The sequence below is a fragment of the Delphinus delphis genome, chromosome 8, assembly GCF_949987515.2.
Source record: "Delphinus delphis chromosome 8, mDelDel1.2, whole genome shotgun sequence".
NCBI lineage: Eukaryota > Metazoa > Chordata > Mammalia > Artiodactyla > Delphinidae > Delphinus > Delphinus delphis.
Window position 1 is genome coordinate 39103543 of NC_082690.1, and position 288358 is coordinate 39391900.

Below are 288358 nucleotides of genomic sequence, written 5' to 3' on the forward strand. Positions count from 1 at the left end.
CTGTTGATATACATTAGTCCATTCCATCCTAACAACCCCTACGGAGACAGTAGTAATACTACTTACATTTGAGTATTTTCTATGTATCAAGCATTATTTTAAGCATTTAACATGTATTAACTCATTTAATCTCTGAAGCTATTATTATTCCTATTTTAAAGATAGGGAAGCTGATGTTCCATGCCTTGAATTACACTGCAAATAACTGGCAGAGGCAGGATTTGAATGCATGACTAACTCTAAAGCAGTCTTTATGATTTAATGAACAACTATTTAATCATTATTTTCAGCCCCCAATCCGGTGAACATTTTGCCATCTCATCTCTCACATCCTTATCCTTTACGCGTCCCTATGTTCTCTTCCTCCCTTCCTCATTCCCCAAGTCCCTCTGCCCCCTCATCCTACTGTTTGCCCACGTTCCTTTATTACTCTGTCCTCCCACTTTCCCTGACCTCCACATTCCTGTCACAATCTTCCCCGTCCTTAAGGTCCTTGTCTCTTTCTTCTCTTGAGACGCTCGTTCGTAACATTCCCTGTTTCCTCTCTCTTATTTTTAAAATGTCCCCTCCTTCCGCAGCCCTGGTCCCTCCTGCCTCACGGAATCCCCTCCCCTCCGGTGCTGCCCCCTCACTTTCCCATCGACTAGCGGAGGCACGGCGGACACAGCTGGCGCGGCGCGTGGGGCGCTGGGGGTCACAGCGTGCGTGGCGCGTGGGGGGCGGGCGTCTGAGGGCGCCGCGGAGTCCTCCGGCTCCCCGGCAGCCCCCGCGCGCGGTGCAAGCTGGGGGAACATGGCCGCTTCCGGTCTCCCTCCTGGGCCGGCGCGGGCCTGACTGCGGCCCCTGCCAGTCGCACTCCGCCCTCCGTTTCTCCAGCCCGGCAGTCGCGGAGGTCGCTGCAGGCTTTCTCTCCCGCTGCCTCCGCCGCGCCATGGAGAAGAGCTCGAGTTGCGAGAGTCTTGGCTCCCAGCCGGCAGTAGCACGGCCGCCCAGCGTGGATTCCCTGTCCAGGTAACCGGGACGCCCAGGGCCTTGCCCAGCGTCCGAGGGGGATGAAGAGGGGCCGGGGCCTCGCTGGATGGTGCCCCAGCTCGCCGCCTCTGGTTCCAGAAGACTGCGCCGGAATTCCTTCCCTAGGACTGGGAACGTCTTCTTTCTCCCTCTCTGGGGGTTAGAGGCTGGGAAAGAGGAGGTTAAAACTCACTGCTTCTCTTTCGGCTCCTCTACCTTTTGTATTCCGAGGTCGTTTTATCCGCGGTTGGGGAAGCCCCGGTTCATTACATTCTCTAATCTTTCATTACTTCTTAATTCATTTTTTGTATAGCCCTTCCCCCATTTCCTCCCTGCCTTTCTCTCTTGACCACTCTTTCCAGAATCATCCTCCAGTGTTTTCTCCATTCGTCTTTAAGTCTTTGCTTTTTGGTTTCTTGCCGACTCTTTCGTCTCTTTCCCTTCGCTTCACTTATTTCTTTTACTATTTTCCTTACATTCTGATCTCCACCCCCGCCCCCCCCCCCCCCCCCTTTGCTTTAAAATGTAAGTAAAAATACCCACCACTGTGCTTCTCTGGTCTGAATCTTGCAGCTGAAAGTCATTATTCCCGAGTAACTAATGAGTGGTAGTTTTCTTCCTTCTTGGGCTACCGGTTCTCCAGGTTATTTCTCTTGTACCAGATGGGATTTTGAGGAGGACTTTACTATGCAGCTTTGCAGAGAGCTGTTGTGAATGTTAACTACACGTGTTTCAGACGCAGTTTTTTCCTTTGGTTTTAAAATAATGATTTAAAATTTTATTAAGAAATAATTGGAAGACCTGTATTTGTTATATGGCCACAATGAAATCAGGTTCTTTTCCATTGAAAAATAGTCTAGTTGTTATTAGAGAGTTATTAGATACTAAACCGCTGTGAAAACACTATTTTCATTTTTTCCTGTGAATAAATTGAAGTTGCTCTGTGTCTTCTAATTCACTTTGGATTCTGCTAGATATGGGTGATACTGCCATTGTTTTTCCTGTGGCTGTTCGGGACCTCATTGGGAAATCATTAGCTGATCCCACCGTTCTAAATTAGATTCTCCTAAATGCGTTCATAGCAACCTGCCCACACTGTTTTCAGAGTCCTTAACAAGCACAGTGTAATTGTTGGTTTAATTGTCTTCTCTACTAGGCTGTAAGCTACTTGAGGACAAGGATCGTATTCATCTTCATATCACCAGCATTAAACAGAGACCCTGCCTGTCAGAGGTGCTTAATAAATGTTTTTTTTTTAATTTGTATATTGAGTTATCCAGGAGAGAAGAATTTTTCTTTGTGTTTGATTATGTACAGTGTACATTTGTTTTAAGTATTTTTTAAGTTTATGTTTATTACTTGGAAATTTAGAAAGCTGGGGATTTACACTCAGCTGTAAAATCATTCAGAAAACAGGCTGGAAAATTACAATTTTATGGGAGAATTACGAATGACAACTATGGCTCAGGATAGAATGTAAAGAACAAAAATGAGGCAACTAGTAATCTCATCCAAGGGAGAGGATTTGGAACCACAGGAGGTAGCATAGTGTTGTTAGAAAGAAAATACTGGAAGTCAGGAGGCTCAGGCTCTTTTAAAGTCCTAGGCTCAGCTAGTGATTTGGCCTGTATCATTTAACCTTTCCAGTCTGCAGTTTTTTCATCTTTTGAAATAAGGGGGTTGATCTAGAAAACCTGTAAGGTCCTTTGGAGCTCTAAAATTCTTTATCTTAATGATAATACTTGATGATAATAACCTTTGTTATGAATTTTTGCAATTACACTAAATAAATGTCTGTTAGTATTACAAACTAATGTACCTACCTGTGCCACTTAAGCACAATTATTTTCTAAAAAAAAAAAAGTCCAGCAACTTTAAAGTTTATATATATACATTTTTAACTTCTTAATGAAACATTATGTTACATATGAATTTGAGAAAATTAAGAACTCCTTGAATTTTGACTAGAGTATGTTAGCTTCATCCCCTCCAGACAAAAATATAAGTATGACTCTACTTCCACAGGAAAATGCCAGCTTTTATTCCTCTTCTCTAGAAGGTGGAAAAATAACATTTGATTGTCTACTGTATACAGTCCACCCTGCTAAATTCTTTCATATCTTTTATTTCATGAATCATTACACCTGTTTGTGGTATTCTCTTTAATCAACATTATAGAAAAGCTGCATTGTAGACACTTGTTAGAAAGCCTAATTTTAAACTTAATTTAGGGTAACAGTCACAGATGATTCTAGTACATGGGGGATGGGGGTGGACAACTGTGGTTATAAAAGCAATGTTAAGTGGCTACCCAGATTAAGTTTATTACTTTTGTTAGCCTATAATAAAGCAAAATATTGGTGTTTGAACTGTATTATCTCAGCCTTTTGCAGAAATCTCACCCTTAAATTGTAGTTATGCTTTTGTTTTATACAATTAGGAAATTTTCATTTTCAAATTTTCAATTAGGAAATTGCCTTGTGAAATTGTTTTGATATCTCCTGTAGAATAGTAGTTAATAATACTGTTCAGTGTGTTACAGATTGTCTTTTACACATTTGATTAACAAATTTCTGCTGAGTTTAGTTCCAAGGAAAATTGTTTATGCAAAAAATTATATTTCCTATTTGTTTGAAAATGGAAACTATTAATGCATCTTCAATTTGGCAAAAGACTTAAGTCAGATTTATAACTGAAGTTGGTAATATACTCATCTTTAATTTCTTCAAGTACTTCTGTTAGATGAATTCATTTTAAATATTATGTTTAAATGTGTTAATTTGTAAAATGTTTTACACTGTTCTGGGAAGTAGGAAGAATATAAATCTGAGAAATAGTACTGTAACCTATGTGGTTGCCCATTGTTTTTTGGAAAATGACACACTCCATTTAAGTTGGGTGACTAGCTCTTGTGGGATCTGTAGTTCACACTAAGCATATATTGAATCTTGATATTTATATATCTACTGCCTATGTATGTATCTATAAATCTGTAGTCAGCTCAGAATTGCCGTTGCTCTAGCTTTGCCTTCTAGGTCATCATAGGCCTGATATCTTTGGTCACAGAAGAACAGTTTCATTCTTAATATGATATTCACATAGCAGTTTCCTAATCAGCTGTATATGATTAGGAATTACATCATCTTGCATCCTTACAAAAAGTAATTTTCTTTGGTGAGTCCTGCTTGGTATTGTCTACTTCAGTGAGCTGTTCAGCAGCTCTTGTATATCCTGCTATTGTCCATTCATCACACATGTTCTGCCCCACAGAGAGAGAGAGTTGTGAAAAAATTCACTTCAGCACACTGTTTATCTGGCTGTATTCCATAATTTTCTTCTTGTTGGTTTTGCTCTGATTGTTGTGTAGGATATTGATAAAACAACACTGTAGGCTGGATATGGTAGCTAGGGTAGGCCTGAGCCTTAGAATTGTAGAAGTTATACAGCAGAATTTGATACTATATTGGTACTATTCTGCCTTCTTAGTCTGGTTTTCCATTTTGTACACTGTTATAAAATGTACTGCTTAAGTGAGTTTCTTTGATTACTTTTTACAGTGCATAATCACATGCTAATATATCTGGTGCTGAATATGTGCCCAGTGAATGATTGAATAAAGAAATGTTGACTGAATGTTCACCCCACTTGTCTTATTTGCTGTTTCTATTCAAAGAATTAAAAAGGGTTTTCTTATGTGGATTTGGCCTGTAAAGTCACAACTTCAGGTTCAAGCTGGGAAGTTACCCTTGCATGAAGCCTCTTGACACCCTGAGCTATTTTATTGGCTGCATTATCTTTTCTGTGCCCACTCCTGCATGTCTTCACAACATTGTTTCCTTAGCCTACCGGATTTTCCATCTGTCTTGATTACTTTGGTCTCTTTCTCTCTAATTTATTTTTTCAGTCATTTTATTTAATGTATATTTCTTTCATCCTATATATATATATATCCTCATTTTCTAATTACTCTGGGTACCACTTGTTTGTCTCAGATGATTTTGGGTTATCAGTTGATTTCTAGTCTGTATAGTCGTTAGTATTTATGAGCATTCTGTATTTACGTTTAACTTAGATTAAAAAAAATCAGAGGGGAGGTGCACATAATGTAATCAAAAAAGTAGCTCCAACTAATTAGATTTTTGAATTGCATGTCTTCCTTAAAATTATCATCATTTGAAAACAGTAGATCCTGGATTTCTGTTTCTATGAGTTTTGATGGTACTTACAGCCTGAAGAGGTAGGAGAGTTTTTAAGATTTCTAAAATACATTTTGTCATAAGGTCTCATTTCTAGTTTCAGCCCCAAGGTTACTTAGAGGTGATGTAAGTAGGAAATATCCTTTTAGGTTGTTTTTTCAGTAGTGGTGATGGATTTGTATCCAATCACACATTCTTACCAATACTCCTTTTGACTCTTGGCATGTCTTCTGAGGCAGCTGGCCTGATTGGTGGTAGAAACTATAGCTACAGAACAAAGTGAAGCTAATAGGTTGAATCTCCAACCTTGGCCTTGTTATTAACACCTTGCATCAGACATTGAACATTTTGGTAGCCTAAAAATTACTTATTTTGGGTTTCATTATAACAGGACCCTAAAAGAACCTTAAAGTTCTGTTAGATAAGATCCAATATTCTTGTGAACTAATCAGTAATTGTATATATCTTTCTGGAAGAACATTTAAATTACTTACCAATCAAAAGTATACAAGTTAATACTAAGGCTGAGACTGGGTCCTGTGTATGTTTTATTCTTTCTTCCTTATGCTATCATCAATAGTCTTCTATTAATATAGGTCAGTAGTTCCAGGACAGTAGCATCAGCATCCCTTGGGAATTTGTTAAAATACAGATTTCCTGGGCCTACCTCAAGTCTAACTGAATCAAAAGCTTTGGGGGTGGAGACCGCAGTTTGTATTTTAGTAAGACCTCCAGGTGATCCTGATGCATGCTGAACTTTGAGAACCATTGTCTTGGGTCTTTTCCTGATTGTTGCCTAGTAACTCCATCAATATTAGTTGAAATGGACTAGATTAAGGTCTGTGTTAGAACTACTATAAGCCTGTTACTTAGCACTTTTGTAAAAATACTGACTGAAGTAGTGAGAGGTAAAAGTCATCTCTTGTGGATTTATTGTATCTCGCTTTTTGGAAATTTCCTGAGCTTTTTTCTTTCGTAGCTACAAGAAAGAACACCAAATCAAGAATATATGTTTTAGGGTTTTCTTAAAAATAGATCCTTGGTGAGATGCATTAGTGGTAACATACATATTAAAAAAGTATTATAAAGAATTCCAGGAGGCCATCACCTGAACCAATAAAGGATTATGTCCAAGGGAAGGAAATAACCCAGATACAGATGTTCAGTAAGCAGTGAGTTTATTTTGGAAAGCTGCCAGTTAATGCTATTGTATTCAAATTCATCAGGGACAAAGGTTGCATGTGATTCAGGACTTGACCATTCTCTAGATTAGTATAGAATATTTTCTCTTTTTAAAGGAAGTTAGTTTTGAATAGGTAAAGCACTTGCCATCTCTGGGCCTACTCTATAATTTAGTTAAATCAGTGGGTAGGATTAAAACTATTGAGAGGTGATATGGATAGGGAGTGATCTTATAAGCCTGCATTCCACAGGAAGTCAGGTTAAAAGCGGAACTATGTAAAATGAAAAGATTGATACAAGGTTCTTAAAATTAAAGGGACTAGAGAAGATGCCCTCTTAATGAAAATAATAACCTCAATTCCCTTTCTTGTAGCTTTATTACACAGAACTGATTGTGCTTATCCCTCTTAATGTGTTTCTCTATACGTACCAATGTTGTCATCACTATAGACCACTAATGAGCAAGCTTCACAATTCTTCTCCTGGCCAAGTACATAGTACCCATGCAGTAATTGCTGATGAACTTTCCTTCTTTCAAAGACTCTTTACTGGATGTGATTAACTCTTGACCTCTTTAAGTACTTCTTAGTCTAGATTAAATAAGGGCAAATGCTATGTTTTCAATATAATAAAAATTAACTTTTAAAATGTTTCAACCTATACACTTCAAAAAACCTAAATACACTTACTTGGAAAACTCTTTATTATTTTTTTAAAGTTAGGATTTAGGTTTAGAGTATAACAGAAAATCAAACTAACAGTGGCTTAAAACAGATAATTTTGTGTTTTTTTTTCCCCCCACGGTAAAAGCCCGGAGATAGTTAATACAGATCTGATATAGTGGATATAAAGTATCAAGGACACAGACTCTTTCTGACTTAGTGTATGTTACATTCCAGTGTTAGCTCAAAAACTGAAATTGCTATTGCAATGCTTTACCCATTGGATCTTCATTAGTTGAAAGGAAGGAGGAAGGGAAGAAGAGAGGCATGTTCCTCTATGTAAAGAATACTTTTTTTGAAGTCACATACCGCCTTTAAGCTTACATCCAGTTGGCCAGATCATGGTCCCATGGCCATACCTAGCCACAACGGAGGCTAGGATATGTAGTCTCTTCTGGGAGGCTTTATTCTGAGCTGGACATTGGAGGTCTATCTCTAAGGAATAGGAGAGAATGGGTATTGGAGATAGTCAGCAGCTTCTTCCACGTATACAAATAAATCATCTTAAAGCAAGGAAAATATTTTTCAGTTTGAGTGTACAACACTTAATTTATGCCAAAGGCGTTCTTAGATTTGCCTGCAATGACCATAGTAGAAAATGCTTGGAAAGAGATGATATATCATAGCAGACCGAAATAGAGAACTGTATCTTGGAATGCTCTAAACTCTTGAGTTTATAAGCTTTTTACTTTTTTTTGTTTGTATTATCTTGGGCCAGATTTTTATAATCTTAATCTAGGACCATAAAGGGGATAGACTTATTAATTGCCAGGTGATTAAGAGAAAGGCAACTAGAAATCAGATGAGAAATGATCAGCTGTTATTTCATTTGAAGAGCTCAAGGAGTTGCCTGGTAAAGTAGTGGTGGTATGAGGATGCTGGCCTACACTGATTACTCCTCTGCAGTTTGGCGTTCATTTCCAAGCCATGTATCCATGTGTTGTATCTCCCCCTAGAATATTGCATCAGGTCATACTTAGGTATTTTCTCTCATTTCAGTTCAAAATCTTTGGTCTTCATAAGAGAAATAAAGCAGGCCATTTTGGGTTATGTTAATTTATGAATGCTTTTGCCAGTATCTTATGTTTATTTTTACATCTTCAACCTAAAGGTTTGATTGAAAATTCAGGGAACTCAGTGTTTTATGCATTTTTGTGTCATCTAACTTAAATATTAATATTTTAAGCATGTAATGTCAAACAGAGGAGTTTAATCATTTGGGGATAAGTAGAGGAGGGTAGAAGAGTCTCTTCTGGGTTGATACAGCATTATTCATTGTGCTCATAGGGTTTAATAGGCATGGGTTACAAATGTATCCATCTTCTTAACAGAATTGCCATTACTGAAAACAGCAAGTGAATAGTTGTTCACCTAGGCCTTTGTTAGGAGGTTGTATATTAGCAAAAGGTGTAATAACTTTGGCTGATGATGGGCTAGTGATTATGAGCCTTAATTTTCTTGAGTTGAGCCGGGAAATGCAGCACATGTCAAAAATAAAATTTTAATATGATATGAATGTCCTCTGTTACTAGTATTGGATAATACTCTTCCATTTTAACCAAAGGCAGTACCTAAAAATATGAACATCTGAGATAAGCCTTGCTTTTCAAGTGGTAGAAAGTTGTTGTAGTAAACAATTAATAGTATTAATATCAACAGTCCCAATAATAATAATATAAATAATAGCACTTAACATTTATTGAGTGCTTACTATATGCTAGGCATAGTGGTAAATCCCTTATATGCATTTTCTCATATAATCCTCATAACTGTATAAAATAAACAGTATTACTGTTTCCATTTTACAGATGAGAAAACTGAAGATTAGGGAGAGCAGTTTGACATTTGAACCCAAGTCATTTTTAACGTCAGAGTCTCTGTGCCGTAATGAGCTCATCATACCTGACGATCTGGTGCCCCAGCTCCAGGGCAAAACTTGGTAGTTAAGGGCAGTCCCAGGGCAGGTCAGTTGGGTTGTTTTGATGAGGAAATGAGTTTCCTTGACCAGCTGTACGGCTGAGCAGGAGAAGGATAAGGTACACAATACATTAGTGAATTCAGAATGTCCATCTTTGGAGAGAATTTTCTCTAGCTTTGAATGTTTTTTCTTCTGACAGAAAACAGGATTTTTTTTTTCTTTGCCTGATGATTAAGAGGATAGTATCATTTTCATTCAGAAGAATAGTTTTACATTTTGAACATCAGATAAATAAAAAAGCAAGTAAACATGATGCCTCTTCCCAACCCTCCCTCCCCTGTAGGCTTCACAGAATACTTTAGAATACTTTACAGTAGGGTTCCTTAAATATCTGAATTCCCCTAAGTTCCTTTGTGTTTGTTTACAGTTAATGTGTTAAGAGCCATTGACATTTGAAGATCATCAGAAGTGAAGATAAAACATCTCAAAAATTATAATGTAAGTGAATGGGAAAATGGAAATAAAAAATGGACAGAAGGGAATATTGCCAACAATATTTCTGCAATTCATATATTACCCCAAATGCAATTTATGCATATGACTAACCAGTAACTTCAAACTTTAGTCCCAATTCCAAGTCCTAGTTCTTAAAATTCTGTTCTCTTCTACCTAGGGAAAACAGCCACTAAGTTTTAGTCATCAGTAATTTTCCATTAGGATTCTTTTGGCTTCCATGTACTGTTTTTTGCTTTTTTCTCCTTAGTACTTTGCACTTTCACAGGGGGTTATGTTGTATTTAAAATTGTACGTGTGTAGAGACTGAGGTCTTCGCTTTCTAGCTGCTGATGTATGTTTTGCACAGTTTTAATTTTACTATCATTCTTTATGTTTCTTGGCAGAACTATGACCAGTAAGCTAGCTAGCCTCCTCCCTGCCTTCCCTTCTGTCTTTACCAGCTCCCTTCCTTCCTTTCTTACTCTCTGTAAGTATTTGTTTAACATAGATTATGTCCTGAACATTGAGCTAGATCCAGAATTCCTAAGACCTTGTTTCTGAAATAAGTTATGTCATCTTGTTATGTCATCTTTTTATACAGTTGGTACATTAGAGATCATGTAGTTAATTTCTCAAGTGTGGCTGAGGCCCGCCTGCACATCTCAGTCACTTGTGGTGCTTGGTGAACACTTAGCTTCCTGGGTTCCAGGCCAGACATTCTGAATCACTGGGAGTGGGCCTAGGAGTCTTTACTTAAAGTGAGAACCCCACCGATCCAGTTACTTTTTGGATTCTAGTACAGCTCTATAAGTTTGCAGTTGAGGGAACGACCTAGAGAAGTTTAATAACTTTACCCAAAGGCACCATAAGTGTTAGAAGGCCAGGAATGGTTGGTGGTGTTTTCTCCAAAGTCATGAAGATATTTAGTGCCAGAAGTGATCTGCTGACTCCTAGATTTCAAGTCACGTTGTGGGTTTTATTAGGCCAGACAGCGTATATATATAAAATCATAGGCAGTTCATCACTGTTCCTGAAAAAAGTAACTAAAAAAATAACTGAAGAACATCAACTGTTTGTTTCTTCATCTTTAGTCAGATATATGACTGGTTCTGATTTTGAAATCACTGGGGTTGGGGGAAACCCCTGGTAGTCCAGGAAGAGGAAAAAAACCTTTTATTCCCCCCATGGCACTATCCCTACTTGGTCTTTAAATTTTATGCTTCTGAAAAGGAAGGATCTGATTTCCTTTTTGAATGATGGGTAGCTAGCATAGTGCTTTGCAAATAGTAGGTGCTTGATAAATAGTATGAACAGGTTACTGTTAAAACTTTGTTTTTTTTCCTTTGTATTCTATAAGCTATTATTAGGAGTGGTTTTATTTGCATTGTACAGAAGCTGATACTTTGTATACCATGCCAGAGACCTTAAATAATTGAAGTCATTTATATTTATGATACTCCATTGTTGTAGTTGATATTCACAATATCTCTGAGGGACTAAATTATTCTAAAGTATTTTCTGAACTATATGTATTTGAATTAATTTTAGTGTTGTATGTGTTTTATATTGTATTGTGTATGGTATATTGATAGTTACTGAATTGTAACCTTACATTAGTAAATGTCGTTATCCAATTTTCTTTGAAATATTCTGTAATTCTCAAATTAACGACTGAGTTTAACTATAAAATGCTATTACTCAATTTTCCGGAAATTTTGGGACATGTTTTAACTGTAAGATTTTTAAAGACATTTTAAGATCACATATTCATTTCTAATAAGCTGTATTTTTGTAATTTAAAATTTTCTTCCCATGAAATATTTTTGTTTGCTCTTTTTGTAACCACAGACTTAAAATTGTAAATATGGTGGTTCTAAAAAGGAGCCTTATCACGCAGTATAATTCCTTCATTGTATTCCTTGATACTTTCTTAGGCCTGTGGTTTTTAGTTTGGATTCTACTTCTTAACTATGACCTTGGATGAGTCCCTTGATTTCTCTGAGCCTGATTCCCTTATCTGGAAAAAGGGTAAAATGATACTTGCTGTCCTATTTTTACAGAATCGCTGTGAGACCTAAATATGGTGACTTATGCTGATGACAATAATTTAAAAGAATAGTTAATGCCTGTGTAGTGTGTACCATGTAGTAGGCACTGTTTTAACTATTTTACATATATTCATTTAATTTTCATAACAGTCCCGTGAGGTATAAGAATTATCATTATCCCCACTTTACAGATGAGGAATCTGAGGCACAGAGAGGTTAAGTAACTTCCTTGAGGTCACAACAGGGTGGTAGAACCAGAATTTAGTACCAGGCAATCTAGCCCCAGAGTTGGTAATATGTATGGAAGATAAATGTGTATGAGAGCTCTTTGACATTTGTAAAAGGCTATACTAACGTTAAGTATTATTATTCTAAAAGTACTTTAAAAGAGAGATGTTTTCCTCATCCTTTTTATACAGATAGAGGAAAAAAAGGCAAAAACAAGCAAGAAAAAACAACCAGCTTAATCTGGTAAAAAGAGAATAGTATTCAAAATTAAGAAGGGATAAATCACAGAATGATGCCAATACATTAGATTTTTAATTTAACCATTCCAGGCTAGGAAGAGGAAGAGACGTTGAATGCTCTTATTTTCCTACAAAATGTTTTAGTGAGTGCAGGACAAAACAAAATAAAACACCTATTCACTTATATGACTGAAGTTTGTGCAGAAAAGTAATATCTCATTATGCTGATGGGGTCGTTACCAATTAATAGTAATAATTTGTTTTTCTCTGTCTTGGGAAAACAAAATGTCTGTCTAGATAGCCTAAAGAATGGATATGTGACTTCATGGTTTTAATAATGAATTCAGATTTGCATGATGGAATGAGAAAATTACATGCAAGGTCATTTATCAAAGCATGAATTCCCCGTGTGTTTTCTATTGTTTGTCCAGTTAAAAGTGTTTGTTGAGCAAGCATTTACAGAATAGGTCAACTCTCCTCTTTTTAGTGTTTCTGCCCTTATACTTCAATTTGGATGGAAGTGTTCATTTCTGAAAGGAAATGCAATTTCAATGTAGTGTGCTTTGAGCTCTATTCTTTCAACTTTCAGTTTAGTGCCACATTTTTCCCAGCTAAATTGCTAACTTTTCCTCTCTAGGCTACTTATGAATCCATGTGAGTTTTAATTTCAGCTCACATCAGAGTTTGGATCAGGATTTTTGAAGGGGTTCTGAGAAACTCTTTTAAGGAGTTGCTGAGGGTGTTGGGATTGGTGCTGAGACTGAAAGTCCCTCCTCCTGTCCAATTCTCACCCCATTCCCCGTGGACACACTCATTTTGGCTAGAATACTTTGGCTTTTACCTATTTATTTATATTTCCAGATAGGATCTTTGAAGAAATAATACTCTGCAGAAGAAAAACATGTATGTAAACCATTTCTATACAACCTGGTTTTTCACACTTTCTGTTGCATTACCAAGTAATATGCCCTAACTTTTAGTTAGGGAAATGTAGTTGATAGACCTGAAAATAAAATAATACAAATTAAACTGTATCCAAGGTCATGTGTACCTCAGAACCTAGGGATTTTCCAGACTAAGTGCCAACATGCACTGCACCAGCTGTCTCAGAGCTCAGATCTCCTTTGTTTCTCAGAAGAATACAAAATGTAGGCTCTCATCTGTCAATCAGATGCCATGATGGTAAGATCACTTATGTCATTTCTTTTATACTATAGATTGGTTAAGTTAAGAAATTCAGATTTCTGGTGTAGCATTTAAAAAAATAATTACTATAAGCTGTAATTAATTTGTTGGGGGAGTTGTTTTTCTATTTTGGAGATCCTGCAAATATTCTGACAATACGTCTTTTGTATCCTAAGTGCATTATACACACTGCAGGCCCTTTTTTTTTTTTAATAAAATTTCCCAAAGAATGACTAATAGAGCATGAACAGTGCTTATGCACTGTAGTCCATTGTGTAAGTATTGACAGCAAAATTTGCATTTCTAGAAAAGCTCGTTCACAGTCAGAACGTAGAATACATTCTTTAATGTTCTTGGGCAAACATGCTATGTATGTGTTCAGGACATTACTTACAGGAGAATACTTTTTTGAAAAGAACCTTTTCTTTCCATGGAATACTGAAGAAAAATTGAATTAGCAGTAGGAGTGAAGCAGTTTAAATAAGGCAAGTGATTTAAATCTTATTGTAATGATTATAGTCAGTAATGACTGGAAATAAAAGAAATTAAATCCTCGGGAGGCATTGTTTACTAGGATATATGGAAAGATAGGTGACTTGTTTCTAGGTTGTTTTGAATTAAGAGTGTAAAATGTTGGTATGTTTATCTGCATCCCTAATTTTCAGACACACTTTTTCACTTTTGCTAGAAATGTTTTTATGGGATTTTGAAATGTTACATCAGGAGAACTAAGAGGAGTATAACTATATTTTTGGCATCATTTAGTGCTTGAATTTTATTGTGAAATACCACCAGTGTTGGTGCGATTGACAATAAAGTAATGTTAATTCCATTAACAGTCCAGCAAACCAGCAGAGTCAACGAGGGTCAGTGCTTTGCTAACAGTTACATTGAAAAATACTGGTGATGGAATTGGTTTTGTGATTGAAGCTTTGGGCCAGTCTTCTGCTTGAATCTATCAGAAGTTACACAGGATGCATGTATGCATGTGTGTGAGGGTGTGTGTGTGTGTGTGTGTGTGTGTGTTGTGTATAATATGTACATTTTTATATGTATTAAAAAATTTTCCCCTTGATATTTGTGCTTAGTATTCAGTGATTCGTCCGTTAACTAAAACTTTTTTTTTACGTTTGAAAGTTTATACGTTTAGTTATCTTAGTCAAATGAAGACATTTTACAGTGTACATCTGAGTGAAAAGTACTTTTAGGGCCAAGGGCTCTGCTTCATTTTAATTTAATTAGTGGGTTCCTTTTTAAAAGGAGACCCTTATTTCTGATTTCATACTGTTTTCCTTTCTGACAAGGGTACTCTTGTATTTCCATGATGCTATTCATTGAACGCTTTCTACCAGTTAAGTATTTAGTACGAATTGCTTTCTACAGGTCATGTTTTTTATCCTTACTATGGTCTTAATAAGATATCATTACCTTATTTTATAAAGAAAGAAATTAGGTTAAGTAACTTGCTTGAATTATTTGCTAAGCGGGAAACCAAGTCCTTGTGACCCTGCAGCTCATATTTTCAGCTACTGAGCACTTCTGCATCTGTGCTCTATGCTTTGTGTTCTCTTCTGTGTTTCCATTGCGTCCTTTATATCCTTTCAGTCCCACATTTTACTATTATGAGATACTTAGATATCCAGCATCTTCCTTAGACCATAAGTCCCTTGAAGAAAATGAATCTGTTTTCAACACTGTCCCCAGTACATGATACATTGGTGATGTCAGTAAATGTCTATGAGAGGGGAGGGTATGAAATAGGAGACTTAGGAAGTTCCTGCCCCGCAAATGGAGGGGAAGAGTGTGAAGAGCCAGAGGGAAGAGGGCTAAGAGGCCTTTAGTGGAGGTAGAGATTCTTAGTCTCCATCCTTGAAGGAAGCTGAGGGATACTTTGAGGCATGGGAATATTTGGAATTGATAAGTGACCCCTGCTATCTGGAGACAGATTTTTCTGCCTTTGCAGCATTACCAGGGATGCTTGTAAGTTCACTAGTATTGAGGCAAGAAATACTTTTGTGGTAGGTACAAAAATTCATTTGTTTAGACATAATTGTCATAATTAGCAAGTTTTTAGCCTGATTAATTCTCAGGAATAAGTATAACTTTAAAAAAATCTAACTGAAACAAACAAAAAAATTGAAAAGTGGAGAGTACCTTATTTAATACTATATATTTTGAAAAGCATATAAAGAGTAATTTCTATCTTCCTACCAATGATTAGTTTGTATCACTCTGTTCGCCTAAATGCTACACTTTGACATAGTAGAACTTTTGAGACCGAAAGGGTGGAACCTTGCTCTTAGGAATAGTGTAGCAAGGGAAAAAGATATTCTGTTGCAATAACAACATACCAGTAAATGTGCGGGAAAGACTAAGAGTCAGATGATGGGATTTCTGTTTTGATCTTGTGGTGGAAAGAAAACTGCATCACTCTGGCTGAGATAGTGGCAGGACTATTGAAAAATAGTATGATAGTGCTGTCCTGTATTATGCCTCTCTTAGTCACTATAAAGCTAAGTTCAGTTCTTTCATAGGTATGTGTGTATGTTCATTTGGTTATTTTGCGGAGCCAGAAGTTAACATTTAAATAATATTGACTTGATTCCTTTAAATTAGGAATAAAGAGAATAATATAGTTTAGGGTAGAATAAGAAGTGGGTTAAAGAGGGGAGTTCTACTGGGAATGGTTTCCCATTTACAATGGCCATGGCTCTGCAAATTTGGATAAGCACATCTGAGAATGTAAATTGTTTGCATGTTCATATAATCTTTAACTGGTCTTCCAAAGGATTATACAACGGATCAGAATTTAGAATATCACGCAGTTTTATTCTGAGATATTTTGAGCCTCCTGAGAAAAGCAGTCTACATATGAATAAGTATAAAGAATAATTAGTATTAGTAACAAGAGTATTCCACAGTGCTGGTTATATTTTTATCAGTTTTGTAGCTTTTGAGAAAATATTCTCTCTATAACAACTTTATTAACTTCTAAAATGTGTGTTTTATTTATACTTTTTTTTTGACATAGCACACTTCTCTAAGTACAGACATTACTGCTCTTGAGGGCAGAAATTGTTTGGCCTACCCTTGAGGTATTATGATTGTTTTTGTTCCGAAGTACACTCACCTTTCCATTATTCTGAACCTTATTAATAACCTGCAGGTTATCCAGGGCCAGGGAATGTTGTATTTATTTATGGCTTAGGTATTTGAACCTTGTCAGTGTTTTTTTATACCTCCATTAAAGGATTTATAGGAACAGAATGATTATAATTTGATACTATTTCTTAATAACAATTCTGATAAAAGGTTTGGGCAGAAAAGTGCCCACACTAATTGAAAATGAATAAAATTTCACGATGTTCCTGCTGTGTGACGGCCTTTTCATAGGGAAAGTTTATGCAGTATACGTAAGAAATAATGTTGACGGAGAAGTCTTTGAATCACATTTTCATATGGGACAATAGTTTATTTCTATGTATGTATGCATGAGTGTGTATAAGAGGGAAGAGTTGGGGGCATTATGACTATCAAGAGCTGAAAGGGATATTAAAAATGTTAAAATCCAGTTTAGCAAATATTTCCAATGGTTAGAACCATAACTCTTCATTTATAATCCTAGAATTTTATCTCTAGGATTTTTATGCTCTGAATCATAGAACCTTAGATTTGAACTTTGAGACCATCTTGTATAGCAGCTCCACCCCTCAGGTCTTCCTTATGACTTGAATGTCATCATTCACAAAGCCCCTCACTTCCTCAACACTTCTGCTCCATTTTGGAGATCACTCTCATCAAGGAAAAGAGGCATTGGGTACAGGAAATGACCCTTTTGGTAGACTGTCAATTAAATGGAATATGGATAGTGGAGAATGATTGCTTAGTTTGGAACCATAGTTGTATTTCTCATTTAAGCATACATTTGGAAGAATCCTTTTTGTCATTGAGGGCAGGTGACATTTCATGATTAAAGCAGATACTATGGAACGGTTATAGTTTAATTTGAATAGTAACACCACAATTCTTTTCATCTTGACTCTTTGAATCACTCTGTGAAACTGTTATGAAACTAATGGTCATTAAAAAAAAAGTATTTGGACCATGAACCTGTGACTATGTCATCTTTTCATTTGTGTGCCTAAATTCTATCCAATTTGGCTTTTGTCAAAAATAAAATGATGTGATTTTTTTTTTTTCTGGACATCTGGTGACTTTTCCACGAGTCTTTTACTGTTTGTCATGATAGATTTGATCATCTCAAATATAAATAGACATTTATTTAATGTCTTTTCCTATAAATCAGTTATTCCTTTAAATTATTTTAGTGTAAATAGGTCTGGCTTACCATTTTAAATATAATGGATATGTCCTAAATGCTAACTTCTGAGGAGCTCTGATTTTTATTTGGGAAGTTTTCTTGGTACATAAGCATTTATTTTGCACATTTTACCTAACTAGAAAACGTAAGCTTGCTTGAAAACATTAGCAAAGAACCGTAAGAAATAGCTGTGACTCAAAGATGAATGTGATGAGGAGGGTATATATCCAAGGAGTCATCCAGGAGGAATGGTGTTAATGTGGAAAGTCTTCCTGAGAAGATGCCTTGTTTCTTAGATAGCCCCATGTATATCTTAAACATTTTAACAGTAACTTCATTTTCCATATTTTAGTACATTATCAGTTGTTGGATGCTGGTCCCTCCCCGCCCCCCTTAGTAGTGGTGTTTATATATAAAAGAATCTTAATGCTTAGATAGCATTTTCACATCATTTTAGAACTACCCAGTGAGATAAGAACAAGTATCAGTATTTTTATCCCTACTTTGCAGTATGAAATTGAGGCTCTGAGAGGCTAAATGACTTTCCATGGTTTACGAGATCTAATTTTCCTTTCTCTTCTTGTAGCTTAAGCTTACATGTCCTAGTTGGGGTGAGAGAATAGTTTGTGTGTTAGCATCCTCCAACGTGTCCCATGCTTCATACTGTGAAGGTGCTTTGCAGTATGGTTACTTATAATAATCCATTATTAAACGCTTAATGGTAGACTTCCCTTTTTGGTCATGAAATGACATAGTACACGGCATTTGTGTTGAAAGCAGAAAGGATCTTATGTTTCCAACAATGATTTAATAATTGGAACTGGTTGCTAGAGGGGAAATATGAAATTTCCTTTTCCAGAAGTTATTTTTGCTTTCTTGTCATGTTTTAAATAAATTGTATTACATTTTCTCTGGCAGAGACTATCTGATTATGGATAATTTAGCTCCTTGCTTCTTTAAGGATAAAATTGTTAGAGTTTCATTTGTTTTAATTCTTCAACCCTGTGTTTAACCTCATTCTGTTAAACTGGTGTTCTCTGATGACAGTAGGCAGCATCCCATTCCAGCATCCATTAGATAAAAATAGTATTTTACATTGTTAAGGTGTTTCTGTCAGGTAATGTGCTAAGCTCTTTGCATGCATTATTTTATTTAATCTTTATCAGTATGTGAACTGTTTCTGGCATGTGGTAAGTAAGTACTCAGCAAGTATTAACTAAATGGAGGAAACAGAAAATAAATAAGTAAAACAAAAAGTATGTCAGATAGCAATGAGTGTTTTGGGAAAAATAAAGCAGGGAGGATAAATAGAGAATGAGTGGGTGGGTTTGGAGTTGTTTGCAATTTTAAATAGAATGGCCAGGGAAGGTCTCACTAAGTAGGCAACATCTGAGCAAAAAAGCTGAAGAAAGTAAAGGAAGAAATGGAATATCTAGGAGAAGAGAGTTACAGATAGAGGTAATGGAAGATACGAAGGACTTGAAGTGGGAGCTTGCCTGGTGTGTTTGAGGAACAGCAAGGGCTTCTGTGTTGTTATAGTGCAAAGGAGCAGAGGGGGGAATAGTAGAAGATGAGGTCAGGGAGGTAAGGGTGGGGGCAGATGTGAAAGCCTTTTGGGCCGTATTAAGGACTTTGGCTTTTGTTTTGAGTGAGATGGGAAGGTAGTGGAAGGTTTTTGGCCGAGGAGTGACTATGTCAGATGTTTCAGAAGGATCACTGTGGCTGCTGTGTTAAGAACAGACTAGGATGCAGAAGCAGGGAGACTGGTTTGTAGTCAGTTGGAATCATCCAGGAGGGAGATGATGGTAGTAGCCGAAGAGGAGAGAGAAATGATTGGATACTAGACATGTTTTGAGGGTTCAGCCAATAGGATTTCCTGATGGATTGAACATGTAGTGTAGGAGAAGAGTCAAAGTTGACTCCAGACTTTTTGGCTCAAGAAAGTATAGAAGGATAGAATTAACATTTACTAAGATGTTAGAGCTGGTTTCAGGAAGAAGAGCAGGAATTTGGTTTGGGGCATGTTGTTCACCTGGAGGTGTTACATAAATAAGTTATTGGAATCTGGAATTCAAGAGAAAAGTGTGGGATAATGCTATACATTTGGGTTCATCAATTTAGAGATGTTAAAGTTGTGAGACTGGATGAAATTATTAAGGAGGGGAGGTGTACATAGAGAAGATAAGTTTCAAGGACTGAGAGTTTAGGGGTACTCCAGTGTAAGGAGATTCAGAAGTGAGAAGGAATCACTACAGGAGACCTGAGAGGAAGAAAGGCTCGTGATGTAGCCGTAAGAGTACAGTGTTTTGGAAGCCAAGGATAGAAAGTATTTCAAGAAGGAAGGATCAGCTATGTCAAATGCTGCTTATAGATGAGGACTAAGTATTGACAATTGAGTTTAGCAAAGTGCAGGTTCTTGATGGCCTGACAAAAGCATTTTTGTTGGCGCATTGGAAGTGGGTTCAGAGAGAATGAGAAGTGAGGAATTGGAAGCAGTGAGTAGACATCTGTTTCAAGGAGTTTTGCTGTAAGGAAGCACAGAGAAGCGAAGTGGTATCTGGAGGGTAATTTAAGAGAAATAATAGCATGTTTCTACGCTGACTGGAATGATTGAGAAGAGAGGAAAATTTTTATGATACAGGAACCAGAGGGAAGAATTGCTGGAGAGATTTTCTTGTGAAGATGAGGGGAGATAGTTCAGTGGAGGAGCTGGCTTTAGATGGAAGTATGGATGCTTTCCCTACAGTAAGAGAAAGGAAGGCAGAGTACGTATGCACTGATGCAAAGAGGTTGTAATTGAGGGAGCCTGTGAAAGATATATTTTGATTACTTCTGTATTTTTCAGTGAAATGGGAATCTAGATCACCTACTAAATTCAAGACGGAGAGGATGGTAGAGAATGAGGAAAGAAAAGACCATATGAAATAGTTGTCTGGAAGAATGGGAGAACATATGGATTAGGGAAATGTAGTGTGTTTGCTGGGCATTATTAAGGGCTTGGTTGAGGTGAGTGATCATGTATTCAAAGTGAGTCCAGGCGATATGGTTGTGTGTATTTCTCTACACTAATCCAACTGTACGGGTACAGATCTGGAGTAGGCATAGGGTTGGCTTAACTAGCATTTGGGTGTTGCCAGGTAAGTACCATGAAGCAGGCGAGGACCAGAGATGATTGTAATTACGGGCTATAGAATTTAATAAGTTGGGGAAAGAGAAATAAGGTCATGAAATAGAGACAGTGAAAGACAGTAGGAATAGTGGAGGCCCTTGGTGGAATTGAACAATTAAAAGATGTTGGCTAGGGTCCTAGAGAGATGAGCTGGTAGTTAGTAGAATGTTTGAAATTTAAATTATGGAGGTCAGTTAATTGGGAATGCCAGTGTTTTATGACATTTGAAATAGAATCATTAGGTTCTGAGGTAGAGTGGAGGACAAGATCATTGGTGGAGAGGAGGTAAGGCACTGAGAGGCCAGAGTGTTGGAATATTCATTTATATGGATATTGAAATCAATAAGAATTATGGCAGTTGTGTTGTTATTAGAAAGAGGGTGAGCCTGAAGCTAATTCTTCAAGGAGTGGGGGAGAGTGAGTTAGAGACTGGTCGTTGACCTCAGCAAGGAAGGGTAGAAGGTAGTATAGCCTGATGACATAAGATTGAATGATTGGGGTTTTTAGACATGGAGAGGAAGAATAGTCTGAAAGTGGCAATGGAGAACAAGGCCTAATTTCCAGGCCCAGTTGTGGGAGAGAGATATTGGTGAGAAAATAAGAGGGCTTATTTTTCCATATGAAAGGGCTGTAGGGAGAGCAGTGTTCTCAGGGGGAAAAACGAGGCTTTAGTTAGAGTAAAAGGTAAAGAGACTATTTAAGGGAGAGCAAGGTAGAGGATATTTTGCTGATGATTGACCTTGAAATTCAGAAGCACAGGAGTTGGGGGGGAGTGAATGGAAGATGAGATGAGAGGAGGGAATTAGTCTGGTGGTTCTGACTTCTTGTGGGAACTGTTGTAAACAGAGATAAAGGGTATAATGAAGTTAGTCCTTACAGTTTTTAAGATGGGATAATGGAATGTAGGGAGACTGAGTATTGAGGGGGAGGGAAGGGTGAGGTCCTGTAGAGATCACTCACAGTTCTGGGATCTACTCTTCACTTGCCAGTGATGTTGGGGAGGCTATGGAGAGATGGAGGCACACAGTCTTACTCTTCCAGAGCACTTGGATTTCTGATGCCCTTTCGTAACTCCTGCTGATGAGGGCTGGGGGCTGGGGGCTGGGGGGAATGAGTGGTCTTATTTGGAACACAAGGAGCTGAATAAATGATCAATTATATGAGGTAGAGTTTATCATTTCCATTTTACACATAAAGAAACTGAGACTTAGTGAGGTAGAGCATCCTGCCCACAGCCACATGGCTGCTGAGTAGTGGAGTAAAAGGAGATGAAGCAGTCTTAAACGGTAAAGTAGATGAGGAGTCAAGGAACAGTAACATTCTGAGATAATAGTAGATTGTCATTGGAGCTTTCATTTACTTTCAAGATTCTACAATATCACTTGGATTTATACTGAATTCTTTTTTTTTACCTCATTATATATGTATATTTTATTTTTGTTCTTATTACCACATCCTTTTCATACTGAATTCTAAATAGAGATTTAATGAACAATCCAGTCTTCTCATATTGAATATGTTCCTTGTGTTTATTGTCCAAAAACTTAAAAAAAAATTATGGGAAAGAAACCCAAAGAAACTGCTTTCTGGTTGTTTTATTCTTAACCCACTTCTAAATCCAGTTCAGCTTTATCTTCTCCAGGGAGCATTCCTTGATTGGTCTCAGCTCAACTTCATCTGCATACAGTGAGCTTATGTGATAGAAATATTGGGGTGTGTGTGTGTGTGTGTGTGTGTGTGCGCGCGTGCGCGCTCGCGTGTGTGTATTTGTTTCATGTCCCTAGTTAGATAGTAAACACCCTGAGGGTATTTGTCCTTTTGGTTCTGTACTCCATATCAGAAGCAGTGTGATTTAGTCAAAATGGGACCTGATGTATCTGGCTCTGCTACTTATTTGATATCGTATTTCAAATCATTCACGTCACTTCTCTGGGCTGTATTTTATCTGTAAATGAGGGGAGTTTCACTAAAATCTCGGCGGTCCTTGAAAGTTATAATATTCTTTAATTAACTGGCTAACTATCAGAGTAGTTGGCTAACTGGTGCCTATACTTGCATTTGAAAGGAACAATTAAAAACTATTATTTGGTATAACTGTGGTTACTTACTGTGCAGCTTAGTGTCATTGTAAGGTGTGGGCAGTAGCCAGACAGGATCAGAGTGAGAAATAGGACTCGAGAGAGAGAGGGTGGGGCCAGATAATACAAGTAGTATTTGTAAATGTGGGACTGAGAAGACTAAAGATGTTTGAAAATCGTTGGCACGGAGGTGATAACTGAAGCTGTGGGAATCCATGATGTTTCCGAGAGAGACTGAGGACAGAGAACAGAGCCAAGGTCAGAACTTTCAAGAGAATCTATATTTAGGGGGCAACTGGAAGAAAAGAACCTGGAGGAAGCCAGTAAATTTTAATGACAGCGGAAATTTAGAGAGGAAAAGAATCCCAAGAGGGAGGCAGTGCCAGTAGTGTCAGATATTGCAGAGAAGTTAAGGAGGGCAAGAACTAGAGAAACTTCCTGAAGTCACATGACATCCAGAAAGCAGTATCATTAGAGCAGTAGAGGGTAGAGTTATTAATGAACCTGACATAGATTAAGCAAATCAGTGTTGAGTTTCTACTGAATATCCAGTGTTGTATAAAGTCTGTGCATGTGTACGCATGCACACACACACGCACACACACTCACTCTCCTCTCCTGAAGATGACTGGATGGGGCAGGATGAAGAACACAGGAGGAGGGACTTGCCTTGAACCTGAGAAGGGATGTGTTATCATCTAAGATAGGGGGAAAGAATGGGTTTGGACACAGTTAAGTTTACTGAGAGAGAGACAATATGCCTTATTACCTCAGTTTTTCATTCCTATTAGATTATTGTTTCTAAAACATATAGATCTTGTTGACGTAGTAATTGATTTTACATATCTTATTAATAATTCCATTGGATTTTTCTCTTATTTTCCTTGACCTCTTTGTAGTATTATTATGTACTATGAACCACCAATTTAAAACACTCTTTTTGGCTTTCACTAAACTTTTACTCTTGATTCTTTCATCTCTCTGACCATTTTTTTCTAGACTTCTACCTCCAGTCTGTATTCTGTGGAAATGACTGTAGTTCTGTTCACTAAATCTCAAATCTCTTATTGCTTTATACATCCTGTCCCTGGGCTACATGATTCAGTTTCATGGATTTAGCTGTCACCTAACTGTAACCTCTCCAAAGAATTTCAAAACTGGAAAAGTTTTGTGCTTCCACTTAATGAGCACTTGGGTACTTTGTAAGAGCTTCAAGTTCAACAACATCAAAATCTACTGCGTATTTTCACATACCCCATTCAAATTTGCTCTTTTTTTCTGTATTTCGTGTCTTTGTCTTTGTGCGGCCTGTTCCAAATGTCTATTAATGATTTAGTTCAATAGCCTGTTAACTAATCTGGCTTCCTCTAGGGGTTTTCCCCCAATTGGTGCTCCATCATGCCAGCAGAATCTCTCTCTGCACATAGAACTGATTATGGAACACTTATGCTCAGAAATGTTTGATGGCTTTCCATTGCCTACAGAATAGAATCTGAACTCTTATTGTGGTATCCTTCATAGAACCACAATTTCTATGGTTTCTTCATAGAACATAGCTCAGCCTTTCTTGCCTCCACCCCTGCCATGATCCACAAAGCCCAGTCACATAGGTTTCCCCAAGTAATCTAGTTACTTCTGCTGTTCTCTGTGTGGAATGTTTTAACTTTTCCACTCTACCATCAAATCCTGTTAACGGGCCGTTGTCCATAACAAAATGACGCATTTTTCAGGTCTACCTCAACCTTTCCCAGTCACACTCAGTCCTTTGCTCTTCTACTCTAGAGTATTTTTTAAACCACTCTTACAGCATTTATCACAGTCAGTTTCATAGATAGTTGAATAGGAGTCAGCCTCTCCCATGAAGATTTAATTTGGGAGCACATCTAATGTTGCCGTATTGCACCTATCTTCACAGTGCACTCATCCAACACAGTGTAAGCAGCAAATCAAAATTGCCTGAATGAATGGATGAACAAATGCATCACCAGGTAAAATATAAAATCCTTTGGCCTACTGCTGCATGGGGTGCGTATGTTTCCCTGTGGATGCCTTGATGCCACCTCAGTCTTAAAAATTCCAAGATGAAACTCATTAGCTCCCCAAACTACCTGCTTCTCTTGCTCTGTAATTTGGCACACTGGTTTCTCAGTCAGCAGTACTTGGGTTCATATTTTGACCCTTTTCTCTCCCGTTCTCATCATATCAAGTCAGTTGCCAAGTTCTATTGATTCTGTCTCCAGTGTGCCTTGCATCCGCTCGTATTTCATTTTTCTGCTAGTTTAGGTCCTTAGTACCTCTGGCTTGAGAAGGTCTAATAGTTTTCGAACAGATTTTCCTGCTGTTGTCATCCATTCTTTGACCTATTGTTAAAATGATCTTCCAAAAGCACAGAAACTTTCAGTGGCTTCTCACTGCTTTCAGAACTAAATATCTAGATACCAACTTATTTTTTAGAACTTCTACAGGCTAATCAAAACTTACCTTTTCTGGCATATCTCTGATTGAGCCTTATAAGTATCCCACACTTCAACCAAAGTGGTCTGCCTCTTACAATAGCTTTAATATGCCCTGAATTTCCTAATACTTTCTTTTTCTTTTCTTTTTTTCATATTGTTCTTTTGCTTAGTGAAATTGTTGAGAAAGTGTTGAACCTCTTCTATAGTCTAACTTCAAATGCTACCTCTTTCTTAAAACCTTTTTCAAGCCCCTAAGTTAAAGCTGTATACGAGCATTCCAATTTCCAAGCCCCTAAGTTCTTTATTTCATTCATTTTTCATATTCTGTATTGTGTTGTGATTTTTCTGTACTTGTATTAAGTACATTGGAGTGAAAGCTCACTAGGGGCAGCAACCCTACGTTATTTATCTCTATCTCTAGTAGTTCCTAGAACAGTAGTGTCTTGCATATAGTAGAATCTCAAGAGTATTGATGAAATTAAACTGAGATATGGGATAACCAAAAGAATATGCTAGTGAAGAGAGCTGAATTTATAGTATCAGAACTGAGAAAAGACCTTTTTTAAAAAAATAATCAGGTCATTAGTAACTATAGGAAGGAGCCACTTTAGGGGCTTGATAGAGGCAGAAGCCAGATGGGAAGGAATTAGGGAACGAGTGGGTACTAAGAAAGTGGAACCATTGAGGATAGACAATTTGCTGTAATGTAGAAGGTAGCTAAACTCTTAAGAAATGGAATATGGCCTGCAGATTTGGAAAGAGACTTGTGAAGGAAAACCACATGCGGTGTTTGAAAGAAAAATGAGTGTGCTGTCAGAAACGCAAGTGCCAAGATTACTCCAAGTCATGCGTTTTCGTTTTTCACCTTGGCAGAGGAGAAGCAGTCCAGTGAGTCAGGCCACTGAAGCTAATAACGAGTTCCAGTGTACTGAGACCACACGGTTAGATTAAGTGTGCGAATCACAGAATAAGAAGCCTTGTAACATAACCATGTTGGGCATTGGCAAGGGTGATGTTCCTGTCACTGAGTTTATATTCTTGTGTTCCAGTTCATTCTGATGAAATTATCTATTTAGAAGAGTTACTGAGCCAACCATATGTATATTTTTAAGGAGGTATCTCCCCCTAATTATTACAGGTATGTTTTGAAATGTATGACATTTGAAATAGAATCATTTAGCTCAGAAACCCTAATGGTGGAAGCTGTTGATAATGTATGGTAGGGCCAGGGAGGCAGATAGTGAAGGTCTTTCCATTGCACTTGAAATGACATTATGGGGGAGACTTCTGTGGCCCATCTGTAGTTAGTTAAAAAAAAAAAAGGAAAAAAGAATCATTACTTAGCTAAATTAGAATATTTTTCAAGCATATTTTAAAAGATAGATATAGCTTCTGATAAAATCACTTAATATAAAAACAATGAAAATATTTAAAGAAATTGTGGCTTATATTTCTTGATAGGGTATCATTTCTATTTATCTATAATCAGGGGCATTGAGTTTACACAGTGATAGCCCAGAGTTCCTGAAATAAGTATAGCTATTGGATTTAGTTTCCTTTTGACTCTGTTGTATGAAATACAATATTGGAATATTTCTATTTAGTTTATGAGTCTTAACTTTATATTCAAGACTGTGATTACCTAATTAGAAAAAACATATGTATATATATACTTACATAGACATACACCTTTTGGAGAATCAGTTTAATTTTTCAGTATTTATCTAGATATTGTGTGAATATTTCAAAAGGCAGAATACTCATTTCTGAAGCTCTGGACTATGTTAGAACTAAAAGGAATTATCTAGGCCACGGTTCTTAACCTTAAAGTCCCTGACATTGTAAACAATTCAGGGAATAGCTTTCATGAGATTTTTCAAAGAGGTATCTGACCATCAAAAAGCTAACCATTGAAATAGTCTAATCGGTGCTTTTCACAGATAATGAAACTGTAATGGGGAGTGGGGATTAAGTCACTTGGCCATGGATACTGCTGTTAAGTATCCTTGTTTCTTAATTCCCAACTTTTTCTTTAATCATTCCAGTAGAAATAACAGTCAAAAACCAATTCCCACCAGTTGTTTAAGGATTATTTGTCATTCACTTAAGACATAGCCTCCTTAACAAAATATTTGCTCCAATGTCCTAAGAAATTTTTCAATGGAAATGGAATACTATATATGGTATATAAAGTAACATATGCACAGGAACTCCAGAAGGAAAATGAAACTTTCTGTTTATCTTCCCCTGCCTTGTTCTGCCCCCTCCAGCCCCACTTTGCCACATTTCTTTTTCATCTTGTCTTATGTTCTAGTCATGGCCTCTGATGAATTTGATTAGAATAATTCAATCTTTTGATCATTCTCATTTTTTCACTCATTAATTAGTTTGAGCAGTATTTCTTGAGTGCCTGTTCTATACCAGGTACCATACTAGGTCTTAGGAATAGAATGGTGAGCAAAATTGACAGTTCTTCCTTCTTCAAGTTTGTAGTCTTAGAGGAACTAGTCAGGGAGTTTTGCAGAACTAGGCTCCCTGCACAGGTGCCAGCTTATTTAAGGATCTCAAAGAAGGCCACTGTGGTTGGACAGAAGAGCAAGGAGAGAGAGAGAGATGTACAAGAGGAGGCTGGAGAAGGAGGCAGGGGCAGGTCATGTAGCTACTTGAGGCTAAGGTAAGTAAGAGCAGTGGGGAGCCATGGAAGGATTTCAAGCAGGGGGATGTCATGGTGCATTTTAACTTTTTGGCTATTATGAATAATGCTGCTGTGAACATCTGTGTACATTTGTATAGTTTTTTAAGTAGGCATGTTTTCATTTGTCCTGGATATATGTTTAGGAGTGGAATTGCTATGTCATTTGGTAACTCCATTTTACCTTTTAAGGAACTGCAAGACTGATTTCCAAAGTGGTTATACCATCTAATATTCTCATCAGCAATGTATGAGGGTTCCAATTTCTCCACAGTTTTGCTAACGCTCGTTATTGTCTTTTTGATTTTAGCCACCCTAGAGGGTGTGGAGTGGTTTCTCATTGTGAACCCCTTGCCTTTTCCTAGCAAGGTTTTTAATTAACCCTGGCATTTAGGATTCTCACTGTTCTGGTACCAGGCCTTTTATGTATTTTGTTTGAGTCAGTGACTTATTATTCACAAAATGCGCCCTATACTTTCCAAAACTCTTTTTAAAAATTTCTGTGTGTGTGTGTGTGTGTTGGGGGGGTGGGGTGGGAGGGGGTGTTTGTGGTTTGCAAAGCCTTGATCTGTGCCTTGCAGTCCTTCCTTAAAGGCCCAGCTGAATTTCTTTCTCCTTCATTTGAACACATTGAGCCATGTGGAATAGTTGATATTTGACCATTTTACCTACAAAACAGCAATTTCAAATGGTTCAACTTAATGTATTTCTTCTTTTCTCTAATCCTCAAATTATTACCATTTCCTTTGAGTTTTTTTCTCCTGGCCCTTGTTTGTACCTCTCATGGTATTATTGATATGCTTATGTGGTATAATGTCTCTTATCGGGCTGAAATCTCAAGGTCAGAGGCTGTTCTGTAATGTAGTATTTTGTATATAGTCAGGGTTTGGTAATTGTTAAAATTTTTTTAAAGGTATATGTGCATTATACAGTGAATCAATATAGACAAAAATGAATCAGTGTAAACATAGTACATTAATGTAAACATAACTGAATACAAATGCAAAGGTGTTGGAATGACTAGACTTTATTGAAAGGAATCAGTAAGAATAACTTAGGACTGGTTTATTGTGGAAAATACACCTTCAAGATAAGTTTGAGGTGGTTAAAACCCAGAGTTGGTCAGAAGAGAAGACAGTTTGGAGACTAAATTAAAAGCTATTCGGAGCGGAAACAGAGAAGAGTCTGATTCTCATGACCAGGGACAAGGAACAGGTTTGTCTGGCTGGAGTGAAATGTAAACTGGAGCTAGAAGTAGGTATGGTGGAGAGCCTTGGCACTCTGAAAGCTATTACGAGATTTAGTTTGATTTGCAGGCAATTGGGTACCAGTATACGTACTTTCATCATAATGAATACAGGTGCTACAGGATTGTTGGAGTGGTGCTTGAAGAACATTATTCTTGTAGATTTGAATATTATAGATTAGAAAGTGATGAGACTAACATCCCTGAATGAATCCAGTTATGAGCTGATTCCAGCTTTTTTCAGCGAAAGTGTATTGAGCTACATTGAGACATGAAAATGGGAAATAAAAACCGTATTCAATGTGAAAGAAGAGAAGGGAAGAAGAAAAGAAAATATAAACTGTTTCTTGATGGAAATGACTTCATGCAGTTGGAGTGTCTATCAAGTTGGGGTGAACAGTTTTGGGAAAGGTAGTTCTGTGGAAAACATAATAGGCAACATGAACATTAATTTTTACTCATATTTTTCCCAGAGGTTATTTCTGATGACATAATTAGGTCTCTTCTGGTAGGACTGCCATGTCCTTTTTAGTACTTCTCAGAACTTTTGAGCTTTTTTTGTAAAGAAAAAAATTAATTTTATATTATCAATTTCAAATTGGAAATCTTTCACTTCTATCAGTATATCCAAGAAAAATTCCTTTGATGACTTTTATTCTCTGTGACTGTATTAGTCAGCTCAGGCTTGCATACAAAGCAATACTATAGACTTGTGGCTTAAACAACAGAAATTTATTTCTCACAGTTTTAGAGGCTGGGAAGTCTGGGATTAAGGTGCTGGCCGATTCAGTTCCCAGTGAGGACTCTCTTTGACTGGCTTGCAGGTGGCTGTCTTCTTGCTGTTTTCTTACATGGCCTTTCCTGGTGTGTGCTTGCAGAGTCAGGTAGGGATGGGGGCAACGATAGGCTTTCTCTCTTCCTCTTCTTATAAGGCCACTAATCCTATCGATCTTAACTTATACCCCACCCTTATGACTTCATTTAATTTTAATTATCTCCTAAAAGCCCTGTCACCAATTATAATCACTTGGGGCCTCATAGTGAGCTTCATTGTAAGAATTTAGTCGGGGGGGCACCATCAGTTCATGGCAACGTCAGACTTCATTTTTAAATTGCGTTCACAGTGCCAACACACATGCCCTTATAGTGGGAAAAATATTCATTTTTCTAATACTTCTAACATAATGTTGTCCAAAAGACATAATTCCTTATTTTGTGAATACCAGGTCTTTAATTGTAGTTCTTGCTGTCCCCTCCGCCCCCCTCCCCCAGTAAATCTGTGGGTACAGTCACTAGGGGACATTTGTATTCTGACTTGTAATATGTCACAGCTGAAAGTAGTATTAATGAGAGGTGAAACAGCAACCTTGCCATTATAATTTTTAAATTTATGCAGCTAATCTTACTTGGGGTGGGGTAATTTCTGTGTAATAACACTCATTTGTCATAAATAATTACAGCTAATATCGATACTTAAACGTGGTACTACATTTTTTTTAGATGCTTTACATATTTTATTGCGAGCAAGATAGGGAAACGATCTGTGGTAAAGGATCTTGGAATAGTAAACAATAACAAAGTGTCTGAGAAGAGGAGCTCTTAGATGAGTAAACACAATACAGTGTTACAGGTATTATAGAAATATGTACAGTGTACAGTGAAGGAAGAAGTAGTCACGTTTACAAGATGGATGGGGCAAAGAGGGCGTGGAAGTGTACGAAGGACATTAGAGGCAAAGACAGCAGGATTAGCAAAGGTGCAGATGCATGAAATAGCTAAAGAGCTTAGAGAATCTGCAAGCCATTCCCAGTGGGTTCAGATGAATAAGAGCTCCAGCTAGATATGTAGAACAAAGGCCAGATCATGGAAGACTTCAAGTGTTGTGCTAAGGAGTTTGGGCTCGATTCTGTAGGCAGTGAGTAATCACTGAAGATTTAAGCAGGGAATGCAAGTTAAAACCACAATGAGCTATCACCTCACACCTGTTAGAATGGCTCTTATCAAAAAGACAAAACATCACAGGGCTTCCCTGGTGGCGCAGTGGTTGAGTGTCCACCTGCCGATGCAGGGGACACGGGTTCGTGCCCCGGTCTGGGAAGATCCCACATGCCGCGGAGCGGCTAGGCCCGTGAGCCATGGCCACTGAGCCTGCGCGTCTGGAACCTGTGCTCCGCAACGGGACAGGCCACAACAGTGAAAGGCCCGCGTACCGCAAAAAAAAAAAAAAAAAAAAGACAAAACATCACAAGTGTTGGTGAGGATGTGAAGAAAAGGGGGCCCTGGTAGACTGTTGGTCGGCATATAAAGTGGTACAGTCGCTATGGGAAACAGGATGGAGGTTCCTCAAAAAATTAAAAATAGAACTACTGTATGATCCAGCAATTCGACTTCTGGATATTTATCTGAGAAAAATGAAAACACTAACTCAAAAAGATATGTGCACCCTCATGTTCATTGCAGCATTATTTACAACCACCAAAAGATGGAAGCAACCTAAGGGTCCACTGATGGATGAATTGATAAAGAAAATGTGCTACACACACACACACACACACACACACACACACACAAAATGGGATATTATTTACCATAAAAAGAAGGAAATCTTGTCATTTACAACAACATGGGTGGATCTTGAGGGCATTATGCTAAGTGAAATAAGTCAGAGAAAGACAAATACTGTATGATCTCACTTATATGTGGAATCTGAAAAACAAAAACCGAACTCACGTAGAACAGATTGGTGGTTGCCAGAGGCTGGGGATTAGGGTAGGAGGGAATGGGTGAAATGTGAAGGTGGTCAAAGTACTTCTGGTTATGAAATAAAGTCATGGGGATGTGATGTACAGCATGGTGACTATAGTTAATAATACTGTATTTTATAGTTGAGAGTTGCTAAGAGAGTTGATCTTAAAAGTTCTCATCAGAGACTTCCCTGGTGGCGCAGTGATTAAGAATCCGCCTGCCAGTGCAGGGGACATGGGTTCGAGCCCTGGTCTGGAAAGATCCCACATGCCGCGGAGCAACTAAGTCCGTGCGCCACAACTACTGAGCCTGAGCTCTAGAGCCCGCGAGCCACAACTACCGAAGCCCCCACGCCTAGAGCCTGTGCTCCACAACAAGAGAAGACACTACAATGAGAGGCCGCACACCGCAACAAAGAGTAGCCCCCACTCACTGCAACTAGAGAAAGCCCGCGCACAGCAACGGAGACCCAATGCAGCCAATAAATAAATAAATGAATTTATGGAAAAAAAAGTTCTCATTAGAAGAAAAATTGTAAATATGCATGGTGATGGATGTTAACAAGACTTAACTGTGATTATTTCATAATATATACAAACATGGAATCATTATGCTGTACACCTGAAACTAATATAATGTTACATGTCTATTATATCTCAATTTAGAAAAAAGTTTTAAGCAGAGGAATGATAGGATCAGATCTGTTTTTGAAAGATCACTTTGGTATTAGTTTAGGATGATATATTGGATGAGTAGTTGAGGGAAGAGGTGTCGAGCTAAGACAGTAAAAATTAGGATAGAAAAAAGGATGCATTCAGGAGATGATAGGGAGGTAGACTCTACAGGACTTCGGATTGATTGGATGTGATTGGCTTGGGGAAAAGATAGTGATGGTTTAGAAAAATCACTTGACATGTGGGAGTGTTGCTGAGCACTGCCCAGGACCTAGATAATATTTTCTAACCATGTGTTTTAAATGGCTCCAATGTGAAGATGTATTCCATTAGCACAGGAGAAGGTAGATAGTTATTCAGTATATTGATCTGAATTTAGGGATTAGTTAGGGAAGTGGTGGTCAGTGGATAAGGATATAAGAATACTGAGTGTTTGGCGAGAGAGAGTATAAAATGTTACTGTGTATTCCAGGTTGGATGGGGAAGGAAATGAAGGGGGATAGAGCAATAAAGCATGAAGGATAATAATGACAAATGGAGGAGTTGAGGGATGAGTTGTCACCACTAGGTTGAAGATTAGATGAAGGGAAAGTTAAGAAAGTGAGATATTTGGAAAGAATAGCATCTGTGGTCAGATATTGGTTTCCTTAAGTTTAAGATTACAAAGGCTGGGTAGTGTCCAGAAATGATAAAGTACAGTGTGTGACTACAGAAGCACATTGCTAAGGTGGGGTTATAGGTGAGTGATGTAGGAAGTGAGGAATTTTGAGCTAGGTTGTTGCTAGTTTGCCCTTATGGGCATTAAAATTCCCATGACGAAGGCACTTTTGGAGTAGAAAGAAGCTTTGGAGTAGAAAGAAGCTTTGGAGTAGAAAGAAGCTTTAGAGAAGAAAGTTGAGCCAGATTAGAAAGTTCTTACTGAGTGAGGAGGAGTAATTAAAAGGTGAGTGGATGATAGTTACAGAGAGGTTTTATACCCAAATCCCATGAACCTCAGAGGAAGAAGGCTTTTATGTATGAAGATGGAAAAGTAATACCAGTGTAGAAGCATGAGAAAGGAGCTGGGGAAATGCTGGCTTTACCTTTGGGCTTTTAAGATGTGGGACAAGAAAGTTTTCTCTAGAAAAGGCTGCAGTGAAGTGGATTCTTGGACGGAGATCTCAGTTGAAGCAAAGAGGTGGAGGGGAGAATTTGGTTGAAGATGTAAGAGAATTTATTCAGTATGGAGTAAAAAGTCTAGTATAAAGGTTAGGAAAAGTTAGGAGCTGAAGGAAGACTTGGGCAGGGAAAACGGATGGAGAAAACACATAGTCGGACTAGAAGGTCTGGCATTTTTGAAGAAGTTCAGGATGACAAGGATAACAGGAATGTTTGGATTGAAATTTATGTAGTGAAGTTTATGGGCCTAGGAAAACCAAAGTGTCATTGGTTACTTAATGAGATTAGCAGACTGCAATCTTTGCTCTGAGTTCAAATGCCTTGCCAATTACTAGATTCTTTTTTTTTTTTTTTTTTTAACATCTTTATTGGGGTATAATTACTTTACAATGGTGTGTTAGTTTCTGCTTTATAACAAAGTGAATCAGTTATACATATACATATGTTCCCATATCTCTTCCCTCTTGCGTCTCCCTCCCTTCCACCCTCCCTATCCCACCCCTCCAGGCTGTCACAGAGCACCGCGCCAATATCCCCGTGCCATGCGGCTGCTTCCCTCTAGCTATCTACCTTACTACGTTTGTTAGTGTGTATATGTCCATGACTCTCTCTCGCCCCGTCACAGCTCACCCTTCCCCCTCCCCATAACCTCAAGTCCGTTCTCTAGGAGGTCTGCGTCTTTATTCCTGCCTTACCCCTAGGTTCTTCATGACATTTTTTTTTTCTTAAATTCCATATATATGTGTTAGCATACTGTATTTGTCTTTTTCGTTCTGACTTACTTCACTGTGTATGACAGACTCTAGGTCTATCCACCTCATTACAAATAGCTCAATTTCGTTTCTTTTTATGGCTGAGTAATATTCCATTGTATATATGTGCCACATCTTCTTTATCCATTCATCCGATGATGGGCACTTAGGTTGTTTCCATCTCCGGGCTATTGTAAATAGAGCTGCGATGAACATTTTGGTACATGACTCTTTTTGAATTTCGGTTTTCTCAGGGTATATGCCCAGTAGTGGGATTGCTGGGTCATATGGTAGTTCTATTTGTAGTTTTTTAAGGAACCTCCATACTGTTCTCCATAGTGGCTGAACCAATTCACATTCCCACCAGCAGTGCAAGAGGGTTCCCTTTTCTCCACACCCTCTCCAGCATTTATTGTTTCTAGATTTATTGATGATGGCCATTCTGACTGGTGTGAGATGATATCTCATTGTAGTTTTGATTTGCATTTCTCTAATGATTAATGATGTTGAGCATTCTTTCATGTGTTTGTTGGCAGTCTGTATATCTTCTTTGGAGAAATGTCTATTTAGGTCTTCTGCCCATTTTTGGATTGGGTTGTTTGTTTTTTTGTTGTTGAGCTGCATGAGCTGCTTGTAAATTTTGGAGATTAATCCTTTGTCAGTTGCTTCATTTGCAAATATTTTCTCCCATTCTGAGGGTTGTCTTTTGGTCTTGTTTATGGTTTCCTTTGCTGTGCAAAAGCTTTGAAGTTTCATTAGGTCCCATTTGTTTATTTTTGTTTTTATTTCCATTACTCTAGGGGGTGGGTCAGAAAGAATCTTGCTGTGATTTATGTCATAGAGTGTTCTGCCTATGTTTTCCTCTAATAGTTTGATAGTTTCTGGCCTTATATTTAGGTCTTTAATCCATTTTGAGCTTATTTTTGTGTATGGTGTTAGGGAGTGTTCTAATTTCATTCTTTTACATGTACCTGTCCAGTTTTCCCAGCACCATTTATTGAAGAGGCTGTCCTTTTTCCACTGTACATTCCTGCCACCTTTATCAAAGATAAGGTGTCCATATGTGCATGGGTTTATCTCTGGGCTTTCTATCCTGTTCCATTGATCTATCTTTCTGTTTTTGTGCCAGTACCATACTGTCTTGATAACTGTAGCTTTGTAGTATAGTCTGAAGTCAGGGAGCCTGATTCCTCCAGTTCCTTTTTTTGTTCTCAAGATTGCTTTGGCTATTCGGGGTCTTTTGTGTTTCCATACAAATTGTGAAATTTTTTGTTCTAGTTCTGTGAAAAATGCCAGTGGTAGTTTGATAGGGATTGCATTGAATCTATAGATTGCTTTGGGTAGTAGAGTCATTTTCACAATGTTGATTCTTCCAATCCAAGAACATGGTATATGTCTCCATCTATTTGTATCATCTTTAATTTCTTTCATCAGTGTCTTATAGTTTTCTGCATACAGGTCTTTTGTCTCCTTAGGTAGGTTTATTCCTAGATATTTTATTCTTTTTGTTGCAATGGTAAATGGGAGTGTTTTCTTGATTTCACTTTCAGATTTTTCATCATTAGTATATAGGAATGCCAGAGATTTCTGTGCATTAATTTTGTATCCTGCTACTTTACCAAATTCATTGATTAGCTCTAGTAGTTTTCTGGTAGCATCTTTAGGATTCTCTATGTATAGGATCATGTCATCTGCAAACAGTGACAGCTTTACTTCTTCTTTTCCGATTTGTATTCCTTTTATTTCCTTCTCTTCTCTGATTGCTGTGGCTAAAACTTCCAAAACTATGTTGAATAAGAGTGGTGAGAGTGGGCACCCTTGTCTTGTTCCTGATCTTAGTGGAAATGCTTTCAGTTTTTCACCATTGAGGATGATGTTTGCTGTGGGCTTGTCGTATATGGCCTTTATTATGTTGAGGAAAGTTCCCTCTATGCCTACTTTCTGCAGGGTTTTTATCATAAATGGGTGTTGAATTTTGTCAAAAGCTTTCTCTGCATCTATTGAGATGATCATATGGTTTTTCTCCTTCATTTTGTTAATATGGTTTATCACATTGATAGATTTGCGTATATTGAAGAATCCTTGCATTCCTGGAACAAACCCCACCTGATCATGGTGTATGATCCTTTTAATGTGCTGTTGGATTCTGTTTGCTAGTATTTTGTTGAGGATTTTTGCATCTATGTTCATCAGTGATATTGGTCTGTAGTTTTCTTTCTTTGTGACATCCTTGCCTGGTTTTGGTATCAAGGTGATGGTGGCCTCGTAGAATGAGTTTGGGAGTGTTCCTCCCTCTGCTATATTTTGGAAGAGTTTGAGAAGGATAGGTGTTAGCTCTTCTCTAAATGTTTGATAGAATTCGCCTGTGAAGCCATCTGGTCCTGGGCTTTTCTTTGTTGGAAGATTTTTAATCACAGTTTCAATTTCAGTGCTTGTGATTGGTCTGTTCATATTTGCTATTTCTTCCTGATTCAGTCTTGGCAGGTTGTGCATTTCTAAGAATTTGTCCATTTCTTCCAGATTGTCCATTTTATTGGCATAGAGTTGCTTGTAGTAATCTCTCATGATCTCTTTTATTTCTGCAGTGTCAGTTGTTACCTCTCCTTTTTCATTTCTAATTCTATTGATTTGAGTCTTCTCCCTTTTTTTCTTGATAAGTCTGGCTAGTGGTTTATCTATTTTGTTTATCTTCTCAAAGAACCAGCTTTTAGTTTCATTGATCTTTGCTATTGTTTCCTTCATTTCTTTTTCATTTATTTCTGATCTGATTTTTATGATTTCTTTCCTTCTGCTAGCTTTGGGGTTTTTTTGTTCTTCTTTCTCTAATTGCTTGAGGTGCAAGGTTAGGTTGTTTATTCTAGATGTTTCCTGCTTCTTAAGGTGGGCTTGTATTGCTATAAACTTCCCCCTTAGAACTGCTTTTGCTGCATCCCACAGGTTTTGGGTCGTTGTGTCTCCATTGTCATTTGTTTCTAGGTATTTTTTGATTTCCTCTTTGATTTCTTCAGTGATCACTTCATTATTAAGTAGTGTATTGTTTAGCCTCCATGTGTTTGTATTTTTTACAGATCTTTTCCTGTAATTGATATCTAGTCTCATGGCGTTGTGGTCAGAAAAGATACTTGATACAATTTCAATTTTCTTAAATTTGCCAAGGCTTGATTTGTGACCCAAGATATGATCTATCCTGGAGAATGTTCCGTGAGCACTTGAGAAAAATGTGTATTCTGTTGTTTTTGGATGGAGTGTCCTATAAATATCAATTAAGTCCATCTTGTTTAATGTATCATTTAAAGCTTGTGTTTCCTTATTTATTTTCATTTTGGATGATCTGTCCATGGGTGAAAGTGGGGTGTTTAAGTCCCCTACTATGAATGTGTTACTGTCAATTTCCCCTTTTATGGCTGTTAGTATTTGCCTTATGTATTGAGGTGCTCCTATGTTGGGTGCATAAATATTTACAATTGTTATATCTTCTTCTTGGATCGATCCCTTGATCATTATGTAGTGTCCTTCTTTGTCTCTTTTAATAGTCCTTATTTTAAAGTCTATTTTGTCTGATATGAGAATTGCTACTCCAGCTTTCTTTTGGTTTCCATTTGCATGGAATATCTTTTTCCATCCCCTTACTTTTAGTCTGTATGTGTCTCTAGGTCTGAAGTGGGTCTCTTGTAGACAGCATATGTAAGGGTCTTGTTTTTGTATCCATTCAGCTAATCTGTGTCTTTTGGTGGGAGCATTTAGTCCATTTACATTTAAGGTAATTATCGATATGTATGTTCCTATTCCCATTTTCTATATTGTTTTGGGTTCGTTATTATAGGTCTTTTCCTTCTCTTGTGTTTCTTGCCTAGAGAAGATCCTTTAGCATTTGTTGTAAAGCTGGTTTGGTGGTGCTGAACTCTCTCAGCTTTTGCTTGTCTGTAAAGGTTTTTATTTCTCCATCAAATCTGAATGAGATCCTTGCTGGGTAGAGTAGTCTTGGTTGCAGGTTTTTCTCCTTCATCACTTTCAGTATGTCCTGCCACTCCCTTCTGGCTTGTAGGGTTTCTGCTGAAAGATCAGCTGTTAACCTTATGGGGATTCCCTTATGTGTTATTTGTTGTTTTTCCCTTGCTGCTTTTAATATGCTTTCTTTGTATTTAATTTTTGACAGTTTGATTAATATGTGTCTTGGCGTATTTCTCCTTGTATTTATCCTGTATGGGACTCTCTGTGCTTCCTGGACTTGATTAACTATTTCCTTTCCCATATTAGGGAAGTTTTCAACTATAATCTCTTCAAATATTTTCTCAGTCCCTTTCTTTTTCTCTTCTTCTTCTGGAACCCCTATAATTCGAATGTTGGTGCGTTTAATGTTGTCCCAGAGGTCTCTGAGACTGTCCTCAGTTCTTTTCATTCTTTTTTCTTTATTCTGCTCTGCAGTAGTTATTTCCACTATTTTATCTTCCAGGTCACTTATCCGTTCTTCTGCCTCAGTTATTCTGCTATTGATCCCATCTAGAGTATTTTTAATTTCATTTATTGTGTTGTTCATCATTGCTTGTTTCATCTTTAGTTATTCTAGGTCCTTGTTAACTGATTCTTGCATTTTGTCCATTCTATTGTCCATTCTATCTCCAAGATTTCGGATCAACCTTACTATCATTATTCTGAATTCTTTTTCAGGTAGACTGCCTATTTCCTCTTCATTTGTTAGGTCTGGTGCATTTTTATCTTGCTCCTTTATCTGCTGTGTGTTTTTCTGTTTTCTCATTTTGCTTATCTTACTGTGTTTGGGGTCTCCTTTTTGCAGGCTGCAGGTTCGTAGTTCCTCCTGTTTTTGATGTCTGTCTCCAGTGGCTAAGGTTGGTTCAGTGGGTTGTGTAGGCTTCCTGGTGGAGGGGACTAGTGCCTGTGTTGTGGTGGAAGAGGCTGGATCTTGTCTCTCTAGTGGGCAGGTTCACGTCTGGTGGTGTGTTTTGGGGTGTCTGTGGCCTTATTATGATTTTAGGCAGCCTCTCTGCTAATGGGTGGGGTTGTGTTCCTGTTTTGCTAGTTGTTTGGCACAGGTTGTCCAGCACTGTGGCTTGCTGGTCGTTGAGTGAAGCTGGGTGCTGGTGTTAAGATGGAGGTCTCTGGGAGATTTTCGCCGTTTGATATTATCTGGAGCTGGGAGGTCTCTTGTGAACCAGTGTCTTGAAGTTGGCTCTCCTACCTCAGAGGGAGAGCCCTGCCTCCTGGCTGGAGCACCAAGAGCCTTTCATCCACACGGCTCAGAATAAAAGGGAGAAAAAGTAGAGGGAATTAGTAGACGTATGAGGAAAGAAAGAAGGAAAGGAGGGAAGGAAGGAGGGAAGGAAGGAAGGAAGGAAGGAAGAAAGAAAGAAAGAAGCAAAGAAGGAAAGAAGGCAAGAAGGAACGAAAGGAGGGAGGGAGGGAGGGAGGAAGGAAGGAGGGAAAGAAGGAAAAACAAAAAGAAAGAAGATACAGTAAAAATAAAATAAAGTATAATAAAGTTATTGAATTAAAAAATTCTTAATTAGAAAAAAAAAAAAAAAAAGGACGGATAGAACCTTAGGACAAATGTTGGAAGCAAAGCTGTACAAAGTCTTACACAGAAGCGTACACATACACCCTCACAAAAAGAGGTAAAGGGGGAAAAATCATAAATCTTGCTGTCAGAGACCACCTCCTCAATTTGGGATGATTCGTTGTCTAAAGGAGGGAAGGAAGGAGGGAAGGAAGGAAGGAAGGAAGAAAGAAAGAAGCAAGGAAGGAAAGAAGGCAAGAAGGAACGAAAGGAGGGAGGGAGGAAGGAAGGAAGGAGGGAAAGAAGGGAAAACAGAAAGAAGATACAGTAAAAATAAAATAGAGTATAATAAAGTTATTGAATTAAAAAATTCTTAATTAGGAAAAAAAAAAAGGGACGGATAGAACCTTAGGACAAATGTTGGAAGCAAAGCTGTACAGACAAAGTCTTACACAGAAGCGTACACATACACCCTCACAAAAAGAGGTAAAGGGGGAAAAATCATAAATCTTGCTGTCAGAGACCACCTCCTCAATTTGGGATGATTCGTTGTCTAAAGGAGGGAAGGAAGGAAGGAAAGAAAGAAAGAAAGAAAGGACGAAGGTAAAGTATAATAACGTTCTTAAAATTAAAATTGATTATTAAGAAAAAAAATTTTAAGAAAAAACCATGGACGGATAGAACCTAGGACAAATGGTGGAAGCAAGACTATACAGACAAGATCTCACACAGAAGCATACACATACACATTCACAAAAAGAGGAATAGGGAGAAAAATCATAGATCTTGCTCCCAAAGTCCACCTCCTTAATTTGGGATGATTGGCTGTCTATTCATGTATTCCACAGATGCAGGGTACATCAAGTTGATTGTGGAGCTTTAATCCGCTGCTTCTGAGGCTGCTGGGAGAGATTTCCCTTTCTCTTCTTTGTTCTCACAGCTCCCAGGGGCTCAGCTTTGGATTTGGCCCTGCCTCTGCGTGTAGGTCGCTGGAGGGCGTCTGTTTTTTGCTCAGACAGGACGGGGTTAAAGGAGCCGCTGATTCGGGGGCTCTGGCGTACGGAGGCCGGCGGCGGGGAGGGAGGGGCACGGAATGCGGGGCGGGCCTGCGGCGGCAAAGTCCGGCGTGACTCTGCACCAGCCCGAGGCCCGCCGTGCGCTCTCCCGGGGAAGTCGTCTCCGGATCCCGGGAACCCGGCAGTGGCGGGCTGCACAGGCTCCGCGGAAGAGGGGAGTGGAGAGCGACCTGCGCTCGCGCACAGGCCCCTTGGTGGCGGCAGCAGCAGCCCCAACGTCTCCCGCCCGCCTTGGGGTCCGCGCCTCCAGCCGCGGCTTGCGCCCGTCTCTGGGGTCCGCGCCCTCAGCCGCGGCTCGCGCCCGTCTCTGGGTTCCGCGCCCTCAGCCGCGGCTCGCGCCCGTCTCTGGGGTCCGCGCTTTCAGCCGCGGCTCGCGCCCGTCTCTGGGGTCCGCGCTTTCAGCCGCGGCTCGCGCCCGTCTCTGGGGTCCGCGCTTTCAGCCGCGGCTCGCGCCCGTCACTGGGGTTCGCGCTTTTAGCCGCGGCTCGCGCCCGTCTCTGGAGTTCCTTTAAGCAGCGTTCTTAAACCCCTCTCCTCACGCACCAGGAAACAAAGAGGGAAGAAAAAGTCTCTTGCCTCTTCGGCAGGTGCCGGCTTTTCCCCGGACTCCCTCCCGGCTAGCTGTGGTGCACTAACCCCTTCAGGCTATGTTCAAGCCGCCAACCCCAGTCCTCTCCCTGCGCTCCGTCCGAAACCGAAACCCTAGCCTCAGAGCCTCAGCTCGCAGCCCCGCCCGTCCCGGCGGGTGAGCAGACAAGCCTCTCGGGCTGGTGAGTGCCGGTCGGCACCGATCCTCTGTGCGGGAATCTCCCCGCTTTGCCCTCCGCACCCGTTGCTGTGCACTCCTCCGCGACTTCGAAGCTCCCCCCTTCCGCCCCCCGCAGTCTCCGCCCGCGAAGGGGCTTCCTAGTGTGTGGAAACTTTTCCTCCTTCACAGCTCCCTCCCACTGGTGCAGGTGCCGTCCCTATTCTTTTGTCTCTGTTTATTCTTTTTTCCTTTTGCCCTACCCAGGTACGTGGGGAGTTTCTTGCCTTTTGGGAGGTCTGAGGTCTTCTGCCAGCCTTCAGTAGGTGTTCTGCAGGAGTTGTTCCACGTGTAGATGTATTTCTGGTGTATCTGTGGAGAGGAAGGTGATCTCCGCGTCTTACTCTTCCGCCATCTTCCCTTCGAGCCCAATTACTAGATTCTTATTCTCTAGCAGTTTATAATTTAAAAAGGAGGAGGCTGTGTAACCAAAGAGCTCTAGTCTAACGTGGAAAGTGTTAAGTGCCATTTTAGAGTATAGGCAGAAGTGTAGTCGACTGAGAATTTTGTTCCAGCTGGAAGACCTGGGGAAGATTTCTTGGAAAAGCTAGCCTTTTAACTGGGTCTTAAAGTGTAAGTAGGATGTTAATAAATAGATTGGGATAAATGGGCATTCTTTTTGGAATGGCATGAGCAAAGGTATGAATTCAGGGAAATACAGAGCTTGTTTGTGGAACAGTTCATAAAAGGTCAACATAGAGAGCTTGACCTCAAGACGAGCAGTGGGGAAATGGAAGAGAGCAGTGGAAATTAGGTTGTATTATTGTAGTAGCCATGGTGATCAGAAGCATGCATAGAGCCCATATGACAGGAGAAAAATAACTGCTGAAAAATAACTGCATTCTGTGGCCACCTTCAGTCTGAGTAGCCACTTCATGTTTATACCAGAACTTTCAGGAGTTCTGGTGGTGGTGGTGGTGGTGGTGGTGTGTGTATTTGTGTTTGCTGTAATCACAAGTATTCCCACCCTTGTCCCCTCCAGCCCCTCATTGTCTGCCTGGAGTTTAAAACCTTTTAGTGCTTATTCAAATGCAACAGTGTAGATCACAATATCTCCCCATGTTTATGTGTATCTGAAAAGAGAAGTTAATAATTAAAGGCTGTTTTCTACACTTTTGCTTGAAAGACTGATTCTTTGAGACTGCAAAGTATTAGTTGCAAGACCTGGTTTTGTTTGTTACCTTATTTCTCTTAAATTTATTTCATACTTTGGCTCTAAAGAACTATTTGGTGTCTTAATGGTACATGCTATAATATTCCTATTGATACTATTATTTTTAGGTACACACTACCCATAATTCCAAATTGTATTTTATTGCCTTTACATGTTTTTTCTGTTTTCCCAGAAGATCATATACATAAAAAATAGTACCATGCATTTCAGCTTGTTCAAAATAGACTTTGTGAGGTGTTGATTGCTGTAACACTTAGAATTGTGTTTGGCTATACAGAATAGAAAACTCCATTAGTGATTTTAAAAATTGAACTTCATTTATTTTACATAACCAAAATTCCCAAAGTGTAGGGAGTTGTTGGTGTAGATTCAGCTGCTCACCAGGAAAGGACTTTATGCTCTTTTGTGTCCTTCGCAAGCCAGCATTTGCTCATGTTTACAGGATGGCCACAGTATATCCAAGCTTTACGTTCTTGGTCCAGGTAAGAGAAAGTAGGAAAGGTTAAGGACCACCTTGCTATTTCTGCTCCTCTTTGTTAAGAAAATAAGAGGCTTCCATAACAATTAGTAAACTGCCCCTTAAATCTCACTGGCCATAATTGTGTCACATTGTTTCCTGGACACAAGGGAGCCAAAAACAAGCACGTCATCTTGGGCTGGCCACAAACTGTCCTCACTAAAGTCAGGAAAGAAAGGGGTGTGTATATATATGGAGCAGGCAGCAAACAATATCTGTTAGAGTACTGTGCCTAAAGTTTGTCTATTTTACTTGTTATTTTAATGCACATGAAATATAATTACTCAGAAATTGGTACAGGAAAAAAGGAAGAAATCATTCTCAGCCTATCAGTTTCTCTTTCCTTGCATTATAAAACTAGATGATAGAATTGTTATGACTGCTCCTTTGTATAATATAGATTCGTGGATACAAAAAAAATTACACAATTATACTTTGAAATAGTTAATAAAATAAAGAGATGTTTGTATTTGAATAAACAATTTTGAAGTGTTCACACTGGAATGCCATTTTCTTTCATTTAAGTGAAGTGACAGTTTATTTTAGGGGAAATGTTTTTCACACTGTATAAATATATAAAAACATTGTAGATAGCCTGATCTTATACATGGAACACTGAAAACTCTACCAAAAGAACTGTTAAAACTAATAAGCACATTCAGGTTAAGTTGCAGGATACAAAATCAACATGCAGAAATCAGTTGTTTCTATATGCTAGCAATGAACTTTCCAAAAAAGACATTAAGAAAACAAATTCATTGCAGTAACATCAACAAGAATAAAATACTAAGGAGTAAAATTAACCAAGGCGGTAAAAGACCTGTATGAAGAAAACTATAAAACGATGGAAGAAATTGAAGAAGACACAAATCAATAGAAAGTTATCCTATGTTAATGGATTGGAAGAATTAATCTTGTTAAAATGTCACTGCTGCCCAAAGTGATCTACAGATTCAATGCATTCTACATAAAAATTCTGATGGCATTTTTCACAGATAGGAAAACAATTCTAAAGTCAGTATGGAACCACACAAAACCTGAAATAGCTAAAGCAATCTTGAGCACAAAGAACAAAGCTGGAGGCATCATACTTCCTAACTTCAAACTGTATTACAAAACTATAGTTATCAAAACAATATGGTACCAGCATAAGAAAATAGACGCATAGACATTAGAACAGAATAGAGAGCCCAGAAATAGAACCACACATGTATACAGTCAACTTGCCTTTGAAAGAGCACCAGGAATGCACAGTGGGGAAATGATAGACTCTTCAATTAATGGTGTTGGTGAAAATGGATATCCACATACAAAAGGATGAAATTGGACTCTTGTATTACATCACACACAAAAATCAACACAAAATGGATTAAACATTTAAAAGTAAGACCTGAATCTCTAACATTCCTAGAGGAAAACATAGGGCAAAAGCTCTTTGGTGTTGGTCTTGAGAATGGTTTCTGGGATTTGACACCAATAGTGCAGGCAACAAAAGCAAAATTAAACTATTGGGACTACATCAAAAACAAAAAGTTTCCCTATAACAAAAAATAAAATGAAAAAGTGACCTACCGAGTGAGAGAAAATGTTTTCAAATCCTATCTGAAGAGGGAAAAAGTGGACATACTGATCAAAAGGGATAAATTTTCAGTTATAAATTAAGTTCTGGGTACCTAATATATAGCACGGTGACTATAGTTAGTAATACAGTATTGTATACTTGAAACTGCCAAGACAGTAGATCTCAAATTCTCTCACCAGAAAAAGAAAGGTAACTGTGTGAGGTGATGGATGTTTCAGTTAGCTTAATTGTGGTGATCATTTCACAATGTATACATATGTCAAAACATGTTGTACACCTAAAATACATACAATTTTTAGTAATCAAACCTCAATAAAGCTGAAAAAAACAATAAAAAAATGAACTGACAGTTTTTTGAGGAGAGAGGATTTTCACATTGTAAAAATAGTTAGTAATCATTATACACAGGTTTATGATGGACAAATTTTAAAACAAAAATATGATTCTTAAATATCACAACCTCAAGGTGGATTATTCCATCAGAATCTAATGAAGAAGTTTTGACTTTTCATGTGAGGGAGACTTTTAATATGTTGGGAATGAAACTTCAGGAAAATATATTTATCAGAACTTTAAGTTTCAATTCAAAGTATCTGAGATTTTTCTTCCTTAAATAATTAAAATTTTTTTTTAGTTTGTGGCATAGGTATATTGTCACTGTATTTTTGGCCGCAGGGCATGTGGGATCTCAGTTCCCTGACCAGGGATTGAACCCATGGCCCCTGCGGTGGAAATGCGGAGTCTTAACCACTGGACCGCCAGGGAAGTCCTGTATTTTTGAATTTAAGAAACATAATACATGTTAACTGTATACACAGGCACTGAAGTCGATTTTAAGGAAAATAAAGACACGGTCCTCCCTCTTGGGGTATTTAAATTTTAGTTGGTGAAACTAAATTTACATACCTGAGCTCAGTAAACAGTAAAAGGCAGTATGTGATCAGGTATCAAAAGTTCTATAAGAATTTAAGAATAAAAGTAACCCTAGAGTGTGATTACTTATTGTAAAGGAAGAAGTGGATATTTAAGACAGGCTTCTTAAAAATATAGAATTTGGTTTGGTGGAAAGGTACAAGGTACAAAGACAGGCTCATCTTTCCATCTTCTGCTCTTCTGCTCATCCAGCACTGTCGAACTATTTGTAGTTTCTCAAGTGTTCTGTGCTCTTTGATAATTCTACACTTCTGTAGTGTTTTTTGTTTGTTTTTGGAATTCCCTTACTTGTTTGTCAGCCTGACAATTTCCTATCGTTCAAGACTCAGTTCAGATGTCACCTCCTCTGTGATGTCTTCCCTGAACTTTCCTGGGTAGAGTTAGGTGCTTTCTTTTCTCCAAGTTCGTAATCATAGTCCTTCTTTCTCTTTCTCTTCCTCTCTCTCTCTGCCCTCACCCCACCCCATGTGTGTGTGTATGTAGTTATAGAGTTATCACATTGCACCATTATCTACTTGTCTGTCTCTTTCACAAGCTTGTGAGCTTTATGAACATGAGGGTTTTGCCATATTTATCTCCAAATCGTAGTGCCTGGTGTAATGGTTTTGCACATTAGCCTGATCATTGGATGAATAAATGGATGGTTGGATAAAAAGAAAGAATTAACCTGGAGTGTATTCATGAGTACTGGGGAAGCTTGTCCAGAGGGAATGTGGATGGTAATAATACTTAGCCCTCTTCTTACCAGTAGAGCTTGCAATTTATCAGTATTTGGAGATAAGATTGAATAGGCAAAGTAGGACTGGTTGGCAGTGGAAGTTTTAAGAAATAATAGAGTTACAGTTAATAAAATTTCTGAAATTGGTTTTTAACACGCCCGTTTTTCAATCACACTGTGCTTTTGTATCTTGTAGTGCTTCCACTTCTCATTCAGAGAATTCAGTGCATACAAAATCAGCTTCTGTTGTATCGTCGGATTCCATATCAACTTCTGCAGAGAACTTTTCTCCTGATTTGAGGGTACGTATATTGTTTCTAAGTTCTAGTGAAGTATTTTCTGTTAGCTGTTTGTGGCCACACTATCAATATAACCTTTAGCTAATTAAGAAGGAGACACCGATGGAAGTCTCAAAGACCTGAGTCTTTATGTAATATCCCAGAACAGGCCATTCTTCTTTATTTGTAAAAGAAAAATGTATAATTCATCTCTGGGTTTGATATCTTTAAGATAATTAATGAATTTTTTTGTGATATAAAAGATTTTCATGAATACTCCCATAATGCTTTACTCCCAATAATAGCTAATATTTTTTGAGTACTTACCATGTGCCAAGTATTGTTTTAAGTGCTCTAATGAAATATCTCTTGTAATACTTTTAGCAATTCTGTGAGGTAGAAATTATTATCACTACCATTCTACAGATGACAGTAACTCAGAGAGAGATTAAATAACATGTCCAGGGTCTCATAGCCAATAAATTTAATTGTCAGTATTACAGCTCATGTAGTCCAGTTCTGGAGCTAAGTCACTTAAATATTTGCTATAGTTGCTACATACCTCATTATAGTATGTAGGTATTCCTCTATTTATTAAAGGTCTTGTTGCTATGAAATTAACCATATCAGTGATATCCTGTAGCACTTTGTACATTTTTGGATTCATCTGCTTTTCTACTGCTGCTTGTCTATGAATGTTGGGGAAAATGAATTTCATATGTAGTGATAACCTTTAAACCTTACCTTAAAATCTTTTTACTCTGATCAAGTGACTGCCTTCTCAGTGGTTATACTTTCACAGTTTTAACTAAAACGTTGTTTTCATTAATGAAGTCATTTGCTGTTGAGAATATATTGAGAATGTATCTTTGTCATGTATTTCATTTTCAAAACCAGAATCTAACAAATGTAAGAAGACAGGTTAGAAGCTTGTGTAAAGGTTTCTGCATATTTGCCATTATTTCTTGTGAAATGTCATAAAATACTAAATTGGGTATAGCAGGACTTTAAACATTGCTACAAATGATAAACATTTATCTTTATAATCTGAATATATGTTGTGCTGGTTAAAAAGGCCTCATAATATCATTAGCTGTTATCTTGAAGCACAGCATACATTTAGGGCAGGGTTTATCATTAATAATAGTGGATATAAGTCCACTGTTGCTTTTCATTAATTTATTACTATTTAAAAATACATATTTGGTATATGTATCTAACCTTGGTTTAGTCATTATATTAATAAAACTACATTAACGGCCTGTAGGCCTCTTGATAATTTTGAAATTTTTTGGCCTACTTCTGGTCAGATTTTATTAGTTAAAAAATCATCGTTTTTAACTTCTTGTGACTGATAAAGAACTCATATTAGGAATGGGAGAAATGTCGCTTTTATTTTTAGCCTGTGCTTCTATTATTAATATTATATTTTACCTGCTGTTTCTTGCCTAAAATATGTTAAACCATGTGTGTATTCTTGTGAGTGTTAGCTTAGTTTTAAACTACTTAACTAGGCACGGGTGTGAATTGTCAGCTTCTCTGTGTGCAGACCCCCTTTATTTCCTCAGGATGTCATGTATACCATAATAAGAGTGACTGGCTTACATTGGGACAAAATAAGGGTCATAATGTTAATCTGCAGGTTAAATATTATAATTTATTTCTTATTTTTATTAGATAATTTTTTTTTTTTTTTTTTTTTTTGCATTACACGGGCCTCTCACTGTTGTGGCCTCTCCCGTTGCGGAGCACAGGCTCTGGACGTGCAGGCTCAGCAGCCATGGCTCACGGGCCCAGCCGCTCCGCGGCATGTGGGATCTTCCCGGACCGGGGCACGAACCCGTGTCCCCTGCATTGGCAGGTGGACTCTCAACCATTGCGCCACCAGGGAAGCCCTAGATAAATTTTTAATTTTAGAACAGGTTTAGATTTACAGAAAAATTGCAAAGATACTACAGAGTTCCCAGATACTTGATATCCAGTTTCGCCTATTATTAATATCTTACATTAGTATGGTACGTTTCTCAAAATTAATGAACCAATGTTGATGCATTATTATTAACTAAAATCAATGCTTTATTCACATATCCTTAGTTTTTACCTAATGTCCTTCTTTTTGTTCCATGGTCCATCCGGGATACAACACTGCATTTAGTAGTCATGTCTCCTTAGGCACGGCACCTCTTGGCTGTGACAGGTTTTGCTTTCTTTCTTTGTTTTTCATGACCCTGTTAGTTTTGAAGAGCACTGGTCAGATACTTTGTAGAATGGCGTTTTACCCATTATTAGACTGGGATTATGTCTTTTGGGGAAGAAGACCACAGAGGTGAAGAGCCATTTTCATCATATCATATCAAAGGTACATACTATCAACATGATTTGCCACTGTTAATGTTAACATTAATCACTTGGTTGAGGTAGTGTTAGGTTCTTTCACTATAAAATACTCTTTTTTCCCCTTCTTATCCTTATACTATACTCTTTGAAAGGAAGTAACTATGCACAGTCCATGCTTAAGGAGCCCAGACTCTACCTTGTTAGAGTGGAACACCTTGTATTTCTTTTGCATGAGAGATTTGTCTCTTCTCTCTCATTTATTGATTTATGCAATCATTTATTTATATCAGTATAAACTCATGGATATTTATTTTGTATATTACAGTCCAGTACTACTTTGTTGCTCAAATTGTTCCAGCTCCAGATTGGGATTTCTTTCAGTCAGATCTTGTGTCCCTTTGACATACTCCCATCATTATGGTGTTTTGCTGTTGTTGTTGATTGTTTTGTTCGTTGTTTGTTTATCAGCTCTTCCTTACTTTCTGTCACTGCAAGATACTCCAAGCTCATCTTGATACTTCCTGCCCCAGTCCTAGAATCATCATCCATTTCTCAGGGAGCCAGATTTCTTTTATTGGAGAATGGTCTTAGAAACCAAGATCTGGGCACTACGTGCTCCCTCCCTTCCTTCCTTCCTCTCTCCCTCCCTCCTTTCCCCAAAAAAGGTAACAAAGTACTTTTATTCTCCTTCTGAAGCAAAAGATCATTTGCATACATCCTATTTGGAGATAATGAGTCTGGTGATCATATATGTAAGTTTGTCTGGAGTAGTCTTATTTTATGCTGTTGTCCCTTCAGGTTTTACATTAGACACAAAAATGTCCTGAATTATTGACTCTCTTAGCACTAGGATACTAAGGGAATCTGTTAAATTTATACATCAGGTCCATGACTTCAGGAATTGTCCCCATTAGTGCCTTGTCAATTCAGCATCTTTCACAACTGCGTGGGGCCCTCAGATAATTTTTTTTTTTTTTTGCGGTACGCGGGCCTCTCACTGTTGTGGCCTCTCCCGTTGTGGAGCACAGGCCCCGGATGTGCAGGCTCAGCGGCCGTGGCTCACGGGCGCAGCCGCTCCGCTGCACGTGGCATCCTCCCGGACCGGGGCACGAACCCGTGTCCTCTGCATCGGCAGGTGGACTCTCAACTACTGCGCCACCAGGGAAGCCCAACTCAGATAATTTTTAATAGACAAATGAAGAGACAATTGTTAAATGTTAAATTAAGGAGAAGATGGTTTTGGGCAACCAAAGGTTAACCGTACTTTCCACAGTAGAGTGCCTGAAAGGACAGAGAAAAAAGAAAAAACTAATATGCTTAGGCTGACTGTTTTCCTGTTTCCTCATTTTAAAAGATATCCTTGATTATTAGATATAATCTTTACCTTAATCACAGTCTTTTTTTCAGTTGTGGAAGGGAAATGAAGGAGTAACATTTAATATCATTTTTAAAATGCAGCCTGATTTCAAATGTTTGTGTAGGGTGGAGGAAAAACATACTTCTAATGATTGAAAAAAGTGTAGTGTGCTACCTGGATAAATATTTATACACCCCTTATCTCATTTAACTTTCACAACAATCCTGTGAGACAGATATCACTACCCTGTTTGACAAAGAGCAACCTGATATTCAGAAGAGCTGAATTAAATCATGTGCTTAAAGGCACACAGCTGGGTGTTGCCCTTGTATTGATATTTGGTCTCAGATTGGTCATATTCCTGTACAGCACATTATCCAGAGAGACTATTCTCCCATGATTTTGTTGCTAAGTTTTTTCAAATGTGAAGTGCAATTTTCTTAATTAAAAGGAATAACTTTAACATATTTTTGAGGTAGAAATAGCAGTTTTCAATATCCCTTAATAAGTGAGAATTGCTTTTCTAATTAATCATAAAAGATGGTTTTTCTAATAATATCTGATCTCTCCCCCTTCTCAATTTTGTTAGTTGATGATATTTTGCTTTTATTATGTATACCTTTAGTGGCTATAAAATGGTAGTGTTCTAGTAAATTATATGTGCAACTAACTGCAGACAGCTATGTTGTTCTTTGACCATGGTTTGGCTCTATTTATGAGATGAGGGGCTTGGTATGGTAGTTTGAACATCATCATTCACAGACGATTTGAAGTTGGTTAACCTGTAGGCTTTGAGTTCTCCACATAGCCTCATGTTTATCTCTGCCCTGAGCCTCAACATTTTAGAAGCTCTGTTAGTAACACCTTTTTTTTTTTTTTTTGCGGTACTTGGGCCTCTCACTGTTGTGGCCTCTCCCGTTGTGGAGCACAGGCTCCAGACACGCAGGCTCAGCGGCCATGGCTCACGGGTCCAGCCACTCCGCGGCATTGTGGGATTTTCCCGGACCGGGGCACGAACCCGTGTCCCCTGCATCGGCAGTGCGGACTCTCAACCACTGCGCCACCAGGGAAGCCCCAGTAAAAACTTTTAAATAGAAGTGTAAAGAACATAATGCATTGAAAAGCCAATCCTGCTTCATTAAAAATATTAAATTGAATTGTATAGGTTTTCTGCTGCAGGCACCATGAAGTGACACTTTCCTGAAAGGTTAGTGTTGTAGTGGAGTAACAGCTGTGAAAGCTTCTGTTATGAATTTCTTAGTCAAGCAAGATTCTTTGCTCCTACATCAGTAAAGCAGAATGGAAAATCAGTGGGGGTAGTGGACTATTCTAGATATCTTGAACTTATATTTACTCAGGTGGAATTCTATTTGTGGTACTTTTTCACCCTGTGAGCCTTGTTTGTTGTGGAAAAAGTCATATACAGATTTAATCCAGTAGATGTATTTCTAAAAAGTTGAGCACAAACTTAGGCTTGATAAATTGAATCCTCAGTAACATTAGGGTTTTCTCTTTGCTTTCATTTGTTCTTCACTTGGTAGTGCAGCCTATTTAATTTCATTTAAAAAACTTAAAATCCTTTCATATAGAATTTTTAATAAATTATTTTAAAATAAATTTGCAATTTTTAAAATCAGACTTTCTTTAATAAGAACATATTTTTAAAGTTTGACAGTAGAATTAAGAACCTAGGGAATTTGTGTTTGGTTGATTTATTTGCTCACTGAAGACTAAAATCCCATGAAATACAGGATTTTAAAATTCAAATGCACAACTCTATTTATTTATAAATAGTATAAATTTTAATTAGTATTTATACTATTTAATAGTATAAATAGTAATTAGTATAGCATTGGGCTTTAAGCGAAGTATGTTCCTTAAATGGTGGTGATTAAAAGATAAGGTAAAAGTCAGGCTACGCAGTACCCCCTTTCCTTTGTTGATGCCTGTGATATGGCACTTACACGGATGTTTGTCTACAATTCAAAATCAAATATTAAAATGAAATTGTTTTTTTTTTTTTTTTTTTTTTGTGGTATGTGGGCTTCTCACTGTTGTGGCCTCTCCTGTTGCGGAGCACAGGCTCCGGACGCGCAGGCTCAACGGCCATGGCTCATGGGCCCAGCCGCTCTGCGGCATGTGGGATCTTCCCGGACCGGGGCATGAACCCATGTCCCCTGCATCGGCAGGCAGACTCTCAACCACTGCGCCACTAGGGAAGCCCCTATTCTTTGTTTTTTATCTCTATTTTAGAATAAACCACTGCGCCACCAGGGAAGCCCCTATTCTTTGTTTTTTATCTCTATTTTAGAATAAAATATATATATATTATATATATATATTTTATATATATTTTTATATATAAAAATATATTTTATATATTTTATATATATATTATATATATATTTATATAGTTTATGTATACATAAATATATATGAGATAAAAGTTAATAATATTTTGGGTTTTGTTCTTAACCATCTGCCCTTGAAATATTTAATGGGCTTAAATCAAGCAAGTGTGATTGTCCTTTCAAAATTTGTGTTATATTGTTCATATTTCTTTATGAACGAAAGGTCAGAGATAATTGGATTATTTCTTATCTAGAGTGTGTACATGAATGTAATATTGACATATTCTGTCAGTATGCAAATCTAGTTGGAATAAGTTTAAGGCTCATAGAGCAGATGTTAGGTAAACAGAGAACAGTGTCTATTATACATAGTTATTTAAATAGCCAGAGCAAAACTGATTGAAGTTAGCACTTATTATGATTAATACCACCACCCCTCATACCAACATCAACTCTTGAGAGCCTAGGAATTGAAAAGAACATCTTAGCAAAATAAAGGATATCCACCAAAACTCCACAGTAAGCCTCATACTTAATGGGAAGATGTTAGAAGCATTTCCTTTAAACTTAGAAACCTGATGATGATTTCTATCACCACTTTTATTCAACATTATGCTAGGAGTCCTAGCCAGTAAAATAGGAAAAGAATAAATAATGTAAGAAATGAAAGGAAGAAACAAAACTTTTATTATTTATGAATGATTGTATATACAGAAGACTTAAGAAAAATCTATATGTACAGTGGAAAAGGAGGTAGCAAATCCATGATTATTATATGTTAGGTACTATGACAAAGGTATACCTTGGGAACAGAAAGGGCAGAACATTCCAAAGCAGTTTACATTATAAGTAAATAAAGTACTACTACATTTAAACATACTTAAAGAAAAAACTTGGAGGGCATTTACAAAAACAAGAATTTAAAGAAAAATAAACGTTCTGGAAAGAAAAAGAGAATATACTATAAGATATATACAGATAAGATACATCTGTTGTCCTGTCTTGTATCCTTAGAACTCCATATTTGGAATGTGGAAGGTACCCAGGAAAAGTGTTTTGACTAATCAGTTGAAGAGAATGAGAAATAGAAAGTTACTTTCTCTTTTAACAGAATGTCATATCTTTTGAAAAATGCTCATTTCCCCTTTACTTTCCATTGTTAACAGTCCCCTAGTTCTTATATCTGATAGGCTTGTCTTTGTCTGATGCAGCTAATGCACTACCATAAGGCTAATCTTCCTCTGACATCACTTCCATATGTGATACCCTGTTTAAAAATTCTTCAAGGGGATCCCCGTTTCTTACAGTAGTGAGTTCAGACTTCTAAGCCTTGTGTTCAGGGTTCTGTGTGTTTGATCCCATCACAACTATCACACTGTATCTCTAACTGTCCCCAAGTGTAATCCCACCCCGATAGATAGGGATTCTTCTTTTAGTCCCTTACACAATATGTGCTCATTCACACTTCCATTCATGATCACTCACTCACACATCTGGAATGTACTTCTCTTCTTCAGTGAAACAAATCATGGTCAGCCCGTTTATCATAGACTCAGTCCCATCTCTGACCCTTCTAGCTCATTATGATCTTTTTTTTCTGATGGGAGATATTTAGATAAAAATCAGAGAGGGAACAATGTTGAAAAAGCTTTGAAGAAATTATATGAGGAAAATTTGGAAGAGAGACAGTCAGTAATTCAATTCCTTCATCACACTTGGAAATGTTCACAGTTGTCTCATTTCCATGCTTAATAGAGAAATGACTTCAGACCACACCCTCATGATTTCCATTTTACTGAAACTTTTCTCTCAAAAATTACCTGACTCGTATTTGTAAAATTTTGTATCTTTTATAATAACCTTGAGAGTTTTTTTTATTATAAAAGTAATACAGTGTACTAATTTGTGGGAAATAGAAATAGGATTAAGGAAAAAATAAAAATCACCAGTGCTCTACTACTGTCACCATTACTCTTAGTATTTGGTACACAAAAGAATCTTCCTTAAAAGTTTTATGTAGAACTTTTACAGTTACAAGATTGGGTATCAGAGTAAAAGCTCTTCAACTCTACTCACCACAAGTTCATGGTGTCAGCAGTTGGCTAAGCTACAGTAAGTAGGGTCTTAGATGCTATACTGTTGAGTAGTCTATAGCATGTTTATTGGGTTTGTAATTATTTTGATGTGATTTGCAGATTATATTGCAGGTATTATTAACCCCTTTAAGGCTTAAAAGAATAAAAGCTCTGAATTAACTCTGTTAAGAGTTTTAGTAAAAAGAGCCAAATAATTATAATAGAAACATATATAGAGATTATTAAAAAATTAGAATGTATGGAAAAATTGATAAACATAAAAGTATATTTAATATAGTCATGATGCAACAGGAATAATAGTGACTATATTCAGTTGATAGTAAGGAGATAAAGAAAGTGTTTGTGCCTAAAGTATATTTAATTAGGTAGAACACTTATTAACATGATCCTGATACTGGAGTAGAGAATGTTTCACACTTCAAAGCTAAGCATAGTAAAAGTGCTGCTGATATAACTTCCTTTACAAGACAGAGAGGGTTCCACATAATTATCTTTATATATGCAGAAAAGGCATTTAATAAAGAGTATTTGACCAAATTTAACCTGTTTCAGGTGTTTAGAACTTCTAATTAGAAGGGAATAGGTAAATACTTCTTAAGCATTGTGCCTAATATTAAAACATTAGAAGTAGTCCCATTAAAGAACAAGACAGGGTACCTACTATCATGCCTGTGTTATTTAGCAGTCTTTATAAGTAATGTCTGATGCAGTTAGATTAGAGAAATATAGTCTGCCCCCTGAATCCACAGGTTCCTTATCAGCAGATTCAACTAACTGCGGATTGAAAATATTTGGGGAAATAAATTCCAGAATTTTCAAACAACAGAACTTGAATTTGCCATTCACCGGCAACTATTTACATAGCACTTACATTTTATTAGAATTTTTTTCAGTAATGTAGAATTGATTTAAAGTATGTGGGAGAATTTGCGTAAGTTATATGCAAATATTATGCCATTTTATAAAAGGGCCTTGAGGATCCTCAGATTTTGGTATCCAGTGGGGGTCCTGGAACCAATCCCTTGTGGATACCAAGGGACAACTGTACATTGGAGGCATATTACTGAAAAGCAGCATTCATTTTACCTGGAAGTTAAGAAAATCAAATGAAAATTATTAGAAACAAAAGACTAATCAGGTGACTGCTTACAAAAAGAAGCTTGGAAGTCATCTGTCCTAACAAACAAGTAAAAAGCCAATAAGTTGAAATTTAGCTCTTCTTAGATCCATCAGAGAATTGAGATCACAGGACAAATGGCTGTCTCCCAAATTAGAGAGACAGGCAGAACAGAAACCCGTCAGCAGAAACTGTCTCTGGAACCAGTAAGGGGCAGGACAACTTAAACTGTAATTGACAAATTGCTGGCGGATCAGCGTGGACAAGACTGAGAGTTAAATACTCAAGGGGGTCCCAGTCTTAGGGGGACCTTCATAGTTTTGTGAGTTTTACCTATAGGAGCCCTACCAGGTTCTCACAGTGAAGACTGAGAAAAATCTCTTTTGCTTCTGGCAGAGGGAGGGGAAAAGCAGCTATTTTGAAAATGTCCAGAATATTCTGTTCTTCTTAACAAGGCCTGCCCTCAAAAGAAACTATTTTACTAGCCCAGCCTATGGGCTTTGTGAGAGCCTAACTGACCTGGGGGAAGGGAAATACCCAATTCCAGCCTCCTCTAACCTTCCCCATGGGAGAAGAGAAATACAGACTTCAGCACCCTCTAGCCAACCTGTCCTATCTGGGGGTGGGAGGGGTGGAGGGACAAAGAAACACTTGTAAACATCACACTGCAGGGGCAGAAGCTCACTAAAAGACAGAGGACTATGGGATTCAGTCATAGGACTATAGAACATTTCCCCTCCCACCTCCTCACCTCACTATGACATCATTAGGGGCCTGTTTATATCAGTTCTTTTTACGTGGCGCATCATGTCCAACTTTCAGCAAAACATTACAAGGCATACTAAAAGCCAAAATTGATATGTAAGGATCAACAGCTTTCTATTATAAAAATACTTATAAATATCAGGAAGGGAAAGATCCTATTTATAATAACAATTAAAAATATAAAATATCCAGGAATAAACTTAAGATATAGGAAGAAACTATATGAAGAAACTTTAAAACTCTGCTGAGTAATATAAAAGAATACTTAAATAAATGGAAAGTCATACCTTGTTTTTTTGATAGAAAGGCTCAATATTGTTCAGATTTTAATTCTTGCTTATTTTGTAAATAATATGGTTAAGACTTGACAAGCTGATTCTCAAATTTGTAATGAAGAAAGTCTGGAAACAATAGAAATGTTTTTTGCTTAGGGGGATGGTTAAATAAATTATGTGTTTACAATTGTATACTATGTAGTATTTGGAAAGAAAAAATGGATTTTCATATGTGGATATGAAAATATGTTCAAGATAGATTAAAAAATTCAGGACAGAAGAGTGTGTTTAAGTTTCCATTTGCTGGGAATTGTTGGGGGAGGTCTAGAAGAAGCCGCGGATACATAAAGAGGGGTATTAATTAGAGGCAGGTAGAACGAAAACAGGGAGATATGTTTGGAGGCTGTTTGTACAATTCCAAGTAAAAATTGATAAAGGGCATGCACTAGGGTAATGACAATGCAGAGTAAAGGACAGGTTTGAAAAAATATTTATGTGGACGTAATGTGTTTAAGCTGCCTGAGTATTGCAGATTGGGGGAGAGAGGAGTCAAAGATGATGACTCTAGGTTTCAAACCTGGTGACAATTTATGGGTTCACTTCTTTTCTATCGGACTGCCCCTCCTTTGTGTACTTGCTGTTCCTCTCTCCTCAGCTAAACAAGGTGACCGTAATATGTCCTTCATCACTTGCTCACCCCCAAACTCCCTACTCCTGTCTTCCTTATGCTCTTTCTTTCTCATAACTTCAGCTATCGTCACTTTATGGGTGACTCCCATATCTTTACCTCCGGTTGTGATCTCTTTCTCAGCCTCTGATCCATCATATCACTTGCTTGCTATACAGTTACAGTAGGATGCTATTATGTCATGGTCATAGTCTTAGTTCAGTCATACATCTGTTCAAGTTCATCTGCTGTTGTGAGATATATGTCACCTTGGAAAAGTTGCTTAACTTCTCTAAGGGTCAATTACCCCATTTAGAAATGGGAATAAAACCACTACTTCTCTTTCAAGGTATTATAAGCAGTAAATGAGTAATGATCTTCTAAAAGCAGTGCATTAACCAGGTCAGGTCATGATGATGTCTTCTGTGTATGAGGTAAAATGAAAGTAATGAGATAATATTTTATCTATCTACCTATCTACTTCCGTTTGCTTTTGGCAGAAATTGATATAAGCCATCCTTTACTGGGAAGAAGTGTTCTTTATCACAGGATTATATCATTCTAACTTTTTGGTTTTAAAAGACTCCTTTCTTTTATGAAATGATATTGGTCATAGATGGTAGTTTTTTTTTTAAATTTTTTAAAATTTATTTATTTTTGGCTGCGTTGGGTCTTCGTTGCTGTGCGCGGGCTTTCTCTAGTTGCGGCGCGTGGGCTTCTTATTGTGGTGGCTTCTCTTGTTGCGGAGCATGGGCTCTAGGTGCACTGGCTTCAGTAGTTGTGGCACGTGGGCTCAGTAGTTGTGGCTTGTGGGCTCTAGAGCAGAGCGCAGGCTCAGTAGTTGTGGCACGTGGGCTTAGTTGCTCTGCGGTATGTGGGATCTTCCCGGCCCAGGGCTTGAACCTGTGTCCCCTGAATTGGCAGGCGGATTCTTAACCACTGCGCCATCAGGGAAGTCCCAGTGGTAGTTGTTTTTGTGGTTATTTTAATGTCCTAAGTTATTTTTTTTAAAATAGTTGCAGCCCTATGTTTTTTTTTTTGTTTTGTTTTTTGTTTTTGCGGTATACGGGCCTCTCACTGTTGTGGCCTCTCCCGTTGCAGAGCACACGCTCCAGATGTGCAGGCTCAACGGCCATGGCTCATGGGCCCAGCCGCTCCGCGGCATGTGGGATCTTCCTGGACCGGGGCACGAACCCGTTTCCCCTGCATCAGCAGGAGTCTCAACCACTGTGCCACCAGGGAAGCCCTGCAGCCCTATGTTATTCCCCTCCTCAACCTCCACAGTTTCTCCTATTTACATCCTATTTACATATTAGTATGGTGCATTTGTTATAATTGATGAACCAATATTGACACATAATAATATTAATTAAAATCTGTAGTTTACATTAGGGTTCAGTCTTTGTGTGGTACATTCTACGGGTTTTGACAAATGTATAATGACATGTTTCCACCATTACTGTATCATACAAAGTAGTTTAACTACCCTAAAAGCACTCTTTAATCCACCTATTTGTCTCCCCCCCTTCTCCCTGAACCCCTGACTACCGCTGATCTTTTTACTGTCTCCATAGTTTTGCTTTTCCAGAATGTCATATAGTTGGAATCATCTAATACATAGCCAGATTGGCTTCTTTTACTTAGCAGTATGCCTTTGAGATTCCTCCATATCTTTTTGTGGCTTGATAGCTCATTTCTTCTTATCACTAAATATTATTCCTTTGTATTGATGTACCACAGTTTGTTTATCCATTCACTCACTGAAGGACTTTTCTATTGCTTCCAAGTTTTGGCAGTTATGAACACCTTGCATTTTAAGATTTAAACTTGAAAATTTTTCTTGATATTAGGTGTGTTATTCCTAGGGCTGCTGTAACAGAATATACAAACTGAGTGGCTTAAAACAACAAAAATTTATTCTCTCACAGTTCTGGAGTATGTAATAAGAAATATATATATATATATATATATATATATATATATCTATCTTCATCCTTAAGTCTTGGTCAGAGCTCCTAAAACTTTTGTCATTTTCTAAGTGATAAGAACCATAGGAGCATCTTTTGTTATAATATTTAGTTTTTGTCTCTGTTTCCAGAGTGATAAAAGTAAAAGCATCTTTTGTTATTCATAACACACCCCTTTGGATCACACCTGAGTTTATATTAATGAATGACTTTTGGAAAGCTCCTAAGGATGGGGCCTGGTTGTCAGGAGAATCCACCTTTGATTAGGTTTGGAACTTTCAGCCCCCTCCCATCTCTGGGGAGGGGAGAGGGGCTGGAGGTTTAGTTAATCACTAATGGCCAGTAATTCAATCAATCATGTCTAAGTAATGAAGCCTCCATAAAAATACCCTTATCCATAAAAATACCCTTACTGAAGGGGTTTAAAGAGCTTCCAGACTGGTGAACACTTTGAGGTTCTGGGAGAATAATAGGCCCAGACAGGGCATGGAAATTCCACACAGCCTCATACCCCATTCCTTGCCATATGTAGGTCTTCCATCTGGTTGTTTCTGAGTTCTGTCCTTCATAATAAACTGGCGAATGTAGGTAAGGTGTTTCCCTGAGTTTTGTGAACCATTTTAGCAAATTATTGAACCCAAGGAGGGGTTGTGGGAACCCTTGATTTATGAACGATTGGTCAGAAGTACAGTTGGCAACCTGAGACTTGAGATTAGTGCTTGAAGTAGGAGGCAGTCTTGTGGGACTAAGCCCTTACAATGTGAAGTCTGCACTAACCATGGGTGATAGTGTAGTAACTGAATTATAGGGCACCCAGTTGGTATCCGCTGAGAATTGGAGAATTACTTGGTGTGGGAAAAAACACACATCTGGTGTCAGAAGTGTTGAGAGTAGAGGATTGAAAAACAGTGATTTTTGTTTCTTTCTCACAATCTAAAATCAAGGTGTTGAGAGGGTTGGTTACTTCTGAGGGTTCAGAGGAAGAATCTGTTTGATACCTCTTTTCTTGCTGCCGGGGAGGACCAATGATCCTTGGTGTTCCATCCATTGGAACATCCATCACTCCAATCTCTGCCTCCATCTTCATATGGCATTATCCTGGTATCTCTGTGTCTTCTAGGGATGTCTTCTTATATGGACAACAGTCATATTGGATTAGGGGTCCACCCTATCCAGTATATCCTCATTTAACTAATTACATGTGCATTGACTCTGTTTCCAAATAAGGTCATGTTCCAAGGTGCTGTCAGTTAGTACCTCAACCTGTGTTTATTGAGGGGCACAGTTCAACCCATAGCATGAAGTGATGCTTTCCAGACTGTTCCTCTGTAGATACTTGCCCTTTTTTTTGTTGTTGTTCAATCATTGATGGTGATGTAATATTATCCATATCTTACTAATTGTGGTTTCAGCTGAAAACCAGTGTCCTTGGCAGTGTTATAAAAAGAACGAGCTTCCTTGTGCTTGAATTTGGATGTACTTTCAAATATGTAACCAGTAAGATCCATCCCAGACGCCAGTCTGTGCCTCTTCAGAGTTTGGTTTGTATGATTCATTTGCATACTTTGTGGTTTGTCAGTGAAGTATAAAAATAGAATAAAGTGAAATTGATGTAAAATAATTTTCTTTAATAGAATTATCCAATGAAGAGTAAGTTCATTTTTTTCTTCACAGTTCTAGTACATAAAGAAGCTGTGAGAGATAGTGTATAACTTCTACAGACTCATTTTTCCCTTTCAGGTGATTATAATTTAGTGTTTTGCAGATTTCAGAAAAATTCTTTCCTATCTTTCTGTCATCTGACATTCCATGTGAAAACTGACCCATAAACTTGCCAACTTCCAGATCATCATTATAGACAAGGTTTCTGAATTTCCTTTATAGTAATTTCCTGATCAGAGAGAAGGAGAGAAAGGGAGGTAGGTTAGAGTTGCATGGAAAGTTACTGAGCATTTCGAAAATAGTTTGATAAAGAGGGCATGGAAGAAAATGGGGGAAAAAAAAACATGGTTGGGAGAGAGCAAAACTGAATTATGTTTTAGGAATAATAAATTATACATTTCAATCTGTGTGTTTTTTTCCACCAGTAAGATTTTAATGTGATCAATACACTTTTCTTGATAGTTAAGAAAAGGATTAAATATTGTATTAGGTGCTAGTAAAGAGCAGATTTTATATAATCTTATCTATTGATATAGCCAGAGCTCTTGAGGCAGGCCAGCATCTAATGCATCTGATAGTAACAGAATGGATAGCCACTTAGTAACGTGACTTTGGTCCAGTATGAGAAAGTGTTTTATGTATTCCAGGGGGTTTCTTCTGGGGGGAATTTCTCTCTTCCTCTCATATCTGAGGGTTATATAACTTTTTCTCTGCTGAAGACAGTTCCATGTGAATGCTGACAAACTTAATGAGTCTGTCTGGCTTTGCTGTCTTAGTTTCTCTACTCTCATTTTAGGAAGGTAGGACCCTGGTGTTTCTGAGTTGACCTCTTGTTTTGACCTTAACTCCTTTCTTTGTTTAATCTGCATTTCTTTTTTCGTTACTGACATACCTGAAATGCAATTCTCTTCAAGTAAAAGGCAGCCTGTGTTACTCAATAATTGCTTGTATTTTTTTTTTTTTTTATAAACCTAGGGTCAAATTTGATCACTTCTTCCAACAACTATTTCATATGCATCTTTATTTCTCCTACCACAGACTAATCCAGGATTTTGATATTTCTGTCCTAGATTATTATCCTTTCATCTTTATCATATACAGTTTTGTGCACCTTTATGACCATGCCGTTTACCTCTATCAGAAACCTGCAGTGGTTTTCCTTAACATGACTGATCAAGTTTAAAATCCTTACTCTCCCCACTCCCCCCATATTTTATTATAAACATTTCCAAACACACTATTGAGTTGTATCAATTCTCTGTATATTCAATATTAACCCCTTATCAGATATATGATTTGCAAATATTTTCTCCCATTTGGTAGGTTGTCTTTTTTTGTTGTTGATGGTTTCCTTTGTTGTGCAGAAGCTTTTTAGTTTGATATAGTCTCACTTGTTTATTTTTGCTTTTTTTGCCTTTGCTTTTGGTGTCAAATCCAAAAAATCATTGCCAAGACTGATGTCAAGGAGCTTATCCTTTATATTTTCTTCTAGGAATTTTATGCTTTCAGGTCTTACATTCAAGTCTTTAATTCCTTTTGAGTTGATTCTTGTGTATGGTGTAAGATAGGAGTCTATTTTCACTCTTTTGCATTTGGCTGTCCAGTTTTCCCAGCACTATTTGTTAAAGAGACTGTCCTTTCCCCATTACATATCCTTGGCAATTTTGTTGTAAATTAATTGACCATAGATGAGTGGGTTTATTTCTGTGCTCTCTATTCTGTTCCATTGATCTATGTGTATTTTTAATGCCAGTACCACACTGTTTGACTACTATAGCTTTGTAATATAGTTTGAAATCAGGAAGTATGCCTCCAGCTGTGTTCTTTCTCAAGATTTCTTTGGCTATTCAAGATCTTTTGTGGTTTCATACAAATTTTAGGGTTTTTTTTTGTATTTCTGTTGAAAAATGCCAGTGGAATTTTGATAGGGATTGCTTTGAACTTTCTATGTTTTTAGTGTTAAAATTTACCTCTTTTTATATTGTGTATTCATGCAGAAATTATACTGGCTCTAGTTATTTTTAATAGTCTTTTCCTTTAAACTATATAATGTTGAAAGTTATGTGGTTAACACACCATCCTGTTACAGAATTAGAATTTTCTGAACCTCACTGTATATTTACCTTTATCAGTGAATTGTATATTTTCATGTTACTATTAGTGTCTTTTCATTTCAGCTTGAAGAATTCCTTTCAGCATTTTTTGTAAGGTAGATCTAGTGGTGATAATTTTATATGGCTGATCTAGCTTTTATTCATCTGGAAATGTCTTCATTTCTGAAGGATACCTTTGTTGGATAGAGTATTCTTAGCTGGCAATTTTTTCCTTTCAGCACTTTGAATATATCATTCATTCCACTCTCTCCTGGCCTGAAAGGTTTCTGCTCAGAAATCTGCTGATAGCCTAATGGGGGTTCCTTTGTAGTTTACAATCTTTATCTTACGGCTCTTAGGATTTTCTCTTTGTCTTTGATTTTTTTTTTTTTTTTTTTTGGCGGTATGCGGCCCTCTCACTGTTGTGACCCCTCCCATTGCGGAGCACAGGCTCCAGACACGCAGGCTCAGCAGCCATGGCTCACGGGCCCAGCCGCTCTGCGGCATGTGGGATCTTCCCGGACCGGGGCACGAACCCGTGTCCCCTGCATTGACAGGCGGACTCTCAACCACTGTGCCACCAGGGAAGCCCTGTCTTTGATTTTTGACAGTTTGAGTATAATGTGTCTTGGAGAAAATAATTTTGAATTGAAACAATGGGGGATCTATTAGCTTTATGAACTTCAGTGTCCAACGTTCTCCCCAGGTTTGGGAAGTTTTCAGCCATTATTTTTTTTTAATAAGCTTTATTCCCCCTTTCTTTTCTCTTCTCCTTCTGGAACTCCAATGATTCTGCTATTGATTCTTTTGATAGTGTTCCATAGATCATGTAGGCCCTCTTTATTCTTTTTCATTCTTTCTTTTTTGTTCTCCTCTGACTGGGTTATTTCAAAGTTCCTATCCTCTAACTCATGGATTCTTATCTTCTGAGTGTTCTGTTCTGTTGTTGATGCTTTCTTTTGCATTCTTCATTTCATTCATTGAATTCTTCAGCTCCAGAATTCATGTTTGGTTCTTTTAATGATTTCTGTCTCTGTTTATTTCTCATTTTGATCATGTATTGTTTTCCAGATTTTGTTAAATTGTCTCTTTATTTTCTTGTAGGTCATTGAGTTTCCTCAAATGTCTATTTTGAATTCTTTACTGGATAAATCACAGATCTCTGTGTCTTTGCCTTCAGTTACTGGGGGATAATTATGATCTTTTGGTAATGTCACAGTTCCTTTATTCTTCATGTTCCTTGTAGTTTTACATTGCTGTTTTGGCATTTGAACTAAGTTGCTTCCTCTAATCTTTACTAGCTGAGAGATACTTTTTGTTGATCCTACTTGTGTTCTGGGGCTTTCTGTGACCTTGTATGGGTACATCAGCTCCACACTTCTTGCTCCCTCTGGTGGCAGAATTGTTAAGCTTGTATGTCTTCTCTAAATCTTACTGTGACCCAGGCTGGCTGTTGGTTAATCTCTCTTTCATTTTCCAGAGGGTGGTGCTACAGCTCAAGATTGTGGTTTCTCTCTTTCCCATAGACCCTGGCTTGTTTTCTATGTACACTCCCTGTCTACCTGAGCTTACTCTCACTGTTGTTGCCCTTGGAAATGTGAACAAGGAGCTGGCTGCAGAGTGGGGACGGTCTGGATGTGGCCTTTGGGGAATTGGGAGTTCTGGTGGGTCAGATTAGGGGATCTTTGGATAAAGTTTTTCCAGTGACTCATGGTGGCCTTCCTCCTGGAGTCTAGAATGCAGAGAACCACATCCATTTAATGCCCTCTGGTATTCCTACCTGCCTCTTCCCTGAGCTCCTCCCTTCCCCCAGTCACGGAGCTCTTGCTTTAATAATACTCTGAGGCTGTGGGAGAGAGGTGGGTTTCTTTAGCAGTGTCCCCACAGCTGGGAAAGCTGTGTGCTCACTCACTGTTTTCCCTTTTCCCCAGAGGGATTCCAAACCTTTTTCTCCAGGCTGTGCCACCTTGGGGGGAGGGGTGATACTGGCAAAGGTCCTCTTACCCTAATGGGTCCAAACTTGTTATTTTTTTGTTGTTGTTCCCACTGGAGTGCTGGAACTTCTTTAGAAACCTGAACTTCCATAAAGCCTTTCTCATCTGTGGGTATTTGCTCATGTCATTGTTTTCCAGGTACCGCAGTTAAGAGGAGTTGGAGTCAGTTCACAGGCTCCTGCTGGTTCTACAGCCTGTATCAGGTTCTGTCTGCTTTTTACACGATGCAGTGGTGGGGCAGACTCCTTCTAGGTCCCTCGACATATGGTGCTGGATTCCATAGCTCCCATGGGGACACTTTTGTTCATGGATAGATACCAAATTTTAGATGTTAAAGGACAATGAAAATGAGGGATGCCTTATGCTACCATGGAGCTAGCATCACTTCTCTTGCTGCTTTCTTTAGAATAGTAAGATGCTTGCTATTCTGTAGCTAAGTCTAGAAGTTAGTAGGTCAAGAGTTAGAGAGATATATGGTTACCTTTATGACATGCTGTCTCAAATATTAATCCCGGTGTATTTTAGAGCAGAGGAATAAAGCACCATGTGAATAAGCCATTGTGAGAAGAGACAGTGCAAATTTATGTTGATGCTTCTCTTAAGTGAATAATAAGTATTTCTTATATTTTAACAGCATCTTGCAAATCCCTTTATGATGCAGCTATCTCATTTCATATTCACAAGCCTGTAAGGTGGATATTAATATTACCGTAATAATATAAATGATGAAACTAAGACTCAGAGAGGTTAGTATGGTGGCTACTGCCACCAAATGGGTTTTTTTTTCTGTTTTTTGGCTGGAAGGCAGTTAGGATATAAAAAACTTGTCTTCACTGGGTACCACAAATTTCTTACATATAAGTTTTAATTTTCATTCCCCTTTTTCACCTTAATTACTGCCTTGGGTAATTTTTTTCTTTTTTCAAAAGCAGGACATGTGGGTTACATTTTTGTTGACTTGGTGTATCTGAGAATGACTTCCACATTAGAGAGGTCACAACATTTTCCTTCAAGAATCTGATAACATTTTCTTATTGTCTTCTAGAATATGGTTTTACAGAGAAACTTGAAGGTAGCCTGATTTTGCTTTTGTATTGAAATTCTTTCTCTTTCTAAACATTTTTGTCTATATTTTCACAGTTTGTCTTTTAATTACAGTTCAAAAATTTTTGCTGAGATACACCCGTATATGTCTGTTCACTGATTTTTATGTGGAACATGATAAACTATTTCGATCAGCAAACTTAGAAAATCTTTACTCATTTCAAAAGCATGTTCTTCAATTACATATTGGATTGTTGCTTCTATCCTGTTTTAATTTTTTCCTTTAGGGAATAGAATTCTTTTATTGGTTATCATCTTCTCTCATGATTTTTATGTCTGTTCTTTTCTACAAATTATTAGAGGGTTTTTCACGTTTGCCCTGTACATAAATGCTGTCTTCTGAATAATCCATTCAGTTCTTTATTAACTCCAGCACAGATTTTACTTCTGCTGTTACATTTAAATTTTTTTGTAGTAATTCCTTATTTTACCCATTTCTCTTAGTTTCAGTCTCTCCTTTCTATTCCTGTTTCCTAGGGGATAGGCTGGTTTCCTTTTGGGTATGCCATATAGTTTATACATTGTTTCTACTAATGCTTATAGGAATATTTTCAGAGAACTGCTCTTTTTTTGAGCTTCAGGCTGATACTACCTTTTTCTTGTCAAACAATCTTTTTTTAGGCCCGATTTTTTTTTTTTTCTCTTCTGTTTCATTAAGGATAGATTGGTTCAGAATCAGTATTTGCCAGTAAGCAAAGGGTCTGGATTGCCCTTGGCCCTGCTTTGTGTACTTGTTTGAGTTCCTTTCTATATCTTGAGCTCTAAAGTGAGTTGTTCATGTATAACCTCCAGTGTATGCTTATTATTAAAAGTCTGTCATCTGGTGCAGATTTTCCAAACAAAGCTGTCCATCTTGCTTCTCTTCATTGTCTTGCTCTCTGACATTCTAGTCCAAGAGTATATGAGAGCCTATGATTCTCAGCATGCACTACTTGCATGCGTTTCCCTGTGTCTTTTCTCACTTTGCAAAGCTTTACTTATGAAGATTGTACCTCGTCATACACCTGTGCCTCTGCCAGAACTGCCTTTCTCTCCACACCTGTTTACAACACACATATTTTCTGGGGTTTGCAGCTTCCTTCCGAGTACAGAAATATAGAAAGAGAGGAAATCATGGGGAACAACACTGTAGCAACTATAAGAAGGTATACCTGTGCAATAGAGAACTAGTGCCCAGCTTTGGAAGTGACATAATCATTGTATTGCCAAATCAAGTGATAAGACAGTGGGCAAAGGATAAAGCAGATTCCCTTTATGTGACCTTTCACATGTGTAACCTTGTTTGGTTTTTTCAGTATACTGTGTGTTAGTTATTATTCATATCTTTTGATCTAATTGTTTTCATAATTAGAAATTCTTACCAGATTCTGGCAATCTTGTTAGTCTAAATTTTCACTATTATTATTAATTTTACTATTATTATTTCTATAAATAGGAAATACTTATTAAGTATATATTTTGTGTCAACAATGATGTAAATGCTTTAAGTGTATTAACTCATTTAAGTTGTAACAGCCCTTTTGTGGCATACTGTAGTTATCACCATTTTATAGGTGGAAAAAATGAGGCATAAAGAAGTTGAACACTTGTCTAAGAGTACTTAGCTAACGTATAGCACAGTCAGGATTTGAAGCCAGGAAGTCTATATATTTGCATAGTGCAGGTTTTTATCCTGTTTTTCTGCATCTTCATGGGCCCGCCCTTTCTCCTTCATTCCCTACTTCTCTCTCTTCCTTTTTTCTTAAGTTTCTTTTATGACTGCATAAAAGACTATATCAGGAACTGGCAATGAGATACCATTCAAAAATATGACGTTTTTTGAGTTTTAGAATGTGGAATATTAACAAAGTATGTATGTGTGTATATATTTTAGTTCTTTAGGTATTGCACTAAGGTGACTTTCTGAAATAAATTTTAAAATTTTCAAAAGTATGAATTTGTTTAGATTGCAAATTTATTGAACAGAAGTAATTTGTTCTTTGTAGTTCTTCCTTTATTTGCCTTAGGTGAGCATTGGACTGTGGCAGTAATGTCTAACCCTTTTGTGTAATCCTCCCTCAGCACCTAACTTAAACTAGGGAATGACTTGACTATCAGTAAGAATTAGATTCATTGCATTAGTGCTGCCAATATGGGCACCACTAGATAGATGGCTATTGAACACTGGAAATGCGGCTGGTCTGGTTGAGATGTGCTAGAAGTATAAAACATACTCTGGATTTTGAAGGCTCAGTATGAATAAAAGAATATAAAATATCTCATTAATACTTAAAAATATTTATTATGTGTTGAAATGACAATAGTTTTGACTTACTAGATTTAATAAAATATGTTATTAAAATCAATTTTTGACCTTTTTTCTTTTTCTAATGTGACTATAAGACAATTAAAAATTACATATGTGCCTCGTGTTATATTTTTATTGGGAGTTCAAAATTGTATAAGTTATGGTACCTCTTCTCTAGGGGTCTAGTACGGAAGAAGACAGGCAATTAGAGTGGTGTGGTAAGTGCCAGATAGGAGCTCACGCATGGCAGACATCTAACTCAGTTTTGACGGCCTGCAGAAGGTGACCTTTAAGGCAGTGGGAATGCCTTGTTTTTTCTCCCTTTTACCTTCTTTTGAGGACTCTTAAGTCTACTTTTTGGATGGAAGGAAATAAAAGTCAAAAGCTATTTAAAAAAAAATTGAGAATCTTTTTTCTAGTAGTATTGGTTCTCAGTCTAATGAAACAAATTGAGGTTGAAGTAGAAGGCCTGAGTCTGCTCACAGAGACCACTACTCCGCCCTCCCCCCAGACAGGCTGGGACAACCAAATGGATGGTAGTGCCTCTTGCTAAGTATGGAACACAGATCAATTTTAAATCTGTTGAGTTCAGAGTGTCTGTGAGACATCTAGATGGAGAGGAACATTAAGCAATTGGATGTATGGAACTAGAGTCCAAGAAAAATCTCAGCTGACAATGTAGATTGAAGTTAGGTAATGTCATAGATAAGGTATGAAATCAACAGGAAGTGAGTAAAGTGAGAAATGGACAAACCTTGAAGAAATAGGGAGGGTTGAGAAAAGGGCGTATAAAGGTCATTGAAAAAGAATGGCCAGAGAAGGAAGAGTTTAGCCAGGAGAGTGTACTTTCAAGAAGCAGGCAAGTGCAGATAGTATCACATGTAGCTAGGAGAGGAGATAGAAATAAAGACTGAGAAATACCCATTGTCTTTAATACTGAGGAGGTTATTGGGGAGAAAGCAGGTTCCCTGGAAGGGGTTGGGTTAGGTCGCAAAGCCAGATTGCAGAAGGTTGAGGAATTAATGGGAGGTAAAGTCCTGGCGACAGTGAAGGTTATTGTGTAGCAGTGAAAGAGGTGAAAGGGGAGGCTTTTGGCAGTTAGCGGGATGTATCTAGCATAGGACGGCAATTGCGATATTAGCATACGACAGTTGCGATATTTAGCATATTACAATTGCGATATTTAGCATATGACAGTTGCGCGCCCACGCACTTTTTAGCTATAGGATCTTGAACAAGTTAATTCTGGCCTCTTTCCTCATCTAGGAAATGAGGATGTTAATACCTACTCTTACAGGGCTGTTGTAGGAGTCAGTGAGAAAACGTAGTGTTTTGTGTAGTACCTTATACAGAGTAGGCACTCAGTACATGTTTTGTAGAAAAACAGCAACTTCACATGTTACACATGCCAGCATTATAGTCTTTATAATTTGATTTAAAGCAGTATATGTGATATAGTTTATAACTTTAAATAAGACCAAGCATACACAGTTGAAATTTGAGTAAAAAATTAGCCTTTGAATAAAAAAATGTTTCTTTTCTTGCTCTCTCCTCCCCTTTCCAATCCAGGTCCTGAGGGAGTCTAACAAATTAGCAGAAATGGAAGAACCACCCTTACTTCCAGGAGAAAATATTAAAGACATGGGTCTGTAATGGTATTTTTTGTCGAATTTCCTCCTCCTTTGTGACTGTACAGACTATTTAGTACTCTGAATGTACAGAGAACAGGCTCACTGCCTAGACACCTCCTGTTTTGTGGACTCATTACTGCCAGCCTTCCCAGCATCCAGTGTGTTCTGTAAGCTTAAGTCTAGACCTGTTGGTTGTGTTTGGATTTGGACTACTGGGAAACATGAAAGTTGAATGATATTCTGCTGCTTTTCTGGTTTGCTTTACTTTCACTGAAAGTAGGTGACTTATTTTAAAAACTGTTGCTGAATTTCATGAAAGTAAATTTCATTATTTTGAATTACTGCAGTAAGATAGTGGGTTGCATAGATAAAAAAATTGAATTGTCACTTTGTACAAGTAATTTTTCTTAAAGCACATTCTCTCTTTTTGCTTCTTTATTTTTTCCTACTCTGAATAAATTTGTCAGTTTTGGATAAATATATTTCATCGCCATTGCAAAGCAAGCCGTTTGCATGTAGGTGCCTTTCTTTGTCCAGCCTAAATAACTAAGCATTAACTTATTGTATGGACTGGAAACTGGAAACATACTTTTAAGCTATTTTTTGGTCCTCATGCTTTTATTTTGTTGCACTTGCATGGTGATCTACAAAGTACCCATAGCTTTTTTAATTTTTAAGATGTTTATTTATTTATTGAAGTATAGTTGATTTACATTATTAGTTTCAGGTATACAACATAGTAATTTGATATTTTTATAGATTGCACAACATGCAAAGTTGTTATAAAATATTGACTATATTCCCTGTGCTGTACATTACATCCTTGTAAATTATTTATTTTACAATTGGTAGTTTATACTTCTTAATCCCCTTTACCTGTTTTGCCCCTTTCCCCACCCCTCTACCCTGTAGTAACCACTAGTTTGTTCTCTGTATCTGTGTCTGTTTTGTTATATTTGTTCCTTTGTTTTTTTAATTCCATGTATACGTAAATGGTATGGTGTTTGTCTTTCTCTGTCTGACTTACTTCATTAAATATAATACCCTCCAGGTCTATTCATGTTCTTGCAGATGGCAAGATTTCATTCTTTTCTAGGTGTCCATTAACAGAGGAATAGATAAAGAAGATGAGGTATATATAGAACTACCGTGTGACCCAGCAGTTCCACTCCTGGGTGGAAAAAAAAAACCCAAAACACTGATTCAGAAAGATACATGCACCCCAGTGTTCATAGCAGCATTATTTACAGTTTCCAAGATATGGAAGCAACCTAAGTGTTTGTCAATAGATGAATGGATAAAGAAGCTGTGGGGTGTGTGTGTGTGTGTGTGTGTGTGTGTGTGTGTGTGTGTGTGTGTGTATAAAATGGAATATTACTCAGCCATAAAAGGGTGAAATTTTGCCATTTGCAGCAACATGGATGGACTTGGAGGTCATTATGCTGGATGAAATAAGTCAAAGAGAGACAAATACTGTATGATATCTCTTATATGTAGAATCTAAAAAGTACAACAGACTAGTGAATATAACAAAAAGGAAGCAGACTCACAGATATAGAGAACAAACTAGTGGTCACAGGTGGGGTGAGGGAAGCGGGGAGGGGCATTATAGGCGTAGGAGATTAAGAGGTACAAACTATTAGGTATAAAATAAGCTACAAGGCTATATTGTACAACACAGGGAATATAGCCAGTAATTTAGAACAACTATAATGGAATAAAACCTTTAAAAATTGTGAATCGCCATATGTGCACCTATAGCTTACATAATATGGTACAGAAACTATACTTCAGTTAAAAAAAAAGAAAAGAAAAAATTGTATGCTTGTGTTCGTAAAAGAACTCTAAAGAAATAACGTAAGATGATTGAAAAAAAGATGTGGTATGTTTATATATTTATATATATACAATGGAATATTATTCAGTCATTAAAAGAAAATACTCATAGCTTTTGAGAAATAAAGTAATATATAGGAGAATACAGTAGATGGTTTTTCAAAGTAAACACCACCTTTCATTTGATTATCAATCATAATTTTAAAAAGCACTTAAATGCCTGATTTCCCCTGGTCGCATGTCATTTCCTTGTGTAAAAATGAGCAAGGCAAAGGGGACCTATCCCTTAAATGTGTTGTTATTGCCTGACGTACATTTAGTTCCTTCACACTTAGCATTTCTCTCTTCTTTCTTTTAATTCTTAATTGAATACCTCCACATTCCTTTTTCCCCCCCTACTCACCTCAGGTATCCTAAGCTTGTTCTGCTGAGCTACCTACTAAGTTAGGTGTTATGTGTTATTACCACTGGATATTATATAATAACAGTAGTTATCACTATTAAGTGCTTACTGTCTCATTAAATCATCCTCACAGTGATCTTCTGAGGAAGATATTAATCCCATTTTGTAGATGAAGAAACTAAGGCATAGGGAGACTACCTAGCTAGTAAAGTTATAGCTAGCATTGAGACAATTTTTTTTCCCTCTTCTGAGCCTAAAGCATATGCTATTTCCACTATGATAAATGACCTTATGAAAGATTTTCAAGTTACCACTCAATCTCTTTTGTTGTCTTCCTTTCCTTTAGATAGCAACACTCCAGTTAGGACTTCATCCTTGGCTCATTTCCCTTTGCTCTCCTATTTGCTCTTTTTAGTTGATCATATCTAAATTAGTCGCTTTACCTACCATGTATTTACTGATGACTCCAAAATTTGTTACTTCTAGTGTGAACCTCTGTCTTAATACGTATAAAACAAATGCCTGTGTCTTAGACACATGCCCTTGGATATTCTGTAGATATCCCTTATGCTCAGCATCTCCAAAACTGTCATCACCTTTATCTCTAAATTTACTCCTTTTCAGCGGCCATGGCTCACGGGCCCAGCCGCTCTGCGGCATGTGGGATCTTCCCAGACCTGGGTGCGAACCCATGTCCCCTGCATCGGCAGGCGGACTCTCAACCACTGGGCCACCAGGGAAGCCCCATCGGCTGCTCTTTTTTTCTGAACTCTGACATTCAATCAGTTACCAGATCCAGAGGAGGAATCTCTAGAAATTTCTTGAATGATATCTTTTTCTTTCATTTTCATGAGCCCTTGGTATAATATTTATGTACATTGAATTTCAGGTACCTATGAGAAACTTGTAGGAGTTTGGGAGAGAGAGCAGGGCTGGAAGTACATATTTTGAAATCATCAGAATATGGATATTAGTTGAAAATGAAAGGAGGAAGATAACCCAGAGAGTTATGGAGTAAAAAGAGGACCAAGAACATAGCTTTGGTAAATGGTAGAAGAGGAACTAGGGAGGGAAATTGAGAAGGAATGAACAGAATGTGATATATAAATTAGAGAGATCCAGACTATATACTTACCTTGTCCAAATAGTTACCTTCTTCTGTATTTTAGTTTAGGTTCTTCTCTGCATTGAGTGCTGTATCAACATCTCTACCCATTAAAAGGATACCAACCACTGGGGCACAACTCACATGGCTGTGTTCCTTGAGCCTTCTCTGATCCCATAACTTAATGGACTTTCCTTCTTTGTATTACTTAGAGTATGTTTTTGTGCCTCTCTTTCTGCACAGATTGCATGCTCTCATATATTACATTTATTTGTATATATTTTGCATCCTTATAGATATGTATTCTCAAAGTCATTTTGGTCTGCCTCATGGAAACTATTATCGATTCTTTGTGAGCTCAGGGAAAATTTGAGAGGACTGGTAAACCTAAGCTCTTTTGGTACCACTAGGCAGTATCAGTATTGTGAAATTTAGAGGAATAACTAATATATTAAATAAAATATTCTGATTCAAAGTCATCTGTATAGACTTGATTATTCTTCAAAAAATTAAATGTAATACAAAGGATAAGGCTGGTAACCTTGAGTGTATTACTTCATATAGAAAAGACATTCTTAGTTGGTCTAATGTAAATCTGCAGTTTAGACATTTTTTAAAAGAGTAGTGTTAGGAACATCAACAGAATGCTTTAACAGTAGCAGCAACAGTCTCAGGATATTGTGGCCTGCGCACATCAGCAGTAGAGGTGGCCCCAGACGGCAGTATTTCACCCTTTAACACAGGAGACAGACTGTGCTACTTGAGTGGCTTAGCTTTGCGTGATGTGGTGGAAGGAAATTTGAATTTGCAGTCATAGGAATTGCATTCAAGTCCTAATCTTAGCAGTTACTGGTTCTGAAACATTAGATAATTTGTTTTACTTCTCTGAGCCCTGGTATTCTCATCTAAAAATTGTAGGTAATTAGAGGTTTTATATTTAAAGGTTGTTTTGAAGGTTAAGGGAGGTACTCAGGTAAAAAGTACTTTATAAATTCTGAAGTGCTAGGCTGTCAGTGCTGGTTGTTACTGTTGTCATTCACTCTGGTTAAGATTCCTAATCACAGTCTCTCTTCTACTTGGTACAAACTCTGCTAGGCATAAATTCTCTCTTCAGAGTGACTTAGCTGCCACCAGCCTGAGGAAAAAGGATAAAAGGGACAGAGCAAAGCCAAGCCTAATGATGATAATAGTAACATAGCTATAAACCCTTGGGTTGGCCAAAAAGTTCATTGGGTTGTAAGTAATTTTCATCAAGAACTTTATTGAATAACGTATTCATTAACCAAACGAACTTTTTGGCCAACCCGATATCTAGTAGAGTACTTTTAATTTTGGAAGCACTTTCATGTATATTATTTCATGATTTTAGAATAAAGGAAGTTGTAACAAAAACTTTGGGCTGGGACTAAGAGGGACATATCCTGTAGTAGAATATAGAATAAGAAGACTGATTTTCTTGTGTGAGTGAAGAAAATTGGCTCTGGAAAAAATCAAGAAACGTCTTTAGTAACATTGAATAAAGCTTTCCCAGTTGAGACAAAAATTCATAAGGGAAAGAAAATGTCTGCAAGGCAAGCTTATGTATCTTTCTATAATGATTGGTTTATTTAATTTTAATAGCTTCCCTCTAAACGAAGCATTGGAAATGCATTGGAAACAATGAGTCAAATAATTTAGCTCATACTTGAACATTCCCAAGGGAGCTATTTTGAAGGTTAGAAATGTTTGTTGGAAGATCAGTCTCATTTCAAATTCCATACAAAGCGGTCAGTCCTTCAAAGTGAGGAATAGAAAGCAAAGTCAAGGAAGTTGCAATACCTTATTAAACATATTTCATGTTCCTAAGTTTTCCCAGAAGTCCCTTGAAAGGTTCTTAGAAATTTTTTGCTCCTAATTGTGACTTAGTTTCTTGGAACAATGAAGATGTTCCTTTATCTGCTGCTTTGCTACAGTGATGACATAGCAGGGATTTATGAATGTTTCAAGATACAAAAAACCTTTGTATTGGGCATATGAACTCTACCATATTAAATATTATTTTGAGCTGGTGGTAGCTGAGTTACCCTGCTTAATTAACACGTTTTAAAAAGCGATAATACTGTATAGATTCATCATTTATCATTTAATTAAACAATGCTTGTGATTATTTCTCTACAAAGTTTGACATCTGTTGCTCGTTCAGGAATATAATACCCTCTTATTGTACTGTTATTTTTTCTAAGAATCTATTTCATATGTTTCATTTTCTGTACAGTATTTTCCGTATAAATATAATCAGGTCAGGAGTTTCTGTTATTATGTTTTAGGTATTGTATAGTTAGAGGAATGGTGACACACTAGACTGTGGCTAGAAGAAGACCAGCAGATTGGAGAGATGATCTAGGAACTATGATTAGATGTTTGGTGACTGTGACTTGAGACATTTACTGTTGTTCCCACCTTTACCACTACTCCTCCACTCACTACTCCAACTGCCACACCTCATCTGTCCATCAGGGAGAGTGGCCATCTTTGTTTCCTTGTGTCTGTCTCAGGGTGTTCCTCTGCTTCTTCAGTCCTTCCCATTTATTCTACATTCCTTCCCCGGATTAGTGTGTGGTTAGAAGCTTGGATTTGGCATTTGAGGTCTCTTTGAATCACTGATTCTGTGATTTTTTTGATCATAATTTATACTAGCAATCAGAATTCTTTTAAATTTTGTTTGTGAAAAGATGATAGTGCAGTTTTTAATAGTGCACAATGTATAGTAAATTGTGGGCTCTTTTCCTTTTCAGCCAAAGATGTAACTTATATATGTCCATTCACTGGTGCTGTACGAGGAACTCTGACTGTTACGAATTACAGGTTATATTTCAAAAGCATGGAACGGGTAAGGCTTGTTGGATCAGATTTTTATATGTACATCTGTATGTTGTTTGTTCATTCTTTGGTCATTGTTAATTAAAGCATTTCTAGTTAATATTTTTCTCAGCTATAATTGTACAGTATCAGTTGCTCAGTTTTAATTTTTTTTTCCTTCCTTTAGGATCCCCCATTTGTTTTAGATGCTTCTCTTGGTGTTATAAGTAGAGTAGAAAAAATTGGTGGTGCTTCTAGTCGAGGTGAAAACTCTTACGGACTTGAAACTGTGTGCAAGGTAAATGTTGTAATACGTATGCAATTTTTTTTTTGTTTGAAAAGCTTTCTATTAAATAGATATTTTAGAAACTTCCAAAATATCAAATGGATTTCATGCTAGAAGTGTCATTCTGGTAGAAGAAAATAACATTTAGGAGTAATAAAAAGGTGATTGGTCGTGAATTAGACTTGAATTTTTTGGACTGAACACAAAGTACTCTCACATTCATTATTTCATTTTTGAGCCTCATAAAAATCTTGAAGTAAGCATGATGGACATTATTACCTTTAATTTACAAATTAGAAACATAAGGCTCTGAGCAGTTAAGGCTCATAGTACTTTGTAGTGGAGGAACTGATTGTGATACAATCAACTCTTTCCTATTTCTAGTTCTCATAATTTTTCTGCTTCTAAAACAATGGTGAGGAAAACTTCATGTTATAGACCTTCTGTATTTTCTTATCTAACTAGTATTCCTTAAGTGCATTGATACTTGAATGAGAGTTAGATTGTTATAATCTTAACATTCAGTCATAAATATTTAATACCATTGCCACTTCTAAGGTCACTGTTCTCCTTACTATATAGCCTAATTAACAGCTGTGTACATCTCACTTCTAGATCATCTTTTTCCTTTCTTTTGCTGTTCTGCGAGTGCCAAAATAGTAAAAGCAACAGCATATGCGTAACTTTCAAGATCCTTTCTCATGACAATCTTAGAAGCTTTATGAATCTAGTATTAAAGCTAATGACTTAGTAATTATTTGTGTGGTTTTCCATTATAGTTGGAAGGGCTCTAAGAGTATAATAGCTGTCAGTTGTGTGACAGGCACATTGTCTCCTGATGGCTCTTCTGTGGTCTAAGGAGTAAATAGAGCATAGAATATAAGAGGACATGAAAGAGGGTGACTGAAATTTTGATCATTTTAAATATAACTTTTTCCATAGAACAAGACCATTATCAATAAACCCAAACATTTGTAGGGCCCCTGCTATGGTACTTTTGGAGAGCTCTGTTTAACAGACTGATTATGAATATCTCTATTAGTTGTAAAGGTATTTACTGATGAAAAACAAAGTATCAGCTTAGGTTCTCACACATTTGTTTTAAAAGGTGGTAGAGCTGGCATTCTAATTTTGGATCAGATTTATAATAAAATGTTCTCTTGTTCATGTTCTGTAGGTGCATTGTAGTGGAGTGTCTGTGTGCTCAGTTTTACAGAATGCAGTGGAATAAAGCTATTTTGAATTCTGTCTAGATGAAACCACTTAAATAAAATGAATAGTCTTGAAATTATTCACAATCCCGTTTATTTTCTTAGTGCTATTAAGATCTCAGTAAATTGGAACATGAATATCTACATTCAGCCTGAGCATAGAAAACTGCTTGAGAACAAATAAGGGAAGGGAATTTTGCTCTTTAGATCTGACTTTAGAGCCTGGATGATATCAGTCAAACTATTCAAAGTTTTTGCTAGTAGATAGTTGAAGAACTTGGGACGTGGACTGGAGGAAGACCTTTAGGCAGAGTTTGGTTCTATCAGTCTAGTAGCAGGAGCCTAATGAATTGAAGATCCAATGGAAATGAGTCCTGGCAAGGGATTGTAAATAGGCAAGTGATCACCAAGCATAATGGGAATGAAGACATTTATGAAATATAACAACAGCTAATCAGGTTTTTAATAGGGAAATTCATAACAGACATTGAGCTTTCACAGGGAAAGGACATAATTTTTTTTTTAAGATTTATTTATTTATTTATTTTTGGCTGTGTTGGGTCTTAGTTGCGGCATGTGGGATATTCGTTGAGGCACGCGGGATCTCTTGTTCCGGTGCGTGGGCTTCGCTCTAGTTGTGGTGTGCAGGTTTTCTCTTCTCTAGTTGTGGCATGTGGGCTCTGTAGTTGTGGCGTGGGGGTTCCAGAGCGCGTGGGCTCTATGGTTTGTGGCAAGCGGGCTCTCTAGTTGAGGCACGCGAGCTCAGTAATTGTGGTGAGGGGGCTTAGTTGCCCCATGGCATGTGGAGTCTTAGTTCCCTGACCAGGGATCAACCCGCGTCTCCTGCATTGGAAGGTGGATTCTTTACCACTGGACCACCAGGGAAGTCCCAGGGCATAGTGTTGATAGTGTGTATCAGCCATGTAATATCATGACTTCAGATATAGTATCTCTAATCTCCAGTGCCTACATGAGATGCTGGCTCCTTCAGTGGCCTTTTGTTCATAAGCAGAGGGAAATTTTCCGTCCTCTGAATTCTGCCTTGTATCAGAGTGTCTTGTGTTTATTTTTGTTTCTCTCAATAAGGCATTGTAATTTCCCTGCCTCCAAGAGCTGTTGTCTATTTTTGTATCTCACATTCACTCACTTTTTATTTAATGAACAAATAGTTGCCTTATTTGTTCATTAAATAAAAAGTGAACAAACAATGATAGGTGACTTGGATCATAACTCTTTTCTAGGATATCCGGAACTTACGGTTTGCTCACAAACCTGAGGGGCGAACAAGAAGATCTATATTTGAGAATCTAATGAAATATGCATTTCCTGTCTCTAATAACCTGGTAAGAGGTTTCTCATCTTTGAAAAAGCTATATTATAATTATTGGTGTAGTGTCAAGAAACTAGGCTATTTAGAATCTCTCTGTTTACAGTCCCACTTTGCCAGATGTCTAGTTTAGATTTAATCTATAGGACAAGCTTTTTAAGGTATAAAATGAGGAAGCTGGACTAGCTGATTTCTGAGGTCCATCCCTGCAGACTGACATTCTATCATTATATGATCTTTCTATCTAGGGTATTTCCATGATGAAAAGCTGTATGTGGTTTTCATTAGGATGTGAAATCTTCTTAATTGAGAGCTGAGAGTTAAGTCTAGCAATTTCAGGAGGGAAGGGTGGATAAATACTTAGAACTGAGTTCCTACTGTGTGCTATTAACAGTACTAGGTTTCCTCATTTATTTTATATAATCTAACTTCTACAGTAGCCCTGTGGTGCTAAATATTATTTATCCGTATTTTAAAGTTGAAACCAGGAGCAGGTAAATAATTGACTCAGTGGCGTAGTTAGTAAGAAGTAAAATTTAGAATCAATCCTGGTCTTCTGACTCAAGTTTGAGTGTTTATCATCATAGTTGTTCCTGCTATTCTGTCTACATTAATGATAAATTAAAGTTTCTTTTTTGGTACAGCTTGCAAGCCCCAAATTAAAAAGTTTATTCAGTATGTTTTAAAAAATGTAGCATAATCCTTAAAGCTGCTTAACTGCTGATATCTGTGATGTCAAACTAATTAATTATATCAGGAGATGTCTTTTTTATGTAATATCTTTCATTATTTAGAAGTAAACCTAAAACAGCTACCAAAGATATCTGAAGGAAACATGGTGATATGTTAGCATTTGATAAATCTTGGTGACAGACCTTTGTTCTTTTCTGTGCTTGAAAATATAAAAAAAAGTTTTCAAAATTATAAAACAAAAGCTAAAACAACAATATAAAGAAGAATACCAATACAAAATATCCTTACAGATAAGTAAATGAAAACTTGGGGTATGATAAGGTTACATTTCTGATTCATTACCTTCTTAAATGTCTTTTTTAGCTATTAACTCTTTACTTTTTGTAGCCTCTTTTTGCTTTTGAGTACAAAGAAGTATTCCCTGAAAATGGGTGGAAGCTATATGACTCTCTTTTAGAGTATAGAAGGCAGGTAAGTACTTTTTTTTTGAATTTCAGTCTTCTGTATTCTTTTCATTACAACAAAATGTTCATGGATAGAAGTGAACAGCTTTATATAGTTTTATGGTTTTTGTTGTTTCTTTAACAAAGGCTAATCTTGATTTTTCTGATTGCCTTTCAGTTTCTTTAAACAGCTTTTCAGACTATGCCAATGATCTTTCATGAATCTTTACTTATCTAAGAGTTTACAAGTAAATCAGTTTATTGAAAAAATGTTTAATAATTATAAAAATAAAATTGTAAATATATTTACATTTTAATGTTTTTATATGTCATTTGCATTATTCACTCAGATTTTTCTTTTTGGGTATCCTATAATTTAATTCTGAAAACATTTCCTAATAATTCTACTACTTATAATTTAGCTGCACATAAAATTTTGAAAGTTCTACATTTTCAGAGGACACACTTCTACATAAAATGTTAATAAATCAAATCTGATAGTATACAAAAGAGATAATACATCATGACTAAGGTGAGTTTGCTTAATATTAGAAAACCTAATAATGTGATTCACCACAGTAGGAGATTAAAGCAGAATTCTGTCTTGAAATCTGTGTATCATTCTCCCTATTCTTCCTCAATATACCACTTCCCAGAGTTCCTATACTGCAATACTTAAACTCTACCAAAAATAGTTTTTATTTTTAACTTTCCACATGTTCACTATGCATTCTTGAGAATTTTTCAGACACATTGATTGTTTCTTGGTAATTATTAGATTTGATATTCAAATTATTCTAGAATTCAAATATGACAAACATTAGGCTCTGATTTTTATATTTAGATTTTAAACATTGCATTTTAATTACTATAAAGCTTCTAATTTTTTAGGTTTGTTTCAGAAAGCCAGGAAGAATAAAAAACCATCACTAGAGAACTAAAGATATCCAGATGGTTTGAAACTGATTTTGTTGCTCAATTGCATGCGGCAAGTAAAATTTAAAATTAGTTATAAAACCATCAGTTATAAAACCATTCAGTTATAAAACCATCAGCTGGAAAAATATGAAGCAGAATACAAAATAAATGGATCAGCTTTTAAAAACCAAGAGTCTACACGTAACATTGCAAAATTTTTGCTAAACCAAAAATCCAGTGTCCGAATTAGGTGGCAAAGCAATCAGAAAATCTAACAAATGTCTGTAGAACTGTAAAAATAAAGAATATTCTTTGGGAATCTGGGCAAAAATTGCTGTCTGTTGTAGTAGCATTCAACATAGAACTTTGGAAAGGAGATGAGATAACTGTGTCCATGAAAAGAAAGAAATTAATATGAAAAAGAATAAGTTGAAGAGTGAGTGCGAAAAAACAACCTGATCAAAAAATGGGCAGAAGACCTAAATAGACATTTCTCCAAAGACATGCAGATGGCCAACAATCACATGAAAAGAGGCTCAACATTGCCAATTATTAGAGAAATGCAATTCAAAACTATAATGAGGGCTTCCCTGGTGGTGCAGTGGTTGAGAGTCCACCTGCCCATGCAGGGGACACGGGTTCGTGCCCCGGTTCGGGAAGATCCCACATGCCGCGGAGCGGCTGGGCCCGTGAGCCATGGCCACTAAGCCTGCGCATCCGGAGCCTGTGCTCCGCAATGGGAGAGGCCGCAACAGTGAGAGGCCCGCGTATTGCAAAAACAAAAAAAACCAAACTATTATGAAGTATCACCTCACCCTGGTTAGAATGGCTGTCATCAAAAAGTCTACAAATAAATGCTGCAGAGGGTGTGGAGAAAAGAGAACCTTCCTGCACTTTTGGTGGGAATGTAAATTGGTATAGTCACTATGGAAAATAGTCTGGAGATTCCTTAAAAAACTAAAAATAGAGTTACCATGTGATCTGGAAAAGATGAAAACTCTAATTCAAAGAGATATATGCACCCTTATGTTTCATAGCATCACTTTTTACAGTAGCAAAGGCATGGAAGCAACCTAACTGTTCATCAACTGATGAATGGATCAAGAAGATGTGGTGTACACACACACACACACACGCGCGCACACACACACACAGGAATATTACTCAGCCATAAAAAGGAATGAAATATTGCCATTTGCAGCAATGTGAATGGACCTAGAGATTATCATACTGAGTGAAGTAAGCCAGGCAGAGAAAGACAAATATATAATGTCACTTATATGTGGAACTAAAAAAGTAATACAGATGAACTTGTTTACAAAACAGAAACGACTCACTGACATAGAAAACAGACTCATGTTTACCAAAGGAGAAAGAGGTGGGGGGAGAGATAAGTTAGGAGTATGGGATTAACAGATACACACCACTGTATGTAAAATAAACAACATTGATTTACTGTATAGTACAAGAACCTATATTCAATATCTTGTAATAACCTATAATGGAAAAAAATCAGAGAAAATATCAAAACTGAATCACTTTGCTGTACATTTGAAACTAATACAATATTGTAAATTAGCTATACTCCAATTGAAAAAAAGTAAATGAACAGCTATACACATTCAGAAAGAGAATTATGAGATTAGGAAATGCAGTAATCAGAATACAGCATTGAACTCTATACTGAATGGTACAGATGCTCTGTGGTCTTTGATTTACCAGATTAATTTGTTGGCTTTTTACTGCAGAGTTAGACACTTTGTCTCTGAGTCAACTAAGTTAAAGTCTAGTGGAGAGGACACTGTATTTGGTGTAGTTAGAAGACTTTTTTTTTTAAATTTAAGTTTATTACTGAACAAAATGAAGATAATTTCTTCTGTTTGTTTCTTTCCTTGTTTTCATTGAGGTATAATTGACATACGACATTATATTAGTTTCAGGTGTACACCATAGTGATTTGATATTTATAAATATTGCGAAATGATCACCACAGTAAGTCTAGTTAACATCTAGACAGTGTCACCAAAAACAGTTACAGGATTCTTTTTCTTGTGATGAGAGCTTTCAAGATTTATTCTCTTCGCAACTTTCAAATATACAATACAGTATTAACTATAGTTACCATGCTGTACAGTGTATCCCTGTGACTTACATTTACTTTATAATTGGAAGCTTGTACCTTTTGGCTCCCTTCACCATTTCGCCCACTCCTGACCTCCTGCTTCCAAGCTTCCAACAACCAACCATCAGTTTGTTCCCTTTATCTATGAGCTTGTTTTCTTGTTTTGTTTTTTTTTTAAGATTCCACATATACGTGAGATCGTCATACAATATTCGCTTTTTTCTCTCTTATTTCACTTAACATTGTGCACTCAGGTTCCATCCATATTGTCACAAGTGGCAAGATTTCATTCTTTCTATGGTTGAATAAAATTCCATTATATATAGAGATCTCTCACTCTTTATATATATATATATATATATATATATATATATATATACACATCACATTTTCTTTATTCATCAGTGAGCACTTATATTGTGTCCATATCTTGGCTATTGTAAATAATGCTACAATGAATGGAAGCATATATCTTTTTGAGTTAGTGTTTTCATTTTCTTTGAATAAATACTCAGAAGTGGAATTGCTGGATCATATAGTAGTTCTATTTTTAATTTTTTGAGGAACCTCCTTACTGTTTCCCACACTGCACAAGGGCTCCCTTTTCTGCACATCCCCGCCAACACTTGTGATTTCTTGTTTTTTTGGTGATTAGCCATTTTATTTTATTGTTTATTTATTTATTTTAAAAATTATTCATTTATGTTTTAGTACATCTTTATTGGAGTATAATTGCTTTACAATGCTGTGTAATTAGCCATTTTAACAGATGTGAGGTGATATCTCATTGTAGTTTTGATTTGCATTTCCCTGATGATGAGTGATGTTGAGCATCTTTTCATGTGTTCGCTAGCCATTTGTATGTCTTTGGGAAAATGTTTATTCAGATCCTTTGCTCATTTTTAATCGGATTTCTTGTTGTTGTTTTTAAGTTCTTTATATATTTTGGATATTAACGCCATATCAAGTATATGGTTTGCAAATATTTTCTCCAATTTCATAGGGTGCCTTTTCATTTTGTTGATGGTTTTTCCTTTGCTATTCAGGGTAATCTCTTAATATAAATGTTGAGACTAAAAATAAAGCATCAGAGTATTCCTTTTTTCTTCTTTTAAATTAAAAAAAAAATTGGATGCGGTAATACTCACACTCTGTATAAAATTCAAAAGGTATAAAAGAGTATACTGAAAGGAAGGTCTCCCTTCCGGCCAACATTGTTCCCCAGCCATCCCAGTTCCTCTCCCTTTAGGAAATAATGTTACTCATTACCCTTATATCCTTTCAGAGATTTTATGCTACACAGCTTGTATAATGTGTATACAGTATTTTTTTAAAGCAGATAATAGCATTCTGTACACACTGTACCCTTCTTTTTCATTTAACATATTTTGGAGATTATACCATCTCAAAACACACGGCCTCTCTATTCTTTTTTTCTTTAAAATTGATATATAATTCACATACCATAAAATTTTCTACTTTAAAGTGTACACCACTGGTTGTTTTTTTGTTTGTTTGTTTGTTTTTGCGGTACGCGGGCCTCTCACTGTTGTGGCCTCTCCCGCTGCAGAGCACAGGCTCCGGACGCGCAGGTCAGCGGCCATGGCTCACGGGCCCAGCCGCTCCGCGGCATGTGGGATCTTCCTGGACCGGGGCACGAACCCGTGTCCCCTGCATCGGCAGGCGGACTCTAAACCACTGCGCCACCAGGGAAGCCCTACATCACTGTTTTTTAACATATTCATAAGGTTGTGCAGCTGTCACCACAATCTAATTCCAGATCATTTAGAAGACTCAGTTTTGAATCCTATCTCTGGCACTTGCTTAGCTCTCACACTTAGATATGTGCTGTTGAATGAGTCACTCATGTCACAGTGCATTTATTTTTTACTTGGTGATAGGAACTGCCTTATAGGATTGTTTGAAGGATTAGTGATACACAGAAAGGCACATTATAAACCATAGAAATCGATCCAAATTATTATTATTATATTTGTTACATTGTAAAGCTCTAAATACAGAAGTCATGATTGGTTGGCTTTTTGTGTGCTGCCGCTGAAACACAAAATGAAAGCCACATTAAATTTGTAGACCTATACCTTATAGTGCCTAAAAAAATTAGATTATATATTTTTTAAATGGGCAGAGCTGTTAGTAACCATTTGTTTGTTGTATAAGAGAGTATTTCTTTAATTTTCTCTTGACACATGTAGTGATTATACAGAGGACCCTGAAATTTGTGGATAAGGTCAAGAGAAATCATCAAGTTGCTAAAATAGTAAAAATCAGTATATAGAAAATGAGCATGGTCTTCTGCAGAAATAATCATATGGTAGATACCTTGCTTAACAAATTTGGAGAGCACTCAAGTACAGTAAAGGAGAACAGAATTTATCCTCAGAAATGGAATGTAAGTAACTAGGGAAAGCTATAATCCAGTTAATTTGGTTGTAAATTGACTGACAAATGGTTACATTAACTGAAGGGCAGTGATTTGCATGGAGAGAAGAAAGATGTATGCCAGAGATCAACAGTTGTCCTTATATCTTTAGCACTGTCTACAAAGAATGTATATGCTGACTAGCCAACTCCAGTTTTCTGCTTGGAAGGCACTTCTTTAGTGCAGTTAGGTGTGTCAGCTTCTCTAAGAATGAGGAAGACAATAGCCATTAAGGTAATTTAAGTCAATGATTCTACTCCCACCCATCCATTTTTCTGAAGAATATGACACAACCTCAGTGGTAACAGTTCTCCCTGGTAGTGATTTTTCAAGGATATGGGAAGGCAGTGAGAGAGAGATGGGAGTCTCAGGAGATCTGACCCTCTCAGCTTTGACTCCATATTTTCTAAGAAAACTTCAGAAACTAATTTTGCTTCTTGTAGAAGCTTCCTTGTGGTTCATTGATTTTATTCATTCACACATTCATTCATTCATCAAATTCATGTAGCACCTACTGTGTACTAGTGGCTAAAACAGAAAGACACACTCCTGACTCCCAAAGAACATATGTTTAATGGAGGATTCAAAGAAGTAAACTAACAATCAAAATACACAGTGATGAATATTGTGAATAATAGAGCAAGTACTCTGGTGATAGAATATGAAGCCATCTGGAAACTGAAGGTGTTTGGTATAGGCTAGACTAGAGTGGCCAGAGATCAGTGGGGAAAGCAGGAGTGTGAAGGTCTTTGCCAAGTCCCATAAAGGATTCTATACTTTATGTGAAAAGGAATAGGTAGCCATTGATAGTTTTTAGGCAGAAGAATGATGTGATAGCTTTTGCATCTTAAAAGAATTTTGAGGCAGTGTGGAGAATGGATTGCAGAGGGACAAAAGAGAAGTGACAATGGCCCGAATTAGGGAAGTGACAATGGCCTGAATTAGGGAAGTGACAGTGAAGATTGAGAGACGTGAGCAAACTTTTTTCAGGCACTTTTGGAAGAAAAAAATCATAAAAATTAGTCATTCATTGGAAGTAGAGGGTGAGGGAGAGTTAGAAGTGGTATCCAAGTTTCTTGGTTGAGTACCACCTCTATAAACTTACGAATTCATTTTTTTCATTGTACATTTTTTATTACAGCATGAACATTTATTTTAAACATCTCTTACTTAAACCTTTTTTTTATTTCTGGAAATAAGTAAGGATCTTACCTGAACAGTTATCTAGAAAGTTGAGGAAAGCAGGAGGGAAAGAGAGATGTAGATCATAGGAAGCAAGTTGGGACCAGGCTAATTAAATGGGGTAAATAGTATTTAAGGCACTAATGAAGAGACAGACCTTGGCTAGGGATGGGTGGAAACTCTCTTGATAATATTTATCGCATGATTACTGGAAGGGAATTTTCCTTTCTTAATTTTAATATCCTCTTGGGTGTTCGGCAACAACTTTAGAAATACCCCTTTAAAGGAGAGTACCTCCTGCCCTTTGATTTCAGATTTTTATAACAATTTTGTGAACCAGGATAGTAGAATTTTTCTTGAGGCACAATGTTCCTTTTTTATTAAAAGGATAGTTTTAGAATGTACATGGAATTCTTTACAACTTCCTTTGGTCAAGTTACAGTTTGTGCCACAATTTCTTCATCTATAAAGTGACAGTAATGAAACCTGAATACAGTAATATGTGTGGGGGGGGGCGGGGGGGAGGGAGGGAGGGATAGAGAAAGGCTGCTGGAATAGTGCCTGCACATAGTAGGTGCTCAATAAATGGGTTTTTTTTTTTCTGTAATTTGGTTTCTTTCAGTTTTGTCTTTTTCGGTTTATTGAGTTGTCAGAAGTAATAAAATTAAAAATATATGTATTTTCTTAATTCCAGCCATTTAATGTAATGGCTCTATTTTCTATGGAATGGGAATGGAAATTTTAAAGTGTTTTATTAAGTAATCCTATATGTGAAGTGGTATACTAGTTATAAATATGGCAAATATTTAAGGACCAAATGAGTTTAATAATTGATGTGTTTTTAAAAAATTGTTTTAAGTGTTTCTCTTGCCTCTTTTTTTTTTTGGTTTTGCCTTCTATTACTTCCTTGTTTTTTTAAATATGTTTTATATCAGCAACATTTTATTAATACTGTAAAATTCACTTTGGGTATATAAGTGATAAACATGTATGTAGCATTCTGGTGGACTCTTGGTGCCTGCCCTCAGAAATTTCTTTGTATAGATGAATGGCAGCAGAATTACTCACCAGTCAAACTGTATGAGACTGTGTTCTTTTTAAAGACAAGAACACTTTCAGTCTTACTGTTTCCTTGCTTTTCATTTGATGTGCTTAGGACAGACCCAACACTCAATCAGTATTTAATGATTTAATAAATCTATTAACGTAAAATTGAATGCCAAAATGAACACAGATCCCTGTGTTAGAATATCTCATCCTAAAAGCCTGGTCACCACAGGCAGACAATAACTATTCCAACAACTTAAGTGATACATAGTGGAGAAAAGAGAAGTTGAATAGGAGGCTTCTGTTCTGATGTTTTAAAATATTTTTGTTGGGCAGTAATTTGTCTTATGTTTTATTTCACATGTAGGGAATTCCAAATGAAAGCTGGAGAATAACAAAGATAAATGAACGGTATGAGCTTTGTGATACATACCCTGCCCTCTTGGTTGTGCCGGCAAATATTCCTGATGAAGAATTAAAGAGAGTGGCATCCTTCAGATCACGGGGCCGTATCCCAGTAAGTGCGAAGCTGTGCTGAAACTTTCCCATTGCTTTTGTACTTCACATAATGATGAGGATGACAAATGGGAGAATGGTTGCAGGATTAAAAATAGCTACAGCAGCAGGTCTTCTCTGGGGATATTAGAGAATGTGTTATTTAGTAAAATTTAAACCAGAGGAAAGACTTGGACTAAAGACGTTTCTGGAGAATTTGAGATGGATATTAGAGAGCTGCATGGTTCTTAACTTGAAAACAAAGTTGGCTCTGTATTCACTATTTCTTTATCTTATTATACATCTTTGGTCATGGTGATAAATGCTTTTTTTCCTTTAAATCCTAGAAAGAAGAAAACTTTACAAATTTGTGATGAATTACTGTGTTCTAGAAAGATAGCTCAAATAATTTTAGGTACAAAAATTCAGATTCTGAAGACTGTATAGTTGGACAGTTTTGCTGATACAGTACTCAGACTTTAAAAGTGGGGTTTACTTAGCCCCGTTTTAATCTATTTTTTTTCTAGAGACCACACTTCCAATAATCAGTGACTTTCATAAATCAATATCTGATTAATGAATTAGACCAAGTTTTCCACATGCTAGTATTGGCTTGAAAGAAAGGTGATGATTTTCATAGCAGCCTCGTATATCCTTTTATGGCTAGCCTTTGAATCCAATTAGAAAGCAGAGTTTTATAGAGTAATGATTTTCAGAAGGCTTATAAACAGAGGAGCATGTAAAGGGTGTGTTGCCACTTTTTTCCCCCCATTAAGGTTTTATCATGGATTCATCCTGAAAGTCAAGCCACAATCACTCGATGTAGCCAGCCCATGGTAGGGGTAAGTGGGAAGCGAAGCAAAGAAGATGAAAAATACCTTCAAGCCATCATGGACTCCAATGCCCAATCTCATAAAATGTTTATATTTGACGCCCGGCCAAGTGTTAATGCTGTTGCCAATAAGGTGAGATCGTCTTCCAGTAATTAGGATTATAGTTACAGTTTCATGAGTTTGGTGGGAGCCACAGTGCACTAGAAAGACTTTGGGCTTTTCAATGATAAAAGTGTAGATTCTAATCCTGACTCTTCTACTTGATAGTGTAACTTAAATTTTTTTTTTTTATTTTATATTGGGGTATACTTGATTAACAATGTTGTATTAGTTTCAGGTATACAGCAAAGTGACTCATTTATACATATAAATGTATCTATTCTTTTTCAAATTCTTTTCCTATTTAGGTTATTACAGAATATTGATCAGAGTTCCCTGTGCTATACAGTAGATCCTTATTGGTTATCTGTTTTAAATATAGCAGTGTGTACATGTCAATCCCAGTATAATGTGGAGTCAGTTATTTAATCCTTTTAGTAACTTTAATTTGCTTATTTGTGAAATGAGAATCATAATAACTAACAGGGTTGTTTTAGGGGCAAAACTCACCTGATAAAAAATAGTGCATAATCCTGCTTACTTACGTAAGAAATAGGTATTCATCAATTACTAGTTTCTCTTTCCCTTCTCCAAACTGGACAATAAACTGAGCTTGTGACTGACAAAAGAAGTCTGCACAGCACTGTTGTAGAAATCATGCAGTGTTCTCAGTGACCAGTGCTGCCCTCTTCTGGCAGCCCTCCACCTGTACAAGCTATTCAGACTGAAAACTTGCAGTTAGCTGGAGCAGTGGTCCTGATTTCTGCTATAGAATAAATATTAGCATTGTGGAACTAGAAATTCTAGTCCAGTTGCCAAAATCTACCTTAGGAGAAGGAAAGAGAAGAGATGCAATTTAGCTTTAAAAAATTGCCTCACATACAAGCAGAAAAAACCCCAAAAGTCCCCCCAAAACTAAAACACCCCAAATCCTATAACTAAATAAGAGAGAAACACCATTAAATCTTGGTTATACATCCAGGCCTATGTGCAGATGCGTGCACACATATATTTGAGACAGAATGGGATAATTGCAACTTCCTTTTTTTAATTGGTGCTGTTTTTTTTCTATGCCAATAAATATCTGTAACATGATAATTACTAACACCAATTGTTTTTGGGTATTTAGGTTCTTTTTTTTTTTTTTTTTGCTATTATAAACAGAGCTGGGGTGACCATCCTTAAATTAAATTATGGATCATGTACCTAATTACTTCTGTCCTATTTAGTGTTTTGAGGACATTGTGAATTTCAGACATTCTCTGTTAAACTGTAAGTATTTCCCCTTAAAGGAGAAATGAGGCAATGTGTATATGAAGCTGGTACCCCAGAGACTGGCATGTATTTTTCCAGTAATTACTTGTTCCCTTCCGTAAACCTTATACCATGAATTAGCAGGAATGAGACTTAAGATGTTATCTAGGATGAGAGATGGAGAGAGGCATATAAGGCAGAAAAGGGGGTAGAGCAAAATATTACATTCCTCGTCTTTTTTTAACATCTTTATTGGAGTATAATTGCTTTATAATGGTGTGTTCGTTTCTGCTTTATAACATAGTGAATCAGCTATACATATATCCCCATATCTCCTCCCTCTTGTGTCTCCCTCCCTCCCACCCTCCCTATCCCACCCCTCTAGGTGGTCACAAAGCACGGAGCTGATCTCCCTGTGCTATGCAGCTGCTTCCCACTAGCTAGCTATTTTACGTTTGGTAGTGTATATCTGTCCATGCCACTCTATCACTTCATCCCAGCTTACCCTTTCCCCTCCCCATGTCCTCAAGTCCATTCTCTACATCTGCATCTTTATGCCTGTCCTGCCCCTAGGTTCTTCAGAATCTTTTTTTTTTTCTTTTAGATTCCATATATATGTGTTAGCATATGGTTTTGTTTTTCTCTTTCTGACTTACTTCACTCTGTATGACAGACTCTAGGTCCATCCACCTCACTACAAATAGTTCAATTTCGTTTCTTTTTATGGCTGAGGAATATTCCATTGTATATATGTGCCACATCTTCTTTATCCATTCATCTGTTGATGGACAGCTAGGTTGCTTCCATGTCCTGGCTATTGTAAATAGAACTGCAGTGAACATTGTGGTACATGACTCATTTTGAATTACGGTTTTCTCAGCATATATGCCCAGTAATGGGATTGCTGGGTGGTATGGTAGTTCTATTTTTAGCTTTATAAGGAACCTCCATACTATTCTCCGTATATACTGGCTGTATCAATTTACATTCCCACCAACAGTGCAAGAGGGTTCCCTTTTCTCCACACCCTCGCCAGCATTTATTGTTTGTAGATTTTTTGATGATGGCCATTCTGACTGGTGTGAGGTGATACCTCATCGTAGTTTTGATTTGTATTTCTCTAAAATGATTAGTGATGTTGAGCATCCTTTCATGTGTTTGGTGGCAATCTGTATATCTTCTTTGGAGAAATGTCTATTTAGGTCTTCTGCCCATTTTTGGATTGGGTTGTTTGTGTTTTTGATATTGAGCTGCATGAGCTTCTTGTAAATTTTGGAGATTAATCCTTTGTCAGTTGCTTCATTTGCAAGTATTTTCTCCCATTCTAAGGGTTGACTTTTCATCTTATTTATGGTTTCCTTTGCTGTGCAAAAAGCTTTTAAGTTTCATTAGGTCCCATTTGTTTATTTTTGTTTTTATTTCCATTTCTCTAGGAGGTGGGTCAAAAAGGATCTTGCTGTGATTTATGTGAAAGAGTGTTCTGCGTATGTTTTCCTCTAAGAGTTTGATAGTGTCTGGCCTTACATTTAGGTCTTTAATCCATTTTGAGTTATTTTTGTGTATGGTGTAAGGGAGTGTTCTAATTTCATTCTTTTACATGTAGATTTCCAGTTTTCCCATCACCACTTATTGAAGAGTCTGTCTTTTCTCCATTGTATATTCTTGCTTCCTTTATCAAAAGTACGGTCACCAGGGCTTCCCTGGTGGCGCAAAGGTTGAGAGTTCACCTGCTGATGCAAGGGGCACGGGTTCATGCCCCTGGTCCGGGAAAATCCCACATTCCGTGGAGCGGCTGGGCCCGTGAACCATGGCCGCTGAGCCAAAAAAGTACGGTCACCATATGTGTGTGAGTTTATCTCTGGACTTTCTCTTCTATTCCATTGATCTGTATTTCTGTTTTTGTGCCAGTACCATACTATCTTGATTACTGTAGCTTTGTAGTATAGTCTGAAGTCTGGGAGCCTGATTCCTCCAGCTCCATTTTTCTTTCTGAAGATTGCTTTGGCTGTTCCAGGTCTTTTGTATTTCCATACAAACTGTGAAATTTTTTGTTCTAGTTCTGTGAAAAATGCCATTGGTAGTTTCACAGGGATTGCATTGAATCTTTAGATTCCTCTGGGTAGTATAGTCATTTTCACAATGTTGATTCTTCCAATCCAAGGACATGGTATATCTCTCCATCTGTTTGTATCATCTTTAATTTCTTTCATCAGTGTCTTATAGTTTTCTGCATACAGGTCTTTTGTCTCCTTAAGTAGGTTTATTCCTAGGTATTTTATTCTTTTTGTTGCAGTGGTAAATAGGAGTGTTTCCGTAATTTCTCTTACAGATTTTTTTATCATTAGTGTATAGGAATGCAAGAGATTTCTGTGCATTAATTTTGTATCCTGCTACTTGACCAAATTCATTGATTAGCTCTAGTAGTTCTCTGGTAGCATCTTTAGGATTCTCTGTGTATTCTCATGTCATCTGAAAACAGTGACAGCTTTACTTCTTCTTTTCCAATTTGGGTTCCTTTTATTTCTTTTTCTTCTCTGATTGCTGTGGCTAAAACTTCCAAAACTATGTTGAATAATGATGGTGAGAGCAGACAACCTTGTTTTGTTCCTGATCTTAGAGGAAATGGTTTCAGTTTTTCACCATTGAGAATGATGTTGGCTGTGGGTTTGTCATATATGGCCTTTATTATGTTGAGGTAAGTTCCTGCTATGCCTACTTTCTGGAGGGTTTTTATTGTAAATGGGTGTTGAGGTTTGTCGAAAGCTTTTTCTGCATCTACTGAGATGATCATATGGTTTCTCTCCTTCAGTTTGTTAATATGGTTTATCACATTGATTGATTTGCGTATATTGAAGAATCCTTGCATTCCTGGGATAAACCTCACTTGATCATGTTGTATGATCCTTTTAATGTGCTGTTGGATTCTGTTTGCTAGTAGTTTGTTGAGGATTTTTGCATCTGTGTTTATCAGTGATGGTGGCCTGTAGTTTTCTTTCTTTGTGACATCTTCGTCTGGTTTTGGTATCAGGGTGCTGGTGGCCTTGTAGAATGAGTTTGGGAATGTTCCTCCCTCTCCTATATTTTGAAAGAGTTTGAGAATGATAGGTGTTAGCTCTTCTTTAAATGTTTGATAGAATTCGCCTGTGAAGCCATCTGGTCCTGGGCTGTTGTTTGTTGGAAGATTTTTAATCACAGTCTCAATTTCAGTGCTTGTGATTTGGTCTGTTCATATTTTCTATTTCTTCCTGGTTCAGTCTTTTAAGGTTGTGCTTTTCTAAGAATGTGTCTGTTTCTTCCAGGTTGTCCATTTTATTGGCATACAGTTGCTTGTAGTAATCTCTCATGATCCTTTGTATTTCAGCAGTGTTAGTTGTTACTTCTCCTTTTTCATTTCTAATGCTGTTGACTTGAGTCTTCTCCCTTTTTTTCTTGATGTCTAGCTAATGGTTTATCAGTTTTGTTTATCTTCTCAAAGAAACAGCTTTTAGTTTTAGTGATCTTTGCTATCATTTCCTTCATTTCTTTTTCATTTATTTCTGATCTGATCTTTATGATTTCTTTCCTTCTGCTATCTTTGGGGGTTTTTTGTTCTTCTTTCTCTAATTGCTTTAGGTGTAAGGTTAGGTTGTTTATTTGAGATTTTTCTTGTTACTTGAGGTAGGATTGTATTGTGATAAACTTCCCTCTTGGAACTGCTTTTGCTGCATCCCAAAGGTTTTGGGTCATCGTGTTTTCATTGTCATTCGTTTCTAGGTATTTTTTGATTTCCTCTTTGATTTCTTCAGTGATCACTTCATTATTAAGTAGTGTATTATTTAGCATCCATGTGTTTGTATTTTTTTACAGATCTTTTCCTGTAATTGATATCTTGTCTCATAGTATTGTGGTCGGAAAAGATACCTGATACAATTTCAGTTTTCTTAAATTTACCAAGGTTTGACTTGTGACCCAAGATGTGATCTATCCTGGAGAATGTTCTATGATCACTTGAGAAGAAAGTGTATTCTGTTGTTTTTGGATGGAATGTCCTATAAATATCAATTAAGTCCATCTTGTTTAATGTATCATTTAAAGCTTGTGTTTCCTTATTTATTTTCATTTTGGATGATATGTCCACTGGTGAAAGTGGGGTGTTAAAGTCCCCTACTATGATTGTGTTACTGTCGATTTCCCCTTTTATGGCTGTTAGCATTTGCCTTACATATTGAGGTGCTCCTGTGTTGGATGCATAAATATTTACAAATGTTATATCTTCTTCTTGGACTGATCCCTTGATCATTATGTAGTGTCCTTCTTCGTCTCTTGTAATAGTCTTTATTTTAAAGTCTATTTTGTCCAGTATGAGAATTGCTACTCCAGCTTTCTTTTGATTTCCATTTGCATGGAATATCTTTTTCCATCCCCTCACTTTCAGTCTGTATTTAATCCATTTACTTTTAAGGTAATTATCGATATGTATGTTCCTATTACCATTTTCTTAATTGTTTTGGGTTTGTTATTGTAGGTCTTTTCCTTCTCTTGTGTTTCCTGTGTAGAGAAGTTCCTTTAGCATTTGTTGTAAAGCTGGTTTGGTGGTGCTCAGTTCTTTTAGCTTTTGCTTGTCTGGAAAAGTTTTAATTTCTCCATCGAATCTGAATGAGATCCTTGCTGGGTAGAGAATCTTAGTTGTAGGTTTTTCCCTTTCATCACTTTAAATATGTCCTGCCACTCCCTTTTGGCTTGCAAAGTTTCTGCAAAGGATCAGCCGTTAACCTTATGGGGATTCCCTTGTATGTTATTTGTTGTTTTTCCCTTGCTGCTTTTAATATTTTTTCTTGTATTTAGTTTTTGATAGTTTGATTAATATTTGTCTTGGTGTCATCTTATTTTTTAAGTCATTCCCATGCATATTTCACTACAGAAATCTCTTTTTTTAAAAGACTCTGATATATTTTATCTGTTGGGACATTCTTCTGATATGTGATAGACAACAAAAATCTAGGAAGGCATAGACAAAGCAAAGAAATAAAAATCACTTATAATCACTAATCTTTGATATATTTTCTCCCACTGTTCTGTGCATTTATGTATTGTTATATTTCATTGTTTTTCCTCTCTATATGAATTATTTCTTTTCATGAAATATCCCTGAAATAACTTCAGTAGTACTCATCATACAGCTATATCATTGTGCAGTTAATCATTCTTCTAATATTAGGTCTTTAAGTATTTAGTATTTTAAATATAGCTAAAATAAGTATCTTTCGTTGGCATCTTTATTTCCATAAAATAGTTTTGTAGATATACCATTACTATATCATAGTTTAAAGTATGCATATTTTTAAAAGTTTTGTTACATATTGCCAGCATTCTTCGGGAAGGTTAGTTTACCAGTTTGATATATTTTTTTCCTGCCATTTTATTGAGATATAATTGACATAGAAAAGTGTGTATGTTTAAGGTGTACAACATAATGATTTGATATATGCATATATTGTGAAATGATCACCCCCCCCCAAGTTTAGTTAACATCCATCACCTCACGCAGTTACATTTTTTTTTCCTTGTGAATTTTCAAAGTCTACTCTCTTAGCAACTTTCAAATATACAATATAGTATCGTTGACTATAGTCATCATGTTGTGCATTACATCACCACTACTTACTTATCTTTTAACTGGAAGTTTGCCCTTTTTTACTGCCTTCACCCAATATCCCCACCATCTCCCTTTTAAAATTTGCAAAAGTATATATCCTTATTGCAACAAGTATTTTTTTACCTTTGTAGTAAGAACATTTTTTATAGCTTTGTCAGTGTGAATATGACAAGTGCTTTTGCACCATGAGCCGTATCAAGAATTAAAACTGTACTAGCCACTAAGTCTTCCATGTGTGCCCTACAGCAATTAAATTTACCTTCTACCCCTGCTAAAAGTAACCACTATCCTAACTTTTATAGTAGTCTTCTTACATTACTTTATACTTTTATTACTGAAGTGTATACATCTCTAGACTCTTAGCCTTGCCTTTTCAAGTATTGTATTTGATATGTCTTTTAAGTCTCTCTTCATCTATAGTCTTCCCCTTGCCCTTCCTTTCTCCTTCCCTCCCTCCTTCACTCCAATATATTTTATTGTAGAGTTTTCCACAGTCCAGGTTTTGCCGATTGTATTATGGTATGGTTCAACTTTCTTCTGTTCTCTGAATTTCCTTCACATGAATTCAGAGGTTTATTCAGATTCAGGTTCAACTCCTTTGGCAAGGCTATAGGGGATATATCAGGAGGCACATAATTTGTGGCTGATTCTTCTTTTTGGGATATCAGCAGCTGTTCATGCTCTGTACCGAGATGTGTTAATTCACTGGGGTTGCCAAATGGTGATATTCTGATTTCATGATTTCCTTTTCAGCTTAGTTGAACTCTTTCTGTGAAGAAACACTTTCTCTTATCTAAATTTTGGTTAACCAGCAGTTCAGTTCATATAAGAAAGCCAGGATAAATGCTTGATTCTTTTTCCTTATTTATCAGTTTTCCCGAAAATGAATTTACTCCTTACCATCCCATGAGGGTGACTAATTTTTTTAAGTGTCATTATGAATGCATGTATTTATATGTAGTCAACAATTTCTAATTCATTGCAGATGGTATTTTTGAAAAAAAAAATTCCCACCTTTGGTCTGAGGGGCACTTTTCAAGTTACCTCCTGAGTTCTTTTGACATAGCCATAGTAATCTTTGCTATCTGGTATGACAAGGTATACCAGACTCATCAGGAAATCTTGTATGTTTCCTGCCACAGGCTTAGAATAACCATTTCTCTAAGAAGTTCTGGTTTCTGTTAGTAGGAAGTGGTATTTCAAACCATAATCTGGGTGCTAAGGATAATTATTTGCTGGGTTGGTCTAATTTCTAAGTCTTTTCAGTGGATAGAGCTAGGAGACATATGTTTTTAAAGATAAAGTATTATACCTCATGAGTTCATACTGGTGCTTTCAATTTAAATTCAGTACTAGAGTTTTTACATAACTTCTTCTAAGTTACATGTGTATCTTCTTCCTTCCACACCAGAAATCCCGATTCTCAAAGACAGAGGGGATAATAACATTAGTATGCTACATAATTACTCATTTGCTTTATCCCACCATGGTCTTAGAATAACAGTATTAATAGTATCATCACCAGTACATTTACTGAAAAGTTAAATTTTTTTCCATTTGCTCCCATTTTAAAATGAATTGTATTATATTTATGTCATCAGAGCATGTGTAGACTTTACATAGTCTCCCTTTTGTACACATACTTTTTGCCTTTTACCCCTGACTTCTACAAGTAGCTAAATATTTTGTGCCAATAACCAATTCTTATATGGATGTCTTTCTGGTCTTTTTCTTTTGTCTGGAGTTGTTCTCTTGTAAATGTTTCAGCAAGGCTCATAAGAACTATATTCTGAGTATTTGTATGCTGATAGCAGCTTTATGTCCTTTATATTCGAGTTAGTTTTGTTGGGCATAAAATTCTTGGCTTACATTTGATTTTATTGAATGCCTTAAATATGTTGCGTTTTTTTTGGCATAAAGTTTCAAAGTCTGATGATAAACTAAATTTCCTTTCCTTCTAAGTCACTTTTTTTACTTGGATTTGTGAAAGATTTTGTTTTTTCTTTTTCTTTGAAGTCCAGTTATTTTGCCAGAATATGTCTTCATGTTTTGTGTTCTGGGTCTATATTATCAAGTATACGTGTATGCTATTTTAATTGGTAATTTCCAATTTAAAAATTTCATGAATTTTTTCTTTAATCATAGTTCTTAGTATTTGTTTCATTTCCATGTATGGCTTGCTTCTTCTGGACTCCTGTTATTCCTGTGCTGGCTCTTCTTTGCCTATCTTCATCATTTGCCACTTTCTCTTGAATCCTTTTTATGCTTTCTATTCCTGTTTTGGTTTTATATTTTGCTTTTCACTGTCTGTTTCTTTTAATTTAATATCCATTGTGTTTATTTGCTCTTGAGTTTCTTCTAATGTAGTCTTTATTTCTGATTTTTTTTTCTTTTATTTCTAATTTGTTCCCAAGTCTCATTTCATTTCTGAGTTTCTCTAATAACTCGGCTGTTAGACTGGGCAGAACCCTTCCTGGTTTCCGTGGTACTTCTTAGATTGATCTGTTGTTCTTCCCTGTAGTTCTGGAGGAAGAAAGCTAAAACAAGGAAACAGAACAAACACTACAAATTATAAGACTCTCTTGTGAGTCTCTCGTTCTCCACTCCATCTTATATCCATTTGTTCCTTCACACATTTGCCGATAGCATCTAGATCTTGTGACTGTTGGTGGTTTTGGGGTTTGATGGAATGCTTTGTCCTCCAGTTCTGTCTTGAATGATTTTTGTGTGTTTTTGATTTTACTATCTACTTGCTCTATTTTTTAAAATATCAGTTATATTGAAATATAATTCACACGCCATAAAATGCACTCTTGTAAAGTATGTATTTCAGTGTTTTTATTATATTCATAAAGTTGTATAACTATCTGATTCCAGAGCATTTTCATTCTGTGTGTTTTTGTGACAGGTTCTGTGTAGTTGCTACTACTGCCATGTTTCTAGGATTTGTTGCAACAAATTTGAACGTCCCTTTACCCCTTGCCTGTCCTATCCCACTTTCCAGAAGTAATCCATGTTAACAGGTACCTAATGAAACACTGTTAATTTTGTACCTGTACCATTCTTAACTCCGAACTATTTCCCAGACTATCAGTGTCAGAAAGGAAACTTGAACTTCCTTTGGTAATTTGTTTTTGGTTAAGAGGTGAGTTTTGTTGTTTTCAAAGGTGTAATCTCTTAATTTTGTATAACTACAGTGGCTGTTCCTGTATCTTCCTAATTTTTTTTCCATTAGTGCTCTAAGAAGCATGATTTTATCCATAAGACAGGATGCATATTTTATACATAAGGTAGGAGAATATTTTTTTCTTAAAATAGAGAAAGATTCAATCCAGAAAAATTTAGTTCTCCAGCCATAGCTTATTGTGAACACCAAATATTTCTCATTCTGTTCTGTACTTGTAGATTTACATCTTTGAAAATAGTGATAGTATTATACGGTAATACTCTGTGCTTTTATACTTGTTCAGTCTTTTTGTTTAATAGTAGTTGTGTGGTTATAATAGAAGCCAGTCACTATGATTCCAAAGCACTTTGCAAATATTAAGATTAAAAGGTGAAGAGGAAGGGAGGTGAAGAAGCATGGGCCAGGGGTAAACTAGTCCCTGCACATGGAGCTTGCTGGTCTGGTGACTTCAGTCTTCTTTATGAAATTATGTTTGAGTAGGACTTGAATTATGGATAGGGAAATTTTACCTTCATTTATGTTACCACGTATAATTTTAACAAAAGGAAGTCAGGGTGAGAGTATATTCTTGTTTTATGAAGAACATGTGATAGAGCGTGGTTGTGTTAAGTTGCCTTGAGCCAGCCACATTTTCCTGTGGAGTTTTCCTACCATCAGTAATGTGTATCATCTTTGATTCTATTGGATATTTTGTGGCATTCTTGGGGATGTCAACATACAATGGATGTTCATTCATTTATGATTTCCTGTGATGTTGCTTTTTTTTTTCCAGGCAAAAGGTGGAGGTTATGAAAGTGAAGATGCCTATCAAAATGCAGAACTAGTTTTTCTAGATATCCACAATATCCATGTTATGAGAGAATCTTTACGAAAACTTAAGGAGATTGTGTACCCCAACATTGAGGAGACCCACTGGTTGTCTAACTTGGAATCTACTCACTGGCTAGAGCATATTAAGGTGGGTATGTTATTGTTTCTTTAAACTATCATAGGATATCAAACAAGGACTTTCTCTGCCCTTTTGTCTATATTGGCTCTTTTCTTACAATTGAAATCAAGATGAAAGTATCTTTTTAAACAGCGAAAAATTGATAACTGCTTTGATAATTAGAACTACTTTTAAGTTTTGGTGCCTGAATGAATTAATTTTCTATATTATGCATTTGGTTCAGTTGTACTTCTTTTGTTCCCTCTCTTTCCCATCCTATCTGAATTCTGCCCATCCTTCAGATCCCAGCTAATATTTCATTTCTTCCATGAAGTCTTCCCAGATTGCATTCATTTTCATTTTCTCTGAACTTTTCACTTTACTTTTGCTTTCCAGCTAATCAGGTGTTACCATGCACTTGATTTAATTACTTTTATGTGTCACCCAACTTATATTGCTAATTCATGGAGAGTAGGACAGGCTAAATCATATTTCTTCTTTGTCTCCTCAGGAGCCAGGGCAGCACTATATGATATGAATAAAGCACTCAATAAATAATTGTTGCATGGCTTGTGAAAACCATTCTGGTCAGGCACATGAGGTGAAATAGTTAAATGAAGGATACCATTTGAATGCTAAATGATTTGGAGACTACCGTGTGAACCGTAGCTTGCCTAATATGTTAATATATATAATGTTTTTTGTTTTTTGTTTTCGTTTTTTTGCGGTACGTGGGCCTCTCACTGTTGTGGTCTCTCCCGTTGTGGAGCACAGGCTCCGGACGTGCAGGCTCAGCGGCCATGGCTCACGGGCCTAGCCACTCCACAGCATGTGGGATCCTCCCGGACCAGGGCATGAACCCGTGTCCCCTGCATCGGCAGGCGGACTCTCAACCACTACACCACCAGGGAAGCCCAATATATATAATGTTTGAAGCACCAAATGTTATTTCAGTTAATATAGTTACAAATATTTTCAGATAGTGTCTGAATTTCAGTAAGATACCTTACCAAAATATAGGTTTCTATAATATATATGACCACATATATTCATATTATGAAATAAATGGAAATGAGATTTTTCATGTAAAGAAGGAGCAGATTGTACTCACATTAAAACCTCTAAAACTAAGACAGAATTGAAAGCTAAATTGACCTAATGACAATTATAGACTATTTTGATTACTGTTTCTCTTCTAGAAACATAGAAGCTTGAATGTAGCAAAGTGTATACACACTCTTTTGTTAAAGAGAATGGTCACAGGACCATCTATTACATTGTATGATGTATAAGTAGAAAACCATAAGACTTGATTCAGAACTAACGTAAATTGCAGCATTCTGTAAGTTCCAGGTCAATTTTTAGCAGGTACAATATTCTCTCCAAAAATCTGGCTATAGGGCTTCCCTGGTGGCGCAGTGGTTGGGAGTCCGCCTGGCGATGCAGGGGACACAGGTTCGTGCCCTGGTCCGGGAAGATCGCACACGCCGCGGAGTGGCTAGGCCCGTGAGCCATGGCCGCTGAGCCTGCGCGTCTGGAGCCTGTGCTCTGCAACGGGAGAGGCCACAACAGTGAGAGGCCCGCGTACCACAAAAAAAAAAAAAAAAAATCTGGCTATAACCGAAATAAGTTTCCTTAGAAGTTTAAGAGGTACAGTTGTGTCTGGACCACTTTCTCCTCCCCTAGTCCTCACATCTGCAAGGCTTACCCACTTACTTTCTTTAAATCTCTGCTCAAATATCACTTTCTCAAAGATGCCTTTCCCAACCACTTCATATAAAATAGCAGTTCTGCCCGCACTCCCTAGACCTAGATGGTGCTTTTTCACTTACTGCCCTCTGACACACTGTGTATTTCTTTCCTTATTTGCACCTGGCTGGCCTAACCTAAGTAGAATGTAAACTTTGTTAAGCCAGCACTTTGTTCTGTTTGCTGCTCTATTTCCAACACCTGGAGCTGTGCCTGCCACATGGTAGGGGACTCCGTAAATGTTTATCTTTTGAATGAATGAATGAATGAATGAATCAATGAAGATGACCACTTTGGATAACTCTTTCTTGTCAGTCTTAACTCTCCAGCTGTTTTAATCCTTTGGGTCAGTGATGTGTAAGTTTGGATATACATTTGAATTTTAGGTAGAAGTTATTTAAAATAGTAAGTTAGGATTAGTGGAGAATGGGGACCAGGTGTTTGTTTTTGTTTTTTTTAATGTTCACAAATGACTCTGATGCATAGTTAAGATTGAGATTGCTTCAGAGTACCCCACTTCCAGAATATGCCTACAGTTATAATCAAAAGGAGGTCATCATGAGATTCTCTAAGCCTAGTATATCTTTTCTTTCATTCTTATCTATGTTTGTGTAATTATGCTGTTCTTTAAGTATGATTTGGCCATTGCAGAGAAAAATGTGGCTATATTGTTCATTTTAAAGGATACCATACTTTGTGTTTCTTTTTTGGTTACATCTAATTCTGTCTAGTTTTAACTCAAGATCAGCTTCAGGAAAGGTAAATTATTTTGCAGAGTCTCTGCATATTTAAAAAAAAACCTGAAATTATTTTAGATACCAGTTAAATTGACATGGTAATATATTGGTCTGATCAGAATTTTCCATTCATACTGATAGAAAAAAAAGCAGCTTACTCTGAAGTTTTACACTGTGCTTGCTGTATGCTATATGATGTATATAAAAACAGTAGAATAAGTGCTATAGAAGCTGTAGAATATTTTAAAATATCCAACTTTATGGCTTTCATATTCTAATTTGGTTAAGTATCAACAGGTAAGACTAAAGTTGGTGTATTATTTTTATTTAAATGGATGATGTTGGAATATTTGAAGATTCTCAGAAATAGATCTCTTTAGAACTTAATCCTTCTTTCCTCTTACTCATATTTTTGATTTGTTTAGAACTCAAAGGCACCTTTTGTTTGGATATTTCATTGTGCAGATTAATAGGAGTCTGCATTTATGAGATTTTTTTTAGTTTTAAAAGCAAAATTTGTGTATCTTCTACCATTCACAAAAATTCTTTTTGGGAAGGGACTGATGTTTTTTTCTCCACATGGTATTGAGACAGTCATCTCTAAACAAAATTCTGTTAGTAAATTATGAAGAAGGAAGCATTTAATTTTTTAAAAAATTAATTAAAAAAATCTGTTTGCAGCTTATTCTCGCAGGGGCTCTTAGGATTGCTGACAAAGTAGAGTCAGGAAAGACGTCTGTGGTAGTCCACTGCAGTGATGGCTGGGATCGCACAGCTCAGCTGACCTCCCTGGCCATGCTCATGTTGGATGGATACTACCGAACCATCCGAGGATTTGAAGTCCTTGTAGAAAAAGAGTGGCTAAGCTTTGGACATCGGTTTCAGCTTGTGAGTAAAGAACCGTGACTCATTGTATCACATATGCATTTCATGTAAGGCGTGTGAAAATCATGCCTTTACTCACTAGATATTCATCTAAATCTGATCCTTTGTTCTAATGGGTAAACTTCCCAAGAGAACTTTGGGCTTGTTTTGGAAGCACTGGGTTATCCTGCTGTGGCTCTGCAGTCTGGAGCCAGGGTTAGCTGTTTGTCAGGCTCCTGGCCCAGTCTCTTCCATATTCTCTGTCGGGAATAGGAGATACCCTTCTGTGACTTCCACCTTCAAACGATAGTTCAGAGCAGCATGGACTGTTACGGAGCTACAGGGCGCTTCTAGCTTTTCCTGTAGACTTAAAGAAACGTGAGACTGGCCTATTATTCTTAATTTAAAGTAGCCCTACAAAGTAGCACTACTCACACAGGATCAGGGTCTAAAACAATTTAGACTGGGACTAAAAGAAATAACAGAGAAAAAATAATTTAATTTAGAGTTGGGAATAAAATAGCTTTTCTGTTACCCTTAATGACCATATGTATGGAAAGTGTTGCAGTTAGTTTTATGGAAATGACAAATTTTTGCGCCCTCTATATGACTTAAAATTTATTTTGTTGTTATCATTCGTATCAAATCTAAAAGTTGGAAGGGCCTCAGAGTCCAGGGAATGTCTTCTCTGGTGTCCCCGTGAAATGGTTGTTTGGTTTCTTCATTAACACCTCCAGAAATAAGCAGCAAGTCCCTTCCTGAGGCTGTCCAGTCTCACTGAAGAAAGTCTACCTACTACAAACTTTTTCTTCATATGAATTAAAATTTACTTCTCATTTTCTTACATTCCCCTTTGGAGATAAGAAGAACAAATATGACTACTAATCCAAATAAGATAGCCCTGCAAATATTTGAAAGTAGCTGTCTTCCTGTGTCAGTCATAATCTTCAGTTCTGGCAAAATGTCCGTTTTCTTCAGTCTTTTCTCATCCTAATCCCCTCACCCTCCCCTTTGTCCTCTGGACTTTGCTCATGGCTTTCTACAAGTGTGGTACCCAAAACTGTAGTAGTTCCTAAAATAGAGGAATGGGGTTATTATGTCCTTTTTAAAGGATACTGTGCTTTTGTATTTGCTTTTTGTTACAACATACTTTAGATTCATGTAGCTTTTAATTAAATAAACATTCAAGTGGTTTTTAGCTGTGTTTCTGCTAAACTCTAAATTCGGAATCAGCAAACTTGGGAACAGTTACCTTGTAGGCCTTGGTTCTCATGTATGCCCATCCGTGGTATGTGTTAGTTGTAATCATAGAATTTAGAGAGTGCGGAGCAGGAATATTTTCCCAGGAAAGAGGAGCAGTGTGAGCAAATGGTGAGTGTGAGTGTCTCACACTGGGTGGGACTGAGTGGCTGGAGTAGAGTCGAGGGAGGGGCAGGTTTAGAAAATCTGGAGATGAGAGTTAAGATTGTTCAGAGGCCTTGAAGCCCCTGAGAGTGTGATTTTTGGCAGCATTTTCCTAGATTAGCTGAAAGACTTTCTGAAATATGTTTGCTCAGATGCTGTCTCTAATGTTAACCGTTAGTATCCAGTAGCTACCAGCAGTGTTTATGAAAAAACTTGCAAGAAATGGACATTTAAAGGTAGTCTGCTCTTTTGAACTTGAACTGTTAAATAAAATTGGTCATCTGGAGTATCTATTCAAATAGCTCATGTTTTTCAATTCTCTATAAAACGTACTTACCATGAAAAAACCATTAAAAAAAAAAAAAATGGGGCTTCCCTGGTGGCGCAGTGGTTGAGAGTCCGCCTGCCGATGCAGGGGACACGGGTTCGTGCCCCGGTCCGGGAGGATCCCACGTGCCGCGGAGCGGCTGGGCCCGTGAGCCATGGCCGCTGAGCCTGCGCGTCCGGAGCCTGTGCTCTGCAACGGGAGAGGCCACAGCGGTGGGAGGCCCGCGTACTGCAAAAAAAAAAAAAAAAAAAAAAGAAATGAAGAAGAATGAAGTTTTAGTCAGCCAAAGCCGTACGTGTTCATATAAATATAACCAAAATCATAAATATTTCAGACTGTTTGAAGTTGCAGTGGATTCCTAAATTATTGAATCTGGTTACCTACTCCATTTTTTCCCCCTTAGTTGTTATCTGAAAGCAGAATTTGACAGTTAAAGGACATCTGATCAAGAGGGTATGCTCACATGGTTAATACAGGGTAATGATTCTCAAACTTTTTGATTTCTGGACCTCTTTCCTTTTTTAACAATTATTGATGACCCGAAAGAACTTTGTTTATATCTATCAGTATTTACCATATTAGAAATTAAATTTTAAAAATTTATTATTTAAAGAAATAAATCTGTTTTCTTAGTCCATTTGGGCAGCTATATTTCTCACAGTTTTGATGGCTGGAAGTCCAAGTTCAGAGTGCCAGCATGGCCTTCTGGTGAAGGCCTTTTTCTGGGGTGCAGACTGCCAACATTTCGCTGTGTTCTTGAATGGTGGAAGAGGGCTGGGGCCTCTGTGGGGTCTCTTTTTTTTTTTTTGTGGGGTTTCTTTTGATAAGAGCATTAATCCCATTCATGAGGATTCCACCCTCATGACCTAGTTAGCTCCTAATACCATCACACTGGGCATTAGGATTTCAACATGTGAATTTTGGGGGAACACAAACATTCAAACCATAGTACTATTATATATTAACATAAATAACATTTTAAAGAAAAATAACTATATTTTCCAAAACAAATAAAGAAGTTTAATGAGAAGAGTGGCATTATTCTACATCTTCTGCAAATTTCTTTAATGTCTGGCTTAATAGAAGATAGCTGAATTTCATGTCTCCTTCTGCATTCAATCTGTTGCAATATGTTCTGTTGGTTGAAGAAATGAGGAAAATCTGACCACACACAGATATGTAGGTTGAAAAATAGAGAGTATTTTAATTTTTTTCAGGGAATTGTGGATATTTTTCTTTGATACTGTGCCAAAACTCGACAAATGGTAGTTTCTTAGCAGTTAATTGTAATGTGGAATCCAAAACTAACTCAATGAATTTTTTTGTTGTTTGTTCTATTAAATTCCTTTGGTCTGTCTTGCACTTTGAATAAATAGATCTCTTACCCATGCATGATTTTGTAACATCAAGTGTTGGTAATTTGGAAAATACTGGCTTACTGATTTACACAGCCCTTCCAATATTAGTGCATTTCATTATATAATATAGTCACATTTGTTAATACCGCTACTGATTTTATCAGAAAAGTATTATCAAACTCATTGTAGCAGATAAAAATTTCCCCCAAGTCTAATTTTCACTCAGAAACTTGAATTGTATCATTGGTAACAAACACTGTCCATTGTTTTCCTTGAAGTGACGCATTCACTTTTGTACATTTTCAAAAAAATGTCTGCAAGATATTCAGGTCTTAATAATCATAGTTCATATATTGTTCTTTCAAGTCAAAATGATGTTCCATGAAAAAGCCGTGTTTCCTACCATCCTACTTAAGTCTGCAGCAGAAGCATATTATATTTCCCATTTTGTTAATAGGATACTTAAAAATTTTGTACTCAGATGGGGAGATTTAATAAAGTTAATAACTTTTACTGCTTCATCAAGGAAACTGGCTTAAGAGAGATTGGCTTTCTTTTTTTTCCTTCTTTTACTGCACGTGTTTGTCAAGGAAGAATATAATAACTGCTAGTATAGATTGATTTCAATGCCTTGCTTCTTGATTCCTACTAAGGTACCAAAAGTTTTTATTCTTCATCACTTTAACACCATTAGTGCAAATGTCAACACATTGAAAAAGGCAAAACGTGTCTTAGTAATATTATAAAAATAGCTTTGAACTCACAGACCTGCCCTGCTGCCGGAAGTCTGTGGACCATACTTTTAGAATCACTGTTTTTGGGTACAGAGTAGAGGTTTATCTCAGTCACTGGGGGCAGAAGTCTTCAGAGGAGAAAAAAAAATTGAGAAAGTAGGTGAGTGTATGCTTGAGGGGAGATGTCAAGCATTTTTTAAAAGTTTTCAAAGATTTGTGCTAATGTGATACTTTTTGAAAGACAGTCTGGAGCTCAGATGCAACAGGTCCCCTTCATGCACTGGCCAAGGTGTTAAAGGAGAAGGGTGCTTCCTGAAGCTAGTGTACAAGGAACTGTTAATATTCAGGGCAAAATCTACAGAAGAAAAATCTGGGCTCTGAGTTCTGGCTGCTCCTGTGTTCCATTATCAGCCTTTTAGGATCTGAGTTTTGTTTATTAAACTGAGTTGTAATTCCTGTTACAAGTGTCTCATGTTAGGAAATAACCTGGCAGTTTGCACATTGAAATGTTAATAGAGATTTCTGCTTGGTGGGATTATGGTAATTTCTGTTTTCCTTGCAGTGCTCTTTTAAAAAGATATTCTGAATTTTTAAAAATATTGAGCAAATATTACTTTTCTTGGAAAATAAAATTACTTTCAGTAAAAGCTGAAAAATCCCACAAAGCTTATATAATATTTCATTCTTTGCTTCAGAGACTTGGCCATGGAGATAAGAACCATGCAGATGCAGACAGATCACCTGTTTTTCTTCAGTTTATTGACTGTGTCTGGCAAATGACAAGACAGGTAATTTATCTGGGATATCCATTCTTACATCTCTCTTTTAAGCTGTCCAGTCAGAGTTGGATTTGATCACTGATTATCTTACATTTCATGTAAAATGGAAATTCTTGTAAGTTTTCTAGGTACTAGAACTATTACCTATTATTACATTATGAATTAAGTTAAACGATATTATTTGGAGGTAGTATTAAACAGTTGACAATTTGATTCCATTAGCATTTCAATGCATGGCATTGATAATAACCCCTGAGAGGTTTCCTCTTTTGTTTTGGACAATTAGTGTTAAATAATGGCTTTATATTCACCCAGAAACTCATCTGTACATTGCTAAAGGAGGTAAAGAAATGAAATAGGCTAGGTAACTCAAGCGAAATGAAATCATGTTTTAAGCACTTTTGATGGAAAAATGTATTTAGATGGGAATTATGGCAAGGTATGTATGTAATAGATTCAGTTCTTTTTAGGTATGGAGAGAGAGATTATGTTCTTTTAGACTTAATCAACATTCTAGCAAATGATTTGAAACATTACTGTAAATAGATTTAGTCTTTTGGAAAGATACCAGAGGAGATTGAAAAACACCTGATTTATTATGGGATCACTTCACTAATGAGGCAAGGAATTGGTGTCTTAAAAATGTTTAACTCAGGAAAAATAATCTCAGAACCCAAAAGTTAGATACAGTTCATTGGTGTATCAGTTAATTATTTTTTTTTCAGTTAATTATTTATCCAAGAGTTTTATTAGACCTCAAACAACTGGGAGCCTGGTTAGTTTTTCATTAGACTGCCACAGGAATATAAAGTAGGGCAGTTGCTGGCTCTGCTTGGCTTTAGGATTGTGTTCTGGTTTCAATAAAATACTCTTTATTTCATTAAGAGAAAAATGGTGATCCTCAAGTGAAATACATTAATTACATATCGAATAGTTTATTTTTCTCCCATAAGCATTTCAGTTTGGGTGGATTGTTTTGAAACCTGCTGGCTTAAATGAAGTGTCGTAATAGATATGACTACCGTTTGTTAAGGCTGGTATTTTAACACGTGATGCAAATGTGTATACAATTCAGTTTTGTTCTACAAATTAGGCCCTTGGCATACTAGGGGGAAGGGAGATACAACATGCTTATTAGTTTAATAATGTTTACTGCTTCTTGGAGTAGGTTTGAATTTTTCCTTTGGAACTGCCTTTGAGATAGTTTTTGATATATTAGCTATTACAAATCCTTATCAATCCTTTTTTTTGGGGGAGGGGGGTGTTTGACCATAAACAATAGGACCTACTTTTGACCATTATCAATCTTTAAGTAATATTTGACAGTGTTGGTAAAAATCAAATATGCCATATCAAAGGACTACAAAAGTCATCATTGATGGTTAAGTGTACTGCTTTCTGGGGAACATACCTTGAAGGGAGCAATGTGTGTGAACTATTAGTTCTGGTATATTTGTTAGAAAAACAAAATCAGTCACATTTACCAATTGTTCACATAGAAGAGTACATGACAAATGCATTTCTTTCTTAGTAGTTGTGTTAACTTTTTATATGCTGTATATCTAAAAGCAATTTAACTCTAATTTTGAGCTTAAGTTAATAAATAATGTAATACCAGTTTAATCTTGTTTCGTTGATAGAACTTAAAATACCACTATAGTTGTGAGTCTTTATTGTAAATGTCTGCTTATATTTTTCTGTATGATATTTTCTTCCTGAGCATTGAATGTGTTAGATAGTAATAATGTTTATTGGCAATCGTCAGTTTTATGACTAATTGAATGTGCAGAGATTTAAATAGCAAATTTGTTAAAATGGAACCAATAATGTAATTAGCCAGACTCTACACCTCCTTCTGCCCTCATCCTCATCCTCTCAGTCCTGGGATCAGGAAGCAGTTGATAAAGGGCCCTTTAGAGTTTAAACATGTAAGGAGACAAAATATTCCTTCTCTGTTCAGAATTTTAAAAACAAGAGCAGCAGTTACTACTCTATTTAAATAATGCTCTAAAATAATGCTATTTTAGTTTTGTTGTCAGGAAATGCTCACTGATTAAGCCATCTTCTCATAACTGAGATAATAGTTTTGCCACAAAGATGAAAGACTAATCATAGGCTTAGCTCCTTTGGCTTGCTATGTAATGAGTCAGGGTGCATTCATGGTTGACTAATAAATAAGGCTGTTAAGAGTGTGTATCAGTACAGGAGATGGGGCGACTTCCCTGGTGGTGCAGTGGTTGAGTCCGCCTGCCAGTGCAGGGGACACGGGTTCAATCCCTGGTCCGGGAAGATGCCACATGCCGTGGGCTAAGCCTGTGTGCCACAACTACTGAGCCTGTGAGCTACAACTGCTAAGCCCGCGTGCCACTACTGAAGCCTGTGCGCCTAGAGCCCATGCTCTGCGATAAGAGAAGCCACTGCAATGAGAAGCCCATGCACTGCAATGAAGAGTAGCCCCAGCTCGCTGCAACTAGAGAAAGCCCGCACGCAGCAACGAAGACCCAATGCAGCCAAAAATAAGTAAAAAATTTTAAAAAAAAACAACAGTACAGGAGATGGGATTTGTTCTGTAAATGAATGAATGTGATTTGACAAAGTTTCTTACAATTGATTGGCTTTATGTTGGCATGTGCTTTATTACCTGCTTCATTTGCTTCACAGCCACAAAAATTATTATTCAAGAATTGTTCAAGAAGATAAATTGTTTGAGAAGATAAATTTGCCACGTTACCGTGCTTATAAATTTAGGAAACTTCAAGGCAAAGTTGTTTTCATCCCTGTCCCTTTTGCATGCAGTTCATACTGTTTTCCTCCACTATGGGGTAGGGATCATTCTAAGAAAAATTTGGCACCAATATTTATTTCCCAAATCCACAATCCAAATATTCATGGAATTCCTTTTCACAGTCCTGTAAATGGTACAGTGCTACATAGAAGCTTTCAGATAATTCTTGAAACATTAGATGGATAGGATGGATTATACTAAATCCCTTACCCTCCTTCCTGGGATCTGTAATTGGTCCTTGATACATTCCCCCAAAATTGTGTTGTTTGTGTAATAGCAAGACATCCAGTCAAGCACTTGTCCTAGGTTAAAGAGACAGTGAATTTTCTTTTTTTAGAGAGAGGCTGCCAGAGTACTGGATTACAAGATATCCTGGTTTGAGTGCATGTTCCTTGAAAAGATAAGTAGGTTGGCTTTTAAATGATCTGCATGTCTGCCTTGGAATTTATTTTTGTGCATTGCTGACATTTTCTGGAGACGTCGATATTTTTTTGTGTAATTCCTAGAAACAAAACTATGTTGAAAATTTAAAGAAACATCTTACTATGTTGCTTATGGTCATTTTTGGCAGAGAAAGACAAGTCAGAATTTATTAGGCTCAAGTTGAGGGTTAACTGATATAAACAGATGCAGAAACATCAAGATCAGACCATTCAAACTCTTACTGTACAAGAAAAGGAGATATTAGGAAAAATTATCTCAGAAAATAATTTTGAACAGAAGACCAAGCAGATAATGCCATAATGGCTTAGAAATATATAGTCTTGAATATTGTTCAGCCTAATTTTAAGAAGTATTACAAAGGATCTGCCAGTATACAGGGATGAATATGCTTGAGAAAATGTCTTAATAATTTTGTGTGTTTGTGGTGTTTGATTTTGCAGTTTCCTACAGCATTTGAATTCAATGAATATTTTCTCATTACCATTTTGGACCACCTATATAGCTGTTTGTTTGGAACATTCCTCTGTAACAGTGAACAGCAGAGAGGAAAAGAGGTAAAACATGAGCCCTGACCCTCCCCCCTGTATCCCTAATATGTGCTTTCTCTACTAGAGTGCATCCTCTGATGGATTTCAACTGAACAGTTGTTCTTTTGGATGATTCCTTTAGCTATATTTTATTTTATATGCTGTAATATGCTTCTTTCCATACATCTGAACCTGATCTATTTTAAAGCACCTCTGTCACAAGGCTGAATATGCTAGCCAGCTGTCAGTTGAGTTTATGGGTAGGAAGCAGTGTCTCCTAAAGAGAACTGAAGTATGTGTAGTCTTAGGAGTGCCCATGTACCTGTCACTCCCTGCAGGATGGAAATCCATCAAAACAGGTGCAGAAAAATATAATTAGCAAAAAAAAATGTATTTGAATGAATGGACAGCTCACTTCCCCAAATATATTCTGCATATGTATGAGCCATTTTAAAGGTTTTTTTTAAAATTGTAAAATAATACCATAAAACATTCGAACACTGAAAAGATATTAAGCAGAAAGTTAAAATTTGTTACCCCACTAGCCCAGAGTTACCACTTTTAAGTGGTTGATATTATTTAGAAGAAACCTTGTAAGGATTACATTTCAGGTTGTCTTCCTCAAAACACATCTATCCTATGTATGAAATTCTAAATTATCTTGATTAGTGTCTCCCTCTGCTTCAGTTTTCATTCTAAAAAATGTGGCTATAAAATAGTTTCTTCATGTTTTTCTATAAAGCCTAGTAGCAAAGAATGCTTGCTCTGGAGCCAGGCTGCCTGGGTTCAAATCTTGGATCTTTGACTTACTGTGTGAAGTTGGGCAAGTTAATTTAGGCTTCTGTAAAGTAGGGATAATAGTACTTATTTACTAAAGTACTTAATACTGCTTACTGTTGTGAGGATTACATAAAATAAGCCATACAAAACACTACAATAACTGCCATGTAGTAAGTGCTTCCTAGACTAGAAATTCCTTGACGACCGGTATTAAATTTTTTAATTCACCATTACATCTTCAGTATGTAGCATGCAGTAAATATTTCCATGCATAGTAGGCAGTCAAGAATCTATTGAATGTCTCATAAACAGTTGACATTTGTATATAAAGCTATGCATTTACTTACCATATGACCTGGTAATCACACTACTGGGTATTTATCCTAGAGAAATAGAAACTTTTTGTTTCCACAAAATTCTGATTTTCTTCCCACAAATGTTCATACCAGCTTTACTTACAGTGGCTGAAAACTGAAAACAACCTAAATGCCCTTCACCTGTGGTATTTCTATATGATGTAGTACTACTCAGCAATAAAAGAAACAATTATTGGTACAAAAAAAGAATTTCTTGCATGTTAGGTAATTAATAGATAACTTCCAAAGATACTTTCATTTTTTGAGAGCCTCAGATAGGATTCACTATTATCTTTAAAAAAAGAAATGTTTTTAAAACTGAGCTATAATTTGCATTCCATAAAATTCACTCTTTTAAAGTGTATAATTTCGTGGGTTTTAGCATCTCTAGAGTTGTATAGGCATCACCACCATTAATTTCAGAACACTGAAAAGAAACCCCATACCTATTAGTAGTTGCTTCCCATTCTTCTCTCCTCTCAGACCCTGGCAAACACTAATCTGTCTCTTAATTTGCCTCTTCTGGACATTTCATATAAATGAAATCAGTCAGGGTGTGGCCTTTGTGTTTGGCTTCTTTCACTTAGCATAATGTTTTCAAGGTTCAATTTGTAGCGTGTATCAGTACTTCATTCCTTTTTATGACTGAATCATCCATTGTATTGATATACTGCATTTTATCCATTTATCAGTTGATGGTCTTTTGGGTTGTTTCTACTTTTTGGCTATTATGACTGATGCTACTTTGAACATTTGTGTACTGGGTTGTGTGTGCATGTGTTTTCACTTCTCTTGGGTATATACCTAAGAGTGGAATTGCTGGTATGGTAACTCTTTAACTTTTTGCAGAACTGCACAGTTTTCCAATACCCTCTAATTTTAATCTAAGTGGGGCTGTCACCACAGTGTCTTGAGTTCTCTCTCCCTCTGAAACAATTTAAATGAACACAATATACCTCTTTACAAATTCCATCTAAAGTATAATTAGCTTATGTAATGGAGAATCTTTTTCCTTCTTATAGAATCTTCCCAAAAGGACTGTGTCATTGTGGTCTTACATAAATAGTCAGCTGGAGGACTTCACTAATCCTCTCTATGGGAGCTATTCCAATCATGTCCTTTATCCAGTAGCCAGCATGCGCCACCTAGAGCTCTGGGTGGGATACTACGTAAGGTGGAATCCACGGATGAAGCCACAGGTATGCCCTGCAATATACAATGAGAGTTTTTATCCATGCAGTTGTATGAATTACATTCGTCCCCTTTAAAGCAGCTAGAAAAATTATCTGTGCATATTTAAAGCTTTCACTTTTTCCTGTTAACAGTTTTAATTGCATAGTAGAAAAAGCACTACATAGGGATAATCAGTACACTTGGTTCTTATCATGACTCGCTTGTTTGGCCTTGGACAAGTCACTTCTGTTTTGTCTTTTTTCCCCTCTTCTATAAAATGAGGGCGCTGGACTAGAGGTCTTGTTTTAATAGGCTGGAGAAAATAGCTTTAGGAAAGTTAAAAGCCTAACAAAATTCTGGTTGATTTTTAAAAAATGTTATGGAATATTTACTGCTTAGAACTGTTTAAAAGACTAAAAAGTCTGCAACTAAATGACAGGAAATCTTTTGAGTATTGGCTTTTAGATTACATTGTTACTTAATTATTTGTTGTATTTGTCTAAGTACCAGTTTCAGGGTATTCTGTGGAAACACTTGGGGGGCACTAGGGAAGCCAGTGAAAAGAGCAGTGGTGTCAGAGGAGTCCCTGAAGTTAGTTTTCACTGATGTTCTGGAAAGGTGGGTGTGGTTCCCATAGCTGAAAACACACACATTGCAGCATTGAGGGAAGGAGCTCTATACTGGAATGACTTGACTTTGGGTTTGTTTAGGATTGCCTAGTTAAATAATTTTAGGGTGTGCTGCTCTTGTAGGAGCCCATTCACAACAGATATAAAGAACTTCTTGCTAAACGAGCAGAGCTTCAGAAGAAAGTAGAGGAACTACAGAGAGAAATTTCCAACCGATCAACCTCATCCTCGGAGAGAGCCGGTTCTCCTGCACAGTGTGTCACTCCTGTACAGACTGTTGTGTGAGAGGGCTACTGGATGGGGCCATCGGTCATCGCCATGAACTCTGATTACAGTGGCAGCTTCATGAGGAGAAAGTTTCTGAATATAGAACCCATCTGTGAGAGAACTTAAGTCACTTTATTTATTTTAAATCTCTCTAGGATGAGTTTAGAACTGTAGCAGTGCAGGTGGTTTAAGTGAAATAACCCCACATGTAATTACATGATTATGACACTAATCTTATAAGTCACCCAAAGAACATTAAAATGCTTCAGTCCTGGATCCACAGTGGGAACAAGTTTCTGATTTTAAAAGGAAAATGCTGTCTCAGAAATTTTGGTGTGTGGTAAAATCAAAACACAAACTACTTCAGAAATATACTTCTTGATGGAAGAGCACTCATTGCACAGAAGGAGGAGCATCAGTTTTCAAACCAAACCAATACTGACATTTCATGGCATTATACATACTGGGCTTCAGTGTCATAATCAAGATCATTTGATGCTCCTTTGCCCATCATGGGTTTTTCCTTTTTGTAGTAAGTGATTTACTTTCACCATTCAAAACTCGTGTTCTTCATATAATAAGGCAAAGTCTTGAGGATATTATGGTGTAGTAATAGTTGAAAATTATTGCTGTCATTATTTATGTACTTAATTTAAGATGTATTAGATAGCTGTTCCAAAATGATGCCTTACAGATGTGCTTGGGAGGAGGATGGAGAGGAGAAAGTGGTAGCCATCCAGGATTTCAAAGAATTCCACATCCTTCAGATTAGTTTCCATTTGCACAATTACTAGAAACATCATGAAACATATTTAAAAAACTCATTATCTGCCCTACTTTATTATAGTTACATTTTTTTTTTTTGAACACAGAGAAGTTAACTAGCAAATTTTGAGGCAGTAGGTAAAGGTTTAGTAGGATTGACATTTTTTCTGAAGTCTGTATAAATAGCATATGGTGAGAAGTACTGTGCTCAAATTTTACATGAAATATTTGACTATTACTTTCCTTTGCAAATTCTATAATTCCACTGAATGATTAAGTCTACCAAAGAATTTATTGCATGTAAAAATGTATTACAGTCTCAATGCCAGTAAAGGAAATCCTGTTTCACTTTTTGGCTGCTACAGTAAGAATTCAGCGCTGGTATAAACACTTGACTCCCTGGTGTCTATTTTACTCTGTATAAGAGCCATATGTTATGTACTGTAACACAAAGGAGCTTCTTGTCCCTTGGGTCTTTAATTAAAAGAAAATTTCAACTGACTTTTAAACTTTGTCCTTGTTCTAAGTTGTTTGCCTTAAGTTTCTTTTGCAGAAATGTTATTTGGAATTTTTTGAGGAAAGGGCTGTTTCATAGCAGCTGCTCTAAAGGAAATGTTCAGTTTGATCAGATAAATCAAATACTCAAAATCAGTGTTTTTTCACTTGTTAACTCACTAGTCTGAACCTTTTGCCCTGCTCTTGGTTTTGCAATGAGTAAGTATAATTTCCGTTATTAGTACATCCAGTATTAGCAAAATTGGTACCAAAATGATTTTATCATTGAAATTTGTTATAAGAAAATTTATAACAGTATTTAAGTGACCAGTCTGTCAGTATTAAAGCTAAATTTTCTATTCCAAATATTTTATAAATCCATTCTCTCTGTGCATTGTTCCATTTCCCTCCCTTAAGCCTTTATCATCTTGGTCTGATGCCACATAAAAGAATGTAGATGACTGAAGAGGTTCAAGAATTTAAAACTTCTAGTCTTAATACCCTCATATTCACTTGAAATTCCATTCAAAGCAATCTAATTCCATTCAGAATCTAAATTCCATTCAGAGCAATCTAAGTGCAAATCTATCACTTCTCCTTTTAAAACTTTCCAGGGGTTTCCTTTTACCTTTTGCAGGAGTCTCCAAAGTGGAGTGCCTTTAAGATGATCCTTTAGTGAAGACATCAGCATCACAGTGGCACCAGTGCTTCCTTTTCTCTCCCTTCGACTTCTAACGAATCAGACATCCATAACTGGACACAAGTGCCTCTGCACAGCATACCAGGACACCTGAGAGAGATTCATCTCTGTATCTGAAATTGGGTGAATGAAACCTCAAAGGAGGCTAGGGAGCCAAGGGAGATGTGGTGACACTGGCTGTGGCGGCAGCAGCAACCTCTCCAGCAGAGGAGGTGGAAAGTGCAAAGGGTAAGTATAAGTCTACTCAGCTTGTGGGCTGCAGTTGGAGGGTCCCATTGCTTTTCAGCGACACCCCAGATTTCTGAGGAGAGATCTCCATGACAGACCAGTAATGAGTAAAGGAACTGAAACAGTAATCAAAAAAATCCCAACACAGAAACCTACAGTACCAGATGGCTTCAGTGGTGAATTCTACCAAACATATAAAGAAGAACGAACACAATCTTCCTCCAAACACTTCCAAAGTATTAAGGAGGAGGGAACTCTTCCAAAGTCATCTACAAGGCCAGCATTACATTGATACCAGAACCAAATGAGGATACAAGAAAACTACAGACCAATATCCCTGCTGAATATAGACGCAAAAACTCTCAACCAAATATTAGCAAACCAAATTCAAGGACACGCAAATAGGATTATATACCATGACCAAAGTGGGATTGATCCCTTGTATGCAAGGATGATTTAACATATGCAAATCAATAAATGTAATAATACATCACTTCAATAAAATGAAAGAAAAATTATATGATCATTTCAATAAATGCAGAAAAAGGATCTGACAAAATACAACATCCTTTCATAATAAAAACCTTTAACAGATTGGGTAAAAAAAGAATATACCTCAATATAACAAAGGCTGTGTACCATAAACCCACAGCTGTTAATGGAGAACAGTTGAAAGTTTTTCCTCTAAGATCAGGAACAAGACAATGATGCCCTCATCATTGTCTCACCACTCATATTCATTATAGTATTGGAATTCCTAGCTACACCAACTAGGCAAGAGAATTTAAAAAGGCATCCAAATCAGAAAGGAAGAAGTAAAATGTCTCTATTTGTGATGATTTGGTTTTATATATAGATAATCCCAGAGTCAACCAAAACACTGTTGGGACTAATCAACAATTTCAGTAAAGTTCCAGGATACAAAATCGTCATACATAAGTCAGTTGCATTCCTTTGCACTAATGATGAAGCATCTGAAAACAAAATATTGATAAAACTATCCCACTCAAAATAGCACAAAAACAATATACTACTGAGGAAAAGTTTAACCAAGGAAGTGAAAGATCTGTACAATGAAAACTACAAGGCTGCTGAAAGAAATCAAAGACGACACAAATGGAAAGACATCCTATGTTCGTGGATTGGAAGAACCCAATGGAGGACTTTACTAGATGTCCTTACTACCCAAAGCTATCTACAGATTCAGTGCAGTTCCCATCAAAGTGCCAAAGGCATTCTTTTACAGACACAGAAGAAAGAATCCAAAAATTTTTGTGGAACCACAAAAAAGCCCCGAACAGCCAAAATAATCCTGAGAAAAAAGAACTAAGCTGTGGATATCATGTGTTCAGATTTCAAACTATATTACAAAGCCGGAGTAATAAAAACATTATGGTACTGGCACAAAAATAGACACATTGACCAATGGAATAGAATAGAAAGCCCAGAATTAAATCCCAGTCATCACCTAATATTTGACGAGGGAGCCAAGAACACCCAATGGGGAAAGGATAGTCTCTTCAAAAAGTGGTGCTGGGAAACCAGAGAAGAACACATGCACAACAATGAAATTGGATGCCTAGCTAACACCATTCACAAAAATTAACTTGAATAGTGATAAGTGCTGTGAATAAAACAGGCTAATTGGATAGTAAATGAGGAGATGAGGGGGCAATTTTTGATAATGTAATCAAGTCCTGCTTTGAATATATTAACAGAAATCATAATTTAAAAAAAAATAACTTGAAATGGATCAAAGACTTAAACATAAGACCTGACACCATAAAACTTCTAGAAGGGGAGAAGCTCCTTAATATTGGTCTTAGCAATGATTTTTTGGACATAATGCCAAAAGCACAAACAAAAGCAAAAAACAAATGGGACTACATCAAACTCAGAATTCTGCACAGCGAAAGAGACAAAAAATGAAAGGATAACCTACTGAATGGGAGAAAAATTTTTGCACACCATATATTAAATAAGGGCTTAATGTCCAAAATATATGTAAACAATACATACAACTTAATAACAACAAGAAAACCCAATCCAGCTAAAAAATGGGCATAACTAAATGGACATTTTTCCAAAGAGGATATCAGAATGGCAAACAGGTACATGAAAAAATGCTCAACATGCCTAATCTTCAGGGAAATGCAAATAAAAACGATAATAAGACACCTCATACCTGTTAGAATGGCTGTCACCAAGAAGTGACATAACGGGTGCTGGTGAGTATGTGGTGAAAAGGGAACCCTTATACAGTTGACACTTAACACAAGTTAGAACTGTGCAGGTCCACTTAGATTTTTTTTCAGTGAACTCTGAGTTTGGTTGAATCTCTGAATGCAGAAATGCTTTTGTTCAAGTGTTCAACTGTACATCTACAAGGTTCAACTGTACACTGTTGTGGGAATGTAAACTGGTCCAACTACTATGGAAAACAATATGGAGGCTCACCAAAAATTTCAAAATTGGTCTTCCCTGGTGGCACAGTGGTTGGGAGTCCGCCTGCCGATGCAGGGGACGCAGGTTCGTGCCCCGGTCCGGGAGGATCCCGCATGCGGCGGAGCGGCTGGGCCCGTGGGCCATGGCCACTGGGCCTGTGCGTCCGGAGCCTGTGCTCCGCAACGGGAGAGGCCGCAGCAGTGAGAGGCCCGCGTACCACAAAAAAAAAAAAAAAAAAATTTCAAAATTGAGCTAACATACTTCCAGGTAAATACCCAAAGGAAATGAAAATAGAATTTCAAAGAGAATACATGCATTCCCAGGTTTACTGCAGCATTATTCACAATAGCCAAGATATGGAAACAACCTAAATGCCCATCAATAGATGAATGGATACAAATGATGTGTTATATATACACAATAGAATATTATTCAGCCACGAGAAAGGAAGATATCCTGCCATTTGCAACAACATGAAGGGACCTTGAGCACATTATACTGATATAAGTAAGTCAGAGAAAAAGACTGCATGATCTCATATGTGGAATCTAAAATAGTCAAACTCAAAAACCAGTAAAATGGTGGTGACCAGGAGATGGAGCTTAGAGGGATAAGATCGATGTTAAGGGTACAAACTTGCAACAAGCAGTAAATAAGCCATAGAGATAATGTATAATATAATGAATATAGACAATATTATACTATAATTATGTGATAAATATCACTACAGTGGCAATCATTGTACACTGAAATTTATACAATGTTACATGTCAAATTTGTTCAATTAAAAAGAAACCCTTATAATAAAGATGTTTCTAACACAGCTACTTGCAAGCTGTGTTCAGCACAGTGTCATTTTAGGGACTGGAAGTGATACCCACCCATTTTGTAACGCATGTTAAGAGGACATAATAAAGATACTTCCTGCAAAGCTAGCTGAAGCTGTGTTCAGCAGTGTTATTTCAGTGCATGCAAATGATACCCATTCTGTAATGCATGTAATGAAGAAAAACACTTGTAATGAAAGTGTTTCTAACAAATGTAAATCTAAAAAAAAAAAGATAATCCATTGAGGTGTGTGGAAGCCTGGGAGGGTGGTCTTAGCACTTTTTATATATTTACACAAAACTTTTGAGTGGAGAGTTCTATGTTTTATAACTTTATATTTATCTGTGAGTATTGGTTGCATAGGTGTACCTTTTTCCTTTATGATCAGGGATATAAAATTTAGATGCCTGTGTGGTTAAGTCAAAGCTCCTGAGCCTCCTGTCACCTGTCTGCTTACCCTTCTATTCTCATCAGCATACCTCAACTTTTATGTACTAGTACTGCTCAGCTAGTCCCAATTCTCCCATATAAAGGGCAGACTCCTGCCTCCTTGCTTTTGTTCATTTTACCTTGTTGACCTGGAACTGTTCTCCCTTGGAGTTACTCCTGTTTTGTAGAGTTTAGGCATCATTTCCTCCTCCAGGATATGATCCCTGTTCATCACTCCCTTCTCTGCCATGCCTCACCTCCCTCTGTGCCACCGCCTCTGTGGTACACATGCCACCACCACACTGTACCGAAACGTGTAATTCAGGTGTCTACAGCCCGCTTGTAAGCATACCTTGCTTGCTAAGGAAGAAAACTGTACATGTAAGCAGAGGTGTACACACAAGTTTAGGAGATTCACAAATACCCCCAAATCTAAGGACACTTAATTAAACACTTTGTAGACAATGAATTCAGTAAAAGGCCTAACAAGCTTGGTGCCCAGACAGCCACTACAATTCATGCTGTTGTCTAGATAAAATCCTAGAACTCCATTTCAATCCCAGGGGAGGCAAAAAAAGGAATTGCTTTAGTATCTAGTTAACATGTTCATTAGTACTCTGAAGAGTATCTTAACATTATACCATGAGATAATCCAGTTTTGTTGGGCCTAGTATCTATGTAAGCATGAAAAAGGCAAGTAAATTATGTAGTAAATACCATATATTCTTACTGTTCCTCATAATACGTTAATGTCCTATTTAAAAGTGTATTTTTTTGATTGATAGAATGCAACAAATAAAGCCTTTATTAACAGGCTGTTAAGGAAAATTTCAGTGTCCTTAAGAAAGCTGCTTTATTGATTTCAGTGGCAAATTTATAAAAAGTTAACATGTCTTGATCTATTCAAAATTGCGATTTACATTATTAACACAATGACAGTTGCATGTGTACAGTTAATATTGCACTCACACTGTACACCAATAAAAGTAAATAGCCAAGGGGTTCTTCTAAGTTTTAAGATTAAAAACCATAATGCCTTGAAATAAATAGCATGATTACAAACAGGTATTATCTAAAAATACAAACATATATGCTTTACAACACCTCCCATTCTCTCTTCATTCTAAAACCTCATTTACAATTTGTTTATAGTTTTAAACATGCTTTTGTAATCTTCACAGTTAACTGATTTAAAATGAATGCTTCGGTCTTCAAAAATTTTTAATGGTGGATTAACATCGATAAAGGTGTATTTAACACTGATCAATGTTTGAAGTGTCAAAAGAAAACAATCCTCTTAAATATGTATAAATATTTAAATATAGAAAACCTCCATCAATAGTTGAAACAAAGTACATTTAATGGTTGCATTGAAAAGGAGAAGTGGGCAATTCACGCCAGGGGAAGATTTAAAAATGAGACTTTTCAAACACTGCCTATGGGACAGCCTCATACTTTGATAATTTAAACCTCATTTTACTTAGATATATAGAGCTATTAAAAAAATCACACCCACAAGTAAAACAAACATTGGTAATTTGTTTACAAAGTGCAATATCTCAGTACAGCAAATTCATCTCAAACAAGGAAACAGAGTACGTGTGGCTTCTTGGCCTTTAAAACTCCCCTGGTTTCCACTTAGATGGGTTAACATTTAGTTGTGATATGTAACACAAGAAGCCTATGTAATGAAGCTTGGGCCCCTTAATACCTGCTATTAATTAATTCCAATGTAAGAGTATGAGACCTGGAAAGTAAACTGTCAACATCTGATTGATGAGGTACGGATTATGTGAATAACATTTATGACCTGGTACCAGTCAGTAATCCCAACACAAACTATTGCTCTGTAATGAATTCTGTATGGTTTGCATGTCCTTCAATAACTGAAGATTTTTCCTGCTTTTTTCTCCAGGTCTCGGTTTGGCAAAGTCCTTCTTATTTGTGGTCCCTGTGGTTGCAGAAGAACGGCCGCTGCTGTTTCCTTCTTCAAGAGTCTTTTTGGTGGTTCTTAATCCCCTCTTCTGCTTCTCCAACTTCTGTTTCTCCAGCTATACCAAAAAACCAAGGCAGGGAAAAAAGGAGAAATTAATGAAAACATATTTTTCTGAAAACTGTTATTTCTAACTCTCATACTAAAACACATATAATATATTCTGGGTTTATATTTTTAAAGGCTTCAAAAATCTATTGTACTAGTCATTTAACAGTGTTTAAAATATATAGTGACATAAACACCTGTAAGCAAGAGTCAACACATCAATTCTGGTGCTGTATCAGAAGTTAAGACTTGCCAAAGTGCAGCACAGGGTGAGTGAGAAGCAAGGGAGTTCGGGGGAAGGTCTCAGGGAGGCGGCAAAAAAATCTGACATGGGAAATGGAAGACAAGATTTTAATACACGAAGGAGAAAGGCATCCTAGAAACTAGTCTGCACAGACAAAGAAGCACGTTGCAGATGGATGAAGGGATGTAATGGTAATGTATTAATACTATGAAAAGGATTTTTAATTTTATTATTTCACCTTTTAGAATAATTTAATTTCAAATAGGGAGCTTTATTTTTACTCTAGCTCCTGGCACACTGCTGTTCCATTAGAATAAAGTTAAATCTAATGTACAGGAAACAAATTAGATCATTACTCCTATAGGAATCATTTGCTTGTATTTATTGTTTTATTTTTAGTATGTGAACTTTGGAAAAAAATGCTTATAAAGCTAGGTTTTGGACCCCAGTCTGCATCATACCTCTGCCATTTACCAGTGAGCCAGTATGTCCTTGGGCCAGTTACATAGTTTCATTTTAGGGTATGCCCACTTCCCAGGACCTTGGCTCCAGTTTCCTCATTTGTAAAATGAAATATATACTCACCTCATAAGCCTTCCATGAAAATTAAATAAGATGACATAGAGCACTCAGCATTGTGCCTATTACACAGCAACCAATTAATAAATGTCTGCCGACCTGTTCTGCTACCAGTCTTCTCCGTTTCAGTCAGCTGTACCACCGTCCTCTCCCTCCACATGATATCCAGCGGCAAGCAGCCCTGATAATTCTATTTCCAAGACTCACCTCAAATCTGTCTACTTCTCCCCAACTGCAGTCACCGGTGACCTCTGATCAAAATAAGCTTAAATGGCGTAGTTGGTCTCGCAGCCTCTCTCCTGTCTCTACCCCCTCCCGGCAGTCACAGTCTTCTCTTAAATACACCAGTCATTACACTTCTCTCTGGATGGAAACCCTGGAGTGTGACTTCCCATTGCACTTAGTAGATACTAAATACATGGTTGTTTTATTAATATAATTAGTAACATAAATGTAACTAAAGATCTTTTTCACATATTTACATCCGATTTATTCCTTTAGAAATTAAGAATTTCTAGGTGTTTTTAAAAAGACTTGGGTAAACTCGGAACCGTTTAAACTCATCACAGAGGTAAAGCTTGTTCATATAAGAATATGAAATATATTCAGTACTTGGAAGATGTATTTTAGATTATAAAATCTACTCTGAGACTTCAAGACAGTGTCCTCTTTCTTAGCCTGCTTAACACCATTTCTTAATAACTAATGCAATGAATTAATAAGTGTCTACAGTGAAAAATACTTCCTGTAGCTTTCTTTCTATGATACACTTACAAGGGCATCAATTAACATGTTTGAAGAAAAGGGGGTATTTTGTTGTGTTTTACTCTTGTTTTTTTAATTATTAGAAACGAGTTAAGGAAAACAGTTACCTGGGCTTGATATTTTCGAACTTTAGTTATTTGATTGGCCTTTGCCTCCATCCTGCCCACCAATGCCTCCAGTTCGCACTCTAGGTTGTCTTTCAGTTCAGTGGTTGGTGATTCTTGGATAAGTTTCGCAAGCTGCTGGTGGTCACTGTATAAAAAACAGGAGAGCCTGGTTAAGTTTCCTGTGTCAGCTGGTTAAGTCCACTACATCTCACTCCCCATGGGACCACTGCTCTGCGCATTAAAAAACGACTCAATTTTGGGACTTCCCTGGTGGTCCAGTGGTTAAGACTTCGCCTTCCAGTGCAGGGGGTGCAGGTTCGATCCCTGGTCAGGGAGCTAAGATCCCAAATGCCTTGCGGCCAAAAAACCAAAACATAAAAAAACAGAAGCAATTCTGTACCAAATCCAATAAAGACAATGGTCCACATAAAAACAAACCTAAAAAAAAAAAAAGACTCAACTTTTAAAAATAGAGCAAAATTTTCCATATTATTAGTGATAGTGTAAAAGTTTAAAAAAGGTACTGGATGCAAATGCAAGAAGAGTTCTTAATTTCAAAGCACTTATTATTTACATCTCTACCTCCCCCACAAGAGCATTACATATGTAGAAAAGGAAAGTCTAGAGAAGGATCTTGTTCTTCAAACACTCAATTCCTAACTTATCAGTTACGTATAGCCAAAGTCAATGTAGATCAAGCTCCCAAACAAGGAAATAAAACTTAAATGTAAACCTTGGTCTCCAAAACATTTAACAGTTATAGAAAAAGGAGAGATTTCACCCAGAACAGTTGTATTGGTTAAAGTCCTAGTAACTTGTTCAGTGGTTGGTGCAAGGACTGTGTTCAACAAATATTTCTTAAAATATTGAAATATGACAGAATTAATAAAGTCACCAAGAAGTTAAATGAGGTTTTAGAACTAAATATAACTAAAAAAACAAAAAAACTGAAACTCACAAGCTCATTTGCCCAAATTCATCTTGTAAAGTCTCTAAGACTTCTGCCAGCTCTTCATTAATGCTGCTAGAGGGGGAAGGCGTTGCTGACTTCTTGCTTTTCCCACTTCGTGAAGACACTTGCTTTGCCAAAGGAACACTGCTGACTACTCGGTCGTTGCACAAGACTTTACTGTGTTGCTTCATTAGATGTAAGACATGCTGAACATTGGCTACCACAGCATGGCTAGGGCTGGTGGACTGAAGGAAAATGAAGAGAAGTAATTGAAGCCACATCCTCTGGAAAAATGTTTTCTCTTTCCCCCCTAAGCCTGGGTAAAAACACCCTCTCCGCCTCTGCAGAAAAGCCTGTGATACAAACCTCCTGGTGTACAGTGCATCTCCAGTCTCCCCTTACTCTCCACCCTAGTGTTATCTACTACACACCCATCTCTATTAGCTATGGACGAACATCCCAGCTGTCCCCTGCTCCCAGTCTCTTCAGTCTCTAACTCCATAGTTCTATCAGTTATCCTCCAAAAATATTATTCTGATCACGTTCTTCCATTTGACACCCTTTAATGTTAAGCTCGTTGACTCTAATGTCCAAACTCCTCAGCACAGAAATCAAGGCCCTATAACACTAAGCTGCAACTTCTACACCTTGGCCTCATGTCCCACTATCTCCTACCTGCTCTCCACTATTTGAATGAACTGTATTTGCACATGCCATTTCTTTTGTGTGCCAATTTTTATACCTTTTTTTTTTTTTTTTTTTTTTTTTGCAGTACGCAGGCCTCTCACTGTTGTGGCCTCTCCCATTGAGGAGCACAGGCTCCAGACGCGCAGGCTCAGCGGCCATGGCTCACGGGCCCAGCCGCCCTGTGGCATGTGGGATCTTCCTGGACTGGGGTACAAACCCATGTCCCCTGCGTCGGCAGGCGGACTCTCAACCACTGCGCCACCAGGAAGCCCCTATACCATTTTTAAAAACCCAGTTCAAATACATGATTTGTAAAGACTTTCTTAAAACATCCAGGTAATTAATTGGTCCATTCTCAGATCACCTATAGCATTTATCTCGATCACAGGATTTATCACAATATATTGTAATTGTGTTTGCATGTCTTTTTCACCTATTAAGTAGTGTAAGCACTTCCAGGTGGTACAGACTATTACCGTATTCATTTCTCTGTCCTCTAGTAGGAAGCATTAAGTTCATGTTTGTCACATAAGCAACGGGAAAAACCTGGTAGCCCTCTCAAAATTTTTGTTTTTGTTTTGAACACTGAACAAGTCTCAATGTGTAACTTCAATTTATAAACAGACGGTTGGGCCAACTTGGCTCCATAAGCTAGTTTAAAATGCAGATTCCTAGGTAGCATGCCAAACTCAATCAGTGTGTGGTCAAGGCTTAGAAATGTACATTTAAAAGTCTGCCAGTTGATTCTAATCAGCCAGGTTTACAAACCACTCAGCTAAACTAAACAGATGCTCTTTTTATCCTAGTTTTTGTTGTTAGGTAGCAAACTGAATTTAGTAATATATATACAAAGATGTATATACCACATCCAAGTGGGGTTTATTCCAGGAACGCAAGGCTAGTTCAATGTTTGAAAATGAATCTATGTAATCCAGCATATCAACAAGGTAAACAAGAAAAATCACATAACCATATCATTTGATGAAGAAAAGCATTTGAAAAAATCCAACACCCATTAAGGGTATAAACTTGCAGCAAAGCAGGAACAGAGAAATTTCCTCAAGTTGACAAAGAGCACAAAGAACCTACAGCTAATATCATACTTATCGGTGAAAGACTGAATGCTTTCCCCTGAAGATCAGCAAAACGGCAAGGATATCCACTCTCATCACTCTTACTTACAACATGATACAGGAAATCCTAGCCAGTGCAGTAAGGCAAGAAAGGAAATAAAAGGCACACAAATTAAAAAGGAAGAAATAAACTACCCTTATTTACAAATGACATGATTCTTCACATAGAAAAGCTTACGTAAATCCAAAAAATAATTCCTAGGACTAATAAGTGAATTCAGCAAGGTCACAGAATATAAGATTAACATAAAAACTCAAATATAATAAAATGATCATGTAGAAGCTGAAATTAAAACAACACAATTTACAATTGCTCAAAAAAATTTGTATATAAATCTGATAAAACAGGAATGGGACTAGTATGATGAAAATCCTGATGAAAGAAATCAAAGATCTAAATAAGTATGAGATGTACCATTCTCATGGGCTGAAAGACTCAACAAGGATGTCAATCCTCCCAAATTAATACAGTTCCTATCAAAATTCCAGCAAGACCTTTTCTTTGGTAGAGAAGTTTTTTCTAAAATTCACATGGAAAGGCAAAGGAACTAGAAGAGCTAAAAGAATCTTGAAGTTATTTTTCCTGTTATTTTTCCGACTCTATTTATTAAGGAAATTTTATGTCTTGAATCTAGTAATTAAAAAAATTGGAACGTGTATTTTGTCTTTTAAATTTCATTTTTTCTAGTAATTCACCTTTATTTCACTTTACAAATGTACTGGTTTATGACTCTATAAATAAAAATAAAAACTGGTCCTCCACAACAGATAAGTTTGGGAAACGCTCAGATGACAGCACATTCTTAGCTGTTTGAATATTTCACAAAAAGTACAAATTACAACTTCAAAAGAAGACCTCAGGTTGAAAAGCCCTATGTTTGAACCTGTCCTGTTCAAGTATTAATGACTTCAGTGAGAATTACCAAAGATAGGCAAATTAAGTTTGGGGATAACACATACATAACGGAAAACTGAACTAGATTCTAATCTAATGTGGGATAGGGTGAATCAATTCCTGTAGTGCTCCATTTGATTAAAAATTCTGTATAAAAAAATCAACTCCACAAGTATAGGACCTAGAGAGGCTGATGCTAAGACTAAGTAGAAGACCTGTTACTTCAGATGACTCTAGAATTAATGAGTGAAAGGGATGCTGTGGCTTCCCCACAACATTAATGTGATACTAGGCTGAGTTAACAGACTATCCAGAACATGACCAAGACTCTCTATCCTGTGCTAGACACACCACATTTAGAGGACTATATTCGATTCAGGAAGGGAGTGAGGAGATGGTTAAGAAACTCATAAAGGGCTTCCCTGGTGGCGCAGTGGTTGAGAGTCCGCCTGCCGATGTGGGGGACACGGGTTCGTGCCCCGGTCCGGGAAGATCCCACATGCTGCGGAGCAGCTGAGCCCATGAGCCATGGCTGCTGAGCCTGCGCGTCCAGAGCCTGTGCTCTGCAACGGGAGAGGCCACAACAGTGAGAGGCCCGCGTACCGCAAAAAAAAAAAAAAAAAACTCATAAAGCATATCTTATGATGAATAGCTGAAGAAAAAGAATTATTTATAACCTAGAATAAGGAGATGAGAATAAAGATACAGTTATCTGGGACTTCCCTGGTGGTCCAGTGGTAAAGAATCCGCCTTCCAATGCAGGGGACGCAGGTTCGATCCCTGGTCTGGGAACAAAGATTCCACATGCTGTGGGGCAACTAAGCCTGTGTGCCACAACTACTGAGCCCGGGCGCCTCAACTAGAGAGCCCACGGGCCGCAAACTACAGAGCCCACATGCTCTGGAGCCTGCGTGTTGCAACTAGAGAAGAGAAAGTCGGCACACCACAATTAGAGTGAAGCCCGCACACTGCAATGAAGAGCCTTTGCACCGCAACAAGATCCTGCATGCCTCAACAAAGATCCCACATGCTGCAACTAAGATACAACACAGCCAAAAACTAGTTAATTAAAACAAAAACAAAAAAACCCCCTTAATCTATTATCAATATAAGGTTTAAAAAAAGATACAGCTATTTTCTAAAGTTTTAAAATTTTCCTATTGTTAAGGGTTCATTTGGTCTATGTGGATCCCTGAGAACAGACAAAAATACCAATGAGTAGAATTTATAGTGACAGATTTCATCTCACTTAAGAACTTTCAAATAAAGCTGTCTAGAACTGTGAAGGGCTGTTTGAGGGTATAATGAGGTCTCATCAGTAGATGTATTTGGACAGAGTACATGACCATTATTCTGGATGCTTACATAACGAAAACATTGGACAGGGAACTGTACTAAGTGGGTCCCAAATCTAAATGAACATTAGATTGAGACTCGGGAACAACTGACTATACTTTCTAGGTCCCACACCCAGAAAATTCTGATTTATCAGAACTGTGGTGGGGCCTCGTAATCTGCTTTTTCAGATGCATAGTCAATGATTCTGATGCAGCTAGTCATCCTTTGAGAAACTTTCCAGCCCAGATCAAAGATTCTGTGGCAAAGTAGAAGAACCTTGGTTAGGAACAAAGGTTCAAAGATGAACCTTTTGACTTTGGTAGGTCAAAAGATGGTCTGCAATCTAAGAAGAGGTTAAATTTAGGGTAAAGGAAAGCCAACGACAAAACTTTTTAAAAGTGATTTGGCCGCACGCATCTACAAAGGGCAAGTGGAAAAGCTAGGAAATAGTTCATTCCCTAAGCTTTCACTGAGGATTTACTGTGGGGTTAAAATAAACAAATAGGGCTTCCCTGGTGGCGCAGTGGTTGAGAGTCCGCTTGCCGATGCAGGGGACATGGGTTCGTGCCCCGGTCCGGGAAGATCCCACATGCCGCGGAGCGGCTGGGCCCGTGAGCCATGGCTGCTGAGCCTGCGCGTCCGGAGCCTGTGCTCCGCAACGGGAGAGGCCACAACAGTGAGAGGCCCGCGTACCGCAAAAAACAAAAACAAAAACAAATAAATACCTAAAATTAAAATTTACTCCTCAAGCTTCTCAAATTCACAATCTAGTTGGATACTCAAGGCATCTATAACCAGCAACACAAACATTAATGAAAAAGTGGTATAAACTAACACAATGTTAAGCACTTCTTAGAAATCACCCAGTACTTGCTGATATTTGATAAAATTATCATCTCCACATTTTTAAGCACTAAAGGAACTTAAGATTCAAGTCTATGTATGACTGCTTCTTGGAGAATGAATCCTATACGTAATAAGCATGTGAGGACAAAGAGGATGTGACTTCTTTTCATTTAAATATCTATCTATATCTAAATATAAATCAACAGGGCTGATCCTAAAAATCCAGTGCTACAAATATACTATTTCCTATCTGCAACCACACCTTCTGCAAACCAGAGTCTCTGCTTTTGCTCCTAAGTTCCCTTCTGCATAGACTCTACCTGCTTTAACGTGTCCCCCCAGTCTCCTCCCTGCTCCCCCAGTCCCATAAAACTTTCCTTCATCTCATTCTCACATCACTATGATCCAACTGGTAAAAAAGCAGAAAAATATTTCCGCCGTTTATAGGTATACAGGCAGATGAGTGGATTTAATTCAAAGATCTAAGTTGTACAAAAAAAGCCAGAGTTCGACCAACTCACCTTTCCAGCTACAAATGGCATATCACCCAAGCATAATCTATAATGTGGTTGTGCGGCAAAATAGTTCCTAGAACCTTTCTGCATGGAAAAGAAAAAAGAAGAGCAATTTTACTCACATGATGATAAAAGCTGGCCATATAGGACTAACCTGAAACTTCAGCTTACTGCTGGGCTACTGCTTGTTTTATCTCTATAGGCATTATGGTCTGGAGTTCCTAATAATGCTTGTCACCACATATCCTAGCCTAGGAAAGGCTAGGAAAGAAAAAACAGTTCCTGACAAAACATCAGTTACAGTCTCAGTAGAGAAACTGTGTGTGTGTGCACGCGCACGCGTGCATGTGTATATACACAAACTTTTAAGTGCAAAAGATAATGCGATACTGAACAATAACTAACATTTGTGCGGTGCTGTGTAGTTCTAACACTTTCAGATATATTATCTCACTGTCAGGGTGAAAATTTAGAAGTAGGTATTACTTATCCCCATTTTCCCCATGAAGAAACTGAGAATGAAAGAGATTTACTCATCCAAGGTTGAAGTACCACATGGTTTGTAAGTGTTTTCACATAAACTACGCCAAGTAATAACCAGCACTTTGACTTAATGGTTATTTTTTCATACCTTTTCTGGTGGTTTTGACTTCTTTTTTTTAATTCTTTTTGCATTGGGAACACATGAAGTTGCCTTATCTTCAAAGATAAGTCTATTTCTTTCTAGACCAATCTGCAACTAGGAAAAATATGAGAGCCTAAAGTTAATACTGTAGAAATAAAAGCTATGATTCAAATTTGAGATCTGCCATGTAAAGGCCTGTTAAAAAAACCTACAGTAGTATCGTATAGTATAGAATGAAAAACCCATCATAGCTGTGTAGCTATATCTGGAATCAATCCGTCAACATTTATCCAATATTTTAAATCAATACCACTCTCTCAATTTACTTAAAGTGCTGTCCTATAATTTGTCCTTTCACTTAGCCTGGAAATGTTTAGCTCCTTATTTGAGGTTGGTCCTTAAATTATATCTAATGAGTTAAAGGCAGTATTTCTAACTCCAAACCAATGTTTCAACATTTTCTTCTTGTCACACACAGCATATACAACAGCGTTAGACACAAAGCAGCTGGAGAACAAAGTACAATTTCTTCCTCTTTTAAAAACTCATACACTTAACAATGTAAGAAAAAGGAACTGGAAATCTATGTCCAAAACAACTGGGAGGTATATCAGAGAATGTTATCAAGCCCTTTTCTCTAGAAGCTTAGTAACTACATTAATTTAATATGGTAGAAATTCCATAAACAATTACTAAGGATTTCAAACAAGGACTGCTGTTTTCAACTTTCCTTAAAAAATATAATTACATACATATACACAGGTATGTGTGTGTTCGTGTGTGTCTGTGTTCATGTGTATTTGTCTAGAATAGTGGTTTTCAAACCTGCCTATGTATCAAAATTGTCTGGAGTTTATGAGAAAATTCAGATTGTTAGGTGCCTCTCCAGACGTCATGATTTTAAACATTCCAGGCTGAGGAAATTTTTATTTTAAAAGTATTTTAAAGTTCTTCAGGAAATTATGATGGAGCTCAAACACTCAGAACCAATGGATTAGTTAAAAGAAATCCTGAGATCATTACTAATGCTTCCCACAATGACTGCATTCTTTAGGGATAGAATTTATTCAGTGACAAAGGAACACAAAGATTCCTACTCTCAGGAGTGTCTACATTCCCACACATCTAACGATGCTTTATACGTAGTAAACTGAATGGACATAATTCCATGAACATGAAATCACTACTCTGGAAGACCTATGAAGCCAATGAGTTTGAAGAGTATACAAAACAAAAAAAATGTGAACTATTTTAACTTCCTAAGTTCTTCCCAGTAGCTGTCATATATTTGTGTGGCAGAGTTTTAACATTTGTAAGTGCTTTCATTATATTTCCTCTTGTTGGAACTCTCCAACATTAAGAAGATGTAAAATAAAGACCAGTATCAGTGGTAAAATCCCAAGCTCCGAATGGTTACATATCTCGCCCAGGACTACACAAATTATGGTTAGACTTGGAACCATGTATCAACCCCGGCCCCTGTTCTACCACAACAGTGTTCACTATCAGAACTCAGAACTCAAAACCTTTACTGATATATTATCAGTAATAACTGATTTGTCCCAACATTTTGCCTGCTAAATACAAAATAAAACTACCACAAAATAATTTTTTAAATTCATAAAATAATGAACTTGTTAATTCTGTATTCCATGTATAGTAGAACTCACCACCACAGTGTATATAAAGCATAACTTTAAAGTTTGCATGTTATGAGTGAGAAAACAAAGGCACAGTAAAGTGGCCTACCTACCCTAAAAAGTGGAATGGGGAGAGAAATCAAGTAATTTCAAAATTTGTTGGTGGTCAAAAATAAAGCCACATGACTATATAACTCAGAAAGCACAGAGAGGTAAAAAGTACATACGAATTGATCAGAAGGTAAATATTTGAGAAAGAAAATATATCGCGTTTAATAGAAAGAGAATATGTTAAGTCAATGAATTCTGGGAAGCACTGGAAAAAATAGACAAGATAACAAAGATGAGATAATAGATGTTTACAGTCCTGCGAGCACATTTATGAAGTGAGCCCAGGACACCGTTGGCATCTGGCCACAACCTGAACTGCAGAGCCTCCTCTCCTAATTGTTTTGGAATCAGGACCTGCTTTTTGTGTTAATATTATGAGAAAAGATACATGTAAATGTTATAAAACTTAAAGACTTTGGAAGGGGAGGGGCAATAAACAAGAGGTATTTGAATTAATAAGCTCACATGGGGAGAGTCTTCAGTTATAAACAGAAGTATTTTATTTAGCCTGTAAGATTTGTTGGATATAGAAATGTTGCTGTATCTTCTAGAAATGCAGTTCTAGTTGGTATATATAAACTCAATGATTCTGTGAATTCACACTGCCTCACCTATTCTACCTGGTGGCCACTGCATGGGATAAAAATTCAAGGCTAGAAATGAGGAGAGCTCATTTTCCTTATATGGTGGCTTTTGTAAATTAGTATGGGTCACCACCTGTTGTGTAGCCCACTACCTCAGCTACTGTCCTGGTGCCTCGAGGCCACCAAAAAAGGGAAGCACTTACAAGCAGGATACTGAATGAGGCTTTCAAACATTTCCAATAGTGACTAATGTGAAAAGTTTTAGATGATTACATATTATATTATGTACACAGTCGCTGATATTTTTTAGTCTATTGATTTAAAAAAAAATAAAGCTGATAGAAAGCCCACAATTTAAAAAAACCCTAAAGAATTGCTCAGCTTTTACTTTCTGTCTGTAAAAATATGTTTATAGTTTTCCATATTAAGCTAAGCCTGCAAATTTATATATTGGATCATTCCAAATTATAAATAATCAAAGCAGCGCACATCTACATCTATTTATATATAAAGAGTAGCATGAAATGTGAGGAGCCTACCTGCTCACATTTCAACTTACCTGGGCTGCCTTAGCTTGCATACGTTTCCTTTCCTGTTCTTCTTGATGGAGTTTTGCTTCTAACTCTTGCATTTTTTTCTAGTGATAAAAATATTAAAAGTGATAATAGTGAAAAGAGTTTCAGTGTCTATTTGTAAAATTTTTATCCATGACTCTCCTTTGCAATTCCACAGAATTAGGGGTAAAATTCACGGGCAAAGAACACAGCCTCTGTATGAAGCCATATAGGCTACAACAGCGGTCCCCAACCTTTTTGGCACTGGGGACCGGTTTCTCATGGAAGAAAATTTTTCTACAGATGAGGTTGGGGGGGGGATGGTTCAGGCAGTAATGTGAGCCATGGGGAGCAGCAGATGACGCTTTGCTCGCTCACCCACCACTCATCTGCTGTGTGGCCCGGTTCCTCATCAGTTGGGGACCCCTGGGCTACACGGAAGCTGAATCTGAAACTTTATAGTCTCAGTGGTATTAAATACTTCCCAAATGAATCAATTAAGACTAAAATTAGGACTTCCCTGGTGGCGCAGTGGTTGGGAATACACCTGCCAAGGCAGGGGACACGGGTTTGATCCCTGGTCTGGGAAGATCCCACATGCTGCGGAGGAACTAGGCCCATGCGTCACAACTGCTGAGCCTGAGCTCTAGAGCCTGCGAGCCACAACTACTGAGCCCACATGCCACAACTACTGAAGCCCGTGTGCTCTAGGGCCCACGTGCTGCAACTACTGAGTCTGCGTGCTGTAGCTACTGAAGCCCGCGTGCCTAGCGCACATGCTCTGCAACAAGAAAAGACACTGCAATGAGAAGCCCGTGCACCACAAGGAAGAGTAGCCCCCGCTCACCACAACTAGAGAAAGCCCGCGCACAGCAACAAAGACCCAATGCAGCCAAAAATAAATAAAAATTAAAAAAACAAAAAACAAAAAACTAAAATTAGTTCAGAGAACAAAAACGAAGTGATACAAGCCTTAAGGATACTTAAAAACACTTCATCTTTCAACATTTTCAAAACAAACTCCTTCCTTATGTACACTAAGATGATAAAATGTGAACTTTCTCTCCAAATTTACATTTCTTCCTTTAAAAAAAATTCCCATATGTTTCTTTGCTACAAGGTCATTTTTTTTCCTATAAAATATCCAATTTTACATAAGAACCAATATTATGCATTGATGAGTATAAAAGATTCTCACTGACTTCTGCAAGGGCCTGCATTGTGGTAAGCTTGTTATACTCCTGTTCAAGAAGATCCAATTTTTCAAGTTGGTTTTGAACATGCGTTTGATCATGTTGTCGTTCTCTTTCTAGGGAAACCTGGGAAACAATATTAAATACAGCATAATAATTTGACAAAAAACTGAAAAACTAACACTGAGAGTACTATGCTACTTGTCTGGCTTTTATTTATTTTTGATTATTCAAAGTTCTTATATTTTTAGTGTACTATTTTATACTTACATATATGTTATTATACTACAAGACTATAAAACACAATCACAGTAGTCTCTGATTTTTGTGGTCTCCACTTGCCTAGTGGAGTGGCTATAAATACTTGTTGGACAAGTGAAAATAATACTTTTAGAAAGGTGTTCCTATGAATAGTTTTTCATTCATGACGTTTCTATCCTAAGTATCTGATCTACAGGTCTTAATCAAAAGTAATCTAAATTCCCTGAAAAAATTAAAAGGAATCTGAGATTCCTTCACCATATAAAACCTTGAAACATAACCAGGCAAAAAACCCAATAACCTAAAATGAGACTAACCAGCTTTACTTGAGAAAAGGTAGGCTATGACCATGACAATTATAAAACTGACTTTTACAAGTCAGTCCTTTGAAAAATCAAAAAAATACTAAGTTTCTTCAGACTCACAGACTTAGAAAACAAACTTATGGTCACCAAAGGGGAAAGGTGAGGGGGACAGATTAATTGGGAGTTTGGGATTGACATGTACACACTTCTATATTTAAAATTGATCACCAACAAGGACCTACTGTATAGCATATGAAACTCTGCTAAATATTCTATAATAACCTAAATGGGAAAATAATTTGAAAAAGAATGGATACATGTATATGTATAACTGAATCACTCTGCTGTACACCTGAAACTAACACAACATTGTCAATCAACCCCATTCCAATATAAAATAAAAATTAAAAAGTACAAACTTCCAGTTACAAGTAAAATAAGTACTAGGGATGTTGTCTGGCTTTTCATACAACTACTTAGGTACTACAGAGGAATTCCAGGAAAACAATATTAAGATGAAACCAGAGGAAAATTAACAAATACAAGTGAAATCTTGTTCTTATTATATACTATTATAACATTTGGTTCTCTATACTAAGACTTGTTAATACGCTCTGAATGAAGGTATTTACTAGACATATAGGCTACACACAAATAGTTGTAATTAGTCTGGTTCTCTAACATAGTTAATCTCTTAATTAAGGCAATAATCACAGTTTTGGTACGTAACATTTACACTTCCTCTGAATTCTACGCAAAACATCCATCATTTTTTTTTTTTTTCAGGCTTAGGGTCAAGGATTTGAAAAGACTGCCACCTATCAGATTTAAGGACTGACAGCCACAGGATAAACCATTAAACTAGGATAAGAAGTGGAAGTATGCTAAACTGAGGTCTACTGGTAAAAAGCAAAACATTAAGCACGTGAACTTGTAAACAGTGTATCTTCATATACAAGTCTATAGCAATAGGTATCATACTAACAGAAATTTGAATATGACAAAGTAATACAAACCAATAAATTTCTCAGGAATTTGTGTGAACTACTAATTTCCTCCTACCTACCTTAGCGGATAGTTACTGCCCTTGAAATAATACATTGAGTTAAATGTTGGCACAAATCACACTTCACTTCCAATATTGGAACCACTCATAAAATGGGCTAATCAAACTTTACTGATGAAAACAGGGCTTAATTCAAAGACATACATATATATATATATATATATATATATATATATATATATATATATATATTTGTCTAACAACTATATCAATATTAGTCAAGACATCTCACGGTTGTCTTACAGATGCTTTCTAACCCGAGAACAGAAATATGCCAATGAAGAGAACTGCGTATTACTGTACGTAACGTTTTGCCATTTCCAATCAGATTTAACTCACCATCCCTTTCCCAAACCCCATCCATCACATAAAAGTGTCAGAGAAAACACAGAAATAATAATAATTGCATAGCAAGTTTGAAGAAAGGGAACTCTTCAGATGCAAAAAAGATAAATCAAAAGCAAGTAATACTGAAGCCAAATATTACACGAGGCAAGACTATAGCCTTGGTGTATAAGATACACAAGGAACGTGACATAAATTTCAGGCAACGTACCATCTGCACGATGCAGGAGCCCAAAGCCAACAAATTATCATAAATGCAGACCAGAACCAGGGAAACCCATCAAGCCCCAGCAAAGGCAAATCCACAACCATTTCATAAGGCTGCCTACACAACTTAGAAGTATGGAATTCCCAAGATAAACAACTCCAAAGAATAAGAGTTCATCATAAAAATATATATATACGTATACAGTTCTCATAAGAAAAAAAATGATTTTAAGACTGGGAATTTTTATAGTGTTCAAAGAGATAAAATGAAGGAATAAAAAGCAAAGTAATGGTAAATTAAAATAACAACAAAAATAGGTGGACTGAAGAGGACCCAACTGGAAACAAAAAAATATGGTCACAAATAAACTCAATGGCATAGTAAAGAGACCTATAATACAAATGAAAATTGCTGAAACATCCTCTTAAATATTGTTGTGCAATCAAATATTTCTTTGATATCTCCAACTATGACTGAAAGCTGACTGAGGTGGAAAGCATTTAATTTCTTTCACACTGCAGAGTACCTAGCAAAATATTAAGCATATAAACATTCAACTTTTGCATAATAAAGTTAAGATGCCCAGAAACTATGGTATTCATGATGAAATCAAATTCTATATTCGTAATAGGAAAAGGAGGTATGTTTTAAAAAAATATATTCGAGACTGATATTGCAGATGTCCTCTTGTAAATGCATAGGTTACTTAAATTAAAATACCTCTGGTTTGACAGAGCAAAATATTTTTGTTAAAATAACAACGGTAAAAAATCTTTCAAAGTATAAAGAACCTTGAAATGTGCTACCTGAGTTGAGTCTTTAAACAAAATTCAAGAGGCAGAGAGGTACATAATATGCTTATTTATACTTCTGATAACGTACAAAGAAGTTAACATGACCTGAAAAGAAAACACAATTAAATGTGTAGTATTTTTCCAATTTAAGTAAAACTCTACCAAATACAGCAATAACAATGAACACCAATCAAATCTTCAGACACCATAACTGATCCCAAGTAATTTCAGTCCTGTGCTGTTGTACTGTTCCAAAGCAGAAGCTGTTAAAGCTGTGTGTAGAGGATATGGCAGTGTGTGTGAGGGTCATCCAAAAAGGAAACTCCTCTATTTAGCTTCGCTGAAAAAACAAACCAAATTTTTCTCAAAGCTTCCACTAGCAGTTTTTCAAAATGAACTACTGGTACTATTATCTTTTAAGATGGACGGAGAATTGATTACTTGTAACAGCACCATTAGTCCTCACTGAGAAAAAAGGTCTTTATATCAACTTAATTTTCTCTATAACTAACTTTTCTTGAGAGTGACTCTATGAAGTAACATACCTGTTTCTCTAATACAGATGTCCTCTCCATTTCTGCATGCTTTATCATGTTACGCATGTATTCCAATTGTTTTTCTAAAAGATTACATTTATTTTCTGCAGCTAACAGCTGAGATGTCAGCTCTAAAAAGAATTCATAAGAAAAGCAGAAATCAGCTCACTCGCAGAAGTTTTAGTTTTAAGAACCTGCTTAACATGAATCTACAGTATATATAATAAACATTTTCCAGTAGCTCTAGAAGCCTTTTCAGATGACCTAAGTCATTCTCTTTCTGTATGTTAGTCTAATCTGCCTTGAATTCTGACAGTAAATATAATACAGGACGTCAGCACTTGTTCCACAAAATGCTCCCAAATATAAATGTAATTTTGTAGTGCTCGAAGACACTAAGCACTAGAAAACACTAATGTGGAATTTCTTTTAGAGTGATTTTACCATACTTATTTTGATAGTGTTTCATTTCTTTCATAATTAAACAAACCTTGATTGTGCTTTGATTCCTCATTCTTTGAATTCTCCCTTTCTTGTATCTGTTCATCCAGTACTTTCTTATATTCAATTGTTTCTTTAGACAAGGTTTTCACACTTTCTTCTGCCTGAATCCTTTCAAGTTCTAAACGTCGAATTTTATCTTGAAGATTCTTCAGAGCAGAAAATATAGCTGCCAAATACAAACATGGATACTATAATACATACGGAAAAAGTTCACTGAAAAAGAATAAACTCATCTAAATAAAAAATAAAATTGATGGAGGATCACTCTTTGGGAATTATCATCACATGGTAATTGTTTAAAAAACTCCATTTAAAGACATCTTTTGAGTCTCTGAAATGTGCTAGGTACTCAAGTAAAAAATGCCATGGTAAAAACATTTCAAAGATTTTATAAAATGGTAAAAATATTAAGCTAATCATACAAAATTCATAAACTGTCCCAAGGCACATTATTAACTATAAATATTTTGTTTTACTAATAGGATCACATGCAGAATCCAATTATAGAGCTAAAAATAGTCAAGCACATAAAGGACTATTTCTTTTTGATCTCAAAAAAAACCCTAAGCACTCTGCCCATCAAAAAGCTTTTGATTATAAAATAACACATATTCACTGTAGAAAGCACAGGAAAATACAACAAAGAAAAGAACAGATAATCCTGAGATACTGACTATCAATTTTGGTCATTTCTTTCAGTCTTTTCCTATGTGTATAACATAAATTGAGCTCAAAATTGATCTAAGTGTTTTCACTTAGCATTATGGAACTGCGAGCATTCCCTCATGCAATCAGATAGACTTAAAAGATTATTTCCTTGTGACCAATTAGTAATTGAAAAACTAAGTTACTGGATCAAAGAATATTCATATTTTATTTACTTATTTTTATTTTAAACATTTATTTATTTGGCCACAGACGGTCTTAGCTGTGGCACACGGGATCCTCGTTGTGGCATGCAGGATCTTTACTTGTGGCATGCGGGCTCTTAGTTGCGGCATGCGGGATCTAGTTCCCTGGCCAGGGATTGAACCCGGGCCCCCTGCATTGACAGAGCAGAGTCTTAACCATTGGACCACCAGGGAAGTCCCAGAATATTCATATTTTAAAGACCCTTGAGCAAAGTACCTTCAAAAAGTGTTTTATCAATTTGTACTTTCATCAGAAGTACATGTCTTTGCCAATATAGACCATCACTAATTACAATATCTCTACCATTCTGATTAAGAAACCCATACTACTCTGGTTAGTTTATTTTGCATTTCTATTAAAAGTTTAAATATTTTGTTATATATTGTTGGCCGTCTTTTATGAATTTCTGTGCCCATTTTTCATTAGTCTCCCCATTCCATTTTATTGTCTTTAATTCTAGTTTTGATACAAAGATGTTTTGATTTTTCATAGCTATATCTAACAATCTTTCCCATCAAGTTCTTTGTTAAGAAGTTCTTCTGTAACCTCGATTAGATAAACTTTGTATTTTCCTTTATTATAGTTTCATACACTTTTACATTTAATTCTTTAAGTCAAATAAAAGTCAATACAAACATTTTTGTATTGAAGGAAGAACTTTAAATGGCAACTTTATCATATACCAAGTTCACACATATATCTATACATACAGATATAATTATTACTTACACATACCCAAGACAGTTTCAGGACTTTCTTTTACTCTGGTTTCATTAATATTATGCCAGTATTTTCATTACTAAAACTTTATAATATAAACATCAATTCTGCCAGTCTCCCACAGTATATAAATCTTTAAAACATTTCAAAATTATTCTTACCAATTAAATATTCAGAATCATTTCACCTAAACAATGATTTAAATAAAACTTCATGTAAATTATACAATAAGTAGGAAGAACTACCATCTTTTAAAAATCGAGCTTTCTCACTAAAAACAAGGCACCCATTCCCATGTATTAACCTAATTCATTAATTCAACAAGTTTTTCAGTGCCTAGGATGTGGCAGGCCCCAAATAGGGGAATGATACATTTTATAATATAGCCAGCTTATTCTTGCTGGTATGCAATGAGACTACAATCTAATTAGAAAGAACACAGATATGAAACACGAATACACACACTCAGAAATCTGAAAAACCAACTGAGAAGACTAAGAGAATAGGAAAACAGCCCAGACATAAGACTAGTATTTAAAGGAACAATAATTCTTTGATATACCTGGAATAATCAGATAAAAAATGTAATAGATTTTTTTTGTGTGTGGTACGCGGGCCTCTCACTGCTGTGGCCTCTCCTGCTGCGGAGCACAGGCTCCGGACGCGTAGGCTCAGTGGCCATGGCTCACGTGCCCAGCCACTCCGCGGCATGTGAGATCTTCCCGGACCAGGGCACGAACCTGTGTCCCCTGCATCGGCAGGCGGACTCTCAACCACTGCGCCACCAGGGAAGCCCCACCCAACATAGGAGCACCTCAATACATAAGGCAAATACTAACAGCCATAAAAGGGGAAATCGACAGTTAACACATTCATAGTAGGGGACTTTAACACCCTACTTTCACCAATGGACAGATCCTCCAAAATGAAAATAAATAAGGAAACACAAGCTTTAAATGATACATTAAACAAGATGGACTTAATTGATATTTATAGGACATTCCATCCAAAAACAACAGAATACACATTTTTCTCAAGTGCTCATGGAACATTCTCCAGGATAGATCACATCTTGGGTCAATAATCAAGCCTTGGTAAATTTAAGAAAACTGAAATCGTATCAAGTATCTTTTCCGACCACAACACTATGAGACTAGATATCAATTACAGAAAAAGATCTGTAAAAAATACAAACACATGGAGGCTAAACAATACACTACTTAATAATGAAGTGATCACTGAAGAAATCAAAGAGGAAATTAAAAAAATACCTAGAAACAAATGACAATGGAGACACGACGACCCAAAATCTATGGGATGCAGCAAAAGCAGTTCTAAGAGGGAAGTTTATAGCAATACAATCCTACCTTAAGAAACAGGAAACATCTCGAATAAACAACCTAATGTTGCACCTAAAGCAATTAGAGAAAGAAGAATAAAAAAACCCCAAAGTTAGCAGAAGGAAATAAATCATAAAAATCAGATTAAAAATAAATGAAAAAGAAATGAAGGAAACGATAGCAGAGATCAATAAAACTAAAAGCTGGTTCTTTGAGAAGATAAACAAAATTGATAAACCATTAGCCAGACTCACCAAGAAAAAAAGGGAGAAGACTCAAATCAATAGAATTAGAAATGAAAAAGGAGAAGTAACAACTAACACTGCAGAAATACAAAAGATCATGAGAGATTACTACAAGCAACTGTATGCCAATAAAATGGACAACCTGGAAGAAATGGACAAATTCTTGGAAAGGTACAACCTGCCAAGACTGAATCAGGAAGAAATAGAAAATATAAACAGACCAATCACAAGCACTGAAATTGAAACTGTGATTAAAAATCTTCCAACAAACAAAAGCCCAGGATCAGATGGCTTCACAGGCAAATTCTACCAAACATTTAGAGAAGAGCTAACACCTATCCTTCTCAAACTCTTCCAAAATATAGCAGAGGGGGGAACACTCCCAAACTCATTCTACGAGGCCACCATCACCTTGATACCAAAACCAGACAAGGATGTCACAAAGAAAGAAAACTACAGGCCAATATCACTGATGAACATAGATGCAAAAATCCTCAACAAAATACTAGCAAACAGAATCCAACAGCACATTAAAAGGATCATACACCATGATCAAGTGGGGTTTATTCCAGGAATGCAAGGATTCTTCAATATATGCAAATCAATCAATGTGATAAACCATATTAACATATTGAAGGAGAAAAACCACATGATCATTTCAATAGATGCAGAGAAAGCTTTCGACAAAATTCAACACCTATTTATGATAAAAACCCTGCAGAGGGGCTTCCCTGGTGGTGCAGTGGTTGAGAGTCCGCCTGCCGATGCAGGGGACACAGGTTCGTGCCCCGGTCCGGGAGGATCCCACATGCCGCGGAGCGGCTGGGCCCGTGAGCCATGGCCGCTGAGCCTGTGCGTCCGGAGCCTGTGCTCCGCAACAGGAGAGGCCACAACAGTGAGAGGTCCGCGTATGACAAAAAAAAAAAAAAAAAAAAAAAAAAAACCCTGCAGAAAGTAGGCATAGAGGGAACTTTCCTCAACATAATAAAGGCCATATATGACAAACCAACAGCAATCATCATCCTCAATGGTGAAAAATTGAATCATTTCCACTAAGATCAGGAAAAAGACAAGGTTGCCCACTCTCACCACTCTTATTCAGCATAGTTTTGGAAGTTTTAGCCATAGAAATCAGAGAAGAAAAGGGAATAAAAGGAATCCAAATCTGAAAGAAGACGTAAAGCTGTCACTGTTTGCAGATGACATGATACTATACATAGAGAATCCTAAAGATGCTACCAGAAAACTATTAGAGCTAATCAATGAATCCGGTAAAGTAGCAGGATACAAAATTAATGCACAGAAATCTCTGGCATTCCTATACACTACTGATGAAAAATCTGAAAGTGAAATCAAGAAAACACTCCCATTTACCACTGGAACAAAAAGAATAAAATATCTAGGAATAAACCTACCTAAGGAGACAAAGACCTGTATGCAGAAAATTATAAGACACTGATGAAAGAAATTAAAGATGATACAAATAGATGGAGAGATATACCATGTTCCTGGATGGGAAGAATCAACATTGTGAAAATGACTCTACTACCCAAAGCAATCTACAGATTCAATGCAATCCCTATCAAACTACCACTGGTATTTTTCACAGAACTAGAACAAAAAATTTCACAATTTGTATGGAAACACAAAAGACCCCAAATAGCCAAAGCAATCTTGAGAACGAAAAACGGAGCTGGAGGAATCAGGCTCCCTGACTTCAGACTATACTACAAAGCTACAGTAATCAAGACAGTATGGTACTGGCACAAAAACAGAAATATAGATCAATGGAATAGGATAGAAAGCCCAGAGATAAACCCAGGCACATATGGTCACCTTACCTTTGATAAAGGAGGCAGGAATGTACAGTGGAGAAAGGTGCTGGGAAAACTGGACAGGTACATGTAAAAGTATGAGATTAGATCACTCCCTAACACCATACACAAAAATAACTCAAAATGGATTAAAGACCTAAATGTAAGGCCAGAAACTACCAAACTCTTAGAGGAAAACATAGGCAGAACACTCTATGACATAAATCACAGCAAGATCCTTTTTGACCCACCTCCTAGAGAAATGGAAATAAAAAGAAAAATAAACAAATGGGACCTAATGAAACTTCAAAGTTTTTGCACAGCAAAGGAAACCATAAGACCAAAAGACAACCCTCAGAATGGGAGAAAATACTTGCAAATGAAGCAACTGACAAAGGATTAATCTCCAAAATTTACAAGCAGCTCATGCAGCTCAATAACAAAAAAACAAACAACCCAATCCAAAAATGGGCAGAAAACCTAAACAGACATTTATCCAAAGAAGATATACAGAGTGCCAACAAACACATGAAAGAATGCTCAACATCATTAATCATTAGAGAAATGCAAATCAAAACCAATGAGATATCATCTCACACCAGTCAGAATGGCCATCATCAAAAAATCTAGAAACAATAAATGCTGGAGAGGGTGTGGAGAAAAGGGAACCCTCTTGCACTGTTGGTGGGAATGTAAATTGATACAGTCACTATGGAGAACAGTATGGAGGTTCCTTAAAAAACTACAAATAGAACTACCATATGACCCAGCAAATCCACTACTGGGCATATACCCTGAGAAAACCATAATTCAGAAAGAGTCATGTACCAAAATGTTCATTGCAACTCTATTTACAATAGCCCGGAGATGGAAACAACGTAAGTGTCCATCATCGGATGAATGGATAAAGAAGATGTGGCACATATATACAATGGAATATTACTCAGCCATAAAAAGAAACGAAATTGAGCTATTTGTAATGAGGTGGATAGACCTACAGTCTGTCATAGAGAGTGAAGTAAGTCAGAAAGAGAAAGACAAATACCGTATGCTAACACATATATATGGAATTTAAGAAAAAAAAATGTCATGAAGAGCCTAGGGGTAAGACAGGAATAAAGACACAGACCTACTAGAGAATGGACTTGAGGATATGGGGAGGGGGAAGGGTAAGCTGTGACAAAGTGAGAGAGAGGCATGGACATATATACACTACCAAACGTAAGGTAGATAGCTAGTGGGAAGCAGCCGCACAGCACAGGGAGATCAGCTTGGTGCTTTGTGTCCGCCTGGAGGGGTGGGATAGGGAGGGTGGGAGGGTGGGAGACGCATATTTATACATATGTATATGTATACATGATTCACTTTGTTATAAAGCAGAATCCAGCACACCATTGTAAAGCACTTATACTCCAATAAAGATGTAAAAAAAAAAATGTAATAGAAAAAGAGAAAATTAATACATGCCATTTGAGTTGTTTTGCCTGTTTTGAACCACTGAGTATTTACTAAACTTTGTAATAGCAAACATTTCTTGCATTCCTTCATTAAACTGTACCTAACAGTAAATGATTTTGCTAGTATTTTATTTTTGCATTTACAGTTATTATTGCAATTGGCTGGAACACTCTATTGTTTTTGATACATCACCCACTATGATATTGCAGGGATATGCTAGATTAACGAAAAGACCCAAAAAGTATATGCTTTCCTTCACTGCATTCTGAAATGGCTAATATATCATGGAGATTGTTTATTTAAACATTTCTCAAAACTTATTCCCTAAAACTACTCGGGGCTAGAACCTTACCGAGACTTTGACAGTTTTAAGCATTTTTTTCTAGTCAACCCCCTCCCCCTCATTTCTGTTTAAAAATATTTTATTAAGACACCCAAATTTATTAACAGAGAACTGAACTTAATAGTCCTACAGTCATCTATCATATTCTCCTTATTTCTAACTATGTGAATAATTGATTTATGTTCTTTCCTTAAAATCTTAGCATTTCTTTAGAATCTTTCTCAGAAGTTCCTTGGAATCTTCAGCATTTTTATTTCAAAACAAAACAAAAGCCAAACATTACTTCTTTCTCCCACTTGTCTTAGCTCTATTGGTTCTTTAACAAACTTAAATTAATGCTTCGGTTTTCTTTTTCCAGTTTCACTGACAAATACTTGACATACATCAATGTATAAGTTTAAGGTGTCCAGCATGATGGGTTGATTTATATGTATTGTGAAATTAACACAGTAGGTTTAGTTAACTTCTATATCTCATATTCATACAGTAAAAATAAAAAGAAATTTCTCCTTGTGATGAGAACTCTTAGGATCTACTGTCTTGACAACTTTCCTGTATATCATACAGCAGTGTTAACTACAATTATTTTCATTCTTTTCTTGATCGATAATGAAAGTATTTAAGATTATATGAATTTCCTTCCAAGTACTGCAATCCATAAGTTTAAGTATGTAATGCTTAACTGTTTTCTTTTGCAAAAAATCTGAATGCACATTAAGCAGGATTTAGGGAAAAACAGAAATGAAAAGGAAAACCAAGAGACCCACAATCCTATCATCTCAGTATAATAATTATAAACATTTTGTTGAAATCCTTCTGGATTTTTCTATGCTTTTATAAGTTAGTGAAATTATCCCTTTGCTAGCTGATATCACACTTATTGAAATATGAGTATTTCTCCATGTCAATCTATAGATACATTTCTAGAATTCCATCCTTATACATACTTGTCTAGGAACTTTCTGTTCCACTAATTTCTAGTTCTGAACTGGCTCAAACCACACTTCCTATTTTTATAGCTCTATAATCTGTTATTAGTTGACATGGTGAGGCCATCCTTTGTATGAGTGAAGCCTTCTATTAAAAGAAAAAATGCAGCTCTCACACAGTGATATTCACAATATTAAGAGTTTCCACTGAGGAATATTGCACAGCTCCATTTATTCAAGTCTTCAAGTATTCTCCTCACAGAGCACACAGAACAGGCCTAGGCTGATTCACCTCAGGTGACTTTTCTACCATGGCCTCCTTCCCAGGCCAGGTGGCTGAGCGATTCCAGTTCCTTTTCTCCAATTAGATTTGCAAAGGAAGCATTATTCCAGAAGCCACTTCACCTGGGCCTAAAGCTCTGTCTCCAGTTGCTACCTAGATTTAAAATCCCAACTTCTCCCCTTCTGTACCCCAATACCTAAATGAGGCTTATATCTAATACCAAGACTCCTCGGAGTGTCCCTGAGGCTTTTGGCCTTAAATTCATTTTATTTCTGGCACCTAGCTATTTCCCTTTCTTAATTTAAAGCTGGGTTTTATTTGTTATTTATTATCATATGAAACTGCTGATATTTGTCTATGACAATTATTCTGACAGTAATACTGCCATCATCCTTTTTATTTGTTATGTTCCTAACATGTCTTCGCCAGCTTTTTACTTTTAATCTGTGTCATTCTGTTTGGCTTAAAAAGCATATACTGACTCGAGTTTTTCTTTTTCTTTTTAACATAATCAATGTCATCACATCTGATAAATGTCACCCTATTTTTTTCACTGTATTTTATTATTTCTAATTTTATTTCCTTGATTTTTCTTTATATTATATTTTACTGTATGAAGTATATAGCATACATCTTGGGAACTGTTTGTCTGGCTTATACATGTCTTTTCCTGGTAATTTCCTCTTACCTCAACATGCCTATAAATACAACTGATGTATTCCTTTAGTACCCTCTCACAAATATGGCCACAGCTGACTGACCCACAGGGATACCCAACTGAAGCCCAGACAATGGCTTTCTTCTTGGGACTTTTGGACTCTGGCCCCAAAAGCTGAAGCCAGAATTAGTTCAACTTAAAACTCAAGCTTTTAGTAGCCAAGTTTCCTGATATGTGGAAAAGCTGTTCTGTGGCTAGAGAAAATGAAGCTAGCTAGAAGAAGAATTTAAAAAATAGATGGGGAGAAAGTGTTGGTCATGTTTGAGTCCCTGGTTTCTAATGTTCTTTAAGTCCACCCGTATATCTGCCTTTCTGTTCTTGGTTGTTCAATCCTCCCTTGCATGTTTGTAAACCAAAAAGATTCTTTGCCAAAGCTAGTTCAGACTGGGAATGTCTATCACTTATAGCTAAGTTTTTATTAACTGCTCTTTGTTTTCTAAGTTTTTATTAAATAAATCCAGTACCATAAAGATGCAAAATGACTTTATTCTACCAAATAGCTAATATATATTTTAAAATATATAAACACATAAGTACATATGCACACACATCCCTGAATACATTTTCTATGTCAAAAATGAGATTCTGTATGAAAGGAAGTTCATGTACATTATATCTTCACTTTAAGGGTTACATTTGGCATAGTTTTTCAGCTTTATATTTAGTTTTCATACAAACATGCCTGCTTTATTGAGTTAAAAACATTCTAGGTGATGAAATGATGGATCTTACGTTTTTTGTTTTTCCTTAGAAAAGTATGTGAGTGAGCTCTTGCTTTTTTCTCCCTTCTACTGCCCTCACATCTATGAGGTCATGCACTGCTGCATTTATGTTCAAATAACCACATCACCTAGAAATTCCCTTGAGTGAAAAATATTCTATGTAGAAATGAAAAATGAGAGATTTTTAACTTCATATATTGGGAAGGTATACAGTGGGAAATACATTTCTAGAACAAGAAGCAAATTCAAACACTGAAAGATGGAAAAAAGTGACATACTAAAATACTGTACATATTTATTTTCACAAATAGACCTTCCACAGCAAACACTAGATTTAAAATTTTTATCCTCCTTACCCACAGTATCCCTGAACATACATTTCAAAATTAAATACATTTTGGTTAGTTGAGTAGGAGAGTGCAAATTGCCTCTGGAAAACTTAGCGTCAAAGATAGATACCGAGTTTTCCTTAAACTTTAATCATCTCTGAAATGTGAACTCCGTAGAGGGAAGAGACAACCTATTATTCATAATTCAAACGCCAATGCTACATATCATGTGTGGCACATAGTTGGTATGTAGATGTTTCAATAAACGTATCTAGGAAAGTCTCCATGATTATTCATCTAAAATATAAATTAGAAGACACGGCAGCAATCTCTTTCTAACTCTTAACCTAATAAAATTAAACCTCATCTTAGTAATTTATAATTCCTTCTTTCCCTAAGACAATCAGTGATTCCCCACCTTCACTGCATTTTCTGTACTACTTGGTGAGCTTTAAAAAATCCTAATGCCCAGAATATATCCCATACAAACAAAAACAAAAAACCCCAAAACCCCCAAACAAGCAAAAACCACCACAGAATATTTGGAATGAAAGGCAGGAGTCCAAGATCCTCAGGTGATTCTAATGTGCAAAGTTTGAAAACTTTCTAGTAACATCTAGAGCACGAAAAGAATGAAAGACTTTCTCCTCTTCTCAATCTAGCTTGTCATTCATTCAGAATTTGGGGTACATTAAGCCTAGCAGACCTCAGTATCATCTCATTAACAACAAAGTGGGGTCTATCTGTTATCTGGAATACTTCTATCACTAATTTATCAGCACAAGTTTGCTGCAGATTAAGGGGGGGGGACATTGGGGGACCCAAATCACTAGTACACATCTTTAATTTCCCTAGTATTTTTCTGTCTTTGTAGTTCTCTACCCTTCTGACTATTCCCACTAATTTTAGCTCACTATTTAAACAGTGCTATTTTCCAAAACCCTTTCCCCCTCTACTTTCTTTCCAGAGAACCCCCTCCACACACATATAGCTTCATTTACTACCGTATCCCTGTTCATGCCTGAGTTCATTAGTGCAGAGTTCTTTTACACTTTTTTATTTTCATTTGCTTACTATTTCATCTCCACCTAACTCATAGGCATCTCAAATTTGATACAGCCAAAATTATATTATCTTTCCTTGAAATGTTCTAGCTTTCCTGTAATTTGTCCTAATCACACTACCATTCTCCACAATAGAAATTTTGGACTTCTTCACTGCCCACCAAACTATCCATAAATCTCTCCTTAATCAGTCTCCTGTTCTCTATCTCAACTGGCATTGCTTCAGTTTAGACTAATTTCTGACCTAAATTTCAGTTCAACATTTATAGAGCACATATGATGGGTAAGGCACTCTGCAAGATGAAGAAGAGAACATAAAAATAATTAGGAAAGTCCTTGCTTTCAAGGAGCTATTGTCTAGTTTCTGGAGAGAGATGCTACTATCTACTCTTCCCACACCTGGTGAAAAATATTTACATCAACAAAACATGACTCTGTATGTACTCAGAGTCTTTACTATGTTGGTTCTCAAAGCATGGGGCATGGCCCCATGGGGAGGTGTGGCTCATCACCAGGGTCTGTGAGATCAACACTATTTTCATTACACTACTAAGATTTTATTTACTCTTTTCACTGTGTTGACATTTGCAAAGATGATGCAAGAGCAATGTTGGGTAGAACTACTAATTTTAGCACAAATCAAAGAACTGGCACTAAACAATAATTTTGGCATTGTATTTGCCACAGCCACACTCAGTAAGAAAAAACAAAGCCGCTTGTTTGTTGGCCTCGATGAAGCAGTAAAAATCATTAAATCTCAAGACTTGAGTACACATCTACTTAATACTGTGTGACAAAATGGGAAGGACACATCTGTAAAGTACGTAACAAAGGACAATGGTCTTGATGCACAAATGTTTGACTTGTGAACTGAACAAAAAACAATTCCTTCAAAAGAACACCCTTTTTATTTGAAAGAGCTTTTGTTAGACTACGACTATTCAGACTTAAGGTATTTAGTCATTTTCCTAATGAGCTTGTCCTGATTCTCAAATGACATGGGCCTTCAAAGAGCTGACAGTAATTGCTGCCAATGATAAAATTCAAGTGAAAGTTAAAATTCTAAAAAAAAAAAAAGTTATCTGTTTTGTGAGCTTTATAGTTTCCCAATATAAAGGTTTTCTTCTATTGAGATCAAGTGATATTAACAAACGTAATCTTTTTGATATTGTATAAAGAAATGTCAAATTTTACAAGTGTGTATAAGTCAATACAATTAACAAGTCATGCATGGGTAAAAGAGCCATTCAAAGTTCAAAACAAACCAATGCATTTCAGTGGAATAGCACTCAAAAAAAAAAAAAAAAGTTTACAGGCTTGAACCTTGACTAACTTCTGGGAATTGGCTTTGGGAATGTTCTCTATGTTACTAACCGATAAGGTCGTTTTGTATGACTAGGGCACTGAATCCTGCTGCAGAAGTCTGCCTAGATTGTGTAAACAATATGTTTTATGGTGAATATCTTGACTGGCTGAGCAGGCACAAAGTGTGTGTGTGACCAATCCCAAATAAAAGCCCTTGTCTCTGAGCCTAGTTATGCAGTTTATTGCTGGAGGAAGAAGTGTGTTTTATGTGATAACAAGAAAAAACTTTGGAAGCCTGAATCTGGATTTCTCCAGATTCCACTGCAATAAACCACAGGTGTAATTACAACTGCTTCTGAATCTTAAATCCTTCTAGTTAATATGCAACCACGTAGGTGGTTCTGAGGTCCCAGATTATGAAAAACTCAGTAATGTTTCCATAATCCACACTGCAGCTAAATTTTAAGAAACTGTATTTGCCAAGCTGTGATGTAGTGTCAAAGAATAGCCACAAATTGTTGGAAAGGCTATTAAAATTTACTCATTTTCCAACTGCATATCTGTGTAAGGCCAGATTTTCTTTCCCACATACTTCAATCAGAACAATTTATCATCACAAGTGGAATGCAAAAGTAGATATGAGAGTTAAGCTGTCTTCTATTAAGCCAGAAATAAGAGATTTACACAGTGTAAAATAAAACAATGCCACTCTTTATAGTATGTTTTTTAAATTTGGAAAAATATTCTTTATTGAAATACTTATGTACACATGTAATGGGTTTCCTGGCCCCCCAAAAATTGAGAACCAATGCTTTAGAAGAACAGATGGGCAGTAAATTGTTATCAATACCTAACACAATAGCTATAACTTGACTATAACACTGGTCCCAATAACACTGAGTGTTCCAACACAAATTTGTAATAGATACGCCAAGATGTTTTTTCTCTCAGCTCTTAGGGGGATCAAGAGTAGCTTGGGACAGTAAAAGACCCCAGATTAGTTGCCACCAACCCCACCAGTTTATCTCAGTGTGCTATATATGTATTACTATTTTATTGTCCATATGTACTATGGTATGTGAAAGGTTGGAAAGCACTGGCCTAGTAGAACCACCTTGTAGCTACTTACCTTGTTTCAAACATCCAAGCCATTCTTCACATTACTATCATGTGAAATGTACTGAACAAGTGACATGACCTATAGGTTATACTGAAAATCTTTGGAATGATGTTAACATTATTTTAAAGGACTCTCTAGAAACATTAGTACATTTTTTGATGTCAGTAATAATTTCGAATTTCTTGTTCATTTCTTTTCTAACTGAAGTTCAAAATTAATATGAGAATTACAAGAAGCACAGTTTATCTCGTTCCATGGCATTAGTCAAATTATATTTTCAAAGTCATTTTCCGATAGTGAAGTGAAATGGTAATTTATCAATGAAAATGTTAAACCATAACTAAACTAAAAAAAACAAGTTTTTCCCCCTTAAGTATTAGTGAGAAAAAAACATTTACTAAGTATAAAAGAAAAAGTTTATCATGGCAAGTATCTATTCAAAATAAGCCTTCATTCATTCAGTAAATATTTGAGGGTTCACTGAACAAATCAGGGAAAAAGTGGGAAGAGAAAATGGTTTTGATACTGCATATGTTAAAGTAATCATCTTTGAGATTTTCTTCATCAGTTAATTTTGAATATACCTACCTTATACAGTTTTCCTGAGAGGATGAAATGAAATATATTTGCTATGTCTGAAATGTTACTGCATTTCATTCCTTTCATTCTTTTTTTAAAGTTGTGTTTAATCAGTAGTGTAGCAATTATATTTACTAATGATTTTCTAGATAAAAGAAGTGTTATATTTTAGCCACATATGGGTTAAACAGCTGTTTGTAAATTAGTTTAGGAACCCTTTTGTTTCAATTGGGAAATGCATTGCAAATATCTTAAAAATCAATCTCAGAATAACACTGGTTTGTAAACTGTGTACTGGCTGTATAATAAAATACTAGGTAGGTAACGATATCTAAGTATAGTTACCAATGTAAATCCTAGCCTGTAATGGGACATTAAAAGTGTTTGCTGAAATAAATTTAACACGAGGCCTTTAAAAATTTCTTTTAAGTGTCTTTTAAGAATTTCAATAGGTGATACTCAATTTACTAACTAGAAATATCTTATTCATAAGATACTGTATCTCAAAGATGATAAAGAAAATACTGATTAATTTAACGGTTAATAAAACAATTGATAAAGTGCTACTCATCAGAATACAGCAGCTAAAGACTGGCAATTCAGAAAAATAACAAAAGTTGTGTAACTTTCAAAGAACATAGGTTAAAAAAGCAAAACACAAATAACTGAAGCCCACAGTGGAGCAAAAATCAGTTAAATTTTAGTAATGATTTCTTTTAAAAAAATAAGCACACACAAAAACATGCAAGAGTTCTAGCAGGAACATAAGGTCTAAGAATTAGATACTAATCCTATCACGATTTTTCATCTAGTTTTGATCTTTACGTTGATCTTTACGTCGATCTAAAGACTTTTTTTAAAGTTCAGAGAAAAGCAAATTACTAAAGAATCCATGAATAAGAAAAATTAAATGGGGCAGATTTATTCACAAAGCAAAGGTTAGCAAGTGTTTAACCTAGTGTGTTAGCAATAAAGCTAAATTCTGCCTGTGAGTAATTTGTGGTTTTCAGGAAAATGAGAAAGGGCAGAAAAAAGGAGAGGAAGAAGAAAGTAAACGAGAAAAAATAATGTGGAAGACAGTAAATAAGCTTCTTTTATTCCTTCAGAACATGGTGTTATGAACTGTGTAGCAATGCCCCAAGATAATCATTATGATCCATTATACTTTTACAGCGTTTCTATCAATCCAATGATACCTACTTTCAGTATAGGATGGATAGACACAGAAACCACCACCCCTCGCCCCAGACAAAAAAGTAAAGGCTATGAGGTATGACCAAAGGACCAAGAGAGTTCAGAAGAGACATCTGAAGACAGCGAAGAGAGGTATGTGTTGAGGAAGCTGGTAGAAAAGAAGACTGCTATGAAGAAATAATATACAATCCAGGCTTTAGAGAAAAGAGTATAATTTTCACCGTGGCTGGTGTGGTAGGCAAAACAGACACTCAAAGATGCCTATGTCCTAATCCTAGAATCCCTGAAAACCTGTTATATGGTAAAAAGCATTTTGAGAGATGTAATTAAAGCTATGGACCTTACAGATAGGGAAATTATATCTGATTATTTGACTGGGCTCAATCTAACTAAAATACATGAACCCTTAAAAGCTGACAATTTTCTCTGGCTGTAATTAGAAAGAAGCAGTGGGAGAAGTCAGAGAAATTTGAAGCATGAGAGAGACATGACCCACCATTCCTGTAGGGGACCATAAGAAAAGCACGAGAATGCAGACAGATTCTAGGAGCAAAGACTGGTGCTGACTGAAGGTCGGCAAGACAATGGAAACTCAGTTCTACAACCACAGGGAACTGAATTTGGCCAAGAATCTGAATGAGTTAGCAACAGGTTCTTTCCTAGACTCTCCAGTAAGGAATGCAGTCCAGTCAACACTGTGATTTCAGGAGCCTAAATAGAGTACCCTGCTAGTCCTACAGATAATACATTTTGGTTATTTAAGACTGCGAAGTTTGTAGTAATTTGTTAAGGCAGCAAGAAAACTAATACAGATGGCAAGTTTCAGGAACAACTATATTTCAAAGCAGCCAAAGCAAAGGATGTGTGGGTAAGGAAGAATGGAAGAGAGGCTAGGGATGAAGCTGGTAAAGCAGGTAGAGCCTAAGTTATAGAAAATCTAAGACTTCATTATTTAAGCCATGGAGAGGTGCTGAAACTTTTCTTTACAGTGGGAGAGATGAGTAACAGCAAATGGCAGCAATGTTGTTAACTGGGGATGAGAGGGAGACCAAGGCAGAGAAATTGGTTAAAAGTGTATTACAATTATCTATGCAATAGATGATGAGAGCCTGAACCAAACCAATGAGAATGAAGAGACAGAGAAAATCTGTAAGTTTTGGGGATATTTCAGAAGCAAAACACAAGTCTTGGTTCCTGAGTGATGCTGGAAATGACAGAACAGTCCTAGATGACTCAAAGTTACATAGTCTTGATGATCAGGTGGATGATGATGTCTAATAATCAAGGAACAAAAGAAAGGCATTATATTTTGAGGAGGTTAAAAACAGGAAGGGGGGGCTTCCCTGGCGGCACAGTGGTTGAGAGTCCGCCTGCCGATGCAGGGGACACGGGTTCGTGCCCCGGTCTGGGAAGATCCCACATGCCGCGGAGCAGCTGGGCCCGTGAGCCATGGCCGCTGAGCCTGCACGTCCGGAGCCTGTGCTCCACAATGGGAGAGGCCACAGCAGTGGGAGGCCCGTGTACTGCCAAAAAAAAAAAAAATTAAAAACAGGAAGGGGGAAGTATACTCTCCTCCTCTAATTTTACAATAAACGGAAGACACAATTAAGAGTTTTTAAGCAGTGAATAAACACACAAAAGAAACCTCCATTTTGTTAGGCTCTATTACCTCTGCTGTTGCTTTCTGGATAGGCAAATGTAGGCTTATTTGGGGAACGTCGCAGATCACTATTAAGGAAAGGCTTATCAGGTGGATATATTACATATGAAGATGAGCAATCGTGACCCATATTTCCATTAGACTTTGATGGTTCTGCTAAGATGTTCTGAAAAATAAAAATACAGAAATTACCTTTCAAAATTTTAAACCACAAATAGCATGTGTATATATACATATGTTCCACCGATGGAGGCAAAAACTAAAGTCCATTGACCAAACACAACAGAATTCAATCATTACTTGAAAATAATAAAACTTTTAAAGCATTTCATATGTCTAAATGTAGCCATATGCCAAATACTATAAAAAGGAAATAATGTTCACACAACTTGAATACAAATGCTGCAGAGATACTTAAATATGGTACTCACAATGAATATTGTGAGTATAATTTAATTAATTAGTTTATTATAAAATAAATTAATTAGTCTAATTTATTAATATAGTTTATTTTAAAAATATGTACCGTAAGATATATATTCAGAAAAGTAAATATTATCTTTTTACAGTATCAGAAACTGCTAGAAAATGACTAAATTAATCTTTCCCCAATCAACTACACAATTCCTGAGTATCTATCAAATGTCCAAAACTCTGGGGTATATAGAAAGAAAATAAGGCATATTCCTTGTCTCAAAAATTTTACATTTAGTTAGGGGGAAAAAAGGAAGAAGCCATTAGAAAACATTAAAGCTTATCGAACACATAAATATAAAACTTTATTTCCACACATACACCATTCTGCATTTGTCATACTGTTCAATTTGGGATTACATTCCACATGATAATTTTCAGTGCAGGGGATGCTAACTGTTTTGCTTTTTGTAGGTGACTTCCTTTTGGTAGAAAGACCTAGAGTGGGAAAAGCTCAGGTGGAAGATATGACTGCTAGCTGCTCAAAACTCTCAGACATCCATTTTTCTTATTCAAATAGCCACAGTAAACTAGGTTCTCAACTCTTACCTTTGGGGAACTATATAGTACCAGAATATATACCAGAATAGTACCAGAATATATCTGACTATAAAGTACCAGAATAATCTGTGTCCAGAAAACTAAAAAGGAACAATGAATATTTACAATACAGTAAACCGCCTCCTGGAATAAAACGCCATCAAAAACCATATTGTATCTAAATCTTATTAAAAATTGAAGACTATATTTCCATGTTAAAAACCATGCAATTTTCCAGTTGATTTAAGAAAGCAAATACAAAACATACACTATGGCTGTGAAAACTAAAAGAGCTTGGAAAGGGTAGGAGGTAAGTCTCAAAAGCAGTACTTAAATCCATGCTACTCTACTGTGAAACGTGTGTTCACATGCAACAAGGACTAATAGTTGGCATTTTTTCAACTTTTGGGAAAACTGACATCAAGTTTTGGAGGTGGCTAGAAAATAGGGTGTTTTTCAATTCTTAAAATATATAATACTGCCAAAGCTCTTGCAAAACACCATGCATAATCAACCATATAGCTTAACTTTAAATATTGTTCTTCACAGAGTACCTCATGTCTCCATACAACCTACTAGAATCCTATCATTTAACAACTACCATTCAAAGAACAATGGTTAGGGAGCATTTAACATATCTATGAACATAAACCATGAGCAAATTCACTTATGATTTTCAAAAGGAATTGTATTAGTATTAGCAAACACTGCACAGATATTAACAGAAGGATTATGCATAAATAATTTACCAAAACCCAAAAGAAAAAAAAACAAAACACCCAATCAAGAAATAAGAACAAACCATCTTTGCTAAATTCATTGCCTGCTAGCTCTCGTAAAATGAACAGTTCAATATTTGTCTTTCAACAAAATTTGTTACGTATACATCATCAAAATACTGCTTGGGTCAGTTGACAAATTAAGAAAAGTCTTAATATAAAAATTCAAGTTATAATGAGACTTTTTTTTGAACAGTAATTCTAAATATATTCCATTTTCTAAGTCAGTCACCTCATTTTGAATGTCAGGGTTTAAGCAATGAAAGCCATTGTTAACTATAAATGTTTTGGATCAATGTCCTCATTTGCTGCCAGAAATCTGAAGCAAAGAACAGGAACAATACATAAATCAACCCAAAGCAAAAGGAAGAAAGAAAACAAAATGGCTTTATAAAAATTATTTACAAGAACTATTTTGAAATAAAATTAAACCAAGAAATAAGAAACTGATAACTCAATTAAGTACACATAGTGTCTATTAAAAATTGTAGAGGATAAAATGTGGTACCTACATATGATATTATTCAGCCTTAAAAAGGAGGGAAATCCCACCATGTGCTACATAATGGATGAACCTTGAGGATATTATGCTTAGTGAAATAAGCCTGTCACAAAAAGACAAATATTTTATGATTCCACTTACACGAGGTAAAGTAGTTAAATTCATAGAAACAAAGTAGAAATATGGTGGTTACCAGGGGCTGGGGGGAGGTTGCAAAGGGGAGTTGTTTAATAGAGTTTCCGTTTTGCAAGATGAAAAAGTTCTGGAGATCTGTTTCACAACAATGTGAATATGTTTAATACTACTGAACTGTACATTTAAAAATGGTTAAGATGATAAAGTACTAGGTAAACAACTAAAGATAATAAGAAAATAGTGAGTTGTCACACCAACCTGACCTCCAGTAGAATCAGGGCAATCATATTCTATGTGATTAACTGAAAAATTAACTAGCTTTCAAAAGAGAACCCACAAACCTACTTGCATCTATTCTCACACACATAACAAGGGAATGAGCTTTGTATAATAGACCTATCTCCACTTACCTACTCAGTCTTGGTTGTCCTTTCTAAAGGACATGGTATCCCTCCAGATGCCATCTATTTCTCCCTCCCTACGAGACCTTGCACACTGCCATTTTGAAAGAAAGGAAGGGAGGGAAGGAAAGAAAGGGAGAGAAAGAGGGAGGGAGGAAGGGAGAAAGGAGAGAAAGGAAGGAGGAAAGGAAGGGAGGGAAGAGACAGCAGGGAACAGAGAAAGCGGAGGGAGGTGAGGAAGGAAGGAAAGACAGACTTTTCTGAACTTTAGGGACTCCTCTCCAGCTCCTGTCTCATTTCTCAGCTTTTATAACAAAGTCCCTCAAAATACTTGTTTGTAATTGCTGCCACTTCTTAATCACCTTCCCTTTTAATCCCCTCCAGACTTCAATCCTCACCAATTCAGAGAAACAGCTCTTCAAGTTCACCAGTGACTTTTACAGGGCTGAACTCAGTGACCTCCCAGAAGCATGTGATACAGCAGATCACTTCATCCCAATACTTCCTTCAGTGGATGGAACACCACAATCGGATTTTCCTTCTAACACCCAGGCGTCTCCCTCAGAATCTCCTGGGCTCTCTCTCCTTCCTCTTTCTAAATGCTGGAGGTTCCCTAAAGCTTAGTCCTTCCTCCTCTTGTCTTCATCTACATGGATACCTTTGATGATCTCATCAACTCTCAGGGCTTTCAAAAAGCCTCTATCTGCTGATAACTTTCAAGTTTAAATATGTTATATATAGCTCTCCCTCTTGAAATTCTATATTCAAATCAACCTTCCTACTCGCTGTCTCCACTTGGATGTCAATATGAGGACCCCAAACTTAACATGTCTATAACCAAATTCTTGAATCTATTTCCCAAACCAACTCCTCAAAGCATACCACAATAATTGGCACCACCACCTACCCAGCTGCTCAGGCCAAAACCCTTGCAGGAGTCATTTCTCATACACATCTCACATCCAATCTTTCAGTATACCTGGCTGGGTCTCTGTCTTTACCATATATACAGAAAGTCTTCAACTTCTCATCAATTCCACTAATTCCCTGCTTGACACCACTGTGATCTTTTTGTCTGGACTACCATAATAGCCTCCTAACCACTTCTGTCGAGGTCCCCCAGTCTGTTCTCCAAACAGTAGGTGTTATGATTCTTTAATAATTCAAGTAATGCCCCTAATCAGAACCTTCCAATGGCTTTCCATCCCAGAATAAAAACCAAAATTCTTACCATGATCCCACATTAACTGACCCCAGGCTAACCCTGACCTCATCCCTTACCAGTCTCTCTCCACCCCACCCCCATATTTTCCAGCCATACTGACCAACTTTTGGATTTCTAAAATGCACAGTACACTGTTCTCATTTGCTATATTTACTCTGCCTGGAAAGCTCCCTTCCTCCCACTACTCAGTTATCTACTCAAAAGTTTTGTCAGTGAGGTTTTCCCTGACTACCCTATCTAAAGTAGCACCTTTTGTCACTCTATCTCCTTACCCTTTTAAGAAACACTATTTCTACCTGATATATTTATCATCTCTATGCCCTGTGGAAAAATTAAAAATATATTTAGTTTTTGTCCCTGAAAGAGGTTTAAAAACTCTCAGAATTTTTAGTGATAGGAGTGTCTTTGTTATGGTAATAGTGGGGGCCCTGGATAGCTTTAGGATGAGCGCAGATAGCCAGAAAAACCTACCAGGCTACCAGGCGATTAGAGGGTTAGAAATTTCAGTCCCACCCCGTGCCCTCAAGGGAAGGAAGAGGGGCTAGAGATTGAGCTCACTGACCAATGGCTAATGATTTAGTCAATCCTACCCACATAATGAAACCTCCCTAAAAAACTCTTTGTTCAATGAGGTCCCAGGAGTGTCCAGATTGGTCATGGAAGTCCCTTTACATCTTACCCTGTGTGTCTCTTCCATTTGGTGGTTCTGGAGTTGTATTCTTTATAAGAAAAAGTTTAATAAAAGTTTTAATTGTAAGTGTAGTGTTTTCCTGAGTTCTGTGAGTCATTGTAGCAAATTACTGAACGTGGCGGGGGAAGAGTCAGAACTCCTTAATCTACCGTTGGCTGGGCAGAAGTACAGCTTCCTTGGGGACATCTGGGACTTGCAGGTGGCAACTGAAATGGGGGCAGTCTTGTGGGACCTAGTGTCTTAACCTGTGGTGTTTGCACTATCTCTAGGTAGTGTCAGAATTGAATTGTAGGACACCCAGTTGGCATGGAAAAATTGCATGTTGGAAGAATACAGTCACCCCATTAAGGGTTTAAGTTCCAAAAAGACAATAAATACGTTTAATAAATCTGTTGAACGAATTAATTATATAAATGTTACAAAACAGGAAAACTGCATAATGCTTATAAAACTGAATAATCCTATTCAATAAAGTTACTATAATCTCTTAGAAGACAAAAGCTTTTGGTTTCTTTTGTACCAAATAATAGCACAAATGTCATAGGGAGGCTGTGTAGAAAGAGTTAACATCGCAGACTCAAGGTCTGCCTGCAAGGTTAGTTCTTGGCTGGTATTTCAGAACTTCAATTTTGGGAAGGTTCCAAATATTGTCACCATTAGAGTTAGGGGTCCCCAAGACCATCCTCGGGTTCAATGATTTGCTTGAAGAACTGACAAAACTCAGCACAGAGTTACACTTACAGCTATGATTTCTTACAACAAAAGGATACAAAGCAAAATCAGAAAAGGGAGAAGCTACAAGAGATCAGGCACAAGCTTTGAAAATTCCTCTCCAGGTAGAGTCATACAGGATGTGCTTAATTCCTCGAGCAACTAATAGAGACAGCTGTGTCAAGTGGCGTCTACTAAGGAAGCTCTTTAGACTCAGTGGCCAAGGTTTTTATTTGAGGCTGGTTATATTCCTGACTCCCAGAAGGAAAACAGGTGTTCAACATTGTTTGCATAAACAGTTTAAGCACAATAAGCCACTCTTTCCTGATTTATGTTAAAGTTCTAGATCTGTGTAGGAAACTGTTTACCACTCAAGTTCACAGATGCCAATGAAGAGCTAACCTTGCAAACAGCCCTTTCTAAAAATAACAAGTCATCTGGAATTATGGAAGATTTCAAGAGAGAATTATTTTCTGTCTTCAATGCCATATGCATCCAATCATGGTACCTGAGAACTATGGAAGGGCAAAGGATCCTTTAAGCATACTGTTTATGCTATCTTCTCTCATATTAATACTAAAAACAATCCATAAACCTCAAACTCACCTTGCACTTTACAACCTACACTTTCATTATCTGCGTTGATCTTCACAACATTCCTGACAAGTAAGCAAGTAAGAAAGTATCTCCACTTTATAGTTCAGGAAAATATACTTGGATTTATTTTCAGAACAATGAACATGGTATCTTAGATTTGTTAGCACATTGTTTTCTCTAAGCACACTCATATTCTCCTTTAATTATCACAAGAACCCTATGAAGCAAGCATAGCAAATATTACTGTCCCCATTTTGTAGGTGAAAAAAGAGGCTAAGAAAACATAAACCATTTGCTTCAGGTTTCACAGCTACTAAGGAGCCCAAGTCCAGCTCCTAATCCAGTCCTCTTTCCAAATATTTTTCTGACTAAAATGATATGATTCTAGGAAAAATTTTCAGGATTAAAGGCAAAATGTTTAACCTGACCACTTTCTTTCCTGGTAGCTTTAGTTGTTAGGGCAAACATCCTACTTAGGAACACTTATAACTCAAATATTTATTATTTATTTATTTATTTATATTTTAAAAAGACTATTGATTGATTGATTGAGGCATGCAAGCTCTTCGTTGTGGTGCCTGGGCTTCTCTCTACCTGTGGCGTGCGGGTTTTCTCTTTTTCTCTCTCTAGTTTGGCGCATGGGCTCCAGGGTGCGTGGGCTCCGTAGTCTGCGGCACCCAGGCTCTCTCCTTGAGGCACGTGAGCTCAGCAGTTGTGGCGCGTGGCCTCAGCTGCCCCACAGCATGTGGGATCTTAGTTCCCCGACCAGGGATCAAACCCATGTCCCCTGCATTGGAAGGCAGATTCTTTACCACTGGACTACCAAGGAAGTCCCCTCAAATATTTATTAAACGTCTCTGTGTGTGACACTGTGTTAAGTGTGAAGGATGATAAAAAAATGTACTATTACTTGCCTTCTTTTCAAATGTAATGTGCAACACAGCTGGAAGAAATAAAAATCAGGTACATAAAAATTTAAATACCATTTAGCAGACCATACACAAATACATAGAAAAGATAAAGCAGTATGACCAACGCGGGGTTATTCCAGGAATCTAAAACTGTGTGAACATTAGGAACATCTTTTGATGCAATCCATCCCATTAAAGTGAAAATCCATATGAGCAACAAATGCAAAAGAGTAGTCAATAAAATTTAATATCTAGCCATTATTAAATAACTTCTTTCTTATGGTAATTAGAAAATTTACCCAAAAAATGGGAACATATTTAATGGTGCAAAATTTAAAACATCCCTTTAAAATTCAGGAACAAGGCAAAGATTATCTACAAGACAACTTCTTGTCAATGTTGTGCTGTTATTTCCTAGCCTGCACATTAAGATAATGAAAAGAAATAACAGATATTAAAACTGTAAAGGAAGAATCCAAACTTCACTTATTATGACTGTCTCAACAGAGAATAACAAGAACCCTCAATTATTAGAACTGGAGTTTAGGAAAGTTGCTGAGTAAAATTAATATGCAATAATCAATAATAATTCTATATACTAGTTAGAAAATGCAACTTATGAAAACATATAAAAAATAAAGTAACTAGAAATAAATTTAATAAATATACAAGACCTGAAACTATAAAACTTTACTGAAAAATGTTCAAATAAATGTTACTCCAAAAAACTGGAATAACATGTTCAGATAGCTCAATATCCTAAAGATATCAGTTATTCCCAAAATGAACTAGAAACTCAAATCAATTTCAATCAAAATTCCAATACGAGATTCTAGAATTTCTACTGAAGAACAGCAGAGGACCAAGAATAGCTACCATTTCTTCTGAGGAACAAGGAAGGTAGTTGGCCTCTCAGACCAAAAAAAAAAAAGGAAAGCATTAAGACAACGAGTATAGAAAAATACAACAGTGGAACAAAGAGCCCAGTAACATGTTCATACACATATGGAAATTAATATACCTACAGCTGGAACTGTAAACCACTGAGGAAAGGATGAGTTTAAACAATGCTGAAATGCGTATCATAAATAAAACATCCCTACCTCATAAGCACACAAATTAATTTCAAGCAAATAAAAGACAATAGGCCCCAACTTTAAAATCTGTAGAGAAAAATATAGAATATCATTAAGGCCTTGGCTATAAGGAAGAATTTAGCCAAAAAGCAATAATCATTAAAGAAAGAATTATATTAAAATAAAGAACTCTTGCTAATCAAAACATATTATAAAAAAACAAGCCAAAGAGCATTAGAAGACTCCTAATAGTTGACTCAGAATACGTAAAGAATGACTATAAATCAGTTAAAAAAAAAAAAGACAAACCAATTGAAAAAAGGCAAAAGATACTAAGAGACATTTCACAGAACAAGAACAAAACACACAAAAGACTAGTAAAATTATGAAAAAAAAAAGTGTATCTTCATCAATGATCAGAGAACACAAATAAGAATAAGAACAGGACACCACTTCACACTCATCTCTCAGCAAAAAAAAAAAAAAAAAAATTGACACAACACCACGGGTTAAAGAGGATATAGATTAAAGGGGACTGTTGATGGGAATGTAAACTGGTACAATCACTTTGGGAAACAATTCAGCATTACCAAATAAAGCCAAAGATGCACACACTCTATGACCCAGCATTTCACTGAACTATTTCCTCTCTCCTCAAAAAAAAAACAAAAAAAGTCAGTCCTAAGTTTCTAAACATACACTACAAGCCATTACTAAGTTGTAACCCGCAGTACAAACCTGTGTTTCAAAAATCGCTGCTCCTCAAACTTTTTGGTCTCAGGACGCCCTTACACTCTTAAAAATTACTGAAGACCCCAAAAAGCTTTTGCTTATGTGAAAAATAACTATGTCATCCAAAAAATTTAATGAAAAGAGTGGCACTGTTTTACATTTTTTGCAAATCTCTTTAACTCTTGGCTTAAAGAAGGCTGCTAGATTTTATTTGCTTCTGCATTCTCTCTGTTTTGGTTAATGTACATGAAGAATCTGGTCTCCCACAAAGTGGCTGGATAAGGAAGGACACTGTAGACCGCCAAAGGTCTTCAGACCACTCTCTGAGAAATGGCACGCTAGAGAAAATTTTGCACATGTGAAACATATAGAGATGATCACAACAGGACTGTTTACAATAGTTGGCAAACAAATGAACAAACCCTAAAAACCCCAAAGCCCATCAAGATACTACACTATACAGAAATATAGAAGAGGCTCTGTCATTTACTAGTTGTGTCACCTTGACTTAACCTCTTTGTCCCTCATTTTGCTCATTTAAAAATGGAAATACTAAGGCCAACCTCATAAGATTATTATGAGGATTAAATGAGTTAATATATAAAAAGTATTTAAAATGCCTGCTGGATAGTACTATACTAGTATTATATATTATTATAATCTCAAAATGTGTGTGTGTGTGTGTGTGTGTGTGTGTGTGTGTGTGTGTAAGAGAGTAAAAGAGAAGCAGGAAGATGCACTAAGGGGCATGAAGGTATTCATTTTATTATACTCAAAAATAAATCCTTTATATATTTAACGTTATGAAATCTATGATACATTCATAAATCACTTTTAAGAGAAATACACAGCAGGTTTGTCAATGGGCCTGGCAAAAAAGCCAGGGAGACCAACTAGGAGATTAGCTTATTAATTAAGTCCAAAGTGACCTAAGAGTGTTGACCATGGTTACCGGGGAAAATTTAAAACAAAAACAGGAAAGATATTCTGTTTCAACACTAGGCTGCCTGTACTTTCATTATCATTATGCCTGATCATACTTATTTTCCTGAGGCTCTCCACTAGTGGGTTAATACATAGCAATCTTTCAATAAATGTTAGCTGCTAGTTGTTACTCTTCTTGCTGTTGTTGCAGAGAAAGAATGCTTACAAGAACAATTCAAAAGTATCACCTACTTCCATGTTGTTCACATTTGAGATTTACATTGCACCTGCTTCCCAAAGACTGTTATTTGTGAATCTACCTGATGAAAATCCTTACCTCCTAAAAGCATTTCCATTTACTATACCTATGCTGGGTTTATCAATGTTAAATACAATAGAAATAATTAATGTTCACAACCCTGAAATCTCATTATGAGTAGCCTTCTGAGTTCATGTTGTAGTTTTAAAAGGTCTTCTTTCGTTGCCTTATTTTATGATCGGCTATCTGTTAAGCTGGAGTGCTTTTTAAATTCTGTTGGAAATGCCAGCCTTATTTCTGACAGGACAGTTAAAGTATCTAAGCAGGGCCATTTCTTATACACTGATAAGTTAAATTTAGTCATTTTTGTTTTGAGACATAGTGACTTCCAAATTAGACATTTTGATTTAGCAGGTAAAGTTAAGAAAGTTATACTTTGATTTGTAAAGGGTCCTAGGTATTCTTAGTGTACTCTGAGTATTTCGAATCCACTTAAAGCTGAGCTTAGCATATAAAAATATATATGCTTTCCTATTAAACACTCTATAGGATTTCTGTCCAGGGTATCTTAAAGACTAAGGGTTGACCACACCCCAGTAACCACTCTCAGCTAGGTGGCCTTGGCAGAGTTCAGCTCAAAACAACACTTATAGGAGTTTTCCTTGCTCAGTCTCCAAGTACTGTTTTGAGAGCGGTGAAAAGCCCTCCTTTCCCAATTATGTTTAATTATTTTTTCTCCTGATTAAATCTGATTAATCACAACTCCTATATCATCTCATCCATCTACTTAATGACATTTCTTAATAGTCTAATAGCTCGTCTTTTATCTTCCCTTTCACTGATCTAATTCCTGGATAACTCCAATTGTTTCCTTCCTTCCTTCCTCTTAATCGTCCCTGACCACTCTACAAACTTGCTACCCCCACTGTGCTGAAACTCTGAAGATCACTTCTGGCCTCATTAACACAAATTTTAACAACAGTCACCAAAAGCTGAAACTGAGGAAAAGTGTGTTTTCACCAAGGTGACTCTGCTTTTACTGTCCCCCTAAGCTTTTCCCCGTTAACTTCTTTGACAACCTTACCCTGATATTCTACTCTCACTATCTCTCTTTTTTCATATTTTAACCTATTTTTACAATTCATGTAACCGAACTCTACCTCCACACTACCTCTGCTCAATTCAAATTTTTACAAGTTTTCTGAAAACACCTCTTGTCTTGGCACATATTCCAAAATGCCTGCGGTGAGTTTTTCTCCTTCCTTTTCTGTTCCTGGGACAAGCATTTCCGATTCCTTCACCACCCAGCTAGCTCCACCTTCTCTACCCAAGCACTGCTAATCACTCTCGCCTAGGTTATTCTAGCAGGGTGGCATTTATCAAACTGTATTGTGTAATAATCTAATTACGTGTAGTTTCTCTTCAGTGCTTTGCTCCTTCAGAGCAGGGGTTCTCCCCTATTCATCCGTGTAATCCTAGAGCCTAAAAGTACGCCAGACACTCAGCATTTGCTAGGTGAAGAGCTAATGGCTCCAGCTTGAGCTGCTTCACATTCACATTTACTGCCTATCTATTCCCAATGCGGCAGGGCCCGCTCCAATTCCACAAAATACCAGTGACTGGATAGGCTGGTGGCTCTTGTAGAGGCCAATACAATATTTAAGATTGGCTCCCCTTGTCGCCTCTCTAAAAGGGCATTTACTACACACTGAGGTCACCGTAATATAGAGGGAGGTGGGAAGCGCGCGCGCTCGAGGTAGGATGAGCACAGATCGAAGTTACTGGGAGGATGGGAGGGGGAGGCACTGCAAGCAAAGGAATCAGCAGAAGCACTCAAGACTGCGTACAATTCAACAGCTGCCCATTAAGCCGACTAGAGCGCCCACCCGGTCTCGGAGAGTTTCCAAGAGGGGCCGTTACACCCACGAGACCCAGGAGCCCTGTTCTCGCAGGCCAAGGTGTAGGTAGTCATCCCTGCGAGTCCAGGCCACTTTCGGCACCTGGGCGGCTAGGCCGAAAGATAAAAGAGGCGGCGGGGGGGGGGGGGGGGCGGGAGTGACGGGCCCGGCCTGTCTAAATGGAAGGGTGCAACCTTGACATAGGAGCGGTGGGCGCCGAGGTAGCAAGGGGCGATCTAGGCGCCCCCCGCCGCTCCCCAAGATGGAGTGAGACTCTGGGCCGAGAGCGCTCTGAAGAGTGAGAGAAAGCAAAGGGGCGCCAGGACCGACCCGGGGCCTATTCGAACGTCAACCGCTTCTTACCGAGAACTGAGAAGCCGAAGTCTCAGAGACCGACGCTGCCGCCATCTTCCTGCCGACCTCCGCAGTCCCGGGAGGGTCCGGGTCCGCGTGCTGTTCTTCAAGATTCGAGAGCCGCCCGCCAGGGGCGACCCTAAACCGAACCCCTGATGGAAGGGGCTGGTATGTTGGCCCCGGGTCTGGAAACCCCTGCCACACACCCCCACAGGGCCGCCCACACTCGGAGTGCACACCAAAAGCGCAACACGTCCTAACAGACGTCCTGGCTAGCCAATCAAAAAATCAGACGTCTTCCGGTGGTAGGAGAATCCGCCTCTTCCCTCGGTGACGTCACAAGGTAGCGCGCCGCGGGGACTGGGCTGGCTGGCTACCGGGCGGCTCTTGAAGGGGTTCTGCACAGGGGCGGGCATTCTCGAAGGGGAAGCGTGGGCGAGGCGTTGTGTTGTCTCCAGTGGCGATTGAATGGGATGACTGTAATAAAAGCGAATGCGAAGCTCAAAACACTCCATCACTTCCCTTGCGTTAATCGCCGGAGAGAGCGTGAGTTTGACTCAGGGACGCCTCTCCACGTGAGGTACTTACCTTTCGACCAATAACAAATAGAAGGAGAGGGAGCTTAAAGATTTGGTCCAATAGAAGTCAAGGGAAAAAAAAACAGTAGGAGCAGAGAGTAAACCTCCGCAAACAACTGCCCAATTGGATTCGGAAGTTTCCACCCAAACCTGGGACTGGCTGCTAGGAAAAGCCGCGACCGGGACCTTTGGGCGGGGTGAGTTTAAAGCGGCTTTCGCGCGCTGAGAGCGTCGGGCTTTTATTGGCCAGCGACTTCCTCCCTTTGTGGGAGCTCCCTGCGTAGCGGGGGTTAGGAGTTGGGCGGAGCGACCGAGTGACGCAGTAGCCGCCCCAGCCAATCAGAGGTGGGGAAGGGAGGCCGAGGAGGAAGCGGATCCGTCGCCGCGCAGCTAAACCGCAGCGAACTATCCGCTTCGTCTCCCTCCGCCGCTCTCGGGGCCTAAGCGGGAGCTGCTGGGACGGCGTCACTGGGTGGGCTGGGGCGGAAGTGGAGGCGGAGGGAGACGGCTGCGTCTCCAGTACCTTGGTCTCTCGCGTCAAGGCTCTGGTGGGCGCGGGGGAGGGGGAGGAGGAGGAGGAGGAGCCCGCGGCCCGGGCGGCGGCGGCGGCGGCGGCGCCCGAGTTCCCCGTAGGGCCCCGCCTCGGAGCGGGCGGCGGTGGAGGAGGAGACTGAGGAGCAGGATGGCGGCCTCGGCCCTGTACGCCTGCACCAAGTGTACCCAGCGCTATCCCTTCGAGGAGCTCTCCCAGGGCCAGCAGCTTTGCAAGGTCCGTGGGCGCTGGGTGGTGGGCGGGTGGGGTTTCCTCGGCCATAGCCCGAGGGAGCTGGGTGCCCGCTGCACTGCAGCCCCTCTCTCTTCGCCGGCGCCTTGGGGGTTTGGAGCCCTCGCCTCCTCACTCAGAGACCCCGTTATCCGAGGACCTGGGCATCAGCTGGGAAAGCCCCTGAGAGGAGGACGGAACCCTGCCCTCTTCCAAGCGACCCAGGAGGGGGCCGGGCCCCAGCAACGTTGAGGGGTCTCAGGGGTGGGGCTGCGTGAGGCAGCCACCTGTCTATGCCGCAGAGACCCCGGGATGGAGATGTTTTCATCTCGGTTTTCTGTCTAGTCTGTCCTCTCCTTCCACCGGGAGGCAGAGGACGGTGTTTGCACTTTCTTGCTAGGAACCTGAAGCCGCAAAGCTGATGGCATCCTTCTTCCCTGTCCAGGAAAGCGAAGCGTCTGGCTTGGGAACAGAATGCTCTATGATTTGGAGCTCCTCCCATCCCATTAAAGCCGGGATGCTGTCTGTGAGCAACGGTGCAAAATAATAAGTAGTTTCACATTTAACCAGTCCTTGGAATCGGCCCTGACAGCTTTTTTTAATTTATCTGTTGCGTACCCCCCCCCCCATCTAATAAAGACAAAGACACATAAGCCTTCTCTAAGGAATTATGCTGTAATTGGCTACTTATTTGATAAATCATTCAATTTTCTACGTTGGGGGACAGATTTTATTGATGTTTTAGGCATTTGACTAGGTTGGGTAATAATTTTCCACCAGAAACGTGAAATTTTGGGGACCTTGAGATAGATAATGACTAACATATTGTCTTATTACAGGAATGTCGGATTGCGCATCCCATTGTAAAATGTACTTACTGCAGATCAGAATTTCAACAAGAGAGGTTTGTATATTGAACAGTTTTTGATTGTTAAAGACAAAGTATTGTCTGTAAGGAATACTTGAGGGTTGTAATCCCATATTTATGTTACAGTTTTTTTTTAAATTAAATGGTTTAGTTTCTAAGCTTTAAGTTGTAAGCCCTTTTTGCATGGTAGGAGAGAGAATGCTGACCAAAAATTAATGGGTATTTTACAGCTAGACTTTATACCTGAGGAGATAAAAAATAAATTATTGCATGGAAAATGTACAGCCTTGCTAACGAAAAGTGCAAATATAAACTGTTACTGTTAAACTATTAAAAAATGGCAGAACGTTAATGCTGACATGGACCTGAGGAAAGGTCTATAGTGTTACCAGCTACCTTCCAAGGGTGAAATCCAGTAACTTGTTGCCAGTGGAAGAACAGCACATATTTCTTAATGGAGTGATTCCTGTTAGAGCCTCAGTGCATGCACAAGAGCTTAAGAGAAGAACAAATAATTTCTTCACAAGTAGGTGTGAGCATCATAATAGTGGAGAGCACCCAGTGGAAGGTTAGATAGGCACTGGTGCTGTGCATATATAGTGGCAAGTGTGAGGATTTTGGAACTAGATAGAAAACAATAGGGTTTTTTGATTTGTTTCCATTTAAAATACACAATAAAATGTATGAAAACATTTATCTTAATTAAGGGGAGCAAAAAAGATCCTAAGAAGATCCTAAAAAGATCCTAAGAAGTTCCTAAAAAGATCCTTACGTTTGCATTTTTAAAAAATTCTTACTCTGTGTTAGAGTAAGTTTTAAGTACTACTAAAGCACATGGTACACTTCTACTAATAGTACACTTTGCTTGCTTTAGTTCAGCATCGTGCTGCATAAGTTTCATCATCGATATACAATTTCCTTTTCAGCAAAACTAACACGATTTGTAAGAAGTGTGCTCAAAATGTGAAGCAATTTGGCACCGTAAGTATATCTTATATTTTCATCTCATTTTATTGCTGCTGGTCAATTAATGTTTTCACAAAGATGGACCTTTTAAAAAATATGTATGCTATGTTCTTAAATATTTCAAGTACCAAAATATTTCAGGAAAGAAACTTTCTATAGAGAGTCTGATGAGAAGATAAAATTTTAAAACAGTCATATTATGTGCATGTTTATATATATTGAATTTCAGTGGGGAAGTTATGATTTTATTCTTTAAGGAGTCAAATATAGCAAACAAACTCCTGGTTGTGGAGAACCTACTTATAAAGTTTGCATAACTGTACTTTACCTCTTCCTCAGAACCTCTGACAATTTTTATATAGTGGCACAGTTCAGGCATTTAGTCACAAAAGTCAAGAAGTTATCCTAGTATAAGTTCTTTTCTTATATGTATATTATAGTTATTATTGGTATATTACAGTCATGAATAGTCAAATTTCTGGCCTTAAGGGATTCTAAAATCTTCAGTTGTCTTTTGAATATCAAAGAAAATCAAGGTATGTTTGTTATAGTTATGTTGAATATGCTTGTGCCAGTTTTTTTTAGTTGAAAACTCACCTATTTCTTGCATCAGCTCTACCTATATATGATGAAAAGTTGTTAAATGTATTTTGAATAAATGATATAGTAATTAAGCTAACAGGATATTAAGTTAGTAGAAATTCACTCCCCCAGATACTGGATACATGAAACTTTTGTCAGTGTGTACCTTTGTTTTCATTTATTGAAACGTCTTTACATGTAGCTTTTGTATTATATAACATACTATGCAGGTCATAAGTACATTTTTCACGATCTTATTTAACTAACGAAAAGTTTAATGAGTCTAGAAATAAATGTTAGCAAATGAATAGAAACATAATAAATGTCTTTGACTATGATAGGGCAACATACTTCACAGAAAACTTTTTGCGTATTAGTTTCCTTAATTAATTCCTAAAATATGTCCTGTTCACTGGGTATATTTTATGCAGCAAAATTTTAGTATTTTAAAATGTCTCAAAGAAAATATATATCTGTTTTTCAGCCTAAGCCTTGTCAATACTGTAACATAATTGCAGCATTTATTGGTACCAAGTGTCAGCGTTGCACAAATTCAGAAAAAAAATATGGACCACCTCAGACTTGTGAACAGTGCAAACAGCAATGTGCTTTTGATCGGAAGGAGGAAGGAAGAAGAAAGGTATGTTTTATTTATTTTATGACATCTGGAAATTAAATAAAACACAAACAAGTTGGAAGTTATTATACTTAATGTATTACTGAAGCTTGATGTATTCTTTGGGTCCCTGAAAGCAGGTGGTTAGAAGAAAGTGCAGGAACAGTGCATTTTCTCCTTGTTGGCATGATATGTAGATTCATGTTGATCAGTTGAGATTACTATACTTTAAAAAACATTCTGTGATAGCTATTCTGTACTATTTGGTTATCCAGTATTTGGTGTGGGAGAATTACTAACTGCTTTTAAATCTTCTCAGCTACTTACCTTTTTGCTGGTTACTTGAAGTTGCTGGTGTGAAAATATACCTGATGGCACTTTAACACATATGATTCAAAGTTAGTCATGTACCTTTTGACTTGGGGCTCATATTTTATACCATTGTTTGTTTTTCTCTACCTACAGTGACTTAAAAGGTATCTATATGTGTGTGACATTTCTCTGCTGAGCATTCACACAGGCCTCCTGATGACTGTCAGTTTCAGTTGATTTGGAGGATGACTGTCTCTTTGAGGGGCTCTGCCGTGTTTCTCCACAGCAATATATGTACCCTAGTTGTAAGACATGTTCCTCCAGCACTTCTCATTTGAACAAATAGAGGATAGGAACTTAATTTTAGTCTTAATTTTGGAAAGAAGTCTCTTTTCCTCCCCGTTGACACGCAGACACTGGCCTCCCATTGTCTGTGAGAGTTATGTTCTATAAAGTTGCTGCAAACACTGAGTTAGTGAATAGAACTGTTGCTCCTACGGACAAGACAGGATAGGTCCCTGCCTCTGGTCACAACGTGGTAATCAGTGGATCGGTACCTAATCTTGTTTTGTTTTGTGTATGTTTCTGTTTAAAGACACCTTAATATATATTGTTGATTGATTAAATTGAACTCATAGCAAACAGCACTATAACTATGCCTGAATGAATCTTATCTAACAGGTATTTTCCACATAAAGTACATCATAGTCGCCTTATGCTTAGGAACACTGTACATCACTTTAGCACTACCTTTGGGGACCATTTTAACAGTGAAATCACTAATAAAAAGCACAAATGTGAAAAACGTGATAGTAGGTAGACTGAAAAGGATACTTGTTTACAGTATGAGAGCTGAAGAAAGACAGCAAAGCATCACCGTGTTAACCTCATCTGGGAACATTTGCGGTCTAGCTACACACATTTTTTTGCTCTTCTGTTTATGTGGGTGTATGATCACAAAAGTGCTACAAATTGATTTAGGGGTGACATAAATTTTAGCTAATATGTGATGAATTTGCCAATACAAAATCTGCAAATGAGAGTCGATTCTATATGTCATTCAATCTCATTTTTTCTTTAACAGTTTTGCTTTCATGGGAAATACTTTGTCACTTTAGTAGTTACACAGTAATTTAAGAATTTATGATAGTGCTTAGATAAGGTTTCTTTGAAGTATATCATCAGGTTATGCTTATTTTCTAGTAATAAGAAAATAAGTTTTCCTCTCCAAATTTAAAAATGCCTCAAAACTAATGGAAGTCCATATATCATCCTTTCTAATTTTATGATCCTCTAAATAAGCATTTCCCCAAGTTTCGGAAAAGTCTACTTTTACTTCCATTTTGCAACAGTCTGTGTGTGTGTGTGTGTGAGAGAGAGAGAGAGAGAGAGAGAGTGCACATACACACCAGCAGTTGAGCAGTTTATCTTAACCTGGTTTCACTTATAGCCAGTTACACGTATATTTAATCTAATATAAGCATTTTCTTTTAAAAGGTTGATGGGAAGTTATTATGCTGGCTCTGTACTTTATCGTACAAGAGAGTTTTGCAGAAGACAAAAGAACAAAGGAAGAGCCTGGGATCGTCACATTCAAATTCATCTTCTTCATCTCTTACTGAGAAAGACCAGCATCATTCAAAACATCATCACCACCATCATCACCATCACCATCGTCACAGCAGTAGCCATCACAAGTAAGTACTTTGAAATTGTGTTTTCCAAAGTCCTCACTGGCATTTTAGTGCCAGATTTTAGTGTTTAACTTTTTGTAAACGCTAGCTATGTGCTTGTCTAGTTTCCATTGTACATGGTAAGCTTCTTGTGTGTTACCATGACAGCTTCTGGGGCTGTTCCCCACTTTATTCAGTGTACAGAATTACACATAATGAGTGTAGTTGTTTACCATAAATATAAAGATAGGACTTTTAGAGATTTACAGTATAAAGTTATGATCATATAATGAAGTCAGAATATAAGTACATCAGAGTTAATTGATGCTTCATTGATTCATGTTATCAAAAGCCTCAATATTCTTTTTTTGTTCAAAGAATTGTTAGGATTTTACTTGTAAAAATTTTATTTACCTCAGTTACTATTAACTTTTTTTAGTTAAAACAAATTTAAACCAGTGACTAGGAAATGTATTTTTGGAGAACAGATTGCAACACTGTCATTTGTGACCGTGATGGAAGCATTCTAAACCTTGAAGGTTCACAAAGTGTGAGAAGTAATCTTTTTGACATGGTACTTTGCTTTTTTTAAAAAACAGACAGGAACTCTTCAAATATTAACAACTACTTGATTTTTAAATTGCCTTAGGGAGAAAAGTTACATAGTAGTAGTATCTTAACCTTTGATGTGTGTAAAGTTTTTTTAAGGTGTAGTTTTAGTCTTCATGGACAAATCAAGAATATTAAAATGCAAAATAAACACAAAAATTAAAATGGAGAAGAAGGGGACATGATACCCACTGATTTTCAGGAGAATTTATTTTTTTTTCACAAATTTCTCTGAGCCTTTTTAAAGTTCTAGACAGTTAAAACAGTTTCATTTACAGAAAACTGATGCCTGCCCTAGTTAGGAACACATGAAGATATTTGTGGAATGTAATGTAGTTCTGTCTAATTAACAACATTTGATTCTGAATTATAGGCAAGCACATATTAGATTATGGGGGTTTATTGAGGCACTGAGATTGTTTGCTTCTCTAGCAATTTTTCCATTTGTCTCACTGTGTTGTAGTGCTTTCTGGATGTAACAGTGGTAGACTGCGTAATGACTTCTAATCTGGCTACTTTGAAGAAATCTTGTGGTCTCTGTATCAGTGTATCCCAAGGAACAAAGGAATGTAAACCTTCCTTGATTTTGCTTCTTGCTTTAGGAAAAAATATGAGGAAATAACTACCATGATGATAACTGTCAGACCTAAGACTCAGCTGAAATGTCCCTTTCCCTTGCCTTTTACAGATAAATTTGTTTTAGCATGATGTGAAAGGACACTCAGATTATGTTTATAAAGATCAAATTTTGTGACAGGAACTTAATCTTTTGAAATTAAGGTTTCAGAAGTAAAGGGAAAGAGAATGGATTGACTTTTTATTTTCCTTTTGATTATTTAAGATATGCAAATACTATTTTATATTTGATGAGTAGGCAACCAGTTTGTGGAGCCCTATCTTAAGTTCATTGGATAAGGATGATTATGAAGAGCTTACATATTGTGATATATAGTGATGGGGGAAGGAAGAAACTCAGGTTAACATGGATGCAAGAAATAGCCCACCTCAGAAAGCTAAGATTCTGTTTCTGTTAAGTCATTATTAATGTGATTTTTCTCATTTTGAGGTCTGGATAGTTCTGTTAATTCATGTGTGATTATATACCTTGCTAATGCTTTTAATGAAATTTGTAAAAGAAACAAAATGGCGACTGAATTCCTCAGTAAGGTTGCCGTTCATTGCCACAAGTAGAGAATAACTCAGGTTGAGAGAATTACAGCTGCTGTTTCCCCAGCTTGTTATTTATAGCTGATTCTTAAGAACATGGTTAAAAAACTTCTACAGCTAAAAGAATAGTAAATTTTATATACACACACAAACATATGTACATATTTTTATTTTGTGTATGCTAGCACTGTACTAAGTGTCTTTACATAGGTAACTCATTTAATCCTCATTTTCCCTATAAGGTATGTTTTATATCCATTTGACAGATGAGGTAACTGAGACTCAGGGATTTTAAGAACTTGCAAAAGGTCACACAGCCCAGGTCTTTTTAACATCTCTTATATTGTATATACAGTGGACCCTTGAACAACAACATGTTAGAACTGCATAGATCCACTTATATACTCAGATTTTTAATTTTTTTTTACTAAATATTTACTACAGTTCTACATGATCTGTGGTTGATTGAGTCTGTGGATGCAGAACCTCCTATATGGAGGGCTGACTGTAAAGTTAAGTGCAGATTTTCAACTGCACAGAGGATCAGCACCCCCAAACCCCCATGTTGTTCAAGGGTCAGCAGTTTACGTGGTGTGCAGTACATAGGAGATGCTCTGCACCTGTTGAATGAATAAGCTAGAGGTTAATGAAGGATTGGCCAATGTGAAAGTACAGGAAAAAAGTATGGACAATTCATAGTGAGTTATAAAGTGGTTGCTAGTATTGCGGCATAGTGGAAAAGAAGTAGTACTGTAGTAGTAATTATAAGTAAAAGTAAAATCAGTAGTTACTATGAGATTTCCCAGTATTTTCAGCATGACTGCTCCAGAGTACAGCCTAATGAAAGATGAGACTTTGGAAAAGATTCTTAGGAAAACTAGGAAAGAAAGAAAAACTCAGATATTTCCTGGTTCAACTTGACACACTATTGTGAGCAACTTGAGTTATTCCAAAGGAATCTCTACGTAGGCTTATTAGGAAGGCCTTAACTTTAAGATAAAACATCTGTCTGAAATAGTAAGGGTAGCCTAAGAATGATGATTTTCAGACTTCGTCATTATAGAACCCTGTTGTGGTGGTTTTCATGCTCATATACCCTAACCCTTAATATGATATTAAATTGAATTATTGAAAGTCCTGATTAAAAAGAAAATCCAGTCCCTATCATCTTACCTTTCTTAAACAACTTAAGATGGCTAGTAGTCATTTGATTAGAATTTATCTTATTGGAATGTGATTTATTCAATATATATTAGCTTAGGCTGAAAACTTAGTTGAATATGCCTTTGTCAGAACAAAAGAATATAAACATATATCATTTGATTCCATTGGGAAGAATGCTGTTAAAATGTTGATGGGTTAAATAAATGTTATTAGATATCATCTGTGTATTTTTCAGAATCAGCAATCTGAGTCCAGAACAAGAGCAGGGACTGTGGAAACAGAGGTAAATATGTTAATGTATTTTATGAAGTATTTTGATATGTATTTTTTAAGATGTGATATTCCTTTAACTTTGTTACTTAGGCTTTAAAAAAACTGATGTTCAGTAAAACTTTAGGGGAAGAAGAATAACTTTTCATTTGATGCCTATGCCCTTTTTACTCTAATTATTTTTATTAATGTTTGGTTTCAGCCATAAATCCTCTGCAGCAATTCAGAATGAAACTCCAAAGAAAAAGCCCAAATTGGAATCTAAGCCATCTAATGGAGATAGGTAAAAATGAATTCCTTTAGTGCTGTGAAAATTCAACTTAGTTGAACAGTTATGGCTGATTGCCAGTTATTACTAGGTAAAAGAATAGAACATGTATCTTCTACGTTGACTTCTTTGAGTCACCTAGAAGAGTAAACATAATCAGTTAAAATTTTTAACTTAATTTTAGCAATAAGAAAGTGGCACTGAATGATGTTCTGTTTGGGCATAAATTTGGGTTTTGAAAAAAAATCTGAATAGAGAACATTATCTTAATTATTCTTCAGTGAAACACAAAACGAATTGTGATATTTGAAATTGACCTGCTTGGAAAATGTTTTTAGATTTAAAGTATTTTGAGAGTGACTTTGTTTTAGTTCATTAGCCAAAAGTTTGCTGATGTTACTGTACAAATTGGCTGCCTATTGCTTTACACTAGAAGTATTGACCCCCTAAAAGCTAATACTGAATTATATTTCTGCAGGTGTATGTAATGTGTGCCATTAGTAAGGTAATTTGCCAGTTGCATCCATTTCTGTCAGGTACATATTTTTTTGCATTAGCCTTAAGGATGTTTGTGGAATTGTCTAATTTATGCAATTTGAACACCTGCTAATTTTCCTTCTACTTCATTTAACTGTGTTTTACTCTTTTCTTTTTAGTAGCTCTATAAATCAGTCAGCAGATAGTGGGGGAACAGACAATTTTGTCCTTATAAGTCAACTGAAAGAAGAAGTGATGTCACTTAAACGTCTCTTACAACAGAGAGACCAGACCATTTTAGAAAAAGATAAAAAGGTAAGTACATGGTTCACTGAAGCCTGGTAAGGTTTACATCTTGACTCTTGCTTGATAATTGCAAATTTTGTTAGACTTTCTTCAATAACTTGATCATGTTTGTGGTACATGATTCTTATAAGACACAGAAGCCCAAAGTGGAACGTAGGCCATCTAATTATGATATGTAAAAGTGGTACTTCAGAATTTTAGTTCTAAGAATCAATTGAGAGCTGATTAGAATTCTAATAATTTCTGAACATTAGTTTTCAGTAAGCCTGTAATCTAAAATTAGATCTAATGTCTTAATTTGAAAAAGAGATGTAAATGGAATATTATGTCAATTCTTTTGGTATAAGAAAGTAATTGAATATAGTCTAATATACCAATTATATATTTATTTCAATCAAGATCAAATAAGTGGAGAAAATTAATGCTGTGGGAATTTCCTATGTGGTAATGATTAACAATAGGTATCTAAGATAGGAAGTAAGTATACTTATTGGGACTTTATCAGTTAGATAAAGAGGAATATCGAATATGTTGTCTGTTTAGTGAAAAGTTCTAATACTTTCTGTGTGCGCTTGAGCAGAATTTTACCTGTTTGGGCCTCAGTTTTCTCATTTTAAAAATGAGAATATTAACACCATCTCATGGGAAGATGGTTGTGATTAAATGAGAATGTAAAGTGTTTACTCACAGCTTCTGGCATGTATAAGTGCTCATAGCTGCTATTACTGGGGTTTGGTCTTCTTTGAGGGTAGAACCTACTTCTGTACTTGCTTTATGATCCTAGACTGTCTGGCTTGACCTATTTCAAACATATCATTGCAATAGGAAAACATTAAAAACGTTCTTTTAAAATTATCAACAAGTTGTGATTATGAATATGTAGTATGTAGCTATCTCTGAGATTCCATAGTAGTGCTTGAGTCTGAGTTGGCTTTTACTTCTGGCTTTCATGTAAAAATGTAACTTTTATGTTACATTTTCCCACACCTTGATGATTAATGGATTTAAATATATTTTAATACATTTGTACCTTACCTTAAGCAAATTCGATAAATGAAATTTAGGATTGACATAGACAACAATAGGATAGTTAGGAGTATTTTATTTTTTATGGTTCTTTTTGCTTAACAACAGAATATTTTAAATTAGCTTTAATGGAAATTTGTTTTACACACAAAATATTAGAAACATTTCTGTTATACAAAGACAGGTCTATCTGTACTAACCTAGATAAAAGTTGAATAAAATGGGAAGTTTACTATAAAATAGCAATGATTCCAAAACTACGTAGTAATGAATTGTGGAATTTTGGCTTTTTTAGATGTTTTTTTTCCTTCAAGTATCACTATTCTATGTTAGTGCAGTTAGTGAAAAGTTTTCTGGTTTTGTTAGTGTTCCTTTTTTCTTAAACACTAATGGGGATGGAAATTAGCAGTACTATGAGGAAAATAATTGTAAGCCTAAAATAGCTACATACTTACAGCTTTTTAAAATAATGTAAATGTAAGACAACCACGTTATTTTCTAGAATTTATTTCACTTTATTCAGTGACTTCTAGAGCCAGCGATGTACTAGATCATGAGGATAAAAAGGTGAAATAAGACATGATTCTTATCTTCCAGAAATTCATAATCTGGAGGCAACTCACAGTGTAGTGATGAAAATATCATAGCTTATCTGATGTGAACTGACATTTCAGAAAAGGAATTCCTTTGTAATGTAGAAAGCAGGATTCAGTTATTCTTTGAACTGGACAAAAAGCGAGAGCTTTTATTCAGAAAATCAGAATATAGGGCACTGTGACTTCCTTTCTCTCTTTTTGGTGTACTTCTTTGTTTACTGGCTACCGAGTAATTACAGAAAAGAACGTGCAAACCTTTAAAGCTTACATAATGAAAACCAATTAAAAATAACCAGAAGCTTTCTTCTGCCTGGTTCTTATGTTGAAATTATATAATACCAACTTATTTTTTAGTATGAAGTCATGAGATTTTGTATATTTATGTATGTCATTTATATTTATGAAAAAAATTGTCATATAGCTGTCTTTCCTTCCTCAAATCACCATCTTTTTTCTTACGTTGCCTAATTTAGCCCAAATTTTAAAGTAACCCCCTTTCCTTTCTTATTCTGTGTTAGTTGTATTTCTGTTCTTTGTTCTCCTTTTTTACCTCAAATCTTAAGTGGTATTGGATATGGAATTCTGCACATAAATTTTAAAATAAAAGCAACATAGCTTTTGGTTGATAAGACTGTTCCTTTATGTACTTGCCCAGTGTGAAACTTTTTTCTTTTTTCATTGAAAGACTGTTGTAACCTGAAACCAGTTTTACTGTTTACTTTGTTTATATATAATGTGAAGTATGTTTTAACTGAAGCATTTTCCAAGGTATTAACCATTAAGCTTTTCTGTTGGCATACCAGTTGCCAAACTGTGTCCAGTGAAACCACCTTTAAAAAGAAAAAAAAAAGACAACTTCTCAAAAGTTATACTGATGTTTCAATATTGTCTTAACATTAAAATTGTATTAATGTTAAAGTAGTAAATTAGATAGAATTCATCATTTCTCAAAACAAATTCGAGATAAGTTACAAAACTCAGTAAACTGCTGTTAACCTTCTCCACTTTTATAATGAATTGTGAGTTTATTGTGAAAAATATTTAACGATGTTTGTGCATATGCGTATATATATATATATACATGTATATACATATATATATATATATATATATATATGTATTTTTTTTTCTTTAATCTTTCAGTTAACTGAACTTAAGGCAGACTTTCAGTACCAAGAGTCAAACTTGAGAACAAAGATGAACAGTATGGAAAAAGCTCACAAAGAAACTGTGGAACAACTCCAGGTAAATGAGATTATTTTTGTAAACTGTTAGGCAAGGAGGGGTAAACTTGGTTAATAGTATTCTTTCTCTTAGACTGGTATTGGTATCCCTACTTTATGCATATCTAGAGCATTTTCAGCTTTGATTTTGACTTAAAATACCTTGTAATCCTGCTCCCATTAGAAGTTATTGCCTGAAATCACTTGATAAGGGGATTCAGTAGATTAATTCTGAAACCTTTTGCCTAAAGTTCAAATGGGGTTCTCAGAGGAGGATATCACTGAAGTATGTTCAGTTGATCCTCAGGTGAAAAGCAAAAAATTAAAAATCAGATTCATGAAACTAAGGTGAAAGTAAGGTCTTCAGTACATTATGTAGTTATTCTTCCTGTTTCCTCCCAGATAACGGGAGGAGAGGTGGGGCTACAAAACCAATTTATGGGACCTCGAGTGGAGGAAATTCATGCTGCATGCAGAGATGCAAGGCCAAAGAGTGCACTTTAACCTCCGTACTGTGATTTTTAAAGTGCCAAATAGGGTTCTGCTGTATCCACAGCAGGGAGCCTCTAAGGATGTAGGCCAACCTCCTCGGAGTACTGCAGAGGATACTCAGTAAGGTGTCCATATACAAAACAACTGAATGGTGATGCTGAGAGTCACCACAGTGACGAGGGTGGTTTCTGAGGTCTGGAATGCAGAGATGGAGAGCATCAAACAGAGATTTAGGTTATTCCCTTATTTAAGCCTTTTTTCACCTAGGTTTCATAAATTTAGAAATCAGACTACACTAAGTTAATCATATGTTTTATCGATTTATACATTCTGACATTTGTAGAATTAAGTCTTAAAAGCATAGAAGATGGCAGCACACAGACTTTAGGCTCTTGATGGGAGAGTGTAGCTTGGGAAGGAAGGAATTAATATTGTCCTGCTTTTGTTTTTGTTGTTTTTTTTGTTTTTTTAACTGTAATATCAAGGGATATTTGCTATTTCCTGTCTTTTGGTTTTGTGTTCTTCATACTTTGAAAATAGCTTAAATTGAGTAAGACTGTAAAGTGGATTTAGGAACCTGTTGAAATTCAAGGTAGAGATTGCCTAGTCGTAATGCTGATCTTACTATTACAGAGAATTCTGAAGAGAAACTTTCGTAGAACCTGACACATAGTAGGAATTCAAATGGTTTGTTGAATGAGTGACGATTTATGGAAATGCCCATCTGCCCTCTGTTCTGAGAGATTGCCCATTTTATATATTAGGCTTCTTGTACATTATTGTTTCTCATCCACCAGCAAGCAGTAGTTTTATGTTATTTTACTCATTCAGTTATTAGTGCTGAATGATTACTGGAAACAAAATCTTCTGCATGGTGATCTCTGGTTTAATGTGATTTAGCCAAGACATGAATAATTCCAGAATGACATGACAGAAAACCTGTGAGCAGTACTTAACTATGATAAAACTTAGTACTTCTCACTGTTCAAAAGAGCAATTTGTTGTTTCCTTTTGTAGTTGTAATCACAAGGGAACCTCTCTTTGACATCTTAGCCTGATTGGTATCTTAAGGCTACCTCTTCCTGGTTGGTAGCTGAAGTTTCATATAATTTAATAATAACTAATAACTATATAGAAGTATACATTTTCAACATAATTTTACATAGGCTCTCTTATTTGCTCCCTACAGTAACTTTAAGTTATGTGGTATCCAGATGAAGCTGTGGTCACAGAGTCAGAAGTGACATAGAAACCGATATCTTCTGACTCAGATTTAACTATACTTTTCTCCTGTTCTGCACTGACTCCCACCTCAGCTTACTCAGGTTTTCTACTTCATCCTTATTGTGAGGCCACTTCCCTTTATCATGTGTATTATTACTGGTGACATTCTGTCACAGCTACGTATCCTCTTTTAACCCCACTCCCTTTAGCAACCATGTACTAGTAAGGTTCTCCACCTAAGTGAGTGAACATAGTGAACTGTTTTTCTTTTTGTCATAAGAAACTGAATGCTGAAGCAGAAAATTTATCTTGTTCTAATAACTCTCAAAACATTTGAAACTACCAAACTTGAAAAATAAGCACTGAGCATCACAAGAAAAAAATTGTCCAAAATACCGAAAACAAAAAGACAAAAACCCCACAACAAATCCCAACCAACCAAACAAAAACCAAATTGTCTAAAGTATCAAGAAAGCCAAATAAAAAGTATACCTTCATTTAGGAGGTAAGTTGATAAAAGGGGAAAGGGAATTAACATTTGAGTGCCTACCATATACCAGCCACTGTGTTAGGCTAAGTGTTTTGTATATTTGATTAGTTCTTTCAACTCCTGTTGAGGTAGATGGTGAAGTTTCTGTTTTACATATGAGAAAGTAGACTCCCAAGTTACATAGCAGATAAGTGGCAGAGCCCGGATTCAAAGCAGGATCTGTGTGATTCGTAATCGACATATTCTTTTCTTGAGGCCAGCATTTCTAAACATTTTTAACTTAGCTTGCTTAAGAGTTCTTAAATAATTGATTTTTGCATGGTGCATAATAAAGAAGTAATATTAGGATAAAAAATTTTAATGCATATATGTTAAATATTTCTATAAAATATATTTTAAATATACCAAAATAAGAATAAGACAGATTTGGACTTGTCCCCATTTAACAACTGACTTACTGTTTATTTTTCTTAAAGGCTTTTTTCTTACATAATTTATCAGCAAATAAATTTACTAGTGACGTGATTAGGAGACTGAATATATACATGCAGATTGAAAATTAGCTGCTAAAGAATTAAAAGGAAAAACTTCTTTCAATACCTAAGGTTTGAGTTCTTGTATTTCATACTTAGAATATGAAAATTATAAACTCATTGATTTTTTTGTTTTTTTCTTGATGAATGAGAAAAGATAGTTTGAAAATTAACTCTTTAATGATTTGCTATGTCAGTGTAAACACTTTTGTATAACAAATCTGACAGAGATCTCTTTGAGGCAAGTTTGCAGACATTTTCCTTTTTTTATGCCCTTCATTAATTTGTATTTTAAAATTTCTGTTTCTTAAGATTCCTTTTTTTAACCAGTGAGTCTATTATAGTTATATATTGAATAATATGTAGCAAACAATGAAAAGAAAACAACTTATAACTACCATGTTTACTAGGACTGGTCAGCTGAGTAATACACCAATTGATAATGGTTGCGTGCACTTGACTTCCACTAACTGCCAGGCATTCTCACTGATTTGTCGTCTGAGTTTCTCAAACTATTTCTTTTTAAAGGGAAAATAAAAATCCTTTTAAATTCTTGATGATTTTCCAAATTTGAAATTGAATTTGAAATTGAAGCCCTTAATTACCACCTTAATTATTTAATAATCGTGGATTAGAGAAATGCTATTAATCATACAGTCGAACATTAAAAAATGATTTGACTTGCAAATGTAAGATAGCTAGGATATTTGTATTTTGGAGGTCATGGGTATTAATTAGGGAGAATTTGATTGGTGAAGGGTTGCGGAGGGTTGGGACGTACAAAGCCTGGGAAAGGTTTATATTCTATGAAACTGCTTTAAGATGGTATAGTGAAAAGGCAGAGTGCCATACAAAGGCTAAAATTAGAGTAGAAGATAAAGCACTGAGGTTAAAAAAGTGTAGATAATAAAAAATCTTGAGACCTGTGCAGGAAAATGGTTTTCAAACGTAAACCAGAGGATATCTTCTGAAATTTTGTCAGTTCTCAGATTCCAGACTGTTGTCAACATTCTCCCTGTTTTGGCTCAAAAACTCCAAAAGCATTTGTGCATTAACATATTTGTATATATGGAGGGTCCTTTATTATCTACATTGCCACAGTTAAGAGATTACACAGGGAGATGGATGTAGTCAAAATTTGAAAATATTCACTGAAGGCCCCCATTTGTACCTAAGCACTAGTGACTGTCATAGCACATTGGCTTGAGGACAGTGTGTTGTCAGTGGTGGATGGAACATTTGAATGACTTGCAAATTCAGTTCAGATTGATGGCAAAATGAAATCTTGAATCTTTGAAAAGAAATTTCAGCCTTCCGTGAAAATGAAAATAGTGATGATGTGTAACTGCTCAAATTATATCAAAGCCAATACCAAATAACTGTATGCCAATTAAAGGAACAACAACAACAACAAAAAGACCAGAAAGGGTGGTTGTGATGGGTGCTTCAAAAAGTTTTCTTTTGAATATCATTAAGAGAGTAGTCCCTTTCGGAAAGTGATAAAGTCTGAATATTTTTGCAAAAAGGACCTCTTATGCTTGCTCTATAAATAGGTAAACATCAAAATGAAAGACTTTGTAGAGTTTGTCTGAAAATAGCCCTCTCAAATTATCACTTATTTGATCTTATTAATCATATAACAGTACTTATATTCATAGTTTTTGTTTCATGTTTTTCAGATAAAACAAAAATATTTTTCCCCTATTTAAAATTTTGACCCTCTTTTAAAGGGATTCACTTTAAGTTGCCTTTTGTGTAACCAATTATATCTTTGGACAACAATTACTTTAATATTGCCATTACAAAGGGGGCTGATAAACGAATCTAGCATTTTCCTTCTACATATCCAACATTAAAGAGATGAACCTAAATATATCAACTCTTTCATTTATTCTGTTAGTGTTTCAGTAAAATATTTGAAATAGTATTCTTCAGCATAACTTAATGTTTGAAACATTTTTAATCATAAATGTTTTTGTCTTCCACAGGCCAAAAACAGAGAACTACTCAAACAGGTTGCAGCATTGTCAAAGGGTAAAAAGTTTGACAAAAGTGGAAGCATATTAACATCCCCTTGAGAAGTGGTTGGTTATTCATTAGTGTTTCTGCTGAAAATGTAAAATTGGAAAAAAATTCTGTGAAGCCCTTAAATTCTGTGTAGTGGAAAAATATTTTTGCACACCAAATAAATTGGCATGTTTCCTATTCACTTTTGTAACTGATATACAGCATTTTTTAAGTTGTATAACATTCAAATAAAACTTCAACTGGTTTGAAGCAACTTTTTAATTATTTGATATCCAGGAACTTTTTTGCCAGCAATAGTATTAAACAGTTGTAAGGGAGTGCATGAGTAGTGCTCTTTATAAAATACAACATGCAATAATAGAGTAGGTATGGTTTTCAGAAGTCAGAGCAGCAGGGCTTTTTGTTTTGTTTTTTGTCTTACACTATGCTAATTTCATATAAACAGTTTTCAATTTAGAAATACAAAAACTTTTAAACAAGAAAAATTGTGAACACTGGTTTTTTGGTAATTGTGTTTTTACTTTTCATGAACATGACTTTAGGAGAGAATCATGGTGCTTTTATTAAATGGACTTCAGAGTATATGTAAATATGTTTTTTAAAGTTACATCGTTACCATTAGTTAGTAAACTAGTATTTTCATTATTGGTATAGGAATTAATGTTTATTGTACAGTATCCAAGGTAAATGTGTTTGTTTTGTAAAAACTACTGTAGATTTTTACTTACAAGTGCCTTTTTGCCACCTAATGTTTTTATTTATAGGAATGCTGATCTTTTGTACATACAGTTTGTTTTAAAATCATGTTTAATAAATGTTTGTATATAAATGCATATGTACAGAAGCTTATTTCAAAAGGAAATCAACGTTGCTAGTAAAATGTTTGAGGTTGCATTAAGAACTGATAATGCATCTAGACTTTAGATAATTTTGTGCTTTGTTTCTGTGTGATATGGGAAGCTGTTGGTCATTGAATTCATTGAATTATGTCAAAATATTTCCCAAAAGATTTAATTTTAAATCACTTCTGATAGAATAATTTTATTTTTTATGTCATATGACTTCATGTTCATATTTTGTGTTACATGTTTTATTTTTCTTTTATTAAAATTTTAAAAAATTAATAATTTTTCTGCAGTGGTCCATATATCTGCTTTCCCTATAATATGTGGTTATCTAAGTTAATATTTATGTACACCATACTTAATTTGTAAGTTAAAGCAAATCTGGAAAAAAATATCTTTTAAATCAATCTGTGATTATCTTTAAATAAATTAGAATCTACTGCAAGATTCAGGCACTATTTATAAGAAAATTATATCAGAGTCTTTAAAATTGTCTATAAAAGGTTAAGGTAGGGTGGGATAGGGTAGGAGAAGTTATTGACTAATTGTGTTCTAATCCAGTGGTTTTCAGCCTGTAATAGAATTGATCTCCTACTTAGTAAATGCCTGTTCAGAGTTTCAGTTCAATTTTAAAGCATCAAGCATTGCTAGATATACTGTATAGAGTAGAAGGCTCCTTCTCTTAGGAATTTATGGGCAAAGTAAATTTGTTTCAAGTAAACTGTTATTAAATTTATCAGTCTTGAAGCATTGATTATGAATGTCCTATCAAAGATCCTCTTTCCGCAGAACACAGGATGATTGTAATAATTGTTTTTAACATGATTCATGTTTCAGTAGATTATTCCTATAGTGATTCATTATAAACAGATTTCAAATAATTCTTTGTCCAATTTGAAAACATACACCTAGGGTAATTTTCAAGTGATAGTAAAATATTGAATCAGTCAGACTTGAAAGAATTAAACCAGTTTATTTGTATGAAATCTTCATGCAGTAATCTTCCTAAACTTAGTATTCTCAACAATGATAGGTAATGCCTCCTTAACACAGATTTTAACGTTTTCAGGATTTGCTAAAGTCATAATACCGTCATTACCTTTCTTTAAAATTTATAATGTTTGTATTCTGGTTTCATAGCCATTTGTCAATCCACAGTGGTCATTATGGTTTTAAACTGTGTAATAGTTCTATACCTTGTTGGAGCTGCTACAAAAGAAAGATGCCCCTTCCCCGTTTTTTAGGTAAGAGATTAAAAATTGAAATGAGTCTAAATACTTAAGCTTTGTAAATTCCAAGGCTAAAACCTTTTAGGGGCTTCACAGTATTTAGTCCTAATTAAATGCCCTCTCTGTATTCTATGACCTGGTTTTATAACCTATTATTTTGCAGTTGTATAAACTAGTAATTGAGTCCCAGTCCTGAATCTGTAGTGTATTGACATAATGACCTGATATCCTCTCAATGTGGACCTGTAAGGAGATACTATGGTGTGCCGTATTGTGCTTTCTAGCCTGTTTTCAGCTATCGATTAGCATTTACCAGTGAGGGTCATTTTGGCTCCAGTTATTTATGTATTAATAGCCTGTGAATATTGCAGTCCTTTTTAGATTGTACTGGTCTAAATATGCATTCTGCAGTGAACCTGTTAAGCTGTTCACATGTATAGACTATTGAAATACTGTACCTGTACACATTTGACTGTTGACATTTTGTACTTTTTTTCTAAATCCAATATTTCACAATAAAAACTTGTCAAAAGCTTTGTATTGATTTCCTATTGCTGCTGTTAACAACTTACCACAAATTTAGTGGCTTAAAATAGCACGGATCAATTCTCTTACAGTTCTGGAGGCCAGAAGTCCAAAATCAGTTTCACAGGGCTAAAGTCAGGGTGTTGGCAGGTCTGGTTCCTTTTGGAGGCTCTAGGGAAGTAAGTGTTTTCTTGCCTTTTCTAGCTTCTGGAGCTGCATTCCTTGCATTCTGTGGCTCTTTGCCCCCTCCTCCATCTTCAAAGCCGAAAGTACAGCATTTTCAAGTGTCTCTGCGTCTGTCGTCATATGATCTCTCTTTGGTCATAGTGTCTCTCTCTGTTCCCCCTTATAAGGACATTGTCGGGCGCACCTGGATGATCAGGATAGTCTCCCTGTCTCAGGTCCTTAATTACATCTGTATACTCCCTTTTGTCATGTAAGGTAACATAGTATTTATATAATGTTCCAGGGATTAGGACTTGGACATCTCGGGAGAACATTATTGAGCCTACAGTAAGTTTCACCTACATTTTTCTAAAACGATAGATTTGAAGGAGTTGACTCAGGCCAAACAAATTTAATTTTCCTACCTTTTAAGACTGCTCTCATGAAATAGTTATTTTCCTGGAAAGAAATTATATAAATTTTTATTGTGCTATTTCAAAGTAACAATAGGTGAATCAAGCTATATGTAGTTGAGGTTTTTGCAAACGTTGGAACGTGACTAGAACCATGCTAGATTGTTTGATAGGATAAGAGATGAAGACCTGACTTTAATTTCTAGCCTAGCTGGGGAGACAATATACATGAAAAAATACCTGGAACTTAGTTAAAATGCAATAGAAGCTAATAGCTTTTAGCAAGGGCATTCGCAGAATTGTGGGAAAGGTTAGGCTATATCATTGTTTTCTCAAACTTGAGCGTGCGTCAGTCAGGAGTCAGGGTGTGGGGCTTGTTAAGCATGTGTTGCTGGGCCTCAGCCCCAGTTTCTTGAGTCCATAGCTCTGGGATGGGGCCCCCAAATTTGCATTTAAAACCCCCAGGTAATGCTGATGCTTCTGGCCCAAGAAGTGTACAAATAAGAAAAAAAAAAAAAAATGAGGTTTAAGAGACAGTGAGTGGAAGACATTTGGGGAAGAATAAACTTGGAAAAGTTTTTGGAGATGTGTTTTAAAAGCAGTTGGGGTAGTCCTCAGTAGATTTTTGAAAAGGAAGTGATGTAAGACCAGATAATTTGACACTTTAAGAAGACCAACTGCTTTATTTCATAGCCGAAGAAATGGAGCCAGAAAGGGCAAATGACTTAAGTATTGACTTTTATTAATGTCCTGACATTTTCCAAAAAGAATTTAAGGTAGCTTGGTTTAAGTGATTTGTACCTAGCCAGTTTGCCACACAAATGAAGTTTTAAGGAGGGATGTGTATAGTCATATCAGACATAGCTAAGAAGTTGAGGATAGTGAGAAAAGTCAATTGGATGCAACAAGCTTATGCCTTGACATATAAGGCACAGAATTTGTTTTTTTAATTGATGAGATGGTACATGATTCAAGCCCAGTGTTCTTTCTCTCATGTTTAATGTGATATGATTGCATTTGGAATATGTAGTGCTAGTCACCACTTTTCAAGAAATGCGTAGTCTGAAAAGTTATATGATTAGAGGGTTGGAAACTGTATCTTGAGTAAAATGATTGACTTGTTTCCTAAATAGAGAAGAAAGAGACCAACAACCCTATAGCAAACTAGGCAAGAGAAATGAGTAGACAGTTCATAGGAAAAATGCACATGGTTCTTAACCATGTGAAAAGATGCTCAACTTCACCCATAATAAGAAAAATGAAAATCAAAAGTATATGGAGTTACAATTTCTCACCTGTAGGTTTGCAATATTCCAAATCTGACAACATACTTTGTTGACAAAGTTGTGGGGAAACACTTTCCTATATTCCTATTTGTCATTGCAAAACAGTCCCTGTGGAGGTAAATTTTAGTAACCAGCAAAATTACATATGCAGTTGTGCTTTGACCTAGCAATCCAATTTCTAAAATTCTATCCCGAATACACACTTAGAAAAAAAAATTAAAAAAATAGTTTCAAGGGATTGGTTAAAAAACTATGGTATGTCCATGTAATGGATACTATGTAGCTGTAAAACTAACTCAGCTACTTCTCTAGGATACATTGTTAATTGAGAGAAGCAAACTAGAGGAAAGTGTGTTGTAGCGTGTTACTATTTAAGAAGGGTAGGGCTCTATACCCGCACACATACAAGTATATGATTATATTTTTTTAAAAATTGCAGGTTTAACCATAATTTTTAAAAAATGGTTACCAATAAGGGGGTGGGGGGAGGAATACGTTGGAAGGGACAATGTTGGAAGCTAGAATTCTTGGAATATACCATGTTTTGTTGGTTTGACTTTGGAGTCACTTAAATATCTTTACAATGTTATAATCAAAAAAAAAAAAAAAAAGAAACACCAAATGTACCTAAATATATAAACAGTTGGTGCCACAGCCACACAGATAACTATGCTAATTGCTATAAAATGCGATAATTTGTACCTCCCTAGTGGGATATGTCCTAAAGTAAAAAAGAACTGCAAAATCATCTTACACTGTTGACAATCATATTGGTGACAGTGTCAGCATTCTGAGATTGTTGTGTGGAATAAAACACTGTGAATAAGGCAAGTGAATAATTATGTGAGCTGAAGAGAAAGGAGATATAAGTTTAGGAAAATCTGTAGAGCCCTGTTTTTAATTAGAATTATCAGCGTAAACTCAAGTTACTTTAAGAAGAAATAGATATATTCAGTAGGAAAAGTATAAAATGAGCCTGCATATCTTGTCAGGTCAGATAGCAAGAAAGCTATAAAGGATGATTTAGTACACTCAAAAGACTCACGAGCCAGTTGGCAGATAGCACAATTTGAACATCAATATAGAAAATAATATCTGTAGTGGGTGGAAACGCTGAATATGTTTAAATACATGAGTTCAAAATGATACTAAATAAGAGACACGATACAAAAACCAAAGCACTAATTGATCACCATTGGAGGATACTAGCAAGCTGACAATATTTTGAAAACTGGTAAATAAGCAGAAAAGAATTCAATATTTCCTACAGTTCCCATACACACTGTACCTCTGGATAGGCAAGTAGTAAATGAAGGACACTTTTTCTTAAAAAAAAAAGTTCCATTTAATGAGTGAAAAAGGAATGATGGAATTACAGTATCATCACTTTGCAACTTCCAATGAATTAATGGAGATAATAAGCATTGGCCATGCTATTGTTCAGCTGCTAAAAGTAAACAAAGAGACTCACTCTTAGCATCACGTGCTTTCTGAGGGAGGAGCACACTATGACACATAGAGTAGTTTTGCCAAAAAGAATCATACCTAAATCTGATCAAGTATCTACCAATTTACAGGAAAGAGAACAGCATATTATGTTGAATGACACTGAAGGGATGCAGTTGGCACAATTGTTTCTTCAATAATTTGCAAGGAGAAAAAAGTGATGGAGGGGAGTTGGAGGGAAACATACAAGGTGAGAGGTACTTAGAAGATATCAACCAATCACAATATGTGGATCTGATTTGGATCTTGAATCAAAACAACTTAAAAATTGAAAAAAACATATTTTAGCATTTATGACAACTGGAAGTTTGAATATTGACTGGTTATTTAATAATAACAAGGAATTACTATTAAACTTTTAGGTGTGATAATGGCTTTACTGCATCTATGTTTAAGACACCTACTCAGATACAGTGAAATGACATGATGTTTGGTGTTTGACTCAGAATAATATAGGGAGGGATGTGGATGGGAATATAAACAAAACAGGATTGACTGTAGTTGTTAATTATCGGAATTGAGTTCCAGAATTGGTATATGGCAGTTCATTATACTCTTCAGTTCAACTTTAGTGTAAGTTAAGGTTTTTTTTCATAATAAAAAATACCACCACCAACCCCGCTGAATTATGACTCACCTTAAACAATATACCTTCTTTGAAAAAATTAAGGATAATACCAATAAAGAGTAGAAATAAGGGAAAAAAACCCACCCACAATTCTACCACTTGGGATCATTCGTGTTTCTGTTTCGTCCATTTTCTTCTAACATTATCTGTGAGTAAGGGCTATAATTATAAAAATTATAAATGTAATTTTTATTCCTGTTTTCATCCTTCCCTTCTCCCCTCACCTCCATAACAAAAGCAACTCCTACATTATAAAAAACCATTTGTAGTAATTTCATAGCCTTTCTTTCATAGCCATACACGTAAGGCAGTAGAGCCTAGTATTTAAGACCACTATTTTTGGAGTCAAATCTAGTTTCAAAGCCGGCTCTGCCATTTATTAACTGGAAGTTTTGGGGGTATATTTATTAATATCCCCGAGTCTCAGTTTCCTCATCTGTGTCACAATTTATAGGGTTGTTATTGACAGTTAATAAGATAAAGTATTAATATACAAAGCACTTTACATAATCTCTGGCACATTGTAGACATACAATATGACTAAGCAATTGTTTACTTAATCAACTAAATATTTTTAAAGATAACATGAAGGCTAACGGTGCCTTGTCAGTTTTCAAGCATGTCTTTTGATGAGTCTGATGACAACACACTATTAGGGTTGATTAATGTCTTCATAGTTTTTAACCATGGAACTACTTTTCTTTTATCAAATAAAATCTTATCAGGAGTACCGATATGTAAAACAAACAAAAGCTGAGACACTTTGGTAGAAGTCAAGGCAAGGATGGGGTCCCTTTCATTGTAGGATTCAGTACAGCAGATGTTGGTGGCTGAGTCCTTGATGGTGCCACATAATCTAAATATCTTAGTTATTTTAATTATGTCTGAGTTATTGCTGATTTCGAATTAATTGGGAATCTCAATGACTGTCACCTTATTGTACAGGTGATTTCATTTCGGAGGAGTGAATTTCCTATTAAACTAGAAGCATCTATTATGTACTACGTGCCAGTCACTGTGCCAGTTGCTACAAAGATGCAAAGATAGATCTTCATTCTCAGAAGCTCACAATCTAGAAGAAACAGCCAGGTAATTAAGTTATTTCAGAAAGTATGATAAATTACAGATATTCATGAATGATAACATTAAGAAGGGAGTTACTAAGATGAAACCATTTTTTTAAAGAAAAAAAAAACTAGGAATTCCCTGGTGGTGCAGTGGTTAAGAATCTGCCTGCCAATGCAAGGAACATGGGTTTGATCCCTGCTCCGGGAAGATCCCACATGCTGCGAAGCAACGAAGTCCGTGCACCACAACTACTGAGCCTGCGCTCTAGAGCCCATGAGCCTCAACTACTGAAGCCCGTGCGCCTAGAGACCGTGCTCTGCAACAAGAGAAGCCACCACAATGAGAAGCCCGCGCACCGCAACTCGCCACAGCTAGAGAAAGCCCACATGCAGCAACGAAGATCCAACGCAGCCAAAAAAAAAAAAAACATACAAAGACACATGACTTCCAGAACATTACACTTGCCTGTTTAACTTTTCTTGCTGCTGCTTTTGCTGGTTCTTTCGTATACGCTTACATTGAATGGTTAGAGTTGCTCAGGGCCCAGTCATTGTATCTGTCTATATATCTACTTTTTTATAAATATATAATATATGTACATTTTTTTTCATTCTTAAGCTCATTAAATATTATCTATAATATTATCTGTAAGCTAATGACTCCCAAGCTTATGGCAGCAGTCTGAACCTCTCTCCTAATTTCCAGACAGTCTATCATCTCCATTTGAGTGTCTAAAATGACTCTCAAACCTAACATCCACAATTGTGTGCTCCTGATCTAGACCCTCAAGTCCAAACAACTCCAGAGCCAGCTCCTCACGCTGTTTTCCCATCTCAGTTAACGGCAACTCAATTCTAGTTGTTCAGGCCAAAATCTTTGATGGCAGCATTGACTCTTTTTCCCTCTCACTCCATATCTGTCCTTCCAAAATTTCTGTCAGCTTTAACTTCAAAATATATCCAGGATTTGACCACTTTTCACCATCTCCAATCTTAACTGGTCTCTCTGTTGCCTGCTGGCTATTCTCAACAGAGAAGCAGAGAGTGATTTTATTAAATGATATCATATCATGTCATCCTCTACTCCAGCGGTTCTCAACTGGGAGTTATTTATAGCGCCTCCAGGGATATTTGGCAATGTGTGTGCATGTGTGGTATAGTGCTACAAACATCAGCCTGTTGGAGGTGAGGGATGCTGCTAACCATCTTACAATGCACAGTACAGCCCTACACAACAAAACACTGTCAAGCCCAAAATGTCAATAGTGCCAAGACTGAGAGACCCTACCCCACTCCAAACCCTAAAATGGCTTTACACCTCAACCCTCACGATGGCCTCAAAAGCCTTGACTTTAACATAAATCTTTCTACCAGGGCTTCCCTGGTGACGCAGTTGTTAAGAATCCGCCTGCCAACGCAGGGAACACAGGTTCAAGCCCTGGTCTGGGAAGATCCCACATGCCGCGGAGCAACTAAGCCTGTGTGCCACCACTACTGAGCCCACGCGCCTAGAGCTCGTGCTCCGCAACAAGAGAAGCCACCGCGATGAGAAGCCCGTGCACCGCAATGAGGAGTAGCCCCCGCTCGCCGCAGCTAGAGAAAGCCCGCGTGCAGCAACGAAGACTCAACACAGCCAAAAATAAAGAAATTAAATAAATAAATGTATATTAAAACACACACACACACACACACACACACACACAAATCTTTCTACCATATTACAGCTTTTATGGCCCACCAGTGAAGCAGCTATCCCCTATACATTTTCAATTCTATGATTTAAACGTTAAAGAGGAATGAAATATATTTGAAAGGTTTTACTGATTTTAAATTTCTACTCATGTCCACCAGGGGGTGGGCTTTACTGCTAAATAATACTACACAAGCTTCATTGGCCGTGCAGCTGTGGTGGAGTCACCCTGGTAGGAGCAAGCATTCTCACAGCTACTCTTTGTGACAAAGTTTTGTCATATATAGGATACATATTGTTACAAGTGGGATAACCCATTTGCAGAAGCAAATTGCAGAAGAACTGGTTTTGCACAATTCCAAAATACACCTTTTCAATTCACTCAACCGATTAGCTCACAAAAGATGAGTTTTAAAATGTTTGTCTTGGGACAAATTGTTTTTGAATTCAGAAGTGCTATTTTAAAAAGAGTTGCTTTAAAGATTTCTGTCTTGACGTTTTGTGCACATGTCTTTCTCTTAAGCCAGTCCTGCTGATGCACTAGGGACATTTGTTTAGGCCTTCCTCCTCCTACCTGTGAGGGAGCTCCTGCACCCAAGACACTTAGGGGTGACATAATGGGTCAGGGAATCAGCCGTCCTAAGTCAGAGGCCCTCCATCCCCAACTAAGTTATGTCTCCCAGAGAGGGTTGACATGGCCACTGCATTGTTGAGCTGGTCTATGTCAAAAGTAACACCGGAGTCCTGGGTTGTATGACACACAGCTTGTGTAGCCATCAACAGTGACCTGAGACTGGGCATACCCACGGGGCTGGAATGATATGGTTTGAGTCAAGCTATGAATGTATTGAACGACTCCTAAGTGACATTTCTTTGTAGCGTTTTGCTCATTTTTGCACATTTCATGTGACATGGATTTTTGTTTGAGAGGGTTATTAGGCCTCCCTATTCCTTAGTAATGGGACAGGTCTGCCAGGGTTTCAGGAGCTCATATGGACTGGGTCATTCAGCTTCTGTTGAAAACCCCTCTTTTTAATAGTCTTAATTGTCAATGCAGCTAGAAAAATCATTTCTCCCTTGTCCATATAACAACCAACCAAACTGCTAGCTACTTCTAACCAGGATAGGGCTTGTGAATATTCTCAGTGGGATAAAATCACTAATTTTTTTTTTGAGGCTCTAGGCCAAATATATTACATGCATTACCATTCTGAATAATAAACCTGGCATGTGGCAAGTTATTTTCAAGTACAGTTTTAGAGATTCCCTGAAAATGAATGAGTGGACCTGACAATAATGATGGAATAGAACAGGCATGAGGAGGTAATCTGAGAAGCCTAGAGTGTAGCTGGAAGGAAAGTGGAGCATTAGGAAAAGTGGAGTTCAGGTAGAAATCAAACACCATAGGCCAGCATAATTGCTGCATCCAACTTTTGTTTATGTTAAAATGACTTTATACAAGTCTGGGTTTATGGCATAACCATCCTACAGCTGGGTGCCTTTATAGTCAAACTAAAAGCCAAAACTAACAATTGGTTTAAAAAGAATGTATTTATATATTTTATATAAGATAAAAAATAGATATATTTGAATCTGCATTCTTATTACTTTACATCATTTTCAAATTGTCAAGTTCTTTCCTACTGTAAATTTTATTAATGCAAGCCGAAGGTTTAAAAATGGCTGCAGGGATTCAGATACTTCTTTTAGAAATCATTCCCAAGTACCTCTCAAAAGGAATGAAAGGCTTTTTATATAATGTTTTCCTTGCCTCACCTTGTGATTTCCTTCAACATAGCAGCACTAAGCAAACAGAAGCCACAACGTAGGCTTCTGATGTCATTGGCTGCCTGCTCCTATGGTTACCAAGATGGGCCCTGGATTCCTGATCATCTATGTCAGTGAAGTGGCCTGGTTCCTAGACTATGAATATCTGGGTAGCTGTATAGAGTAGAAGAGGAAAAGGGAACTTGTCAGTATTTAGTCTCTCCTTTGGGTAAAGAAATTTGAGGATGTTGTGATATAAATTATTTTTGAAATATAAAGCACTATGCATTCTCCATGTTCTCTAAATAACTGTTCTCAATCTACTCGTCTCAAGGTACTACTGAAGGAAGAAAACCTTTTGGGAACATTTGAATGGAAGTGCAAAACAAACATTTGAATTAGGAATCGGGCTATGAATTCAGCTTGCACATACAGATCATTTGTATTAGGATATGAGATTAAAAGTCATGATGGAGATGCCAAGACACAATAGATAGTAGATAACCAAAGTGAGATGAGCCATCTTCAGGAACTTGGGAAAAGGAGGTAACTGAAAACCCAGGACACAATTCTTTTTTTTGTTTTTTAATTGAAGTATAGTTGATTTACAATGTTGTAAATTTCTGTAATTTCTGTAATTTCTGCTGTACAGCAAAGTGATCCAGTTATATATATATATATATATATATATATATATATATATACACATTGTTTTTCATATTCTTTTCCATTATGGTTATTGAATATAACAACCATAGGATATTGAATATAGTTATATATATATAGTTGAATATATATTCAACTATATATATATAGTTGAATATAGTTATATATATATAGTTATATATATAGTTTTATATATATATATACATTCTTTTTCATATTCTTTTCCATTATGGTTATTGAATATAATAACTATAGGATATTGAATATAGTTCCCTGTGTTATACAGCAGGACCTTATTGTTTATCCATTCTATATATAATAGTCTGCATCTGCTAATCCCAAACTCCCAATCCATCCCTCCCCCACTCCCTGCTCCCTTGGCAACCACAAGTCTGTTTTCTATGCAGGACACAATTCTTAAGCCCCTCCAACACTGAGGGTCTAAATGGTTGAGAGCAGTACCTAGGAGAAGATTCGTTTGGAGAGAGCAGATCTGTAAAGCCCTTCTCTCCACCCAAGGAGGTAAGTTTGGAGTGTGAACCTCATGAACGGGATCTTCAGTGAATTTACTTGAAGAGCTTGATATGTTCCCTGACACTGGGGCGATAAAATGGGCTTCTCCCTGGAAAAATCTAAAATCTGGGAAAGATGGCTGGCTTAGCTAGCTTCTCTGATGGTGCCAACTAAGGACATGTTCCTGCATCCAGACTGGTTTCCATTCTCAGAGATTACTGAGTCAAGGGTATGTGAGTAGTGCTTCCAGCTGTGGGAAATGTGATCTAGTCAACTTGGAGTTGGTCCGAATTTTGTCCAAGAGGACTGCTTTGTGTGAGTAGGAGATGGGTAAAGAGGGGATCCCAGCAAAGGGTCTTCATTGAAGAGTCAGAAGACAAACCTGAGCTTTAAGGGCCCAGTGAGTCACAGGAAAGTATCTTTGCTGTGGAAAGTACAATACAAAGTTCCCCGTGGCCTGAAGGGAGATCTCGAAGGAACTCATGAAACACCAACTCTGCCCCAGCCACCGTCCTGTTGCAAGAGAAGAAATCAGTTGTAAACATTTGCCAAATTCGAAGAGCGAAGCCAACTTAGAAAAACATCATTAAAGTAAAAGCTCCCACTCTGTTCACTGTTCTTGCATCTCCCTGCTTTGATGCTGGCTGGGTCAGAGATGTTGGCAGGCTGGCAGAAGAGGACAAATGCTAAATGGGATAGAAAAGGCTCAGGACCTCTCTCCCCACTGAAATGGCTGGTCCACAGCAGTCCTCAGCTGGAGAGAAGACGTCTCAACGTTATAATTTTAAAGGTTTAATTAATACGTACGTGTAGTAGATGAATTAATTTAGCCCCATGAATCACACCTTCCAGTATTCACACCCTGGTGTAGCCCCCTCCTCCAATGATTCTGGGATGACCCTTTGTCTCCCTTTAACCAACATAATGTAAAGGAAGTGATGTTGTGCCAGTTCTGGGCCTCAGCCTTTAAGAAGGTCTGGCAACTTCTAATTTTGTGCTTTCGGGGTCATTCATCCAAGAAGGCCAGATCTGCTGCTAAAGAGACCACATGGAAAGGCCACATGGAGAGGAAAAGTCCAAGACTAGATAGAAAGGAAAAGGACCTGTCCCACTCTCCCCTGATTCTCTTCAAGCAAATTCTAATCATCATATAATTGCACCCATAAATATTTTAATATGTATCTTTACATAAAAAAGGTTCTTTCTAAAAACCTAACATTTAATTCTATTATCTCATTTGATAATGAGATAATGATCAGTGTTCAAATTTTCCTCATAGATCAAAATAGGATCTGTATAGGGTTAAAATTAAGATCTATATAAGGTCCATATGTTGCACTGATTATGTCTCTTATATCTTTCTTCATCTCAAAGGTCTCCTTTTATTTCCCCTCCCACACCCCACACCTCGGGGATGAGAATCTTTTTTTCTTTAACTTTTTATACTGGAGTATAGTTATTTAACAATGTTGTGTTAGTTTCAGGTGTACAGCAAAGTGACTCAGTTATACATATATATGTATCTATTCTTTTTCAAATTTTTTTTTATTGGAGTATAATTGCTTCACAATGTTGTGTTAGTTTCTGCTGTACAATGAAGTGAATCAGCTATATGTATACCTATATCCCCTCCCTCTGGGACCTCCCTCCCCCCCAATCCCACCCATCTAGGTCATCGCAGAGCGCTGATCTGAGCTTCCTGTGCTTCACAGCATATTCCCGCTAGCTATCTATTTGACGCATGGTAGTGTATATATGTCAACCCTAATCTCCCAATTCTTCCCACCCTCCCCTTCCCACCCCGTGTCCACATGTCCGTTCTCTACGTCTATGTCTCTATTCCTGCCCGGCAAATAGGTTCATCTATACCATTTTTCTAGATTCCACATAGGTGCGTTAATATACGATATTTGTTTTTCTCTTTCTGGCTTACTTCACTCTGTATGACAGACTCTAGGTCCATCCACATCTCTACAAATGACCCAATTTTGCTCCTTTTTATGGCTAAGTAATATTCCATTGTATATATGTACCACATCTTCTTTATCCATTCATCTGTCATTGGACATTTAGGTTGTTTCCATGTCCTGGCTATTGTAAATAGTGCTGCAGTGAACACTGGGGTACATGTGTCCTTCTGAATTATGGTTTTACTCAGGATATATGCCCAGTAGTGGGATTGCTGGGTCATATGGTAGTTATATTTTTAGTTTTTTAAGGAAACTCCATACTGTTCTTCACAGTGGCTGTATCAATTTACATTCCCACCAACAGTGCAAGAGGGTTCCCTTTTCTCCATACCCTCTCCAGCATTTATTGTTTGTAGATTTTTTGATGATGGCCATTCTGACTGGTGTGAGGTGATACCTCATTGTAGTTTTGATTTGCATTTCTCTAATAATTAGTAATGCTGAGCCTCTTTTCATGTGCCTCTTGGCCATCTGTATGTCTTCTTTGATGAAATGTCTATTTAGGTCTTCCCCCCATTTTTTTTTTTAACATCTTTTTTGGAGTGTAATTGCTTTACAATGGTGTGTTAGTTTCTGCTTTATAACAAAGTGAATCAGTTACACATACACATATGTTCCCATATCTCTTCCCTCTTGCATCTCCCTCCCTTCCACCCTCTGTATTCCCCCCATTTTTCAATTGGGTTGTTTGTTTTCTTGATATTGAGCTCCATGGGCTATTTGTATATTTTGAGGATTAATCCTTTGTCTGTTGCTTCATTTGCAAATATTTTTTCCCATTCTGAGGGTTGTGTTTTTGTCTTGTTTATGGTTTCCTCTGCTGTGCAAAAGCTTTTAAGTTTAATTAGGTCCCATTTGTTTATTTTTGTTTTTATTTTCATTACTCTAGGAGGTGGGTCAAAAAAAATCTTGCTGTGATTTATGTCAAAGAGTGTTTTCCTCTAAGAATTTTATAGTGTCCAGTCTTACATTTAGGTCTTTAATCCATTTTGAGTTTATTTTTGTATATGGTGTTAGGGAGTGCTCTAATTTCATTCTTTTACATGTAGTTGTCCAGTTTTCCCAGCATCAGTTATTGAAGAGGCTGTCTTTTCTCCATTGTATGTTCTTGCCTTCTTTGTCATAAATTAGATGACCATATATGCGTGGGTTTATCTCTGGGCTTTCTACCCTGTACCATTGATCTATATTTCTGTTTTTGTGCCAGTACCATACTGTCTTGATTACTGTAGCTTTGTAGTATAGTCTGAAGTCAGAGAACCTGATTCCTCCAGCTCTGTTTTTCTTTCTCAAGGTTGCTTTGGCAAAGTGACTCAGTTATACATATACATGTATCTATTCTCTTTCAAACTTTTTTTTCCCAATTAGGTGGTTACATAATATTGAGCAGAGTTCCCTGTGCTATACAGTAGGTCCTTATTGGTTATCCATTTTAAACGTAGCAGTGTGTACATGTTGATCCCAAACTCCCTAACTATTCCTTCCCAGACCCTTCCTTCCAGGATGAGAATCTTAAAGCAGTGGATTATGAGAGGATTCAGTGAGCCAGCCACTGCTTAGGAGCCCCCAGTAACCCAACTGAGCTCCTGGGAGCTAACAAAGGACTTGCTCCCAGTGAACAGGGCCCAGCATTTAGATGGGGAAGATCAGCCAGAACAAATAACAGCACAATGAACTAGAGCTGCAGATGGGGAGAGACAAATATTTGAACAGAAAAAAAATAAACATACACTTGAAGAACAGCCAGCATGTGAGGGGAAGGAGACTTCCTCCACCTAAAAAGATGATTTACCAACCAAACATTTGCTAAGATTGGATTAGTGGCCTAGAAGAATAATGACAAGAAATATACCCAAAATGCACAGTAGAAATGATGAGAAAAGATCACTTTTTGGTTAGATAGATTTAGGAGTTCTGACATGCTAAATAGTAATTATTTTACAGGACTTCTAGAAGAAAAAACTTACAAGAGACAAGAGTAGAACATTTATTAAGTTATAGTAGAAAACTTGCCAGAACTATGAAAGACTTGAGTCTGCATATTGGAAAGAATCAATGAGTTTCTAGTAGTATTGATTCTTTTTTTAAAGACATGTCTTGGTAAAATTTCTGAATTCTAAGGCTAAAGAGAAAATCTTACAGACTTCCAGACAGAAAAAAAGCAGGTTTTCTGCAAAGGACAAAGAACCAGACTTCTCATCTGTTGTAACACTAGAAGCAACAGAGAACTAACAAACATCCCACAAACTATTTACAAAAAAAAAAAAAAAAAAGCCTGCAACCTAGGAATCCTACATTAACCAAGGATCATTCTCGTGTCAAGATGAAAGAAATTTAATTGTGGTTGTGCTAGTAATCAGAGACTCTATCATCTGTGTTCTCCATATGAGGAAACTATTCTAGAAAAGACACCAAAAAAAGGACGAAAAAGAAAAATCAGTGTGGAGATGTCAAGGAGAGGAAACAGTGGTGAGCAATGAAGCTTGCACAATATATTTACTTTAAATCTAAATAGATAATATTAGGCTGGGATGTTTTAATATTAGGACTCTCAAAAAGAGAAACCAATGATTTTAACTATCTCAGCAAAGTCTAACAATCGGAGATAGGAAAAAGAACTAAATAATTCCATTCCCAAAGTTTCATGGTGAGCAAGGTAGGGAGTAGAGAACAGCAAGAGAAGGGGGAATGAGCATATTTTAAAAGTTTAATCTTATTAGAATCGGGAGAAAATGAAATAATAGAACTCCTGGGGTAGGGGAGAAACTGATGGCAGCTTTTCTTCAAATAAAGTAGGAAAACATGAAAGCGTGATTGTGAGCACAGGAAAGGGAAGGCAGCCATTAATGAAATGAAAGGGAGGTAGAACTTGCAAAATATCAGGAGAAAAACTGGACTGAAGGCACCTTGGTCACACCAGTAAAAATAATGAAAAGGCAAAAAGGAAATATCATCAAAAACATAACTACAGGGAGAAGTGACAAGAAATGTGGAATTGTTCAAAAGAAGAGGAAGCCCCACAAAATAGGACTGTGCTGTAAGAGTGTAGCATGAAGAGAGTCACATTTATTCATTTATTCATATACAAAAAATTAGGTGCGTACGTATTTTTAAAAATGAACTGCTCAAGAGATTTTTTATTTTTAGAAAAAATCCTTCTGCTTTATGTAAATAAAGATAACAGTGCAATCAAAACAATAATAATAAAGATAAACTTGGGCAACGATATACAAAGTAAAAGTGGAATAACGACTCATGTGTCCTGAACTGAAAGGAAAAATGTAATTCAGGAAAGTAATTTCTCCTGACCACTAAAGTTTACTTAAGTCAAAAAATTTAAAATAGATTTTTTTTTTTTCTTTTGCGGTACGCGGGCCTCTCACTGTTGTGGCCTCTCGCGTTGCGGAGCACAGGCTCCGGATGCGCAGGCTCAGCGGCCATGGCTCACGGGCCCTGCTGCTTTGCGGCATGTGGGATCTTCCCGGACCGGGGCACGAACCCGTGTCCCCTGCATCAGCAGGCGGACTCTCAACCACTGCGCCACCAGGGAAGCCCTAAAATAGATTTTGATCCTCCCCTGCACCCTCCTCCCCTGCCCCGTGGCTAATATATATATATAAAACACTTCTGGCATTCTTAGGTGTTGATTTACCTTTTCCTTAACTCAAAGACAAGACACCTCACCTGAGACTTAGCACAGTGTTGCTTACCCAGGCCACAAGGTGTGGTGGTTAAGAACCAAGCCAGGCTTTAGAGTTAGATACTGGCTCAAACTCAGACTCTGTCACGATCTGGCTGTGCAACACTGGGTGAGTTACTTAACCTCTCTGAGACTCAGTTTTGTCATTAAAATGAAGGTCAATCACATAGCTGTTGTCAAGTTTAAATAAAGCATCTAAGATGCTGATCCCATTAAGTGCTCAGTAAATGGGCTCTTATTGTTCCTTAAAAAGGCAAATGTAGGACTGAATAGGTTAAGACACTAGAACTTGCTCACTTGAAAAAGTCCTTGATAGCCACTTGCTTTTCAATTATTTGTCTCTTCCAAATAAAGGGGAGTGATATCTCTGCCACTTCCAGAGCTGAGTTTCTATTCAATTAATTATTGAATCAAAGTCTGTTGTGATGTATAGAAAGAAACATGAGGTGGGGAGTCAGGAGACCTTGAGAAAATAACCTTTTCTATTTTTCATTTTAGTTTCCTCACTTCTAAAGTGTTGCAATAATACTGCTGTACTTGTCAATTCCCAGGGCCATGAGGATCAAATAAGATCATGATTATGAAAATTCCTATAAATTCCATAAACTTCCATAAATGTTGTGGTTATTAATGATCAAGTAGCAAATGCTCCCCTGGCAGCTGAACTGAGCTGAGCCCACTGGGGTACCTTACATTTGGCACTGCCTGAGTTCTGCTGTGCTCTACTTATGGAGCTGCCAAGGTTAGTAAGTTAGCTGACCTTTCACTGAATATCCCTCTAAACCACAAGTAAGGTCCAAAGATATCTGTTTTCTTTCTTTCTTTAATAAATTTATTTTGTTTATTTATTTTTGGCTGTGTTTGGTCTTTGCTGCTGCGTGCAGGCTTTCTCTAGTTGCAGGGAGGAGGGGCAACTCTTCGTTGTGGTGCACGGGCTTCTCATTGCGGTGGTTTCTCTTGTTGTGGAGCATGGGCTCTAGGTGCATGGGCTCCAGTAGTTGTGGCATGTGGGCTCAGTAATTGTGGCTCGCGTGCTCTGGAGTGCAGGCTCAGCAGTTGTGGTGCACGGGCTTAGTTGCTCCTAGGCATGTGGAATCTTCCCAGACCAGGGCTTGAGCCCATGTCCCCTGCATTGGCAGGCAGATTCTTAACCACTGCGCCACCAGGGAAGCCCAATATCTGTTTTCTTTGGTTGCCAGCATTTGCTACTCTCTGAGTCTTCTTCGGTCTTTCGATTTTCTCCCTCTTTTCTTTCTCCCTAGTATTTTCTGTTTTGTTATTTTTGCTTGCTTTGTTTTGTTTTAATTTTACTATGCTAGTGAGTTGCCTGACTTTCCTGGCCATCAAAGACCAAAGACAGTGCTTTTTGCACTTTTAATATCCCAACCAGCCAGCCAACAGCTCCAACTCAATAAATGGAGCATCGAGAAAAGTTGATCGTGAATATGACTGGAAAATCTCAGATTTAGGAAGATCCACTATGTACCATATTATTTTGTTGAGGCTGCAAACCGCATGACACCTTGTAGTGAGGAAAGGATTTCCCCTGAAGGGAACGGATATTCTCACTGTCATGACCTGAGTTAAGCGAGGACCATGGTCTGGGGTTGGGGGAGCTTTGACTCCTGTCTTGTGCTCTGTGTCAGTTTGTTACCGAAAGTAGGGTCCAGCCGCTAGTCCCTCAAAAGCCAGTACTCGAGAGGCAAGGTTGGTGGAAAGGAAAGTTTGCTTTATTTTGGAGGCCGGCAACCAAAGGCTGATTTCCCCCTGCCAATCAGTGGGCAAGAGCTTTTAAAGGGGAGTCTCAGGGGTGTCTAGGGAGAGGGAGCGGGCTACGTGCAGAAACAGCACAGTCAGCTCTGACAGTTTTCTTGAAATTGGTCATGCGGTTGTTTGATCATCATCATCTTGATTGTTTTAAGTACAGTTAATCTTCGGTTCCAGGGTCGGTTTGTTCCCATTTCTTTGAGGCCAGTTCTCTGAATTGTGGCAGCCTATGTCATAGCTACAGTCTGGTCATCATGTGGTTAACTTCTTCCACCTGGTGGGGTTTCAGTATCTGCAAAACAGCTCACAGGATATGGCTCAGAATATTGTCTATAGCCCTTGAGAAGGAACTAAAGGTCCTTGGCTTTGTTTAATGGCTAAACTATTATTATTTGGTCTTGTTTGATTGCTTTCCTTTGCTTCTTTGATTAAACTTATTCTTTGGCTAAAGTTTTTCTGCAGAAAAAAGGCAGGTGGAGGATATGGAGTGGGGTCTGTCCTGGGAAGGCCCCATAGAGACCTGCTCTGTTTCAAGCTGGGCCTGGTCTCTGAGGAGTGGGAGGCCTGGAGCAGAATGAGCTGCACCGGCAACAAGAACAACAAGTAAGGAGAGACCAGAGCAAACAAATAACTGCTTTCCCACGGCAGAGGCAGGAAGAGCAGCAACAATAAGTGCAGAGGCTACAGCCTCGGGCAGCAGGGGGGCCTTTGAATCTCCAGGGCTCCTGTTTGTTTTCCACTGGGCCCAAAGCAGCAAGAGATAACCCAACAAGAACGCATCTTCAGCAAGACTAGACTTCTACTAATCTGATCGAGAGGCAGCTTAGGTTTTACATCTTGCCAATGGTGTGATGTTTGCACTTCCAGCTGGCCATACTCTTCATTCTGGTTGCAGATTGTTCAGCAGCTTTAGATGGGAGGTTTCCATGCTGTGCGTGCCACAGGAGTAGCAGGAGTTGCAAACATAGGAAAAATTCATTTAAGACGTTTTGAATACTTCAAAAATTCGTAAAAAGTAAAAAGCACACCCATGGGGCTGATACTAAATTTTAACCCATGATACTATTTTTTTTTTTTTTTTTTTTTTTTTTGCGGTACGCGGGCCTCTCACTCTTGTGGCCTCTCCCGTTGCGGAGCACAGGCTCCGGACGCGCAGGCTCGGAGGCCATGGCTCACGGGCCCAGCCGCTCCGCGGCATGTGGGATCTTCCCGGACCGGGGCACGAACCCGTGTCCCCTGCATCGGCAGGCGGACTCTCAACCACTGAGCCACCAGGGAAGCCCCATGATACTAAATTTTAATCCTATAAGTTAGGATTATGATTTAAAGTAATATAAACCAACCCTAACTAGCTCAAGCCAAAATGGAGTATTTTATTTGAAGGACTCAGGACTTTGTCCTAGATCAAGGTTTAGAAGGCAGCCAGGTCTCACAAAGGAACCTAAGCCAGGTACCAGAGGTCAACAGGGCTGTTTCTCATCTCTGTGTGTTTCTTCATTCTTTTCTCTCAAGACATGCTTCCTGTGCTCCTCAGGCCTTGTAGCCAAAAATATCGCCACTACACACCCTCTGCATCTGTGTATCTGCAGACACTGACTCAATGTGCAGTACCAATTCCAAATGCTTAGGAGAGAGGATCCAGCTGGCTAACTTGACCCAGGTATCAACTGTAGAGCCAATCAACCATGGCCAAGGGCACAGAATCATGCAGTATAAATACGGTTGCCAGGAGCCTCTTCCTGTGTGTGCTGGCCCTAGGACACCTCTGCAAATTCTACTATATGGACCACAAATTAGGTGTTGACTTGTGATACCTAGTTTAACTAGCTTTTGTGCAAACTTTGGAATAAAATTTTTCTGACAGCTTTTGTACTTGTACTTTAAAAAATGCATTCTCTAGGAGATTTGTCATCCTACCCCAGTGTAGGGGTAGGATGAATTCAGCTTGCTGTATGTGCCTCCTCACAAAGTTGTATAGACAAGTACATTATAACGAGCTACTGTATGCTGTGCTCAATTAAATCTTAGGCAACAGTCAAATGCTTCCGCTGGATGCATGGCATTTTCATGGAGAAACAGCTGGTTTTAAAAGATATGTGAATGGGTAACTTGTGATCCAATTATATGACAGCTTTAGCACTTGTGAGTTTTTGGTGCTTTCTGTCTGACTTTTAATAAATTGAATAAGCTCAATTTTACAGTGCAGTCTCTCAGTATTTTCTAGCTTAAGCAAATACAGATGAAATATCATCAATAAAAGTGAACCTTAAAGTTTGAATTCTACATGCAAAACAAAATGAATATAGCCGTTTGGAAACAGCCTCAGTCTGGTAAAGCAGTTATAAGATTCTGGAGTTAACTGCCCGAGTCCCACATGTAGCTTTACCACTTATTAGCTGAGGAACCTTGGGCATAATATTAACTTTTCTGTGCCGCAGTTTCTTCATCTGGATATAGTACAAATTTAATAAGGTTGTTGTCAGGATTAAATGGGACAATACCTAGTAAGGTGCTTAAAAATACATTGTTTGGGGCTTCCCTGGTGGCACAGTGGTTGAGAGTCCGCCTGCCGATGCAGGGGACACGGGTTCGTGCCCCGGTCCGGGAAGATCCCACATGCCGCAAAGCAGCAGGGCCCGTGAGCCATGGCCGCTGAGCCTGCGCGTCCGGAGCCTGTGCTCCGCAACGCGAGAGGCCACAACAGTGAGAGGTCCGCGTACTGCAAAAAAACCAACCAAACAAACAAAGAATACAAACATTGTTTGGCATGTAGTAAGCGCTCGACAAAACTCAGGTATGATAATTATCAACTCCTGACTCTGGTGTGTATCACTACTAAAGCTGACCAGCCCTCTGCCTCAGCCACATTGGGACATGCTCAGAGCTGGAGTGCCATCTGCTCTTGCTCCTCCATGGGAATCACATCACCTAGATACTGTCTTATGGAAATTTACCAATGCCTTTTGGTAAATTGCATTGATACCCCCCTTCCCAATTCCAGCTCTTATAGGAATTTCTCCTCCTCTTTGCTTATTGTCACTCCAATTGGTTTTCAAGAACAAGGGGAGGGAAGTGTGTGCTTCATTTACAACCTTGAACAGAAATCTTTCTGAGATTTTTAAAGACATTATTGGATATCTCATTATGTTCCCAATTATGTGCTGTTCAAAAAATTGTCGCACCAACTCACTCCAAACTGAATACTTACCGATGACAAGATGTGAGGTATTGTTAGTGCATCAACTTAAAAAAAAGATATCTTTTAAAAAAAATTTATTGGAGTGTAGTTAATTTACAATGTTGTGTTAGTTTCAGGTGTATAGCAAAGTGAATCAGTTATACTATACATATATACACTTTTTTCTTTTTTGTTTTAGATTCGTTTCCCATATAGGTCATTACAGAGTATTGAGTAGAGTTCCCTGTGCTATATAGCAGGTTCTTCTTAGTTATCTATTTTATATATAGTAGTGTGTATATGTCAATTCCTATCTCCTACTTTATCCCTCCTTCTCTTATCTCCTGGTAAACATAAGCTTGTTTTCTACATCCGTGACTCTACTTCTGTTTTGTAAATAAGTTCATTTGTACTCCCTTTATTTTTTTAAGATTCCACATATAAGCAATATCATATGATATTTGTCTTTCTGTGTCTGACTTACTTCACTCAGTGTGACAATCTCTAGGTCCATCCATGTTGCTGCAAATGGCATTATTTTGTTCTTTTTATGGCTGAGTAATATTCCATTGTATATATGTACCACATCTTCTTTATCCATTCCTCTGTCGATGGACATCTAGGTTGTTTCAATGTTCTGGCTATTGTAAATAGTGCTGTAATGAACATTGGGGTGCATGTATCTTTTCAAATTATGGTTTTCTCCAGATATATGCCCAGGAGTGGGATTGCTGGGTCATATGGTAGTTCTACTTTTAGTTTTTTAAGGAACCTCCATACTGTTCTCCATAGTGGCTATACCAATTTATATTCCCACCAACAGTGTAGGAGGGTGCCCTTTTCTCCACACCTTCTCCAGCATTTATTGTTTGTAGATAAAACATATCTTGCAGCTCCTCTTTCAAGCTTTTGGATCAGTTATATTGAGTATCAGAAGACTTCTGGGTAATCTGGTAAAAACATTATTGTTTGCAACTATTTTTCTCTATGAAATAGAAGCCTCTCAATATTCTGCAACCCAATAAAAAGAAAGAAGTACATTAGACAGTGAGTATGATATAAAATAGCAACTACTATATGATTTCTGATTTTTGTCTTAGCAAACCTTCATTATTCATTGGTGACTTTCTAAGTAAATATTGACAATTTTCAATTTATTAAACTTAGTATATTGACCACATAGGTTTATATCCTCTTCCTTCTAAGACCTAAAGAAATTTAAAAGCTATAGACCCAGGAAGAAAATGGTACTTTAGTGGGGAATGATACATTTTTGAGAGACAGAAAGTGGACAGAGAAGTGATGACTGACATAGTAGCATCTGAAAAGGGGGAAACTTACAAGTGGTGAGCTTGTCCACTCCACAGAGACCATACAAGGCTCAGAACTTGGAGGTGTCAGGTACTGTGGAAGTTGGGAACAAGGCACAGGACTGAGAATAAGAAGATTGTTTGAGAGTCTGCAACACACAGAAGAAAGCTTGAGCTTAGAACTCAGCAGTATTGGGCATCGTGTTTGGCTAGGGTGAGAGGCAGGCCAGAAAGCAGGGACTGAGTGAGAGTCCACATCCAGAAAACAGGGCCAGCCCTCCAGCAACTTTCCCTGATCTGCTTCTAGGAGATCAGAAGCCTGAGGATGAATAAAACAAGATACAAATACACAAGGACAGAGAAAAGAGGGTGGGAAACCACAGCAGACGTGTTATGCCAACAAATACTGTAGAAGAGAGAGTGCTGGTGGAGTCCAACTTAGCCAAGTGAAAACAGTGGAAATGCAAGTACCTCCAAAGAAGATGCCAACAGTGAAGCTTGACTCTGCAAGACCCAGGAAAGACGGAAGGATCGGAGGCAGGGTGAGAATGGGATTAATGTAGGAAGACTGATTGAAATTCAGACTATTTAAACCCTTCTCCCACAACCATAAAGCCAGGCATCTGGATATTTATTCTCCAGAAAAATGGAACCAAGACACTCTGGACTTAATGATGACAGATACAGCCTGAGGTCAGAGTGAGTCACTTTACTAGAAATGAGGATTACATTAAATTCTGCAGGGTGAATGGTAAGATCTCTTAGTCCATTTCTTTAGCTGGTCTCCCAAATCATGGCAATTCAGTGGATTGAACTGAGGCAGAAGTCTGGGGGGATTTAGTGCTCCAAGGAAACAGGCACGCAGGAACTAGGGTGCTTATTAATGTTGTATGTAACAAATTACCATGAAATTGAGTGGCAAAAACATTCGCCATTTTATTCTGCTGAATCCATTATTCTATGGGTAAGGATTTCAGATGGGTCACTCTCTAATAAAAATTAAGTGGTGATGGCATGTCTCTGCTTTATAATACCTCAAGTCTCAGTTGGGAAGATTCAGACATCTAGAATGACTCAAATAATAATGGACTGAAATCAGCTAGAAACTTCTTCAACCACAGATATGGTGTCTGGTGGGGTGGTGAAAAGACTGGCTTCAGTCGGGATTCTCAACCGGAAGGCCCACATGTGATGTCTCCATGTGGGTTGTGCTTCCTCACAGTATGGTGAACTGGTGCAGCAAAAAAGACCGGAGCTCCCTGGCCATTTATGACCCAGCCTTGTAAGTCACACTGTATCACTTTTGCTATACTTTGTTGATCAAAACAGTTAAAACTCATCCCAATTCAACTGGGGCATAGACATCATTTCTCAATAGAAAGGGTGTCAAAGAATTTGTAGCCAGATTTTAAAACCACCACAGATAGTCATGAGTGCAGTAGTCAAATGGTCAGAAACTTATCAGGGAAATAAAACAGAAGCACAAAGGAAAATCAGGCTCAACTATAGTTGATAGATGCTATGGTAAGAAAGATAATTTCCCGATCCACCTGCTGGTGGTTAACACTGCTGCTGCAATCCTGGCCTGATCAGCTCGGGCTCAGGAGCTGCAGGGGAAGGGAACTGAGGACTCTAAATAGGAGGGTTTGGACAGGTCAGTAAGGAGTAAACTTCTGGAGCCCTCTCACCCCAAAGGCTCAGGGTGGACTTTGGACTCTTACTCAGGGAAATTTGTACACTGACGGTACTGAGTATTTACTGTCATTTTGGGGGCGTAATAATGATATTGCTGGTATGTTAAAAATGGTAATGCCATTTTGTTTTTAATCGTCCAGTGAGAAAAGGGGGTATAGGTGAAACAAGATTGGCTATCTATTGATAATTATGGAAACTAGTACATGGGCGGTTACTATACAATTTTGTCTCCTTTTGTGTTACTTTCCCTTGTATTTCTTACAATGTACCCAGTTCAAAACTGCCCCAATTCTGAAAGGTTCAGATATATTGACCATAATCTACTACTGAAATGATACTCCCTCTGGGTTGCTCTTCCCAGGCATGGAGAATTACTCCTTTTCCTGTGCTCCTGCAGCTCTCTGAGCATATCTCCATAAAATGAGTTCACTATATTATAATGATCCAGTTACACATCTTGCTCCTTTAGGGGACTCTGAGAATCTTGGGAAGAGCCACCATCTCCAGCCACCACTAGGGAATGGCTAGGACAAAGCATGACACATAGTAAGAGTGAAGTAAATGTTTCTGAATTAATAAATAAATAAAAATACCATTTAACAAATTACTTAAAAGAGCAAAACCAAAACAACAACAAACACCTGGCCTGTAAATACTTGCCAGGTATAACTGTATCATCCATTGGAGATCAATTAAGTAGGAATCGTTTTGAATGCTTCCTTCGATTGCTCTTCTGCATACTGGAAGGAGAGAAATATATTTTGGTTAAACGTCATTGAAAGTTCTCTTGTTTTATTAACTGCCCACCTGGAGACATTTAAATACCTGATCTAATTAAAATGTTCACTTCCAATGACTGACCAAGAGGTCTTTGTTCTTCCTGGATTGATTAAATGTACTCTTTTGGGTTAAACAACAAAGGGAGAACTGTTTCTCCAGAAGCGGTCTGCTGATAATAACAGATATTACCTTGGTCAAAGGCAACAAACTCTGAGTTAGTCTCCCACCACCCCTGAAGTGTGTCCCACGTGTATGGTCCCTGTATGGGGAGCTGGACTCTGAGCAGATGGATAATTAGGCAGAAAAATCTGTTGAGAGACATTTTGAAAAAAGTGAGGAGCACAGTGTACTACATGGGGAATCCAGAACCCAGAATGTAAATGAAGAAAAGTGGTGAGGCAGAGGTTTGTTGCTAAGTGAAGTGAGTACGTACATACCCTTTTTAAATGGAAATCCTGACAACATAACCATTTTAGGATTTCTTTGACCAATTGTTCTTTTCTCTTCCTCAAATTTTGTCGATGATGAAAAGGGATTACTGTGATCTTTGAAGGGGAAGGTTAAGTCTTTTGTAGATTAACGTGAACTTTACTTAAATCAGAAAACAGTTTTGCCTAAAGTATAACAGCAATCAAAACACAGCATTTGACTTCCACTTCCAGATATGATGATGTAACAGATTGGGCTTGCTCTCCCACCAAAAACACTAGAAAATTAGACAAAAATACATTAAATAACTGCCTTCAGACTTTGGACAACTGGCAGTGCAGGACTGTGACCCTTAAGAGATGACAAAAAAGCAGTGTGGGGTCATTCTTTCAATGATCCCAGCTTGTAGAGTGAGAGCCTAAGCAGAATGCAGTGGTCCTATTGCACTGAGGACACAGAAACCAGTGGTTGAGAAGGCTGAGGAAGATGCAGTTTGTAGGTCAGGGAATTGGACAGTAGGGAACCATGCAGAGAAAGAGCACCAGAAACCTGCACAGAGGTCCACCTGAGTCTGTTGATGAATTGTAAGCTATGCAAGCAGAGGATGAAAACTCCTCAAAGCCAACCAAGGAACAATGAGGGAGGTGTAAAACAAACAATTTCCAGAGATCTTACTTGACTGGAAGATATTTGAGTTCCAACTAACCAAAGTAGTGAAACCTCAATGAATGATAAATGGGGACCCCAGAAGGTTCACACTTTAGTACTAGATCTAGACTAAGCTTAGAGTAAAGGCTACTCTAGACATTCCTAAAAATTTGAAAACAAACCTCAAAAAGATCAATGTGATCACAAATAATTTAATTGCCTGTCAAAACAAACTTAAACACACTTTAATGGAAAACAACAAAATCTTGGCATTCAAAGTGTAACAGTCACAATTCCCAGGATCCAATAAAAATTACTAGCTGTGTATAAAGAAGCCAGAAAATGTGACCCATAACCAGGAAAAAGTAAATCAGTAAACCTAGAAATGACAAAGAAGACAGAATTAACATATAACAGCTTTAAAATTGCTATGACAAATATGCTCAAGGATTTAAAGAGAAACATGAAGTAGTGAGGAGAGAACTATATTTCAAAAAAAGCAAATGGAACTTCTAGGAATAAAAAAATCAATATCTAACATAAACATGTTACAGGATGAACATAACAGAAGATTAGATTGTGTAGAAGAACAGATCAGTTAAGTTGAAGATGTAGGAATAGAAACTATCCAAATGGAAGCAGAGAAAGAAAAAAGACTAAAATAAATGAATGGTGCCTCAGTGATCTTTGCAAGAATTTCAAGTACTCTATATACATATAATTGGAATCCAACAAGAAAGGAAGGGGTAGAAAAAGTAGAAAAATTCCAAATTTGATATAAACCATAAAATTTTACACTCAAGAAATTCGACAAACCCCAACCAAAATGAACAAACAATCACATAAACAAACAAACAAAAAGCCGTCAAGGCATATCTTAATCAAATTGCTGAATATCATTGATAAAGAGAAGATCTTAAAACAGCCAGAGGGGGGCTTCCCTGGTGGCCCAGTGGTTAAGAATCCACCTTCCAATGCAGGGCACATGGGTTCAATCCCTGGTTGGGGAACTAAGATCCCACATGCTGCGGGGCAACTAAGCCCGTGTGCTGCAACTACTGAGCCTGCGAGCTCTAGAGCCTACGTGCCACAATGAAAAATTCCACATGCCGCAACAAAGATCCCACATGCTGCAACTGACCTGATGCAGCCAAATAAATAAATATTAAAAAAACCCAGAGGATATGAGAATATCGTATTATATAAAAGAGAACAAAGATAACAATGATGTCAGACTTCCTGTCAGAAACAGTACAAGCCAATACATAATGGAAAAACAGATTTAAAGTACTGAAAAAAGTAAAAAAAAAAAAAACCAAAAAACACCCTGTTAACCTAAAATTCTATATTAAGGAAAAATATGCTTCAGAAATAAATGAGAAAAAGATTTATTCAGACAAACATAAACAGCACACGGCAAGATTATGGATTTAAACTCAACTATATCAATAATTCATGGACTGTAAATGGACTAAAGGCCCTAAATAAAAGACCAAGATTGTCAAATTGGATTAAAAAAAGCAATACTCAACTCTATGATACCTGTAAGAAACCTATTTTTAAATATCAAAACCTAGGTTAAAAGTAAAAGAAGGAAAAAAATACCAAGGAGAAACTAATCAAAAGAAAGAATGGCTGTATTAATAGTAGATAAAGTAGACTCAGGGCAAGGAATATTATCAGGATAAAGAAGGGCATTATGATCTAGGCTTCCACTTTAAGAAGATGCATATTGTACACTATAGAGGAAATGAAACCCAAAGTAAGCAGAAGAAAGGGAATAATAAAGACAAAAACAAAAGTAATTAAATAGAAAGTGGGCTAACTGAGAAAATAAATAAAACCAAAAGCTGATGCTTTGAAAAATAATCAATAAAATAAATGAGCCTTTAGCCAGACTGATCAGGAAAAAAAAAGCTACAACTTACAAATATCAAGAATAAAAAGATTTATCACTGTAGATCCTGCAGCATTAAAAGGAAAATAAGGAAATATTATGAACAACTTTATGTCAAAAAATTGACAACTAAGATGAAATAAACATTTCTTGAAAAGCACAAATTATCAAAATCGACATAGGTAAAAATAGAATATCCATATAGTCCTATATCTATAGAAGATATTGCATTCAAAATGAAAAGATTTCCTACAAAAAAAAAAAACCTACAGATTTGCTAGATGGCTTCATTGGTGAATTCTGTCAGACATTTATGGAAGAAATAACAAATCCTACACAAACTTTTTTGAAAAACAGAGGAAGAGGAAATACATCCTAACATGTTTTATGAGGCCAGCCTTACCCTGAAACAAAACCAGACTAAGACATTACAAGAAAACTGTTGACCCATGTCCCTCATGAATATTGAAGAAAAGTTACTCTACAAATTATCAGCAAATGGAATCCAGCAATACATGAAAGAAATAATACAAAATTAACAAATAAGATTTATCCGAGGAATGCAAAGTTGGTTTATATTAAAAGAATCAATATCAATCACCATGTCAACAGAATAAAGAAGAAAAACAATAGAAGCATCATTAGATGCAGAAAAAGCATTGGACAAAATTCAACACATATTCATGGTAAAATATCTCAGCAAATTAGGAATAGAAGGAAACTCTCCAATCTGATAAAGAACATCTACAAAAAACAACAACAAAGAAATCACAGCTAACATCATACTTAATGGTGAAAGACTCAATGTAAAATTGGGAGCATAACAAGGAGGTCTGTTTTTATCAATTCTATTCAACACTGCATTTGTCCTTGTACATGGTCCTACTCTGTGCAATAAAGCCAGACCAAAAAAAAAAAAAGCATACAAATTAGAATGGAAGAAGTAAAGCTGCCTTTATTCACATATGACATGATCATACATGTATAAAAGCCCTAAAGAATCTACAAGAAAGCTACTAGAATTAACAAGTAGATTTAGCAAGGTCATAAGATAAAAGGTAGCATGCAAAAAACAATTGCATTTTCATATACTAGCAATGAACCACTGGAGCGTTCAACAAAAAAGTGATTCCATTTAGAACAGAATAAAGTACATAAAATAATAAAGGATAAATTTAACAAGAGATATTAAGACTGTACACTATGAGAGTTGAAAACTATAAAACCTTGTTGAGAGAAATGAAGGAACACCTAAATAAATGGTAAGATATAGCATGTTTATGAATTGGAAGACTCCTTATTGGTAAGATATCAATTCTCCTTGCGTAGAATTTTACCTCAATCATAGCATGACATTTTTTGCAGGGGAGGGGGAGAAATTATCAAGTTGATTCTACAATTTATATGGAAATACAAAGGACTTAGAAGGTCAAAACAATTTTGAAGAAGAACAAGAGTGGAGAACTTACACTACCTGCTTTCAAGATTAACAAAAATGATGATAATCAAGATAACATGGTACTGATGTAAGGATAGACACATTGATCAACAGAACAGAAGATAGTGTGTGTGTGTGTGTGTGTGTGTGTGTGTGTGTGTACTGAATTCACTTTGCAGCAAATCTTTTTCACAAATGTTGCTGGAACAACTGGGTGTCCACTTAGAAAAAAATGAACACTGTATTTTACTTCCCATCATTCTCATGTAGTATCCTGAAATGATTCATAGACCTAAATGTAAATGCCAAAACTATTAAATTGTTAAAGGAAAAATATAAGAAAATCTTTGCAAACTTGTGTTGGCATAAAGATTTCTTAGGAACACAAAAAGCATGAAATGTGAAGAAAAAAATTGAAAAATTTAACTTTACCATAATCAAAATTTTCTGATCTTCATAAGACACCATTAAGAAAATGAAAAAGTAAACATAGGATAAAGTATTTTCAAAATACATATCTGGCAAAACACTTATATTCTGAACATATAAAGAACTCTTGGATTTCAATAATAAGAAGACAAAAGAAACCCAAGTAGAAAATGGGTAAAAGAGTTGAACAGATACTCTACCAAAGAAGATATACAGATGGCCAGTAAGGACGATGCCAAACATCACTAATCATTAGGGAATGAAAATTAAAACACAGTAAGATATAATCGCATATCTACTAGAATTACTAAAAATTTAAAAGGTTGATAGTATCAAGAATTGACAAGAATGTGGAGTAACTGTAACACTTGTAAATTACTTATGGGAACATAAAATGGTGAAGCACTTTGGAAAACAATCTGGCAGATTCTTATAAAGTTAAACACACAACTACCATAGGACTAGCAATCATGCAATCATGCCTAGGAATCTACACAAGAGAAATAAAAGTGTATGCCACACCAAAAATTGTACATGAACGTTCATAAAAGCTTTATTTGTAACAGCCAAAAACTGCACGTAATTCAAATGTCCATCAACAGGTGAATAAAACAAATTATAATATATCCATACACTGGAATACTACTTAGCAATAAAAAGAAGCAAACTACTGAAATATGTAACAACATGAATAACTCTCGAAAACATGTTGAATAAAAGAGAATACACGAAAGTGAATTTATATGAAATTCTAGCAAAGGCAAAACTCATCAGTAGTGGTAAATGAGTGGTTGCTTGGGGATTGGTGTGGGGATAATTGACTACCAAGTGGTACAGGGAAATTTGGGGACGGGGAGGGAAATGTATCGATGATGGTAGTAGTTACACAGGTGTATACATTTATCAAATCTCATTAAACTGAACACTTAAAATGGGCACATTTTATTACATATAATTTGTACCTCAATTAAGTTGATTTTTAAAAAAGCACTTTTCAGTGAGAAAAAGGAAGGCGACTATGAAGCATGGGTCCCTGAGATGACCACTGGTCAGCCAGCAATAGTCATCCTACTGGTTGTATGAATTCATGTTAACACTGACTCAATATCCAAGCTAGGATGTGAATACAGTTTTTCTGGTGAGACTGTGGGAGTTTTGCATGGCTAGAATTTATTATGGTCTCTGGGGGTAGAAGGTGTGAATGAGAGACCCCCAGGATAGAGAAAAGGGAAGGCCAGAGGGCACAAGTCTACCATGTGGTAGATAGTGTCCTTGACTAGATGCCACTTTTACTAGAGAGATCTGACTAAAGGGCAAGGCCAGACAAATATATACATGCTGTTCCTTGCTAGGTTCTTGGCCCCTGATGCTGCCTCCGCCTTGTGAGAAGTGAATTCTAAGAGATGCAGAAAAAGGGAACAGCGTGTTAAGAGAGAGCAATTGACATGGGAACAAGGGTCCATAAACTCATTACTGCTCTACTCCTAGTCCTTCAGGCTTACATAGTGTTTACCACGTACCAGACATTCTACATATATAGATAGGCAGATAGGTAGATATAGATAGTATATAAACTATATTTACTCCTCATGCTATCATCCCTATCTGAGAGTTTAGAAACTAAGACAAAAAGAGGCTAAATAACTCCCCCAAAGTCACACAGCTACTAAGAGACATCCAAAAATTTTAACCCACATAGTATGGTGCAGTCCACTTTGCGTTGTTACATTATTCTACCAGTTTTACTCTGAAGTTATCAGTACAGAATTTCAGATTCACAGGTAGAATCAAGCAAAAAGAGCCTTCCTCTGCCTTCAGACAGGGAAGTGTAAAAAAGAAAAAGCCATTCTCTCTTCCCTCACTCCTTCCTTCCTTCCCTTCCCTTCCCTTTCCCTTCCTTTCCTTTCCCTTCCTTTCCTTTCCTTTCCTCTCCTCTCCTCTCCTCCCCTCCCCTCCCCTCCCCTCCCCTCCCCTCTCCTCTCCTCTCCTCTCCTCTCCTCTCCTCTCCTCTCCTCTCCTCTCCTTTCCTTTCCTTTCCTTTCCTTTCCTTTCCTTTCCTTCTGCTTCCTTCCCTTCCCTTCCCTTCCCTTTCTTCTTTCTTTCCCCTCCTCTTTTCTAAGGGTAAATGACTGTCATTTATTTGAGTTTTCATTTAACAAATGTATTTTGTGTGACCTCTATGTGCCTGATACTATGCCCACCACTGGCGATTCAGAAATAAATAATATGTAATCCTTGCTTTCAAAGGACTGGACGTTCCTCCAAGATGAGTTGGTGAAAGACATACAGTGAAATGAAAGTTTGGAACACCTGCCACCCTAGCGTAAAGCAGGTATCGGGGCAGCAAGACTTGCATCCACATTATCAGGAGACTGTCTGCAGTTGACTAACTGAAGGTCACACCTGGGTGTCCCTGGGGGGTCGTCTCAGCTTTACCATTAAGCAATCTGAAGCCATAAAATGATTAGGGTTGGCACGCTTTTAGAGGATTAATGTTCTAACAAATTGGGTGATTTTGCTCAGCATGGCTATTGAGGCTAACATATTGTGAATTTACTGAGCTCATCTGTGACCAGATTCCTCTGCAGCGTAATTGAAAGTGAATGGAAATGGCTATTTATGTATTCGCAGCCATTAGATGTTGCTTTCATCTCTGATTTCGTGGGATGATGAGTCAAAATAGACACTGAGATCGTTGCCTGTGGGCGGCACTTTGCATGTTCAATTAACTAAGGCCTGTGCATAGCACTGGTCATGAAAAGGCAGATGGTGAGGGAAGCTGCACACTGTTCGACCTCAGAGATGCTTCACCAGCCAAATGGGGGTATATGTCTGAATTTTTTTAGAGCTTGATGGCCACTAGGGGTGTTTGTGTCCCTTAGCTATATTCACATCCTATGGCAGTGTTGCTTCAAGTTTTTGCATGGATGTTAAGAAAAAAATTTAAAGCCACAAAAAAAGAGTTCATGGTGAAATACACTTAGGAAGTCAAGGCATATTGCAGGGTATTTCAGAGCCCTGAGTGTACTTCTGCCAATTGTGAATCTCTAACAGAGGGAGGTAATACATTTATCAAATGTATGCAAGGAAGCCAGCATTTGCTGAGCACCTCTGTGCTGTTTACCACATTAAATGCTTTACATAGGTTACCTCATTTAATCCATATAACTATTGTATGACATGTCCTTAGTTTTGGGAATGATGGTCCTGAGGCCTGGAATGCTTCAATAACTGCCTAGGACATTATGAGCGAGTGGCTTTGTTGCGATTTGAACCCAAGCGTTTGGCAGCAGAACCCACAATCTTGACCACGATGCTCTATTTTCTTCCTTTTTTATTTTTCCAAAGAGTATCTTGCTCAAGCAGAATCCTACAGAACACGCTTTTAGAAGGGCATTCCCAGGATAAAGACATCAGGTATTGCTGGGACCTGCCCCAGCTCAGGCTCAAGACATTAATGATATAATAATAAGGAAACACAGAGCCAAGGTTAGACATTTTTTACCTCACCCTAGCCTGCTCCTATTCCTCTAAGTACCAAATAAATGAATGAGTCCTGGACTTTGGAATCAGAGCTGACTCCCCATTTTCCTGAGCATTGGAGTTGCCTTGTGCTTATCTAGCTCATCCTTCACGTTTCTAGACAAGCATCACAAAGACCCCGACAACATTATTTCATTAAACTCTCTGATTTTTGAGTGCATATGATGAGCCAGGCCCAGTGTCAGCTGTGATATTCAGAGGATTCAGGCATAGCTGCGGGAATTTAACAGAGATACAAAACTGGCTTTGTTGGTAAGGCTGACTAGAGACCATGGTTTAGAAATGGTGTCCCCAGCCGGCCACCTAAGAATTTACTCCTGGATTAGGCCAGTTTACTCACCCAGGCCTGGAAGAACAGTACCACCCCCTCACTCTCCAGCCTACCCCATATGCTTGCTCCATGGCCGTGACAGAGAATATGGATGTTCTGAGGGCAGGTCAACCCAAAAGAGGAGGTAAATGGGGCTGAGTGGAGCACGTGTGGTTTCTTCCCCTGCATTTCCTGATGAAGTGAGCAGCCTGGACAGGAGTGAGGGAGGGCTGGGAGAGACATTAGAAGATCCCCTTGTATTTTTCTCTTCTGAGAAGGAAGACAGACATTCCTGCTCCTCTCTGGCTGGAAACGTAGTGGGGAGAGAAGTGTTCTTCCATCCTGGATGTTGCTGACAGGAGATAAAACAGCTAAACACGTAGAATCTCTCAAGGAGCTCAGAGTAAAGTGGAAGAGACAGGCAGACAAACAAACAAGTAAAACATTATGAAATAAAAGTACGTATGAGTAGGGGATAAAGCAGAAGGTTGTAGGAGAGATGTGGTCCTGATTTCAACCACTTAAACAAAATTCACATTGTTCCTTCCCTCTGACAGGATTACATTTTCATGTATTGGTGTTAATCATTCATTCATTCATTCATCAAACATACATTGAGTACTAACATACATTGAGCCCTGAAGATACAAGGCTGAATAAGATGAGGCCAAACACCCCTCCCCACTTCAAAAAGTTTTTACTTTACTTGGATTAAGTAAGTCTGAATTAACTTATTACTGGTGTACTGGTTACAGGTTACACACTGGTGTACAGGTTAAGTGGAAAGTCCTCAGGGAAGTGGCACACAGGGGGTAAACTTGGGTGCGTGGTGGGTGAGATTTGTAGTGCAGGGTGGGACTGCCATCAGAGCACTATATTTTGGAAGGGAGGGGGAGAAGGAAAGTACAGTAATAAATGGGTGAAGAGCCTCAGAAATGAGTTGCGGAGGGTCTCCCTTTCAGTTTTCACTTGCTCCACAATTTTGCCACATAATAAAAGTATGTCTTTTATTAAGATGGGCTTGTACCTATGGAAGTTCAAATGAGGTCCCGGGCAAGTCTTAGAATTGAATTGGTAAAACACTGACTGATTGGACTATTCTGACCTCAAAGGATGTGAACTGGTAATCTGTTTGTGAAGGGAAGATGGAAAGTTGAGGACTTGGAGATGGAGAAGCTAAATTAGCCCTAATGAAATATAATGGATGTAGAAACTAGGGTATCCTAATATGTCATCCCATAAAATCAGATGTGGAAATTAAAAGAGTGAAAACAACTATGTAAAATTTCCATTGCTTGCTTGAACTGAAAGGGAACAAAGCTATTACTTGCCAGTATGAAATGCTGTTCCAGAAGAAAGGCTTTGTGTCTTTACGGAATCCTCACTCTTTAAATGCCAACGGTTGAGAGGACAGGGGATAACTTTCTGCCCCTCTCCCCAAACCCAACTCAGCAGTTTTGATCCTGCTGACTTTGCTCTACCGTTCATAACACTTATCACCTAATGTGTTATCACCTAACACATTATACAGCTTACTTCCTTATTATATTTCTTATTGTCTGTCTACCCCACTAGAATATAAGCTCCACAAGGGCATGGACCTTTGTTTATTCCTTAATGTATCCCAAGAGCCTAGATGAGTGCATGGCAACTGTAGGACTTTAACTATTTGTTGTATGATGAATTCTTTGCCAAATTTCTCCAAGGGACTAAACTGGAGGTAATTTTATGAAAAAAAAAGGAAAAGTACTTTTATGAAAAAAAAAAGATCGTTTGAAAAGAAGAGTGAGTGGGTTGTAATAGATCATTCTCAGGGTCTGAACTAGAGAGGAAGACAAAGCAATGAAGTGGAAACCAATTTGGTGATTTGGTTAGGCAAACTGCTTCCCAGGAGGTATTTAAATAAGAAAATTGCTGCAAGATACTTGGACTTACAAAAGAAAATGTTTCCTACTAGGTGTCAGTTATTTTAAGGCAAAGATGTCCAGGTGATCTTCATTTCTTCTGATTACTTAGTCCACCGTTTTGTGGGTAACCATTGGTTAACTTGTTTCATGGCTTACCAGACCCAGGCGAGCCCTGCACATCTGGACTATTTAGGGCTGTAAAGATTCAGTAAAATAGATGGGGGCCATCAGTGAGCTTGAAGGTCTTCATTTAGCTGCTGCAGTGGAGAAGGCATAGAAAATTGTCTGTGTTTTTCCTTCTCTAATCCTGTAATTGTTTTCTCTTCTGGAGACTAGGTTAATTATATAGTGGCTATTTTAGGTTGCTTCTGACTACATAATGTTTGTGTTCCGTGTTTTTTCATGCGGTACAAGGAAGGCTCATTCTTGGTCCCTGAAATAAAAAGGACAACAACAGTAGCCAACATTTGTGCAATAATGGTCAGCAACTTTATTTCTTTAAATCATCACCATGACCCTAAATGGTACCATGAGTGTATTATTATTTGCAATGACCCGAGGCTCAGAGTTGTCAAGTTCTTTGTCTAAAAATACACAGCTAGGAAGGTACTCCAGGTGACACTCAGACCCATGTGTTGGAACTCAAATCCCTGGGCAGTCCCTACTGTTCCTAAGTTATCTTAGTCTTCATGCAATAATGGCCTGATAGTTAGTCTTCTCATAACATTCTGCCTGGCAAATTATAGATTATGGACCCTTGAACTTTATGGCACAATCTTTCTTCAGACAAATATTTTTTTAATCATTGAAATAACTTTACAACGTCAAGAAGAAGAAAAAGGAACTTAATCTTCAAATATTATTTACTAGTTTCACTTCTCTAAAAATACAAACCTTTGAGGTTAATATCAAGATAAGATCTGAACCATTACTGTTTTTTTTTTTTTTTCCTATGCTGAAACTGGAGTAGCCAGAAATAACATGGAAACTTCTAACCTTCTCTTACGCCATAAAGACCAAGAGAATAGGATTATTGTGTGCTGGAATCCAACAGGAACCCATTTTCAAGCTTTGCTTGAGTATTTATCTATTCTAATAATGCCTTTTTAAAACATTTATTTATTTATTTTTGGCTGCGTTGGGTCTCTGTTGCTGCACACGGGCTTTCTCTAGTTGTGGTGAGCAGGGTCTACAGCGCAGGTACAGTAGTTGTGGCACATGGGCTTAGTTTCTCCACGGCATGTGGAGCACAGACCAGAGCTCGAACCCGTGTCCCCAACCAGTGTCTCCTGCATTGGCAGGTGGAGTCTTAACCACTGCACCACCAGGGAAGTCCCTATTCTAATAATGTTTTACCATTAGATAGTTTTTCTTTCTTTCCTTCCTTCCTTTCTTTCTTTCTTTCTTTTTTTTGAAACTAAGGGAGCATAAGCCATTTACTCTTGCTTATGTTGAAACATGCATTTTGAAATGTTCTGAAATAGCATCTACTCCGATAGAAATTATTGAACATTTTTCAAATTCTGCTATATGTGTTTTTTTTGTGTGTGTGTGGTACGCGAGCCTCTCACTGTTGTGGCCTCTCCCGTTGTGGAGCACAGGCACCGGAAGCGCAGGCTCAGCGGCCATGGCTCACGGGCCCAGCCGCTCCGCGGCATGTGGGATCCTCCCGGACCGGGGCACGAACCCGTGTCCCCTGCATCGGCAGGCAGACTCTCAACCACTGCGCCACCAGGGAAGCCCTACAATATGTATTTATTCTAGCTTTGGTGCAGTGCTGATTGCTGCCCTCAGATCTAATCCTTGCCCTGCCCCTGCTTGAGTGGGCTGATCCCTCCAGGCTGTTTCCCAGGTTCATGTGTCACCTGGTTTCTGGCTCAGTGTGATAGATGGGAAGCCCTGCAGGAAATGGGAGGGTGAGAGAAATGGAGATGTCGGGATGTAATAGGGAAGAACAAATCTAACTCCACATTAGATCTGTTCATTTTACTTTTACCTTTGTGCTCTGTTGCCTGTGCTTAGTCATGCTGGCTCTGTACCCGTTTGTAAAAGAATGTTGCCTATAGCCTGAAATATTCAAGATAACCTATTCTCAAGGCTCTGCCCTTTAAGAGTCCATTTATATAGAGATAAAATTTGCGGAACAGGGAATAACATTTGTCTTGTTGGAGGTTTACAGGAACATCATGACCTGACATACGTGGACAGCTGCAAGAACAAAGGATTCCGACACCAAGAAGTTTGCAGCAACCAACTTTGCCCCTCCCTCATCTTGCCTTTAAAAGTGCTTTGCTGAAACCCTTCAAGGAGTTTGGGGTCTTTCGGGCATGAGCTAGCCATCTCCTTGCATGGACTTGCAATAAACTTTTCTCTGCTCCAAACTCATGTTTCAGTTTGTTTGGCCGCAATGTGCATCAGGCACACGAACTTGCATTCGGTAACAAAGGTATTTCTCTTTGTTCATCTCTTTCTGGTGGGTGTCTCAGGCAGGGCTATATATTTTCCGTGGCACTAGATTCTGTCTTCCAGGCTTGCCACGAAGCCAGCCTCTGCTGAGTGACCCTGGCACCCGGGTTCTGATAACTTTGCTTCCTCCCTTTGTCTTTCCAGCCTAGGGATAGTAGTGGTTCCCTGATGTTGCTAATATCTAGATTCCCTCTCACCATTTCATTTGGCTTCTCGGTTTTTTCATTATCTGTGGAACCAACTTTCAACATTATGTATCTTCTGTTGTAAATACTTTAAGTGAATTGTGTTTTTCTGGTTACACCCTGACCAAAATAGGCATTGATAATCACTTTAAGATTACTGAGACAAACAACTTTTTAGTATTTATTAATATTAATAATATTTTATTAATAAATAAAATATTATTAATATTATTTAATATCAATAAATAATAAACAGAAAATAAAAATAATTAATAAATAATAATATTAATAAACATTGAGGGAATTTGCTTAAAGTCTGAATGAGTTCACATTCACTTTACTGGACTAACAGGAAGATGAATGGGCAGTGATTTTTACATAAATCCACTGTTATTTGTAAGGCAGAGCTATACTTTTATTTTTAATTAATAAGCTTAATTTTTTGAGAAGTTTTAGGTTCACAGTGAAATTGAGCAGAAAGTACAGTGAGTTCTCATAACCCCTATCCCCATACATGCCCATCATTTCATTTTTTATATTCTCAAATGAAGAAGATGTAATAAATGAATAGCAATCCTAGTCCTGTTGTTCTATTTGTGAGGGCTGATACTGAGAGGGCAAAACAAATGTAGCTTTCTAGAATTTCCCACCAGGTAATGTAGCAAATAATAGCTACATTGTATGTATGAGTGCTCTGAAGAGAAATACAAGCCAGGAGTCTCTTCAGCTGAAGGAATTCTGGGCATGGAGTATATGAGTGCCTTCTGGGTTTGAGGAAATGGACGAGGGGGTGAGGCTGAGGTTGGGTGCTGCTTATGGAAGAGGGGAAGGAAGTCGGAGACTCCCCTCACAATTAGGTGGGGTATGCTGGGGGGTGGGGGGCGAGGACGGAGAATGCATAGATACATCAAGACACAGCAAGGGGGAAGCCAAGCAGGTTAACGCCTGATGAGTAAAACATTTTAGCAACTCCATCAAGATGTAGAGGCTTTTTGCATAAGTGAACACCTGGCATGTGCTGAAGAGAAAGATTGGGAAGTCCATGAATAGGGCAGATGGGACAGAGTCCCATGACCGAAATTCCATGGGGACAATGGGGCGCTGCGTCAGCAGCTTGGGGGACCTGGGGAGTCACATAGAATAGAGATGGCTTGGTATTTTGAGAGACACCTTAGACATTGTCCTCTTGCTTCTGACATCTTCCTTCTTTCCTTGCTTCCATTTAACAATTATTTATAAGTGTCTACTTAAGTGTTAGACACTGTTCTAGGCAGTGGTGATACATTAATAAATAAAACAGACAGCACTGCCCCACCCTGCCTTCAAAAGAAAACAGTCAATAAATATAACAAAAAAGTTATTTAAAAAATTCAACATTTACAATTTGCAATTCAGAAGCATGCTTCTATGTTATTATTTTTTATGGAGGTAAAATTGATAGAGAACATTATATAAGTCTCAGGTGTACAACAATATATTTTGGCATCTGTGTACACTACCACCAAAATCTAGTTACCATCCATCACCATAAGATCTATCCTTTTTACTTCTCTGGCTCACCCCCATCCCCCTTCCCCTCTGGTAACGATGTATCTGTTCTTGGTATCTATGAGTTTGTTTTTGCTTTATTTTATTTGTTCATTCGTTTTAACTTTTTATTATTACATTTTTAAGATTCCACATGAGTAAAATCATATGGTATTTGTCTTTCTCTGTATGACTCATTTCAGTAAGCATAATACCCTCAGGGCCCATCCATGTTACCACAAATGTCAAGATTGCATTCTTATATAGGGTTGAGTAGTATTCCATTGCATATATATATATATATATATACTGCATCTTTTTTTCTTTTAACTGAAGTATAGTTGATTTACAATATTCTGTTAGTTTAAGGGGTACAGCAAAGTGATTCAGTGATATATATATATATATATGTATAAATATATACATGTATATATATATTTCAGATTATTTTCCATTATAGTTATTACAAGATATTTGAATATAGTTCCCTGTGCTATAGAGTAAATGCTTGTTGCTTATCTATTTTATGTATAGAAGTTTATATCTATTAATCTCATACTCCTAATTTATCCCTCCTTTCCTTCCTTTCCCTTTTGCAACCACAAGTTTGTTTCCTATGTCTGTGAGTCTGTTTCTGTTTTGTATATAGATTCATTTATACTATTTTTTGGATTCCACATATAAGTGATACAATATAATATTTGTCTTTGTCTGACTTACTTCAGTTAGTATGCTATTCTCTAAGCCCATCCATGCTGCTGCAAATGGCAATATCTTATTTTTTTATGGCTGAGTAATATTCCATTGTATATGTACACCACATCTTTATCCATTCATCTGCTGATGGGCACTTGGGTTGTTTCTATGTCTTGGCTATTGTAAATAGTGCAGCAATGACCATTGGGGTGCACATATCTTTTCAAATTAGAGTTTTCATCTTTTCCAGATACCACATCTTCTCTATTCATTCATCCATCCAATTAAGAAAAAATATGTGCCTGGAGTGTTTGTTGAAGACAAGCAGGTGTGCAGTGAGCAAGGAGGAATGTGGCTGAATATGAGTCCAAAGGCATAATAGGGGAAGAGGGGAATCATGGAAGGCCTGGTAGGCTGTCGTAAGGCCTCTGGCTTTTATTCTGGATGAAATAGGGACTCTTTGCAGGATTTTGAGCAGAGGTGTGAAATGATTTGATATACTTAAAAAATTTTTTTTTATTTAAGTGTAGTTGATTTACAATGCTGTGTTAATTTCTGCTGTACTGCAAAGTGACTCAGATCACTTTGAGTCACAGATTTATACATATGTATATATAAATATATATTTATATATACATATATATATATATTCTTTTTCATATTCTTTTCCATTATGGTTTATCACAGGATATTGAATATAGTTCCCTGTGCTATACAGTAGGACCTTGTTGTTTATCCATCCTATATATACTAGTTTGCATCTGCTAATCCCAAACTCCCAATCCTTCCACCAGCCCCCCTTGGCAACCACAAGTCTGTTCTCTATGTCTGTGAGTCTGTTTCTGTTTCATAGATATGTTCATCTGTGTCATATTTAATATTCCACATATGTGATATGATCTGATATATGTTTTAACAAGATTGCTCTGGTTGCTGTTGAGAAAGACTGTGGAAAGCAAGGCAGATACATTAAAAGTCAATTGCAATAATCTGGGTGAGAGCCAGTGATGACTGGGATGAGGATGGCAGCATGGAAGGTGGTAAGAGGAGTTTGGATCCTGTATATAATTTTGAAGGAGAGATGATGGAATTTGTGGAAAGATTGAATGTGGAGTAAGAGAAGAAGAAAGGAATAAAACTGACTCCAAATTTTGGCTTGTGCAACTAGAAAGATGGAGTTGCTGTGAGCTGAGATGGGGAGATGGCAGGTGGAGCAGGCTTTGTGGCCATGTTCAGTTCGAGATGCCTACTGAGCATCCAAGTAGAGATGAGGATCAGGCAGCTGGATGTTGGGAGTTTTTAGTTTATAGAAGTTATTAAAGCTACCAGACTGGGTGAGATCACCAGTGAAACAAGTGTAAATAAATAAAAGGGGAGGTCCAAGGGTATTTGAATGTCAGCCATACTGAATGGATTTCTGGCCTGCCCATATAAGGCAAGAAAGGAGAATCCACCAACAGGAAGAAGTTGGAAACCTCGTGATGAGCAGGATCAGAATAGGAGGCTTGGTCTCTTGTCCCTTTCTCTCCTCCCTACTTCAATATTGGAGGAGTACAGGAAGCAGGAAGATGAGGGGTGAAAAGGGGGGAAGTCAACCAATGTGCTCCTCATTCTCCTCCAAGTTTCTAGAGTCATGAGTTTAGTCTGTGCAGGGCAGAGAGACAGAGGACCTAGGATCAAATTTGAGATTAAAGTCAAGTGAGCAGCACTTGATTTTAAAGATCCAAAATGTGACGGTTTTAATAACTGAAAGTGGCTACAAAGTTATGTAACCAGAATGCGATACCTGAAGGGAGCCTGCTCCCCAGGCTGGAAAACGGTGTGGGGCTATGACCAAACCAAATTTGGGTCCACTTGCCTTCACACAGTAAAGCTAATCTACTGACACCAGCTTGTGGGGAAGGAAAGTGCAGCGTTTATTTCAGGGTGCAAAGCAGGTAGTCCAGGTAGCTAGTGCTTAAAAGGCCTGAACTCCCTGAAGGCTTTCAGGGTAAGGTTTTTAAAGACAGGGTGAGGGAGGGGTGTTGTGGGGTGTGTGATCAGCTCGTGGATAGTCTTCTGATTGGTTGGTGGTGAGCTAATTGGGAATCAACATCATCAACCTTCTGGGGTCCACGTACTTGTGGGCAGCATGCAGTTAACTTCTTTCACCTGGTGGGGTTTTCAGTGTCTGCAAAACAGCTTGAAGGATATGGCTCATAATATTATCTATAGCCTTCAAGGAGGAACTAAATGTCCTTGACTTTTTTTTAATGGCTAAACTATTATTATTTTGTCTTGCTTGACTGTTTTCCTTTCTTTTTGCATTTTCTCTCTTCTCTGATTAAATTTACTCTTTGGAACTCGGGGAAGGCCTAGGAGGGTAAAGTTTTTCTACAGCCAAGAGGCAGGTGGAGAACATTGCGGGGGTCTGTTATGGGCAGTTCCCATAGGGTCCTGCTCAGTTACAGGGTGAGAACACAGCTAGTGCCACTTATTAGGAAAAAAACCTTTTAATGTTCACAACCTGTGAGAGAATACTCACAAAACTGGGGCATGTCAGTGTCTGATGTTATGAGATCTACAAGAGAGACTGTGATGGGCTTTAATTCACTCATCTATAACAGAAGTAGGTTGGAAAATATGATAATCTCCAAGGTCATTTCCAAATCTCAAATTCTATCCTTTGATTTGAAGCACCTGAGGTCAGTGGTCGCACACTGACTAGTGTGAAACCAATATTTTGCTAACAGTGATTTTTTTTCTTTGAAACTACGTTTGTGATAACAGGATTTGACCGCTCAAGTAAGAATGAAACTAAAGAGTTTTTCAATCCAGTTCCTAAAATACTCTTAAGATTTTGCTTTTAAGGCCAGCATTACCAATAATAAGGAGCAATGTAATTTCTATCCATATGCATAGCAAGCGTATCAATGAAATTTCAGTTTACGCAGACACTTGCTTTACTGGGTTTAATGAGAATCTAAAAATAAGAACTAATGTCCCATGTGGAGGTAAACACTGACAGATTTGTTTGACACAAAGTGTTCCCAACATTGAGGAACATATTCTTCCAACTCATGTTTTGGCCTCTTTAAGCCCACAAACAGCTATCTTCTAGCAAAGTTAATGACGGATGTGTTCTAGAAACGATTCCTGTAATTCTACCACATTAGTGTAGAAATCAGCTAAGGTCATAGAATGCAAATCAGTGATTTTACCATATAAAATTTATTCTAATTTTCCTCTTGGGAAAAACCTTGCAATTGAAACACATTGGTTTTTGAGCATATTTGAGGCCCATTTTGCACCTGCAAATATACAAATGTTGAAAGTTGAGCAGCAACTAATGGTCATGGTATCTGAGTGACTGTATTATAAAACATATAAAACATGGCATCTGGGTGACTATGTTATAAAAGAAGAAAAGCCATCTGAAATTTACTCTTGGATTCATTGCTATTTTGAGCAAACTTTTTCCTAAAATTTAGAGGATAGATAAAATTACCAAAAATAAGATATTGGGGAAGCGGGGTGTATCATTTCAGTGGAAAAAAAGGTGCTTAATTAATATCTGATCTGATATGCTCAGTACAGTCTTATGTCCTTGGCCGGTATGGACTGATCATTTGATTGAGATTCTTATAGAGGTGGAGGGATCCAATGAAAGAAAAGTGCATCTCAATTATTAATTTTTTCATTTGGTAGGAACTGAGGTGAAAATTTCAACTTTATTTAAATAGTAATAAAAAGTAGGCTAAGATGCTAATTTCAGTCAAATTAGAAATGGTTAAAAATTATAAATTTAAGTATGCAGAATATTGAGGAGTTGTGATGGTTTGCCTGTCTTGCATAGTTTTTAAACTTTTATTGCTGCAAATATACTTTAAAAATTTTAGAAATGCTATTTTCTTTGGAAACAAAAGTGTGGGTATTATATATATTATATATGTATAGATATGTATTATATATGTATAGATTTTTATATATGTATATATGTGTGTATGTATATATGTGTGTGTGTGTGTGTGTATATATATATATATATATATATATATATGGAGAGAGAGAGAGAGAGAGAGAAATATAAAACATGCCACATATAACTATATGAGCATTTACTATGAACAAGTTCCTTACATGGTTCCTCACAGTAAGTTGTGAGATTAGTAATAGCTTTACTTACAGATGAGAAAACTGAAGCTCAACAAATCTTAGAAACTTGTTTACAGTCATGCAGCTAGTTAATGGCAGATAAAGATTGATTTTTGGCCTATTTGATTTTAATCCCATGCTCCTTTCACTCTGCTGTGCCATTCCTTTTCTGCAATCCTACTATGGAGGCAAGACAAATCTACAAAAGAAATGAATGTGAGGTGATTATTTCCTTTACAAATGAATTCACTCTAGATTTTTTTTCAATGATCAGTGTTTAAAATACCATTTGCTTTTTTTTATAACTAGATTTTTTTCTTTATTTCGAGAAGCAATTCATTTATAAGGATAAATTACAAAACTAAAAGAAAAAAAAGGTTGGAAACACAGGGTACCAGATCCTAAGTATATTTTAAAAGAAACAATTATCAGAATATGTTACATTGACACATTATTCAGACAATGAATACAAAAGAACTGAATTTCCCAAAATTGTTATATTTGGATGTGTATAGGAGTATGACATTGAAGAGATACAGTCACCTTCTATTTAAGATCATTAATCCATATCTGAAAATCAGATATTCAGTGCAAAAGACCTAACCAAGGATATTTAACTGCAATATTGGAAATAACTGCAATATTTCCAGTTCTTTAAATGGGAAAAATTTATAGTGCAATATACTTTACTAAAAACCCTCAACCAATTTCCTAAAATAAAACTACTACACAGTAAAACTATCATATTATGATATAAACTGTTTAAAACATTGATTCCTAATCACCAGAAAAATTTACATGATTGATAACAAACCACTGCATTTTTTTAAAAAAATTAATTTAATTTATTTTTTTATACAGCAGGTTCATATTAGTTATCCATTTTATACATATTAGTGTATACATGTCAATCCCAATCTCCCAATTCATAACATCCCCCCACCACGTTCCCCCCTTGGTGTCCATATGTTTGTTCTCTACATCTGTGTCTCTATTTCTGCCCTGCAAACTGGTTCATCTCTACCATTTTTCTAGGTTCCGCATATATCTGTTAATATACGATATCTGTTTTTCTCTTTCCTACTTACTTCACTCTGTATGACAGTCTCTAGATCCATCCACCTCTCTATATATGACACAGTTTTGTTCCTTTTTATGGCTGAGTAATATTCCATTGTATATATATATATATATATATATATATATATATACCACATCTTCTTTATCCATTCATCTGTTGATGGGCATTTAGGTGACTTCCATGACCTGGCTATTGTAAATAGTGCTGCAATGAACATCGGGGTGCATGTGTCTTTTTGAATTATGGTTTTCTGGGGTATATGCCCAGTAGTGGGATTACTGGGTCATATGGTAATTCTAGTTTTTTTTTTCTTTTTCTTTTGCGGTATGCGGGCCTCTCACTGTTGTGGCCTCTCCTGTTGCGGAGCACAGGCTCCAGATGCACAGGCTCAGCAGCCATGGCTCACAGGCCCAGCCGCTCTGCAGAACGTGGATTCCTCCCGGACCAGGGCACGAACCTGTGTCTCCTGCATCGGCAGGCCACTGCGCCACCAGGAAAGCCCTATTTTTAATTTTTTAAGGAACCTCCATACCTTCTCCATAGTGGCTGTATCAATTTACATTCCCACCAACAGTGCAAGAGGGTTCCCTTTTCTCCATACCCTCTCCAGCATTTGTTGTTTGTAGATTTTCTGATGATGCCCATTCTAACTGGTGTGAGGTGATACCTCATTGTAGTTTTGATTTGCATTTCTGTAATAGTTAGTAATATTGGGCAGCTTTTCATGTCCTTCTTGGCCATCTTTATGTCTCCTTTGGAGAAATGTCTATTTAGGTCTTCTGCTCCTTTTTTTTGATTGAGTAGTGTTTTTTTTTTTAATATTGAGCTGCATGAGCTGTTTACATATTTTGGAGATGAATCCTTTGTCTGTTGATTCATTTGTAAATATTTTCTCCCATTCCAAGGGTTGTCTTTTCGTCTTGTTTATGGTTTCCTTTGCTTTGCAAAAGCTTTTAAGTTTCATTAGGTCCCATTTGTTTATTTTTGTTTTTATTTCCATTACTCTAGGAGGTGGATCAAAAAGGATCTTTCTGTGATTTATGTCAAAGAGTGTTCTTCCTATGTTTTCCTCTAAGAGTTTTATAGTGTCCAGTCTTACATTTAGGTCTCTAATCCATTTTGAGTTTATTTTTGTGTATGGTATTAGGGAGCGTTCTTATTTCATTCTTTTACATGTAGCTGTCCACTTTTCCCAGCACCACTTATTGAAGAGACTGTCTTTTCTCCATTTATATCCTTGCCTCCTTTGTCATAGATTAGTTGACAATAGGTATGTGGGTTTATCTCTGGCCTTTCTATTCTGTTCCACTGATCTATATTTCTATTTTTGTGCCAGCACCATATTGTCTTGACTACTGTAGCTTTGTAATATAGTCTGAAGTCAGGGAGTCTGATTCCTCCAGCTCCGTTTTTTCCCCTCAAGTTTGCTTTGGCTATTTGGGGTCTTTTGTGTCTCCATACAAATTTTAAGATTTTTTGTTCTAGTTCTGCAGAAAATGCTGTTGGTAATTTGATAGGGATTGCAGTGAATCTGTAGATTGCTTTGAGTAGTACAGTCATTTTCACAATATTGATTCTTCCAATCCAAGAACATGGTATGCCTCTCCATCTGTTTATATAATCTTTAATTTCTTTCATCAGTGTCTTATAGTTTTCTGCATACAGGTCTTTTGTCTCCCTAGGTATGTTTATTCCTAGGTATTTTATTCTTTTTGTTGCAGTGGTAAATGGGAGTGCTTCCTTAATTTCTCTTTCAGATTTTTCATCCTTAGTGTATAGGAATGCAAGAGATTTCTGTGCATTAATTTTGTATCCTGCAACTTTACTAAATTCATTCATTAGTTCTAGTAGGTTTCTGGTGGCATCCTTAGGATTCTCTAAGTATAGTATCATGTCATCTGCAAACAGTGATAGTTTTACTTCTTCCTTTCCAATTTGTATTTCTTTTATTTATTTTTCTTCTCTCATTGCTGTGGTTAGGACTTCCAAATCTATGTTGACTAACAGTGGTGAGAGTGGACATCCTTGTCTTGCTCCTGATCTTAGAGGAAATGCTTTCAGTTTTTTACCATTGAGAATGATGTTGGCTGTGGGATTGTTATAAATGGCCTTTATTATGTTGAGGTAGGTTCCCCTCTATTCCCACCTTCTTTAGAGTTTTTGTCATAAATGTGTGTTGAATTTTGTTAAAAGATTTTTCTGCATCTATTGAGTTGATCATATGTTTTTCATTTTCAGTTTGTTAATATGGTATATCTCGTTCATTGATTTGCATATATTGAAGAATTCTTGCGTCCCTGGGATAAATCCCACTATATCATGTTGTGTGATTGTTTTAATATGTTGTTGAATTCTGTTTGCTAGTATTATGTTGAGGCTTTTTGCATCTATATTCATTAGTGGTATTGGTCTGTAATTTTTTTTTTGTAGTATCTTTGTCTGGTTTTGGTATCAGGTTGATGGTGGTCTCATAGAATGAGTTTGGGAATGTTCCTTCCTCTGCAGTTTTTTGGAAGAGTTTGAGAAGGATGGGTGTTTGCTCTTCTCTATATGTTTGATAGAATTCACCTGTGTATCCATCTGGTCCTGGAGTTTTGTTTGTTGGAAGATTTTTAACCACAGTTTCAATTTCATTACTTGTGATTAGTCTGTTCATATTTTCTATTTCTTCCTGGTTCAGTCTTTGAAGGCTATACCTTTCTAAGCATTTTTCCATTTCTTCCTGGTTGTCCATTTTATTGGCACAGAGTTGCTTGTAGTAGTCTCTTAGGATGCCTTGTATTTCTGTGGTGTCTCTTGTAACTCCTCTTTTTTCATATTTAATTTTATTGACTTGAGTCTTCTCCTTCTTTTTCTTGATGAGTGTGGCTAATGGTTTATCAATTTTGTTTATCTTTTCAAAGAACCAGATTTTAGTTTTATTGATCTTTGCTATTGTTTTCTTTGTTTCTATTTCATTTATTTCTGCTCTGATCTTTTTGACTTCTTTACTTCTACTAACCTTGGGTTTTGTTTGTTTTTCTTTCTCTAGTTCCTTTAGGTGTAAGGTTAGTTTGTTTATTTGAAGTTTTTCTTGTTTCTTGTGGTGGGCTTGTATTGCTATAAACTTCCCTCTTATAACTTCTTTTGCTGCATTCCATAGGTTTTGGATCATCATGTTTTTGTTTTAATTTGTCTCTAGGTATTTTTTCATTTCCTCTTTGATTTCTTCAGTGATGTCTTTGTTATTTAGTAATGTTTTGTTTAGCCTCATGTGTTTGTGTTTTTTCCCCTGTAATTGTTTTCTAATCTCATAGTGTTGTGGTCAAAAAAGATGTTTGATATGATTTCAATTTTCTTCAATTTACTGAGGCTTGATTTGTGACCCAAGATGTGATCTATCCTGGAGAATGTTCCATGTGCACTTGAGAAGAAAGTGTAATCTGATGTTTCTGGATGGAATGTCCTATAAATATCTATTAATTCTATCTGGTCTATTGTGTCACTTAAACCTTGAGTTTCCTTACTAATTTTCTGCTTGGATGATCTGTCCATTGGTGTAAGTGAGGTGTTAAAATCCCCCACTATTACTGTGTTACTGTTGATTTCCTCTTTTATAGCTGTTAGCAGTTACCTTATGTATTGAGGTGCTCCTATGTTGAATGCATATATATTTATAATTGTTATATCTTCTTCTTGGATTGATCCCTTGATCATTATGTAGCATCCTTCCTTGTCTCTTATAATAGTCTTTATTTTAAAGTCTATTTTCTCTGATATGAGAATTGCTACTCTAGCTTTCTTTTGATTTCCATTTGCATGGAATATCTTTTTCTACCCGCTTACTTTCAGTCTGTATGTGTCCCTAGATCTGAAGTGGGTGTCTTGTAGACAGCATATATATGGGTCTTGTTTTTGTATCCATTCAGCAAGCCTGTGTGTTTTGGTTGGAGCATTTAATCCATTCACGTTTAAGGTAATTATTGATATGTATGTTCCTATTACCATTTACTTAATTGTTATGGGTTTGTTTTTGTAAGTGCTTTTCTTCTCTTGTGTTTCCCACTTAGAGAAGTTCCTTTAGCATATGTTGTAGAGCTGGTTTGGTGGTGCTGAATTCTCTTAGCTTTTGCTTGTCTGTAAAGTTTTTGATTTCTCAGTTGAATCTGAATGAGATCCTTGCTGGGTAGAGTAATATTTGTTGTAGGTTCTTCCCTTTCATCACTTTAAATATATCATGCCACTGCCTTCTGGCTTGTAGAGTTTCTGCTGAGAAATCAGCTGTTAACCTTATGGGAGTTCCCTTGTATGTTATTTGTCATTTTTCCCTTGCTGCTTTCAAAAATTTTTCTTTGTCTTTAATTTTTGCCAGTTTGATTACTATGTGTCTTGGAGTGTTCCTCCTTGGGTTTATCCTGTATTGGACTCTCTGCACTTCTTGGGGTTGATTAGCTATTTCCTTTCCCATGTTAGGGAAGTTTTTGTCTATAATCTCTTCAAATATTTTCTCGGGTCCTTCTCTCTCTCTTCTCCTTCTGGGACCCCTGTATGCGAATGTTTTTGCATTTAATGTTGTCCCAGAAGTCTCTTAGGCTGTCTTCATTTCTTTTCATTCTTTTTTCTTTATTCTGTTCCGTGGCTGTGAATTTTGCCATTCTGTCTTCCAGGTCACTTATCCGTTCTTCTGCCTCAGTTATTCTTCTTGAATCCTTCTAGTGTATTTTTCATTTCAGTTATTGTATTGTTCATCTCTGTTTGTTTGTTCTTTAATTCTTCTAGGTGTTTGTTCTTTTATTCTTCTTGGTCTCTCTTAAAAATTTCTTGCATCTTCTCGATCTTTGCTTCCATTCTTTTTCCAAGGCCCTGGATCATCTTCACTATCATTATTCTGAATTATTTTTCTGGAAGGTTTCCTATCTCCACTTCATTTAGGTGTTTTTCTAGGGTTTTATCTTGTTAGTTCATCTGGTACCTAGCACTCTGCCTTTTCATCTTGTCTATTTTTCTGTGAATGTGGTTTTTGCTCCACAGGCTGCAGGATTGTAGTTCTTATTTATTCTGCTGTCTGCCCCCTGGTGCATGAGGCTATCTACACCATTTGCTTTTACATGAAATTCAGTGCAAAGGGTTTTCGGGAATGTAAGTATTACATATTATGAGACATGTCCTTTAAAATGAATGAGGTAGATATGTTCTGGGTTTTAAAAAAAACTTTGTTGCCATATTCCATGTTTTATTTCCTGACATCTTGACTAATATCATGGGTAGAGTCCTTTTCAGAGAATAGAAGTGACACTGAAATAAGCCCATATATGTGAGGCATCAGGATTGTCATAAGCGGCAATGGTTTATTAAGTTCCTACAGTGTGTCAGATAGTGTTCAGGCAAGGGCAGACAAATGTACAAAACAACTTTTGTACCATCAAGTCCCTTGAAGTAGTATGGTTCCAAGGTAATAATGAGAGATTTCTATAGATATAGAGTGATAGAGTCACATATTTCTAGTGATGTATTATACACCATGTTTCCCAAGCCACACTAAGAGGTAAAAATAAGAGGATCAGAATAACAGTACAAGTATATTATTTCTTTGGCTCTGCCTCATTCACTCGACTCCTTTGAAACTGTTACTGATTACTTTTGAGTCATTCTTAGAGAGTGTTTCTCCATAGCAGACAGGCTCAAGCCCAATCATTTTACTTTTATCCATCCACAGTTTTGCTGCCTAGGGTAGGGTCTGCTGCCAATATCCCAGGGCCAAAGAGCAGATGCCACTGCCAAGGGTTCTTGCCTTGGCTCCCTCCTACCTCCTGCCCCCCACTTTTTTTCAGTACTGAAGCTATTTCATTGTGCCAAAGCCACTGATGGGGAGAGCTTTGGTGCAGAAATCTCATGCTGTTTTCTCCACTGGTCTGTGGAGAATCCCTCTCTCCCTCTTCTGTGTCACATTCCTAGTATGTGTGTAACTCATGTCCTCAGGCTTCTCCTCTGTGGGTAGAAATAAAGCTACATTAGCATAATGTCCAGAATGTGTTCGCTCCTTTGCCCTCATTTATTAAACTGCAGTAACTTACTAGTCCCCACCTGTGCCTGAGTCTCTTAAGTGTGGGAATCCGAGAACATCTCTGTACACACAGAAACAAGTCTGCTCAGATGTTTCTACCCACTGAATCCTCTCTAGACTTGATTTTCTATACTCCAGTCTCTTCCCTCCATGCAAAGAATGCTTAAAAATGGAGCCTTGGGAATCATGAGCCCCAGACACATGATCTTGGATTCTGATGCAGCACCATGTCCTTGTAATAAAAATGTCCATGTTTTGCTTAAGCAGGATTAAGTTAGTGTCTCTTACTTTAAACAAAAAGAATCTCAACTGAAACAAGTGTGGAAGGAAGGTGTGGTCTGTTTGTCTCTGAACATGGTTACTTTTTCTGTTCTGAATCCTTCCAGTTCTTCAGAATTCCCAAAATTATTCCCAAACTGTCCATTACTAGTTATATCCTACAAGGTAAGCCTCTCTCAGATTAATTAATGTTGAGGGCTTCACTCATTTTTCTGTTGTGATTTGTTGTCAGTATCCATGAACATAACAGATTGTTGGGTAATTTCATTTTCCTCTGATATTACAAAGTTTAACATTCTCAACCTCATTAATATATTTATGTTTTGCAAACAGTTAAATTGGAAAATGTTCTTTTGATAAAAAACTCTCAGTGCAGCAGTATTGAAAATTGTATAAACTTATGAAGGTATTGTAAAGTCTTGGCTATAAGCTGGGAGACCTGTAATTTGGTCTTGGGTCCATCATTTATTTGCTATATGACTTTAATTCAGGCATTTAGTATCCCTGAAATTATTTCATCATCTTTAAAACAGACAGATGACAGATATTATGAAAAGGACATTGTTGTGAAAAGGCAAAGTGTAGTGTATTAATAATAGAAATAGTAAACAAAAGACATTGAGTGTGGTTTCTCAGTTTTTCTGTAGATGTGTAAAACTTTTCCTATTTGAATGTTTTTCATAATACTTTTGGAAGTATTAAAAGAAAAATATTTCAAATAGAATTCAAGCTAAAATTAGTAGAGAAATAATGATGATGTATTTGAAAGAATAAATATTTTTGGCAGTACACAATATATATTTATGAATTCATTAGAATGAGATAAAAATATGTATTTCTGTCAGAATCTTTTTGTAGTCTTTTTAGTGTTTGATACAAGTGGTATCTTTTCTCTAGATGTATTATAATGAACCTACCTAAACAGTTGCTAACTCAGTCAGATTTTACGATGGGGAAAAGGGAGGCAGGGATAAAGTTTAATCCTGTGTTTGCTTCAGGGCTGATGAAGATATAAATGTACCCACTTCTTCAGTAGGTGCTGGACATCATCCCCTGAGTTAGATTAAAAATTAATATTAGCCAGGCAATGGATTTGGACTTCTGATGATTGTTCACCCAAGAATATCTTCTTATTTGAAGTTCTAACTATTGCTTTCTCCTTTCACTCCCTAACAACACCCTTTTCAGCATTATTTTACGCACAGCTATTGTATGTTTCTTGAGGTTCAGTTTCAGCATCCTTGGAATTACTAACACAATACAACATCACATATCCATAATGATTGTGACTAAATTATCTAATACATAAAAAAATTACTAAAAATATGTGCTCCTATATCATTAATATAATTTAATATGGGTTTGTTTCTATCAAGTCAATTAATTTAAATAGAATATACTACTAAACATATTGTACTGTAGCTGCTAGCCTTTATTTTTATTCAATAGAAACACATGGATTCTTTTAATTATCAAAAATTCTGAATTAGTGGCATATAAATTAATGATATAACTTCTCCTATATTTTAAGTGCAATTGTATTTCTAGTTTTTTCTCTTTCGCTGTAACATATTCCCTACTTCTAGAAATAAATTGGATGAAGCTTCCTTTCACCCTCTGCAAGATAAATTGTTTCCTTGTGTGAAAGCAAAGCAACTAGAAAAATAATTTTTTCCATTTTGGGCAGCTCTGTTGAGTTATAGTGTCATTGCACAGCAGGCTTTTATAGATAAGGCAGTCAGGTGTGGAGGAACAAGCGTTCTCAAGGAGAAAGAGGCATATTTGGGGAGAAAGGGGAAACCAATCCTAGCAAGCCTGTGGTTTGTGATCTATGTGAGAGAAGGGAAGACAGCAAGTTGGGACAGAACATGGTCTGGACTAAGGGAGCAGACTGCTGTGAGGTTTTAGCTGAGCCCCTGAAAGTAGACATTAAGTGTGCCTGGCTGCATTTACAATCACATTTAATCTTCATACCAACTCTGAAAGGTAGATCTTATTATCTAAACTTTGTTGGTGAAGAAACTGTAGCTCAAGGAATTGACATGACTGGTAAGGGACAGGATGAGGAATTTGATTCCAGGTCTTCTGATTCTAATGGATCCATTCATGTCCTGCCTACCCCCACCTTCCATAGAGTCTTCTTTGTCATCAACAGAAAGTGCTTGATGGCTGGGCTCAAAGTCAGCCTGTGGTTGTGGGCCAGAGTATGATGCTTCCCCCTTTGGGATCAGTCTCAGGACATCTTTACAGAACTATAGTCATTAGACTTTATAAAATCTTCACAGCATAGTCTCGCTCTCTCTCTCTCTACTTGAGTATTTGCTGAATGTCATTGCCTCAAATTAAACCATAAGTTCCTGAGGGCGTGGAGCAGGTTTGTTTTGCTCACAGCTTTATAGGCAGTGCAGCCCAGTACAATGCAGGAACATAGCAACATTTGGATAAATTTAAAATTATCTAATTATGGGTAATTTTAAAAATAAACTTTCTTTTTAGAACAGTTTCAGATGTACAGAATTATTGTGAAGGTGGTACAGCCTTCCCAAATACCCCACATTCAGTTTCCCCTATTATTAATGTCTTATATTAGTGTGGAATATTTGTCACAATCAGTGAACCAATATTGGTACCTTATTATTAACTAAACTCCATAATGTATTCAGATATCCTGTGAATTCTTTAGTTTTTTAACTAATGTCATTTTTCATTTCCAGAATCCCATTTAGGATACAACATTACACTTAGTAGTCATGTCTCTTTTTGGCTGTGAAAATTTCTGACATCCTTGTTTTGAGGACCTGACAGTTTTGTGGAGCGCTAGCCATATATTTTGTTGAACGTCCCTCAGTTGGGATTTGTCTGATTTTTTTTCTCATGATTAGACTGGGTAATGTGTTTTGGGGAGGATGACCACAGAGGTAGAGTGTCATTCTCACTACATCATATCAAGAGTACATACTATCAATATGACTTATCACTGTTGATCACCTGGCTTGAGGTAGTGTTTGTCAGATTTCTCCACTCTAAAGTTACTCTTTTTTCCTCCCCTTCCATTGTACTCTTTGGAAGAAAGTCACTGTGTGCAGCCCACACGTAAGTAGTGGGGATTATGCTCCATCTTATTTAAGGTGGAGTATCTACATAAATTATTTGGAATTTTTCTGCACAGGGAATTTGTTTCTTCTTCTCCATTTATTTATTTATTCAATCATTTACATCAGAGTGAATTTGTGGATACTTACTTCATGCTTTGGGTTAGAATCCAATGCTACATCATTTTGTTTTCTAGAATTATTTCAAATTTTGCCATTGGGAACTCTTCAGTAGGCTACCCCCCATCAGTGCAGGGTTTTGTTTTGTTTTGAGCACTTTCTTATTTTCTGGCACTACAAGATGCTCCAAGCTCATTTTGTATATTTTATGTCCAAATCCTAGAATCAGCTATTTCTCCAAGGAGTTCTAGTTCCTTTTATTGGAGAATGGTATTAGAAACCAAGATCTTGGCACTAAATATGCTCATTGCTACCAGTGTGTCATTGCTTCTAAGTTCTTTCAGATGACAAAGCAAGGAGATATATATGTGTATTCTTACCACTATTTATACACATATCTATAAACACTTCTATATGCAACCATCTGTATCTATATTAAGCTAAACATTAGTCTATACTGATGCCTCCAACTTTAACTCGTTACTGCATGGATCATTCTAGACTCTTCCCATTGCTTATCTGTAACCTCCCATTGCAATAGTGAGAAACCTGGTTTCCACCATCTACTATCCATTTACTTACTGGTTCAATTCGAATATCCATTAGTGGTTTTAGAATTGTTAACCCATAATTCATGAGAAACAACTTTATCAACTAGAGAACATGTAGAGTCCCTTTTGCCTTTAGACTGACAGACTCCACTGATTTCCAAAGTTATTTGGGTCAGCACCCTAATTCCCTACCCCATTCATTGAGATTGTTTCATACATCTGTAATATATTTGTATTCCTTTGTCACATTCTGAATTCAATCCTGAGATCCTCTGACCTCCAAAATGATTTTTTAAATATTTGCATACATTAAGGTTTCACTTTGTGTTGCAATGTTCTGTGGGTTTTGACAAATGTGTAGTGTCATGTATCCACTATTACAGTATCATACAGAATAGTTTCATCACCCTAAAAATCTCCTGCACTTCACCTATTCAACCTTACCTACTCACCTCCCACCTGAACATCTGGCAACCACTGATCTGTTTACCATCTCCATATTTTTGCCTTTTCTAGAATGTCACATAACTGGAAGTACACAGTAATTTTTTTTAACCACTAAATGATATTTCATTGTGTGAATGTAGCAAGGTTTGTTTACCCATTGGTCTATTGAAGGGTATTTTGCTTGCTTCCAGTTTTTGGCAATTATGAATAGAACTGCTATAAACATTTGTGTGCAGGATTTTGTGTGAACATATATTTTCAAATCAGTTGGGTAAACACCTACGAGCACAACTGCTGGTAAGACTATTAGTTTTATAAACAACTGTCTTCCAAAGTGGATGTACCATTTTGCATTCTCAGCAGCAATGAATGAGAGTGCCTATTGCTTCATGTACTTGTCTGCACTTAATATTGTCAGTATGTTGGATTTTAGCCATTTAAATAGGTGTGTAGTAGTATCTCTTTGCTGTTAAATTGATGAATTTTTCACAGGAAAGGGTACCATTCACTCATGTTTCCTGTACATGTACAATTTACAGATTATCTTCTGGATCAAACCCTTGTTTTACAACTCAGCAAATTGAGGACCAGTTACTTTGCAAAGTCCCAGTGGCATTTGGTAGAACAGAAATCACAAGGCCATTAGTGGGACCATTTTCAAAAAACAAAACAAAACAAAACAAAAAAAACCCCAAAAGACACCATTGCTCTTTTACAATAACAGATCTAGGTTTGTTGTGTAGAATTTGGAGAAGTCACAATGGCAAGAGATGTTTTTAAGGAAATTATGAGACTTCAGAAACAGAGACAGGAACGGTGAGCATGAGCAGATCCCTGGTGCCAGGCATTATGGGAGCTCAGATGATATGGGGCCATTTTCTGAGGCTGAGGTGGAAAGTCATTGAATATCTAATCCTTTTAACTTTGTACTAAGAACAATTCTACTTCCTGACTCTGAGACTGCATCTTTTTAAAAACCTACAAGGATTAGAGCAAATCTATGGGACACTGGAAGGGGAAATATATACTGCCATCCCTTATATTTGCTGTTTGTAAAACAAAAAAGATGGAATAAGAACATATGCTGCTTACCTAGAATTGTGGCCTCTCCCGTTGCGGACCACAGGCTCTGGACGCGCAGGCTCAGCGGCTATGGCTCACGGGCCCAGCCACTCCACGGCATGTGGGATCTTCCCGGACCAGGGCATGAACCCGTGTCCCCTGCATCGGCAGGCGGACTCTCAACCACTGCGCCACCAGGAAAGCCCTGGATATGAGAATCTTGAATGCAAAATTCAGTGAAGTTTCATTCCAGTCCAGAAATATTGACATAACAATATTTGAAGAAATTCTTTATCCGAAATTTTATTAAGAAAATAAAAGAATTAATGCATGGTTAGTGAGTCTATATTATGAAATGAAAATTATATGAACTTTACTATACAGTTAATATGAGCAAAATAATAATATATCACAAACTAAAAATCCTGTTCTGGCAGTAATTCCGGTTCCTTCATCCCAAGGAACTTGTGAAACCCTCTGCCAGACATGACCAAGGAAAACATTTCTGTCTTAGTTCATTATCCAGGGCCTACCTTGCTATTCTGCTGTGCCTCATACTCATATCCCAGACTCTATGTGCAGATAGATTACTTTCATCATGGGTTTTACATCTGATTGCACAGAATTTTCTGTATTTCTATTTGCAATTGCCCCAAGTTCAGATGCAGTGTTTGGAGTGCAAAGGTGTTTATTATCTCTAGGCATCTTTCTCATGTATTTGTTTAGCTACAATCAAACCTCTGCAAGATACTGGATTCAGCTTTCCATATTGCTCTGCACATGTATGTTCTGATCTGTGTTGTTGTGATGACAAAGGTATGGATTTTTGCTTTGTAGAAGGAAAGAGAGCTGCTGCTCAAGTAGGGATGACCTGAAATGTTCCCCAAAGGCAGAGAACTTGTGGATTCTTTAGAGTGACCAAGTGGACATTAGTAATTTCCTGGTGTGGCAGTTGGAAAGGGGGTTCCCAGTGTCATTTCTCTCTACCCAGAACTGGCTGGGGGGTGGCTCTGTGTGCCAGCCTCCTCTTAAGGGTGACACTTCTTAGAGGCAAAGTATGCCAACTGTGTTGAATCACTTTGGGATCTGTAATTTCTGTGTACTTGTCTGACCTGAAGACATGAGACAGATCTCAGGAGTTTGGCCACAAGACTTTCTGATTTTATTCTATTCTCTTTCAACAGATGGAGGATTGGAGTAGTAGGAGCCTCAAGAGTCTCACCTCTAAAAACCTCACTCTGCTTCAAGATTCTCAGGTCCTTTCTCTTCAGCTTCCTTTTCTCTTTTATTTCCCTAGAGATCTTCAGACCCAGGCAATTTAGGGTCACATTGATACCGCCACACACCAGCAGTGGTGTGAGAGCTGAAGTAGGGTTGGTAGAGAGTGCCAAGAAGAAAGTTCCTGAAGGAGGAGGAAGTGCTTACTTATAAGGTGTGGTTTCAGAGGCTCTAATAACCTTTTTGACTCCTTTGCTCAAGCATTTCCCTTTCTGATTCTGCCAGAGTTCTCGGAATTTTCCCAAATCATCTAATCCCCTGGGTTTGGGTGCTAGAGTCTTTCGTAAAGTACAGGTGCTATGTAGGTGCAGGAACCATGAAAAATTTAACTCGGTTTAACTTATCAGTTAAGGCATAGTAATTTAGTAAGGGAACAGGATATTCCCGAGGGAGGAGGATGTGAGACAGGTGAGATTTGATATGGGAAGAGCAGTGATTCTCAACTTAGGTGGTTTTGGATTCCTTAGAGAGTATTTCAAGCTCTATAGACCTTCTCCCCAGAAAAAAGTATATACAGTGGAAGTGACTTTTGCAGCTGAGCATGTTCAAAAGTCCAAACTAGAGACAAAATTTTGCTTGAAAAGCCCTGAACTAATCTATGACGTATGGTGTAAATGGTTTTGAGGTATTTTGCTTTTCAGTAATTCTTATGCATATTGAAATTCGCTCACCATTGATCTAGACTAAGGTTGGAATAAAAAGACTACACATATTCTGATATCTGACCCGTCACAACATTCTGCCTCTGAAGTACCTATTAACTCTCTGGAGGAGAATAGGAGATAAGTGTCAATTCTAAAGCTTGCCTGCAGGGTATATTCCATTTTGGTTTTTACTATTGAGCCACTATAACCTTAATACATGCTAATGGGTTTGTTGTGGTTGAAGATTAAAAATAATTAGTTGCAAGACTAGGTTCTAAAGCCAGAATAGAAGTTAAATTTGGACAATATGAGGCTTCGCTGCACACACAAAGCTAACTCCTGATTTGGAGCATTTGTTGTTTCAGGTGGTTGAGGGGATGGAGAGCAGAGCAGCTGGGAAGGGAATGGGAACGGAAGGCGGTCAGAACAGGGCAGAGAACAGAGCGAGAGAGTGAGAGAGAGCGAGAGAGAGCGAGAGAGAGAGAGAGAGAGAGAGAGAGAGAGAGAGAGAGAGAGAGAGAGACAGAGAAAGAGAGAGAGAGAGAGAGAGAAAGAGAGAGAGAGAGAGAGAGAGAGAGGATTGTGTTAAAGCCCCTCTGCTGACCTTCGATTTTTCCTTGGACCAGTCCCAGCTGGAGACTTTTCTCCTTTGTAAAACTCCCTCTGCTCCCTCGTCTCTTTGCTCCTCCCGCCTCTCCTTTCTCTCTCCATGTGCCCAGCATTCTCCCCTGGCCTCTTAGCACTCAGCAAGTGAGGCTCAAAGGAAGTTCCCAGTTGAATAAAGGAAAAGCATCAAGCAGCCTTATCACTACTTCCCTGATTCCTCTGGGTTTTATTGTTATTAATTTTCTTATGCAGTGTTTCTGTGAGACAGCTGTGTTTTTCAGCTGGAGAAAAGCCTGTGACCTTAAGGACAGAAAAAAAATGCCATTAAGAAAGGGAGTGGAGAATTTTAAAAGTCAGGATTTCTTTAAATAGCATCAACTGTAGCCAGTTTCCATCTTTTCTACAAAATCTTGCCTGGCTGAATAGAAAGTAGATGGCCATTCTCTCTGGTCTGACGATTTCCAATTTCTTTTTTGGCACAGAGTCATGAAAAACAAATTTTCATAGTATCTGGTGAGACCATTCATTTATTCACTCTTTAGGCAAGTCTATAAATCTGTTAGTTGGGAAGTTAATAAGTGATTTAGGAGCTCTGGCCATTGCAAAATCTATAATCTCTCTATTGATATGTAAAGACACAGCTCTACTTTTGACCCTATTTCCTCATTTGGTAGGAAATAAAAAGGAGCCCATATGATTTAATTTATTGTTTGTTTATTGTCCAGATTAAATGAGATAATGCAGTATGTGAAATGTCGATCATAACTTAGCTCCTGCAAACAGCTTGGTACATGTTAGTTTCAACTTCCTTTTCTGGACGAATATTCCCACACTCCACAAGTTTCTATTCCCATCAGAACCTAGAGCCCATTACTTAGAACCCTGATAGGTGGCAGGAAACAATAGGACATGTGTATTCATGCTAAAGCCATTTCTAATGTTACACACAGAAGGGTGGCCATGACTGGCTTTGATATGTCCATTACAATAGATTTCTACACCTTTAAGTTATGTTTCTCAAGTTAAAACTCTACTGGTTTTATGGAGATATATCCCCACCTGATCAAGATAGAAAATTTGTGAGATCCTTTGCCATATATGCAATCTGCAAACTAAAGGATTTTGTAGTCAAATAGCTGGATTTTAAAATTTCTTACTCAAATGTAGTTATGCTGACATGCAAGTTCTATGGGGACAAAGTTTTTGTCTCTTCTTTTCATTGTAGAAACACAATCACTCAGCATAGTGCCTGACACATAGAATGAACTCGAAAATATTTGCTGTATAAATGAATGAATGAATGATCTTGCCCAAGCAGCCTAATGAAAGAGCCAATCCAGCTTCTGCCTCTCTGGCATATCTGAGAATATCTAAAGATATTCTCAGGAGTGCCGAGAAAAAACGTTTTTGAGTGCCTACTATGTGTCTGGCATTGTGTTAGGTCCTTGGGATTTTATGGTTAATAGGCAGTCGTGCCCCTTGTCATAAAATGAGCATATAGCTTAGCAGAGAAGAGTTATTGTATTAAAAAGTGAATACTAGAGGGCTGGTTTTTGTGAAGAAGAAGGTACAGAATGTTATGGGAGCACTGCAGGGGGTCACAGTATGTGAACAAAGGCAAAGTTTATAAAGCAAGTGTTAGAGAACATGAAAATATCTTGAAAACTAAAAAAAGCATTTCGAATGAAAGGTACTATTATCCAAGTCCTTGTGATTAACTAGCTGTCTCTTTCCTGGTGTTCTGTCTTTTTCTTGGGATACAGAGGGAGGAGCATAGTTGTTCCGATGTGTATATGACCCTGAGACACAGCTAAAGAACCAAGCCTGAATAGGACCCCAAGCCACTTGTTCTAAAATTCTTCTTTTGAAGAAACATCTATCTCTCTTTCAGGATGCCAGCCATCACACTGGCCTTCCAGCATTAGCATCTTTTTCAGCCATCTGCAACGTTTGCCTCCTCCACACATGGGCTTCATCACGGCACACAGACACACACCTTTGCCCAAACTTCAGTACCAGGCTTTACTATGACAGATTATGCAAAATCTCCTTGAAAACATCTTAAAGCTTCATAGTCCATGCTTCTTTTCCCAAGAGCACTGCACAACTACTTTCTTTGCAGTATATTTATCACTTTTCAGCTCCTGTGAACACAAGGGAAAATACAGGAGAAAGACGTTATTGTTTGTAGATGTTTTTGTTTTCTGGTTGTCATTGTTTTCCTTTAGAGTCAGAGGATGGAAGAAAGCCTGAGATGTCATTTGGTTTCATTTCCTATTAGGCAATCACATAGACCCACTTTTAAATGAAACCTCTCATTTTCAAGTCATTTAGAGAGGATGAAATTCTGTAGTTTCCTTTGGTATATTATTCCAGATTAAATAAACTTGTCTTAAAAAATGCCTTTTGTGATCAGCTCGGTGCTTTGTGTCCACCTAGAGGGGTGGGATAGGGAGGGTGGGAGGGAGACTCAAGAGGGAGGAGATATGGGGATATATGTATATATATAGCTGATTCACTTTGTTATACAGCAGAAACTAACACACCATTGTAAAACAATTATACTCCAATAAAGATGTTAAAAAAAATGCCTTTTACATTTAGCTCAAGTATCTCCTATTGACTTCGAGGATAAGTGTTAAGTTTCAGTGGCGGCATAGCTTATGATGTAGTTAAGAGCTAAGGTCTTGGAATAAGGCAGATCTTGGTTTAAATATGACCTTTACTTCAGATGAATTGTGTGATTTGAGACAATTACATGACCATTTTGTATCCTGGTTTTCCCGTCTGTAAACTGAAGAAAATAATACTCAGATCAAGAAGATAATGAAAAGAGAGAAAGAAAGGAAGGAAGGAAGAAAGAAGATAATATCTGTGACCCTGACGTTGACCTAGTTTCTCTCACATGATGAATATTTGATAGATAGTGGTTATCATTTTGCTCTGTGTCAAGTATTTAATTATAATATATTTGGAAGTAGGAAGCATGACTTGTTTGGGTTTTCCTGCACAGCCCTTATACAGCACTGTAGATATAATAGATACTCAGGAATTCTACATAAATAATGAACAGAAAAGTAAGATAGTAAGTGTAGGAAACACCTTGCTCTTCTATTAATTAGGTCCATGACAGGACAAATCATTTGCACTTCCTGAATCTTAGTTTCTTCATTTGTAAAATGGTTGCTTTATAAATGACCCTTTGCAGTTGAATATTTATGACAAGTATTTATTCTGATTTATCAGAACTCCAGAGGAGGAAGCTGTTTAGGCAAAATTTCTGAGCCTAAAAATGATTTTTTTTTATTGCTAATCTGATTTTTAGAAACTCTCATATATCTTATTTAGCTACATTTTAAAACGTCTTTTAGGGGAAGTGTTAGAAACTTTGTCATATTTTATTGATTAGATTTCGGATGAAAGGAGGTGAATGTTGAGTTTCTGTTCCCTTTGCTATTATTTCATGAACAGTGTAGAACCAGTATTTAATACTGGCTACCAAAATGAAAGTGGAGGTGGGGGAAGGAGGTAAAGGAGCAAACTCTAGAACAATCCACTTTATTTGTTGTTCCGGTGACAAATGGCTTCAGCTTTCTCCCTGGAGCGTTTCCAAATCTGTTTGCTAGACATTCACCTTGACTCTGCCCAATATCCTCAACATCAGCTAAATGAAACTGCAGTTTATGACAGCATGGAAGCTACAGAAATGCAGCTTGTAAAGCCTGGGCCCAATTCTTTTTAGAGAGACAATGATAAACTCACACATATTCATTTAACTTTATTGATTTCTCAGAATTTTAGGTGGATTGAGGTTAGAGGTTTGTGATGGGGAGGAAGGGGAAAATTCCTCCCCATCACTTCTTAAATACTCTTTTTGGAGTTCCTTTCTACACTTGACTCTTTTCTGGAATGCTGAAGGTTCCAACCTGAATATTAACTACATCACAAAATTCTAAGAAAATGAATTCTTTTGTCAGTTTCACCAGGAACACTTACAGATTCCCAACGAGCATAGTATCCTTCAGTTAAGTGGATAAACCATAAGATGGAGAAAGGAGCATGTCAGTCTTAGCATAATCTTCTCATCTGATCCACCAAACTGCAAATCTTATGGAGTTACCAGTATATACACCAATGTTGACTGAGATACATATTAGTAATACATAAATATTAGTGATACATAAATAGAAACAGGTAAATAAGACTTTATCCTTAAGTGTGTAGACTTACAGAAGCCTAGTTATGTGGTGGTATTCTACAATGGAATTATGTCACATTTATTTCTTTATTTCAATAAGTGGGTGGCATTCCTTAGATTTTGGGTAGACTAACTTGTAATCTGGGAAGATTATTTGTCCAACTTCACATTAATTGATAACACCAATGAGATTAAAATTTAGGTTAGTTGATAGCATTTCACAGCTTTGTTCCATAAACACTAGATTCATATCTTCATATTCAGCAATTTGAATTTATGCCAATGGTATCAACAAAAAGAAATCCAAACTTAAGGAAATTTCCATGTTGAATCAAATAATTGTAAACAAGTTATTTTTTCTTAACTTTCTAAATACTATGCCAGTGATTTCATCGGATATAGAGCAAAGAGTCTTTCCTTTGAGAACTTCCTTTCCCACAAACTGATTAAAAATATACAATCCAGGAAATCCTTTTAGTACAAACTGGGGAAAATTGATATAAATGAAAATAAGGTAAAATGAAAACAGTGGGTAGAATCTGACATATTTGTTTGATAAACTATCATAGATAGTTATGAATGGCACGATGTAATTCAGAGTCCACTAATATTTATTTAATATCATTATCATATATATTATCTTATTTAATGTTTACATTAAACTGGTAAGGTAGCTCTTACTATCCCCCAACACCCTTTTTGAAGACAAGGAAACAGATGCAGGGAGAAGTTAAATAATAAGTACCCAAACAAGTATTTAGTATGTGTGGGAACCCAAATTCAATTCTTGTTCCATCTGATTCTAGACCAGTGGTTTCCTCATTTTGCTGATGACTCCCAACCTTTTCTCAGTCAACAAACCTGATGATTCTTGTCCATCAATAGCAGTTTTGCTCTATTGGGAGGTTGGGAGGGTAGGAGTTTTCCCTTGAGATCCCATCAGAATCTATGTGTGGGTAGACGTGTGTAGTTTGGAAAGATGCCAGAGATAATTCTACTTCCCTACCACACACCTCGATTGACACTCTCTGCATTGTCTCATGCTCTATACCATAATGATTTGATTTTAGTCTATTGACTTTAGAATAGAACCTCTTCCAGACATCTTGTTTAATAACCCTGTTATTAATTTACCAGGCAATAAGTTTCATGGAATACTTCTGGGCTAACATATTTCCTTCTCCCAGAAGTATATATTGGAATATATGGGGAAAAAAACTCTTAACATACAGCTATATTATGTTTTAATTAGGAAAAACCCCATCAATTCAGAGGTTATTATATGAAGCTGGAAATCTCTGCTTTATCACATCTGTATATTTCTCATCTAGTGAGAGTCTTTGACCTTGCCTATGATGCCTTAATGTAATAGGAATCATTCCATCTAGGCTCACTCTGATGCTCACAGCTCAAATGCTCCCTAACATGCTTCCAGGATTGGGGTTTAATTCCTTTCACTATCCTGCTACCCACAGGGCCCTTTCTTTCTCTAGTCTCCCTTGAGATTCTCAATCCCAGCCATGCACTGCATCACACACAGTCCCCTCCCTTCCTCTATGGTACTCTGCTATGTTGGCCAAGTCACATCCATACTTAATATTCTGTTGTGTTTTTTTACTGGTTGCCTTGGGCTTTCTTCACACTTTCCTCCAGACATTAATTTTTTTCAATTTATTGGCAAAATAAAGTGGGGAGTTTTGTGATGTTGAACTGGGCATAGGGACAATACATTAGAGGGTTAGGGCCATGGAGCTCATTGAATTTAGGTGTCCCGAGCCCTCTGGAAATAATGTCAAGTAGGTTGAATTCTACAGCTTTATCTTCGGTCTTTATGACTCATAATGCCTGCTAAAAAGAGCATTTCTACTTTCTCTCCATGTTGGTGGTTTCAGTATCAAAACGATATTCTTTCAAAATCTTTGGCCAGTTTGGATTTCACAGAGAGCACAGCCATTTCAGGTTTTACCTGAGGGAAAGGAGCTGTTACTTTTCGTAGAAAAGCTGCTGTCTGTCAGGAGCCCAACCAGGAGAGGATTTTTCACAGCTGGGTTTGATTGTTCTAAAACTCTTCTTGGAGCAGCTGTGAGCTGATGACTGCTTCTAACCTCAGAAATCAAATGAAAGAAGAGAGCCTTATATTTTGCATATTCATCTCTACCTTTTTTATTGCTTACTGTCTACTCTGTCTGGGCTCTAACATCAGTGGACGATGGAGTGACTGAGCCTACAAATGATGTAATATCAGGAACAGATGTAATTTTCAACCTTTGTCAAGATATCTGAAATCTTACAGTGAGAGAGACATTCTTTTGGGACTCTCTTCAAGAGTTCCATATAAAAGCGTAAATACCATTGAGAGGTATTGTATTTTAAGACTTATACATTTTTGCACTTAAAACACCTTAAGGCAATGTCAGTCTACACCTGAGGGATACTCATTGACAACTAGCCGAAAGCAAAATAACCGGAAAAACAGTGAATCTCACAGTTTGCCAGGAAATGGTGCTAAAACAAACCAAGGACAAAGTTTGTCAAGTTCACACATTTTTGGTCCTCCACCTGTGTCTAATAATCATCCTACTGCAAGAGGTTTTGGCACATCACATTTACAGGACACATATTTATAGGTTATTGTGAAAATTAACAATGGTAAGCATTAGTCTCTAACAGTGGACAGGCTAATGTACAATGTTAAAATGTGGAATATGTTATTTTCCTGCAACCAGTCAAAATATGATCAAAAAATTGAGAGTGTATTCATCTTTCAAGGAGATGACTGATATTTTTGCTTTTGGTAGTTATTCATTTGGATAATTGTGGCCCGTCTCCCTCCCTTGATGAGATCAGAGGGGATTCCCTGGAAGGAGGGAAGCAGAAACAACCTTTACTGAGTAGAGACTATGCTGCTCAACTGGGTCTAAGAGCACATGGGTCATATTACAGGGGGATGCCCCACTGGGTCATCAGCACAGAAGGGGCCAGAAGTAGAAATTGGGAGAGAAGAGTTCAGAAATTCAGAGAAGATGAGAACAGAAAGAGAAGACTGTAATTAACGAACTGCTTGAACGAGTGTTGGATGCTGATAATGGGGCCGAGAGTGAATCTTTACAGATTTGTACCACCCAGTGCTTGATCAGGCTAGATCTGTTCATAGCATCTGGGATAGAATGAATCTATTCTTCTCTACTCTATTTTACTTTAACACGCAAGCGCGCGCGTGTGTGTGTGTGTGTGTGTGTGTGTGTGTGTGTGTGGTGTGTGTTGAGTACTTCCTGTGGGCCAGGCTCTTGCTAGGCCTTGTGAATATAAACACCACCACCACCACTTACTATTAGACACGGCAATAAGTGGTTTATGCATATTGCTCATTTAATTCTCATAAAAATCCCATTAGGTGACTGCTATCTTCTTTTACATATGGGGAGAGCAACTTCAATGGTATTAGGAAATATGTCCAAGGTTACATAGGATACAATGGATAGAGTTAGAAATTGAGCCCAGTTTACTGTCTTTTTCTAAAATTTATGATCTTAGCTACTATGCTTTATAGCAGGCTATATGCATTAACCTGTTTCTAAATATTAATGAAAACAAGGATTTCGAGAATCTCCATAGCATGGCTGGGTAATTAAAATTAAGCCCCTTGACTTATTGGGCTGTGAGGAACCCTTAGAAGCAAAGAAAAATTATTCACTCTTCAGCTTTGCGGGTACTTCTTTCCACCTTTACCTATCCTTACCTCATCCTTTTGTCTGCTGTGTTGTGAAGATAAGAGGGTACAGGGTACATGGTTAACAACTGCATTCGGAGCTCTCTCACAAAGATAAGCTCCTATGAGGAATTACGCAGAGCACAATGAAAGATGTTCTGAAGAAGAAGTGATGAGATCAAAAGGAAGGGCCTGTCATGTCCAAGGCCCTGTTCTGGGTGCTGTGTGGTATGAATTAATATCTCACAACACCTCTGCCCTCCAGGAGCTTAAAAACCTGTCAAGATGTTATCCTAAAGCACACGAATACCTAGAGAACCAGGCAAAAATTAAATAATAAAACCTCGAAGAGATGTCACTATGCAGTTTAATTGTTAAATAATTGTTCTTGACCGTGTGTGGTATGAAGACTCATGAAGGTTGGAAAGAAAGCTTGCATGAAATTAAAAAAAAAAAAAATTCTTCACTAATAATTGAAAGAGATGGAGGTTTTGACTCAGTGGTGAGGCTGAGGCAATGGGAATGGAATGAACAAAATCATGAGAAACAATATAAGAGATGGTGAGGAGTCCAGTTTGGTGCAGACTTGGATCAAAGGTCTGGTGGCAGATAAGGCCGAGAAAATGGACTCGTGTAAAGTGGGTCAGACCAGGTGTCTGGGTGCTAAGAAGAAATCTAAAATCCTCCTTCCAAAGCTCCTCCTTTTTCCAAGCTTCAGAGCTGGCCCTTCCTTCCTCTTTCTTTATCCCACAGTCCAAGACATGTATGTCCAATTGATGCTTATAAATATTAGTGTTGGCCCTGAGTTTTCAAAGCCTTGGACATTTGGGATGCGTGGAGCTGACCAAAGAACTTTGTGAGAAGTGTAGTGGGGCAGATACACTAGGTGGTGCTCTCCAACCAAGGCAGGAAGAGCCCACACTGACTAGCCAAAGTCTGACTGAGGCTCTACCGTCCCATAAATCTGAAGTGAGTCGCCGTCCTACTCAGTAAACGAATTACCATTCCTTGCTTAGTGTATCCCTCATCTCTTTAGTTTTAACTATTTAGCTCTTTCACGATATTTTGAGGTGTGGGGGGCTGGGAAATTTATTTCTTAAAGACATTATTAAAGCTATTTTGGCAAATGGAATTGAGAGCTGCATTAAGGGCTGTTGATATTCTGCCCAGATGTCGGGTAGATGATGATCTTTTAAACTGAAACAACTTGCTTGCCCATTGAGGGTCTATTTTGTTTCTTTCCTTGTGCTTAATTTTTGCACATTATTGTTAAGCTTTATGGGAATAAAGAATCAATCATTACAGCCCTTTCTCAGAAGCGTGAAGAAAAGTCTATTTCTGTTTGAGATAAACCTTGGAAATATTTAGAATAGAAAGCTCAATATAAGTGGGGCATGAGGTGTCTTCGCTGGCATGTCGCTATGGGAACATGCACTCTACCACCCGGTCCTTGGCCCAGTGGAAGGAGAGCTGGGATCAGGGCTTGGCATACAGTAGGGACTTGGGAAACAGTGAATTGAGCACTCACTCTATCCATATTTTATGTTCAAGAAAGTAGGATATCTTATCTTTGTCCACTTTTCTTTTACTTCTTTCCCTGAAGACTACAGCAAAAATTTTGAGGGCTAAGTGAAAACATTAGGGCCACCCAGGGCAGCCTTGTGACATTTTGTTTTTCAGAACCAGCTAATTCTCATTCTTTTACTGTCTTCCCATTCCTCTTGTGTATGCTGTGATGCTCTCTGATACTGATGGTCCCACACTCTTCCATTCCACCTGGCTCTACTGCCCTGTCCTCTCTCTAGATTAAAATGACCCTGTTTCATGCCTATGATAACTTAATAGCTCAGTTCTTCTAGTACTGCTGTGATTTCAAAAATTTTTAAAGTTCATAATTACACTTTTACTTTTGCAACCACTTGACCCAGTTTTAGATTTGTAAAATATGCTTACTATATTCGAGACCCCTTGCTAGTTAATCTGAAGAAATGGCCTTAGCAATGCCTGAGTAGAAGCTAAGCGTGTCAATCACCCCTTTGCCTCAACTGCATGTTAACATCATGCTTGCTTTAACGAAGGGAGTGAAAAATTTCAGGCATGTGTCAGGTTGAAGAAGGAGATGGTTTGGGGGTAGGCAGGTCATTAAGTTCTGTCAAATCAGATCCTCTATGAGAAGAGTTATATATCATAACCAAATCACTTGGGACCCTTCTTCTTCAGCCTTGTGCCTTGCCAGTATGTGGTGTGGCATATCCAGATAGGAATAATCCTGCTGGAGCAACGTTCTGGAAGGGTTGTTGCTAATATTTGCTTACACTAATCACCAGAATCTGATTATGATTGTCCATTGGGCATATCCAGTCCAGGTAATTATTCATCATGATATTTTCTGGAGAGTTCCACATTGGGTCTTATAATTAAATGAGGATAATTAAACACATACCCAAGAATGTACTAGGTCCAACTTACTAAGCAGTTAACAAGCAAATATACATACACAACATGTACACATGAGACTACCAATCTTATACATTCAAGCATTCACAAGATTTCCCATTTTAACTCATTAGAACTGGTAGAAGGTTTGGTCAGGAATGCCTAAGGGAAATGTCTATGCCCGGTCCATGTATAGGCCTTCACCTCCCCTCCCCATTTTCATCTAATTCTAGGATGTGATTTTGTTATCTGCTATGTGCCATGCTATTCCTTATCCCCCATATGTCTGTGCTGGAGTGATTATTTCTTGAATCAGAGCCCTTATACTACTATAGAATTCTGAGGCTCTCTGTCTGCAACTGCTCATAATCTACACTTTGAGTTTCTATCAGCTGTGTTTCTTGAGATCTAATGACTCCTCTTCCAAAGTACTACTGCCTGGGTCTGTGTAATGCTGGAACTTCTTGAGATTTTCCTGTTTTTCCTCAACAACGTACTGTGCTAGTCACCTGGATATGACTTAACTCTCTCCTATGCCCTCACTTTTTTTTTTTTTCCCAGCCCTCTTATTTAGTGAAGGAGGTGTGAGTATTTGTGGAAATAACTGGCTTTTAATTGAAAGGAGAATAGCTTCCAAGCCAGCTACGACCTAAAAGTCTTGACTATTATAAAAGTGTCATTAACTTTAGGCTGCTTCCCCCAACAATTTGGTACATAATGGAGGTCTTTAACCATTTTTTTGCCCATTCAGTTATGAAAACCTAGAAAGGATCTTTTTTGGTACTTAGGTTCTCACCCTCATCCTTGTCTTGAGGCCAAGACAGCAAGCAGTGCAGCCTGTGGCACACTTTGCTGAATGTCTGCAGTCTTCTTCCACAGGGAAACCAATACAAAGAAAACAGGCCATGTTACTAAAAGCAACAAGCTGTGAATGGTGAGGCAGGTCATAGGAAGGAGGACAGCTTTGGGGTTCCTTCACTTCCACAGAAAAAATGCAAGTCCTAAGGCTCTCCTATCCTTTTAAACCTTTCACTACCTTAATGACTGGTTGCTGGGTGCCCTGGTTGTAGAACCTGGTGAGCTTTCAGTAGCCAAGCTGCACCCAGTTTTCCTGTGTTTTCTCTCTCAAGACAGTGGCAGAAACCTAAGTGGTCAGTACTGTACGGTTTGGAGGTTAAATTCTGGACTGAATTGGGGATCACAGAGACTGAGAAGGATTGAGGACAGGCGATAGACTTTAAGTTTTTTAAAAATTTATTTTATTGAAGTATAGTTGATTTACAATATTGTGTTAATTTCTGCTGTATACCAAAATGATTCAATTATACATATTTTCATATTCTTTTCAATTATGGTTTATCACAGGATACTGAATATAGTTCCCTGTGCTGTACAGTGGGACCCTCTTCTTTATCCATTCTCCATATATAATAGTTTGTAGCTACTAATCCCAGACTCCCACTTCATTCCTCCCCCACCTCCCCTCTACCTGGGCAATCACATGTCTGTTCTCAATGGATAGACTTTAAGTTTTTGTTGAACTGTAACATGCATTTATCATTTGAGCACCATTGTTTAGAAAATGCTACGATTCAAGCTGATGTGAAAGTTGAAAATTGTGTGTGTGCGTGCGTGCGCGTGTGTGTGTGTATTCACATGGCTCCTTTCCCAACTTTTAAAGCCTTACCATGACTCACTGCTTTCTTTCTGCCAACAAATAATCATCATTATGGATTGAATTAACTGGAAATGACAGATAGCAATGTTTGATTTTATGATTACTATAAATCAGTAGTACCAGAAAAATGTTGGCTTAATAGATCTGGACTCTTTAGTCTGAGTTCCTTGAAGGTCAGAGGTTCTTCAACATCAGAAGGGTATGGAGCCTGAGTCCTCTAATTGCTTTTCTGTTTGGGAGCAGGACAGACAAGGGAGAATACTTTTAAAAGCCCTCTTATGAAAATGCTTCTCCTGGTTGAATGAGTGACTTAAACATTTGGATTCTTTTTATGGGGAAGTGTTTCTTTATTGGAGTGAAGGAAGTTAACATGCTTTGAGAACTGAGGCTGCTTTATGCAGCTCTCAACACAGTAGTAAGAAGGTACTCAGGATGCATTTGTTGATTAAGTGATTGTAAAGTCAACTCTAATCTGCTGCTCGACTCCTCTCTCTATTAATGAAAACAAATGTAATACTGGCACACGAACTGTAATCTGGAAATGGCTTTTAGAAATCCACTCTACTGAATAAATGGCCCATTAAAGCCCATCATTGTCAATATTAAGAAGGTACATTAGACTAGATGGAGGTGGGAGCCGAAGGGGGTGGGGAAGTATATTTAACTATTTCAAGATATTGATAGAGAAAAACTTAGCATCTAAATTTTTACCTGCTTTCTATTCTTACTGACAGCCTAAAATATCATATAAAGTCTGAAGATTATTAGCAACTATAAAGGGTTGAGGTTTTACCCCACCTGTAATTTAAAACATGAGTCTGCTACAGTTTCATAGATACTGGCAGAAGACACAAGACTCCTGGGTCAGAGAGAAAAGGCTTTATTACTCGGAGACATGGCAGTAGACAGGGTCTCAGAATTTTCTTGTGGCAATGCCTTGAGTCCTAATTCCCACAGGGTGATGCAAAGAGGTCCAGGTGACACCTGCACATGCAGTGGGTTTCATGACAGAAGTTCAACCCTCAGCTGGGGAACCCAAATCCATTACAATGATCAGTGTGTAGGCCAGCCCTTTGCTCCAGGGGGAAATGCTCTGTCTTCCATGGGTGCTTTTCATACAAGCATCCTTGAAAAGCTACTCCAAAACAAAGGAAGTCAGTGCCTCTGCTCATGAGATGTGCAGAAAAATGAGAGTCCAGTGCAGAAACTGTCTTGAAAAGCGTGGTGTCTATGCCCATTGTGGGCTCTCCATCCCTTTTCCACTGCTATCTTTAGGCCACCATCTTACTCAGAATGTAGTGGTTCTCACTGCCTCCGGTTTCTGCTCTCAAACTGGGCTTGGAATTATGCTGGGTATTTTTATTTTCACTGACTCTGAACACTTGAGGTTTCCCAGGGATCTTTGTAATCAAGAAAGATGACAAATCAACTAGATCTCTGACAGGAGGAAGGAAGTTTTTCTGGGACCAGTGCTGACACCTGCTTGGCCTAGGCATGGGGAAGGAGGAGAAAATGAATAGGACAGGAGAAAACACAGTGAGGCGGAGAAGGGACAAATGAAGGATAAGAGAGAAAGAAGGAGGAGGACTAAAGACTCCCCCAACCCCATCCAAATAAAAGGGTTATGATTTTGAGGAATGAGAAATAAAGAGAGTAGAATTATCTGACAGAGATTGATAACCACTGTTTATGACAAGCAGACTGGTGAGCAGAAACACAAGAGAAAGAGAAGGAGAGGAAAGAGGAGAGAGGGAGGGGGTCTGTTGTATATTTCAAATCTAACTGCATTAATTAAGCTTTTTCCTTGAGTATTTTTATCTGCCTTTTCCAATAGAATCAGGGACAGTATTTAGCATCTATTTATGAAAAGTAAAGCTGTGAGTCATAGAATGATGACTTAGCCTTACCAACTAAGGCCCCAGAGGAAACTGTGTGGGTAGCAAAGAAATCAAGCTTTCATATATTGAACTTGCTGCGAAAGATAAAGATACTTTTTTAGAAAGTCCCTCTCTTTGGTAGAGTGAAAAATCTAAGGGAAACTTGAAGAAAACATGTTATGTAAGTTAAAGGTGAATGTTTGATGGTTATAACTTACAGAGAAACTTAAATTAATCCAGAGTTCTCTAAAGGTGGGAATGTGGACTCCACCAGCACCAACAGACAGATTTTGAAGGGTGCCTATGTCTGTAAGGTACCATTTTGACTGAGCTTCTTAATCTTCTCAACAGCCATCCATGGCTTTGCTACTATGCCCAGCAGAAGAAACAGCAGAAGAAACACTGGCACAAAGGTTAAATAACTTGCCCATCAGTGGACCAAAACATGAACCAAGTCACCTGTCTCCAAGCCCAGATTTTGACTCACAGTGTTAAACTGTAATGGAAACTAATAAAATCAAAAAACAAGGGAGAAAACATGTCATTTCTTTCTCTTTATTTTTGTTTAAAGTTGATCCTCCTCTCTAAGATAGTGGAGAAAATATGGCAGGGAGCTGCTCCAGGCAAGGAATAGCAGCAGAGGCAAACAGAGATGTCTGAGTCAAGGGGATGTGCTGGTCCAATGGTCCAGAGACGAGCAGCCAACGCTCGGGACCTTTCATGCAGAAGGGCCTCAGTCTGTAAAAGGCAGAGAAGGAGAGCTTGCCAAAGGACCTGCCCTTAACAACAATGTTTTTGAGTTCTTACATTCTGATATTTTTAGAAAGTAGCTGAACTTCCTCATGAAATACTGTGGTCTTTCTCATCATCCTTAAAGTGGTTCAACCTGCTGGGCTGGAAATTTTTTGAGTTTGAGACCCAACTTCCTGTGGAAGAGCTGGTCTTGCACAAGCCCTGGAATCCATGGAGAGGAGGAAATAATGGGTACAAAGCATTAATGAAAATAATGATTATTATCATCTAAAGTGTCATCTAAAGCAGCATCCTAAATCCATCTTCATTCCCTAAGGAGATGATGACTTACATTAGTCTTGTCCAGAAAAGAAATTCTAGCCGCTTTTCTTTTATACCTCCCCACCAGGTTCCCACCTGGTTTTATCTAGCTCAGTGCCCTTCCTCTTCCCTTATTTCCTCCTGTAGAGCATAAATACAATACTACTTTTAATATTACGTAGGTATTGTTCAGTGATTATTATTCTATCCTGTGTGTTCTCTATGTATTGATCTTACCAATATTGGCTGTCATAGAGTGGAAATGTCTCAAAGGCATGGAATCTGTTATTGTGAATTGTGTCTACAAAAGTGACAAACACAATAGGTGTTGAATAACACTTTGTGTTAACTTGAAGACAAAGTTGATGATGATAATGATGACAAACTTCTTCACAGTTTACTAAAAGTAAAGGACGTGGTAAATTTATTCCCAAAAGTCTTTGGAAAAAGAGCCTCAGATACACTCAAAGTCATGGAGACTGAGCAAAAATAGGAAGAAGAAGAAGAAGACAAAGAAGAAGAAGAGGAAGAAGAAGAAGAAGGGGAAGAGGAAGGGGAAGAGGAAGAAGGGGAAAAGAAAAGGAAGTTATGCCCTAGTCTTGCCCTTTTAAATCTATGGAGAGCATTTCCACTTACACATTCCATCATGAACACGCCTTAACCCAAACTCTCTGTCTTCCCTCTCAAAGCAGCCCTCCTGCTTAGTGTCTCCCTTTCAGATTTATTCTCACAGCTTCCTTAGCTCAAAATCCCTGAGTCATTTATTATTGCTGCCTCTCTCATACACTCATATCCAATCAGTAATCAAGTCCTGTTGTTTCTGCCTTCAAAATAATTTCCATATCTTTCCCCTTCTGTTACCATGGATACCATCGAATCTCCCTTTTTGCTTCATGCCTGGACAACTACAGTAACTTCCTGAGTCTCTTGGCTCCAATCTACCCTGCATGCAGCTGCTGTGGAATAATTTTTTTTGTCATATCACACCGCTGTCCAAAAACCTTCAGAGGCTCCTCACTGTTCTTCCTTAAAATCCAAATTCTTTAAAGTAACTTGCATGGGCTTCCATAATCTGACCAAATTTAAAGGATTCCTGCTCATTTACATGATGCCTTTGTGCAAAATGGAGAAGGCACCCCCTGGAGGCACAGAAAGCCTGGTGATATAGGGCTTACAGAGAGAAGCAAGCCTTTGTGTGAACACTGGATGAAGGGTGGTCACATCCTCCGGGAGCATGCCCTCTGCTGTAGGGTACACAGTGACCTTGGAGAGTAGAGCATATGCTGTTTTTCAACCCTCAACCTCTCCAAGGTCCTTGCAGGTCACAACCTCCACAACCATTGACAGAACCGCCCTGCAGTTTACCTGTTCCACCTGATTTCCCTTTGCTCCTGAGCTCAGACAACTTTGCTTTCCTTGAACATGCTGTACTTAGTTTGACCAAAGTGCCCTGACTCATGTTTTTTGCGTTTCCTGAAATATACTTCTGCCTCCTCATAGCTGGATAATTCCTGCTTGCCCTTCAAAATTCACCTTAAATGTTATTCTTCTGGGAATCGTTTTTTAATTTCACAGTCTGAAAACGTTGACCTCCTAGGTTTCCACAGCAGGATGCATACTCAGTCATAGTACAGAGGGGTCACAAGTGATGACCCACAGCTCAGATGGGCAAAAGTATACACTTTTTAATTTTGTGGTAACTGACTTTATCTCAAGAGTTCTCATTTCCGGAATGTCAGAATCTTTAAACTTGCTCAATGCAAAGTAACTCTGTCTCTTTTGGATAATCAGACACTGCAAATGTTCTAACCACCTTCTCAAGGGAGTTGGAATCTGAGTAAGGGAATGTTTGTATGGACTGATGTGTCCAGGAAGAGGTGAATGATTTCTATGTTGTCCTTCTTTGCTTCCTTCTGATCCTCTGTTAAGCTCATCTCACGTGATATTTGGGAGGCAGCCTCCACGCGCATTAAAGCGGCTACCAAGCATCTGACTGTTTGAACTCAGGGTCTGTTCTTCCAAGATGAGCAATGCATGGTGATTGCTCTCAAAGAGCTCAGCCATCACCTCCTGCTGATCAGGTACCACATGGTGCTTCAGCTTCCCAGTGACTCCATCTCATATCCTACTTGGCCTATCTTTGCTTCTAGCAAGGTTACAGCCAGCATGCATCGTTCACATTCCATGAGCCCTCCAGGAGCTTCTGGATTCCTTCCACGTCCTATAAGCACCAAGGGAGAGTCAGGTGTGCCATACCAGGCCCACCTCTGCGAACACCTCCTCCACTCTTTGTTGCTTTGCTGCTCCAAGGCCAGCTTGGACAGCCTGGGAAAACAGAGCACTAGCATGGATGCTCTTAATTTCTCCCTCAACATGTCTGCGGTTTTTGTGGCAAACTCTACTGTCACAAAATCCTCCTGTCTCCATGCATATGTAGCCCCTGTTCCAGGGATATACTCTGGGACTCATGATCATCCTCTCTGTCCTCTGACCTCCTTTATATCTCCCTGTGACCTCTGTCCCTCAAGTCAGGCGTTCTTTCTTTTCCCTTTCTACTCCTTAAGTGGATGGTAACTTCCCTTAAGTTATAACCCTAAATTTATATTTATCTAGAGCTTATAATACAATTATACATTTAACATTTCCAATTTTGTTCCTGTTACAAAAAGGCAAGCTATTGAACTTTAGAAATACCTTTATTTTTCAGCAATCTCTGACTTATATTACTACAATTTTTCCGTGGACTTCAAGATCCTCTCTTACAAATCAAAAAGCTGAACAGTGGCTCTTTCTCTGCATTCTAGTTACAACAAAAAATCCTCCCAGAGGTAACTATACATCTGGTTTAGTAGAGGACAGTCTCATGCAAGGAAGAGTGAAAGAGGAAACCATCAGTATATTACAGAAATATTATCTACTGCTACACAAACACCTATATTGTACTGTAATCACAAGTTCACTTGTCTGTCTTTTCTTTGCCACTAAAAGTCTACCATGGGGATATGTCTTATTCAACTTTGCATTCTAATATAAATAAAACAAAAGCAAGGCTTAGGAACATCTCCAAGCCATCCCTGGCTCACTGGGGAAGACAGGGAGGATCTCACAGGAAAATAAAGTATTACATTTTCATACACCCAAGCAGGGAGTATCACACATATGGTGGAGATGAATGAGCATCATTCTGGAAACTTCTGGGTTCCTAAACAATTGGGTCCTATATTGATTGGTTGGTCAGGTGAGAATTTGCAATCTTGTCAATGGATCTTCATAGGGGAAAAAACTAGATAGACGCTGTGTTGTTTTAGGCTTCCTTGAAGAGAAAAGCATAGTACCCTTATTTTTATGGATCTGGCCAAGATTAGTGCTGGCCTTTATGGGAAATGATGGGGTATTCAAGGACTGAGATACTCAAGTTCAAATAATAAGAATAGTATAACAATATTCAATTATTGAGCTCATACTATATACCAGGCTCTTTGAGGAGCTTTACATATGGTAACTCATTTATTCCTTACCACAGCACTATGAAGTAGCTTCTGTTATTAACTTCATTTTACAGATAGGGAGATGGATGTTCAGGGAAGTTCAGTGATTTGTCTAAGGTCATGTAATTAGAAAGCAGCAGAACTAGGATGTGAACCCAGGGATTGCAACTGAGAATTACACCTGAGACTCTTATTTGTACAATTCAAATGTAACTTTTGTGCCTAAATTCAAACTGTTGTATTACAATCAACGGAATAAGTGTATTTTATATTTCAGGCTTATAGTCTTCAACAAAGATAGAGGAGAATCTGTTGACTGAAAGGAGGAATATTTGTTTCAAGTAGAAGATGTGCAAACAGCATCCAAAAGGAAATTCCCCAAAAGGAAAATTTCCTGGGGAAATTCGCTAACACAGAGTCACAGAAAATTTACTTTCATAAACTGAATGTTTTTCAAACTTTATTTAAAGTAAAACTTTTTTTTTCCAAATAAAGTCTTACAAGTCTATTAAGCAAGATAAATGAAAGTGAAGCTGCAAAGTTTGCATTATCTCAGTCTTAAATGCTCATCAATCTTCAGCATCCCTCCCAACCCCCCTCCTTTCACCTGCATTGCATCACTGAGGAACAGATGGGGCTCTGTAGAGCATTTGACAAATTCATCCTGGCCCTTCTATGTACCAGGGGTTTTGTTACATTCTGCTATAAAATTTTATAAGAAGTCCACTACTGTATAGCACAGGGAACTCTGCTCAATATTATGTAACAACCTCAATGGGAAAAGAATTTAAAAAAGAATAGATACATGTATATGTATAACTGAATCACTTTGCTGTACACCTGAAACTGTCACAACATTGTTAATCAAATATACTCCAACATAAAATAAAAAGTTAAAAAATTTTTATAAGTCCAAGTGTGATTAAAAGAAATGACTACTTTTTAAAATACGTATAGTCAGTCTGAAACTTACTTTTTGGTGAGTTATTTGAACACACACATGTGTTAGAATAGCTATGAGGATAGCCACTTGCTTACTTGACCAGGTGTGCACATCAATTTTGGGGGGGAAAAAGAAAGAAAAAATATTGACTTCATTTTTTATTATGGTTTCATTTTCATATATTCACCATAAACAGATACAGTGACTGAATTTTCTGAAGTAAAATTTGAATTTGGTACATTGTCTGACAATGGGAAAGAGTATTTCAAAATCTAGGCCATTTATACAGCTCATTATATGGTTGGCAGTTTAGTGTAGTAGGGTCAGAAAGGTCTGGTTTTGAATCCTGGTTTCATATATTTTGAGCAAATTACTTGACTTCCCTATGCCTCAGTTTCCTCACCTAAAATATAGGATGACTATGGTATTTACATCTCTTAAAAATGTTCTAGGTGCAAATGAAATCACAAAGGTAAAGTGGCATAGTACCCTGCACATAGTAAATGTTAGCTATTATTATTATTACCAGGTTGGCGAAAATAATATTTTTGTGTTGGTATCATTTTTCAAATATGGTCAGCTCTTAATAAGCAATGAATAAAGGACAATTCATTCATGTATACATATATATATTAAAATATACTTGTGGTACTGATGGGTACCAGACACTGTGGTGGATACTAGGTATACAATGTCAGTAAGGGTCATCCTCCATCCTCAAGGAGTGTACTTTCTTATGGTGGAGCCAGAGAAGGCCGATGACCACTCTCAGAAGGAGCTGTGGAAAAGGTAGTGCTACCGATTTACACAGGGTGTGATGTTAATGGATAAAATGAAGACACTTAAATGCAAGTGTGGATTAGAATAGGTTTTCAAGAGGGTTGGAAGTGACCTAAGATTTGACGAATGAGTTGGAGAATTGTGGACAAAGGAACAACATGTCCAAAAGGAATGGAGATGAGAAACAGTTTGACATATTACTGAATTTGTAGTAATTTAGTATGACCCAAACAGAAGGTACACAGAAAGAGGATGAGTTAGTTGGGGAGTTGAGGTAAGCAGGTGCCAGATCTTGCAGGGTGTTGCATGCTAAGAAAAGGAATTTGAGCTTTATCATGAAAAAATGAAGAGCTGTTAAAGGAGTGTAATATCAGTTTTGCACTTTAAGAAGTGCAAAATATCAGTTCTGCACTTTAAGAAGATCACTCTGGGGTGGAGAATGACTTGTAGTGGGACAAACTGAAAACAGCGTGACCAGTTAGGATAGGAAAACCATTAGGAAGCTACTGCTATAAGCAAGTATGAAGTGGTTAGAGTACAAATTAAGAAATGACAGTAGGTATAGAGAAAGGTGTGTTTGGGGCAGATTCAAGAGATATTTAGGAGGTTGACTGTACCAGGATTGGGCAAGTGCTTGGACTGTGGCGGTGTTGATGAGAGAGGAAAACAAGTATAGGCAACACCTATTTTATTCTACTTTGGGTGAGATTTATCTAGATGGCAACTGTAAGAAAATGTACAGATTTGGTAAGGAAAGAATGACTGGGCATAATGAATTTGAAGACCTTTGGGGTTTCAAAGGATAGCTGTCCCATAAGCAGTTGGATATACAGATCTCAAGTTTAAACAAGAGGTACAAGCCAAAAAATATGTGTGGAGTCAATGATACATACATAAGTAAGAGGTGATATTCACAAGGAGAGTACATACAGTAGAAAAGTTAGCATAATAATAGAGCCCCAGAGGACAATAAATATAAGATTTAATTAGAGACAGTAGATTCTACAAAGGAGATTGGAAAGAAGCAATAAGAGGGAAACCAGGAGAGAACTGGGAGGAAATGGTTTCGTAAAAGAAAAAGTAGTCAGGAGCATCAAACACCACAAAGGTCAAGTAAGAGAAAACTTTTGAAATGTTCATTGAAACTGGGAACTAAGGGAAGTGACTGGTATTTGGGGGGAAAGTAGAGTCAATGGAAAAGCTGAAGTAGACATTGAATGTCAAATCATATGTCTGTAAAGGAAAGAAGAGATGGGATAGAAGCTTATGGAAAGGGGGGCTTGAGGTTAAGAAAGTAATTTTTTTTTTTTAGCAGCTTAAATCAGTCATTCACTATCTCCCAGATTTGTATATGAGAAGTCTGGCATGACTCAACAGGGTTCTCTGTTTGGGGTCTCCAAAGACTGAAATCAAAGTGTCGGTTAGGCTGGCTCTTATAAGGAGGATCTGGGGAAGAATCCACTTTCAAGTTGTTGGCAGAGTTCAGTTTCTAATGGTTATAGGACTGAGGTTGCTATTTTCTGGCTGAGTCCATCCTCTAGAGGCCACCTGAATTCCTCATTATGTGGTCTCTTCCACCTTTAAAGCCACAGCAAGTTGAATCCTTTTCATGCTTCAAATCTCCTGTTTTACCTGCTAGCTTGAATTTTTAAAAATTCTTAATTGTGACAAATTACACATAATATAAAATTTACCATTCTAACCATTTTTAAGTGTACAATTCAGTAATGTTAAGAATATTCACATTGTGCAACCAATCTCCAGAATCTTTTTGTCTTGCAAAACTGAAACTATATCAATTAAACAGAAACTCTCCATTTCCCCCGTCTCCTCAGCCCCTGGAAACCACCATTCTACTTTCTGTTTCGATGAATTTGACTATTCTAGATATCTCATATAAGTGGAATCATACAGTATTTGTGTTTTTGTGACTGGTTTATTTCTCTTAGCATAATGTCCTCAAAGTTTATCCATGTTTTGGCATGTGTCAGAATTTCATGGAGAAGGAAATTTTTAAGAGGGAGAATATGAGAAAAAAATGGATAGAGCCTGCCATAGGAAAGGAACCAACCCATGTATTAAGATTGGAGAAATCCTGCTTGAATTCCTACCATCTGAGAGCACCTATTTGTTTTTCAAGATCTTTTGTTCTTTCAATCTCCCAGGTAAAAAGCAAACATACCTGGAGATGAGTAAGCCATTAAACATCCAATGATTGATTAGTTGGCAATTGGTTGAAATTTAAGCCCTACAAGGAATGAGAAGATGATAGTGTCCAAAGATCAGACTGGTGGTCAGAAGCCATCCATCCTAAGAATCCTACAAAATTCATCTAGATTGTCTTGGAATGAAAGTTATGGCCATACTGAAGAAGATTTACAATTTCATTTAGTTTGGTTTAGGTGGGTGTTAATTCTGTTTGCTTACATTCAAGAAGACACTGTTGACAAAGGAACAGAGCCCAGAAAGGCCTCAGTGAGTGAAAAATCAGACTGAAACTAGATATTTTCATGGAGAATTATTTTTCAGAGCAAATCAGTTGTACACAGAGAATTGGGAATGACCATGTTGCAAAGGGTTCAGCCCTCAGGGGCTTCATGAAACACTTTATATCTCCAGCTATGACCCCCTCCTCTGACCTCTTGTATACTCAGCTACCTACTTGACATCTCTAATTAGATGACTAAAAGGAATCTCAAAATTAACATGTCCAATACTGCACCCTGGATTTCCCACCTCTCCCCCAAATATATGACTCTCCTACTCTTCCCCAGTTCAGAAAATGTCTTCAGTATTAGTCCAGTTGTTTAGGCAAAATTCTAAAAGATTTTCCCATTTCCTTTGTGAAATCTATCAGCAAATTCTGGCAGTTCTATCCTGAGAGCAGTTTACTTCCTCCCATCTTCATTGGACTACCCAGTTCAAGCTTTAGTACTTCTCATCGGAACTACTGCAATTGGCCTAACCGTTCTCTCTGCTCCATTTCTCCCAGTCTTGAATCAGTTCTCCAAACAGCAGCCTCAAAATCCTTTAATGTCTTTTCACAGCACTTGGGGTAAAATTTAAGTTTTCTATCATGGGCTCTGGACCCTGTTAACATTTCTGACCTCATCTACTATTTTCTCTTCTCTTACCACTTCCCAGCTGCACCTGCCTCCTTTCTATTCCTCAGACTCCCAAGTTTTGCTCTCAACTTAAAGCTCTTTCTTCCACCTGGAACTCTATTCCTTCAAATCATGTAATCACTGTCTCCTTATGATTATTCTGAACTCAGCTCAAATGTTACCTCCTTAGAAAGTCTACCTAAATCTAAAGAAATCTTTCACTCAGTCGCTCTGTGGCACACCACCCTCTTCATAGACCTTTTCGCTATCTGGAAAGATCATTTTAATCTATATGTGTATCATGAGAGTACAGCCTCCAAGGAGAAAAGATCTAGTCTGTCTAACCACTGCATTCCCAGAACATAGAACAACGTCTGGTACAAAGTGCGTGTTCAATAAATGTGTGTTGATTAAATAGGTGAATCCTTTGCAGTTCTTTACAAAAATCCTTTGAAAATGCTGGTGGATTAAACAGATGGCAAGCGGGGCACCCTGTTTTCAGAATGGATTTCTGCTCTTGTGAAAGATGAAGCAAGAACATATTATTCAACGAATTAACAATAACAGTTCTGGATTCTTCCGGTTACAGGGTAAGTGTGTTTGAAGGTGAAAACAATGTGGTGTTGATCTCCCTTCCTGGCTTTGCAGAGAACCAGGAAGATGAAATCAGTGATTTCAAAATGAGTCATTGGAAACAGTGGTTTTCAAAGAACACACCTTGAAGTTTAAACCAGGTGACATGGAGGGAGGAAGAAAAACATGACAATCTTTTAGACCTTGTAACTTTTCAGCGGTTCAGTGTAGGTTTATCAGTTAAAATATGTGCACTAAAGCATGGGCTCTGGCACCCTCAAGGAATGAGTGAGTGATCCTGGGTACTCATGGGTGGCTGTTTTCCCAATTGTTGATGGCTAACTTGTAATTGCTGTAACTGAGTTTTTAAAAATGGGAAACATTCTGAAACATTCTAAAATTTTCCCTTAATTAAGGGAGGCAATGGAAAAAACATGGGCTTTAGAAAAGCAGGATAGACTTGGGCTCTGTCCAAGTTCTGCAACTAAAATATTCTGTGATGTTGGCCCTTAACCCTGAGCTGCAGGTTCTTTATCTGGAAGGTGAAACTACCAATCTCTCATGGACGTGTTATGTGGATGACATGAAGCAATGATTATAAAAATGTCCTTATACAAGATAGAAACTTCAGAAATGATAAATATCTTGAAAACTATTGGTAAAACATATTCTTTAAAAATATCAGACAACCTGTATTCTTTTCTAATGCCTCATTGTTAATATTATGAACAGAATATCTGTGATGTTAAAACAGCTATAAAAGTATGTGGTGTGAAATATGAACTCAAATACAAGTCAATACTCCTACAGCATTAAAATTGTCCTTTCCTCAAGATGTCTCTGATTTCATATTAGTTTGACTTGTTTGCCCCCCTCTCATGAAAGTCATTTGAAACAGGGCAAATTTGTGAGTTCCAGGGAAGACTAACATGACCACTTTTCTGCAAAATGAATTAGTCCCGTAAAGGCTACTCTTCCAAAAGTGGACCTCAGATTTCCAGAAGGTCTCCTTTCTTTGACAGGCTGTAAGGCAGTTTTTTCTAAGTTCCTTCTGTAAGAATCTGAACCCAAGAGATGTCCCACTGAAAAAGGATTCTATGGTGAGGTACATTTGGAAATAAGATTCACAGAGCACAGTGATATCTTCGGGACTCTGAAATGTCCTAGAGGAAGAAAAAAGCTTTCAAATCTGTTTAAACTAATGTTTGTTAAACTATTGGACTATACTTTTTTTTTTTTAACATAACACCCATTAACAGGAAATTTGCTTGCTACAGAACACATTTGAAGTAATACTACTATAAGAAAGTGCTACATTTATTAATAAAATAAAACTACCAAGACCTTCATGGTTGTCCCTGTAGGGAAAGAAGAGACATCATTTCCACCGCAAAGTTTTATCACCTTCCATGGTAGCAGTTCCCTGGGGAACATTTTGAAAATATGGGGACACTTCTGTCTTCCAATGTGATCATACTTGAGCACTTACATAGGAAAAACATTATTATTATTTTATTTTTCTTTTATAGTTTCAGGATTATATAGATTTATTTATTCATGTGGATCAGTTATACTACCTCTGAATTCTATTTTAGGGTAGCAAAGGGAGAACTACAAAATATTTGCTCTAGAAAGATGTTGCTGGTTTGGTAGCAATGGGAAGAATTCATTGAAGGGTTTCTTACTTATTTTGATTGTCATCTCCACTCAGGTGTAGAAGTGTCAGGAGGTCCTTCTTTCAGTTTTGTCCCAAGCATGGATAAAGATACTTCCCTTAGTTTCCCTCAAGCCTGACAAACAAAACAAAACAAAACTTTGATAGCAGGGAAATAAACATGGAGAGTTGGAAGGACCCAAAGTAGGGGAAATGTAAACAATCTGGCCTATAAGATATAACTGCTGCAGGGTCTTGCAGAATTGGTCCCATCCCTTAAGTTGGCTACAGATAAAGAAATGACTGACCTGAGTCTTTAACTTTCTAGTACCTGGCTCAGCTCCATGAGTTCATTATCAGTTTTTAAATGTGTTACTCAATGAACACTTTCTTAGGAAACTACATGGTACAAAGCCCAAGCCACAAAAGAAAGTGATTTACTTTTCTCCTTGTATTTGTTGGAACTGAGTTCAGTGTCTTGTGGCAGAAAACCCAAATATGGTGGCTTAACCCAGAACATTTCATTACTTCATGTAAAAACTCTAGAGGTCAGCATCCAGGGTTGGTACGAATTTGTCAGGAACTTGGTGTCCTCCAGTTTTCTTCTCTGCTGTCTCTTAGGGGCACCAAGCATTGTCTGTTGAAGCCCCAGTTATTTGCCCGCATCAGCCATCAGAAAGGAGAAAAGAAAGGAAAAAAAAACATCATGCCTTCTCCCTTTTAGGATAATTTCCAGAGTTGTGCACACCATTTCCATTTCCATCCCATTGGCCAGAACTTGGCCATATGGTTGCACCTTGCTGCAAAGGTGGCTAGGAAGTATAGTCTTCAGTACAGGAACCCACAGTCCAGCTAACATCAATGGATTCATAATAATTATTTTAAAAAGGCAAAATCTCTACTCCCCTTGTGTTCCAGAAGTCTCCAGATTTGTTCTGGATTCCATATTTCCAGACTCACCTCATCCTTATGGGACTAAATCTAGGAATAATATCATACACTTTGGGTATGCCTTTAGGAATGACATCATACACTTCAGGTGTGACCAGTCACTTTCACAGGTGGCACAGTCATGCATGTCTTATTTTAATACAATAATGATATACATATGACAGAAAGTTTTCACATGCTTTAATGGGCTTAGAGGAAATGTTTTCTCAGGTGAGTACCATTAATTTTTTTCTCTGATTTCTGCATCACTGGTAGTGAAAATATGTTCAAAATACTTTTCATCCACTTGCAGTTTTTCTTATGAGGTGTGATTTAATGATTCTCCTGCTCCAACTATATTTAGCTTTCTGATACCATAGTTTGGTTTGAAACATCAAAACTAGCCCTTGTAAAAATGTACATGATTCAGTCAGCTTCAATTATTTGTAAAATGTTATGATTTGTCATTGAGCCAGAAATAGGATAATTATGATGTTATGTGGTTGAAAACTAGAGAAAGTAGTTTATATTCTTCAGTTTATGGAAGGCACATCTTACTCTCTCTCTGCAGGCGTGTATGAATCCTGATCATCGATATCACAGAGTGGCTACATAACTTAGTCCTGATTGACTTGCATTTTTCCCTTTGCTTTTCTTTCTTTTCAAGTTTAGATTTTTTAATGTAATTTTTTATTTTATATTGGAGTATAGTTGATGTACAATGTGTGTTAGTTTCAGGTGTACAGCAAAGAGATTCAGATATACATATACATGTATCCATTCTTTCTAGTCCCCTTACTTTTCAATGTATATTTTATGTCCTCATGTTTTACAGCCTTTAGGACTCCCTTACTCTGAATAATAATAATAATTAGAGGAGGACGAGGAGGAAGGGGAGGAGGAATAATGTAAGAATCCTTTCCATGTGCACAGAAAATGCAGTATTTTATTGTAACCCCTCCCCATATATTCCTGAAAGTCCCTAAGGAATGCTCACGTGCCCTGCAAATCTATCCTGTTTGTGACTTGTCCCCTCAGCTGATCATTCTGTTCCAGACGACTCCTCTGTGCTCTGGGCACCTCTTGCTGGCGTGTAACCAACTTCTCAAGGCTGCCGCTGCTTTCATTGTACTGATTTGTCCCACTGTAGACATAAGCCCCTTTAATTCCCAAAAGCATTGGTGAGGCTGGGCTTGTAATGGTTAACAAAAGCGATTCTTGGCTTGGGAGATACAAAGGGAAGGGAGAGAAGGGGAGCTTTTGAGCTTTTATTCGGTACGCGGGCCGTGGCCTCTCCCGTTGCGGAGCACAGGCTCCGGACGCGCAGGCTCAGCGGCCATGGCTCACGGGCCCAACCGCTCTGCAGTATGTGGGATCTTCCCGCACCAGGGCACGAACTCGTGTATCCCTGCATCGGCAGGCGGACTCTCAACCACTGCGCCACCAGAGAAGCCCGAGAGAGCTTAATCTTTTTCGCTGCTTTTTCAGTTGCTGGTCCTGGAGCCTCCTGCTCATGGCCCGTCAGAGGGGAAATCCCATCTTGAGTAACTTCCTCAACAGGGCTTCAGGAGTTATTTCTTTCTCACAACAGTGCCTTTGCCCATGCTCTGCCCCCCTTCCCCTCCTCCCACAGCTGTGCAGACAACCAGATAAGCAAACTGTGAGGTCCAGTACTAGTTAAAGCAACTGGGAACGTAGTCTATTTTCTCTTTTAAGATTATGAAATGCACTTTAGATTTGTGCACTTTGCCTCTCACTAAAAAATAATGAACTTTAAATCAAGGAATGGCTTCACTGAGATGCCAAACTTCTGTTTACAATCTGGTGCCAGCAAAGTGACTGTTAAGGCTTAGCTTTGCCATTTAGTTTTGCTTCGATGCAGTGAACGGGGAACACCTACACTTCCTATGTACATCCATTTAAACTATGTACCAGGTGTCATGACTTTGATGAGGTCCCTGGGTGTTTCAATGAGTATGGGGCATAGGACAGGCTGGGGCACAGGGCTGGTGGTTGTTCGAACCTCCTCTTTGCCCACCCCAAGTGGGTAAAGTTCTCCTGAGTCCTGCTGCTATGTCCTCTCCCACAGTGCCGGGGCATCTGCTGTTCACCACTGCTGGTCCCACCCCTAAAAATCCATCTCTACCACTGCTTCCATGTTGATTCACATTTGCCATTCTCTTCCTCTGTTCCCACTTTCCATCTTTCTAGCCTCTTACATTTCCTATCATTCTACTCATATATCTTATGTAATAAGATATATAGATATTGCCATCAAATGAGAGTTTCTTCTCCCATCTCATAGCTATGGGAGGAATTTAACTCCTCAGCGTTCTGTATCTCCCTCATTGGGTATTGGATGTTCTCAGAAACTGCTTCTCTATTGCTGAGAGCTGTTTGCTTTGTTTTGTGCAAGTTTCTTGGGCATTTTTGCACCTGTTCCAGAAGTCTAATGGCTCCAAAGGACTTCAGTTAGCACAGCCAGGGTTTTCCTGTACATGGATTATTGTAATGCTGCTCAAGTTTCACCATGTGCTGCATATTAGAATGTACAGAACTAGATCAGAGGCTGTATTTTCCACACAGGCCCATCTCAGCCCTGGTATGTCTTTGGGTTCTTGATGCTCCAGAAAGATGCAGTTCTACTCTACCCATGATAGGTTTGGGGGAATTGTAGTTTGGTTAAAAAATGATTTGGGATTCAAAATTAGCTCTAAAGAAGAAATAAAGTTTGGATGATATAGTATGGATATAATATGAGAAAACAATGAGGACTGGAGAAAAGGATTGTATATTAGTTGGGCACTTTTTGATTGTAAGTAACAAATACTGACTAAAATTAACTTAAAGAAACATGGAATTCACTGGTTCATGCAGCTCGAGAGAATGGGGTGGAACTGGCCTTCGGGTCAGCTGGATATCAGGACTGTCTCTGCGTCTCTGCTGTCTGCTCCCCTTTGCCTGATGGTGCTCTTCTCTCCTGTGGCTGAGATTTTTTCCATGCAATGTATCTAAGGGGGCACACATGATTTATTCATTGTTCCAGGCCTTGGCTTAAAGAAAATCTTCCCAGCTCAGTGACCATAGAGGAACAGGTAGACTTTTCTCCTCCTGCTTCAATGCATATAAATCACAGTGCAAGATTCTGATTGTCTCAGTTAAGGTCCCAAGCCAGGACCAGGTCAGGTCATTTGCCCAGCCCTGTGGCAGGTGGTGTGTGTATGTAAGTGTATGTGTATTGTGTGTGTGTACATGTGTGTATGTTGGGGGGGCTGTAATTGGCAACTCCCCCAGAATCACATTATTTTTTGAGGGAAGTATAAGCAGTTACCTCCAAAGAAGCAGTTACCTGGAAAAAGGAAAGGGGATATTTAGCAGACAAAAAAACTGACATTCACTACGGGGATGAAGAAAGTAATTAAACTTTTCCAACTTTGGAGAAAAAGTAGATGGAAAGTAGAATACTAATACAAAAAATACAGGAGAAAAAAGGACAAATTTGTAGGGAGGATATGAAATAAAGACTATGATCGCAATAATAAAATATTTGAAGATAGATATTTGAAGTTTTTAGGAACTATAGAATAGTTAATAGTAGGATGTATGATTAAAAGTAGGATAAACTAAACTTTGGAAATAATTTGAAGACTAGAGTAATGTATACTGATAGAAAAATAAGTGGTCTCATTTACCTGGTTTAAATTTCATGTACTTGTTGGTTTAGAATGGCACTGGGTGGATTCCCTAGTAGTCTCAGACTTCAAAGTGGATTTGCAATAAGAAAGAAAGAAGGAGCAGAAGTGGGAGTTTTACGCAGATATGCTTTCAAAACTTTAAAGAGCAGGAAAGTGCAATGGTGACTTCAGCCAGAATTCCCATCTGTGAACCAACACAGCCAACCACAGGCGGCCTGAGCACCAGAGGAAATTTCCAGAGAGGACATAAAACAGTCTCATCTGGATGGAGACTTGTGCCAATGTCAAGAATGACACAAACAGTACAATACAGGGAAGTGTGGCCTACGTTTGGCACTGTAAGGTCCAAAAGTTCATGGATTATTCTTTCCTTAGGAAATAAACAGTTGGAAATCAAATGAGGTAAAAGGAAAATTACTTGGTAAGAGCAAAGCATCATGTCTTTAGTGTTCCTGGATAAGTAAATCCATATATATAATCTCTGGAGAAGTTAACACTGTTACAGATACCTACTCCACCCAACCCTTTATCGGCTACAAGATGCTGCTCAGAATCTTCGTATAGTAAAGCACCCTATTTCTAGGCTGATGAATTAGTGTACTAACATGAAAAGAGAGCGAACTTCAAGTCCTAGCTTTACTACTTGTGTATGACATAGTCACTTAACTGTTTGAGCCTTGATTCACCCATTTGGAAATGGGGAAACTGGAACTAAGAACCTCAACCTCTTATTTCTTATCTAGTGCACTTTCTCCCCCCAAAAAAATTTCCCTCTCAAAGGGGAAATATTGAATGTGCAAATTGAATGAAGAGAGAAAGTGCATAGGACAGACATTTATTGAGCATAGACTACGATCCAGGCATTTGGGATGCGGAGATGACTTAGACATGGACCTACCATTAAAGGGTGTGGTACACAGAATAAGGCCCCCCCAAAATTCTACATTCTAATCCTCCCAATCAGTGAATATGTTATCTTACCTGGCAAAAGAGATTTTTTAGATGTGGTTAAGTTAAGGATCTTGGGATAGGAAGGTTATCCAGATTATCTGGTGGATCTAATGCAATTGCAGGGGTCATTATAATGGAAAGATCAGGGCAGTAGAATCAGAGTCAGAGGGAAGGAGATGTCATGATAGAAGCAGAGGTCCCAGTGATGTGAAGACCATAAGTTGAGGTCCTAAGTCGAGGAATGTGGGCAGCCTCTAGAAGCTGAAAAAGGTAATGACATGGATTCTCCCCTAGAGCCTCCAGAAGGAACACAATTTTGCCAACACCCATAAGACCCATTTTGGACAGTCCAGAACTGTAAGATAGTAAATTTTTGTTAAAAGTCACTAAGCTTATGATAGTTCGTAATGGCAACAGTAAGCTCATTTAAATGATTTACAGTATATGAGATGAGGGGATCCATAAACAGAGAATTTCAATCCAGAATGACAGATGCTATGATAGGGGTGTGCACAGTGTCCTATGTGAGATGCAGTGACCCTCACCTAGTTTGAGGGTGTGTGGCAGGGTTGCTCAAAGAAGGCTTTCTCATATAGATGAGCTTGGTCATAAAGTTGCCATATCTCTTGCCTGTATTGTCAGTCCTATCAATCTATCAACATCATCAATATCCTAAATATGTAACTTCCTAAAAACTTTCATTGTCTATCTTGGCTTTCTCTTTCTCACCTGTGTATTGCTTCTTTCCCTCTAAAAATCAAGTTCCTTGAGAGCTGTCTGTTGAGTTGTCTCTACTCCCCACTTCTGCTTCATTCCTCCATACCCCGTATTCTAGATTCCACCATCATTCCTCTAGCTGCTCTCTTTGAGGCTATTGGTGCCCACTAACTATCAAAGCATTCCAGTTCATGTCTTTCTTGATCCTGCTGAACACTTCCTCAATCTGAAATTCTCTTTCCTTCTGTTTCCAGTGACACTCCTCTCTCTACTCTTTCTCTTTCTACAACAGAATGTGTGTGTGTACGAGGGGAATTACAAATGGGTCCGTGTTGCTAAAACACAGATTATAGTGAGGAACAGGCGGTAAGAGGCTGTGGGGGTGGCAGTAGGGCCTCTCAGGCTGTGGTAAGGTACTTGGGTTTTATTTTGTAAGAAATGGGGAGCCACTGAAGGTTTTGGCTAAGGGATGGACATGGGCATCCCTTGGACTTTTTTCAGTACACCAGGGCTTCTTAGGCTGTTTTGCTCATCCTATGAGATAATGGTGGAGTGGAGGGAGATGCCGTTGTCAAAGAACTTGGGGAATATGGGAAAAGGAAATGAGAAATTTGAGGAAATGCAAAATGTTGTATTTTACTTACTGTGCACTTTGGCACCTTAAAGTTTCTAGGAAATACTGTGGTAAAGAAATTTGTTTACCTTTGTTAACTCACTATTTCGCAAATTTACTTGACCATAGAAAACCTCCTCTTTGTCTCCACATACGGTCTATCAGTAGGTCCTAGTGTCACTCTTTGGGGAATCCCTTCTTCCCTTCCTCCATGATTTCTTTCATTTTCTCTCTTTCCTTCTTTATAGTTGTTCGTCCACATAATTTCCAACAGGAATTATGCTTGTATAATTTGTTCTTCAAAGAACTTAAGCGAGGAAGATAAGCATCTATTTACAATGTTTATTAATCTTATTTTATTAATGTGAACTCTAGCTCTAATTTATTTTTTAAAAATCCGTGTTTACTATTTTCACTTTTCTCCTTCCATGCACAGTGCAGGATCCTCTACATTGATCAGTTAACTGGAGGAACATTTACACCAGTCAGAAACCGATATTCTTAAGAACCAAACTGGACTACTTTCTCACACCATGAACAAAAATAAATTCAAAATGGATTAAAGACTTAAATTTAAGTCCTGAAACCATTAAACTTCTAGAAGAAAACATAGGCATTATTCTCTTTGACATCAGTCTTAGGAATATTCTTTTGGCTAGGTCTCCTCAAGCAAGGGAAACAAAAGCAAAAATAAACAAATAGGACTACATCAAACTAAAAAGATTTTACACAGCAAAGTAAACGATCAACTAAATGAAAAAGCCACCTACTGAATGGGAGAAAATATTTGCAAGCAATATATCTGATGAAGGGTTAATATAAAAAATATACAAAGAACTCATGCAACTCAACATCAAAAAACCAAACAACCCAATTAAAAAATGGGCAGAGGACCTGAATAGACATATTTCCAAAGAAGACATAGAGATGGCCAACAGGCACATGAAAAGATGCTCAACGTTACTAATCATCAAGGAAATGCAAATCAAAACCACAATGAGATATCACCTCACACCTGTCAGAATGGCTATTATAAAAAAGACAACAAATGACAAGTACTGGCAGGATGTGGAGAAAAGGAAACCCTCGGACACTGTTGGTGGGAATGTAAATTGGTGCAGCCACTATGGAAAACAGTATGGAGATTCCTCAAAAAACTAAAAATAGAACTACCATATGATCCAGCAATTCTGCTCCTATTTATTCAAAGGAAATAAGAACAACAATTAGAAAAGATATACACACTCCTATGTTCACTGCAGCATTGTTTACAATAACTAAGATATAGAAGCAACCCAAATACTTATCAATAGATGCATGGATAAAGAAGAGGTTTTATATATATATATATATATATATATATATATATATATATATATATATATATATATATACACACACACACACACACACACACAATACCTATATACAATGGAATATTAGCCATAAAAAAGGATGAAATCTTGCCATTTGATACAACATGGATGAACCTAGAGGGTACTAGGCTAAGTGAAATGTCAGAGAAAGACAAATACTGTATGATTTCACTTATATGTGGAATCTAAAAAACAAAACAAATGCACAAACATAACAAAACAGAAATAAGAGTTGTAGATACAGAGAACAAACAGGTGGTTGCCCTAGTGGGGGGGGGATGGGAGGAGGTAAGAAATAGATAAGGGAGGTTAAGAGGGACAACCTGCTAGTTGCAAAATCAATGAGTCACGGGTATGAAATGTATGTGTGGGGAATATAGTCAATAATAGTGTAATATCTTTGTATGGTGACATATCGTAACTAGGCTTATCATAGTGATCATTTTGAAATGTACAGAATTACCAAATTACTATGTTGTGTAACAGGAGCTCACATAGTGTTATAGGTCACTTAAACTTGAAAAACAAACAAACTCATAGAAAAAGAGATCAGATTTGTAGTTACCAGAGGTGGGGGGTTGGAGGGGGAGGGGGAATTGGATGAAGACAGTCAAAAGGTACAAACTTCCAGTTATAAGATAAATATGTACTAGGGACATAATGTACAACATGATAAATATAATTAACACTGCTGTATGTTATATAGGACAGCTGTGAGGAGGGTAAATCCTAAGAGGTCTCATCACAGGAAAAACATTTTTACCCTGCTTTTAAAAGTTTTATCAGGGCTTCCCTGGTGGCGCAGTGGTTGAGAGTCTGCCTGCCGATGCAGAGGACACGGGTTCGTGCCCCGATCCGGGAAGGTCCCACGTGCCGCGGAGCGGCTAGGCCCGTGAGCCATGGCCGCTGAGCCTGCGCGTCTGGAGCCTGTGCTCCACAACGGAAGAGGCCACAACAGTGAGAGGCGCGCATACCGCAAAAAAAAAAAAAAAAAAAAGTTTTCTCTACATGAGATGATGCATGTTCACTAAACTTATGATAATCATTTCATGATATATGTAAGTCAAATCATTACACTGTACACTTTATACAGTGCTGAATGTCAATTATATCTCAATAAACTGGAAGAAAAAAAAGGAAACTGATTTTCTTTATCCTAATCTAAGAAACAGGGTGGTTTTGTGGGTGGAATGGTTCCTAATTATATGTGTATACATATTATTATTAACTGCAATAAGGGTTACTTATTATTATTGCTTAATGATCCTATTTATATAGTACTTTTCCACATGCTTTTTTTTTTAATGTTCCCTGTACTAACCTCCTAAAATAAGCACAATAGCCACTTTATTCTCATTTTACAAATGGGGCGGGGGAGAGTTTCTGTGGCTTTGAAAGTTGAAGCAACTAGTGCTAATAACCAGGGTGTGGCAGGTCTGAGAGAGGATGAATCTCCTCACTCCTGAGTCAAAGGTGTTGATTTGAATACCTATAAAACTGTTCATAAAAGGAGTTTTCAAATTCAGCTTCCTAAAGGGATATATTTTTATGTGTTATTTGTTAGTGTATTAGTCAGGGTTCTCCAGGGAAACAGAAACAATAGGATGTGTTTATGGAGAGAGAGAAAGAGAGTGATTTTTAAGAATTGGTTCACATGACTATAGAGGCTAGCAAGTCCAAAATCTGTAGGGGAAGCTAGCAGGCTGGAGACCCAGGTAAGAGTTTATGCTGCAGCTCAAGTCGTAAGGCAACCTGGAGACAGAATTCTCTCTTCCATGAGGGACCTTCGTCTCTTTTCTCTGGAGGCCATCAGCTGATTGGATGAGGCCCACCTGTGTTACAGAGAGTGACAGGCTTTACTCAAAGTCTACCAATTTAAATGTTAATCTCACCTAAAAATAACTCTTCCCAGCAACATCTAGACAAATGTTTGACCAAATATCTGGGTACCGTGGCCTTAGTCATGTTGACATATAAAATTAACCATTACAGCTAATAACAGATATGCATACATGATATAACTTTTTCAAACTAGGCCAAGTGATGTATTTCCTGAGGGTTGGAAATATGCTCTTCCCAAGAAAGGAACCAGAAGAGGTAAAGACATAGGTGGACAGTGAATTGAACAGAGAGAGGATTCTCATTCTGAAAGCTTGGTTCAGAGTAGTCTACAACAAGGTATTTTATTTCAAAGAGGCCAAATTTTTCCCAAGAAGACTGATTACTACCCAGCCTCAAAGGCCATCAGAGCTGGAGTAGACCTCACTGTTCTCTAGTTCTGCCCATTCAGCAGACAGACAGACAGCGGGTGAGAGGACTGGACCCCAACCCGAGGGCCTGTCCAATAAAGAACTGAAAGAAGAAGTTAGGTCTTCTGAGTCATTACCCAAAGCAGCTAACTTTACAGTGCCCTTTATAAAAGGCTGAATTCCTTGGGCTCTTAAATGACATTCTCAGTCTGAGCACCCACCAGCCATACAGCCCAGTCAGGCAGATCTCAGTGGAAGTTGAGCCATTACAGTGTTTTCGCTAATTAGTACTTGAATTAACAATGTCTTCAGTTGGGAGAGCACTGAGGGGCAGTGGGTGTAGGGAAGTGTTTGTGTGAGCTGTATTTTGGGCACAGGCTAAAATGAGATTTTTCCCTTAAATGTCTAATTATTTTACCAGAATCATATTTCACTTGGCGATTTAAAATGTCACCAAATATTAGCTTAACTGAGATGTTCACAGTTGAGGAGTTAGGGAAGGAGTGATAGAAGTCCAGATACGATTTTTAGCAATGAGAAAATCCTTTAAAAAACTCACCGTAAACAAGTGCTTTTGAATCTAAGACTGACTTCTTTAACTCTATCTCATGTCACTTAACAACACTGGATTTCCTTCCTTCCTTCCTTCCTCCCTTCCTTCCTTCCTTCTTTCCTTTCTAAAATTTCTTGAACACACCTAACCCGCTCCCACTTCAGATTTTCTGGACTTGCTTCCTCCTTTGCCTAGAATCCACTTCTTCTGACTTCTTTTCATTCTCTAGGACTTGACTTAAATGCCATCTCCATTCTAACTTAGATCCCAACCTGTTATTCTTCATGCTATTCATTGTACTTCCTTCCTGGATCTTATCACGACTTGTAATTATATGTTTGTTTGTTTGTTGTCTGTCGCCGCCCACTAGTCACTAAGCTTCCAAGAAGAGATACTCCATCACTCAGAGTCCCAGTGGGGAAAAGATGACACACTCTCAAAGGACACTTTGGACAGGACTTACTATTGGAGCCAGTTGCATTGGTCAGGGCAGGATGTAGAAAAACCACAAGGGGTAGTTCACTACCAGTGCTACCTAAGTGGGGATATTGACATCCTTAGCCTGAAGGGTGAGAGAAGGGAGTGGCCACTGGGCTGGAGGGAGAGAATCACAACCACTCTCTGAGAAACACCAGGAGTGGAGTAATCCTCTTTGATTGAGGGATACAGCCGACCCAAGCTGACTCCACAGGAAGGGAGCCAGGGTTAGAGATGCCCCCTGCTTCACTCTCCTTTCTCCCCCCAAATTTTTGCTGGGAAGCGGGGGGCAAGGACATCCACTGATGTCGTCTGGCAGAGAGGAGCGTGGAGAAAGATGGAGATCAGATTAGATGTGGAAGATGTCCAGCCCAGGGACCATGCTTGTTTCCTTAGCCTCGATCCCCAGTGCCAAGCACAGAGCCCATGTTGTGCAAATAAATGAACAATAAGGAAAATGAATTTGTTACCGAGCATCTGTTTTACTCTACTCTCCTTCTCCAGTTCTCTTTGTTTTGAAGTGGACGCTGTGGAGATTTGCCTATTCAGCTGAGTCTGAGCACATTTAAGTAGATGGGTCTTCCAGGCATCACTTGAGGAATGAGAACTTGGTGGGGCAGAGGGCAGTGACAATACATCAGGGAGCAAGGGTAGAAAAATATCTTCCCCCCTTTAGAGAACAGCAGCTGGCTTTGAACTAGTCTGGTATTAGATAGGAAAGGAACCTGCCAGATTGGATACAGAGTCAGGATGCATACACAGGCTTTGTATGGGAAGGAGGAAAGGGGCAGCCGCCATCACTCCACTCATGCTTCCCAGTCCCTTTTCTCTTTCCCAGTGGTGAGGAGATGGTGAGAACTGGAGCAAGCACCTGGGTCCCACATATGAACCCAGGTGTTCAGGTTGGCAGAACTGCTTACCTCTGGACTATTTCATGACAGAAATCAACTTTCATCTCCTTTTGGTATGGTTTTGGCTCCCTGTAACAGCAGCTCAGCTTACATCCTAACTAAAGCAGAGAGATTTCAGAGGATGAAGAGACAGGCTCCCAGAGCTGTATTTTTTGGGTGAGTCTGACAGTCTTTAAAAGAGGGATTCAAAATAAAGAGTGAGCGAAATAAAAGTTGTGCCACTGGGAGCTTTAATATGAAGTGAAAAGAATGCAAATAACCATTGCTTTGTGGTCTCAAATAGACATTGGAGGAAGCATTTCATAGTGAAGGTGGCATGTGGATTTTCCATGTGGAAATCCAAATATCATCAGAGCACCTTGGTGACCTGGTATCAGGAGCCAGGTGGGAATGTAGAAGAAGGTGGCAGATGGTGGGATATTTGGAGATGGTTTATTTTGAGCTAGGAGGCTCGGTTTGGGTGTTCATTGAGCAGGTTTTGAATTTAAAAAGACTGTAATTACTACAGTGTTGATTTTCTGACCCCCTTGTACACCAGAGAGGTAGCCCTGGGAAATACCTATTATTTTGCCTATTTATGATAGAAGAGTCTGAGGCTAAAATCAAAATTACCATGCTTTGGTTAGAGAAGGGTGACACACTCAGGGAGGAAGAAAGAAGCCTGGGTGCCCAGAGAAGACTCACTGTTCGGCAGGGGGGAACAGAGTGTGTGTCACTAGGAACTCAATTTTCTCAGTGCCTCAAACCTGACCAGCTCCTGGGGGCTTAATCAAGATAATAGAACTCATAGGAGCTGGATATGTAAATCAGAATTTGAAGTATTCATTTACAAAGTAGCTGTTCTCTCCAGTGTCTGCATTTTATAGAACTATCATCTATGCCCTCTGTTCCTAGTATTAAAGTACATAAGAAGCTGATGTACTTTACTACTAATTACTACTGCATTTCCAGGATTTAAAATGTTACTGATAATTAATCA

General features: G+C 37.5%; 3 protein-coding genes and 1 non-coding gene across 7 annotated transcripts; 2 read left to right on the forward strand and 2 right to left on the reverse strand.

Moving 5' to 3' along the window:
* The first annotated feature begins 792 nt into the window (after window positions 1-792).
* MTMR2 (myotubularin related protein 2) lies at window positions 793-117275 on the forward strand. 3 transcript variants are annotated; one of them, XM_060018077.1, is made up of 17 exons: window positions 793-1011; window positions 9457-9527; window positions 47029-47134; window positions 70752-70827; window positions 76932-77026; window positions 77183-77293; window positions 79734-79835; window positions 80900-80983; window positions 89032-89181; window positions 89936-90124; window positions 100940-101125; window positions 104263-104469; window positions 108965-109057; window positions 112171-112231; window positions 112716-112831; window positions 114963-115139; window positions 115866-117275. In XM_060018077.1, exons 4-17 carry the CDS (start codon window positions 70782-70784, stop codon window positions 116025-116027), a joined length of 1779 nt encoding a protein of 592 aa, XP_059874060.1. In that variant the 5' UTR covers window positions 793-1011; window positions 9457-9527; window positions 47029-47134; window positions 70752-70781; the 3' UTR covers window positions 116028-117275. The 3 variants fall into 3 exon arrangements, with proteins under 3 accessions (XP_059874060.1, XP_059874059.1, XP_059874061.1); XM_060018078.1 differs by lacking the exon at window positions 9457-9527 and adding an exon at window positions 2168-2244 and having other exon boundaries at window positions 836-1011; XM_060018076.1 differs by lacking the exons at window positions 9457-9527; window positions 112171-112231 and having other exon boundaries at window positions 112718-112831.
* A 4852-nt stretch (window positions 117276-122127) lies between these two features.
* Window positions 122128-169912, reverse strand: CEP57 (centrosomal protein 57). The gene is made up of 11 exons (XM_060018080.1): window positions 169681-169912; window positions 157472-157628; window positions 140714-140893; window positions 140233-140354; window positions 136718-136834; window positions 135521-135598; window positions 132633-132740; window positions 132008-132085; window positions 126594-126832; window positions 125636-125780; window positions 122128-123950 (listed from the first exon to the last, which is right to left on the reverse strand). The coding sequence occupies exons 1-11, from the start codon at window positions 169723-169725 to the stop codon at window positions 123720-123722; spliced, it is 1500 nt and encodes a 499-aa protein (XP_059874063.1). The 5' UTR covers window positions 169726-169912; the 3' UTR covers window positions 122128-123719.
* On the reverse strand, window positions 141740-141812 carry TRNAD-GUC (transfer RNA aspartic acid (anticodon GUC)). Its single transcript has one exon. It is a non-coding gene; the product is annotated as a tRNA-Asp (tRNA).
* A 930-nt stretch (window positions 169913-170842) lies between the features above and the next one.
* On the forward strand, window positions 170843-190502 carry FAM76B (family with sequence similarity 76 member B). Of its 2 annotated transcripts, XM_060018082.1 has the most exons (11): window positions 170843-171018; window positions 171852-171916; window positions 172807-172861; window positions 173913-174068; window positions 175854-176053; window positions 179205-179252; window positions 179442-179522; window positions 180164-180299; window positions 183056-183157; window positions 185818-185946; window positions 187863-187948. In XM_060018082.1, exons 1-10 carry the CDS (start codon window positions 170932-170934, stop codon window positions 185902-185904), a joined length of 1017 nt encoding a protein of 338 aa, XP_059874065.1. In that variant the 5' UTR covers window positions 170843-170931; the 3' UTR covers window positions 185905-185946; window positions 187863-187948. The 2 variants fall into 2 exon arrangements, with proteins under 2 accessions (XP_059874065.1, XP_059874064.1); XM_060018081.1 differs by lacking the exon at window positions 185818-185946 and having other exon boundaries at window positions 187863-190502.
* The last annotated feature ends 97856 nt before the right edge of the window (window positions 190503-288358 follow it).

Excerpts from the sequence above, each read along its gene's own strand:
- MTMR2 (XM_060018076.1), top strand. The coding sequence starts at position 932 with ATGGAGAAGAGCTCGAGTTGCGAGAGTCTTGGCTCCCAGCCGGCAGTA. Across the intron at positions 47,135-70,751 it reads ACTTTTCTCCTGATTTGAGG|GTCCTGAGGGAGTCTAACAA; the intron begins GTACGTATATTG and ends TTTCCAATCCAG. Across the intron at positions 104,470-108,964 it reads TTGGACATCGGTTTCAGCTT|AGACTTGGCCATGGAGATAA; the intron begins GTGAGTAAAGAA and ends TCTTTGCTTCAG.
- CEP57 (XM_060018080.1), bottom strand. The coding sequence starts at position 169,725 with ATGGCGGCAGCGTCGGTCTCTGAGACTTCGGCTTCTCAGTTCTCG. Across the intron at positions 157,629-169,680 it reads CTTCGGCTTCTCAGTTCTCG|AACATCTTAGCAGAACCATC; the intron begins GTAAGAAGCGGT and ends TTTATTTTTCAG. Across the intron at positions 125,781-126,593 it reads GAATTTGGGCAAATGAGCTT|TGACCACCAGCAGCTTGCGA; the intron begins GTGAGTTTCAGT and ends TTTTTTATACAG.
- FAM76B (XM_060018081.1), top strand. The coding sequence starts at position 170,932 with ATGGCGGCCTCGGCCCTGTACGCCTGCACCAAGTGTACCCAGCGCTAT. Across the intron at positions 176,054-179,204 it reads CACAGCAGTAGCCATCACAA|AATCAGCAATCTGAGTCCAG; the intron begins GTAAGTACTTTG and ends TGTATTTTTCAG. Across the intron at positions 179,523-180,163 it reads AAGCCATCTAATGGAGATAG|TAGCTCTATAAATCAGTCAG; the intron begins GTAAAAATGAAT and ends TTTTCTTTTTAG.